Here is a 288358-nt window from a genome sequence, read left to right on the forward strand (position 1 = left end):
GACTCTTATTTACACTACTCATAAAAAATAACTGGAAATGGATTAAAGATTTAAATGTAAGACCTAAAACTGTAAATACCTAAAAGAAAACAGAGAAAATGATCCTGATATTGACCTTGGCAATCAATCACTGTTTGGCTATGACATCAAAAATGCGAACAGCAAGGGTGAAAATAAATAAGTAGGCCCACATCAATCTGAAAACTAAAAAACAGCAACAGAATGAAGAGGCAGCCTACAGAAGGGAAGGAAAAATTTGCTAACTGTACATCAGATAAGGGGGTAATATCCAAAATATAGAAGGAGTTCATACAACTTGATAGTAATATAACTCAAATAATCTTATTTTGAAAATGGGTGAAAGACCTGAATAGATATTTTTTCCCAAAGGAAACATGCAAATAGCCAAAACATACTTGAAAAGGTGCTCATTTCTAATCACGGCAAATTCACATATAAACCACAATGAGGTATCACTTCACACCTGTCAGATGGCTTTTATCAAAAGGGCCAGATAGTTCAGCGTTGGTGAGAATGTGGAGAAAAGGGAACCCTCGTGCACTGTTTGTAAGAATGTGAATTGCTGCAGCCGCTGTGGAAAACCATATGGAAGTTCCTCAAAAAATTTAAAATAAGGCTACCATATCCTCCATATCATATAGCAATTCCACGTCTTCCTGTATATCCGAAGAAAATGAAATCACTATTTAGAAAGAAACATCTGCACTGCCATCTTCACTGCATTATTATTCACATAGCTAAGACATGGAAACAACCCAACTGTCTGTTGATAAGTTAATGGGCAAAAAAATGTGGTAAATATGTACACTAGAAATTATGCAGCTATAAAAAGATGAAATCCTCCCATTCAGGCCACTCTGGATGGACCTTGAGGGCATTGTGCTAAGTGAAATAAGTCAGACAAGAAAGACAAATACTGTGTGATCTTACTTATATGTAGTATCTAAAAAAAGAAAAGAAAAGAAAAGAAAAAGCCAAACTCATAGAGACAGAGAGTGGAATAGTGGTTTCCAGAGGTTGGGTTGGGGGGGAGAATGGGAAAATGTTCATTAAAAGTATAAACTTCCAGGCATAAAATGAGGAAGTCCTGAGGGTCCGATATTCACCATGATGACTCTAGTTAACAATACTTGATTTTATACTTGAAAGTAGACAAGAGAGTAGATCTTGAATGTTCTCACCCCACCGAAATATGTTCTTCATGGGAGGTGATGGATGTAGTAACTAAATTTTCAAGATAATCATTTCACAGTGTGTATATCAAATCATCATGTTGTATACCCTAAAATTACACAGTGTTGTAGGTCAGTTATGTCTCAACAAAGCTGGAAAAAGCGAAATGAAGATTATATTGTCTCTATTGTATCCTCTTTCCTTCACATGGAACTTATACAACTAAATGCCACATTGCAGAGATATAATGAATACTTTGATGATTATGGTCGCAAGCACCAACATGGCAGATTGAATCGATCCCACATGGGAGAAGAATTAGATCCTATATCATAGACTGAAATACTTAAATCCATGTCATTGTTGAAAGTAAACTGAAGGAATAATGGGAGTAGAAAGTTTTTAAGAAGGAGAAGCTGATTACTACTACTTGATTGGTTTACTTGGAAAATAATGTTCTTATTTTTTCTCATCAAATATTAACAAACAGTCAATTGGTTATATATGAGACGTTCTTTAGAAACTTGGACACGTGATATTTTTCTTTGAGACTTCGACATTGCCAATGGCTCTTGCTCACACAGGGTTCATTTATCATCTGTCTTGTTCTGGGGTTGAAGTGTAAGTCACTATGGAATGGGTTTCAGCATGTGTCCAACTTACAGCTTTTTATAGGGCAGAGAGAGTTAATCCCAATGATGATTACTGGTTTATTTCATTGCTTGGATTACTTGAAGAGTCTGGTGTGTTGTCCTTTTAAAAGATCAAATACTCTTACCTAAATCCGAACCACATTAATGGCCTATTTTCTAAATGTTACGTGCCATGCTGTGCATAAATACAACTTCATGTCAAAAGTGATTAACCTGAATTTTAAAATTCCTACTTTAGGCCGGAAATAAAATACCAGTATAAAGTAGAATGTGATTTCAGATAGCTCATTTCTCTACAGGCATCTCATTTTGCTGGCTATAATCTTCTATACTCATTGAAAGTCACTGTTGTTGTGCTTTTCCCATACTTTTAAGGTGAGACCACAACTCAGTGCTAGATATTTACCATCAGATAACTGCAATAGCAGGTGCACATAAACACGATTCATGCAAAATAGCTAATCTCTGAATATTTTGTCTGTTTGCTTCTCACTCACGGTTATAGAACTCTGGCCTCTAAATCCACTATTGGACAGAGATTGTCCTTGTTTTTTTTTTTTTTTTTTTTAAAGATTTTATTTATTTGTCATAGAGAGAGAGAGAGAGAACACAAGCAGGGGGAGGGGCAGAGGACGAGCAAGGAGCCCAATGTGGGGCTCAATCCCAGGACCCTGAGATCATGACCTGAGCCTAAGGCAGACGCTTAACCAACTGAGCCACCCAGGCATCCCAAGATTTTCCTTGTTTAAGTAGAATGTGTTTATATATTGCCTATATTTGCTACATATATTTGCCACATAGTGAAACACCAGTATTGGCTATTAAATTATATAATCTGTGAAGAGACATTGGAAAGCATAATTACACTTGACCTTCGAACCGCGCAAAGGTTGATACACCAATTCCCTGCGTAGTTGAAAAATCTGTGTATAACTTTCGACTCCCCCAAAATTTACTAATAGCCTAATATTGACCAAAAATCTTACCAATAACATGAACAGTCAATTAATACATATTTCGTGTATCATATACTGTAGTCTTCTAAGAGAGTAAGCTAGAGAAAAATGTTATTAAGAGATCATAAGGAAGAGAAAATATATTTAGAGTACTCTACTATATTTATTAGAAAATAATCCATGTGTAATTGGACCCACTCATGTCAAACTCATGTTGTTCAAAGGTCAACTATAATAATACATGGGACTATGGATTTACAAAAATATGCAAAACCATTCTTCAAATAGACATTTCCTAAAATGCCAAGGGCATGAGTATAAATCATGCTTTGGGGAATTTTTTTTTCACGGGGATCAAAGAAAAAATTATTGAGGTGTTTTATTTTCTTTGTACTTAAATGCAGAGTTTTTAGAGTTTAAAGTCGTGCCTCCATAAACGAGTTGTCTCCGAACTGGTAACCTCTTCTAAGTCTTTCTGGGGCTTCAGATATATAGATTTTTGTCCTTCTCCTGAAGATTTTGATTTTATATGTCTGGTGTGGGATAGAGGAGTTCATATTTTTAATAAACTTTCATTATTTCTGATTCACAGTCACATGTGGAAACCCTCCTTTAGATTCCCTCTTTATCTCTCTGTAATACAAATGTTTCAAGTGAGCTTTCAGAAGGTGTCAGGTTACAGTCAGTTTGTGGTCCGATTATTTCATAGCTGCTGTCTGTGACAGTATTGTGTATTGTTTATTTAAGATAGATCCTTATGCCAGATGTAACAGAGGGAAACTTTTCAATTTGTTATGACCTTTGGGAACTTGGATTCATGCCCATACGGGATCATTGAACGTCCATATGGAGGCGGAACACAGGAGTGGCTATTTCTGATGAAATCCGTCATTTTTTTTTTCCTTCAGAGAAAGTCTTTATATACTCATGGTTTTTGGACATGTATTTATTGAAACTTCAGAGTAAAGCAGTAAAAAGATGGACAATCTTCCGTTGATCAGCAAAGTTGTAAAAGTTGGTAGCGGCAGTCTGTTGCCTGAGTTATAAATGAATCTCAATACACCCATTATAGAAAATGGGTATTAGAGGATGATTACCTTCCAGCTCCCACCCCACCCCTGGTATCAGAGAGATTTGTCTAATTTAGTAATAATACAGAGTATAAGAGAATAGAAAATAACTGAAATCAAACAATTATATAATAATAATATTAATGATATTAACTAATAATAATAGTTATTACTATTCTACAGTTGACACTAAGTTGCCCTGAGAATTGACAGCATGAACAAGAAAGAGATATTTTGTTGATTACATACTGGTTTATGATATTTAAACATGAGAAGTGGATGGACTGCTGTAAAATGTTTATTACATGCTGTTTTCTCAGTGATAGAATATATATCCATCAGAAATAGAATCACTGGACCCAACACATGCTTGCTTCTTCTGTAAGATATTTGGAGAAATATTCTTTCTGAGGAACATTTTAGAGTAATATATTCCGACAGTTGTTGCAGGCAACGTTGTCCTAAAGTTTTAAGGTATCTAGCAAATTCAGAGATCTGTAATATAGAAATCATCAGTACACATATTTTTTTAATAAGAACTGACCACACTTTGAGGTCATCTTGTTTCATATTAGATGTTAATCAAGGTGAAAGAATTGGCAAATTTGAGGCCAGGATATTACCTAGTTTTTTTTCTGGATTACTGTTTGAGATCTTTATTAAGATTTTTCCAAGTAGATAGAGCTAAAGAATCCCAGTAACTATCTCAGTAGGTATACTGAAAGGATCCACGGAAGATCTACAATATGTAAAATGTTTGTAATGGTAAATGTTTAAATGGAAAAACAGCTCTGCTTTGTAGTGTTTGCCAGTTTGAGTGGTCTAAATACACCAGCAGTGGCTGATGTTAATATACCAGTGTTATGCTGCTGAACGTGAAGTTAGAAAGAGATACCGGATTGGCTCTCCAGCAGGTGTGAGCTGGCTTTCTGTACATCGTGTCATGTAAGCTGCCTAGATACAATAGAAAGTAATTCTTTTATATACATCATCCTCTAGGGAACAGTTTTTGTTTTGTTTTGTTTAACAAACGTGTAAACAGCAGACTCGAAAATGGTCCTCAGTTATCCTAGCCTCCTGGTGTTTACACCCTTGTCTAATCCTCTCCCCACTGAGTGTGGCCTAAAACCTGTAATTTGCTTTTAACCATAGGATATTCCAAAAGAGATCAGATGCCACTTCCATGATTGTGTTATGTAAGATTATGATGTCCATTTTACAGATTTCTCCCTTACTGGATTAAGTAAAGCCAACAGCCATGTTAAGAAGTCCACCAGGCAGAGAACTGAGACAAAGCTCAGTCCTTAGCCCCAGGGGCCACAGAGAACTGGATTCTGCCAAGTACCATGTGAGATTTCAAGCAGCTTCTTCCCCAGTCAAACCTTGACGGGAGAATGCAAACCAAAAGGACACCTTGATTGTTGCCTTGCTGAGAACCTAACTGAGCTGTGCCTTGAATCCTGATCCATAAAAACTATAAGATAATAAATGTATATTTTTATTATTTCAATTTTAATCCACTATGTAGTAATAACATTAAACAAAAATAACTAATACAGCTTACATGGCGCTTACTGTGTGCCAGGCACTATTCCAAGAGTCCTAAGAAATGTTGGCTCATTTAATGTCCATGACAGCCTTAATTAACCTCATTTTATAAATAAGAAAATGGAGCACGCAGTCCTTAACCAACTTGTCCAGTTTCACTGTGCAAATAAGTAGACAGGTAGGATTCAGATGTAAGCAGTTGGGCTTTTGGGTTCGTGTCATTAGCCTCCGAAACGTGTCCTGCCGTGTCCCTGTGCCAATCTAAATGAACCCGTTAGCCCAATGTACAGTCTCCAACGAGGATCTATCATAATACGCTTCTTTGAAAGCATAATACTTTGCTTGGTAATGGAATGGAACTCCGGGAGGGTTATGTCATCTCATCTGAATTCCACTGAGGTATTTTCTCACAAACACTGCCAGGACTTCGTATGCCTTCTGGCAAGCGCAGTCAAGCCAAGAAAGGGGGGCCTTCGTAACTTAGACAAGGAAGAGGCTGGTTGTAGCCTGTCTACAATCTGTGTGCACTTAGAGAAGAACCTTCTGCCAGAAGACAGAGCAGGCCCTGCATATATTTCAGCCAATGTTATGTAATCATTTCTCCATCTTAGCCATCATATCCCATCATTTCAGTCTCCCGGTTAGACTAAACAACCCTGATATTTACCTAATGCTAAAATAGATGAAAGGAAACTCATAACTTGGTCTAAAATATTCTTTTTGTAAATAGAATTAAGCAAGTGACAGTTATAAAATAATGCCAGTGTTGCTCTATCATTTTCTTATGCTGTAATATTGGATATCAGTTGCAAGCGACTATATCGCGATACTTAATAGTGTCTTAATAGTGTCAAATTCTGGATGAGACATGGGAGACTACACGTAATCCAAAAATTCTAGTTGATTTATTTTTATTTTTACTTTTTCTAAAGATTTTATTTATTTATTTGACAGAGAACGAGACAGCACAAGCAGGGGGAGCAGGAGCGGGAAAGGGAGAAGCAGGCTCCTCGCTGAGCAGGGAGCCCGATGCGGGGCTTGATCCTAGGACCCTGGGATCATGACTGAAGCTGAAGGTGGGCGCTTAACCGACTGAGCCACGCAGGTGCCCCTCTAGCTGATTCATTAAATCAAATCAAATGTTCATCTCTACAAAGTAAGTGGCAATCCTGTCATTATTCTAGCATTCAAACTGTCCACATTTTAAAAGCATGAGAGACTATGGACTCTGAGAAACAAACTGAGGGCCTCAGAGGGGAGGGGGGTGGGGGAATGGGATAGACCGGTGATAGGTAGTAAGGAGGGCACGTATTGCATGGTGCACTGGGTGTTATACGCAAGTAATGAATCATCGAACTTTACATCAGAAACCAGGGATGTACTGTATGGTGACTAACATAATATAATAAAAAATCATTAAAAAAAATAAAATCCTGTAACAAATGCTTAACATATTTAAAACACAGAAGGGTGATGGATTTGTTTACAGCAACCCCATAACATGCCCTAAATGTCCGTTCTTCCCTTACTAGTCGGAGTACTGTAGCCATCAAACAAATTTCCACACCCTGAGCGTATTTTACTATTCCAAAGGTTTCCACACCTCTCCTGAGTGTGGCCTTGCTCCTACCAACGCTGTACTATCTTACCTATCATCCTCCACCCCTTTACTTCTCAAATCCATGTCTGTTATGACAGTCTTAGATTTTATAATATGTTTCTATGTTTGTGTCATCCACCAGATTTTGAGTTCCAGTGTCATAATCATCTTTTTATTCTCAGGACATAACTTGGCAGGTAGTCAACGAAGTATTTGTTTGTTGTATGAGTGAATGAATACAGTAGTGGTCTGTATCCTCATAGAAAATATACACTCGTGTGTAAGATGTTCAGACTATTGATCCGTTTATTAAATGTCCAAAGTATCAAATAAGACACTTGTGAAATGCAGTTGTCCTTGCTCTTGTCACAATAGAATCGTATCATTTACCTGGGATGTTAATTGAGGCAGAGAAATGGAGTCGTCAAGGTCCTTCAACTTTAGGATTCATAAAAAATATTTTAGATACTTCTAGCTCTTCTAACTCAATGATTGAGAAAAACATGAAAAATGGGGAAAATGGAACAGTCCCTATGATGTATCAGGAATAGTTTTATTTTGTATGAGTATATGTCTACCTGGAGGGATTTTCCTCTTCCTGTTACTTTTTGGAAATCTTTTAGGAGGCACGAGGTAGATGAGAGAAAGAAAGAACAGAGAGATGGCACTATGTAATCTATTTATGCAGATACATCTAGTTTCCATAACACTGGATTTTCTATCCATCTAAGGATATATGTTACTAATTAACTCAAGGGTTATAAGCAAATTGTATTTAGTTTAAAACTTTTCTATACACAACCTGTTCTGTCAGCCAATATTGACCAAGATTACCATCTCATTTACAGAAAAAATATCAAGGTTCCGATTGCATTTAATCTGTTGGTTTTGATGAACTTATTTTCACGACCATGAAAAGAGACAAATTCCAGGATATTTTCACAGTCAAACAATACACATGCCTTCATATTCAAAAGCCTGGAGAGGACCCCACCTGGTGAATACCTATTTCCCCCCGATTAAATGCAAATTCTACTGAGAGGGGTAACATTGCAAACTGTTGGATCTTACTGTTGATTCAAAATACTGTCCTTCTTTTCTCTAACCCAAGCGCCAATCTAGAGATGGAGCTGTGGTGTTGCAGGGGTGATGGGTATTACGGTCTTTCTTTTTGCATCCATCCCTTGGTGATGGAATGGAGATTGTACAAATAAGGAGCAGGTATGCTCTCCTCTTACTTGACTGACTGTACCAAGTTTGCTGAGCACTGTCAGTTTGTTGTCACTTCTTCTCTTTCATATTAACTGGAGTTGGCTTCTTGTTGTAGCAGTCGTTGAAGTGTTTGTTCTCTTGAGATTGTTCTGGAACCTTCCTTGCTGCTAGAGATCTGGCTAACTTTTCTTTAAAGCTCTTCCAATCACCTTACTGTCTTCTGTCCTTTGCTCTTGTGATCCTTTGTGTGAACTGACTTTGGCTTTATAACAAACCTCTCTAAAACTTAGCGACCTTATTGTTTTTGTTGTTTACAGTCATTGCTATGTGGTTCTTCTCTTATGGACCAATTTATCCTATCTCTGCTTGGCTAGCTCTTGCATCTGTAGTCACCTGGCCAGTTGGATAACCTAGGGGCAACATCGCTTATGAGTTTATGGTTGATTAGTGAAGAACTAGAGATCATATCCATGCCGGGTTTTCTGTTTGTTTATTTTGTTTTGTTTTGTTTTGTTTTCATTTTCCAGAAAATCAGGTCAGGCCTGTTCACATGGTCATCTAAATTTTTCAAGTGTTGTAAGAGACAGCAAGTCCCAACATACAAGAACTTGTCCAGACAAACGCTTCTTTGGGAAGATTCTCCTTCAGTCTCTCATGCTTCTTTTCACATCACGAAGCTCAGGAGAGGCATATTGGGCTGCTCAGAGGAACAGATAATATTCTGTTTCTTAAAATTTGGTAGGTATTTGTGTGTTCACTCTTCCTCTTTAAATTCTTTAAATTTAAATTTGTTGTATATATATTATCTTATGTGTTATATTTTAATATACACATTTTAAAGAATTTGGTAACAGGAAAAATTAGGAGACTTACAAATTAAATAGGCCTACTAGTTTGGCACCTAGTACTTATTAACTTTAGCAATGTAAGAATTAATCAGTTACTCATTGGAAAATAATTAAAGACGAAATAAGAGTGAAAACAATAGATATAAGAAAGTTGGACTCCCTTTACAGAGACAGTGCCTGACTAAAAATAAAGTCAGTAAAATTTAATTTCCTAAATTCCTATTTTGTGTCTGACTACAATGAAATTAAACTGGAAATATACAAAATAAAGATATCTGGGAAATTCTTCCAAATTTAAAATTAAATGGTATACTCACGCACATGGGTCCATAAGTAAACCACAAGAGACATTAGCAAATATTTTGAATAGAATCCATAGCATATCCTTATTATAAATACTAATGCTTTGCATGCTTGCAAATAACGTTCCATTCAGGGCTTATATTTTCACTCTGTATTATTTTTATTTTTAATATAGTTATCTTTCTCAGTCCTCTCACTTATGAGCTGTGACTTTGTGTCTTGATTAAACCATTTCCTTTATCCCGAAGTTTAGTAGACATTTCAAACCCAAAGTATTTCTGATATTAGTCCTAAACCTCCTGATAGGATTCTCCATCTCAAATGACAGGAATGTTATCCTTTTAGTTGGTCAACCCCCAAATCATGGATTTATCCTTGGCAACTCTCTTCCTCTCACAGTTCACACTCAGTCTATCAGGAAATCCAGTCAACCTTATCTTCAAAACATTTCCACAGTCTGACAGCTATTATCTCCGCTGTCATAACCTTGGTCTTGATATCACACCCAGATTAATGCTCTACCCTCTCAACTTTTCTCCTGCTTCTCATCCCATTTATATCAGTGTCTTCTCAACATAGCAGACAGGGTGATAATTTAGATGTAAGTCCTGTCACGTCACTCGTTTCTTAAAACTGTCTCCTGTTTTTACTGTTGAAAGATTTTAACTACTGATTAAATTCTTTAAAATGTTATAGGTAAATTCATTTTTAAAACATTTATTCTTGGCATAAAAACAGGCACATGGATCAAGTGGAACAGAATAGGGAGCCCAGAAATAAACCCAAACATATATGGTCAATTAATTTATGACAGAGAAGCCAAGAATACACAGTGGGAAAAGGAGAGTCTGTTCAATAAATGTGTTAAGAAAATTGGATAGCCAGATGCAAAAAATGAAACTGGATCACTACTTACACCATACACAAAATAACCTCGGGGCGCTTGGGAGGCACAGCGGTTAAGCGTCTGCCTTCGGCTCAGGGCGTGATCCCGGCGTTGTGGGATCGAGCCCCTCATCAGGCTTCTCCGCTATGAGCCTGCTTCTTCCTCTCCCACTCCCCCTGCTTGTGTTCCCTCTCTCGCTGGCTATCTCTATCTCTGTCAAATAAATAAATAAAATCTTTAAAAAAAAATAACCTCAAAATGACTTTGAAAAAACTGTAAAGCTATTAGGAGAAAATTTAGGCAGTAAGCACTTTGACATAGGCCTTGGCAATGACTTCTTTGGATTTGATACCAAAAGAAAAGGTAACAAAAGCAAAAATAAACTGGGAGTGTATTAAACTTTTGCACAGGAAAAAAAATACAATTTTAAAAAATGAGAAAGTAACCTATGGGATGGGAAGAGATATTTGCAAACCATGCATTTGAGAAGGGGTTAATATCCAAAATATATAAGGAACTCATACCACTCAATTGTAAAAAATCAAATAGTCCAATTAAAAATGGACCAAGGACATGAAAAGCCATTTTTCCAAAGGCATACAGTTGGTCAGCGTAAATATGAGAAGGTGCCCAAGATCACTCATCATTAGGAAAATACAAATCAAAATCACTATGAAATATTGCCTCATACCTATTAGCATGTCTATTACCAAAAAGATAGGAGATAACAAATGTTGACGAAGATGTGTACTATCGATAGGAATGTAAATTGGTGCAGCCTCTATGGGAAACAGTATGAAGGTTCCTAAATAAGTTAAAAATAGAAGGGCACCTGGGTGGCTCAGTGGGTTAAGCGTCTGCCTTTGGCTCAGGCCATGATCTCAAGGTCTTGGGATCAAGTCCTGCATTGGGAAGCCCTGCTCAACAGGGAGTCTGCTTCTTCCTCTGCCCCTCCCCCCTGCTCATGCTCTCTCTTGCTATCTCTCCCTCTCTCTCTCTCAAATAAATAAATAAAATCTTAAAAAAAAAGAAATTAAAAATAGAACTATCATATGATCCAGAAATCCTACTTCCTGGTATATATCCAAAGGAAACAAAATTATCTTGAAGAGATATCTGTATTCCATGTTTATTACAGCTTTATTCACAATAGCCAAAGTAGAGAAACAGATTAAATGTGTGTCAATTGACAGATGAATGGATAAAGAAAATGTAGTATATGTATTTGTATTTATATATTTAAAATGTATATTCAATGGACTATTATTCATTCTTAAAAAAGAAGGAAATCCTATCATTTGCCACAACTACATGGAGGAACTTAGAAGGCATTATGCTGAGTGAAATAAACCAGACAGAGAAAGACAAATACTGCACGGTATGATTTATATGTGGAATCTTAAAAAAATAAAAACATTAAAAAAAATAAGTCAAACTCATAAATAGAGAGCAGAGAAATAAAGAAATAGTTTGCCAGGAGGTAGAAGAACTAGAGAAGTTGGTAACAAGAAAAAAATACATATTCTTCAGTTAGTAATGATGATTTTTCAAGGTATTTCTCCATTTATGTAGATTACAAGTTTATTGGCATAAAAATTTCCATAATATTCATTATCATTTCATTGCCTGCAACACTTTTGAAATTGACTGTTACCTTCTTTCCCCTTTGCATGATCAATTATAAGGCAAGGTTTTAAAAAAATAATCATTTTTCTCGAAACAATTTAAGCTTTGTTAATACTCTGTTTATATGTTGCATTAATTCCTCTCTTACTTGATTTTCTTCTTATCTATCTGTGTTTATTTTGTGTTCCCTTTTTACTTTTTATTTTAGCTCATTCATTTTGTCTCCTGTCATTCCAATAGCAGCATTTAAATCTTTGATTTTGCCCTCGAAACACTATTTTAGTGGTACTTCACAACTTTTATTGTGTCATATTGTTATAATTAAGTGCCAGATATTTTCTTAATATGTTAGTAATTTTCTTTTGATCCTATGGTGTTTATAAATGGACTTCTTAATTTACAGAGACACAGGAACATTGTAGTTATCTCTTAGTTGTTAATTTTTTAAGTTAGTTGCCATATAGGTAGAGAAAATTTTCTGTAACTTCAGTGTTTGAAATTTGTTGAGGCTTACTGGTATGAGTCATTTTATGGCCAGTATTTATAAATGTTTCATGAAGACTTTAAAAAAGGTGTGCGTGCCACAATCGTAGGGTATAGTGTTTTATACATGTCTATTAGGATGTTTGTTAAGTATAGTCCTTCAGTACTTTCATGTACTTTGTGCCTTTTGTCTTTTTATTTTTTAAGTTACTAAGTAATTCTAGTTATTGATGTGTCTGTTTCTCATATATTTATGTAATTTATTTTCTTTTGTCTTTTCTTTCTGTGATATATAGTATTTTTTTTATTTTTAGTGAATTGAACTTCTATTTATGAGACACTCATCTGTATCTCAAATAAGCTTTTACCTACAACCCATTGTATCTAGTGATATAACTACAGCTGTTCTTTTTAGTTTGCATATCATATCGTTACTATCCTTTCACTTTTTATATTTGTATATTATTTTTCTTTAGTTGTTTGTTTGTTTTAAGTAAGCTCTATGGCCAGCGTGGGGCTTGAATTCATGCCCCCAGAGAGCAAGGGTCGCATGTTCTATGACTGACCCAACCAGGCACTCACATATTTCTCTTTGACCTTTTCTTTATGAATCATTGACGTTAACTTGTGCATTCATTTCTTAACTCCACATTCTGTCCTATTGTTCTATTTGCCTCTCCTTGTGCCAAGCTGTCACTCTTATATTGGTAAGTCTATATCTGGCAGCCATCATGTCCTCCAATTATGTTGTTTTTCTTCCAAATTGCCTTTACAGAGCTTCTCCTCTGCTTGGGGAGTAGAACATTGGAAAAGAAGCTTACTACTCTTTTAACAAATGAGTAAAAGTTGGATAGTCTACAAAACCATAACTTTTATTGAATCCATCAAAAGTTGAAGGCAATCAAGGGAAATGAATTCCAAAAAATGACATACTCCTGTGAAGAGAGAAAAGACACCATTTCACCTTTGACAACTCATGGAAGGAAGAATTGGCTGCCATTGTAACAGGTAAGAATAAATTAGCTCAGAGTCCATGGTCTCTCGTGGTTGGGAAACAAACTGAGGGTTTCAGAGGGGAAGGGGGTGGGGGATTGGGATAGGCCGGTGCTGGGTATTAGGGAGGGCACGTATTGCATGGAGCACTGGTTGTTATACTCAAACAATGAATCGTGGAACACTACATCAAAAACTAAGGATGTACTGTATGGTGACTAACATAACATAATAAAGAATTTTTTAAAAAGAATAAATTAGCTCAAATTTTAATAAATTTCTAAAATTGGGTTTGGGCTACTGCATCAGTTCGGAACAATTGGGAATTCTAGACACAAGGATAGTTTTTAGACACACATGCTTTTCTGCAAAGACCTCTAGTGATTGTTCACAAGAAGGATTGACTCAAGGCAGGAGGCCAAAGACAGGCCATTTCTGTGGTTGAAGAAAGATGAGGTAATTTGTGCTCTTGGCTGGAAGGGTATAAAACATTGCACATATCTCTGACTTTTTTAACCTACATGAAGCAAAAGCCTTTAATCACTGGCAGAGGAGAACAAACCTCTCAGCTCCTGGGCAACCCAACCCAGGGAGAAGCTAGGAAATCTTCCTTCCAGTTACCAGAATCCAGGCAAAACTTGAATGCTTCTGGTGGAATGGTGGCAATTGAGGTGGACCTCAATGTCTCAGAGGTCTTCTGTCTGTTGGGGGAGGAGGAAGAAAATCTTTTGCTTCTGGGATCTTGTACCAATATAAAGAAGAGATATATTACAGATGTGAGCAGAGAAAGGAAACTTATTTCTGCCAAATCCACTACACAGGAAAAACAGACAATGGTCATCATGTACTGAGGGTCAGTAATGACGAGACATCCCCCCCCCCCCACCATTTCCAACTGCATAGAACTTGCCTAAGACTGTGGTTTGACAAGGGAACAGACTAGCCTCTTTACCCTCAAAGTTAACGGAGTACTGTGCCACTGTAGTCTGCTGCTGGGGGATGGGCAACAGTGTGAAGGCAGGAGTTCTCTGTGATGTAGGCAAGCATGCAAAATAGTGCTGAAAAATTAAAGTAAACGTAAGTAAACAGAAAGATAAATCCTGTGGATAGATTAGAAAGGTCAGTGTTGTTAAGATGGCTATCCTTCTCAACATCTATAAGCCCAGCAAGTGATATCAAATTATATAAAGCAGTGACTGAACTGGAAAGAGAAGTAGACCCACAATTAAAATGAAGACTCCAATATCTCTCTCTCTGTAATTGACTGAGCACATAGACAAAAAACGAATCAGGTATATAACATGAACAACAAAATCAGACAACTTTTTTCTTTTTTTTAAGATTTTATTTATTTGACAGAGATAGAGACAGCCAGCGAGAGAGGGAACACAAGCAGGGGGAGTGGGAGAGGAAGAAGCAGGCTCATAGCAGAAGAGCCTGATGTGGGGCTCGATCCCATAACACCGGGATTATGCCCTGAGCCGAAGGCAGATGCTTAACTGCTGTGCCACCCAGGCGCCCCCAAAATCAAACAACTTAACCTTCTTTTAGAAGACTCCCCAGCAATAGGATCCCCACTATTTTTTCAGGTGAATCTGGACGCTAAGATTATCTTATTTAAATTGAAAGTAATTGAAGTATACAGTATATATTTTCTGACTACAGTACAATTAAACTAGAAATCAACTAAAGACAGATATGGACAGCACGTGGATCCAAAAAAATTTGTAAGCAATAGTAGCAAATATTTATATTGAATAAAAAGGTAAATGCAAAAAAACTTGCAGGACGCAGCAAAAGCAATGCTTAGAGAGAAGTGTATAGCATTAAATTCTTGTATTTGAAAATTAGAGATATTCTCGATGTCTACCTTACCTAGAAGGAAAAAGCAGATGACGTAAAGGAAGAAGGCAGGTAATGATGAAGATAAGAGCAGAAAACACTGACATACAAACATTCACGCACATACAAAGATTTATCTACTCACACACACATAAAGACACACATACACAGAAAATCAAGAAAGCCAAAAGCTGATGCTTTCAAAAAAAATGATAAAAGTGATAAAACTCTAGCAAGATTAATAGAGAAAATAAATTTTTAAAAAACATTGTCATTGATGAAAGGGGAAGCATACATCTTACAGACAATAAAATGATAATAAGTAAATAGTTTGGACAACTTTATGCCAAAATTTTGAATACACAAATAACATAGGAAAATTCCTTTAGGCTAAAAGTAACAAACTTATTCAAGAGGAAGGAGATACTCTGTATGATCCTAGCTATTATATAAATTGAGTTCACTGTTATATACCATCCTACAAAGAAAACTTCAGATCCAAATAAATTTGTTACTAAATTCTACCAAACACTTAGGAAAAACAGTACACGATTTATATACAAGCTTTTCCTATAAATGAAAGAAGAGGGAACACTTCTGAATTCATTTTATAAGAAGTGTTACCCCGATACAAAACCAGACAAAGGCATTACAAAAAAATGTAACTATAGACCATTATCCCTCATGAATAAAGACACAAGCAATCTTTTACAAAATTATATCAAATGGAATCCAGCAATATATAGAAATGATAATATATCATGACCAAATTTTTCAGAAATATAAAAGTTTGATTCAGCATTTAAAAATCAATCAATATATTGTACCATAACAAAATGGTATAAAGGAGAAGTAAAATGAATATCTCAATACATGTAGAAAGAGTATTAGTCAAAATTTAACATTCATGATTTAAAAGAAATTTTCACTTAGAATAGATAGAAGGAGTGTATGCTTCTCCATCTAACAGAACATCTACTAGGAAACTAATGCTGAAATACTGAGTGCTTTCCCAGCACTGTCTTTCCCATGAAGACAATAAACAAAGCAAGGACATCTACTCTTACTAGATTTTTTCAACATTTGATTGGCAGACATAATCAGGACAAGAAAATAAAAAGATATAAAAAACATAGAGATTGTAAAGAAAGAAATGGTCTTTATTCATATAGGACTTATTCTTCTATGTAGAAAATCCCAAAGAACCTATAATAAAGTTATTACAACAAATAAATGAGTTGAGTACTATTAGAATATACAAGGGCAAAATACAGAAATAAATTATACTTCTCTACAATGACAATGAAGGGTTGTAAATTGAGATTATAATAATGATATACATTTTAGCAATGTGAAAGTATGAAATACTTAGGGATTAATAAAACAAAATATATACAAGATTTGTATGCTCAAATACAGAAAACACTGGTGAAAGGAACTAACGAAGACCTCAACATATGAAGAAATACACTGTTCATAGATAGACATACTCAGTATTATTAAATGTCAGTTCTCCCCAAATCTATATTTCAGGGACTCTGAGGCGAAATCTTAGAAAGATTTTTTTTTGTAGAAATTGACAATCTGACTTGAAAATTTATGAGGAAACAAAGAAAGCCAAAATAATTTTGAAAGGTTTAAGTTGTGGGACCCCACTGTCTGATTCCAAGACTTACACCAAAACTAAGGGGATCAGGATGGCATACTATTGGAATGAGGATAAATGTACGGATCGTTGGAACAAATCGAGGGTCCAGAAATAGATCCTCATATACACGGTGCCAAAGTAATATAGTAAAAATAGTAATTTCAACAAATAATGCTGGAACACTTCAAAAACAATGAAAACAAATAAACTTTGGCCCTTCCTACAGCCATATGCAAAAATCAGATTAAATCTGGTCAGAGACCTAAATGCAAAAGAGAAAACTTACATTAGAAATAATAGAAAAAAAATTCGTGACCTTGGAATGGACAAAAATATCTTAGGAAATCAAAATCATGAATGATGAACAACTACAAATTAAGCTTCCTTAGAATTAAAAGATTTTTGCTTTTTGAAAATTACTATACCAAAATAAAAACCAAGCCAATACCTTGAGAAAATATTTGTATACGCATATAGGACTTGAATCCAAGCTATATGCAAAACTCAGTTTCACAAATAAGGCAATCGAATAAAAACAGGCAAAAATTTGAACATTTAGCTAAAGAATATATTTGAATGATAAATATGCACATGACAAGATGCTCAATATCATTAGTCATTATGGGAATGCAAATTAAAGCTGAAACCAGTACCACTAGTACACACCCGCTGGAATGGCTGAAAGAAAAACATAAAGGGAGTCGTTAGTGTGGACTCAACTATGGAAGAAATAGAATTCTCATCTATTGCTGGTGGGATGCAAAATACCTTTTCAGGTGTTAGCTCTTGGAAGAGATTTTTCCACCTTGTTGGCCATAATTTTTCCAGAAATATAAGACTCCTAGAATGATAACTTATTGTAGTATGAATACTTTCAAGTCTGATGTCATGTATCTTGCAAAGCACAGTTTACATATTCGTTGTACAAATTATTAAAAATAATGAGATTGGTACCATTATGTTATTACTTCTAAGTCAGTTATAAAAATTAGGAAGCAAATTATCTATTTATTTTATTTTAATTATTACAATAGCAATTCTTTTTATAATTTATGAAATTATTCCTAATAATGAACCAATAGAGTTTTTGACACCTATATCTGTGGCTTGGACAATATTAAAAGATGAGTTTCTATAATAGGGACTTTTTCTTTAATAAAAAAAAAGTCTAAGATATTTTAGAGAAAGATTATTATTTGCTCATAAGAATTTATCATGGAGCCAGACTGCATTGAGTACTGTATAGGCAAGTATATTTGTATCCCTTCAAATTTACATTTTTAAAGTATTTGTTCTATATTTTTGTTGGATAAGTTGAACCACATACAGAAATGGTGAAGAAAGGGGGTACTTACTCTATTGTGTGAACCCAAATTTGTGAATATCATACCAACAGATTCAACAGAGAATCCTTTTCAATCATACTCAGTTCTTGGAGAATATTGAGATATATGTTTTTTTCATTTCATTATACTTTCTGTAGCTGTCCAGTATTCCAGTACTTTGTAAGGGTCTAACAGAGATTGATGGTTGACAATCCATCTACCCCTTCAACTAGTTTTACGTGCAAACTGTTGGGTTATTTCTCCTATATATTGAAAGAAAGATATACAAAGAATAGGGGAATGTCTGTTACACATTTACTGAATTCACATGCTCTTGTACAAAGGTGAGGTTGTACTCTTTAATATTGCAATTTCCTGGCTGTTTCATGTCATGCTTCCTAAAAATCTTTTCTTCTTGTTGTTCCTTTAAGTCTCAAAGTATTTTAAGATTGGCAAACACTGTAGTAATTTCTGGGCATTTTGATAAAATTGACAGCAATGCTATGTTAGACATGACAAAACAGTTCATTTCACTCAATGACAAAAGAAAAATCTGTATAGCATAGGATCCCTTTACAAACATTTTGTAAATGAGTACATCAGGAAACTTGCTGTTTGCCTCTATAAAGCAGTTTATCAGGCTATGCGCTTGACATAGTTATGAAATATTCCTCCATAATGTTTGTAAAAACGAGCCATTCTCCTTCAGCTCTTACAACTGTAGAGGCAAGATAATTGTCTCCATAATTGATACCAGTTTTGTCTGAGTAATCATCAGACTTTGTAGACTGCCCAGAAGCAACCCTTGCTGCTTCGGATAATTACATCTTGATTTTCATCAGTGTCTTCATAAGGCATCAAGTGGGTGGGTGGAAACGCTGTCAAAGTGATTCCATTCAAATTATCAACACTTTATTTTAAGGTCACTGCAGATGCATTCCTAAGATATGACATAGATGATGGTTAGTGTATAGTGAATACTAAAGGAGTTAAAATTTACATACAGATGACTTTTTAGACTAGAGCATAAAAAAAGTCTGTTAGAAAGCAAAACAGTTCACTCCCTTTAAGATGTTTCTAATTTAAAGAGCTGTGGGAAATAATTTCTAGAAGCATGAAGTATTTCAAGTATCTCCAGAGATTTGATATATACCCAGAACAGGGCATCACTACAAGAGGATACAGGACATTGTCAAGCTACAGAACATGTTTCACTGCCCAAGACTCACAGTTACTACCATGAAGCCATATGATTCATAGATACAGGATCGAAACATTCTAGAAATCTCTGTAGCCCTAACTCAAGGCTGTGAATCTTCAAACTCCCATGATATTGTGTGCCGTTCCATTGTGATCTAGACCCTCTGTTATGGAGCCCAGCTGTCCTGAGGACCCTAGACATGCATGCTCTTTGCTTGATAGAAATATATAAACCAATAGGGGTTGCAATCCTAGGCACATTCGTAACTTTCTACTGTCTCTCATTCCAATCTGTTTCCTTTTCTGTGGTCTGATGGCTAAGTAAAGTGTAAAAGCAGTGTTTCAGACAGTGAGGAGCCCTGTGGCATGGACTCCTGACTGATGGAAACTGTGAGATAATAGATACGTATTGTTTTAAGTCACTACGTTTATGGTAACTTGTTACACAATAATATAACATTAATACAGTAAACGCTCAACAAATATTTGTTAAACTTTTTATTTCACAATGTTTCCTGAGTCCTGGACACTGGTGTTTGCTTTGTCGATCCGCCATTTATTCATCAAGCATAATTTAACTTTGAGCATAATTGATAACTAGCAACAGTACAATTCTGGGGAATGCCGAACGCCGTTTTACTCATAAAGATTTTCCGATTTCTCGATTGATGTGCATTTAGTGAAATCGTTTTGAAAGTCTCATGTTTATGATTATGGATATTGATATTATGGTCAGTAAGTACTTTTGCTCACTTACTTTCTTGTCAGTCTGAACAGTTCTTTGTTGATTATTTAAAGTAGTTTTGCAATGATGTGCTTCCAAGTTAGTGGCTGGTATTCAGCTGTGAGCTTTTGTTTGGCAGGGAATGTCTGTAATTAAGCTTTGTATTTTCAACATCTAGCACTTTCCGATGCATACCAGGCACACACTCATTGTTTCTTAGAAATTAGTGTATACAGTATGTAGTAAAAGGGCATATATTCTATAAAAGTATATAAAACAATCAATTTGAACAATTTCATTCCAACCATGTGATTTTAAATTATAAAGCAAGCATCCTTGGTACATGACATCACTAATATATAACGTATAGATTTATTAATGGGAAGATTCTAATCCAAGTTATAAACATGGTGTAGAGGACCGGTGCCTTGCTCGTATTCCCTTTTCCTGGAAGTTCTACCCATTTCCCAGTTGCTGGGCGCGTTGGCTGCTGTGTGCTGATTCTCTCTCCAGATAATGCCTCGAGATGAGACAGGTCTTTGGTGTGATTTACCTTCCAGAGGCTGCCGATGAAGTTCACCTAAGACTACCCCTTTGGTTCACCCTGTATTATTTCCCTTTCTGTCTTACAGGTTTATTTCTATACTTCTTCCTTAACTCATGTGCACCTGTCAAAATCCATGATTTCATGATCTGTATGGTGTCCAGATGTGACAAAAGCTTCTGGGCTACAGCTTCTCCCATGTGTTTCTTCTTTATTCCAGGCCCCTAAAACTCAAAAGATAAGTTATCCACCACCAGGCCCTCTGTCCCCAGCACATGCGTGGTGAGACATTGACAGGATAGCTGCATTCAGAGTAGAAATGGAAGACACTGTAAGAGTTACTGGATCGTAGCAGTATTGAAGTCCACCTGAACACGTGTGTCCAGGTCCCACTTTTTCAAAGACAGGGAATGCTCTCTGTGGCCCAGTTCTGCCACCTGGAGTTGTTCCCTTAATCCTTTATTCTTCACATCTCTTGGCTAAACCCTCAGAGACTTTCCTTCTTTTCCGTAAGAAATGTCCCACGTGTGGACGGAGCAACTTTCTTATCCTGCTTCCTGCCTGTAGAAAGTTGGCAGCTCAGAACCTACTTTTTCATTTTTAACTCTCCCATGCCTTTATCATCCGGGCTGGTACTTAGGCCAGGACACCTGTCTTAGGAACGTTGTTATTTTTCTGTGAATCTCTCCATCTCAAAAGTGACATCCAAAATTATTTCTGAGACTCGTCTATTTGCGATAAGGAAGGGTGCTGTGCGATAACATTCTTAAGATTCTTTTTTTTTTAAATATTTATTTATTTGAGAGAGAGTGAGTCAGAGAGCAAGCATGAGTAGGGGGGAGGGGCAGAGGGAGAAGCAGACTCTCCGCTGAGCAGGGAGCCCACTGGGGGACTCCATCCCAGGACCCTGAGACCAGGACCTGAGCTTAATTGACTGAGCCACCCAGGTGCCTGATTCTTTTAAGTCCTGTATATTTCCTAGAAATTAGTTTTTGCTCTACTTACTTCTCTTTTGCAGTATCTCAGATTACTCAGTGGGAAAAACTCAGTTGGCACTTTCAGCATTTTAACTGGATACCTCCTTGTCCAAATCAAAAAGTCCCTTAAAGAGGTTTTCTCACTGCCAACTTCCCTCGGGTTGTACTTTTTCCCACCTTTTTTTTCTACCAGCCCAGAGCATGACTTGCCTTTTCTGAGACTCCAATAACATCTTCCTTTCTGTCTTTTCGTGCTCCGTTGGAGTTTGCCATTTATTTATCCAGCGCAGCCCTCTGACCAGTTTTTCACCTTTTCCTGCTGTCTGATCCAAAATCCAGTACCACATACTTCCGGTTTTTGTTACGCTGCTAACTACCAATTCCCATGTTATGTATCTATTTCTACGTAACAGACCATCCCTGGGTACTGTACTATCGTAAAACAACAATCATATTGTTTGTTCCTGATCTAATGGGTCAGCACTTTGGCCTGTATTTGGCCATGAAGTTGCAGTCATCTGGCCTCTCAATGTGTCTATATTTTCCAAAGTGTCTTTAGCATCTGCTCTGCTTGTCAGCCTGGTTTTTCTTTCCATGTGCCCTTTTAACAGCAAAGGTCCAGTTTTTTCACATAGAAGCACCACGTCCCAAGAGCGTAGAAGGTGCGAGGCTGAGGCCGGAAAGTCACAAAACTTCATTTTTGTTAAATTCTTTAGGTCGTAGCATGTCACAGGCCAGCCCGAGTTAAGAATGTTAAAAACAGACTCTATACTTCATAGTAGGAACTGAAAAGGAGTAGGTTACAGAAATGAGAGGGATTATTGTGGCCATATTTGGAAATAATCTACCACAAGAATGTAATTGATGGATTAGCTTGTGTTACGTATTTTATTCTTGGATTCATAATAATGAAAAACAGTTGCCTTATAATGCTAGAACTTAACATTTACAGAGATTTCAAGCAGTTCATCAAATATAATTATCTGGACCAAATTCTATTATCAAAGGTAGCTTCCTGGCCTATTACAAAATTATTAAGGAATAATAATAACTCAGCAATGTGCATGTAAATTAAATTCTGGAAAGATAGTTTGATTTATAAATATTTGTTCCTGTTTGTATTCATTATGAGTATTTTCCCCAGAGTTAGAATTTTTTCATTATTTTCCCAAATTGTCTACTTGTCGTAGTTATCCTCTTTAACATTATTGTATTTGCGCATCTTCAGTACCCTATTTTAGTTCAGCTCTTTATTTAAATGTACTAACTTTAAGCAATAATGAAAAGGATGTTATTCTATAACACTTAAAGTGTTCTTAACTACTTGAAATAATCTCTGAACATTATTTTTTCCTAATATATTTAAGTCCATTAAAATGTTTTAATAGCATGCTAAAAATCTTAGCAGATTGTCAATAGTTACGGTTCACAACCCGAATATTTTGAGAGGTGGTTTCTAAGCTTACACCTAATTTAACAAATTAATCTCATGATACTGACTCATGTTTGCTGTGTAAAAGTCTAACCTGACTTTTGAGATGTTCTCTGTGCCATTAAAAATTATGTTGAAAACTATTTGTTTTGATTGTGAAGTTCCACCAGAAACTATAAGCATTATTATCCCAGTTGTCTGTTGTACATTTTACCTGGTCCAATTATAGAGTGGATTATTGTGTATATGAATGTTTGTAGGGACCAAAACATCTTAAAGTCATTTACAGCTTCTAAAATGATTTTCTATTTTACTGGATTCCCTTTAACTTCGTATTAATATTTGTAAGAAAGTGGCCTAGAAAAGTTATGTTAATCTCTCTATTCTTCTTTTATTGAAGTATTTTTACCTATACTCTGATGAACTGTAAAATGTTACTCTTTACCCTTCTTCTAGTTTGACTTCTAACTTTTCTCTCATGTTCAGACTTAGGACTTCATTGTCTCTGCTAAAAATATCAATAAAATAAATTTCAAATTTCTCTGAAAAAATGCTAAATTAACGTTAAAAAATTTAAACTCATCACTAAATTCCAGTTACTCTGGCACATATCTGAAGTAATTTACTTGTAAAAATACAAGAGTTGCAACCATAAGTAATATTGTATTTTTATAGTACTTCTCATGGTGCTCGCCACGGACTGAACTGTGTTCCTCCCAAATTCATTTGTTGACCTCAACCCCCAAGATGCCTGTATTTGAGATAGGGCTTTTAGGAATTAGTTAAGGTAAACTGAGGTCATAAGGGTAGTATCTTAATCCTGTATGGTTTCTGGCCTTATAAGAAGAGGAAGAGAGGGGCGCCTGGGTAGCACAGCGGTTAAGCGTCTGCCTTCGGCTCAGGGCGTGATCCCGGCATTATGGGATTGAGCCCCACATCAGGCTCTTCCGCTATGAGCCTGCTTCTTCCTCTCCCACTCCCACTGCTTGTGTTCCCTCTCTCGCTGGCTGTCTCTATCTCTGTCAAATAAATAAATACAATCTTTAAAAAAAAAATAAGAAGAGGAAGAGAGAGTGATGACTCTCTCTCCATACTCATGTACCAAGCAAAGACTTTGTGAGCGCACAGTGAGAATGCTACCATCTGCAAGCTGGGAAAAGAGTTCTCACCAAAATGTGGCCATATTAGTGCTATGATCTCAGACTTTGAGACTCCAGAACTCTACAAAATTAAGTTTCTGTCATATAAGCCACCTGGTCTACAATATTTTGGTACGGCAGCCCAAGTCAACAAATAGAGTGCTTTAAAGTTTAGTTCTGTCTAGATTTTAATTAATTGGGTCAAAATTGTGAAGCCTTATTCCCCAGTCTGGTTCTTCAAGAAATGATCTCACACAATTTTCCTGGAGGAAAGCTCCTGTGATTATAAATTGGGACAGGCTGCATAATAGAGTCCCCTCTTGGAAACTCACATTATATAGTCATGTATTATAGCTGTTGTAATCCTACTATATAATGTTGCATAACCCACATAAAGCCAGAATTTCTTGAGATTAAGTTTTTAATTCACATTTTATCTCAGCATGAAGAAAGAAGAAAAAAACTCATTCAAAATATTGAAAAGCAGCGTGTGCTTTCATTGAAAATTTATTGGAGACATGAAAGAGGGGATTGTAGAAGTAATTACACAGTAACACTGGCTAAAATCCTCTTTAACAATATAATACTCAAAGTTCTTTTTTTAAAAAAAATACGGTATTTATTTATTTGAGAGAGAGCACAGAGGGAGAGGGAGAGGGAGAAGCAGACTCCCTGCTGAGCACAGAGCCTGGTGCGGGTTTCGATCCCCAAACCCTGAGATCATGAGTCTAGCCGAAGTCAGGTGCTTAACTGACTGAGCCACCCAGGTGCTCCAACACTCAAAGTTCTACACCACATATAGTCACCACCTCTTTTCTTTCCCTCTAAAAAATCTTTGAAATGTCATATTTCCATATCTGTTTTGATTGTGTTCTCTTCTTCCATATTCAGATCACCCAATAGTAAGACTACTTCCTTAATATAGAGAGAATTTTAGAACTTTTTCTCAATTCTCTCTTGTATTCCCATAGACTGATAACTAACAAAGATATCTACTTATATGATTATTTTTTGAAATTCTGTTGTTTCATACAGTTGCTTACTCCATAGTTCACGCACTTTATAACATACCTATCAATATCATAAGAAATGAGGGTTTTACAGGTTGCAAACTTGGGACATGTGTTAGAAGCACAGTTTTGTGTTCACATAGTTTGAAACTTCAGTTATTCCTATCAATGTACTTTCCAAACAGCAGGTGCATAATAAATGCACATTTAAAAAGTAATTGAATGTTGACCTGCCAGCATTAAAGAAGCAAACCAAACTTAAATGTCCTATACTGGGGTAAAATGTAATCACACGAAGATTTTGGTAAGATACAAATACTTAACTAGTATAGGAATAATGAAACAGAGTCAAAACCAATTCCCTTTTTCTAGATTAGTTAATAATCTAGAATATTAAAATATTCTTTTTAATAGCGTGTGTGTGTGGGGGGGAGTAATCTTAGGTATGCACTTGTTTGCAACATAATGAATTACCTCTGTTAATATTCTAATTATAATCCATTTTGAAGCAATTATAATACGTTTCCCAAAGAGCTTCCTGCCCCCTTCTGCAAGAGCTCACAGTTCATAGCCAGAAATTTTAGTTTACAATGAACTACACAGTTCTACTGATGAAGGACTGGCTGCCAAAGAAACAGTCGTCTCTCAGTAAACAACTGGAAAACTGGAACAAGGTAAAGCAAGGTGTTAGACATTGGATAACAGGCCCCTCAGTCAGACCCTGGTACCAGCCTCCTACCAGGAGGTAGTATCTAGGCAGTTTCTGGGATATATCCCAGGAAGGAGACAGCCGGCGTTCTCAGTGAGCTGAGAGGAAGCATTTGAAGGGCAGGGAGGTCAAGAAATTGAGAATTGTGAAGAAGAACATCAGAGAGTGAGACAGAGAACAAGCTGTGGAGATGTGCTCAGCCTGTGGCTGACCTCTGATCTGTGCATCAGTGAGAGAAAACTCCCCGAGGCTGCCAAGGAGAACCACCGGAAGTCCGCAGGCTGAAAAAGCCCCATGCCTCACGCAAGCTTAGGAGTAGTTGATTCTCATCTGCCATGGATAAGAGATGTCACATTACTTGGGGTGTTGAAGAGATTCCCCAGAAAAGTGTAACCTCTTGTGGTGGTGTTAAATTGGTTCCAAGAACAAGGCTCTTTGGGGCTTGCCATGTCAGAGCTTAGAAGTAAGCTTGTAATAGGGCCAAATGGGTTTACAATTTATTTGACTACACATCACTGACTAAAACCAAAGACGAAGAGAGAATTTTAAAAGCAGCAAGAGAAAATAAATGCTCACACACAAGGGAACCCACATAAGGCTATCAGAATGTTCAGGAAAAATCTTGCTGGCCAGGAAGAAGTGGGAGGATATATTCATAGTGCTAAAAGGAAAAAAAAAAAATAACCAAGAACACTTAACCAGGAAAAGCTACCTTTCAGGTTAAAGGACAAATAAAGACATTTCCAGACCAAAAAGAAAACAAAACAAAACAAAAAACAAAAAACCTGAAGGAGTTCATTACCCTCAGACCTGTCTTATAAGAAACGCTAACAGGAGTCTTTCAAGTCAAAAGAACTCTAACTAATAATATGATACTCCATGTAAGTGTAAAACTCACTGGTAAAGGTAGGCATGCGATCGAATTCAGAATACTCTAACACTGGAGTGTGGTGGTATGCTATTAAGTCTAGTAGAAAGGGTAAAGCACCAAAGTATTAAAAATGACTATAGCTACAGTAATTTGTCAATAAATGCACAATATAAAAAGAGATAAATTATAACATTAAAACAAAATGTAAAGGGGGTGGTAAAAGAGTATTTTTTTTGTATGTAATGTTACCAGTTTAAAGACTTTATATACTGTTACAACTATACGATGTTTTATGTATGCCCCATGATAACCACAAAGCAAAAAACTACAGTAAATACACGAAAGACAAAGAAGGGGAATCAAAGAATATCACTATACAACATCATAAATTCTCAAAGGAAAACAGTAAGAAAGAAAGGAACTACAAAACAGCAAGAAAACAGCAAGATGACATTGATAAATCCTTACAGATCAATAATTGCTTTAAATGTAAATACTTTAAAATCTCTAATCAAAATACATGGATGGATTAAAACAGAATGAATGGATTAAAAAAGAAAGAAAAAAAGAAAAAGACCCAACTGTATGATGCCTATAAGAGACTCACTTCAGCTTAAGGACATACATACACTTAAAGGAGAGATATGAAAAATTTTTCCATGCAAAGGAAAGCCAAAAAAAGTAAGGATAATTATACTTATAAGAGATAAAATGGACTTTAAGTAAAAATAATTGTAACAAAATAAAAAAGTCATTATATAATAATAAAAGGGTCAATTAATCAAAAGGACCTAATAAGTGTGTATGTATATTCACCCAGTATCAGAGCACCTCAGTATATTAAACAAACATTAATAGAACTTTCCCTGATCTAACCAAAGAAGTGAAACATATTTGTACACTGAAAACTGTAAGACACTGATGAAAGAAATTGAGGAAGACACAATAAATGGAAAGATAACTTGTATTCATGGATTGAAAGAACTAGTATTGTTAATATGCCCACAACACCCAAAGCTATCTGCAAATTTAATGTGATTCCTCTCAAAATTCCATAGGCATTTCTTATAGAAATAGAAAAAAAAAATCCTAAAATTGTATGGAACCAGAAAAGACCCCCCAAAATCAAAGCAATCTTGAGAAGTAAGAATGAAACTGGAGGCAACACACTTCCTTGATTTCAAACTATATTGTGAAGCTACAGTAGTTGAAACTGGGCGGCGGGGGTGTTGGCATAGAAACAGATTCATGGGTCACTGCAGCAGAACAGAGCCCAGAAATAAGCCCATGCAATATACACGGTCACTCATCTTTGACCAGGGTGCCGAAGACACAGTGAAGGAAAGAAAGTCTCTTCAATAAATGGTGCTGGAAAAACTGGATAGCCACATGCCAAAGAATGAAACTGGACTCTTAAAGTATTCACAAAAATTAACTCAAGGAGGGCACGTATTGCATGGAGCACTGGGTGTTATACGCAACTAATGAATCATCGAACTTTACATCAGAAACCAGAGATGTACTGTATGGTGACATAATATAATAAAAAAACATTAAAATAGAAAAAAAATAAAATAAAAATAAATAAATAAAAATAAAAAAATGGCATGCAAAAAAAATGGATTAAAGCCTTAAATGTAAAGCCTGAAATCATAAAACACTTAGAAGAAAACATAAGTAAAAAGCTTTTTTTTTTTTTTTTAAAGATTTTATTTATTCATTTGACAGAGGGAGAGAGAGAGAACAAGCAGGGGGAGTGGCAGGCAGAGGGAGAGGAAGAAGCAGGCTCCCCGCTGAGCAGAGAGCCCAACATGGGCTGGATCCCAAGATGTTGGGATCATGACCTGAGCTGAAGGCAGACAGGTGCTCCGGAAAAAGCTTTTTGACATTGGCCTCGAATGCACCCAGATAACTATACACATGAAACCTTATCCACCTCAAACCTATTTTTATTGGTTATATCATGCATTTGAAGCCTGAAGCCTGAAACAAGTATTGCAATAGATTTAGGAAATTTTTGAAGATGATATATATGTTGTTTGTTTGTTTGTTTGTTTGTTTGTTTTGAAGATTTTATTTACTTATTAGAGAGAGAGACAGCCAGTGAGAGAGGGAACAGAAACAGGGGGAGTCGGAGAGGAAGAAGCAGGCTCCCAGCAGAGCCGGGAGCCCAATGTGGAGCTTGATCCCAGGACTCTGGGATCATGCCCTGGGCCGAAGGCAGACGCTTAACGACTGAGCCATCCAGGTGCCCCGATGATACATATGTTTTTAATATGAAGGGGTATGCCTCATTCAGGGTCAGAGGGAAAATTGTGGTAGCTAGTTTTCAAGGGTTGCTACCAAGAGAACCTTACTTCTTGGCATTTAAATCCTATTACATATAGCCCTTTCCACCTTGCATTTGGGCTACCTTTGCATTATAGTAGGGTGTGGCCAAAGTGATACTGTGACACTTCTGAGGCTAGGTCATAAGAAAAAGTTTCCACTTTGGTCTTTTGGTCACTTGTTTTGAATGAAGTGATTTTGCATAGAGGGAGTTTACTGAGACACTACTACCATGACATGAAAAAGGTAAAGCTAGCCACATGGAGAGGTCATGTGTAGAGAGCTCTCCTGAGATGGTCAGCCTGTCCCAGATGTTCCGGGCATCCATACAGAAATAACAGATGGGGAAGTAGGTAAGCTGCCTTAGCCTGAGTCATAAGGTAACGTGAATCCAGTCCATCATTTGTTACAACTTTATGAGACATACCCAAGTGCGAACTGCCTGAATACGCCCAGTCAACCCACTGAGCTTGGGAGATAAAAGATTATTGTTTAAGGGGTGCCCAACTGGCTCAGGCAGTGCAGTATGGACCCTTAATCTCAGGGTTGTTAGTTCAAGCCCCACGTTGGGTGTGGAGCCTACTTAAAAAAAAATATTGTTTAAGGCACATAATTTTGGCATGGTGTGGTGTATTAGGCAGAAATAGGTAAAGAAAAAGTTCTTCATTTTTTTAAAACATTATATTGGGTATTATGGATCATTTTTAATTATGTAAGGATTTTAGAAGCAACATGTCAATTACTTCAAAATGCCTATTGGATTTCTTATAAGAATTCCATTGAAACTTTATATCAATTTGAATGTTTTGAGTGTTTCTACTCATAAACAATGCATCTGTCAATTCACTGAGGTCTTATTTCATTCATCTCAGAAATACTTTAGAATTTTAATGGTAAGAACTCTTGCCTGTGTTTTGCTTAATTTATTCCAAAGGATGTTGTACTCATGATGTTGTAAATTATACTTTTTGAAAAAGTTTCATTTTCCAATTGTGGCTTATATACAGAAATAAAATTGATTTTTTTGAAAATTGATCTTCCTAAACTTCCAGCTCTGCTAAATTCACTTTTTAGCCCTGTAAGTTACTTTCTTTTTAATCCTAGTAGATTTTTATAGACTTCTCAATAATTTTCTATATAAATCATGTCATTGGAGAAAAAAAAATATTTCCTTCCTTCCAATTTTTATGCATTTCATTTCTTTTCCTATTTATACTAGCAAAGACTTCCATTGAAATGCTGAATAAAAATGATGAGAACGATTGTTCTTGCCTTCTTGATCTTATGAGGAAAATATGTAACCTTTCCATATTATGCATATTATTAGTCGTGATTCTTTTGTAGATTTTATTAGAAGACTGAGGTTATTTCCTTCTTTTCCTGGTTTACTATGAATATTTATCATGAATGGCTTTTTCATATGCAATAGACAATTTTTCATGTTTTAAAATATTTAAGTTTTAATCACTGCATATGCTCTGTTGTACGTACCTAACTTTTAGCTAAAACTCAGTTATTTATGAGTTAGCACTCGTATGTTTTGTTAAATACCTGTGGAGCTAAATTTTGTAAACATTTCATTAAATAATTCATAGAAGAGAGTTGCTAGACAAAATAGTGTGCAGTGTTTAGAATTTTGATATATTTTGCATGTAGTTAGTTTTGATTAAAAAAAACCTTGAAAATTTGAAAGCTCACTAAAAATTGGGAACAAAAGAACATTTTTTGAAAATGAGAATATCTAGAAAATTTTTCCTGTACTTTACTAGATAAGATGAAACATAGTGTATGAGAGAAAAATTCTATTTTTCATTATTTACACAGACATATGTATCTTAAAAATCACTTTTCTCTGAAATGTGTCCTAAAATGCCAGCCATATTTTGCACACAGTGCATAAAAACCTCTTTGTAGCTATGCATACCTTTTCAGATCTTTGTTTTTAATAAGCTATAACTTGATTTTTTAAAAATCTTTTTAAAATTTAATTTAATTTTTTTATTATGTTAGTCACCATACGGTGGTTCATTAGTTTTTGATGTAGTGTTCCATGATTCATTGTTTGCATATAACACCCAGTGATTCATGCAGTACGTGCCCTCCTTAATACCAGTCATGGAGCTAACCCATCCCCCTCGCCCCCTCCCTCTGAGACCTTCCGATTGTTTCTGGGAGTCCATAGCCTCTCATGGTTCCTCTCCTCCTCTGATTCCCCCCCTTCATTTTTCCCTTCCTTCTCCTAATGTTCTCCATGCTATTCCTTATGTTCCACCTATAAGTGAAACCATATGATAATTGTCTTTCTCTGCTTGACTTATTCACTTAGCATAATCCCCTCCAGTTTCATCCGTGTTGGTGTTTGAACATGAAATTCCATAGTCTGAAATTCATTTGTTTTTGTTATAATGGAATTAATGCCTACATTAATGGTTGAACCAAATTTCCTTGACTATAGTTTAAAAAAATTGTGCTCAACTCGAATGTATATTGTAATTGGTAGATTTAACAATTTATCGATTATTGTCCTGGTGTTTTTTCTTTTTTAACTAATTAGAGACAGGCTGTAAACTAAAAATTAGAAAGCTAAACATTAATTGGATTCTTTTCTGATAATTAAAAAGTATTTCTTAATGTGATACTTTTATTTTTATATCTTAATTATATATAAAGTGTAATATTTTGTGAACCACTATGAGCATTTCTGTCGATAAATTAAGTCCAGTATTCTAGGTCTTTTTAAATGATGTTTATGTGTTTTCTTTTGCTGCTCGAGCGTAAGCTCACGAAGGATGGAACCAAGGGTCCTTTGGTTCAGTGATTGGTCTCAGTCATGCTGCCTGGCACATATTAGGTGCTCAATATGTATTTCTTAACAAAATAAACACTATGTACACATTTTATTGTAATTGAAATATTTAAATAATGTCACATCTTAAATATCACTTTAATGATGTAAGAAATTAGAGGCTTAAGAAATGCAAGTTACCTTCCATGTGTATTTATAATATGGTATTTACATTGCACTATTTCCATGGAGAAATTTAAAATAGTTTACCAACAGTGCTAATTTCACTGTTCAACTTTACTTTTCTGTTTCAGTAAATATATTTGGTTGATTCAGAAGGTAAAGTCTATGTTAGAAAGGAAAATCATGAAAGAGATACATTTTATTTTCAGGTCTCAGAAATTCTGATAGTAAAACCAACTCCTCTCTTGCCCAGAGGGAGAAAACTTAATTTAATAATATTTTGTTAGTAATGTTAGGTGACAAAATGGTATTCGTTCCATGGTTAGTAATTCCCAATTCGTTCAAGCATTGGAGAGATTGAGCTTAAGAAATTAATTATCTGACATACTCGTTTAAATTGGATTTCTAAAAAGAAAATCCCAGAAGAATGAATGAATAGCTAAATTTTTCTCAAACCAGGATACTTTCAATTTGGAAGACTTTCAATATATAAAAAGTGATGTAGTAAGAGTACTTGAACACATTTTCATATTTCCAAAGGCATACAAGTGTCAGCCTTTTGAGTATGTTTTGATACTTGTGAGGCTCTTAGGCAAGCTTCATGACAAAGTGAGCTGCGTTACATAGGTGTAATGGGACTTAAGTTTTAATTTGCCTTTTAATCTTCTCTTCTGATAAATGGCTTTTAGCAAATGTAAAATTAATAAACAGTGATTTCTGAGCTTTTTACTAATTCCTGTGTTAGCAGATTATTTATAAATTTATAGTAGCTTAAATTACTTCTATATGAATTATTAAGAGAGCTTAAAGTCTTACAAATCTCTTACCTACTTAGCTATCTTTTTAATAGGAAAATTTGGTCTAATAATTATTAGATTTAACAAGATCGTATTCAGTTATCCTTATCTGTAGTTGCATTGTTCTCACAGATTCTCTTGGGATTCTCTTGTGGGTTTTTGGTTTGTTTTTGGTTTTGTTTTAGTTTTAGGAGAGAATAATTACAGTTAGAAAGTAGTGAAGGAAAAAGGAAACATTTCACGGTGGAATGAAGGTGATGTGCCTCTTGTTCACTGTTAATGTTTTCTTTATCATTTAACATAATGTATAGTCAAAGTAGATCTTAAATCAGTTGTTAAATTATTTTAACTGTGAGCGTATCTAGTAAAATAGCAGCTCAGTATGTCTACACTGGCAAATGTCCAGCAATGTTCATGGAAAGTTTCAAATCCCTACTTAACACACAGTGTTCTAATGACAGTCCTGACCACAAGTGAGTCCCTAGAATGAGGGAAAATGATTAAATCTTCAGTGCTACACTTGATAAAATAATCTATTTCACATATGACTTGATGATTTACTCCACATGGCAATGTACCTATATATAAAGTATGACTCTAAAATATCACCCTCAATTTATTGAATGTAACATGAATGCTATATTTTTTATTTTAATGTAAATTTATCTTTTTTTTAATGAAAATTTTTAGTTCGAGATCCTTGTAGATACACCTGCAGCTCTAAGAAATAATACAGAGATACCACATTATCCTTTACCAGTTTCCATCAATGGTAATATCTTGCTGAAGTGTAATATGATGTCATAGCCAAGATACTGACATTGATACAGTCAAGATAGGAAACATTTCCATTACCGTAAGGATCCCTCATATGGCTCTTTTATCGACAGCACATGTTTGGATTATGTCTTATAGTCCATCCTGCCAATCCCTGTGCTTAATTTGTGTTTTCAGATCATTTACTTATAATTTAATTATAGAAATATTAAGGATTAAGTCTACCACTTTTTTTTTGTTTCTATTTGTTCTGTTTCTCATGGTTTTGTGATCTTTTTCCTGCCTTCCCTTGGGTTACCTGAACATTTTGTTTTAGAATTCCATTTTGATTTATCTACAGGATTTTTGAGGTTATTTCATTGTGAGGTTTACTCATGGCTGCTCTAGGTATTATATATACAAAACTTGCCACTGTCTATTGGTGGTGTAATCTTACCAGTTCAGATGAAGGAGGAAAATCTTACTTCCTTTTATGTCCTTTGGCATCCCCTCATTCATAATATATATCTTGAATATATACATTTAGAACCACGTTAAATAGTATTACAGTTTTTGCTTGATTAAGCTGATTTTGGAAAACTCAAGACATGAAGGAACGCCTATTACGTGTATACATATTTTGCTGACCGTGTTCTCTCTTCCTTCCTGACGTTGTAAGTTTCCTTCTTTTATTGTTCTCTTTCTGCTTACAAAACTTTAATTATTCCTTTAGGGTAGATCTGTTGGCAATAAAGTCTCCATTTCCCTTCATCTGAGAATGTCTTGATTCTCCCTTCATACCCTGAAAATATTTTCATTGGGTACAGTATTTTGGATTGATCACTTTGTTCTTTCAGCACCTCAACAATATTGTGCCACATCTTTCTGGGGTCCATGGTTTCTTATGAGAAAACTTGTTTCATTCTAATTGTTTTTCCTGGTAGGCTAGATGCTGTTTCGCATAGCTGTTTTCAGGATGTCCGTCTTTAGTTTTCAGAATTTTAATTATGTTATCTTGCCATGTATAAGTATCTCTTTGGGATTGTCGAGTCTGGGCTTTGCTTCATGTATTAAATCTGTAGGGTTGTATCTTTTGACCAATTTGGGAAGTTTCAGTGATAATTTCTTTATACATTTTTCTAACCTTGCCCTCTTCCCTTCCCTTTCCAGAACTCTGATGAGATGAATGTTGGATCTTTTGGTACCACTCCATAAACTCCCTAAGGCTCTATGCATTTTTTTTTCTCCAGATAATTCTGTTTTATTCAGATTTAGTAATTTCTATTGTTCTGTCTTCAAGTTCACTGATACTTTTCTTTGTCCTTACCTTTCCACTATTTTTTGCTTCCATTGAGCTTTTCATTTTGGTGACCATATTTTTTAGTTGTAACATTTTCACTTGACTCTTAGTTATATCTTGTATTTATTTGCTAACACTTTATTTATCTGGAGAGACTTTTTATGTTTACACCTGTTTCAAGGGTATTCATCATTGCTTGTTGAAGCAGGGTTTTTTGATGGTTGCTTTAACTAATTCTTTGTCTAATAATTCTAAGATCTCTGTCCCTTCGGTATTGTCATCTGTTCATTTTTTTTTTCATGCAGTTCGAGATCTTTCTGTTTCTTGGCATAACAAGTGACTTTCTGTTGCATTTGGATATTTTCAGTATTATGTTACACAACTCTGGATCTTATTTAAACTTTCTCTTTCAGTTGGCTTCCTATGATGTCAGTCTGACAGGGGAAGCAGAGGCACTGCCTCATTACTGCCAAGTAAGGGTAGAAATCCAGTGTCCACATTCAACCCCCTTTGATCCTTGGTGGGGAGAGCTCCCAGTAATGTTGGGTGAGTCTAAGAGTGTCAGTTACACATTAGGGCTCCACTCATGACTCTCTAATTGAGAGGCATTGAACTGTGGCATTATTGCTCCCCACTTGGCTTCCGCTGACATCATGGGGAAAGTGCGGTAGGCTTGTTCACACTGGGTGAAGATGAAAGTCCTGATTCTCCTCCTATACCACCTTATGGCAACAGGTAGGGTGTGCCTCGTTACTACTGGGGAAGGGTATAAGTACAGTCATTCTTTGTAGTCTCCAGTGACTTCTGAGGTAAAAGGAGGCATCATTACTCCATCACCAGGGAGAAAAGTGCACCTCCCTATTCCACCTTCTCTGATGTCACTCCAATGGGAGTTTGGATGCCTTGTCATAGCCATGAAAGTGTGGAAGTCAAGACCGTCTCCTTAGTATTTGGTAGGGATGCATGTGGTTCTTCTGTGCTGTTCTTTGGACTAGAGTAATTATTATTTAAAAGTTTTCTGTATTGTCACCTTTCTCCTTTCCTGGTTCTCTGCTAGAGAGAAGCAGTCTTTTATTCTGGTTTTTTATTTGTCTGTAGTAGTTGATGTTTTGAGATGGATGGCTTCTTCAGCTCTAAGCCTGGAGGAGTATGAGGCAAAAAGAAAAGCCAGTGAACTCACCACAGTGTTATTCCTTGGAATTTGAAGTTTCTAGAGAATCTGCCACTTTGTCTACCTTTCAGAGCCTGCTTGTATTTGAGAAATAGAGCGAAGTACATCTACTCCATTTCCTAGAAGCAGAAGAAGCCTGTGACCATTATAAAGGTGGAAAGAAGTCAAAGTGGAAAAAGGCAAGCAAGTGACTAGAGTACGGATCCATTCATAAGCTTTTGGTTGATTTACCGTGTCAGTTGTAAGGACAAGAAGAAAGAACAATCTTGAAAATTTTTTGCACGGATAAAAGATGTTTATTTCCTTTTCTGAATTGTAACAGCTCTCTTTCTATATCAGGATATGTTTTTTGGAGACTTGGGTCTTGACACTTAATGATAAACCAATAGTGAAAAGAACTAAGGCAATTTTGTATTAGAAGTAAAGATCTTAATATCAAGGAGAAAGAGGAGGCCTTTTGGAGGAATGAGACAGAAGTGAAGTAAGAGGTCTTTTGGATATATTCTTGTTTCATCCCCTTTACCAGATCCAGTTGAAGGACAAACCCAAAACAGAAGGATAGTGCCTTCATTCTTTTTCAGGGCCATAATGGAGACCACCTTCTAGAAAGTCTCACACCCACAGCAGTAGCCACTGCAAAGTACATGTAGAAGGAGCTAGAAGTGGCTCCGCTGTGCTTCGCTAAAAGTTCAGAAAAGTTCTTTTCCTCCCAGTTGGAAGGGTAAATGAAAGTTAATGGCCATTGAACTTGGAATGGGGCAGCAGTAGCAAGGGGTACGTGATGAAGTGATGTTATGACACGGGTCCGGGACTGATAGCTAATCCACAGGCAGAGGGGGAATGTGAATGAGCCCCAGAGGCTCTGCATGGTGAGCTACAGTTGAGGTGGAGCCACGTCAGCGACGCAAAGAGGTGTGCTTGACTCCTGCTGTGCTGAGGGATCGCACCCTGGATTCTGTTAACGTTGGACTTAGGGAGTGAAATGCAGGAGCACATTCAATCTCTGTGACAAAATTTCATCTCCGTGAAGGCCAGTGGGAAATCAGAGGAACAGCAAAGGAGACGCTCAGCTTGGGTTACCCGGGGGGTTCCTTATACCCCAACTTTGGTTTGGAGAAGGAAAATTATGGACACAAATATGTGGGACAAGAAAATTTGTCCTTAAGTAGAATTTACACCTTAAAATTTAATAAATGTTTATCTAACAAGGATGGCATAAACCACCCTAAATGAGAAGACTGATATAACTTCAAAATAGATGGTGAGGTTGTGTGTGTGTGTGTGTGTGTGTGTGTGTGTGTCTCCAGTGGGTCAGGATTAGTTACAAAAATAATGTAATAGTTGTACATCCTCTTATATATTTTTGCAGATTCTTCTGTCTTTGCTCATATCCAAATAATATGTCTGCCAAAGGCATTCAGTTAACATAAATGCTTTACCTGGTTGGATGGGAGAAAATAATTCCAAGCTACTTATATTGGATCTTAGTATACAAGTGCCTACTTAGATTGCCTGTAAAATACCGTTCAGATATTCCGAGCAGCCTCCTAAAATATCTGTTGGGACCCTACTAGATTTTTTGATAAAGATCTCTCTTCCCCTTATGGCAGAATGAGCCATCTTTAACCAGTGATAACGTTTAGAGAGTTACTCTCTGATACACAGCCTAAAATTCTCTCCTCTAAACCTCTATAAAATGGTCTACAGTTACCTTTCAGGGTCTATTCTTTCAATCATAATTCCTTTAAAAACTTGAGAATGGCTGTCTTACACTCCCAGTAATTTACTATAGAGCCTGTTTTGGCTTTCCTGACTGCCGTCATTATGGTACCCTGAATGAGCTCCATTTTGAATGTTTCATTGGCACTGTGGCAATTAGGATTAAAGGCAGTGTTCCTGGTGGAACCTGGCCCGCTCCAAGTGCAGCAGAGGTGTCTGTTGCTAGAAAACAGTGAATCACTTGACTTGCCGTCTCAATCTGATAGACTTTATTTCATTTACTTATTATCCTTTTCCATTATAGTCATCATGTATTTTATAGAACACTCTGTGGTTTTTCTACACATCGTGATAGACTTTTCTTAAAAATAAAAATTCGCTGTAAGGGTTCATTGGCATCATGACAAGAAGTTAGAGCTCCCAATTCGTCACACCCGCCATAGTGAAATTCTAATTTGGGGCCGACTCGGAAACAGGTGGAAGCAATCAAACAGATGACTCAGGACCCTGAGTGGGTTTAACAGCCTGACCTCGATGCCTGACAATCATTGGTGTCAGGCACGGAGGACAGTCCCCTTCAGAAAGGCATTAAAGGAACAGGAAATACACCATGACTGTGTAAGCAATGGGAGACTTCACCATTGGGCATCGGCTTGAGTTTCGGTCTCCCAGGGGTTTGGAGATAACTAAGCAATCCCTAAAATCCAGGTTCTCCTGAAAAAAGGTCCTAGATATTAGAAGGGCTTTGTAAATCAGTGTTATCAATGTTACTCTTCCCATTGAAATACAGAGACTGTCTCAGAGTTTAATCATCTGCCTGAATGAATACCATCAGAAACTGCGAATCTGGGGTGATCCTTTTTTCAACCATATTCTGGCTTACTCTTGCAGCTGGCTAATCTTATACAAATGTTAAGTGACAACTCCCCCCTCCCCCGGAATTTAGTAGATTCAATCATAACAGTTTACTCTCCTCCTCTGTGGGTCCTGATTCGGAGGCTTTGCTCAGCTGGACAAGGGTGTGGGCAGGTGCGGCCGCTGGCGTGGCCCTGTTTTTCATTGCAGATCTGTGATTGAACGCCCAGGTTCCAGGTGCTTCTCATCCTCCGGAACGAGCGGGCAAGCCGGAGCACGTTGTTCTTGGGGCCTGAAAGAGATAAAAGCGTGTCTCCTGGGTCTCCGAACGCTCTGGTTCGGTACTGACCCGTCCTTAGTTCCGCGTCGTCTGCAGAGCAAAGGAGATCCTTTAATGTCAGCCCCAAAGCAAGTAATGCCGAGGATAGATCCACCCCTAATGAAGCTTCAGCTAAGGTAAGAATTTTATTTGCCCTACTATGCGTTTGGTTTGGCAATTGTTTATAAAAACTGAACAGTAGTGGCTGCGGGGCTGGTGAGCGTTGGGGGCAGAGTGCCGGGTGCTGGAGCCCACCCGACACCCCGTCGTTAAAAACAAGCAAACGAAAACCGGAACAGTAGTTTATTTAACCAGTTGCCAGCCGACTAGTCTGAAGATCTTAATTTTTCCAGCTGATATAAAATAAACTCAGATCCAAAAACCTGAGCGACTCTGAATATTCAGAATAAAAAAATAGAAATGAGGGGAAAAACGAGAATTTTGTACCCTTGGATCTGTTAAACTTTTTTCTGTTTAATTCTGAATTCAATTTTCATTCATTTTTTAATTGAATTTGTTCAGTTTTCTGTTTCTGAATTCATTATATTTGTCTCAAATGTTTAAGTAGAACTTTGTACCATTTGGTATCTTTAACAAAATGATAATTTTTAATATGCTGTTCAGAAGCCTATTAATAACTAAAGCTAATTTGAATTACAGTGTAGTAATACTGTCTCAAGTATCTAAGTTAAGTTTTTCTCTTAAGATGTCATTGAATTTTTGAGAAATATTTTTCTCCTCCAACATGTTGGAGGACCTTGTGAGTGAAAGAATATAAAAATCACATTTGCCCAAGTTTTGGTGAAGAGCCTTGGAATAGAGTTGTACAGCATCCATGTTGAATATCTGTTGTTCTGACTTTTTTTCTTACGAAGAAATTCAAATGATTTTCTGAGCCCAGTAAATTGTTTTAATCTGTCGCTATTTTGTTGACTCCTCTGTGTGCTTTTCGTAATAGTCCTATGTCATAAGCACCCTCCATGGTTATTCTGCCATTCCTTTGCGTTAGAACATATGAGCAGCCAATTTGCTTAAAAACTTCAAATGATACTTATTTTTGTCTTGCTTTGGCCCCGAGTATTATGTTTTTTTTTCTTAGGGATTGAATCTGTTAGAGAAATATGGGTTTTATTACACTTCCTATTTCTACGTCCTAGTAGAAAGTGGTGTGTTTATACTTCATCTTTTCTGCATTAATTATGGAAAATAGATGGTTTAATATTTTTTTTAGAACTACATTTGAAAGATTCACGTTGCTTCTGTAAATGCAAACCTTGCACTGCAAAATTGGTTGCTTTGGCGTAACTTCACCATTAGATACTTAGCACATGGGACCCTGAGTGCCTATTCTCCTCTTTTTAAATTTTTTTTTCGCTTCCACCTTGTTAAATGTCCAGTAAGGTGCTATGCTCCAAATGGTAGGTTTTTAATAAATACAGGGAAATTTTTATTTAAGCTCTCTTCTTAATTCTCATGCTCCTAGAAAGTAAAGTCTTTTAAGAGGTTCTTGACTCATTGCTTTCATCCTGATAATTGAATATGTCTCACCTGAAATGGCAAGACACGGTTTCAAATTTCTTCTTACCTGAGTAGTTGAAACAAACATGGGGAGGGTTATGCAAAAATACCCAGGTAATGTCTGACACTAAGGTCCGATGATTTAAAAAGGGGTTTCAAAAACACTTGAAAGCACTTCCCAAACTATTACATGCACTTTCAACCTGAACACATCTTGTAATTTTTAAACAGTTCCATTCATAGTGCAAACGGTGTACTTTTTTTCCCCCCTCCTGCACACGATTGTTAAATATACTTTGCCAAATATATCCCTGGTCTTCACATTTATAATTATTTTCTGGTATCTGTTTAATGTTCCAAGAAACTGATACTCCAAGTGAAGATAAATGTTACTTAATTTCCAGTTACTATATTTTAATTTACTTATGCCATGAAGTTTCTGTAAATATCCGCTTATTTATCTTTCCCCAAAACATATCCTATAAATAAATTACCAGAAACTAGCTAGCAAGTGAATTCTTACTTAGATACATGTGGTTTAATTTTATTTTTTTAACCCATTAGGTCAATTAAATGAAGCACCAGTAATTAAAATGAGGCTTACGTTCACCTTGATCTTTTTAAGTCTATAAGCAAATTTAGTGGATGTTTATATGGACATAGAATACGTTGTCAAGGTGGTTTATCGAGTTTTTTAAAGATTTGAGAGAGAAAGAGCAGGAATAGGAGCACATGGGGTGGTGGGGCATGAGTAGAGGGAGAGGGAGAATCTCCAGCAGAGTCCCTGCTGAGTGAGGAGCCCGCTGCACTATGGGGCTCAATCCCACCACCCTGAGATCATGAGCTCAAGTCAAGAGTCGGCAGCTTAACCACCAACTGAGCCTCTCAGGTTTTTTTTGTTTTTGTTTGTGTGTGTGTGTGTGTGTGTGTGTGTTAAGTAAACTTGTTTCCAGGTGTGATCTTTACCTCTGGGGTTTCCCATCAATCATCTGATGAACCCACAGACTGAGATAACAAAAGGAAAATGTTAATGCCAGAGAAATCTTAAATTGATTGTCCCCATTTTACATGTTGGTATCTGCCAGTGATTCTTTTGAGTACAGGGCTGGAGAATGTGTACTTTACAAGTCTTAAAACAGAGCCATCCTCAAATTCAGCAAATGCTTCTATCATAAACTGCCAGCCTTGGTGTCGTGTCACTGTCGTACACCAGCCTGACACCACCCTTCGTGTCTATTGACCAAGACAGCCTTAGGCTATCTGGCAGCTTGGGTGAACTTGAGACCGGCTTCTCCCCGACTCTTGGCCCTGACTTGTCTTTTCCTAAAGCATTTATTTGAGAACACTTGGAATCGTAAGTTCTTTTTCTGCCTCTTTGAGAGATAAATCTCCTAGAGTCTTGCCAGTTTTACAACCCAGAAACGGCTTTCTCAAGGACTGGGAGCCATCCCTTTGAAACGTAATCATCAAGAAAGATAGCGTCTGTGTCTCTTAGTCTGTGTGGGAGGGTAGAAGCCTCAGTTCAATTAGCAAATTAGTGTCACTTGGCGAACACGAATGTTCTAATCACCTGGACTGATTCCCTTTGGCTGTGCGCCGTACTTCTCTCCTAGCTCACCCCAGTGCCGAAAAATTCTGCCGTGTTAGTTTCATTGGCGTTGAAATTCATCTGTGCCCAAATGGAATAGCTGTGAATAAAGTCCTGCCTGTTGGACACCATCCATTCAGCGTCGTTTTTCTTTGGCACACACGTAAAGAGAAGTATCTCTAACCCATATCTCCATCTATGTATATCTATTTGGGTGGAGAACTTCGGGGAAATGTATACACAAAGGGAATGTAGCCGCTTGTGAGAGCAACAGGGGTTTGATTTTTCTACCCGTCTCAAAGAATCGTTCCACTCTAATTCATACAGAATCTTTAAAATCTTTTGTGTTTTATTTTTTAAAGATTTTATTTATTTAGAGAGTGAGCAGGGGGAGGGGCACAGGGAGAGGAAGGGAGAGACTCTCTAGAGGACTCCGTGCTGAGCATGGAGCCTGAGGCACGGCTCGATTTCATGACCCTGCATTCATGACCTGGGCTGAATCAAGAGTCGTTCACTTCACCGACGGAGCCAGCCAGGCGCCCCTTCTTTTTGTATTTTAAGGGCCATAATTGCTATTGAAATTGTGAGGTTAACTTTTTGAATGTTCAGTGATACTGCAGGGCAAAAATAGGGGGACTATCCCCTGGGAGGGGAGGTACTCTGATGCTGAAGCCTTTGTCAGTAGGGCCTTGAAGATTGTTCAGTCATTTTTCTGCCTCATGGGGGGTCCTCTTGATTCTTTGGGTTCTACTTTTAAACAGAAGGATTGCGGAAGAGCCATAGGAAGGCAGGGGAATAAGCTACGACGTACGATCGTTCTCTCGAGGACTAAAGGGGTAGCGGCTACAGATAAGACCGGAATGAGGAAGATGACATTGTGACAAATCCTACCTGAGTGCTCAGGATCAGATTAAAGATTCTTCATCTTTTGATGTAGTAATAGGACAAAACTTATTTTTCTGTGGGTAAGAGAACTACCTATTTTGGTGAGTAAAGCTATAGGAAATTCTGATAAATACGGTCCCTCGCTTAAAGATGCTTTATTTCATCATTTTCATAAAGGCTTATGTTCACCTGAAAATCCTAAGTGCAAAGGACAATCTTTTTCTATTAAAAGACTCTAGAAGAGGGGCGCCTGGGTAGCGCAGTCGTTAAGCGTCTGCCTTCGGCTCAGGGCGTGATCCCGGCGATCTGGGATTGAGCCCCACATCAGGCTCCTCCGCTGGGAGCCTGCTTCTTCCGTTCCCACTCCCCCTGCTTGTGTTCCCTCTCTCACTGGCTGTCTCTCTGTCAAATAAATAAAATCTTAAAAAAAAAAAAAAGATTCTAGAAGAGATTTCTAATTCTATACCATCACATGTTGAGTAAACACAATAAAGGAATAAGTTAGATCTTTCATGTATGCAATCTAGAAATACAAATATCACAGAAGGCTAAACCAATACGTTTATATATTAAGATTGACTTTTTCTCGAACATTGGCTAGTTCAGATACTTTAATTTTTCACAAAACAGAAAGTCTAATGCTATCCATCTTTAAGGCTGCGAGAAAGAGAAAACTCTGAAAGATACAAAAATTAAATTTCTTAGAAAAAGTAAAAAAAAAAAAATTAGGCAACATTGTTGAATGATAAAGATGAAAATAATCCATGAAACACCAGTTCAAGCTATATACCTTCCAAGTGTAATTGTGTATTTGTTCACAAACGTGTTATCACCTGTATATTCTTAATAGGCAAATTTTGGAAATAAAATATCCAACTATGGAGAAATGTATGAACAAAACCCAGCATTGTGGTCACATTTTATTTCCGTATTATAGTCAAAATGGATAAACCAGGTCTGCATGTGTCAGACCAGTCTTGGGAGCAGTATGTGTCTGTATGCTGAGGGGAGGAAAAGGAAAGGAACTTAGAAGAATTTGAATAGAACACAATAAGGATTGTGAAAAATTAGACACTGCAGTATCTACGGGTTCGTGTAAGGCTGTACATTTCCTTAAAGCATGTGCTGGAAGAAGGTGCTCTGGGTTAAGGAAGGGGAGAGTGGACAGGAAATGAGCAGTGAAACTTCAGATAACCTGCGATACGTTATTTCTTCAAGTCTGAAATATGCAAATATACTCGAGTTGATTTCACTTCATTTAAAAATATTTCATAACAGACAAGAAACAAGATAAATTAACAGATGATCATAGGAGAAGGGAGGGAAAAATAAGGCCAAACCAGAGAGGGAGGCAAACCATAAGAGACTCTTAACCCTAGGAAACTGAGGTTTGCTGGAGAGGAGAGAGGCGAGGGAAGGGGGTAATTCGGTGACGGGTGTTAAGGAGGGCACGAGGTGTAATGAGCGCTGGGTGTTACATACAACTCCTGAATCCCTGAACTCTGCCTCTGAATCTAATAATAGACTATATGTTAACTAACTGAATTTAAATAAAACACATTAAAAAATTCTGCATTTTAAGATCAATTGATAAGTAGCATTACCATTGTTTTAATATTTTCTATTAGGTAGTCAAATAAACCTGGTTTTTATATTTTACTATAAAAATATTTAAGTTTGGTGGATTAGAAATCTAAAAATCCATACTGTATATTGACTGATAGGAATATGAAGGAAAAATGTATTTAATGCTTGAATCTGAGGAAAACCATATATAATGCTTAGAAGGAAAAAAATGGCATTGTATTTTTTTTTCTCCTCTTTTTTAAATGAATGCAACTGATGAATTATTGAACTCTACATCTGAAATAATGATGTACTCTATGTTGGCTAATTGAATCTAAATGAAAAAGTTGTTAAAAATGTTTAAAAAAAAATGTAAGATTAGACAGCTTCTAAAAATTTCTTCCAGTCTCATCACAGACATACTTCTTAAATTACAGAATTACTAGTATTTCTTTTAAATTGAGCCAGAAACAAGTTATGTGTGTTCTGTGTGTGTGTGTGTGTGTGTGTGTGTGTGTGTGTGTGTGTTTTGTTTTTAACTTGTATGATCTTCAAAAATCAAACAGGGTAAAAACAAACCAGTTGATAGATGGAAGTGATTGGATATCTTTTGTCATTTTTCATGTTTCTGACAGATGAATAAACTCATTGTTAGGATGATATATATTGTAAGGACTTGCCTTTTATCTTGACATGCCACACCCTTGTTGATCTAGCCCAAATTATTCTCCATTCATTTTCCATCAACCTTCCTCTGCAGACACAGACTTATCTTACTGTCATTCAGACGTGTCCTGTATCCATCTAACTCTGTGTGTTTGTTGCTTCTTCACATCTGTCACAAAATCCCACTTTTTTCTGTAAAAAAAATTTTATAACTCCTAATTGAAGTAGATTTGGATCTAAAGCTATAAACATTTCATATGATTTATAGTTGATGTATCTTTTAAACATCATTTTATCATATGAAAGTTTTTGCATAGCTGTATACATGACATTTATCTTAATCATTACATGCCTGACACAAGAATATTTCTTACTAAGAGACTAATTAGATATCCTTTTCTACCAAAGTTTGGTCTTTAACATATATACCATCTGTTCATGTTACTCAAAGAATAACTTAATTTGTCTCCCTAATTGAAATAGTAATGAGTTCTGAGCTGTAGTTTATTTATGCAAAAGGATACCAGTTGAACGCACTAGCATGGTATGTAAATTAAAAGATCAGACCAGCTTTGACCAATGTGTCCTGTTTTGCCTATTAAGTTATTTTCTTAACGAGTCTTGTTGAAAATGAAGAATATTCTTTGGATTCATTTTACTGACAAAACATTGTATTTATATTTTTTATCATGTTCAATTAGCCAAAAGCATACAGCATATCATTAGTGTTTGATGTAGGGTTCAGTGATTCATTAGTTATGTGTAACATCCAGTGCTCATCACCACACCTGCCCTCCTTAGTGCCCCTCACATTTTAAAATTACTACACGTACGCTGAAAATTAAAATAGGTTATTTTCCCACCTTAACTAAATGCATTGTGGGGGTATGGTTCACCTATTAGGTGTCCTTGGGTATTTAAATATGTGGGAACATGATGTATGGGTATATGTTTCATGTATATGTTTCATGAATAAAAGCCATATTTGAGTAGTGTCCTATGTCTTGTTATGGTTAAAATCCAGATCCAGAATTGTGCCTGATATAAGCTCCAACAAATTACTAATGTTTAATGCATTTTCACCGGTTCATTGTGACGCAAGAAAAACATATTTTTCCTTTAACTACATGTTAATACTAAGGTTTTCAAGGTTTTCACATTTTCTATTAACTGTTTATTCTATTTCCTGTTAACGCACAGCTTTAATCATTTTTACGATGATGGAATTAGTCTTAATGTTTTGTTACTCTGTAATGGACTGATTGAACTCCTTTGTAATCCTCCAAATTTATGCTGAGACATAAATTTGGGATAACCATTTAGTAACTTAATTGTCTGAAGATCTTAGCCATAACTGGTTGATAAAGAATTATGAGAATTCTTTCACAATAATAAAATATTTAGTAAAATATAAACTAAATAATATGTGCAGTCCTCACATTAAAGTTACTTATAATAAATTAAGAAACAAAAAATGTGCCCTTATCCTTGGTAATTTTCTTTGCTCCAGAGTTTACTTGATCTTACATTAATATAGCCACTTAGGCTTATTTGTTTAAGATTGATTTATTTTAGAGAGTAGGTGGGGAGGGGAAGAGGAGGAGGAGAGAGAATCCAGAAGCAGATTCCCTGCTGAGCGCAGAGCCCCAGGTGGGGCTCAATCCCAGGACCCTGAGATCTTGACCTGAGCCAAAATCAAGAGTCAGACGCTTAACAACTGAGCCACCCAGGCGCCCCCCTGCTTATTTTAAATAATGCTATTATTATAGATGCCCCCTGCATCCTTTTAGTTTTAGCCTACCTACCTTATTAGTTGTAACAAGTTTTTTCTTGATTGCATTTAATTATTTTAAGCCATTATGGTAAATTCTTTTAATTGATATTTTTAGATTATTATAGTTGTGTGGCTCAGAATTTGCCATTTTACGTTTCATTTTCTGTTCACTTTCTTCTACCTAATACTTCGTGCTTTCTTAGAGATTTATGAAAGATTTTTAGTATTTCTTCTAGATTGTGATGTTTAATCTCATATTTTTTGTTACTCGAGGGTTTACAAATCCACAAAGTACTTTTTTTTTTTCCTAAGTTGGACTGTAGAAGTGTTAGCATTACAGGAATTCCTTCACCCTCCTGTTTCAATGCTGTAGTGGTCTTAGTGCTACATCTCCATCTATTTATAATCCCTTTAAATTTTGTGGAGTATTACTTTGGCTGTGCAGAAGATTTTTACCTTGATGAAGTCCCAATAGTTTATTTTTTATTTTTATATATATTTTTTAAAGATTTTATTTATTCATTCGACAGAGATAGAGACAGCCAGCGAGAGAGGGAACACAAGCAGGGGGAGTGGGAGAGGAAGAAGCAGGCTCATAGCGGAGGAGCCTGATGTGGGGCTTGATCCCATAACACCGGGATCACGCCCTGAGCCGAAGGCAGACGCTTAACCACTGTGCCACCCAGGCGCTCCTCAATAGTTTCATTTTTGCTTTTGCTTCCCGTGCCTTAGACATACCTAGTAAGAAGTTTCCTCAGCCGAGGTCCAAGAGGTTGCTGCCTGTGTTCTCCTCGAAGATTCTGATGCTTTCCTCTCTCACATTTAGGTCTTTCGTCCATTTTGAGTTTGTGTATGGTGTACAAAAGTGGGTCTGGTTTCACTAGTCTGCATGTGGCTGTCCAGTTTTCTGTACCCCATTTGTTGAAGGGAGTGTCTTTTTCCTGATGGATATTCTGTCCTGCTTTGCAGAAGATTAATGACCATATAGCTGTGGGTTCATTTCTGGGGTTTCCATTCTGTTCTATTGATCTGTGTCCGTTTTTGTGTCCGTACCATGCGCTCTTGAGGACTACAGCTTTGTAATATAGCTTGATGTCCAGAATTGTGATGCCTCCAGCTTTGCTCTTCTTTTTAAAGATTGCTCTGGCTATTCAAGGTCTTTTGTGGTTCCATACAAATTTTAGGATTGTTTGTTCTAGCTCTGTGAAAAAAGGCTGGTGGTATCTTGATAGGGATTGCATAAGATGCGTAGATCGCTTTGGGTAGGGTAGACATTTTAACAATATTTGTTCTTTAAGTCCATGAGCATGAAATATTTTTCAAAAACAATCTCAGTGTTCTAAGTGTTTAAATGTGAAAATATTTTGAAGAATTCAGAGAAGAATTGTTAATTTATAATTTCTTTAGCTTTTCCTTCATTCTTCCAGGTTTCCTTCTGAAGCCATTTCCCTCTATAGTAAGAATTTTCTGGGGCACCTGGTTGCCTCAGTCAGTTAAGCGTCCGGCTCTTGATCTCTGTTCAGGTCTTGATCTCAAGGTTGTGAGTTCAAGCCCCACAATGGGCTCTGCACTGGGCATGGAGCCAATTAAAAAAAGGGGGGGTTCTTTAGCAGTTGTTTAATTTTTTTTTAGGATTTTATTTATATTTAATTGAGAGAGCATGAGAGCATGAGCAAGAGAGTGCACAAAGGGAGAGTGAGAAACACTCCCCACTGAGCAGAGATTCCTATCCCAGGAGCCTGAGATCAGGACCTGAGCTGAAGGCAGGTGCTTATCCCACTGAGCGCCGCCCCCCCCATGGTCCTTAGCAGTTCTTTTAGTGAGGTCTGTTGGCTATGATTTTCTTTGTTTTCTTTAAGCAGAAAAATGTCATTTTACCTTAATTATGAATATTGTCACTGGATTCAGAATTCTAAGATGACAAATTTTTTTTAATTTAGGACTCGGAAAATATGCCACTTAAGACAGTGCAGAGAAGATAAAGAAAATATGAAGTATGTGTGTATAAATATATTTATATCTAATTTTACAGAATATTACTGAACAATGAGATGAAAGGAAGTCTGACCATTTGTTTGCGACATGGGTGACAGTGATGCTGAGTGAAATAAGCCAGACAGAAAGACGAATACTACATGATCACGCTTATGTGTAGAATCTAATGGAAAGAAAAACAAGTAAAACCCAAAGAAACCGAGTAGAATGGTGGTTTCCAGGGGCTGGTGGGTGGAGGGGGTAGAAATGGCAAGATGTTGATAAAGGGGGACAAATTAGGGGTTCCGTAGGATGTCTAGTGAATTGATTCACGATATTCCTGATATACCTGTGTACCTATACCTACATTAAATAAGTTCCTATATATAATAATAAAGTACTGAGCACTGGATATATGCCAAGAGAGTAGATTTCAGGTCCAAGTGTCTCTTAGACAAAATAAACATGTTGGCTTAATGGTAGTGATCATTTATATATATATATATAAAACACATATATAATACATAGTATGTACATATATATAATATTATATAAAGTTACTATGTTATACAGCAGAAATATATATAGTTTTTGTTTAAAAATAATTCAGTGAAAACAAAAAGTCAAAAAGTGCTACTTTCTTCTGACCCTCATGGTTTTGCTGAGACATCTACAGTCATTTGAGTGGTTTGCTCTTGTTAATAGGGTATTTTTTTTTTTTATGGCTGCTTCCAGTATTTTTGTGTGTGTGTTTTATTTTCAGTAGTTTGATTATGATGGCTTTGAAGAAAGATCTGTTGGGTTTTCTCCATTTGGGATTCATTGAATTCCTTGAATTTATAAATTTATGTCTTTATATTGGAGAAGTTTTCATATAGTATTTCTTAAAATCCTTGCCAGCACCACGTTTTTCCTGCCTTTTGGGATACCTCTTGACATGAACTTGGGAATGTCTAACAATATCTGAAGTTCTATTTAGTTTTTTCCATCTTGTTTTCCTATGGTTATTTAGATAGATGAATTATTCTGCTGTTGAGAAACCATCCAGTGAGATTTTTACTTCAGTTACTGAATTTTTCATTCCTAAAATTTCCATTTGTTTGTTTTTTCATCTTATTCTCTGGTGACTCTTTATATTTTTCTATTTTTAAAAGAAAAATCACTTATTGGGACATTTTCAAAATAGTCACTTTAAAGTCCTTATCACATTGAAGGTTATCTGTGTGATATTGGCGTGAGTTCAGTTTTTTTGTGATTCTTTGTATGCCGAATAATGATAAATTGTAACCTGGTTATTTTTTAATATTATGTTAAACTTTGGTTCTTGTCCAATTCCTACTGATGACGTGGGTATCTTTGTGTTGGTAAGCAGTCATATGGTTCATGTAAGTTCGGGCCACAAGTTCTAACATAGTTTTGTGGGCTCTGGCGTCCTTGTTAGTTTATTTTTCCAGATCTTTGCGTTGCTCTTTGAACCGATGACATATGTATGCCATCTAAGTGACCATTGTGGAACCTGGGTGATTGTCCGTCCATCGGTTCAGTTTTCTAGGTTTTTGATAGACTTATTAAGAACAAATCCATGGGGGTAAAACCAGGAGTTGGCTAAAAAAACAAAAACAAAACCTGTATAGTGTTTATTTTCTAATTTCATTCAGTTGCTGTCTTTCCTGCAATTTCCTGTTCGATGGGATTACCCTTGTCCTTCAGCCAAAAACTTAGAGCGCTAATGAACTTGCTCTGGCGTACACGTCTGTGATTACATCCATGTCTGGCATGGAGTAAAGGGAGAAGGGAAAGTGAGGGAAAATAGAACAGTGCTGCGGGATGGCCTCGCCCTCTTGGAGCTGCAGGTCCCCTGAATGAAGAGGAAAGTAAGTTTCCATTCCCTGGTGTTTAGCCTCATGTAATTTCCATTAACTTCTGAGGCCACCATGGAGATCGGCTGGTGGATTGGGCAATAAGATAACCGAGAAAAGCAAAGCGAAGAAAAGAAAAGAAATGGTCTATTTCCATACTCAACTGAGCATTAAGTATTTTTCTGTCTTCAAGATAGTATCTCAGCTCTCTGTATGCACTGCAAAACTGATTGTGGTGTCTGTCATTGAGTTCAGACTAGGGAATATTAGGGGTCAGTGGTAACTGTTACAGTTCAGTGATAGTTCACATTTGGTGTTCTTAATCTGCCTGCTACTATTTCTTTTCATAGTCTTCAAACAGCTGTTCTCTGCGGTCTTTTCAGGTTTTATAATTGTATTCAGTGGCAGAGACCAGATGGAGTGTGCTTACTCCGTATTACCCAGAACAAGAAAGGATACAAATATATTTATGCTCATAGAAATTTTTAGAATGATGATTAAGAAGCTTCAGGGTTAGATTGTGATATCAAGGAAAGTTGTGTTGGTTTTTTTGGTGTTTGTTTTTTTTTTTTTTTTAACCTGTACTATGCGAAAAAAATTTCTTGGCATGTGTTCTTTCATTTTGTAAAACCTATTAGTGGCATAGTGTTTGCCAGAATGACCTTGATTATTCTTCTCCTTGTAGGACTTTTCATGAAATTAATATATGAAAAACTAAGGTTTTTCTATCCCTTCAATCTGTGCTGTCTTTGAGATTTCTTTTTTTGGATACGGAGAATGTGGCGTGCTAGTGTGCCCACGTGAGCCTAAGCATTAAAACACCTGTCATGCTTTTGCCTTTTCTGACTAAACGTGTATGAGTGAGTCCCAGCTTGAAACCAGTCCTAATTGCTGACTTAAAAAAAATGGATGCAAATAAATTGTGGTGCTTCTGAGTTGAAATAAGGTAAATTGCAAAGCAATACCACAGCGAACTATAACAGATACATACACATGTAATTCTAAAAAATTTTTTACTATCAGACTTGACAACCTCCCTTTCTCCGGTTAGGTGACCTTGCTTTGACTAAATATTTAAGTGTTTCAGGTAATGGTATTAATGAGGATAGGTAGATTTCCGTCAGGTCACAGAAAAAAAAATACTTTGTGACATCTTCACATTTGCACATCTTTTTGTCCTACGCTGGATTGTCTATTCTGCAAAGTATAAATTCCCTTTTCTCCTAGGCTCAAATAGCCCCCTCCCCCCCAAAAAAAAATCTGAAAGTGACCAACTTTCCTTTCTTTAACTGATCAATTTTATTATGCTCTCTTGGTTTCCTACTCAGTTCAGTGGAGTCACCAATTAAAATAACAGGCACAAGCAGATGGACTTTGAGTTGATGAGAAGCCAATTTACTGTGTCAAGGAATGAGGAAAATGAACAAAATTAAAGGAATTTAGTAAGAGGTAACTTCAAAGAACCCATACTTCAAATTAAAGCGTGCTCTCAAACGTTTCTCATTTATAACTTGTTAGTACATTGCATTAGTTATCAATTAAGTTCAACATTCTACCTCTTGTGGAATTCTGTTTCTCCTGGGCATATGGAGCTCCGAAAGAGTAGACTTTGTTCCTTGAAACACATGTTTTTGCGGTTAGTGAAGTTTTTCCTCATTTTCAAGATTTTTGGGCACATTCGTTAGACGGTTGGTAACTGGCATAACATCTGACCTAATTCTAATTTGCAGAACATAATTGGAGCTTCGGGGTATCATTATTCATAATATTTTTCTAATTATATCAAAGGAGAGGTAACCTTTGAATAAAGAATGACATTCAAAGAAAATTGGACTGTTCCTTCTCAAATGTGGATAAAAACACTTTTTGCTAATATTTTTGTGGCTAATATTTTACCTATAAAATATGCAGATGATCTCAGTATTAGTATTAGTTGTGGCAAAGTATTGACCTACACACATTGGAAGTTTGATAAAATAGACCCCTCATTAATTGAGGGTCCTCCCCCCCCAAATTTTGTCATATTTGAATTACATTTGACGAAAAGAGGAAGTTTTTGGTATAGGTTCTTGCTAAGGTGAATTGGTTTCCTAAAATTTGGTAAGCTCTTAGACTCCTGTGTATTTCTGAAGTGAGTCACTTGAAAACTAATCAAAATGTGTTTTCATGACCTGAATTTATTATCAGATGTATATACTAAAACTGCAAATTTTATTTGTGGTCTTAAAGATTCACGAGGGGTTGATTGCACAACTTAAAAATGTGAACCGTAAAGGATGACCTCGAATGAAGCAGGATGCTTAGTTTTGCAGTCAGCTTATTTAAATTCTTTGGCTTCTAGACTGTTATAAATAAAATGAGGATAATTCTGTTTTTCCCAACTCTGAGATCTTAAAACTGATGAACTATTCTAAGAAAATTACTGAGCGTGAGAACGCTCTCATTTAAGGCTCTTGTTTATACAAGCATTTAAATAACGAAAAGCTAGCTATTGATTAGAGGTTTATTAAAAATAACAGCTGCCTCTTAAGCATTTCTTTTTGTAATAAATTAGAAAAATGTATATGCGATAGTATTTATCAAAAAATCAATTTGTGGTTCAGAGAGTTCACATAACTTGTTCTTGGTAATTAGCTAATATTTGGAATAAGAGAAATTATAATCTGTGGTTATCTCATGCCATCGCCATTATACTATTTTTCTGTAAGATGCAACCGATTCACAACAGTTAAGTGTCAGGTGTACAACATTGTGATGCGACGTTTGTGTTGTAAAATGACCACAATAAGTCACATCAGTGTCTGTCACTAAGAAGTTCTCATCACAAGAAATACTTTTTTTTTCTATTCCCTTAACTCTCAAGTGGGCAGTGCAGTATTAACTGTAGTCACTGTGTGAAACCTTACCTCCACATAACTTATCGCTGAAAGTTTCTACTTTTCAACACTTTTGTCCATTTCTTACCACCTGTCTCCGGCAACCACCACTCTCTTCTCTATGGCTTCAAGTGCTGTTTGTTGCTGTTAGGTTGTTGTTGGGTTTTTAAGATGACCTTTATATGTAAGTGGGTTCATAAGGTATTTGCTTCTTCCTTATTTCACTTGACATAATGTACTCAAGGTCCATCCATATGTTGCAAACTCTTGCTCATTGCTGAATAATACCCCATTGTGTATGTGTGTGTATATTGTATATCAGAAGACACCATTGTCTTTATTCATCCCTTGATAAAGTTTGCATATTTTGGTGGCTGTAACTGATGGTAAAATGAACATGGGGATACACGTATCTTTCTGAGTTGGTATTTTCATTTTCTTTGGATAAATACACAGAACTGGAATTGCTGGGTCCTATGATAATTTTTTTCATTTCTGAGCGACCTGTGTAGCATTTTCTGTCCTGGCTGCACTAGTTGACATTCCCAGCAACAGTGCACAAACGTTTCATTTTGAACACATCCTCATGAACACTACTGAGTTTTTTTGTCTTTTCAATAAGGGCGGTTTTTAAAAAAGTTTAAGTCCTCTCTCCACCCAACACAGGGCTTGAACTCACAACCCCAAGATCAAGAGTTGCGTCTTCTTCAGACTGAGCCAGCCCAGTGCCCCAATAATGGCATTTCTAACAAGTATGCGGCGACGTCTCATTCTAGTTCTGATTTGTATTTCCCTGATTATGAGTGGTGTTGAGAACTTACCGTGTATCTGTTGACCATCTTTATGTTGTCTTTGGAAATCAGATCCTTGGGCCATGTCTTAATCTGATTTTTTTCCCAATTCTTTATGTATTTTGGATATTGGTTTCTTGTTATATATGATGTGCAAATATTTCCTCCATTCCATAGGTTGTCTTTGAATTGCGTTAATGGTTTCCTTTATTTGGCAAGAAGCTTTTTAGCTTGATAGAATTTGACTTCTTTGTTAGGCTTTTGTTTCCTTTGCTTTCGGGGCCAAATAAAAAAAACCCTACCCAAGACAAATGTCCAAGAACTTTCCACATGTGTTTTCTTCTAGGAGGATGATTTCAGGTATTCAAGTCATTAACCCACTTTGAGCTCATTGTTGTGTGTGAGGTAGGGGTTCAGTTTCCTTATTTGGACGGTGGTTGTCTAGTTTGATCAACACCGTGTATTGAAGATCCTGGTCTTTACCCCTTACATATTTGGGACTTCTTAGTTGTAAATGGATTGACCGTATAGGTTTGGGTTTATTTCTAGGCTCTTTATTCTGTTCCATTAATCTAAGTGTCTGTTTTTATGAAAATACTATACTTTTTGAATACTATATCTTTGTAATATAGTTTAAAATCCGGGAGCATAATGTCTCAAGCTTTGTTCTTTTTCAGAAATGTTACTCTCATGTAAATTTGAGAATTGTTTTATTTCTGTGAAATTTGGATAAGGATTGTACAGTGTCAATTGTTTAAGGTAGAATGGACCTTTTAACAATACTCTTCCAATACCATGAGCACATAATCTCTTGCCATTTATTTGTGCCTTTTTCAGCTTCCTTGACCCATGTGCTAGATTTTTCAGGGTAGAGGTGTTTCCCGGATAAATTTATTCCTGGGAATTATTTTCTTTTTATGCAATTACAGATCAAAGTGCTTTGAATTGCCGTTTCTGATAGTTCATTTTTTGTGTATGGAAATGGAACAGATTATATTAATTTTATTTTCAATTTCACTGAATTGTTTTATTATAACAGTTGTAGGTTTTTTTTAATTTTTGTTGTTTGTTTTTTTTGGTTTTTGGTGGAGTCTTGTTAGGATTTTCTATATATAATACATTACCTGCAGATACTTTTAGTCTTCCAATTTGGTTACCTTTCTGTTTTGTTCCCCTTCCCCCGGCTGCTCTGACTAGTACTGCCAACATTATAATGAATAAAAGGGACAAAAAAAGACATCCTTGTGTAATTCTTGAGTTTAATAAGAAGAGCTTTCCTTTAAAAGAATGCATTGAATCTACAGAAGGCTTTGGGTCATGTGGGCATTTACAGAATTAATAAGTACGAACCATGAGAACGGGTTGTCTATGCATTTGTGGTGTCTCCTTCAATTCATCAAATTCTTATAGTTTTCATTGCATAGAACTTGAACCTCTATGGTTTAATTTATCCTGAATATTTTCCTGTTTTTGATGCTATTGTGAATGTGAATGTTTTATTTCCTAGATTTTTCGTTGTTCTAGTACAGAAATGGAACCGATGGGTTGATTGATTTTGTATCTTGCACTTTTACTGAAGTAGTTAATTGGTTCTACCAGCCTTTTAGTAGACTTTTGGGAATTTCTATATATAAGATCAGTTCATGAAATTTGGATGCTTTTTTTTTCCTTGTCTGATTGCTCTGGCTAGGACTTTGGGTAATGTGTTGAGTAAGGATAGTCAGAATATGCACCCTTAGTTTGTTGAGCTTAGAGGAAAACCTTTTAGCTCTTTATAGTCAAGGGCAATGTTAGCTGTGGGCTTGTCCTAAATACTCTTAACTATGGATTGACATGTCTCTTCTATCCCCAATTTTAAAGTATTTTTTATAATAAAAACATGTTGAATTTTGTTAAACATGGAGGAAGATGAGAATAAGGATAAAGGGACATGTGAATTGAATTAAAATAGTTCAAAATTAGCATTTTTTTTCCTTTAAAATGTGTTTGAAGTACAGAGAGGTTTAGTGCTTAGGGAAAAACATGCCAGGAAGGCTTGAATAAGTATGTTCCACACATAGCTAAAAGCGAAAGTACCAGAAATATCATATTAAGTTTGGCTTCAACTAGATTTTTTTTTTAAATTCCTTTTCGCAAAGTGATTTTGGGAAACCTCAATTATTGGTTTAGGAAACATTATTTTTTAGAATAGCACATTCTACTGAGTTGCAAGGGTTACAGTCACAGTCCTCTCAAGAGCACGGTAAAACACAAAGTGTTTCTTAGAAATAGGTTCCATTTGTGTGTAAAATGGGAGATTGCAGACAAAATGTTGAGGTGTCAGTGTCGGTGTTAATATATCTAATGGTTCATCTATTAACTGACACATGGATTTTTTTCTTATGTTTGGACATGTCCGATGTTCTCAGTATTTTATCAGACTCTTCTTGGCTGGAAGTTCTAGTAATCTGCTATTGTTTCTGCTCCATCGTCAACTGTAACTGATGAGGTATTAGGAAATAGGGCAGAGCTGCTGAAAGACCCAACTGTGAGTGTCTGTTTAAGTGCTGTGCTTTTGACATGTCACAAAAATACCAAGACCTTAAACTTCAGATACCTGCCAGCACTTGGGGCCAACTTCTTCTCTCCAAGGCGTAATAAGCAGTGTGAGAGCCATCTGTACCGATGCTCATTTACCTCTTCCCCTACTCGATACAAGTGCTAGGTATGCCCTTTGAAGAATAACGCTATAATTAATTCTTTACTGCATAATAGAGGTGAGGCATTCAGGTTCCCAAAAAATCACTTTTAAAGCCTGGGGCCCCATAGATGATGGAGTTGTGGTCTTTCATAGACTAGTCAGTGACTATCCTGCAGGAATATGTGAAAAAGTCTCTATTCCGTAAAGATTAAAAATAAGGATTCCCAAAAATGGTCAAGGGCAATGTTAGCTGTGCCTCAAGTGTGAGGCAACAGTATTGAGGAGGTGGCCTTGTAATGGGATGCAATGAACAATGTGCATCGATAGAATATAGGGTAACTATAGACACAGAATAGCCCAACATAGTGTCTCTACTTGGGGAAAAAAACTTAATGACCAAGTGAACTGATTCAGAGCAATGTGTTCATTAGTGAGGTAGGGCATAACATGGCAGCTCCATGAATCCCACAGCCCAAGAACGAGGTTAATTGAAACAGCCAAACCAAATAGGGATTAGTGTTGGGGGATGAGGCAAACTGTTAACCACACTGAGTCATGTAAGGACATAACTCTATTTTCCCTCTTTATCCTCAAAAACTTCCTTCTTACCATGCCAAATGGAAGACGTCCTTCTGCGGTAGGGAGTAAATTGAAAGAAAGCTTTACATAAAATTTGAGATTGGAGTTTTAAAGTAAACTGGACTAAGTCCTAAAGTGCAGTGGAAGGATTTTAGTAATTTAAAACTAATAGCAACGTTACAGAATTGTACTGAGATTTCAGTGAATAAGTTATGTATCAAAAGGCAATCCATGTGTGAGATGGATGACATATTTTAAATAGAAATCAATAACACTTTGTTTATTCTGAAATGATTTGGAATTCCTCCATAACTCCATTAATATAAATGCAGAGTTAAGTGAGAAAATTTGGCCATGATATTATATGAACTGAGAACAGAGTACTCTACCCTTGGTATTAGTAAAACTAAAATTATAAAGGATAAGGAGATGCTTCATGTAGCATGTTGGTTAAAGAATCAAAGAAAATCAGAAAAAAATTTCCAGTTGAGTAAGAAGGAAAATAAATTATATCAACGTGAATTAGTTACAGCTAAAGTGTTCAGATGGCTCTTGATAGCATTATATGCTTGTAATAGAAAAGAAAAAGGGTTTAAAATCACTCCTTGAAGAAGCTAGAAGTTTTGCATTGACACAAAGCTTAAGCATGTCCACAAAACAAATATTATAGATGAGTGGCAAAAATAGACAAGGCAAGAAACAACAATTGTTGGAGAGGATGTGGAGAAAGGGGATCCCTCCTACATTGTTGGTGGGAATGTAAGTTGGTACAGCCACTCTGGAAAACCGTGTGGAGGTCCCTTAAAAAGTTAAAAATTGAGCTACCCTATGACCCAGCCATTGCACTACTGGGTGTTTACCCCAAAGATACAGACATAGTGAAGAGAAGGGCCATATGCACCCCAGTGTTCATAGCAGCAATGTCCACAATAGCTAAATCGTGGAAGGAGCCGAGATGCCCTTCAACAGATGACTGGATTAAGAAGCTGTGGTCCATATATACAATGGAATATTACTCAGCAATCAGAAAGAACGAGTTCTCAACATTTGCTGCAACATGGACGGCACTGGAGGAGATTATGCTAAGTGAAATAAGTCAAGAAGAGAAAGACAACTATCATATAATTTCTCTCATCTATGGAACATAAGAACTAGGATGATCGGTAGGGGAAGAAAGGGATAAAGAAAGGGGGGTAATCAGAAGGGGGAATGAAGCATGAGAGACTATGGACTCTGAGAAACAAACTGAGGGCCTCAGAGGGGAGGGGGGTGGGGGAATGGGATAGGCCGGTGATGGGTAGTAAGGAGGGCACATATTGCATGGTGCCCTAGGTGTTATACGCAACTAATGAATCATCAGACTTTACATCGGAAACCGGGGATGTACTGTATGGTGACTAACATAATATAATAAAAAATCATTAAAAAAATAAGATGAGTGGAGGACCATAAGAGAAAAACAGGCAAACAGTAGAGAAAATTGACAAAGCCCAAAGATGGTTTAGTCATGAGATCAATAAGTTTATTAAATTCTTAGCTAAAGTGATCAAGGAAAAAATCAGATGAGAAATCAATAGCAGGAATGAAAGACGAGCTACCAATGCACATCTTACCAACTTAAAAACAATAATAAAATAATACAAAGTTGTTTGTACCCAAACAAATTAGATGTAATGGCAACATTATTGAAAGATATAAATTGAGGAAGAAGCAAATGAATTGAATAGTTTTGTATCTGTTAAAGACATTGAATTTTTAGTGTCAAAACCGTATGGGCTGATTATGTCCCCCTTAACATTCACGGGTTGAAATCCTAACCTCAAGTACCTTAGCAGATTTCCTTCCCAAACTCTATTCCTTTCTCACTTGTGTTCCCTGGTTAAAATATTTGGTCTGAAACAGAACCTGTAGATTCATCGGCCACCCACATACCATGAGAAACGGTCAAGGTGGCTGCAAATAAGGCTTCCCCAGGTCTCTTACTGGACATAAAATTTGTTGTTTTTAAGTTTCTGATAAGGTCAGCTTAAAATACACATAGACCCTGGAAGATTCACTAATCTGGGAGGAATGTACATTCTAAGTCCATTCTGAGGAACTCAGAAGTAAATATTACCCTTAATTAACATGTTACTTTCAGAGAAGGTGACTGCATTCAGTTATTGTGCACGCTGGGCAAGGTTCCTTACCTGAAACACCCCGACACATTCTGTTATTACAGAGGAAGTACTTTCTATCCTTGGTCTCTTTATTACGTCAGAAGATCAGCAATGGCTTTTGTCTTCCCTATAATGTTCAGGGCTGGTGGCCACACTTTGTTACACAATAACACAAGAAAGCCAGAGGCCAGGGTGCTCAAAAATGCACCCCAAATCCCTAAGTATAGACCACAGCATGCAAATTAATATTCACGGTATCTGCTGCAAATCCTAGTAAGTAATAATTCTTCAGGTTTTTAGCATGTGCTAGAGACTGCATTAAGGAAGTTCCACATCAAATCTCATTCCAACATAAGTCTGTGAGGTGGGTAAAATTCTTAAGTATCTTTTACAGAAGAAAGGGCGGTACAGGAAGGTTAAGAAATGTGACTGAAGGCTTCACAGAATGTGAAGGATCCATAACTGGAAATTAAGCCTCTGACTATTCTGTCCTCCATTTCAGACATAAAATAAATGTGAGAGGTATCTGTTTTCTTTATATAATTTTTTTTAGCATACTCTGTTCTAATTTTCCATTAGCAATAAATTCACCAGGACCTAAGTAAGTCAGAGAACCCCAGTGTCTAAGGAAATGATGCCATGAGGGGTCAGCTACACGGTAAATGTTGTTTATCTGTCTTTTCTATCAAATAGGGTGACTAATGGGACTTAGAGCCCAACCCGAGCCTAGTAAAATGGGTTCCAATCAATTACCCATAAGCCCTCACATGTCTGGATTCTTAAACCTCTGGAAATAGCTGGCTGAGTTTCCTATGTGCAGTCCTCCCCGCTAGGTGTGATGAGCATAGAGTGGGGTTGGGGTGAAGGAGTTCTCAGGAATGCCTGAAATGGGTTTTGTGGATTTGAGGAAATAGCAGAATGTAGCCTCTCTATTCAACTATCTCCCCAATAAGCTTGAAACATTTTCCACAATTGCAAAAATGAAAGAAAAGTGTGGCATCTTCTGTTACCATGAAGATACTTTACAGAGGAAGTGGTGGAGTGGATACAGTTGGCCAGCTGTGCCTCACTGGGTCTACTTTTCCTAAACTTCCCCATGGGAATTTCCTTCAGTAAGTCCCAGTTGCTTCAATTCTCCTTGGAGAGAAGTCCACAGAGCTGTTGTACTAGGTACATTTTCCCAGGGGCCATCAGCTGTCTGTCCATGTGCTGTAAACAGAGTTGACAGTGTCTCAGGTCACAGAATTTCTCTTTCAGTCTGGGGAAGGAATTCAGGTCTGTCAGTATTGAAGCCACTTTGACATACTCTTTCCAGAACTTTAATTTGTGTGCATGTAAATCATGTGATATTTAAAGATGTTATTAAAAGTGAGTGATTTCATATTATGATGGCTATTCCTGTCAGGAAAGCTTTCTAAAAGATACCAGATGTGAATTAAACTCTCCAAGGGAAATCAGTCTTGTTTCTTGGTCTGTCACATGATAAAATGTCAAAGGGAAGATAAGGAAACAAATTGGTTAAGATGGCATATTTGGCATGATGGAACTTTGAGGTTTTAGCTACACGAACAGATTAGATCAAAATGGAGCTTAAAACTCTGATTTAATTTCACCTGCCTTGCCGGTCTAGAGGCAGGCTGAGCTGGGTCCTAACATTCAGTGCCATAAAAAAAGATAACACAAAACTTTTCTACTTGGTCTCCAAGGTGCGATCAATAATTTTCCTTGAGGTGCTCTCTGCCTTTCAAAACAAGGCTTTGTGCCATGTTTATGCCTAAGTTAAAGGGGAAAAAAAATTAGATAAAATGCTACAACCACTTGTTTCCCTTGATATACTTTGTTTCTCAGGAGTAAGAAGTATTTTTCTCCATAATATACTATCAGCCCATCTGGGCACATCTGGGCAAGTATTTTCATTGTTTAAAGTTACAGCAGTTTGAATATAATATTCAAAGTAGGAAGATGGGGGCGCCTGGGTGGCACAGCTGTTAAGGGTCTGCCTTCGGCTCAGGGTGTGATCCTGGCATTATGGGATCGAGCCCCACATCAGGCTCCTCCGCTATGAGCCTGCTTCTTCCTCTTCCACTCCCCCTGCTTGTGTTCCCTCTCTCGCTGGCTGTCTCTATCTCTGTCAAATAAATAAATAAAATCTTTAAAAAAACAAAAAAAACCAAAAACAAAGTAGGAAGATGATCTCTTCTCTCACTAAATTTTTGTTGACATCTTAAAAAAATAATGAAAAATATAATGGAGTTTGATCTTTATGAATTGAAATCTGTAGGGTTATCAAATATGGATGATAGGTAATTGTATCGATGTTTACATGGGCCTTACATCAGGAAAACGTGATCTTAAGTAGGGAAGATTGCTTCTGGGAGCCCATTAGAATACAAAGGTGGCAACAAGGACATATATGTGTATTGACACAGGTGAAGATTTTTGAGAGAAGAATCTTTGAGATAAAAAAGATGTTGCTTGCACTCAATTTTCCCAAAATTATAAAATCTTGTAGCAGAGAAAAATTAAACACTCTAAACAGTATAAATAAGTTGGTCACGAGTAGGACTGTATTGAACATAAATTATTTTCGTTATAATCCTGAAATATGTTTTTAAAGAAGCATTCATTGCTCCAGGTGCCATTTGAAATTGGTTGTTCACAGATTCAATATATTTCTGGGATTTTGAATATTAAGTCAAGAGAGGAAAAACAATTCCCTATTTAGAGTTAGAGGTCTTTTTTTTTTTTTTTCTTCCACCCAAAGGTACTTGTTTTCCGCTCATCTGTATCTTCATCAGGGAAAAGACAATGTTGTGGACTTTTTTGCTAGGAGGATTTAAAATAATCATCTGAATGGATTCATTGTAACAGCAAAAGAAAAAAAATTACATTCATATCCCTGTGAAATAAGTTTTTATTGAGTGGTATAAAGTTTTTTGAAACAAAACACCAAGCAAGATCTATTGTCTGCATTTTTTTTTTAATACTCTAATGTGATTTAAAGCTTTTCTCTTTATCACGTGGTGCCTTGGCCTTGGTTAAATAAAAACTATTCTTGAAAACACACAGTATATGTGCTCTCTAGTCACATAACTCCTATCGATACGTGTTGTTTTTCATGAGAATGAATAGAAAGGACGTTGAATATGACAGCTGATGGTTTCCGTGAGTCGAGTAAAAGGGTAGATGTGCAGAGACATTGCCAGACAAACTCTTTAGGTCCAGACGTTCACTAAACTTATTTGGAGTTAGGATGATTAATAAAACACTGTGCAAAATTACTAGGTACCAAGTTGTTCTAAACATGAGTATATTTATGAACAAAATTAACAAAATACACAACGTGTACGTAAGTGAATAATAGAGAAAGGCAGCTGTATTGTGGGATAAGTCAGTCCAAAGTTATGATTCCTTAGGGTGAGTTATTGTTTCTATGTTTATAGATTACTTGACTACTCTCTTAACAGGTGTCTGTTGGGGTAACTATTGATAGTTCTTACCATGAAAGGTGTGTTGGTTCTAGTGGGAGCATATTTCCTGCTTCGAAAGTTGGCATTAGTTTGCTGGAGCAGACTGGGTGGCTTATACAACAGAGGGTGATTTCCTCACAGTTTCGAAGCTAGAAGCCCAAAATCAGGCTTTTGGGATATGGGTTGCCTCTGAGACCTCTTTCGTGGCAATCTTTTCCGTGTCTTCATATGCCCTTCTCTTTGCACAGAGAGATGTCTGTGTCCTAATTTACTCTTCTTATGAAGATACCGGCCATACTGGGGTAGAGCCCACTTGAAAGACTTCATTTGAACTTAATTGCTGCTTTAAAGATCTATCTCCGAATCTAGTTCTATTTTGAGGGACTGGGTGTTAGGACTTCACCATACATAATTAGGGGAAGCTCCTGCTTAGCCTATAACAATGACCCTGTGTCTTTTCTTCTGGGCTTGGCTTCTGTCCCCAGAGCTGTGTGATTCAGACCAGGAACAAAAACCTTCCTAAGTGGGGTTGACCATGATTCATAGTCTGTCAGTTGGGGTGCCTCGGCACCCGGGCCACTCCCTCATTCTGCTGTTCACTGCTGACTCTAGGGGGAGCGTGGATTTCTTTTTCCCCAGTGATCCAAGGCTCTAAAAATGCGCATGCACAGCTCCCAGTACAGCTGTTCTCTGCCACAAGGCGAGAAGACCTCTTCAGCAAAAGAAAATAAGGGTAGGCAGATGGGAGCTGGGATGAGAGGCAGAGAAAGGGAGTCCTGACAGCTTTGCACTTCCCGCAGGAGTTCCACAGTTGCTTTGTTGTGTGTGTTGGTGGTAGGAGCTGGTGAATTCTCCTTTGTTTTGGCTGAGTTAATACACAGTACGTAATAACCATTAGTAAGCATTCAAACTACATAAGCCTGTGGGTCTAAATCTTTTTTTTTTTCTTTTTTGGCATATTGGAGAGATATATGTGTATTGCGCTTACTAATCCTTTTTCACAGGGGCAAATGAAAAATAGAGAAGGGCCCGTGGTAGCACCTGATACCACTACAGTTCAGTTTCCAAATGATCCTGAATCTTTTAGTTTTACCTCCGTAAGGACTCGGTGTGAAATTTATTTGAGGTGGGTAGATTGGGGGTCTACCCAAATATTATGTATCCACCACAGTCTTCATCTACACATTTTTGGTTAATCTGGGAACAAATGGGTGAAGTAATAGAATAATTTAGAGTATCAGAAAAGAAAACCCTCTGTAACATGAAACGCGCCTCGCAAGTATTCCGTTACTATATAGCTAATGTCAATTTAGAGGTGGTGGTTTTAGATGGTAATCTGTGTACCTCGTGGAGTGAGGAAGAGGATGATTGGATTTATTAAATATGCTTAAAGCCTGGAGGTGCCACAGATACCACATTATGCCACAAATTGAGTATATCGTTCCGAGAAATGCTACCCACACATGGTTCTCAAGTACTTCTTCATGAGCACCAATACAAGGAAGTATTGAATGATGATACCGTACGCCTGGTACCAAAATAACACTGGATATTAAAATAACACTAAAATAACACTGTATGTTAACTACACTGAATTTAAAAGGGGGGAAAAAGGAGTTCAAGTAGGAACAAAGAGGAAGGAGGCACCTCTTGGGCTTTTCCTCTTCCTCTTCTTCCTCCTCCTGCTCTAGGCAAGCAAGAGCTTCGACACGAACACCTGTTGCCCAGAAAGTTCCCCTTGTGTTTCTCTTTCTCTCTGTAGCTGCATAGGAAGCAAGAAATGAACCCCCCCCCCCAAAAAAAAAAACCAACAACCCACAAAAGAACAAAACCCTATATCTTAAGATCAGCATGTATATGTAAGATTGGAGGGAAGTAGCCTAGGATAGTAAGGTGCTCCTTGGTGCCTCAAAATCCAGATCCTTTTGGGAGCACCTGGGTGGCTCAGTCAGTTAGCATCTGCCTTAAACTCAGGTCAGGATCCCTGGGTGCTGGGTTTGAGTCCCACATCGGGCTCCGTGCTCAGCGGGGAGTCTGCTTCTCCCTCTGCCCCTCCCCTGCTTATGTTCTCTCTCTGTCAAATAAAATACTTTTTAAAAACAAAAAACGAAACAAAACAAACCTGGATCCTTTTTTCTTGGTGCTGGGCTGGATATTGATGATCCATGGTGTTGGGGCCAAACCCAGATTGCCAGCTGCTTTTGTAAATACCTTTATTGGTACACAGCCACCTCCATTGCCTTATATATTGTCTGTGATGATTTTCCCACGGCAACCAGAGGGTATATTCAACAGAGACTCTGTGGACTACAAAGTTTAAAAAATGTATTCTGTAGCCCTCTAGAGAAAAGGTTTTCCAATGCCTCTGTTAAGCCATCTTTAGCACAAGGCTGTCTTTCATGGTTCAAAGATTGTTTGAGTTCCAGACTCGATGTTCATCTTCAAAGTAGCTAAAAAAGGAATGGAGCAAAGATCATAATTCCTTTGCTCTTTCAGAACACTCCTTGTGTGTCCCTCGTGACTTTGTGGCTGCCTTTGACTTTGTGAGAAATTAGTCTTAAAGCCATGGCCATCTGGAAAACATGATGGGAAATGTGAACTTTAGTCCACATGTCAAACTTCCCCCAAAATGGCAGCCTCCAGTATCTTCTGCTTTAAGATGTTGACAGAGTCCTTGCTGTGCAGTCTTGAGGTCCTCACCACGAACTAAATTACGAAGTTAACCACCAGCAAAACTCCCATTATAAAACAGCACTTAACAGGGGAAGGGAAGGGAATGGATGAAAGTGGTCAAAGGGTGAGAACCTCTAGTTTTAAGATGGATGACTAGTGGGGATGGAATATATGTCATGGTGACTACAGTTAACAGTACTGTATTGTATATTTGAAAGATGCTACAAGTAGATCTTAAGAATTACCAACACAAGGAAAAAAAATGCAACCATGTGAGGTGAGGGGTGTTAACTTATCGTCATAATGATTTTGCAGTCTATACATTTTTTAAATTGTACAGTTTGAACTAACAGTGTTATATGCCAATTACAGCTTAGTAAACTGAAACATGAGTCAAAAGGGAACATATATTAATAAAAAATGGAGAAGACATAGGGAAGTAGAACATATACATAGCTGTTATCGTCCTTTTTTTTTTTTTTTTTTTTTTCTGCCACTGGTCTCAAGGCAATAATGTATTCTCCTTTCCACGATACACTATGAACAACTGCTTTGCTTTCAGCCATCATTTTGACCAATCCAATAGGCTTTCTGGCTTAGTTTACCTAAACCTTTTTCCTGAGGGATCGGATCCTTCTTTTATTGGGTTTCTGTAGACTTCCATTAACCTTAACCACTGAATAGGACAGTGTGAGGAGATGCCCCAGAGGGTCCTGCAGATGTCAAATAGAGAGGCACAGATGTAGATACTTACAAAAAATATGTAGATAGATATCAGGGGTTCTCAGTAGAGGCATCATTAATATCATGAGCTGCATAATACCCATTTTTTGGAAAGGTATGTTAAAGTCTCCCACTCAGTCTCTCCATCTGTTTTGGTCTGTTTTGGCTTTCATTTTTAAAATTTTAATTGCAATATAGTTAGCATACAGTATTATATTAGTTTCAGGTGTACAATATAGTGGTTCAACAGTTCTGTATATTTATTACTCAGTGCTTATCACAGAAAGTATACTCTTAATCCCCTTCACCTATTTCACCCACTCACCTCCCTTCCCTCTGGTAACCATCTGTTAGTTCTCTATAGTTAAGACTCGGCTTCTTGGTCTGACTTTTTTTCCCCCTTTGTTCATGTATTTTGTTTCTTACCTTCCACATATGAGTGAAATCATAAGGTGTTTGACTTATTTGGCTCAGCATTATACTCTGGAGATCCATCCATGATGTCCTGGGTGAATATTACTCCTGTTATATTTAAAGATGCTTAATTTTTCATATATATATAGTAAAATATGCATTTAAAGTTTTTGATTTCTATACCAACTCCTTGTAGTTATGTAGCATATATAGATATTTATGACAAAGATTATAAATCTGTAGAGAGATAGAGGCAGAGACTGAGAGGTAGCAGATAAAAATCTACAATTTTTTAATATAAAGTCCTCTGTTTCCTTCTTTTGACTTCCTTAGGTCTGTATGCGTCCCCTTTCCCTCATTCAACAGAAAAGAAGACCAGTCTTGTGGCCCACCTTCAAAAACGAAGGAAATTCCTTATTTCAGGATGAACCTTAAGGAAGGGAGCAAATGAGTTGTGAGTACTTCATACTTTTCAATATGATATTTTCTACATATTAATTTGAAAAGACAATTGAAAGGATGAGCTCCTACTTCAGTAATATTAACTCAGCAGAGAGCTGGAAACAGGATGTACCAGCAACACAGAAAAACTTACAAGGTGGTCAACTAGATCCTCGCTTTCGTGCAACCCCAGAGCCAGGTGGTGGTATATGGTGGCAGCGTTGCCGAATGGATTATGAATTGGTGCTAAGGGACATAACTTGATAGGAGCCCCTGATTTATTTGTCAAGAACATAAAGTGTATAGAGATGAATTGGTGTTTTGCTGTCTGTTGTAGAGAACAAACGAGCCCAGGATTTAATGGTTTTAAGCCGCCATGTATTTTCACTTAGGTGTTGGTGAGTCAGGAATCTGGAGAGAATTTCTCTGGCAGATTCCTTTCTGATTCACAAGGTATTCGTTGCCTGAGCTGGGGTTAGACGGTCTGCTTCCAAGTTGCCTTCATCCCTCTTTACCAGGATCAGACAAACCCGGTAGAAAGATAAAAAGGTTAAACTTTGTGAACGTGAACAAAAATCCTTTCATTCTATGCTCCTTTGAAATAGAGTAATTGGTCATTTATTATTATCTTGGGAGTGTATTAGGAATTATCTGAATCTTTAGGTATCTGTTAATACAGTTTACAATAGATGGGTAAGGATGAGAAAATTCGTATGATCGTCTTCATAGACACTTTAGAATTCAAGAACATTTCTAAATAAAAATTTTAGCAATTTAAAGAGCTATTTCCTCACTTGGTATAGACTGTCTAACCGAATGCCACATCAAATGATATAAAAAATCAAAATTTTGTACATATAAACTTTAAAATTATTACAAAGGGTGCCCAACATCACCACCGTGATTTTACTGTGATTTTTTTAGAGGCTTTAACAAGTTTCTGCAACTTTTTCCATCCCTTCAGTCATATAAACGAACAAGCTCTTGACTGTTGTAGCCTTGCTCTCTCAAACCTCCTTTCATTTATTTGCATAGATCTCTTCTGCTTTTTCTGACGGGGGACTTCAAAATCCCCTTCCACTTCTCAGCACAAGTTTTATCCCTTTTGTAAATTTTCCTTGACTCCTTCAGAGTTGTTAAACTCAGTCTCTCTGACCCTTTTCTCTGTCGCTCTTGAAACCGAATTGTAATTATGTTTTAATGTCAGCTTTTTCCCCACCAGAATAAGTGCTCTTTGAGGGCAGGGACAAAACATTAATCACTGCCTACCTGAAACTTTACACAGTGACCGGTGAATTGTGGAGCTTAAATGGAGGCTTTTAAAACTAAAAATAAATCCACAAAGCTTACATTGTGCTTTTAAAGGAACTTGATATTTTTCTCCTCAAAATCTTGATAGGTTTCTCCGTAAAATTACATGGTGTATTTGTTTGTCATATATATATATATATATATATATCAATATACGGTTCTTACATTTTAGATGTGATGTAAGCTCCTATACTCCCTACTGTGTGGTGATGGGAAAATGATTGTCATTCTCTTGTAAGTAAATAATTATTTCTGTTAGAGCCTCTGTTATCTCATATATCAGTTAATGCATATATTTGCAAAGTAAGGTGGTTTTGAATAACCATCTTTGGAAAGGCAATAGAAGTTACCTCTAAGAGGTAACTTAATACAAAAAAATACCATGTTAGAAAAAATAACCATGTCTTTAGAAAGATATGGAGCCTAGAGTGGTTGGCAAAATTGGTTTGACAGTTTCTTCAATACGTAGATAGATAGAACTGTATAATGTATGTACAGTATAAAAATTTTATATAGTATGCATCATATATATAGTAAATGTTTATACTGTATATTTTATTATACAAGGCACGTACAATGTATATTATGTATACAATATATATGCTATGCATTTATTGTATAAATGTGTATATCTGTGCATCAATGATCTATACATACATTATTTTTCTTTCAAGTTGAATAGTAAGTGCATTTCACGTCCTAGTATGATGTTAAATGATGCTCTTATTTGGTTTCTTCAAATGATGATACAAAACAGTTAATATCATTGAGATAGGTGGGGATGGATCAAGGTCAATAATCCCATATACTGATAGTGAAGAAAGAAATAAAATAAAAAATGGGGCCAGGTAGGCTTCGGAGGTGGCACTGTGAAGTGTAAGGGTGAACACGTGAGAAGAAGGGTGAACACAGGAGGATGACTTGGGCTGATGATTAGTTATTGCCCACGCGAGCTTATTTGACCACAGTGCTGTCCCCTGGGGTAGAGCCTCAGCCTCACGTTGGGGCACCCTGGCAGCGGAGCACCTGTGCCCCTTTTCTCTTTTTGGCACATCTGCAATTATGGCCGACTCCAAGCAAGCTTAAAATGGCGGATGAGTCTTTTGAACATGATGCAAGACTTGAGATTCTCATGTGTCATTCGTGCCTGGGACATTCACGCCTAAATAATCTTGAAAGACCAAAAGCATAGACAATCTTCAGAAACTGAAAACTGTCCTCAGATTTTCACCATTGTGTGCATTCAGTTAACTGTCTCATTACATAAGCACAACTCTTTCATTGAAAACTGTACTTTTTACATTATTTTTCAACAGAATTATCTTCTCTGCGTCATTCATGCAGAATGTGTTCATAGAGATAGTTGCTTTTACAAAAAAAAAAAAGAACAGGAAAAGACATGACAATGTTTGTGCCCTCTAACTCCTACTGGAAAATATGACAGATTCCACCTTTGGTTTCCCCTTACTGTGAACATTGTATAAAGACAAAAAGCTGAGCCAATACAAGGCATGGAGTACAAAGCCATTGTATCAGTTTATGGCTGTGTAGAAAGCAAGAGCGTAAAATTCAATATCAAAACACAGGATAGCTCTCCCTTGTAACCAGTTCCTGCTTGATTCTTGAAGGGAACAAACTAAGAGGTTGAACAGAATTCCAAGAGTGCAGGGATATAGTTTCCAGGGGAATCAGCTCTTACAACTGTGCTACACCGTACTTTGTGTTTCAAAAGTGGAAAAAAATCTTCTACACACGTAGCCGTGTCCCACTGAGATAGGCCAGATCCACCTGTTTATTTTTTAAAGGGATTTACAGATCTTTGGATGATAAAGATTCCTTTAAATGTATTGGTAGGTTCTAATCTTCTGTATATTGACCAATTTTTAGATGTGATCTTCTGTAATTCATTTGTAAGAGTTAAATAAGATCTGTTTGGGGGGGGGGCTCACGTACCTTGGCTTGGGGATCTTTGATGTATGGGGTTATCTAAATCTTTCTAGATTACATGACCTCAGGCAACAGAGACAAAGCTAGAATGGATGCAGGCATGCTTTCCTTCTATAATGAGGAGCTAGAAGTCCTCCTCCTCCTCCCCCACACATTGCCCTTCAGTGTATATTCATTGATTTGCCTCCAGAAATATATGTGAATTTCGTATATATCCAACCGGCCAGAGAGTAAGTCTTACTGATTGGAGTTGAATCCTATAATGCAAATGTGCAGAAATTGCATTTTCAAGCTCCGCATAGTAAACACAAATAAATATATATTGATAACCTTCTGTAGCTGTCACTAAATCACTGGGGGTGATAGTTATGTGAGGCTGAGTATAATACCGTGCAAGTGATTCTTACACTTTTGAGACTGTAAGTACTATTCGAGCTGCACAAAATGATCTGTGTAAGAAAAATCCATATACTGGAAAGAAAACCTGACGTATCCAGACACTATTTTCAATCTGTATCTTGATCTGAAAGAGGGATTTTTTTAAAAGTATTTTCTTTCTCCTTTTCTATATTTTTAAGAACTTACAATGAATGAGGACTATTCTGTATCATGTAAGATGCAGGGTATGTGCGATGGTTTACTGCAGAATAACATGACTGTTGAAGACAAACAATTTTGAGGCCACAGAGCAGCTTCTGCTGTTTCCCACTGAGGAAAGCCGGGAACCTCAGCTTTAGTTACTCTCAGGGATAAATTGAAGGTCAGCCTCTGTGGTAGCTCGAAGAGAGCTCAGGGCTGCTTGGGGAATAAAGCTGGGGCATAAAAATGCTTTTGTGCTGGAAAAAGAGGAAAACCAATAGCATAGAATAAAAAATAGGAAATGGTTGACCTAAAATAGATAAGCGCACAATTGACATTACTGAAAACCCAGGAAATTAGAAAAAAAGAAAAACTGGAAAAATCTATGCAGAAGCTCATGATCTCATACCCCCCAAAAAAGTGACTTTGATTAATACGGAAAAGGTGATTCATTAAGCTGAATATGTGTTATCTTTTTCATAAATTTGCATAAAAATGAAGAACGTTAAACCCACTTAGTAGTACAGGAATATAGTATTTTGTCCTACAGAGAGGTTTCAGGAATTGTACCATGGGGCGTAACAAATTGTTAGGATCTCATTTGGCCTTTTATTTTTTCTATCAGTCCAGCTTATAGAGGGCTGGGAAGAGCATCGGTCTCACCCTGACCAAAAGAACACAAAAGAAAAAAAGGCCAGATAAGCTGCAAAGTCAAAATTTTCCTTGAACCCTTCAGTGAGGGCATGTGGCAGGGACAAACAACTAACCTGAGACTGAAAGACAGGCAACTTCAGAGAGACAGTACCTACAGTAGAGCAGAGAGGAATATATGAGGGGGGAAAATCAGCTAAAATTTCTAGCAAATTGCTAAAGACTAAATGTTAGACCTAACAGGAAATTGAAGAACTCATTGCTACGGCAGGTAAAAGAGGAGTTCGCATCTACTTACAAGGTTATGACCCATAGTAGGTATTGAGTAATAATACTGTGGGCAGAGCTGGACCCTGGAGAAAGCTTCCCGGGGGGCGCAAGCCTGGAAGAGGGGACCAGCTCCCGGGAGAGGAGATGCTGAAGCTGAAGCCTTGCATGGATCCTTGTCCTCTACCGACAATATCCTTAAAGCACCTTGTCTTCCTGAGGGCAGCAGGTGAAGACATAAAGCAGCAAGGGAAAGGAAAAAGAGGGTTCTGCCCCTGAGAGGGTTCCTCTGGTGTTTTCTTGTGATCATGACGGTTGTTGCTTTGACAGAGAACTTTGTTCTGTGTTTCTGCTCCACCCCTGGCTTGAGACCATGGAGATGTGTCTGCACATCAGAGGGAGCCTCTCGCCATATTTGTTCCCTCAATAGTGGTCCTGAATTTTACTTAGTGCTCGCCAGCCTAGTGGGAGGAGTCTATGAGGGTAGGGAGCGTGGGTCCCATAGGTTAAGGCTTTCTCTGCCACTTAACCTTCCCCTAAGCAGTGGTACTTCTCATGGTCAGGGCCCAAAATGAAGGAGGTGAAGGAATTAGCTCCCTGGGAGGAGTATTCAAGACCACCAGGGGCTGTCAGTATAAGGGCTTAAATAGGGACTTGTCTGTCATACTCAAGGTACATCAAGGAGGCCAGGGTGGCTAGAATGGAATAAGTGACATGAATGAGATGAATCACAGAATTGTACATTTTTATCATGTGAGACCTTAGATGTCACTAGAAGGTCTTTGACATTGACTGATGGGAAAAGAGAAGTAGTGGAGAATTTTAAACAAGGAGGTGACTTGATCTGACTTTAGATCTGAAAGAATTATTCTGGCAGCTGAGAGAAAGTAAAATCAGGATGAGTGGGTAGGAAATGAGTATTATAATTCAGGACAGGTTGTGGGCTGCTGGGGAAAGAATGGTGGCCATGCAGACAGTGGATGGATTTTGAATGTGGAACCATCATGATATTTTAGTGGACATCCCGTGCAGTGTGACTATGTTATAAATACATGTAAGGTTTTTGCTTTGTGTTTTCCCTTAAGACTTACATAGAACTACTTAAATGTGTAATTGTCTATTTTATCCTGATGACATGGATGCATTCAAAACTCGACATTTTTACTTTTTTTTTCTATCATGTTTTAGGTTTTTCTATCATGTCTTAGGTTTCCTATCATGTTTTTAGGTTTTAGGTATATTTTACATCCTTTATCTTGTATATCAGTTAAGTAATGATTGTAGTTGTTATAGTTATTTTTTCTAATTTTTACTCATCTCATAACTTGTATCTTTTCTAATCTTTTAACCTCCATGCTAATTTCATAAGTTATTATCTACTACCATTAGTATATATTTAATACGTACGTTTTCTCTCATTGCTGATGTGTGTGTTAGTGTAGGCTTTTCCTGAGTACAATACGCATGTTTATGAACATTATTTTGAATGTTTTATCAGGTAAATCACTTCTATCTGTTTTGTTACAGATTTTTTTCTGTTTCACCTTTTTCTTTCATTTGGACCCTAGTCCACCGTTTCTTCATTTTCGTTGACTCTCTGTGTCGTTTCTGTCTTACCTCTCCCACAGGTGAAGGAGGGGCCTCATGCGGAAGACAAACTTTATCATTCAAGCACACCCCATAACTGTTGACTTTCACAACTTTGCGTCTGTCTGACCAACTTTACTTTCTTGTTAATGGCTCCCAGTAGTATAAGGTGTGCCAAGACCTGTCTCTGTCACAAACGAGGGATCTCATTCAGCACCTTTTTTTTAAAGAAATTTTTTTATGATAGGTTAGTCACCATACAGTACATTCAGCACTGTGATTCGGGCTTAATGAATGCCAGAACCTCCCACATCAGCTTTAATAATATGCAAATATATATACTACGGGGCTACGGGACCACAAGCATCAGCCCCTGGCCACCAGACCCAGGTGATGAAGAGGTTTCTAGAGCACACTAGACTAATACAGAGGAAGGAGCCAGACGCATATAAATGCTCCCTTCCAGGAGGCCCTGGAGTTCTGGAGCATGGCGCAAGGAGAGTGTAAAGATAGCCCCTGCCCATCTGAGATCTCTGGAAAGGATTATAGGCAGCCTTTAGTTGTGTGTTTAATCAGAAGCCTGCCCCTTTGGCCGCAGCTATGAAGATAAGTTTAACAGACCTCTTTCATAGAAAAACTGGGCTCCTGGGTCTGTTGCCTCTTGCTGTGCCCTGGAGAGCGTGCCAGGAGGCCCCTAGATGTGTGTTACGTTAGATGCCTGCCTCTCTGTTGCTTTAAGATAAGCAAACAAGCCTCTTGAACGTAAAGTTACACATTTGGTTGCCTCTTACTCAGCTGCTGCTTATCTTGGTTCTAGGGCGTGTGAAAGTGAGTGTGAGGCCCTTGAAGAGCCATGTCTCCGTTCCCTACAGCCGGGGGAGCTCATGATGTGAGCCCCATTGGTTTTCAAAGCTAGATGATTTGGGCACTTGTTTCTCAGTGTAGGTCTTAAAAGTTGGGGTGCCTGACCCTGAAATCAAACCTTTCATTCCTCTGGTGAAGCTCCAAGTTGAGTTCCTTCATCATTGTAGGTCACTGTGCTAAGAGTGGAGTTGATGGCAAGGTTGTGTTTTAGCCTCTCCTACCTGCTTTGATGTATGTTTTTTTTTTTTTTTTCTTATTAACCTGATGGGCAGGAATAACTGCTAGTTTTGACTTTTTTTTTTGGTGGTGGTCTATATGCAGCAGCAATTTGAGTGTGTCTATGGGAGGAGGGGGTTGTAGGATCTTTATGGGTCCCCATCTTATACTAGAATCCGTATCATATTATATTTATCCATTCATCTGTCAGTAGACATTTAGATGTTTCCGCATCTTGGCTACTGTGAATAGTGCTGCAACAAACATGGGAGCCCCCAAATCTTTTTGAGATCCTGATTCCGTTCTTTTGTATATACACCCAGAAATGGGTTTGCTATGTCATAGAGGAGTTCTAATTTTAGTTTTTTGAGGAACTTGCATACTGTTTCCATAAAGGCTGTATGCTTTGTGTTCCCACTAACGGGGCACGACAATTCCATTTTCTCTACATCCTTGCCAACATTTTTTTTTTTTTTAAATAACAGCCTGCCTGCTGGGCAAACGATATTTCATTGTGGTTTTGATTTGCATTTCTCTGATTATTAGCAGTGTTGAGCATTTTTTCATATATGTGTCTGCTATTTGTATGTCTTCTTTGAAAAAATGACTATTAAGTCTTTGGCCAATTTTTTAATTGGGTTACAAGTGCGACTTGTTACTGATTGTATGATTGTAGGATTTCCTTCTGTGTTTTGGAGATTAATCCCATATCGAATATATGGTTTGCAGATATTTTCTTTCATTCTAGATGTTGTCTTTTTACTCTCGTTCCCTTTGCTGTGTGGAAGAGAATAAAAATTAGTATAATAAGAGTGAAAACAGGGATTTTAAAAAGCAGACAGGAGAATTGAATATCTGGTTTTATATTCGTATTTTTAAATGTCCAATGGGTAATTTGAGGGACCTAAACTATATAATACAATAAATCTGTCAATATATTTTAATACTTTTATTTTAATAATACCTTGAATTTTTTAAAGGCATATTTTTCTGAAATCACTGCTGAAACATCAACTAGTCCCTTCCAACTTTAAGGCGATAGGAAATTCTCGTTTTAGGTAGATTGTTTCCATCTCGACAATAACTTTAAAAGTTACAGAATTCATTTTAAGAAGTTGGCAACAAATAACCGAACTAATAACTTAAGTTCACTTCTTGGAACAAACAAATCATAAAACACAGGCATGTGTGGGGACAGGGAATTTATGGACATCTTTGTACTTTGCTCTCATTTTGCTGAATGCCTGGGCCACCCAGGCGACCAAACACAACATTCTGGGGTTTTTTTTGTTTTTTTTTGTTTTTTTGAGTTTACTTTGATAGGATTGATTTATCTTATTTATTTTTACCCATTAAAGAGTATTTTTTATTTTAGAAGTTTTAGATTTATTTTTTAAAAAGTATTAGTACAGTTTCTATGTATCCCTGCACCCAGGTTTCCTTATAACTAGTATCTTATGTTAACCTGGTACATTTTTTTTTCATTATTAACATATAATGTATTATTTGTTTCAGGGGTACAGTTCTCTGGATCTATCTAGAGCTAATATCAGCTAAGTACCCCCTCTCCTGATTTTTCTTTACTCACACGGTGGCCCTTGAAGCCCCTCCAGTATTCTCTATGGCAGGTCAGACCAAGTTTGAAATATCCTGTGATAGAGAAGAAGTCACTTTGTTTTATTTAATAAATTATTCCACACCTATAGTTCTATTAAAATTCTGTCAAATCTCAAAAGATGCTGAAAATGACATTCCAGTCACTGTCCCATAAAACATTTTAGAAAACATGAAATCAAAGGAAATTGCTCAATTTAGTAAAAGACCTCTATTTTATTTTTTTTTAAAGATTTTATTTATTTATTCGACAGAGATAGAGACAGCCAATGAGAGAGGGAACACAAGCAGGGGGAGTGGGAGAGGAAGAAGCAGGCTCACAGCAGAGGAGCCTGATGTGGGGCTCGATCCCACAACGCCGGGATCACGCCCTGAGCCGAAGGCAGACGCTTAATCGCTGTGCCACCCGGGCGCCCCAGTAAAAGACCTCTATTTTAAACAAAGAACAGTTACCACGCATATTGGCAAAATAATGTAATCTCAACCAAAATCTCAATTCCACTTTAATTTGATTTTAATGAAATAATTCTGAAGTTTTTCTGAAAGGATAAAATAGCAAAGAGCTAATACTATGAAAAAAAGAGGAAAGGGGGACTTGTCAGAATTCTAAAGCATATAATAAAGGGAGCATAAGACTAATGTTGAAATTTAAGAAATTATTAAAATTAATAGGTACAAATTACATATACATAAATATATATAATTACACATATGCATATACACAAAATACATGTATACATATATATATAAAATCAATGGAGAAAAAGTTCAAAATTATCTCCGGGAAGAAAAAAATCAGATTTTAAAAATTCAAAGATTAAAAACTTCTCCCACTCTCCACAAACAGTCCAGAAGCATTAAAAAAAATGAGAACACCCAAACCTAATATTTATATAGCTATCATTCATTTATCAAATATATTTATGAACAATTACTTTCAAGTTGAATAGTGACCTTGTTGAGACAAAGGTATAAAACCATGAAAAATGATTGAAATATTTACTACACATTACAGTCGAATAACTGTTTATTAAAGAAAGCATGAAAATGAAAAACAAACAAACAATATGACCAAAGAGGAATGTCCTAAATATATCTGGAGTCCCTAGTAACTCAACACACTAGAGTAAAGTCTAGACTTAGGGTGGCTGTGATGTGCTCACGTAGGTTAATTGATAGTAATGGATATACTTCCCACTGTGGTGAGGATGTTGATAAGGGGGGAGGGTATGCACGTGTGGGGACAGGGAGTTTATGGAGATCTCTGTACTTTGCTTTTTTTGCCGAACAGCTCTAGAAGTAAGATACATTTTAGAATAAAAAAATATACTTTAGAAGATAAAATAAGTATCAACCAAATAACATATCAAATATTTGTTCAGGGCTAAGAATGATCAAAGAAAAGAAATTTAGTGTTAACCCCTCTTGTGCATTTCTATGCAATAAATGATATTAATATAATTATGTCCATATACATTTATGATACATATACATTTATGTATATATTTTTCAGCTTATTGGTGGGGTTGTACATTGTAAACTTCCGTACACTATTACAAGACACATAAATTGGTACAGCTCTTTCGGATGGCAGTTTGAGACAATGTGTTAATCCCCTTGATGTGTTCCTGCCAATAGACACAGCATTTCTACTCTTTCAAATCTCTTACAAAACTAATACAGCCTAGAAAAGAACTTACACTTGAGAATATTCTTTGGGGCATTGTTTATAAAAGCAAAATTTAAAACAACCTGTATGTGCAACAGTAATAACATGATAGGGTAATGTGTGACATTTCTTTTTTAAAATTTTATGTAATTTCAAAGAATAGAGTGTATCATTAGTTTCATAGGTAGAGTTCAGTGATTCATCAGTTGCATATAAAACCCAGGAGTCATTATATCACGTGCCCTCCTTAATGACTGTCGCCCACTTACCCCATCCTCCCACCCACATCCCCTCCAGCAACCCTTAGTTTGTTTCCTAGAGTTAAGAGTCTCTCATGGTTTGTCTCCTAATTTCGTCTTGTTTGTGTAACATTTCTGTATGTTTGAATATTTTATTACAAATTAGAAGCTTATTTAAAAACATAATGACACAGGGAAGAACTTGAAGTATTGTTTATGGAACACTGCAGAAAGCTTATATATATTGCATTAGTTTTTTATTGCTGGTTATAAATTACCATGCATTTAGCAATTTAACAAATGTTTACTATCACATTTTGGACCCAGCTAATCTGGGTCCTCTTCCCTGCATCTCCTAAGACTGCTTTCTAGCATTGGCTGGGCTACATTCCTCCCTGAGGCTCAGGGTCCCTTTCAAGCTCTAGGGTTAGTTTTAGAATTCAGTTTCTTGGAGTTGGAGGACTGAGTTCTTCCTGACTTGCGGTTGATCGGCCAGGGTCTAGTCTGCACAACCAGCTGCCCCTGCAGCTGCTGGCTGTGGGGTGTACGGCCGGCTCGCAGTGCCTCTGACAGCACAGCAGCTCCTGCTGCACTCGGCAGACGGAGTCCTATTTAATATGATGTAATTATGATACTGACCGTCCATGACCTTTGCCATATGACATAACTAGGAAAGTGACTATTTCATCACCTTTGCCATAGTCTATTGGCTAGGAGCAAGTGATGAGAAAGGAGGTTATACAAGAGCCTATCTTCTTGGGGTTCATCTTAGAATTCCGCTTAGCATGTATAGTGTGTTCTTGGTTTTTGTAGATATGATTGTTTGTCATTGTATATGTATGCCAGTAGGATTATAGAGAAAAAATACTGAGCATGTGTGTGGATCGAGTACGTCAAATATTTTGTTTTTATGATGGTTCCTTAAACTCTGATTTATGACCAATAGTCCCCTGACTGATAGTAATGAATCCATTCAAATCTTCATCATGTTAAGTACACTAATACTTCCTATTATCCTCTTTACGAAGGTCATTTTGTTTTCTAATACCAATTATCTTGATTTGCTTTGTGTGTGCATGTGCATATGATTATTAAAATTATTAAATATATAATACAAACATAGGAACACATATAAGAAAAAGTTATATGTACATACATATACAAATATGTATTTATGCGTGTACTAGAAACAGCTTCATCTCACTTTTAAAGGGAGGACAGAAACAAATACTTCATAGTTACAGAAATGTAAGTTAGAGCTATTGATGTATTTTAAGTATTATTTTAAAATTTTAATATGTTTTATTTGAGTCTACGAATATCGTAATGGAAATGAAATTTTGCGTTCCATTATATCCCAGTGTTTGTAAATCCTGATGTCCATCATTGGCACCAAAGGAAATTGGTGAAATTGTGGTTTCATTCTTCTTTTTTTTTTTTTTTTTTGTTAACCTAGTTTTAGGGGCACAGTACAGTGAAAGTCTTCTGTTTTTTCCATAAGGATTCTTTTTAACATTTTAAGCTGGAGCTACTTATTTAATACTGAATGGACTTCCCAGGTAAGCCGTTGGGCGTTCGAGTCTGGAGTTAGCACGCAGGGGGTACGTAAATCCATTCCACTGAATGAGAGCGTGCCAAGTAGAGCGATTTCAGCGGAATGATGGAGATTTCAGTTGCATGGGATTACAGCGTCAGTAGGACATGAGGAATTTGCTGGAAAGAGATGTGAGGGAAAGAGGGGCCGTATAGAAGAAATTAATAATAGGGTAGAGGAATAAATAACTGAAAAAAATATTTGAAAAGGGAAAAAAATGACACTTGTGTCCAGAATGGAAGGAAAATATTGATAGAGAAATAAATATATTTGGTTTTGGAACAATAAGGGAATTCCTTTCTGATAGCTTTATTACCTCAGTAAATCATAAAGTAAGTCATTCCATTTCTCTGTACTTTTTAAAATAGTAATGTTGCTAAGAATTCCCAATAATACCTCTTAGGATCTCATGAGGGTTGACAACTCAGTAATGTTTTCTTATACTAACCACATATTAGGCAACTTTTGGGCATAGTGCATTTTGAGAAAGATTTTTTTTCCCTGGACTCTCATCCTGTGTCCTGAGCAATTGAAATACTTTAGGTACTTTACTATTTTACTTTTTTACTTATGTTAATATATTTGCCTTGGAGAAGAAATAAAACTAAAAGACATTTGTTCCTAATCCCTAGGCCTAAAATATTTGATTCCTATTTCCAGAAAAAGTGTTACTTAGGCAATATATTCTGCTTAAGATGCGCTTTGCTTAAATGTCACTGGTCATACACCTCTGGGGATAGTAGTTGGCCACATACATAATTTGATAAGGTCAAACTGTGCTCACACTCTCACCTTTATGTCTCTAGACAGTTTGTTGAAATTCTCAAATTTCTCCTTTTTTTTTTATGTTGGCACTTTCAGAAGCATCACTAAGTCGAAATACTCAGTGGATAGAGTAATGCATAGATAGGGTTGTTATCAGTTGTTTTCATTTTAGCACATGACACTTCATCGAGTGAACTCTTCCCAAGAATGCAAAGGAGGTGACGTGGGACAGGTATAATCTGAGCCAGACTGAATGAAGAAACCGGGAGAGGCTTTGGCGAATCAGTGAAATCGGCTACTGGTTGGGGAATACAGGGTTTTAGGAAATATGCCCAGGAATCTTGAACTTTCAAGGACAGTTTGAAACCGATACTGAGTGTTTCAATGAAACAAGGAAGAGAAAGAGTAGTCCATGAGTTTCTACATATTAAACTCACTCTGCAAGCGAAGTTGCAGTAAATCCATCAGTACATGGCGTCCGAAGCCTTCCCTGACCCCAGCCTACTTCGCCGGAACCTCCTGGCCTGTTGGGAAGAGAGGACTCCCTTTCCCTCCAGACTCTCTACAGCCTGTCGCTTCATCCACACTGGTATCTCCGACTCTTTTCTTGTGTGTCACTCTTCCTCATTCTTGACCTCTCCATCAGAGTGTCTTCCAAAGAGAAACCATCTTGACCCACATCTGAATACATTCTCCCATGCTTCTCTCTGATTGCATGTTTTTGCCTTTCTTTTGAAGTATTTTCACAATTTTTAATTATCTATCTCTTCCACTAAGATTTGTCTTCCTGATTAAACTATAAGCTGTATTTGCTGAATTCCTCATTGTATACTCCGTGTTTAGCTGATTAAGTTAGCATTTAAACTTTACTGAATGAACTAAGGAATATATTTAGAAGAACATCTTAGGTAAAACATTTTAATAAGAACTAGGTACATATAACTCCAGTATTTCCACCCCACTCCTTTAGTGAAGTTCAGGGTGGGGAGGCAGGGTTGGTGGAAGGTGAAGAAGGTGGCCTGAGACTGGCAAGACCAGATTTTTGTCTCGTAAGCCATCTCTGATTATAAAAGTGACTGATCAGATCTGACTTGAAATTTGCAATAGATAATTTTGCCTTTGTGTTTCCCACAATAATTATTAGACTGGTATATTAAGTTCATCTTAAAAAATAGTGACATGCAATGTTAGGCATACAGAAAAATGCCCCTAAACATACAGTTAGAACTTCTGAAGCAATATGTGGACATTCTGACTCCTTGTATATAGCCCAAGGCGTATACCTCCGTATCAAATGTGAAGGAAAGGATTTCATTACAGATGACTTGGTCTTGACTTTGTCCAAAAGTCCAATTTCTTTGAATTTGCCTCTTGGTTGAAAAACACAATCCAGACCAGACTAAGACATCGATTATGCAAAATATCTTTAAGGAAGGCAAGTTTGAAAAATTTTGAAGGAATTCCTGTGCTAACCTTAAGTAGTCTTTTCTCTCTGAAATTCTAAGATAGTTATTATCTATTTGATTTATAGAATGACAGCTATATATTGTCAGGCTTTTTATTAGTTGTACCCTAGGCCATTAAACATAGAATTTTTTTAAGTGTCTACTTTTTTTTTTTTAATGAAGGTGGTTCATCTTTGTCATGTAAAAGGGTATAGATAGAAAATGTAGACATAAGGCAAAGTTTACTGTGGAATGCTTAAAATTTAGTGCCCATATAAACTCCCACCGTCCAGGTCTCTGTGTAGCATAATGAGGTGTGCAGCTGTCGGCATCACAAGACGAGAAAGTGTTTGAGTAAAGGGGTTATTATTGTGTATATTTACCGGAGAATCAGGAGGGAACCATGTAACAATGAGTGTTTTCTTTGCTGGGAACATGGCTTCATTTAAAAGGGGGAGCAACAGATCTGAGGAAGAGGAATTTGTATACAACATGTTATTTAAAAAAAAAAAATTTAGAGAGGGAGAGTGCGTGGGAGGGGGAGGGACTGAGGAGGCACTGAAGAGGAGAAGGGAGAGAGAAACTTAAACAGACTCTATGCTAAATACAGAGCCCCACCCAGAGTTCAATCTCAGGACCCCAAGATCACAATTGTAGCTGAAACCAAGAGTTGGATGCTTAACCAACGGTGCCACCCAGGCACCCCTAAAACACATCTTTTATCAGCTAGAGACTCTCGTTCTTTGTTGAGCTGCCTCAGTTATGCTAAAGGAGAAGCAGTAAGGAAAAGGTTAGTACTGGGGCGCCTGGGTAGTGCAGTCGTTAAGCATCTGCCTTCAGCTCAGGGCGTGATCCCAGAGTCCTGCGCTGGGAGCCTGCTTCTTCCTCTCCCACTCCCCCTGCTTGTGTTCCCTCTCTCTCTGGCTGTCTCTCTCTGTCGAATAAATAAATAAAATCTTTAAAAAAAAAAAGTACTGCAGGAAAGAAAAGCATAGTGTCTCCTTGATGTTCATGCAGAAAATAAAACATGAGTTACACTGAGACACAAATAAGGACAAGAAAATGAGGTACTATCACTAAATCCATTTCTCATCACCTAACCAAAATGATTAACAATAGTAAAAGTGAACAAACAGTTCACAAGTAGCAACACAAAACCATTTGTAAAAAGTACAGAACCTTAGAAAATGAACATCCGAGGCAGTTGGTAGCAGATGATTCTGCCATGCATTGGCAAAGTACAGGAGTCAGGGTGGCGGAGAGAAGAAGGTGAGGGGAAGCAAAGCCTGCTGAATTCATCAGTTGATGGAGAAGCAACCTGCATATTGGACCAGCCTGTAACTTACACTTGTACGATTAGCCATATGCTGCGTGCTCTTGAAGAGCAGTGTTATACCCAGTTCCTAAAATATGGTCTGAATGGGGATGCCATAAAAGCCTTACATGCAACTGATGAATCGTTACACACTCCATCAAAAACTAATGATGTATTTATTATATGTCAGCTAATCGAATCTAAGAAACTAAAAACAATGGGGAAAAAGGCCTTAGCTGGGAAAACATCAAGGAGGATTTCCTAAAAATTATATCAGAGCACACAGAAATGAATGGAGTTGGGGCACTCGGGTGGCTCAGCCAGTTAAGCATCCAACTCTTGATTTCAATTCAGGTCATGATCTCAAGGTTTTGAGGTCAAGCCTGGCGTCAGGCACTGCACTGGTCATGGATCCTGCTTAAGATTCTCTGTCTCCCTCTTCCTCTGTGTCCGCTTTCTCTCTCTCTCCCCACTCTAAAAAATAGAAAGTCATGAATAGATTTGTGCATATTAAGGGTGTAAATAATGAGATGTGCAAGGTAAATTTAGAAACACATTAAAGGAAACGTGTACGTGTGTGTGTGTGCATGTGCACACGCATGTTACTGGGAAATATAATTTACAAAGAAAATCTTATTCAACTCAAAAGATCCTCCGAAAAGATAGTAGAGACAGAAAACATTCGTATTTTGGGGGCACCTGGGTGGCTCAGTCAGTTAAGCGTCTGACTTTGGGTTGAGTCATGATTTCAGGGTCCTGGGATCGAGCCCTCCATCAGGCTCTGCGTTTAGCGGAGAGTCTGCTTGTCCCTCTGCCCCTTCCCACAGTCACGTGCGCTCTTTCTCTCTCAAATAGATTTTCCAAAATACGTGTTTTCTTTTTTTTTTTTTTTAATAAACATTAAGCCACAATGTAAGGCATATGATAGGCATCCAGCTAACTGACTGCAAAGATAAAAATGAATCCCACATCCTCATAGAACCAAGCAGAGACAACCCATTAAATAAATACTTTCGAGATGACTTCTCATCCTCAAGAGCATTTGGCAGCCCTGTCTGTCACACACAGATTATTCTGAGTTGACCTGATATTTGGGATGACCACCTGTGTTGACTTATTGGCTTTCTCCAGAGAGAAACAGATGTTTCCTGTCTTCCTCACAGAAGGTAGTTCTGGAATTAGGAGCAAGGATTAGCCTCCTGTTCCCTCACAGACTGGGCAAGAGGTTTGCTGTCCCTTGAGGTTTGCTCTTCAAAGACATGGCTTCCAGGTCCTGGAGAAAAACGTTTCTGCATTTTAGAACTGACAGAAGGCCTATCTAATTTTCTACAGTCAAGAAAACAAAATACTTGAAAGTAAAAGTTTTCCAAAACATTCTAAGTAAAAGGAATTGGGAGAAAATATCCTCCCTTATTTTGACCAGAGAGAATTAAGTTTTCTGTTTTTAACTGTATTTGTCCAACAGAATGTATGTGTATGAACATGAGATGAAGATATCAGCCTGGAAGAGAACACACTCTCAAACTTCCTAAAATACCTCAAAAATAGTGTAAGTCAGGATATAGATATGGGTTGGCCTTTCATTGGATTAAGTTCCCATGTTCCAGTAACTAATTCATTCAAACTAAATTTAATCAATAAAGCTATGCATAAACTTTAGTTATGGGAAAAATTAAGTATTTACGTCTAAGTGCATTTACCACTGGGAAATGGGGAGAATGGATAAACATTTGATTTTATATCTTTATTATTATTTATAGTTTAAAAAAGAAACCAGATGTGGGATGTCTGGCTGACTCTGTAGAAGTCTCCAGCAACTTGATATCAGGGTTGTGAGTTCAAGCTCCATATTAGGTGTAGAAATGACTTAAAATCTTTAAGGGGCACCTGGATGGTGCAGTTGGTTAAGTGTCCACCTCTTGGTTTCGCCTCCGGTTGTGATCTCAGGGTCGTGGGTTCGAGCCCCTTCTCGGGGTCTGTGCTCAGCATGGAGTCCGCTTAAAGATTCTCTCTCCCTCGCCCTCTGCCCAGCCCCCGCTTTGCCGTGCCTTCTCTGTCTCTTTCTCTCTAAAATAAATAAATCTTTTAAAAAATGTTTGAAAAGGAAGGAGGTGTATTACTGTCATTAGTAATTAAAAAGTAGTGTTAGGGAAAAAAGTTGCTTTAGAAATCCGACCAGGATAAACATCATTTATACTTTACCAGTGATGACCCTCCCTCTCAGAGTTTGTAGCCCTATAGAAAGTGTCTGTGCTGCACCCTCACCGCCTTTTATGTGAGGTTTATAGTGTATGTACGACCTCACTTACACCCTTCTATGTATCTTAAATCATGTTCTAAATGTTGATCTTTTAATTCTCTGGGGTTATAAAATAATCTAATCTGTGCAATAAAGGCAGTTGTTTTATAAGAAATTTTCTATTAATGTATATGGTGATTGGGAGTATCACAAAAATCCAAAGCGATACATGGAAAATTAGAAAGTATTGCCAAGTAAGAAGACGGTAGTACAAATAAAATGGATACTTTCAGTACCTTAGTTTGCTCTTTTTCCAGATTTTTCTATTGATATATAAAAAAAATGTTGATTTATATATTGTCCATATATTCTTTTAGAATATCCCTTTTCTTTTTCTTTTTTGTTAAGATTTATTTACTCTAGACAGAGAGTGGGTGCGAGCGAGCACAAGTGGGGGAAGGGGCAGAGGACGGAATCTTCAAGTAGGCACTGCACTGAGGGCAAAGCGGGGTTCAGTCTTCCTACCCATGCGATCGTGACCTGACCCCAAATCAAGAGTCAAACGCTCAACAGACTGAGCTGCCCAGGCTCCTCTAGATTCAGCCTTTTCATTTAACAATGAATTATGAATATTTTCTCAATTAAATCTCATCGAGTTTGTTAATAGCTAACACGTCATTTTTTTAGAGGCACTGTCATTTTAAAAAACACTCTTGGGCTTTGTTTTGTTTTGTTTGAAGTATAATTGACATACAATATCCTGTTAGTTTTAGGTATACTTTATAGTGATTCAGTATTTTTCTATATTAGGAAATTAATAGTTACCGTCTCTCTCCATGCAATTATTACAATATTATTCACTGTATTCCCTGTCCTGTATATTGTATCCCCGTGACTTATAACTGTAAGTTTGTAACTCTTAATCCCCCTCACCAGTATCCGTCTTCCCCTTACCCCCCATCTTCTGACAAACAGTAGTTTGTTTTCTGGAGTTATGAGTCTGTTCCTGTCTGTTCATTTGTTGTGATTGTAGATTACACATGTAAGTGAAAGCATGTGGTATTTGTCTTTGACTTACTTCATTTAGCACGATACTGTCTAGGTCCATCCATTTTGTCGCACATGAAGTTGCAGGATTTTGTGTCCCCTTAATGCCCGTGGTTCTTGGTCATGCTGCTTCGAAGAATGAAGAGGTAGACCCGACAAAGAGTGGTGGGCAGCAAAGCAGAGTCTAGTGAGCAAGAGTACAAAGCTCCCAGAGAGGGAGGGGGACCTGAGTGGGGTGCCCTCAGGGTTTCTAGGTTTAGGGGTTTTAATGAGCTCTTTTGCGGAACTTTCTTAAGCAATCAGGCTGGGCTGAGTTGTGCCAGTCAGGCCTTTAGTCATGTATCTGTCTACCTACTAGGTTAATGTCCACAGGCTGATGGTCCTGTTTTGTTTTTTTTTTTTTTTTTTTTTTTTTGCTGACATGGGGTGGGGGTGGATGGGGGGGCTTAAGTCTTAACTGCCCCTTGGCCGTGATAGTGGCAAATGCTTTTGTGGTTAATTTTCTTACTTTAGGACATTTTGCAGAAGGCATTTCTGGAAAGGCTGCAAAGCAGAGTGTCAGTGCCATCCTGTTTAAGCTGAAAACAGGATGTCAGTGTTTGGTTTTTTGTTTGTTTTTGTTTTTGTTTCAGCTGTCCTGAGTCCATATTTCCTTGTTGGGGACCCTAGCCCTGTCTACCCAACTATCCAGCTAACTCCTAACAACGGCAAGATTTCATTCCTTTTTTTTTTTTTTTTTAATAGTCCATTTGTGTGTGTGTGTGTGTATCATGTCCTTTATCCATTCATCTCTCAGTGGACACTTAGCTTGCTCACATATCTTACTATTATGAACAATGTTGTGATAAATGTGGGGGTGAATATGTTTCTTTGAATTGGTGTTTTCATTTTTTTCATATAATTGCCCGGAAGTGGAATTGCCGAATCGCATGGCATTCTTGTTTTTCGTTTTTTGCGGAAGCTCTCTTTCGCACAGTGGCTCTACCGGTTTCCATTCCCGTCAAGAGTATCCACGGGCTCCCTTTACTGCACACCCTTTTCGTCACAGCCGATCTGACTGCTGTGAGGTGATAGCTCATTGTCCTTTGGATCTGCGTTTCCCTTGGAGCCGCTTTTCATGCACCTGTTGGCTCTCTTGTGTCTTCTTTACGGAAGTGTCTGTTCAAGTCTTCAGCCCATTTTTAGTTCTTTTTCAAAAATACTAAGTTGTGTGATTTCTTGGTATATTTTGGTTATGAACCCCTTATCAAATACATATTATTCCCAAACATCCTTGCATTTAGTAGGTTGCTTTTTTGTTTGGTTGATAATATTTGTATCCTTCATTTGGTTAACGTGTATCTTGTTGATGGATTTGCCAGTGTTGACTCATTTTTTGGTCTCAGGAATAATTCCCACTTGATTATCTTGTATGATTCTTTCAATGTATTTTTAAAGTTTTTTCTTAATTTTATTTTGTTATATTAGTCACCATACAGTACATCCCCAGTTTTTGATGCAATATTCCATGATTCATTATTTGCATATAACACCCAGTGCACCATGCAATACGTGCCCTCCTTACTACCCATCACCGGGCTATCCCACTCCCCCCCGAAGCCCTCAGTAAAGTTTTTAAATTTAAATTCTACTTAGTTAACATGCAGTGTAATGTTAGTTCGGGTGTGCAGTTGAGTGATTCATCATTGCCATACATCAGCCGGTGCTGCTCGCAAGTACACTCCTTTGCCTAATATTTTGTTGAGGGTTTTTACATCTATGTTTATCAAGGATATTGGCCTGCGATTTTCTTTCTTTTTGGTCTCTGGTTTGGGGATTAGGGTAATGCTGCCCTTGTACAAGAATTTTGGAAGCATTCTTTCCTCTTCAATTTTTAAAAAAATAATTGGAGAAGTATAAGTAGTAATTCTTCTTTAGATACTCGGTAGAATTTGTGACGAAGCCTCCTTGCCCTGGACTTTTGTTTTCTGAGAGTTTTAAAATTGTAGATTCAATTTTCATTATCTGTAATCAGTCGATTCAGATTTTGTATTTCTTCTTGATTCAGTCTTGGAAGGTTGTGTGTTTCTAGGAATTCATCCATTTCTTCTAGGTTTTCCAACTTGTTACCGTGTAATTGTTGATAGTAGTCTCTTACAATCCTTTGTATTTCTTTGGTGTCAGTTGTTACTTCTTTCATTTTTTCATTTTTTAAATTTGAGCTTCTTTTTTTTTCTTAGTGCGTCTCCTTAGACATTTATCTGTGTATCTTTTCAAAGAACCACCTTTTAGTTTTATTGATCTGTCTTTTGTTTTTAGTCTCTATTTTGTATTTCTGCTCTCATCTTTATTATTTGCTTTCTTCTAATTAGTGATTTTGTTTGTTGGTCCTTCTCTAGTTCCTTTTATATAGCTATAACGCTCGATTGTTTGAAGTTTTTCTGGTTTCCTGACGTAGGCTTGTATCACTATAGCTTTGCTCTTGGAACTGCTTTTGCTACCTCCCTTAAGTTTTGGAAACTTGTGTTTTCATATTGGCGTCAAAGTATTTTTGGATTTCCTCTTCAAATAAGTTTCTGCTCCTTTCTCTCCCTCTTCTTCTAGAACTCTGATCATGTAAAAGTTAGTATACTTGATGTTGTTTGAGAGATCTCTTAAACTATTCTCATTTTTTTATTCTTTATTTTTTTTTCCTGATTTACTCTGTCTTCCAGATTGCTAATCCCTTCTCCCATGTCATAATCTGCTCTTGATCCCCTTAGTGTAATTTTTTATTTCACTTGTTGTATTCTTCAGCTCTGTTGCTTCTCTATTATATATCCTGTCTCTTATTTGAAGTTCTCACTGAGTTCATCTGTCTTTCTCTCAAGACTGGTGAGCATCTTTATGACCATTACTTTGAACTCTTTATCAGATAAATTATTTGTCTCTATTTCATTAGATATTTTTTGCCTGTGGTTTTATCTCTTTCATTTGGAACATATTCCTGTTTTAGCTTTTTGTTGACTTTTGGTATTTGTTTCCATAAATTAGGAGGAACAGCTCCCTATCACAGTCTTGAAGGAATGACCTTATGTAAGAGTGTCCCCTGTGTAGACCATGTGTGCCCAGTGGCTTTGGTTAACTGGCTAGAACTGGAGTAGGCACACGCTATGGAGATGGTGGGCTGTGCCATGTGTCTAGCTTGGCAAGATGCATAGAGCTAGAGTAGGCACTTGGGGGAGGTACCCTGGGGCACACCATGCTGAGGCTGCCTTGGCAAGAGGGCTAGAGCTAAGGGTGGATACAGACCAGGTCTTTCCCTGCATATGCCATGCCCAGGCCACCTTGGCAGTACAGCGGGGATGTATAAATGCTTCAAATTTATTACATTACAAAAAAATTCCGGGTGACCATTTGTACAACTATAGATCTCCCTTGTATTCCTACTTTTCTCATGGTACGTTGAACTTAAAGAAGTTGAATAATTTCTTGGAATTTTATCAACCTTTTGAGGTTTTGTAGACATAATGGCAAAATACCCTTCAGAAGGTTTGAATAACTTTATAAAGATTTAAATAAATTAATAAGCATGAAAATGGATTTTTATATATCCGCGTCTTGTGTTTGTATAGTGGTCTGAGAGGCATAGATTACTTGCTTCTATGTGACCATTTTCATTTTCGAGATCAGCCCCCTCTTACAATTCAGACAATGCTACTCCATCTCATTCACCTTCATCACACTTTTAGGCAGAAATAAAGTTGTTAAAATATCATTGGAGCAAAGAGGGTCATTGGTGGTGAAAAACTTTTACTCATTTAAGTTATTTTCATGTCAGCAAGTTGTCCTTCAAGAGCTCTATGACAGTGACTCTCAGGAACTGAAGTGCTGGAGAACCTGTCTTTAAAGAGGTCTTACTCATTGACGTGGTGGCCATTTAATGCTAGGATCAGGTAGCGAACAGTTCTCTTCTTCGTTTTTAACTGTAAAGTACTTTTCATCTTAAAATTTACTTCGCATTGGTGTGGAAGGCATAGGAAGATGCCTTGGTCCTTATCGTTTATAATTTTTATCATCTTGGGCAAGCCCCTTAAAAAAAACAAAACCTTTCTCTCAGTTTTCTTTTTCTTCTATAATGCTTGATCACATACTGTGAAAATCACCTGATGTTGTTGGGATAATAGAAAAGAAGTGAGGGAAGAAAGGACAGAAAGAGACAGGAGAGGGAATAAGAAATGAGCAAAGAAGGGCAGAGACTGAAAGAGATTAACGAGAATGTTAAGAATATTGAGATAAAATCTCTTTATTTTCTTCATGGTTGTGGTTTCCATATGCAGTGGAGATCCCCCTGGTCGGTGATGTCTCACTGGGGAGGCATCAAAAGAGAACACCCAACAGAACATAAAGGGTAGCCTCTGTTTATTCTTGCAAAGCCTAAAGAAAACCAAAGATACAATATCATCTATTCTTATAATTTTTTTATGTTTCTATTTTTATTTAGAAATGTATATAATTAAATTCACTGTTAAAAAAGTAACCTGTAGGGGCACCTGAGTGGCTTAGTCTGTTAAGGTCTGTCTTCTGTTCAGGTCATGATCCTGCGGTCCCAGGTTCGAGCCCCACATTGGGCTACCCGCTCAGCAGGGAGCCTGCTTCTCCCTCTGCCTCTGCTGTGCCCCCTGCTTGTGCCCCCCCATCAAATAAATAAATAAAATCTTTAAAAAAATGTAAACTGCATCTCATACAGATTTGTAAAAGTTAGGAAAATTTTAAGTGATGTACATACTGGTTTAGTCATCAGTTGCTCATTTTTGAACAATTGCTTCTTTTATTACACTTTATTAGGGCCGCTCATGAAGGTTTCAGTTGTTTTTGATAATATACAATGGGTTAACATGAGTTATTAAATTGTTTTCTATCTTCCGTAAAGTTCAATGAGTCTATACCTCCTAGCTTTAAGTTGTATTCTTTCTTTTTTTACTCTGGTCTTCAGACATGGACTTAAGCCAGTTTGGTTGATACTTGTAATAAAGAAGCTCTTCTGGAAGGTCACATTTGCCTTTTTTTTTTTTTTTTTTTTTTTTTTTAAACCACAGTAGCTTTCCAAGTTGGAAAGCTGTAGAAGCAGCTTATAAAGCCATTCCCCTTGGTCAACAGAGTTATTTTTTTAACATCTAAAATGGCCCGTGGGACCCTAAAATTATTTAATCAATGGACGAAATTAGCTAGGTGATGTAGACAAATAACCAATTTGTCTTTTAATTGCATGGAATTTTTCGAATGAGTTCATTGGTCAGTCAGTCGTTAAGTTTGATTTCGTGAGACCAATCTGGCAATACTTTATAATCAGGGAATAACAAAGGAGTTCAAATATATGGTTCACCAAATCTCTGTCATTTTATCACTTCTTGAGAAATCCTTCATGTGTACTCAGCCACAGGATCCTTTCTATCCAACTGTGACATTTTGAGGCAATTAGGCAGTGAGATTACTACTGTGTACTCTGATTTCTTGAGCTGAGACGCTTTGCTGAAATCGCCGGGTCAGTGAACAGGCTTTTGGGTCCCTATGCCTGAAAACTAACTTAAGCTACTTAGTAAAAGCAAAGTCAGGGCTGTAATGACTCGGATGACCCGGGAAGTAGAGAATTTAACCTGGCTAAAAGCGAGACAGATTTAAGGTGTACTCATAACCCAATTTCAAAAACTCGCTCTCAGCATTCATCTGTGTAGAGTTTTTTACATACGGCTGGAGAAAATGGTCATCAGCCAGTTTAAATATAAATGGTCCTTAGAGTTCATGGGTTAAGAGAGTGAGCTTGTTTGATTTTTTCTTTCTTGATCTCATGACCCTCTCAACCATACCTTTAGTAGAGGTAGGGAGCTGGGTGGGATATCATGTTCAACATGCCATCTCGAAGATACAGTGCTAGGGAGGGGTGGTTTCCAGAACAAATGTGTTAATGTTATTAGATTATAAGGGAAGATTTGCTGGAAAACACGAATAAGAGATACCGTAGCTCTGATATTTGGCACTACATCTGAAAGCTTGAATTTCTGTGACAGTTTTACTTAATAGCCCTTTTTCTTGAAACCAAAAAAAAAAAAAAAAAAAAAAAAAAAACAATTTATGGGGATGTTTTCTCCTTAGAATTGGAGTGACTGAATAGTTGCCATTCTGCTAATGAAGCTGAAAGGAAAGCAATTAAAAATCCAAATGTCTGAGAAATGACATCCATTAAACCTTCATTATACTGCTATGAACTAAGGGAGTTTATTAAGTCGCACAGTAGATGTTTGAGATGATCACTTTGGAAAAGCTAAAATTGCCTTATTTACGTGTATTTATTTTCTTATATTTACCATAGCTACGTTTCTTTAATTTTTATAAAATGTGGTTGTCACAAGTTGTATTTAATTTTGTTACAGATTTCCAACCCTATCTCGTCTAAAGAAATTATAGCTGTAAACACTCAGAGATTACTAGCTTTACAACGATTACAATACATATAGGTGAATCTGTAAGTTGTACTCTTTTTTCACACTTAAATGTAATGTGGCCACTGCTCTAACTTTTCCTTAGCCTAGTTGAATTAGAATTAAAGAATGTGGGCCCTGTTATATAGGACCATATTAACCATCAAAACATACCTTCCAAAAAAAAAAATGGGATTACTTAATAGCAACACATTAGGGAAATAAGTGCACTGCAGTGAGAACACAACCCATGAAGCCACATGGTGTCAGATTCAGTTGGGAGTGAAAAGGGTGTACTTGATTTTTTAGCATATTGAAACAAATGTTGAAACACAGACTGTTTGTAAAACTAGAAGTTGTAGGGGCACCTGGGTGGCTCAGTCGTTAAGCGTCTGCCTTCGGCTCAGGGCGTGATCCCGGCGTTATGGGATCGAGCCCCGCATCGGGCTCCTCCACTGGGAGCCTGTTTCTTCCTCTCCCACTCCCCCTGCCTGTGTTCCCTCTCTCGCTGTCTGTCTGTCTGTCAAATAAAAATCTTTAAAAAAAACAAAAACAAAACCCCTAGAAGTTGTAAGGACAATTGGAAAACATTTCTACTGCATTTACCTCTACTTTAAAGAAGGAGCACTTTCGTAGGGTCACCTATCCAATTTAGATGGGTGATTTCTACTTTCTCAGTCATCTTTTCTTTCCCAAACTCTTTTGCTGGGCTAGCTTCTTTCCCCCCAGGCTTCATCTCTTCTCTGGAGTTGGCATTATGGTCCCCAACCATGTAAGAAAAAGAAACAAAAAACAAAACAAAACAAAAAAACCCAAAACCTTTGCTGAAAAGAATATGCCTCGTCACTCTTAGAGAATTTGTCTTACCTTGATAATTTCATACTGTTGGCTTTTAGAACTACAATACAATTGCTACTGCCTGCCGGGGGCACTGACATGCAGAAACTAAGGATAATAGCTTTGGAGTCACACACATTCGAATATATACCGGGCGTTTGATAATGAGTAAATTAAGTTTCTGATACTTATTTTCTTCATGTGTGAATAACTGCAATATTAACATAATTACAACCTCATAGATACGTAAACACTCAATAATTAATTGCTTTACATGAATAGCTTTAATAGTATTTTCTTCTGCAGGAATGCCTAAATTTAAGGGGCACAAATAGATGCATAATACGATAATCTTTAGCCCTATTGCTTAAGGTTCTCAGATTAAGATGGTTTATTAAGCAAAAGCATTATTTAGGGCACCAAAGAATAATTTAATAGCATGCCCTATCCCAACTACTTTTGGTATAGTACCAACATGTATAAGACATTAAATAACCTTTCCATTTCAATTTTCTATTGTGATTTATTTAATAGAACTTAACTTCTCCATTAATCATCAGGGTCTGTACTAGCGAGGAACTTGCACAGTATATTACTTGCTATTTAGTTTTTCTGTTTTCTGGAATAAATAGAAAATAAGTTTCTATTTATTTTAATTACAAGTATAATTACTTTCTATAACTTCCAGCTTGTATCTGAGACCATATTCCTGTTGAGTACGAACTATAAAGAGACCTATGGCCCACGGTTATAACGGAGCTATACCATATTCTGTATTACCACATTTCCTTGGGAGAATCTGTTGGTCCTCCCTGGCCAGCGTTCACCTTTACCTCACCCATCCAGGCAAACTCAAGCAGGGCCGATATCTATACCCTATGTTGAGTCTTTTAATATCTGGCTATTTTTACCAAAGCCTCGTTTTTGTGACCATGTTGGATTCTCTGGGGTGGGCCTTCTGACTTAGGATAAAGACATTTGTCTATATCAGATTATCCCCACACCTTTTCCGAAACTGATACTATGCAACAAGGATAGAAAATAGATAACCTACCTTGACAAGGCAACTAGATGATAAAGTATAAACCTCAGCTTGTAAGTTTAAGGGGAAAAATCAAAACCTGGGATCAGCAGAATCAGGGTCACTCCCTCCAGAAGGCTGTGAGTCTGATGGTAGACGCACTGAAGAACAGAGAACAGTAAGGCCTTAGTAGAAGAAGCCAGACAAGTTCTGTAAAGGTTTACTTCCTGAAGAAGGTAGTTCTGTTCAGCATCAGAACGCCTCTGCCCATCTCTGAGAAGGCCCAGTTCACAGCCATCACAGTGGACAAATTAAAAGGAAAATCTGTGGCACAGTAAGTTTCCTTGGGAGAAGCAGCAGATGGCAAAGGAACAGAATAAACCAGCTAAGGCTAAGAACTCTTTTAAGATACAGTAGAGAAAACCAACAACAGCATTTACCTGTTGGAACTGTCAGCTGCTATAGGAACCCATAGGAGAAAATCACTCGACAAGGAGCAGGCGTAACCATCACGGAGATGCTGGCATTTGTAGATAAGAATTCTTAACACAGTTATTGTACATATGTTTTATATGCTCAGATTTCAAAAGGAAGCATAAACATAATGAGGAGACAAGTAGATGATACAAGAAAAAGAATCCAGTGGAAACTCTAGACCTGAAATAGACAATATTGAAAAGGAAATTTTTACTAGATCATAATAACAACAAGTAAGGGTGGTAGAAGAGATCACTCAAACATTAGTAGAAGGCTAGTGTGGGTGTATCAACGTCAATTAGGTCACAGAAGAGGGTGTTTTATAATAATTCTGTATGTTTAATATAGTTTTCTATGTATATGTAAGATTTAAAATGTAAAAAATTAAACATGCACTGAAGATACTAGTCAATGCAATTAAACAGGAGAAAGCAATTCGATATATAACAAATGTGAAGAAAAAGGTGAAAGCAACTCTTTAAAGAGATAGCTTTTTTGTTTACCTGGAAAACTGAAAAAGAAATAAATGGAAAAGCTGCTATGAGAAAATTCATTAAGGGAGCAGGAAATAAATTATACCTCTCTTTTTATATAAAAATACTCACTAGATGACACAGTGAAAAGAGAAGACCCCATGTTCAGTAATAAAAATGTGAACTACGGTAGTAAGAAAGAAGTTAAACTTAGAGGAAGAAAGTGGTAAGTAGATTGTAAGAAACAGTACGGGGCTTGAACAGGGCTTGGATAGCTGAGTAACACCTACGGAGACACCTAAGATATTAAAATGTAAGATGCAGCCTCAATAATAAAATCACTGCATATGACACAGATATAGGGACAAATTAGTATCGAAGAATCTAAAATCTAGAAAGAGAGTCCATGCATAGGAAATGTAGTATGCAATATGGATGCTGTTTCAGATCAATGAGAAGGCAGACTTTTCAATAAATGGTGTTGGAGCGTTGGGTCACCGAGATAGCCCACGTAAAATGTTACCTCACATTGCAGAGTAGGGTCATTTCCGCATGGTCTGAAATTTAAAATGTAAATGCAAACCGTGTCATTATAAAACAACACTGGTTGAATTCTTCTTTGACCTTGGAGTGAAAAAAAAAAACTACTCAAATTCCAGGAACAGTGCAAGAAAGTAGTAATTATTTTGAATATATAATTCAAAGATTTTTATGAAATAAGGAAATACAAAGTTACAGGAAGCAAATTGATATTTATATGACAGGCAAAGGTCAATCTCACAACTCATTCAAACCTCCTTGTTATCAAGTAAAAAGAAGTCTAAGCTCCTGATAACACAATGGCCAAACACATCAAAAGCTTACTTAAAGAAATGCCAGTAACCTATAAGCCTGTGAAAACAGTGCTCAGATTTACCCTTGATAAGAGAAAAACAAAACAACACTTACAATGTTTTCTCATTTCTCAAGATGGTGAAAATCAGACAGTTTGACACCAAACTCAGGAGAAAAGAGATCATTTTATTTATGACTATATGCATGGTATTCGATAATATCTTACCACTTCAAAGCAAGCATTTTGGTTTTTTTACAACTCTAAAATCAGATTGTATTTTGTGTATGATACATCTTTCTGTGGGGTAGCAGGCTGGTCGTGTTTTAATTGTCATTAGTGTAATTAATTACCATGCATCATAACATACATGGACTTTTAAGTTTTTAAATTCCAGTTAAATAGAGTATAATATTAGTTTCAGGTGTACAATACGGTGATTCAACATTTCTGTACAACACCCAGGGCTCATCACAAGTGCCCTCCTTACTCCCCATCACCTACTTCACCCATCCCCCCACCCACCTTCTCTTTTGTAACCATCAGTTTATTCTCTATAGTTGAGAGTCTCTTTCTTGGTTTGCCTCTCTTTCTCTCCCTTTTTTGCCCCACTTTGCTCATTTGTTTTGTGTCTTAAATTCCACATATGAATGAAATCCTATGGTGTTAGTTTTTCTCTGATCGAATTATCTCGCTTAGCATAATACTCTAGCTCTATTTATGCTGTTGCAAACGGCAGGATTTTGTTCTTTTTTTATGGCTGAGTATTACTCCGGTGTATATGTATACCACTTCTTTATCCACTCCTCAGTCGATGGGCACTTAGGCTGTTTCCGTATCTGACTGTTGTAGGTAACGCTGCTGTAAACGTGGAGTGCATGTAGCCCTTTGAATTAGTATTTTTGTCTTTGGGTAAAAGCCTGGTAGTTCAATTGCTGGGTCTAGGGTAGTTCTATTTTTACTTTTTGAGGAAACTCCATCTGTTTTCCACAGTGGTTGCATGAATTTCATTCCCACCAGCAGTGTATAAGGCAGGGCTTCCTTTTTCTCCACCTTCCTGCCAGCACTGGTTTTAGTGTGTTCGATTTTACAGTACAGTCTGACAGGTGTGAGATGACAGCTCATTGTGGTTTTGATTTGCATTTCCCAGATGATCGCTGATGTTGAGCATCTTTTCATGTGTCTGGCCATCTGCCTGTCTTGTGGGAAAAATGTGTATTCATTTTTCTGCCCATTTTTAATTGGATTATTTGGGGTTTTTGGATGTTGAGTTTTAGAAGTTTTTTATATATTTTGGATACTACCCCTTTACCAAATATGTCATTTGCAAATATCTCTCCTGTTCCATAGGCTGCCTTTTAACTTCGATGATTGTTTCCTTCACTCTGCAGAAGCTTTTTATTTTGATAGAGTCCCAGTAGTTAATTTTTGCTTTTGTATCCCTTGGCTCAGGAGACCTATCGCAAAAGAAGTTGCTATGATAGCATATTGACCTTTTAATAGTTTTTTTTTTTTCATCATCTAAATTGAGTTATGTGCAGAGTTGATAGCACACAGGTTGGGCTTGTACCAAAGCAAAGCAAGTGAGGGCAAAAGAAATGGCGAAATTTATCAGTATCATTGAAGACTCTTAAAGCAAATAGGCTAGTGTGACTGATTCACACATTACTCAGAATCATCTCTGAGATCGTGTGCACGAACTTCTAAAAACTCTCCGGTGAACTTGAGTAGGAATTGTAAGTTTTCTTAAGCAGTAATATACCCGAGTGGGTTCCAGTCCCTTGGATTTAAAATCCAGAGATGATAATGTCCCACTTTGTAAGGAAATGTCGCTTTCGACAGTAAAGGTTGCAAAACGACAGTGTAATATAAAACACCACAACGTTGGAGTTAAAAGAAGTGATTCCGAGTGAGGCTATAAAAATGACACATTTTAGAAATAGCTTAAATTATTTAACTTTTAATTTCTGTTTTATACAAGAACAGTTTTGAATATATATGCTATAATAACATGTCCTCATCTCCAACTTGTATTTCTCTGTTCAGATCATTTTCTCTTTAATTTTCTGAGTACAGTTGATACAGTGTTGCATGAGTTTCAAGCGCACAACACAGTGATTCAACTTCTCCATGTTATACTGTGCTCAACAGACAATAATGTAAGTACACATGATTCTTAAAGACACAGAAATGCTAACATACCATGTTGATCTCAATCTTGCTGTTAATGTTTGTATGGTCACTTTGTAATTATTTCACGCATGTTGCATGAAAAACGTGTCCCTTTGGAATCAAATTTCTATGTGAAAGACAATAGATACACATCTACAACAGAAATAATAATTAAAACCCTGAAATGTTAAATTTGAACTGGAAGTACGTTAGAAAATACATTTCCTAGCCTGACTCCCAGAAAAGTTAGAAGCAGTGATACTGACTGACAATTAACTCTTATTACCACTAAATTCCACTCTTGACTAAGAAGAACCGGTGCTTTTTGGAGAACTGACAGCCTTCAGTTCTTGATAGGGAATAGTAAGAATGGCCTGTAACATTCTGGGAGAAAAGCAAAAGACAAGCAAATAAGGATGTACTTCTAAAAAAAAAAAAAAAAAAACCCGTAAGAGCCTGATTAAACTCCTCCTTATTGGTCAATTTTAGAACTACTTAAACATCAAATGGAGAAGTACTTTAGCTGCTTGAAACACACTAAATAGGTGAAAAATCCATGTTTATAATTATGTTCAAAAAGAGAAAATGACCAGCAAACAGACAATGACAACAAATACTTACTTGCTACCATTAGAAATGACCCACCCCCTTGCTCTCTGAAAATTGGTTAGTGGAAAGAATTATACATTAATCCTGGCTTTCCTGTGGGAAACATTTTCATGGTTAAAAATCACGTAATAGCTGAGAAAAATCCATATATGTATGCATATATAATTTCCCAATATTTTGTATTTCTAAAATAATCATTTGGGAAGGATCTTCAATGTACGCTAAATCCATGAGATAAATGTTAATGGCAAACCTGGGTTGTCCAAATTCTCATTCCTCAGGTTCCTTGTATATAAAGAGTGAACCTAAGTTTGCATGGAGGGCAATAACTGTCACTATTTGAAGTCAGAGAGGAATCTGATCATTACTGATCATGGGAGAACAGAACATGGCAGGCCTCCTGATGTGATGGAATCTCAAATATACAGCACTATCTCTTAACGTAATCTTGTCAAAATCATTGGAACTTGACTCTGAGTCTTTGGATAAAACATGTATTTTGCCAGTAATAAAAGATGGTGGGGTTGTCAGATCGCACCATGAGGAGGAACAATTTGACCAGTGAGGAAGGTAGGAAACGTCTACACAACAAAGCATTGCTACGTCAAAGGAAGACTCCTCCAGACTAAAAAGGCAACCTGAAGGATTAGGCTGAGGGATAATCATCTATTCAAAGAGCTGTACATGATATTGGGGAAAACAGAGGAAAATATGAATATGGATTGGATATTAGATATAATTAAAGAATAATTGCCTCTTTTGTTAGGTCTGATGACCATGTCTCAGTCATGTAAATGAGTTCTTATTTTTAGAAGATTCACAGAAAAGTATTCATTGTTGAAATGTAATGATGCTGGCAATTTATTTTAAAATAATTTTTTTTCTTTTAATGTTTTTTTATTATATTATGTTAGTCACCATACAGTACATCCCTGGTTTCCGATGTAAAGTTCGATGATTCATTAGTTGCGTATAACACCCAGGGCACCATGCAATACGTGCCCTCCTTACTACCCATCACCGGTCTATCCCATTCCCCCACCCCCCTCCCCTCTGAGGCCCTCAGTTTGAAAAAAAGAGTTGAAGCAAAGAGTTTTTAATTCTTCAAGGGAATCTGCATATAACTTTTAATTTTATTCTGCATTATCTATTTATTTTAAACTTTCTGTAATTAAGACGAAAAACAAACAAAAAGATTTGTTGGAGTTCTTACTGCTTCTCGTACCTTTCTTCACACTTCCGCAAACTCTGGATGGAAGGAACTTGAACTCCTTCCATAAAGACAAGTACTAGAACTCAGACATGGAGATTCCTCCTGTAAGGAAAAAAAAATTAAATTTAAACTTATCTTTATGATTAAAGACAAGGACATGTCTTTAATAACTGAAAAATAAAAAATAGATATTTTCATAGATATCAGGATATTTAACTTTTTGTCAGTTTTTCACAAAGACGGAATCGGTAGCTACTTAGAAAATGAATACTTAGATAGCTAAGAATTGCTAAAGTTTGAAATTTTTATTGAATCTATAAAACCATTACTCATATGTTTTCTGAAATATACTCAAATATTTTTTAAAATACTTATTTTTCTAAAGATGTATGGATTTACTTTAGAGAGTGCATGAGTAGGGGGAGGGGCAGAGTGAGAGAGAGAATCTCAGGCAAACTCCCTGCTGAGTGTGCAGCCCCATGTGGGGTTTGATCCCACAAGTCTGACGTCATGACCTAAGTGGAAATCAAGAGTCAGTCGCTTAGCTGACTGAGTCACCCCGCTGCCCCTCAAATGCTTTTTTTAAACTCATTTTGTATTTATTTGACAACCCTACCATTTTTGCAGTGAATATGAACTTCTTTCTTTTCCCTAATGCCTTGCTCCTTCCTCTTTGATCTTATTTTAATAGGGGATAGAGAGGAATTTAATGAAAAATATCAGTATAAGAAATTAGATTATAGCCAGTATAATTAATGTGTTTTGATCATTAAAAAAAGCAGCTGTGTTATAGTGGGCATATATATGGAGCTTTTCATTAAATTGAATTAAATATAAAATCATTAAATAAATCGAGTCCGCTCAGATTGCCATTTAGTTCACCCATACTGTGTCAAGCAAGACAGTTTGAAATTCGTGGGATAAGATGAAGATCTCTGACTATCACTCCCACTCTGGCTATTTGATCTCATAAGGTCTTATGTTTGTGCACAATAAATGAAACATAATTGACAAGAGCCTTAGGAAAAAGTGAATTGTATCAAAGAAGGAGGAAAAAAGGTACAACATAACCCAGAGGTGAAATCAAATAAGACACAGATTTGAAACTGGCTAAAAGAGAAAAATTAATACAACAACTGCACACTGGAGAGGATGATTTAATGGCTTGCGTTATTACAATTATTCTATTATTAGAAGTGATATTTTTGGGTGCAATATTAAAAATCCTAGCAAGCAATATTGGAACTTATTCTTTAAAGATAAATATTCAGAAAATATCATATCTTATTAAATTCAACTGTAGAAACCACAAAAGCACAATATGTCATCAAAATAAAAAGACATTATTCACTAACGCAAAATAAGAATTTAATAAATTCAGAAATTTAAGTTTTTATTCAAGTGAAAGAATAATGTAATCCTGGATATATACGAGCCGTTACATATTTTCATCAAGGTGATTATGAAGTTTAATTGCAAAATGGTATGCAACCAATACTAGGATAACAGAGTAACATGCAGGTATGATACATTTAGATCCTTACCTCTTACATAAAAACACCTTCCAGATGGAGCACATGTTTTCAGTGCCAAAAAAGAAATCAGAAAAATAATTTATTACCTTGGAGGAGAGAAACCTTTCTAATTATATCACAGCCTATGAGAAATGTAAGGGTATGGGAAGGAGAGGGTCAGCAGCTGACTTGAAATCTAGTCCCTCCTCTTACCAACGGGTTGCCCCCAGGAATGGAAGAAGGCAGGTGATCCCGACAAATCTTAGAAGTACACGAATGACAGACCTGCTAGCAAATACACTAATGGTATTTCTGTGGTACAGACGGGCCTTCTCTCTAGTGCGCCATAGCGGTGTGTGATTGGTCTGTCTCCATTATTTATGGCAAATAAATATGGAGCCTACATAATCATGGGTCATGAAAAACACTATGTTATTTATACTGTCAGACTGTAAAACATTGATATGCAGTGACGAAGACAGCTTCCTTCTCTGTAAATGATGTGATCACACATGTAACTTGAAGAATATTAATTAATATTAATCTGACCTAGACAAAGAACACGTAATGAGGAAGGAAGGGACCTAGGGTGTTCTCTTGGTGATCTCGGCTACATCAGGCCGTGCTCCAGTCTTCCTGTCTTCATTAAATTGTTAGTGGAACTTGATACTGGGAAAAATCTCTAATTTGTGCAGATCAGGGCAGGCCAGGGACTTGCACTGGTGTCTCCCTGAGTGATATTGAGCCTCAAACAGTCTCTTCTGAAGCCACTGATTCCCACTGTGATATGAAATGCTTTATTCAGTCACCATTCCAGATTGTTGTCTTGCCAAAGACAGGATGCTTTTAGGAAGATTTATATGTAAGACAGAATTTTTAAGTTTCGATAGCCCAAGTTTTGTATGAATTTCTCTGAGTACCTTTTCCCGAAGCAGAATTTTAGCAGAATTGCCTAATGCCAAAGTCCATGTTAATTCTTCTCTACATGTGATGAAAATTACCCAGTGCAATTTGGCATTTCTTCCCCACCACGGCCAATGTGTATGGCTGACGTCATGATGAACGCCCAGCATGTTTCGCTACCAATCATTCCCACTCTAGCTTACAACACAGATAGATGGTGCTTTAACATTTCAGAGAGCCCTGTTGATCTGTACAGTTCAGTACTCCGAATGAGCTGTGTTTGTTATCCGTAGTTATACGGTGCCGTCTACCAGAAACAGCATGATCGTGTGGGTAGACTGAGCATTAGAAATAGAAATAAAATACTGGGAAAGAAAGGTTCAGGATATGTCTAGCGATGGGGGAGAAGTACTGAGTCAGGGGCACGATCATAAAGAAAATGATAATTGAGTCAAAAGAAATCGAAACACTTGAGTTAAGGATGTCCTGGCACTGTTTTCCCTTATGTATCGGTTGGTGTATCTAATACATCATATTAACTTTCAATCAAGAATGCATTTAGGAAAATAGCACACAGTGTAAAAGTGATCCAAAAATGCCTGGCTTAGCTCTCTGGGGGTATAGAACTGACTCAGAGTGTGTCCTGCAGCTCTAATAGGAAGCTCTGTCTGTATACTGGGCTATATTAAAGGACATTTGTCATCCGTGTACTGTTGTGTGTCTTGCAGGATGGGTGTGTGTTTCATGCACTGCCTCTGGCTCGAACAACACCGATTAATTTTATCTATACCTTATATAAGGATTCTGGGTTTTGTTGTTGTCTTCTGTATTCTTAGGACCTTTTTAAAAGAATACATATGCCACATTAGTCTAGTTCACTACCTACATACGAGACTATGGGAACTGTTCTTCAAGGAACGTAGCTCCAGCCGGGCGGCAAAGGCAGTAAGCTTGCATGAGAACCAGCAGACCTACACTAGGTTAAACAGCATCACCGTTGTTGAAGGAGCAGAAGTAAGAAGACGAACAACGTTGGTTATTGCATCAAATACTGAACTTTAATAAAAAAACAAAACCCCGTCACAGTGTGCCTTTTTATTGCCAAATGCTTAAACCAAAAACAAGCACAAAACTGTCTTATTTCGAATGTCCGCTTCATGCTGAGCCAAATCTTGAAGTGCACACAGAATCTTTATAATAAAACCACTAGAACGTGAATAAACCGTGATTAAAAATGAACTTGGCCTTAGGCATAAAACATAATTAAATAGAAATCTACGATCTCTGCTCCAGCTACACCAGACTTCCTTCACGTCCCCAGGTGTCCGTTCTTTTTCCTACCTTAGGTCCTTGCTACTCCTCTGCCTCTTTGTAAGAAACACAGAATTGTTGACTGCTTGACCTTAGTGACTGATGGTGTTTTCTAGAAACAAGCTACCTAGGAAAGAAAGCACTTCTTTCTGGAGTGACTTCATCTCAACTCAGTTTTCCACAGAATTGGGGCTCCAAGGTGATGGGCAGACAGCATTTTCAGCCCTTCCACACTTGTACATAAGCCCAGCTACTTGGAGTTCAAGTAGTCTATTTCTCTTCCAATCACAAACCGCTCTCATGCTAACTGTGTAACATGGAAGCACAGAGGAGCAAGGTCGTCCCAGTGGAACACAGTACATATGGTACTCTGCCCCCCATTGTGCCATTCTGCACGGTCCAGAGCCATTGGGTGACCATGCTTCGCTTCATTCTTTGGACTTTGTCCTTCATTACCAGGCGTTGGTTGCCATGTTGGTTGCCCCAAGACTTTCCTCCAACACGGTGCATGGGAAGATTTACCCCCACATCCTGGGAATTCATTTCACTTTTCAGATCTCGGCTGGCATACTTCTTTTTCAGAAGTGTTCCTCAATCTTCCTAAGTCATATCATATACACGCTCTTAGAGCTTCCTGTAATTTTTATTGGTGTGTTCGTGTAGTACTCATAATACTCTGGATGGGAATACTTACTTAAATAATGAATGTTGGTTTTCCATATGGGCTGTAATATTCTTGAGACGGAGGATAAAGTATATTTTACTCACTATTGAATACCAGAGTTTGGAAAACAGTAAGTTCAAATAAGCAGTTCTAAATAAATGGATGAAGGGAACACAGATTGATTAAAAGAAAGGACAGGTATTATATGAAGGTTATTATCCCCTTTTTGCAGGATAAGAACTAGAGCTGTAGTCCATTTTCGAAATTTCAGTGACTATGGATTTGATAAACCAGACATTAAGGAGTTAACTGATAGTCATGGATTCATTCTATAGCTGCTTAGAAATTGCCTCCTGTATGCTTGCCCCTGTCCTAGGCCCTGGGTATATGGCGGTGAGCAACACATGCAGTTTCTGATGGAGCTTACAGCTTTTTTGGACAAGACAGACAACAAACGATTATGCCAAAAAATGCCTCATCTACTTCATATTCACCTGACATCTAGGATATGCCGGCTCTAAATTGCCATATAATAGAGTGATGACATAGTTTAAAACTGAGACTGGTGAATTCAAGTCAATGAGTTCTGAGTAACAAGGTCGAGTCGCTCTTATAAAAATGATAGTGTCAGGGGAAGGTGGTAAACGGTGTTTTGGGAATATGAATCAAGAACTTGTCAAAATCAGTGTTCCAGCGGGCAAAATTCATCGTGTGATGGTCTTTGAAAACACATTTCATTTTCTAATAAGCGTATTCTAGATAGCCACAGCCAACCATGGAATCTATGAGAAACATTAGAATTGACTGTGGTTAATTAATCACATAGCTCTAAAATCCTCATACACAATCCATAAAATGAGACAGTAGTTGATGTGTTTGTTCTTCAGATTTATGGTTTGAAAACTTCTCACCATGGAAACTTCATTTTTTAGAGGACCAGCGAATATATCATATATAAAGTAAAGAGTTGTTTGATTCCATTCTAGATATTACACTTACTCAGACCATCCACGGCGAAGGTTTGGGAAAAGAAAGCTCACCTGCCCCGTTTATCGTTGGCTAAGGAGTACACAGTGCATGTTTATGCCTAAGATCACATAACAACGTAAGCTCTCCCTGTTCTGCCATAAAGAGTAGCTCCTTTAATACTTACAGGTCATCTAATATATTGTGGCAGAACCATGGCCTTCCTTTCTGCATGTACATGAAAATAAACGGTTAAGAAGTACAAGGGATGCAGTGACTCGATATGGTAATGTTTGGAACACACAAAAAAAGCACAATGCAGAAACCACAAAAAAATAGAAAACATGTACCAGATATGTACCCCCTTATTTTTTTTTTTATTAAAGTAGAGTTAACATACAGTGTTAAATTAGTTTCACGCATACAACATAGAGATTCAACAACTCTCTGCTTTATGCTGTGCCTATCACAACTGTAGCTACCATCTGTCACCATACAACAGTATTAAAATACCATGGATTTTGTTCCCAATGGCACATCTTTTATTCCTGTGACTCGTTCATTCCATAACTGGACTGTACCTCCCACTCCCCTTCACCCATTTCTCCCATCCCCTCTTCCTCCCGCTTTCCCCCTCTGGCAGCTAGTTTGTGGTCTGTATTTATGAGTCTCTTTCTGCTTTGTTCATTCATTTGTTCCCTTTTTTTTTTTTTAAGATTCTACATATAAGTGAAATAATACAGTATTTGTCTTTTTCTGTGTGACGTTTTTCACTTACATCCTCTAGGTCCATCCATGTTCTTGGAAATGACAAGCTCTCGTTCTTTTTTTAAATAGCTGAGTAATATTCCATTGCATATAAATACTACATCCTCTTTATCCGTCAAGTATCCGTGGATACTTAGGTTACTTCCATTTCTTGGCTATTATAAATAATGCTGCAGTAGTGTAGGCATGCATGTATTGCTTTAAATTAGTGTGTTCATTTTCTTTGTGTAGACACCCAGTAGTGGAACTACCCCATCACATGTAATTTCTCTTTTTAATTTTTTGAGGTTCCGCCATATTGTTTTCCACAGTGGCTGCACCAATTGACATTCCTGCTAATGGTGTGGAAGGCTTCCTTTTTCTCCTTGCCAACGCTTGTTATCTTTTTTCATTTTGATACTAGCCATTCTGACTGCTGTGAGCTGATATATCATTGTGACTTTGGTTTGCATTTCCCTGATGATGAGGGATGGTGAGCAGCCTTTCATGTGTCTCTTGGCCATCTCTATGTCTTCTTTGGAAAAATGTCTATTCTGGTCCTCTCCCCATTTCTTAATTGGATTATTTGTGGTTTTGGTGTTGAGTTGTAGAAGTTCTTCATATATTTTGCATGTTAACTCTTTATTAGATGTATTAATTGTGAATGTCTTGTCCCATTCAGTAGGTTGCCTTTTCATTTTGTTGATGCTGTCCCTCTCTGTGGAAAACCTTTTTTTTTTTTTTTTTTAAGATTTTTATTTATTTATTTGACAGAGATAGAGACAGCCAGTGAGAGAGGGAACACAAGCAGGGGGAGTGGGAGAGGAAGAAGCAGGCTCATAGCGGAGGAGCCTGATGTGGGGTTCGATCCCATAACACCGGGGTCACGCCCTGAGCCGAAGGCAGACGCTTTAACCACTGTGCCACCCAGGCGCCCCCTGTGGAAAACCTTTTTATTTTGGTGCAGGCCCAATGGTTGATTTTTGCTTTTGTTTCCCTTGCCTAAAGGAACATCTAGAAAAACGCTGGTAAGTCCAATTTCAAAAAGACACTGCCTGTGTTTTCTTCTATGAGTTTTATGGTTTCACATCTCGTTTGGTCTTCAGTCCATTCTGAGTTTATTTTTGTGTAGGTTGTAAAGAAGTGGTCCAGTTTCATTGATTTTCATGAGCCATCATTTTTCCAGGGCCACTTTCTGAAAATGTCATCTTTTCCCCATTGTATATTCTTGCCCTCTTTGTCATAGATTATTTGGCCATATATTTGTGTTTTATTTCTGAGCTCTCCATTTTAGTCCACTGATATATGTATCTGTTTATAATGTCAGTACCAGACTGTTTGGATTACTACAGTTTTGTAGTATGGTTTGAAATCAGTGAGTGTGATACCTCTCAAGATAGATTTTGATATTCATGGTCTTTTGTGGTTCCATACAAATTTTAGAATTCTTCGTTCTCATTCTGTGAAAAATGCCATTGGTATTTTGATGGGGATTGCATTGAATCTGTAGATTGTTTTCGGTAGTATGGGTGTTTTAAAGTGGAAAAATTTCATCTTCCCTGTATGTATATTTAAATGCTTCACTTAGTTATTTAGCTCTCAAGATGACATTGAATAAACACATTAAGGCTGTCAGAAGATGGATTCACTAAAGAGGAAAGAATTTAAGAAGAGTAGTCAGTCCTGTTTAACTACAGATTGTATTGAAAAGTACATAAAAGAAAGTGAACATTTCTATCAAAGGGCCATGATGGGTAATGTGGCAAAATTTGCAGAAAGTAGTACATCTTCGTTGTGGATAGTTTTGTAGGCTACCCAGATCCACTGTTAGAACTGACAAATTTACGTCTCCTAGGATGGAAAGGTTTTTGACTAACAGTAGTTTTCAATCCCTTCAGAAAGCTAACTCAGCTAAAGTGAGCATACCCTATGGTCAATCTTTTTCAGAGACCACCTGTATGCAATGACTTTCTGACATGGCAGCCTAAAGACCCAGGTCCCAAACACAAATCCTGATAACTGAGATGGGTCATCACTGCGGGGCTGGCTGAGGCCTTGCTGGGACTCCATTGCTTTCCAGCTTCATTCTCTGCAGAGTCCTGTATCTTTTTTCTCTTCCATCGATGTTGATTCCAGAACACCCCCTAATAAACTTCTCCAAAGGCAATCTGTTGAGTCACCTTTCCGAGAAACCCATCCTTGACGTTCTCCAACCCTGTCCTCCTACCTGCCATTGTTAACGTATCAGATAATTACAGAACTAGTCTGTTCTTGGCCTTTCCATTCTTCCTTTGGCAACATATCCGTGCCCATAGGTGAGGGTAAAGAATGCAAATGTAGTGTAAGAATACTTGTTCAGAAGTGTTGGAGTTGTTTATGATAGGCTAACTTTCTCCTGACTGTTCTCACCTAAAAACTCTAGGTAAAATTGCAAGTAAGCAAATTTGGTTGCTATGACTTAGGTTTTCTTCTGCCACCCATTTTGTTGATCCTTGTGTCTCTTACCTTACAAGTGTCATCACAAAAATTCTATGAGGGTTTTATGAGTTACCTGCCCTGACTAAAATTTGCAATAAAAACCGTTAGGAAGACATTACAAGAAAGGAAAGGACTACCAACACTGGAATTTTATGCATCAGAGCAGTCTAGTACAGGGGCAGTGGGTCTTCTTGCTGTCCTTCGTATTGCTTTAATTTGGGTATTATTTTATCCTACCTCAGTGTAAAAGCTTAATCTTGTTAAAAGGTATGCTTTTAACCTTTTGTGATGATACAATTTTCAAATATTCCTTATTATCACTTTTTCTTCTACCTATAATTGTATAAATATTACTACCTTACCAAATACTTTTCTCATTCCCATCTGCAACACTAGAAGGTAAATAAAGGAATTATATAGGAGATATTTAGTCAGGACTTATTTTGCTGGAAAATTATCCCAATGAAGATATATTTTAAAAGATTATTTATTTATTTATTTATTTATTTATTTATTTGAGAGAGAGCAAGCACAAGAGAGAGTGTGCACCCAAGCAGGGGGAGGGGGAGAAGCAGACTCCCTTCTGAGCAGGGAGCCTGACATAGGGCTTGATCCCAGGACCCTGAGATCATGACTTGAGCCTAAGGAGACGCTTAACTGACTGAGCCACTCAGGTGCCTCCTTTGAAAACATTTTTTTCATTTTTGATGAATTATATGCCTTTAATGTCCTTCCGTCACCTATTTGAACTCTAATCATATAATGCTATTCTTTTAGCCTTGGTACACTACAGAAAGAATAGACATTTACCTGATCCTTTTCACATATACTAAAGAAGGTACACGCTGTGGATATAATAAAATTGATAATCGCCACGGTCATTGCTTATATCCAGGCAACGCTTATCCCATGAGTAGGACCATAACCTTATGATCTTCTCCAGCATGCAGGTAACATTCCTGATGTTGATATGCAGATTGTATAATTTCGAAATTACTTGGAGCCTCAGTTGAGTCCTTGGGGATCTTATCTAAAGTCTTATGCCTTCTCACTTCTTGCATATGATTTCTTAATGTAGTGCAGAAGCCAAGTGAAAGCATTTTTTAGATGTTATCCACATTGAAATGTGAGAAAACGGAATACAAAACTATGATTTCTGGTGCATCTTTTTTCTATTTGGAAGGTATGTATGGATCTGCCGCATCTCCATGAGACAGATTGCTGGATGTAAGACTGTTTCTCCACGCATGTGTAGGCCTTCACATGCACCAAGCTGAGAGTTTGCAAAACGCTATAGGGTAATACTTTAAAAAACCAGTGCTACATAAACAAATTACTCAGTTGCACATCTACCTTTTACTCTTTTTTTTTTTTAAGGATTTGCAACCTTAAATCAGTTATGTTTCAGTCAATGGCGCCGGGCATCGTTAGGTACTAGAAATTCTAAGATAAAAAAATGCACTGTCCTCAAGAACTGACTTTAACTGAAAATCTGAACTCACGAATTCAAGCAGCTGTGAGAGCTCTAGGTCCTAGAAGAGAGTCGGTTTCATTGCCACTCTGGCTCTCACATTCTCCACGTTGGACCGGAGATGGGATGATGGGAGCTGTACGACAAAGACAGGGGAAAAGTGAGCATAATTCTTCTTTGAACAAATTGTATATTTTCCATTTCCTCTTGCCTTTGAAGTACAAGGACCATTCGAGAGGCATTGGTGTTAATCTCCGTGCCCCCCAATCCGTGGTGCTCCTTTAGAGAAGCTGTTCTCCTTGTTAGTTCTTTTTGGCTATATATTGGGGAGAGGATGCTTTGGAGAGGACAACCAAGATTTTTGGTTATTGGTTAGATATTAGAGCATATTAGCTAGAGAATGAAATTGTGATGACAGCTGATAGGTGTGGCGAATTTAGAAACTAAGAAATGTATAGATTGGAGAACTCTCCACAACTTGAAACACTATCTTTCCTGGAGATAAGCTATGGTTTTTTTGGGGGTTTTGTTTTCCTTTTAAAAAGAATATCTAATCTGAACAGGTGGTAGAAACTGTCTCTCTTTAAAAGATTTTTTCTATTAAAAAAATGAGGTCAAACAAGCAAGCTAACTTCCGCATCCCTCAAAATTCTGTTGTTTACCCTCCCCAATTTTATTTCTTAGGTAGTGAAAATAAAATGCTGTAAGGTTGATAGATCTTTCTTGAAATCCTAGATTTCTTCTAACATTTATTTATTGAGGTTAAATGTATTAATCTGGGGCACCGGGGTCGCTCAGTGGGTTAAGACTCTGACTCTTGATTTCCACTCAGGTCTTGATCTCAGGATCATGGGATTGAGCCCCATGTCAGGCTTTGTACAGAGTCTGCTTGTCCCTCTCCCCCATCCCCAACCCTACCCCTTCCTCTCAAATTAATTAATTAATTAATTAGATCTTAAAAATGTAATCATCTAACATTGTAAACTTGATATTATGTGAAATAAAATTATAAAATAGAATTACTATAACATTGCTTCAGTAGTGGTTTCTGTGGACCTTGCAATTTATGCCCGGTTCCAAATTTTCCTTTGCAGTTAACCAATAATACATAATTTTCACTTTTAAACACACTGTTCAGGAGCCCACAAGTTTGCATATTTCCAATTTTTTATTCATTATCGATGCCACAAAACTAACAGAGTGGATCTGCAATTACTAACACAGATCTCATCTTGGGATTCTCCCATCCTTAGGAATTTAGGGACTGAAATTCTGAGAAACACTTTAATTGCACTCTCTTAATGTCTCCCTTATTCAAAGGAAAATTTACACTGTCTTTTATCAGTATTGATGCTGTATTGATTGTATAAAATACAGTAGTTGTCATGCATTAGGTTGAAGGAGTAGTAGCCATGTGTAGTGAATAATGTAGACAGATGGAGAGACAGACATATAGATAGGAAGACAGAAAGATATACGCATCCATTATGGTTCTCAAACCCAAGGAGTCCTATTTTGCATGGGTAATATGGAAATGATCTCCAGTGAGATTTATATATGCCATTCTCTCACATGTATAATAAACAAAAATAAAATCCCTTACGTAACGTAAAATAGTATGCTGGGAAGTTCTTTAACTTTCTTCACGTGAACCAGAAAAGCAAATAATTTTTAAAAGCACTCTTCATGAGCATCAATTAATAATTTTGCCCCCAAAGTTATTATCTTCCTCTGAATGTGACTTTGTCTCATAGAATCTATATTGTATTGGTTCTCTCTCTCCCTTGCTCGCTCTCTCCCTCTTTTAATCTATCTCTGTTTACAGAATGTGTGTGTGTGTGTGTGTGTGTGTGTGTAAGTCTATGTATAACATTAAAAAAATTAGAATCCAGGTGTGTGCTTACTGTGTCTGCCGGCCGTGTATCTGGTGCTAATTCACTCATTTGTAGATGTGAGGCTAACTTGATAGCTGAGCACACAACGCTTGCCCTGATGGTCTACGTAGTTGCCAAAATATAAAATCATCTTTGATTATTCCAAATTTTTACCCCAGATAAGAGCCCTATTGGTGAGGAGGTCGTTACAAGAATTCCTCCTTAACTGTGGGGGAATATGTTCCAAGACCGGTAGTCCCCAGTGGATCCCTGAAACCTGGAGAGTACCAGACCCTATGTGTACTGTGTTTTTTCCTAAACATACACACTGAGGATGAAGTTTACTTTATAAATCAGGCACAATAAGAGGTTAAAAACAATAATTAATAACAGTATAATAATAACAATATACCATAATAAACATTGTGTGAATGTGGTCTCTCCCCAGCTCACTCTGAAAGTGTGTGTGTGTGTGTGTGTGTGTGTGTGTGTGTGTGTGTGTGTGTGTTTAAGATTTATTTTAGGAAGAGAGTGAGAGCACAGGGGGGAGAGGCAGAGACAAACCCTCAAGCAGACTCCCAGCTGAGCCTGGAGCTGGATGCGGGACTTGAGTCCACAACCTTGCAGTCAGACCTGGGTGGAAACCAAGAGGCGGACACTCCACTGACTGCACCCGCTGGGTGCCCCTCAACTACTAAAACCATTTCAGTAGTTGAAGTTAACTGAGTGCTGTGGTTGAATAGACGTGTGTGTGTGTGTGTCCCACCCCCTGCTAACTTCATATATTGAAAACCTAATGGCCCCAAGGTATTGGGACCTTTGGGATGGGATTAGGTCACGAGAGCCCTTACCTCTGGAATTAGTGCCTCTGTAAATGAGGCCCCAGAAAGGTAGCTCCTGCCTTCTGCCGTGTGGAGAGATAATAAGTCTGCAGCTTAGGATGACGGGCCTTGTATAACCATGCCAGCATCTCGATAACCGGACTTCCAGACTCCAAGACCGTGAGAAATTAATTTCTGTTATGTATAAGTGACGTCGTTGCTCACGGGATTGGGTACAGCAGCCTGTGGAGTGTGACCCTGAGGGACGGTGGTCTCTTAGGCCCCCCTCCTCCACTCCTTCACTCCTGGTTTGCTGATAAGCTCCTATCACCGAAATGTCCTCCTGGAAGCATTCTTTGTTCTAGCTTCATCTACAGCCCTGTTTTTGGGGTGGCTTACCTGCCAGGACACAGGGTTTACCTCTGGCTCCATTTCATTTCATTATTTTCTGGCATTTGTGTTGTCTGAATGGAGGAAGAAACTCCCTTCACAAGAGTTAGTGTGTTTCCGTGAGGAATACTTCCTTCTACCATTATTTCTTCTGTATTTTCTACATTTTTATATTTTATGTGTTTCTCTTAGAAATGGTGTATTTTTAATAGTTGTATTATTTAAAGTACTAATATGATTATTGTCGTCTTCTGTAGAAATTATTATTCTACGTAAATGCTACATATTCCATAATTCTTGTTTTCTTTATGTCACATCTGATGGATGTTTTCCTCCAACTCATTTCTTACATTTTTTTGGATGTAAAGAGTTTCTTTTATTTTGACCATGCTTTTTTCTTCTATACTGTTTTCTTGTAAGTTTTTATTTAAATTCCAGTTAATTAACGCGCAGTTCTTCTGTACTGTTTTCAAGGTAATACAACGTGTTTCTAATTTTTACTTCTTACCCAAGAAATTGCAATATGAAAATTTAATTTTATCATCTTCAGCCCCTTGTGACTTATACTTATTGTTGGGATATTTGTTAATTCTTTTTTTAGATTAGATTCCTATAATGTATTATTATGTTTTCCAGTAGTCAGTATTTAATTGCATTTCCTATCATTTTCCTGCTTACTTTGCCGCTGTCCTTCCTGTCCCTTAAATCTTGCAGCTGGGGTGGAAATGCAGCCTTCAGAAATCCTCCAGCTATGTTTACATTTTGTTTTCTACAAACAGTTTTATTTTGGCCGTACTCTCGAAATACATCTTTGCCAGGAATTAATTTATTGATCGGCCGTTAACTTATTTCAGCACAGAAGGAAAGACCATTTCTCTGTCTTCCAGTTCCAGCTGTTGCTGCTGGAAAATCCCTTCTCAGTCTAAATGTTACTTTTGAAGATAGTTTGTCTAGTTCTGAGATGATCACTTTGTCTTTTGTGGTTTGAAATTGTACCATGAAGTGTCTGGGTGTGAATTTCCTTACATCTATTATGCCTGAGAGTTCCTGTTTGTCTTAGTCCATTTGGGCATGTCTAGCAAAAATATCATAAACCAGGTCGTTTCTAAGCACCCCATATTTCTCAGAGTAATTTTCTGTGTAACCTCACGTGGTGGGAGGGGCAAGGGAATTTTCTCATGCCTCTTTTACGAGGCGCTAATCCCATTTGCAAGGGCACCACTTTCATGACTTAATCACCTCCCAGTGACCCCACCTCCTAATATTATCACCGTGGGGGTGAAGTTTCAACATAGGAATTTAGAAACACCGACATTGGGACAGTAGCATTTTTTTTAATTCTGTCTAGGTGGGTGGATATCTTTGATCAGTTCTGAAAAACTCTCAGCTAAGATCTTTTCTGCTATGGATTTTCCCAGGCACTCTGTGACTCCTTCTATAATGTTGATAAGATATGTATTTGATGAATTTTATATTCATATCTTTACATTTCCTTCATATTTTTCATCTTTTATCTTAACTATATTTTTATTTTTTCTGCTAATTGCTCAAATCTAGCATAATATAAAAATTACCATTGGCATACTCAAAATGGGCAATTGAAGAGGTTTTTAAAAAAAAATTTTAATTCCAGTATAGTTAACATATAGTATGATATTAGTTTCAGGTGTGCAATATAGTGATTCAGCATTTCTATACATTACTCACTGCTCATCACGATAAGTGTACTGTTAATCCCCTGCATCTCTTTCACCCCCACCGCCACCCATCTCCCCTCTGGTAACCATCAGTTGTCTATATTTAAGAGTCTTTTTTTGGGTGGGGTTGTCTCATTTTTTCTTTCTTTTTTTTTTTTTAATGTTTTTTTATTATATTATGTTAGTCACCATACAGTACATCCCCGGTTTCCAATGTAAAGTTCGATGATTCGTTAGTTGCATATTAACACCCAGTGCACCATGCAATACGTGCCCTCCTTACTACCCATCACCAGCCTATCCCATTCCCCCACCCCCCTCCCCTCTGAAGCCCTCAGTTTGTTTTTCAGAGTCCATAGTCTCTCATGCTTCATTCCCCCTTCTCTGTTTTGTTTCTTAAATTCACATATGAGTGAAATCATAGGGCATTTGTCTTGCTCTGACTGACCTGTTTCACTTAGCATCATACTATCTAGATCCATCGATGCTGTTATAAATGGCAAGATTTCATTCTTTATGTCCGAGTAACATTCCAGTGTGTGTGTGTGTGTATGTGTGTGCGCACGCACATACCACCTCCTCTTTATCCATTCATCCATCAGTGGACACTTGGGTTCTTTCCAAATTTTGGCTATTGTAAATAATGCTACAATAGAGGGGTGCATATATCTTTTCAAATTAGTGTTTTCATAATCTTGAAGTAAATACCCAGTGGTGGAATTAGTGGATCATTTGGTAATTTTTTTTTAATTTTTTATTCAAATTCCAGTTAGTTAACCTACAGTGTAATGTTAGTTTCAGGTGTACAATATAATGATTCAACACTTGCATACAACACCTAGCGCTCATCACGACAAGTGCCCTCCTTAATCCCCATCACCTATTTAACACATCGTCCAAACCCCTCCCTTCTGGCCACCATCAGTTTGTTGTTGGTAGTTAAAAGTCTGTTTCTTGATTTTCCTCTCTTTTTTATCTCCCCTTTGTTCATTTGTTTTGTTGCTTAAATTCTACATGAGTGATGGATTGTGCTTAGCACAATACTCTGTAGCTCCACCCATGTCACTGCAAATGGCAGGATTTCATTCTTTTTATGGCTGAGTAATAGTCCACACCATATACATACACCACATCTTCTTTATCCATTCATCAGTGGATGGACATGTGGGCTGTTTCCATAATTTGGCTATTACAGATAAAACTGCTATAAACATAAGGGTGTGTGTATCCTTTGGATTAGTATTTTTTTTTATTCTTTGGATAAATATTTAGTAGTGCAATTGCTGGGTCATAGGGTAGCTCTATTTGCAACTTTTTGAGGAACCACCATACTGTGTTCCACAGTGGCTGCATGAGTTTGCATTCCCGCCAGCAGTGCACAAGGCAAGGGTTCCTTTTTCTCTACATCTTGACCAACACTTCTTGTTTCTAATGTTTTTCATTTTAGCCATTTTGGCAGGTGTGAGGTGATAGCTCATGTTGGTTTTCATTTGCATTTCCCTGGTGATCGAGGATGTTGAATATTTTTTCATGTGTCTGTTGGACGGCGGTAGGTCTTCTTCAGAGAAATGTCTTTTCATGTCTTCTGCTCATTTTCTCATTGGATTATTTGGGGGTTTTTTTGGTGTTGAGTTGTATAAGTTCATTATATATTTTGAATACTAACCCTTTATTGGGTATGTGATTTGCAAATATCTCTTCCCCTTCAGTAGGTTGTCTTGTATTTTTGTCTTTGTTTCTCTGTGCAAAACCTTTTTATTTTGATGTAGTACCAATAGTTGTGGGGGGGGGGTTGAGTTTTTTTTGTTTTTTTGTGGGGTTTTTTGCTTTTGTTTCCCTTGCCTTAGGAGAAATATCTAGAAAAAAATGTTACTATGGCCCATGTTGGAGAAACTATTGCCTGTGTTCTCTTCTAGGATTTTTTTTTTTTAAGATTTTATTTATTTGAGAGGAGGGAGTGAGTGAGAGAGAGCACAATCAAGGGGAGTGGCAGAGGGAGAGGAAGAAGCAGACTCCCCGCTGAGCAGGGAGCCCGATGCAGGACTCCATCCCAGGACCCTCAGATCATGACCTGAGCCAAAGGCAGACGCTTAACTGACTGAGCCACCCAGGTGCCCCCTCTTCTAGGATTTTTATGGATTTCGATCTTAAATCTATTTTGAATTAATTTTTGCGTATGGTGCAAGAAGTGGTCCAGGTTTCCCAACACCATTTGTTGAAGAGATTTTCCCATTGAATATTCTTGCCTCCTTTGTTATAGATTAATTGACCATATAATTATGGGTCTATTTCTGGACACTCTGTTCCATTGATCTGTGTGTCTGGTTTTGTGCCAGTGCCATATTGCTTTGATTACTATAGCTTTTTAGTATATCTTGAAATCTAGGATTGTGATACTTCCAGTTTTGTTTTTTTTCAAAACTGCTTTGGCTACGTGGGATCTTTTGTGGTTCCATACAAATTTTAGGATTATTCTAGTTCTGTGAAAAATGCTGGTATTTTTATAGCAATTACATTAAATCTGTACATGGCTTTCATTAGTATTTATATTTTAACAGTATTGATTCTCCCAGTCCATGAGTATGGAATATCTTCCCATTTGTTTGCATCATCTTCAATTTCTTTAAATATTTTATAGCTTTTGGAGTACAGAGTATAATTTTCTTTGGATAAGTTTATTCCTGGGTATTTTATTATTTTTGGTGCAATTGTAAATGGGATTATTGTCTTAATTTCTCTTTCTGCTGCTTCATTATGAGTGTATAGAAATGCAGATTTCTGCATATTAATTATAGTATACATATGTAGTAAATATATATGATACTATATATGATACAGTGTGTATATATATATATGATATGGTATATATGATACTATAGTATCATCTTTGGTGGCATCTTTAGGAATACTACATATAGTATCATGTCATCTACAAAGAGTGAAATTTTTACTTCTCCCTTACCAATACAGATGACTTTTATCTATTTTTCTTGTCTGATAGTTATGGCTAGGATTTCCAATACTATGTTGAATAAAAATAGAGTAGACATTGTTGTCTTGTTCCTAATATAATGGGAAAAGCTCTCAGTTTTTCACCATTGAGTATGAGGTTAGCTGAGGGTTTTTTTTTTTTTTAATATATATAGCTTTATTATATTGAGATACGGTCTGTCTACACCTAACGTTAGCTGAGCATTTTTATCACGAGTGTATATTGTACTCTGTCAAATTTTTTTTTTTTCTGCATCTATGAAATGATTGTATGATTTTTATCCTTTCTTTTGTTGATGGAATGTATCACATTGATTTGCAAATATTGAACCACCCTTGCATCTGAGGAATAAATCCGACTGGATCATGGTGAATGACTTTTTAAATATATTGTTGGATTTGTTTTGATAATAATTTGTTGGTGATTGTTGCATCTATGTTCATGAGAAATATTGGTCTGTAGTTGTGGCTTGTTTTTTGTTTTTGTTTTTTTGGTTTTTTTGGTAGTCTCTTTATCTGGTTTTGGTATCAACATAATGCTGGCCTCACCAAGTGAATTTGGAAATTTTTCTTCCTCTTCTATTTTTTGAAATAGTTTGGGAAGAATAGGTATTAACTCTTCTTTAAATGTTTTGTAAAATTCACCTGTGGTGCCATCTCATTCTGGACTTTTATTTGAAGAGCTTTTCTTTTTCTTTCTTTCTTTCCGTTCCAGCCCCCCCCCCTTTTTTTTAAAGAGGTTTTAATGGAGGGGCTCTTGACATAAGTGCAGATAGAGTTAAGGAATATCAATAAAGGATGATGACATGCCCCTGGCATCATGGCAGCAAGAAGCACCTATTACCTCTGAACCTGAAGGAGCAAGTCGAGGGAGTTATGAAATCCAGCAAGACCCACTGCTATTGGGAGGGGGCTGCCCTGGTCCAATAGGAAAAGAGCCAGGGGACTAAGCCCAAACTTCCCTCTTCTCCCACTTCTAATCTCCTAATGGTCTTTAGTGAGTTCCTGATAGCAAAACGCAACTGGGAGACCTGGGTGCAACAAAGCCTGGAATGTAGGGTAGGAAGGAGAGGGATGATACATTTAAAGGGGCAAAAGGAGAATATCCCGCTCACGGGTATGCTTTAATGAAATGGTACCACTGAAACTAAATCAAATCTATTGTTCTATAAACATGTTTACAATAAATATCATACGCAAACCCATTACATTAATAAAGAAGAAATAACATTAGAAGGTAAATAATCCCTAATTTTCTGAAAGTTACTTTTATTTTTTTCTAGTGTTTGTATAAAACACCACCAACAAAGTTTCTCATAAGCCTAGACTCCAAAGTGACTTAATGTATTGTTTTCTTCTGTTGGTCTGTAAGTTTGAGTTCTCATAAAACTTAAGGCTGTATTATGAGCAAGGACAAAATCTAGGCAGAATGTTTAGCAGTAAATATAAATAAAAGGCTTTATTAATTTATATATGTATGTACATATATATATAATTTTTATTTTTAATTACCAATAGTGTTATTTTACAGCATGAATAAGAGAGTATCCAAGAATATTAAATTATATAGTTCTGTTTCTGAAGTATGACAAAAGATGATAAGATTAGACTTATGGACACATCTTGTTAAAAAACAAATGTAAAACAATGGGCACAACTGTTACCTATGGGGCTGAAATTGATGGAGTGAGGAAGTCAGGTGAGAGTTAACACAAAGATGAAAGAATTTGGATTTCTCTTGACTATAATAGAGTTCTGCCTTCTTTCTTCAACAATGAAATAGTGCCGTATTCTGGAACTTATTATATTTTTAATTTCAGTGATTCGGTGTTCTTCCCTTAAATTAAAGAAGAAAATGAAAATTATCCATCACTGCCATGTAAATCTTGCTTGTATTTAATTCAACTTAATACGGCTTAGAATTTTTCCACCTCTATAATGTAAACAACATAAACACTCTGCGATTCAATACATACAGCTCTGAATCCCATCCCTCAAATTCTCAATTCCCTTTGAAATCTGTGGAAATGATATTATTTTAATTGCGTATCATGGCTTAGTATCACAATTGTTTTACATAACATTCCCGTGTGACTTGGTCAAACTTGTTTTGGGAACTCAGTTTGTTTTTCATTTTTGTCTTAAGATCCACAGTCCTCTGGATTGTGATTTAAAGGTACCCTAAGGTCTCAGTTCCTCCAGAGTTTCTCAATCAGGTTTTGTAACCGTACTTGGAATTTCTGCCGCTAATACTATAGTGACCTTGGAGGATAGCTCTTAAAACTTAAAATGGTAATATTAATATTATAACATTAAAAAGCTAGAGCATTGTAATGTACAGATAAAACTTTGCAAAGACCCCAAAATAATGGACTGTAGGATGCAGAAATGTATATGAGATAACTTACAGAGGCTGCTGTTGATGATCAGGGATTATTGTTCTTAAGCTGGACTCCAAAATGAGGATCCTCAGGAAGTTATATTTGAATTGAAGCAGAAGAGAACATTTAAAATGTTAGATATCTGGTTATTTGTATAATGTATTTTCTTATTTCATATAATTTTTTCCAGAATTGTTCAAGTTGGAGGAGAAACATCAACTTAGTTCTTAGTTACCTTAACCATTTACAGAAAGCAGTTCATCTCTCTCTAGTTGTTTTGCTATTAAAGACACAGGATTTTTAGTGCACACTAGTCTTGCACACCATTTAAAACAGCAGTTAGCAATATCACTTGTTAGCCAATAAAGTACTTACAAAGCTACTCTCTTTAGAAGATAATTTTAGAGAGATGTTGTGACAGGTGCGTTCATGCACATCCTCAGTGATGGTGAGGGAGTGATATTTTGTAACCATTTTTTAAAATATACATAAAAAGGAGAACACCTGTCCTATTTCTACATATAAATGAGTATAAATTAAAACTATATAAGCTAAAGTGTTTGTGTAGTTACCCATTATAATATGGCAGTGTTTTCAAATGAGGGGTGTCCAAAACGAAAGGCCATCTTTCATTAAATCAGAGATGCACCTCTTTTTATTTCTGGCGTGGTTGCTTCTTTTTGTTTCTGTAACTGGAGTCAGCTTACAATCCACATGAACTTGTGATAATCTTGTCTTTCCACCCTTTCTTCCTTATATGACTAAATATATAGTGTTCCTTGAAAGGAAAGGTAAAATTAAGGATATACAATATGTGATGTGTAATCATAAAGTCTTTATACAAAGAAAAAAAAATTTGAAACTGGAAGTCTTGGATAGACAATATTTCAAGGCCCCCGGATCTACTAGGTAAACTGATATAACTACATCGCACAGGGAATTGAAGATATATTTTATGTTTTATGTTCATTAAACTAAGGTAACATGAAATGATTGGCACATGTAATGTATCAGTATCTTTTATTTTTAGTAATTTTGTTCCTCAATTTAAGCATTTTTTTCTACAGTGGTAATAACAGCTACTACACTACCAAATTGATAATAAATTCTCTATAAATATGATATAATTTCATTTGTTAAAATATAATACACAATTGTGTATATAACCTGAAAGCCACATAATTGAAGGAATACAAAGTGTTGAAACTTACTTAAAAATTAAGATTATAAACATAAAATGTAACAATTGTGATGAGTGTTAAAGAAATTGTAGAAATAATCTAGAGTATGTCAAAAGTGTTCTTAAAATGGCCCATGCACTATAATGGCATTTCTTTAAGATACATACCTACTTATACAAAGACCCAGTACAATACCAAAACAAGACAAGTATGTGTATATATATATATATATATAAATTTTTAACTGAGATATAATGGAAATAAAACACTATATTTCAGGTATACAACATAATTTGATATATAGATTACAAAATAATAAGTCTAGTTAACATCCATTACCATACATAATTCCAAAATCTATTTTCTTACATTGAGAACTTTAAAGATATCTCTTAGCAGTATTTGACTTGTGCAGTACCGAACTGTTAAATATCATCACATTATAGCCCCATTAGTTAATTACTTCATAGTTGGAAGTTTGTACCTTCTATTTTTTTTTATTTTTAAAGATTTTATTTACTTATTCAACAGAGATAGAGACAGCCAGCGAGAGAGGGAACACAAGCAGGGGGAGTGGGAGAGGAAGAAGCAGGCTCATAGCAGAGGAGCCTGATGTGGGGCTCGATCCTATAACGCCGGGATCACGCCCTGAGCCGAAGGCAGACGCTTAACCGCTGTGCCACCCAGGCGCCCCGGAAGTTTGTACCTTTTAAACCCCTTCGCTCAGATTACACAGCACTCAGCCCTTGTCTTTGGCACCACCAGTCTGTTTTCTGTGTCTGAGTTCAGGTTTTTGTTTGCTTCCTTGTTTGTTTGTTTGGTTTTAGATTCCACAAACAAGTGAGATCATACACTTTTATCTTTGCCTGACTTATTTCACTTAGCATAATGCCTTCAGGGTCCATCCAGGTTGTTGCAAATGGCAAGATTTTACTATTTTCTTTTATGACTGAATAGTAAGTATTCTTTTGTACATAAATACCACAATTTCTTTGTACATTGATCCATCGATGCACATATAGATTGTTTCTATATATAAATTATTGTAAAAAACGCTTAGTGAACATGGGAAACATAACTTTTCAAATTTGTGTTTTTGTTATCTTCAGATAAATACCTAGAAGTGGTGTTACTGAATTATATGATAGTTCTATTTTTAATTTTTTGGGGAATCTTTGTACTCTTTTTCATAGTGGCTGCATCAATTTATATTCTAACCAAGAATGCACATCTTTTTCCCACATCTTTGCCCACACTTCCTCTCTCTTGTCTTCTTTTTACTAGCCATTCTAACAGTCGTGAAGTGGTATATCAATGTGGTTTTGAATTGCACTTTCTCGAAGATCAGTTATGTTAATCAGTTTTTTGTGTACCTCTTGGCCATGTGTATGGCTATCTTTGGAGAAATGTTTGCATCTATTCCGATCTTCTGCCAATTTTTTAAATAAAATTTTTTCACTACTGAGTTTTAGGAGTTATTTAAATATTCTGGATAATCCCTATTGAATATATCTGATTTGCAAATATTAGCTCCCATTAAGTAGACTTTTCATTTTGTTGATGGTTTACCTTGGTAGACAGAAGCTTTTTAGTTTGATAGAGTGTCACTTGTTTATTTTGCTTTTGTTACCTTTGCTTTGGGTGTCAAATCCAAGAAATCATCTGCAAGACATGTCAAGAGAGCTTCATACCTATGTTTTCTTCTAGAAGTTTTATGATTTCAGGTCTTAAGTTCAAGTCTGTCCTCCATTTTGAGTTAGTTTTTATGCAGGATGTAAGATAGTGGTCCAGTTTGATTTTTTTGCTTGGATATGTTCAGTTTTTCAGCACCATATTGAAGAGACTGTCCTTTCTCACTTTTTTTGTGTTTTCTCCATTTTTTGTTCATCAGTGTCTTTTAATTTTCAGTATATCAGTCTTTCACCTCTTTCGTGAAATTTATTACTAAGTATTTTATTATTTTTGGTGCAGTTGTAAATAGGATTGTTAATTTCTCTTTCTGAATGTCATAATTCATGTGTAAAACCTAGATTTTGTATATTGATTTTTGTATCCTGCTACTGACAGAATTCATGTATGAGATCTAACAAGTTTTTTAGTGCAGTCTTTAGAGTTTTCTATATAATATCATTTCAGGTTCAAATAGTGACAATTTGAGGCCATCCTAACTCCCTGCCACACCAAGTCCAAAAGACTGCTAACACATGTTCTCTCTTCCTTGGAGTTGAAATCTGTCAAACTTAAAGGGGATTCACCCCCCCATATTTTCTCTTCTTGTCTAAAGGCTTATGAAACTTTCATATTTGAGTTTGACTTTTCCTTTCCAATTTGAATGCCTTTCATTCCTTTTTCTTGCCTAATTGCTTTGTCTAGATTTCCAATACCAAGTTGAAAAAAAAAAAAAAAGTGCTAACAGCATTCTTTCTTGTTCGCGATCATAGAGGGAAAGTTTTTGGCTCTTCGACTTTGAGTATAGTGTTACCTGTGGGCTTGGCATATTTAACATATTGAGCTATGTATGATTTCTTTATACACACTTAGTTGAGAGTGTTTAATCATGGATGTTGACTTTGCTCAAATGCTTTTTTCTGAATCTCTTGAAATGATCACATAATATTTATCCTTCATTTTGTTAGGGTGGTATATCACATTGATTTATTAACAAATGTTGAATCATCCTTGCATCCCTGGAATAAATCTCATTTGATCATGGTGTATGATCATTTTAATGATTGTTGAATTCTGTTTGCTAATTTTTTGTTGAGGATTTTTGCATCTATATTCATCAGGGATATTTGCCTATAATTTCCTTTTCTTGTGGTTACCTGTCTGTTTTGGAATCAGGGTAATGCTTGCCTCATAAAATGAGTTTGGTAATGTTCCCTCCATTTATTTGTTTGTTTTAAGAGATTGAAAAGGATTGATGTTAATTCTTCTTAAAGTTTGGCAGACCTCACTATTGAAGCCATCTGGTCCTACAAGTTTGTTTCTGTGAGATTTTTAATTACTGATTCTGTCTCCTTACTAAGAATTGATCTGTTCAGATTTTCCATTTCTTGATGGTTCAGTCTTAGTAACTGTATATTTCAAGGAGTTTATTTATTGTTTCCTTGTAGGTTGTCCAATTTGTTGGGGTTCATTGTTCATAGTGGCCTCTTATGATCCTTTTTGTTTTTGTGCTATAAGTTGTAATCCCTCTTCTTTTATTTCTAATTTTATTTATTTGAGCTCACTCCTTTTTTCTTGGTCAGTCTAGCTAAACTTTTTCTATTTTATATATCTGGGCAAGTACCAGCTTTTAATTTTATAGAGATCTTTTCTATTGTCTTTTTAGTTTTCCATTCATTTATTTCCACATTCATCTTGTTATTTACTTCTTTCTCCTAACTTTGGACTTTGTTGTTCTTTTTCTAGTTCCTTGAAGTGTAAGGCTGGATTGATATTTTTCTTGCTTTTTGAGGTAGGCATTTATTAATATGAACTTTCCTCTTAGAATTGCTTTTTTTTTTTTTTTTTGGACCCATGAATTCTGGTATGTTGTTTTTCCCTTTTAATTAATTAACTAACTTTAATTAAGCAGGGTATTATTTAAATTTTCTCCTTCAGTTTCTTATTTGATCCATTGGTTATTCAGTAGTGTGTTGTTTCATCTCCACATTTTTGTGAAATTTCCTGTTTTCTTCTTGTGTTTGATTACTAGTTTCGTACCATTCTGTTTAGAAAAGATGCTTTGTATGATTTCAGTCTTCTTAAACTGATTTAGACTTGTTTTGTGGCCTAACATATAATTTATCCTGGAGGATGTTCCATGTGCCTTTGAGAAGAATGTGCATTCTGTTGCTTTTGGATACAGCCTTCTGTATTTATCTGAGAAGTCCATCTTGTCTAACATGTCACTTAAAGAACAATATTCTCTTACCGATTTTCTCTCTGGATAATCGATCCATTGACAAAAGTAGAGTATTAAAGTCTCCTACTATTATTTTATTGCTGTCTAATTCTCCCTTCAGGTTTATTAATATTTAGATGCTTCTATTTTAGGTACATAAATATTTATATCTGTTAAATCCTCTTGTTAGATTGACCCTATATCATTATACAGTGCCCATTTTTATCTTCTACTAATTTTTAAAGCCTATTTTGTCTGTTATATGGAATATCTTTTTTTCATCCCTTCACTTTAAGTCTGTGTCTCATTACATCTGAATTGAATCTTTTGTAGATGGTATATAGATGTCTCTTTTGTGTCAGTCTTGTCTTTTGATTGGAGAATATAGTTCATTTACATTGACAGTAATTATTGATAGGTATGTACTTACTGCCATTTTCTTAATTGTTCTCTGACTGTTTTGTAGTTCCTTTGTTCCTTTTTCCCCTCTTGAGCTCTTCATTTGTGGTTTGATGATGTTCTTTAGTGGTACGATTAGATTACTTTCTCTTTTGTTTATTTACCTAGGTTTTTTTGCTTTGTGGTTGCCATGTGGCATACATAATATAACTTATAATAGTCTATTTTAGCCTGAGTAATTCTAAAGCTTTACATTTTTACTCTTTAGACACCCACATTTTATGTTTTTAAAGTTATATTTGACATCATTTTATCTTATAAATTCCTAAAAACTAATTATAGTTATTTTTACAACTTATGTCTTTTTAACCTTCATACTACCTTTATAAAAGATTAGTTCACCACCTTTATTTTTATCTTTACCTGTGAGATTTACACTCGTGTCCTTTTTTTTTTGTAACTAAGTAGTGTATTTTCTAAGTATTTATTTGATAGAGAATGAGCAGTGGGGAGGGGCAGAGGGAGAGAGAGAGGGAGAGAGAAAGAGAAGCAGACTCCCTGCTGAGCAGGAAGCCCAGCGTGGGGCTCGATCCCAGAACTCGGAGATGGTGACCTGAGCTGGAGGCAGACACTTAACTGACTGAGCCACGCAGGTGCCCCTAATTAGTTTATTTTCATTTCAACTTAAAACCCTCTAACATTTCTCCTAAGACCCTTTCATTGGTGATGAAATCCATTAACTTTTTGAGTGTCTGGAAAACTCTTTACCACTCCTTCAACTCTGAAAGACAGATACGCCATGTATAGCATTCTTGTTTGGAATTTTTTTTCTTCCTGCACTGTGCATATATGAGGTCGGTATCTTCTGGCTGGCAAAGTTTCTGCTGAAAAATCTCCTAGTTCTCTTATTGGGGTCTCTTGTACATAACAGGTTGTTTTTCTTTTGCCACTTTTAAGATCCTCTTCTTTAACTTGGACTTTTTAAGTTATAATGTGTCTTGGTGGGTATGTCTATTGGTTCCTCTTATTTGGACCTCTTTGGACTTACGGGATATCTCTTTATTTTTCCAGGTTAGGGAATTTTTCAGGCATTATTTCTTGAAATAAGTTTTCTACCCTCTTCACTCTCTGTTTTCCTTATGGGTCCCCTATCATGTAAATGTTGGTCTGCTTGGTGTTGTTTCATTAGTCTCTTAATCTTTACTCGGTTTTTCCCTTTCTTTACATTTTTGCCGCTCTGATTGAGTCCTAGTGTCTTTTTATCAGGTTCCCTGATTCTTTGTTCTACTCTGTCTGGTCTGTTCTTGAACCCCTGTAGTGTATTTTTCAGTTCAGTTACTGTGTTCTTCAGCTCCGTGATTTCAGTTTGTACTTTGTTGTAATTACTGTTTGTGTCTAATTGTATTCATTCTTCTCCTGAGTTCAGTGAGCATCTTTATTAAAATTACTTTGAACTCTTTATCAGGTAAATCACTTATCTGAAATTTTTACCTTTTTTCCCCTGAAATTGGGCCTTTTTCAAAAAGTTTGGATCAAATTCATCTCTTTCTTCTTTTTCCATTACTCTGTCTATTGGTTTCTTTGTGTTAGTTAACACACTCAGCTCCCCGGATCTTGAAGGAGTGGCCTCCTATGGGAAACGAACCATATTGTTCAACCCTGCTCTACTTCTTGGTTGTCTCTCCCACCTTTGCAATCGTTCAAGCACCCTCTTTTATTTGCACTGGCTCCCAGGAGTTGAGCCATTTCCACACCTATCAGTGTACCCACGAGGAGGGTCTTAACACTTAGATTCAGGCTGATTTGAAGCCAGACTTTTAGGTAGCAGCTTTGAAAGTATACAGATACGGTCTTGTGGGACCACAGAAGGAAGCCCCACTGGCCACCAGAGTCATGCAGTCTAGAAGTGTGCTCTGACTGTACCCACAAAAATCGGAGCACCAGGCAGATGGAGTATAGCAGAGGTTGAGTGCAAACATTACATCTGCCAGCCTCCATTCCCTGAGAGCAGTTCTGTAGACTCCTAGGTGTATGCCAAACCAGAAGCCTAGCCATCAGGCCAAAGCTCATAAGCAAGCAATAGCCCTCTTTTACATAAAGACTAGGTGTGTTTTCTGTATTCTGTCTGTGTAGTGCCCTGTGGTGTCAGTCAGCCAAGGACGGTCTCTCTGATTGCTACAGTCCTGTGGGATCCAGAGACACAAGTTTCTCTGGCCTCCAGAGACAGGTGATCAAAGAGGTCTCCTGAGTGGCAGACACATCCCCCCACACACAAATAGGTAGCAGATACACATAAAAGCTCCCTTTCACTGGCACTTGAGAGTGTACCAGGGGAAGTTTGAAGATAACATCTGTTCCCTGAGGTCTCTGGAAAGAATTACAGTCAGCTCTTACGTGTGTGGCCTGCCCTTGAGGCCCAAACTGGGAAGATAACGTAATAAGCCTCTTTTGCATAAAGCCTATGCTCTTGAGACTGTTACCTGATGCTGTGTTAGGCAGTGGTAGTCAAAGAGTTCTTTCTCCACTGGGCATGGTTCTATGGGACCCTGGAGAATAAGCCCTGCTATCCTCTGGATCCAGGCAATCTGGTGGTGTCCCTTGGGTGACAGCCACAAAAATCAGGTTGCCAGACGTGGTTACAAGGTCCTTTTCCAGCAATAACATCAAGCTGGAGTGCAAAGATGGCATATACTGTGGAGCAGAGAGTGTGCAAAAATGGTGTCCACCAGCCTTCTTTCCTGGAGAGAATCCTAGTAGCCCCAGACATGTGTATTAAGTTACATGCCCAACCCTCAGGCTGCCTCTTGAAGATAAGCAAATAAGCTTCTTTTATATGAAGTCTAGGCACCTTTCCATTATCTGCTTTTTTTTTTTTTAAGATTTTTATTTATTTATTTGACAGAGATAGAGAGTGAGAGAGGGAACACAAGCAGGGGGAGTGGGAGAGGAAGAAGCAGGCTCATAGAGGAGGAGCCTGATGTGGGGCTCCATCCCAGAACGCTGGGATCACGCCCTGAGCCGAAGGCAGACGCTTAACAACTGCGCCACCCAGGCATCCCCATTATCTACTTTTGCACTGGTCTTTGGAGCAGGTGAGTTTGAAAGTCTGAGTCCTGTAAAACTCATGTCTTAGTTTGCTATAGCCTTGTGGGTATTGGGGAGGTGAGTTCCATTGGTTTTCAAGGCTAGATATTTGAGGGCCCGTCTGTCAGGAGCAGGCCCTAAAAGTTGAGGGTCCTGATGTGTAGTTCACACTCTGTTTCTGAGGGAGAAGCTTCAAATTTTGAGGTACCCCCTGGTTGTCACCATACTGGAGGTAGCGCTTACATTGAGATTTTGTCTCAGTCTCTCTTACCTGCTTGGACTTTTTTTTTTTTCTTGTTTGCCTGATAGGTATAGGTGTCACTCAGCTGTTTTTATATTTGTTTCTGAGGAAATTGTTTCACCCGTAGCTGTAGATTGAGTGTGTCCATATCAGGAGGTGAGTCCAGGATCTTCCTATGTCATCATCTTGGAACAGAACCTTATACGTTAATTAAATTTGAGTCTTAAAGAAAATTCTCTCACTGAGCTTGGATTAACTTTTCAGGAACAGCAGTATTAAGAGTTTGTCAGTTTTCGGTTCTTTTTTGCTTCGATGCAGTCTGCTTGGCAGTGTTTATAGTTAAGCTGCTCAAAGTACTCACCATCTAAAGGCTCATCTGCCATATTTTTAGGTGATGAGAAAGAGATGGGCTGGTGAAATATTGATAAGACCTTTTGACTCACAAAGAGAACTCTACCCCCAATGTATACTATTCCACACTTTAGTGGAAGGTTTTCCAGCATTTTCAGGATTCCTCAAATAACTTTGAGAAGGAAAGCATTTGGAGAATGCTTTTAACCCACACGTATTTTTCACTATTGAAATTGATCCTCGACCCTTTTTGAAGTTTTTATTTTTTTAAAGATTTTAATTATTTACTTGAGTGAGAGCACAAGTGGGAGGGACAGAGGGAAAGAGAGACGGAGAGGGAGAACGTCAAGCAGACTCCAAACTGAGTGTGGAGACTGACCTGGGGCTCAATCCCAGGACCCTGAGATCATGACCTGAGCTGAAATCAAGCATCAGATGCTTAACTGACTGCGCCACCCAGGCACCCCCCGCTTTGTAAGTTTTTAAATCACGACAGTTCTGTAGTTCTGTGGATTAGAAGTATCTCTGTTTTCCACTCAAAAAAATCAGCTTTATCTCAATGAGAAATGAATAAAAAAAAGAAAATCTCCACACCATATATTGTTGTGTTTTCTCTAGTCTGTCCCATTGAAATTACAAAATGTATTCCATTTTTAAAAATTAACCTGGTTATACTTGACCATCTTCAAGTCTAAAAAACAGACAAAAATTAACTTCAAAAGTAACAGCAGAGCACCAGGAAAGAAATCTCAAGGATGCTTCCCACTTCTTGGAGTTGTTATTTATGGGGTAACTTGGCTTCCATCTGATCATATTCTCCAGATGTGTGCTGAATTCTCAAAAACTCTGAGGGAACTTGGAGAGAACAAAGGGTGTCAAACTTGGCCCCAAAATTCCTTGTTCTAACTGAGGTTTTGGTCTCCCATGTTTTATATCTAGCTTCTCAACTTTTAGCTGCTTTACACGCTCCCAAATAACATTCCATACCAAAATGTTTGAAAACCATAAGTATAGGATGAATATTGTCATTTGAGTCACCTGCCTTTTAGGCTACAAAGGTCAGGAGCTGTTACCGCATTCTTACATAATGAATTTGGGAGTAATTAGCCTAGATTTTCCCAATACACAGTAATTAATGCAGTGAACTCCGCTGTATACTTAATTCCGGATTAGGTATGCAAATTTAGTTTTACATTATTTTATTCAAAATATATCCATGAAGCAAGAACTGAGAACCAAGTATGTAATGGGCTGTGAAAGGTTCTGTATTGAATGTGGGTAAGAAAATTCCTAATGTATTGCTTTGTCAAAAGATAATCTTTGTTAATTACCTGCCTGGCTCTAATCCATGCTAATAGCTAATGTAGGCTGTTCAGAATTCATATAAAATCTTAGGGCTAACTCTTAACTATGCAGGGTTGTTGTTGTTGTTGTTGTTTTTAAATATATATTAAATACTTTGAATTAGTGTTAATTCACTTTTTCTCTCTCTCTTCCTACTTCCTTCCTTCTCTCTCTCTCCTTTTTCTTCCTGTTATTCAATAGATTTATCCAGTGCCTTCTATTTATTGATGTAAAAAAGATTAATTAAAAAAAGAGATAATGTCTAGATACTTTGTTTGAATTTAAGACAGATTACTTACAATATATATGTAGAATAGTTAATAATAGATGAAGGAGGCAAAAATTAAATCTTGTTTTGGAGTTTCTTACCTAATACATTACTTCTAAAAAGTAAGAGGAGTAGAAATTCCAGAAATTTAATCTTTAATGCAAAAGAAATAAACGCCCCAAAATAAAAAAAAAATCATCATCATCCTATCTAGTTTTTTATTGGAATTGACTCTTGATCAGGAACTGAATTAAATGTTTCACATATGTATTCTTCAGTAACGTTTTTGACAGCTCTGTCAAGTCCATACCGTAATACTTATTTTATCAGTGGAGAAATGGATGCGAAGGTAGTTGAGTATCTTGCCTTTTTTCCCCCCACACTGTATAAGTGATGTAGTGACTGTTTGACACCAGTGTCTGTGTTCTTAAGGCTGCATTCTACTGTTTCATGTTTGGGGTAATGTAGAAACTTCTACTTTCTCAGTCATGTACTCACATAATTTTCCATCTGTCTGCATTACTTCTTTGACGCTCTGTTGCATATATGTTTAATGGGACAAGTTTCATATACCTTTAGGAGACACGCATGTTAAGCATAAGCTGCTGCTTGGTCTTTTTATCGTAAATCTCCTTCTGAAGCCTCTACTATTGCCCCTGTCAGATTTGTAATTAAAATGAAACATTGATCTCCCACAAAAATTGGTTATTACAGTACGATTTTTAAAGGTGACATGTTTCAAATTATTCTGGTACTCCGAGTTTTCTTTGTGTTTGGAACATCTCATCTTGGCTGGAGTCCAGGTTTTTCTTTTCAACCAAGGAAGACAATTTTTTGTAAAAACAAACAAAAACCAAAACAAACCATAAAACCTCTCCCGTTGTGTTTTCCTGTTCTACAGAAGGTATGGTTCAGGCTTTCTGTTCTCTTCCTTGATTGTATATTGTTTTTTGCTTTCAGATTGATTTTCCTATGAAAAATCCTCTTGCCTGTATTCTTCCTCTCTTGCCTCTTCTTGTGTTTTCATATGTACACTCTATTTTTTATTACTTCCAGAAAATAGTTGTTGAATGAGGGTTGGCTGAGCGTTTGTCAATATTAGCTGCTGGTTAACCCTGTGCGCCCGTGAGTGCTGGACTGGCACTTTGAACTCTTCTGGAAAAATTTCTCTGATTTCTTTGTACCAAATATTACACAAACTGTGTTTGTTTGTTTTGTTTTTTGTAGCTCTGGGATATTCATGGTGATGAATTTTATTTACTCTTTGGTCCTAAATTATGGTCTGGGTTCTGATTTTTTTTCTTTTTTTAGATTTATTTATTTATTTGTCAGAGAGAGAGAGAGCACAAGCAGGGGGATCGGCGGGCAGAGGGAGAAGCAGGCTCCCTACTGAGCAAGGACCCTGATGCGGGGACTCCATCCCAGGACCCTAGACCATGACTTGAGGCGAAGGCAGATGCTTCACCAACTGAGCCACCCAGGTGTCCCTAGGTTCTGATTTTAAAGAAGGAATCCTGTATTTGGTTTCTCTGTAATTAGTCTGAACTTTTTTATGAGAAGCAAACACACTGAGGTGAATGCACGAACGAGAATCTGGGGCTCCAGCTTAGTGTCCTCCAGTAATTGGGGCTGATTCTTTAGACACCTTGGGTTCTGTTGTGTGACCCAGATTAATTAAGCTTTCTAATAACCCCATCTCCGTTTCTGTTCTGGAGTGCATGTAAGTGAGGTGTCTATTAGGACCTCAGGAGTGGAGAGGAGATGGGGTCCTCACATTCATGGGGAGATGTCTGGTTCTTTGGTCCATTCTTGTGTAAAGGGACAAACTTGACCAGCGTATTGGACTTCTGACCCCGGAGCTGGGCTGGTACCTCCCCTGGGTAAAGTTTGGAGGACCTGAGAAAGGAGTAACTGCCTTTTTCTCTTTTCAGTGAAGCCCTCATGATTTGTCCTGCTTGTTTGGCCTATGTTAGCCCCTCCATCTTTACCTTAGAGATGCCCTCAGGCAAGGATGCCTGCCTGCCTTCTCCTAAGGCACAGGTTGGATCTTGCAGGGCAGCTTACGACACGGAATACCAGGGAGTGGTGGGAGTTGAGGGCTTGTTTTTTTCCAAGAAGTGAAATGTGAAGCAGGAAAATACTTAACCTTAATAATTTTTTCAAATGTATGTACAGTCTCTGAACATCAATACTTTTTAATGACACATATATATTTTAATAACCTTAAGATGCTTAAATGTTTCTGAAGAACCACTACTTAAAACAACTCAAGGTTTGGGGATGCCTGGGTGGTGCAGTTGTTTAAGCATCCGACTCTTGGATCGTGATCGCAGGGTCATGAGATCAATCCCCACTTAGGGCTCCACGCTCAGTGGGGAGTCTGCTTGTGATTCTCTCTCTCCCTCTGCCCCTCCTGTTTGTGCTGTCTCTCTCCCTCTCTTTCCCATTCTCTGAAATAAATCTTTAAAAAAAAAATAACTCCACATTTTATGTTTTATCATTAAATGTAACTGCAAATGTTAAATAAAGTAGGAAGTAAGAAAATTGTTTGGACAATTAGGTTAAAAACTCACTGAGGAAATTGAGATTTTTCTTTTTATTAGGATTACCCCCCCCCCCCCATTGGAAAGCACTAGAATGTAATGGTTTAGAGAATGGTCTCTTTCCAAGTTCAAATTGTGACTCTCAGTTAGTAGCTGTGTGATCATTAGAATGTTACTTAAGCTCTTTAATCTCCGCTGCTTTGCCAAAAAAGGAGCATGATAACAACAGGAACCTAGTAGAGTGATTTAGAATAAAGAAAGACAATCTCTTACCATAGTAGTTAGTACTTAATAATACTTAACAAATGTGACTTCAGGTATTAAAAATTATCTGATGCACTCCCATAATCATGACACACAGTATTGAATCCTCTGTTTCCAATTTTCAAACACAAATTGTGACTACAATGCACAGACTAATCTGTGATAGGCTGTTCCTAATGTGAGTACTTATATTAACATTTTATATGCCATTTCTCTCATCAGGAAAATATTGTAAATAAATGAGCACAAAAATAATATAAATCTCTGAGAGCTTTCTCATGATATACCCAAAAGATACAATATGATCCTGATTGAGTTTAAGCACTGCTAAAAGCCAAAAAGGGGAAAAGTAGAAAATAAATGATTTTGAAATGCTTTTTCTTTTACCTCTTACAGTCTGTTACCAACAAAACAGTCAAGAAATAGTTTTGAAACGTTCAGCCCTAACATATCACTCTTTAATAACTTTTCACAACTAGAATAAAATCCCATGTTATTACTGTGACCTTTAAATCTGTACATGTCTGCACCCTAAACCTTTATTAGCACCCTTAATAGTTTCTTTCCACCACGCTCGCCTTTTTGCTACTGTCTGGGAAAACACAGTCTCCTACTCTTACATGTTTGCACTTTCTCTTCTCTCTGTATAATATTATCTTCCCCTAAAGAGTTCGGTGCCTCACTTCGTCTAAGGTGTTCCCGTTAACTTCCACAAAGAGCAATCCTTTAACTATCCGATCTAAAACTACACTACTTCTTCTTTTTTAAAAAATAAAACATACTTTGTTTATTTAAATTCAACTAGTCTTTGCATTTGAGTTTCAAATATTTTTTTCTTTCATTATATTTCTGAAACTAATACACTATATGTGAACTAATTGATTTTGAATAAAATTAAAAATAAAAGTACACCTCTAATCACTATTTTCTTACCTTTTCTCTTTTCCATTATAGAATATTCACCATATATGTATATTTATACTTTTTAAGTTCATGCCCCCCACTAGAATATACGTTTTATAAGAATGGTGTTATTTCTGCAAGAATCAGACTCATAACTGCAGAAGACAAACCGATGGTTACTGAAAGGGACATGGGTGGGGGGATGGGAGAAATAGGTGATGGGGATTAAGGAGGGCTCTTGTCCTGATGAGCACCAGGCAGTGTATGGAAGTTAAGTGTTGGATCACTATATTGTACACCCGAAACTAATATAACATTGGGCGTTAACTACCTGGAATTAAAATAAAAACTTCTGAAAGAGAATTATTGTTAATTTTTAGGTGCAATTAAAAATCTAAAGCTCACCCCCTCCCCCCCCCCAAAAAATACCTTTTACATATTTGGGGATTGTAGTTGAGAAATTCACTGTAAACGAATTTTTGAAAACGTGTATTGTTTTTACAGAATAAATTTTTTGGAATGTATATTGGGGACCAGATTTGAGGTTGGAAACAATGCACTGTAATTAACTTCATAAATGCAATATGAGATATTAACGGAATTCATACATCAAATCATTGATTGTTAACAGCAAGATGACAAGTAATACAAAAAAGAACTATCTTAAGAAAATAGAATAGTTATTTTTTATCTCATTGTCATATGCCCAGTTCCTTGAAAAGTAAAAGGCACTTAGTATGTGCTTGGTAAATATATACTAAATAAATAGTAAGTGTTCAAGAAATATTTGGTGAAGAAATATATTAAATATTTTATGAATTCTTCTTCCAGCTATGTAGGAATAGTTTGTATCCCACAAAGCAGTACATAATGCATAACTGGAAAATCTGAATGATAGTAAGTAACACTCGACAGCATAGGAGACTAGCCAAAGCTCTGAGAACATAGGGGAGCCAAGATCAGAGAGAGATCACAGTATAGAACTGAGTACAGTACTCTGTACTTTTTATTTGGGGTGAAGCAGGTTTTTAGCTGAAACATCCAGATCTCAAGCCAAATAGCGGTGATTTTCTGCTGCGGAGCATCAAGTGATGAAAAAACTCAGAGTAAAAGATGAGAGAGGCAGAGAACCAAGTGGAAAATGATGGGTGAGACACTGACGGACTGAGTGCAGTTGTAGACATTTTTACAGAGGTAGGAGCAAAGGGCATCCAAGAGCCCAAGCAAAACATGGATAAATGACATGGATACAGGGGTGCCTGGGTGGCGCAGTCGTTAAGCGTCTGCCTTCGGCTCAGGGCGTGATCCCAGCGTTCTGGGATCGAGCCCCACATCAGGCTCCCTGCTCTGCTAGGAGCCTGCTTCTTTCTCTCCCACTCCCCCTGCTTGTGTTCCCTCTCTCGCTGGCTGTCTCTCTGTCAAATTAATAAATAAAATCTTAAAAAAAAAAAAGACACGGATACAAATGTTATCTCGCCAAAATAAGCACTAAATAGATTACTTAAGAAATATATATCAAGAGAAATCTACAAGGGAAACATGTATCCCTGAAAAATACTCAATGAATCTGAAAGAAGCCACCCCCCCAAAAAATAATAGAAATTTGTTAAGTGGAAGTAAACCAGTCACAGGTGGACAATACTGTGTGCTCTGACTTAGATGAGGTAGATAAAATATTCAAACTCATAAAAGCAGAGTAGAATGGTGGCTACTAGGGCCTGGGAGAGGGGTAAGTGAGAAGTTATTCAAGGGGTGTAATGTTTCCTTTACACAAAATGAATAAATCGAATAGATGTGCTGTATCACCTGGTGCCCGCAGTTATCGCTGCCGTATTGTACTCGAACCATTTGTTAAGAGGGAAGATTTTATGCTCAATGTTCTTACCGTAATAAGAATAATTTCTCAAAGATTTGCCTTTATTTTAAAAACAAAATTCTGTGATTTTTTTAAGTAGTTAACAAAAGTTCTTCACGATTTCAGGTTGTGTAGTTTTTGACTATGACTTATGTTCATGATTTTCACTCTAACACTGTATTAAGAGCAGAACTTTTTGTGACCTTTTTAATGTGAGGTTGCCATGAGGTTGAGAGAAGGAACACAATAACGTTTTATAGTATGTTTCATATGTATTTGCCTTAGCAGGATTTAAGTATTTTAGACTTTAGAGAAAAATAATCGGAGCATATTCATTGTAGATGGTAGAGTTTTGGTAAACAATTTTGATTTGTAAATGTCCCGCTTTCAGTAATAACAACAATTAGGATGTTTATTTACAAAGAAAATGCTATTGAAATAGTTTGTTATACGCAACAGTCTCCTTGGCCGAAGGAGAGGCCACAGATCCTGTAATTAAATTTTATAATAGCCAACATGAGTATTTAGTTGGAACTTTAATGATGCTTTCTCTTGGATTGAAAAGTGAATTTCCTATGGTGAGATACCCATACCTATCCATGTGCTAAATAGGTTGAAATACAGATTGTTGTTAATTACACTCTTGACCACAAAAATCAGAGAAGGAAAAGAGGGGAAGCATCTCTCAGATTTAATTTCCACTTACTGTGCAAGCATTGCATCTTGAATTCTGTATTTTATCTTGTTTTCATGTTCCTTTAGAGGTCTTTGACCTGTCTTCGCCTTTGAAATTGTGGGTTTTTTTTTTTTTAAGCTAGAATCTATTAAAAATTTCAGAGATGAATTAAAGTGCTAACATTTCTCATGTAAGAGCATCTCTTATTATTGCTAAGATATTATCCTTCACCTTTATCCCACTTGATCTGATGATACCCAAGCAGTCTTCTTTACTAATTAATAAATCTCTCAACCTATACTCATTTTACGTTATTTCAGAAAATAAGTAGTCAGTTATTTTACACTTAGCTTTTGTGTAACTACTGGGAAGTAAACTGTAGCCAGAGGCTTTAATCAACATATTATATGTATATATGATACATCCTACATTTTTTAAAAGTTTTAATTCAAATTCCAGTTAGTTAACATACAGTGTCATATTAGTTGCAGGTATACAAGATATCTGCATTTTTTGTTGGTTTGCTTAAAGATGTATTTATTTATTTTAGAGTGAGGGGGCATGAGCTGGTGGGGCAGAGGGAGAAGGAGAGAGAATCCCAAGCAGATTCCCTGCTGAGTACGGAGCCCAACCTGGGGCTTGATTCCATGACCCTGAGATCACAAGCTGAAACCAAGAGTCAGACACCCAACCAACTACACCACCCAGGCTCCCCAGTATCTCCTGCATTTTTATGGCAGCAGCAGACTTTTATAAAAAAGGAACCAGGACAGTTAGGACTTACTTTCTTAACTGAAGCTAAGTGTCAGAGTCTTTTATTTTTTTCTGGAAATACAGCTGTAAAATCATCTGTACCTCTTGGAGGGTTCTGTTTTTGAAAAGTTTGTAACTATAAATTCAAATTATTTAGTAGTTACAGTTCCTTGTTATATAATTCTTTCTTCTTGCATCTTCCAATAACATTGGTACAAATCTCATAGTTGTTGTACTTATGGTTATTATGTTCTTTAGAGTATTTATTGAAGTTTCTGTAGTGATGACGTGTCACTCATTTCTGGGTCTTCTTTTTTTTTTTTTTAAAGATTTTATTTATTTATTCGACAGAGATAGAGACAGCCAGCGAGAGAGGGAACACAAGCAGGGGGAGTGGGAGAGGAAGAAGCAGGCTCATAGCGGAGGAGCCTGATGTGGGGCTCGATCCCACAACGCCGGGATCACGCCCTGAGCCGAAGGCAGAAGCTTAACCGCTGTGCCACCCAGGCGCCCCCATTTCTGGGTCTTCTATGTGTCTTTTATACAATCTGTATGACTGGAAGTACATAGATTTTGTTGATCTCAACCAGTTTTTGTTGCTTTGATATTTTATGAGCACTTTTTTGTTGTATATTACTTGAGTTTTTAGTCTGATGTTTTCTTCCCCATTTTCTGCTGCATGGTTAGGTTTCTGAAGGTAGAACCTGTGGTCATTGACTTGAGATTTTTTTCTTCTTTTCTACTCTAAGTATTGAGTCTCTAAATTTGTCTTTTCTGAGCATGGCTTTGGTTGCATTCTACACATTTTGATATGCTGTGTTTTCATTTTCACTTGACTCTGCATAGCTTCTGCTTTACCCTGATACTTGTTTCTTTCTCTCTTTTTTTTTTTTATGATGTTACGTTAGTCACTGTACGTACTTCATTAGTTTGTGATGTAGTGTTCCATTCTTTATTGCTTGCATATAACACCCAGTGTTCATTGCAATACATGCCTTCCTTAATACCCATCACCGGGCTAATCCATCCCCCTACCCGCCTCACCTCTGAAACCTTCAGTTTGTTTCCCGGAGTCCACAGTCTTTCATGGTTTGTCTCCTCCTCTGATTTCCCCCTCTTCATTTTTCCCTTCTTTCTCCTAAAGTCCTCCATGCTATTCCTTATATTCCACATGAGTGAAACCACATGATAATTCTTTCTCTGCTTGACATATTTCACTTAGCATAATCCCCTCCAGTTCCACCCATGTCAATACAAATGGTGGATATTCATCCTTTCTGATGGCTGAGTAATATTCCATTGTATATATGAACCACATCTTCTTTATCCAGTCATCTGTTGAAGGGCATCTCGGCTCCTTCCACAGTTTGGCTATTGTGGACATTGCTACTATGAACATTGGGGTGCATGTGCCCCTTCTTTTCACTACATTTGTATCTTTGAGGTAAATACCCAGTAGTGCAATTGCTGGGTCATAGGGTAGCCCTGTTTTTAACTTTTTGAGGAACCCCATTGATACCTGTTTCAACTCTGGTCTTTACCTAGTTTCCTTAAAGAGTAGTTTAAAAGGAAAAAAATGATTTCACCTTTTTATGTATATTTATTCCATTTCCATTGATCCCCCCGCCTTTTTAAATCAGATATAAAAAGCTTCTGCTGGTATTCAATTCTTTCTAAATGAATAACTTGTATTTTTGTAGTTTAAGTCGAATGACCCTGGATTTTTTCATTGGGTGGTGATGGTGGTATTAATATCTGAGATAGTCTTAAATCTCTATTTGATCTTTGGGATAGATAATTACAGATTGAAAATCGCTTTTAACACTATAAGTCATCACTTAATTGCCTTTTGGGTTGTCTGGTAAATAAGAAGCCATGTATGAAAATCGACTAAAAATGACTAAAACTTAAACATAACACCCCAAACTATGAAACTGTTTAGAGAAGACAGGGTTGAAGTTGAAAATGGTTCTTGAGCAAGTATTCCATGGGTAAGAAGCTGAAAGCACAGGCAACAAAAGCAGAAATAGAGAAGTGGGACTTCATCGGAGTAATAGGCTTCTGTATTGGGAGCAGACAACGGAGAGAAAGAGTAACTTATAGAATGAGAGGAAGTATTTGTAAACTATGTATTTAATAAAGAGTTCATTTCTAAAATATTTAAGGAACTCCTACAAATTAGTAGATAGATAAAAAAAATAGGCAAGGGAACTGAAGACATTTCTCCAAAGACCTATGACTGGCCAACAGGTATACAAAAAGATGCTTAATATCACTAATCATCAAGAAAATGTAAATAGGAATCATAATGATTGATCACCTTACACCTGTTAGGATGGCTTTTATCAAGAAAACAAGTGAAGGTGGAGAAATTACAACCACTTTACACAGTTGGTGGGAATGTAAAACAGTGCAGTCACTATGGAAAAAAGCACGGAGGTTCTCAAAAAAATAGAAGTGCCATAGATATTGTCCTGCAATCGCACTTGTGGGTTTATATCCAAAATAATTCATCTTCTTGAGGAGATAGCTCTACATCTATGTTCATTGAAGCACTAGTCACAATAGCTCTGATAGGGAAAGAACCCGAATGACCAACAACGGATGAATGAATAAAGAAAACATGGTATATACGTACAATGGAAAATTATTCAGCCACAAAAAAAGAGAAAGTCTTGCCATTTGTGACTACAGGGATGGATCTGAAAGACATTATGCTAAGCAAGTGTAAGTCACAGAAGGACAAATACTGAATAATATCGCTTAATGAAGTATCTATCATTATACCCATAAAAGCTCAAAATAGAATGGTGGTTTCCAGGAGATGGGAGGAAGGGGAAATGGGAGTTACTCAGTGGGTATGAAAATACAAAGATGAGTAAGTCACAGGTATCTTGCCGTGCAGCATACTTCCTACAGATAACAATACGGTATTGTATATTTAAGAATTTCGAGGGTAGATCTCATGTCAGGTGTTACTACTACAAGAAAAAACAGCATAGAGACACAAGGAAGTGATGAATATGTTTATTACCTTGATTGTGGTGACAGATCACAGATACGCCTAGCTAGTCCAAATGCAGCAAATTGTATACATTAAATGTATACAGTCTTTCTGTACATCAGACATCAAAGAATATGTGTAAAAAGAAATTATCAGTTTCTAATAGTCCTTCAACTGTTTTCCATAGTGGTGTGTGTGTTTCATTTATTTTATAAGACAATGGATAACCTTAAATACACACAAAATCCTCATCAAGGATCTAAATTAGTAAAAAGAGTGTTACAGAACATTATAAAAGAATCTATTTCTTGCTATAAATACACATAATATATACTATAATATATATGATATATGTTCTCTTTCTTGTACATAGTTAACAGACAAAATTTAGTGCAATCAGCATGTTCATCAGCTCTAATCATTTTTAAAATAAGAGTAAGATTTTCTGTGGTCCAGACCCTGACATGGTAAGTAGGGAAACTCTGTGGTCCCACCTCAGTTCTTTTTCAGTATTCTGAGAAACTCTTGCAGTGGCTCAAAATTCCTCTGTTGGAAGATTTTTACGTTATTCCAGTTTCCTGGGCAACAGGCTTAGTAATTCAATTAGCTGTATTTTCTTCATATGCAGAATTAGTGGGTATATTTCAGGTGTAGGACATAACGATTCACTACTTGTACGTATAATGGAATAGTTGCCAGAATAGGTTAACATCCGCTGCCACCGGTACAGCTTTTTAAAGAATTTTAAAACTCTCTAAACCTACTAATTGTCAGTTTAAGACTCTGTTACACACACTTGTAATTTCCAAATTCTTTTTACAAATAGATTGTTTTCTACTTGAATTGCAAATAAATATATACATTCAAATTAATGAAGTCTTGTGCCATCAGTGTTTCATCTATTGACCATCTCCTATCTTGACAGTTGTTTTTTTTTTTTTTTAAGATTTTATTTGTCAGAGTGAGAGAGAGCACAAGGGGGAGGGGTGGGGACAGGGAGAGGGAGAAGCAGACTCCCTGCTGAGGAAGAGCCTGATGTGGGACTCGATCTCAGGACCCTGGGATCATGACCTGAGCTGAAGGCAGACGCTTAACTGACTGAGCCACCCAGGCGCCCTGACAAACAGTTTGAAACTGGTTTGAGTAGCTTGACTTTTTCCAGCTAAGGTAAAAAAATTTACAGAGTAATACATTTGTGAAATTTAAAAAAATTAGATAGTAATGAAGTTTCATGAGATTTCCACACACGTGCATACAAAACGCATCTTTCTGGTAGTATTCAGTCCCCTTCCCTCAGTAGCATATTCCAGAAGGGCAGTTTTATACCTTTTCTGAGAATTTTCCCACATCTTGATCTAATAACTTAAAATATGCTTCCTAAAATCTGCATCTCTCCCGCACTAGGTGCCCTTTTACCTTTGTGGGGCCGTTCCCCTCAGTTCTGCTGATCAGAATTCTTCCTATTTATGCCTTTTCCTTCTCTAACCATTTTCATGCGGATCGTAGACCTTCTCTTCCTTCTCAACCGAATTCGTAGGTTTGAGGAGATAAAATAAACAAAATGGGAAAGTGTCAGTGTGGTCCCTTTAAAAGATACAGCAACAAAACCCTGGCGAACGGAAGGCTGATTTGAGGAGGTGGAACTACTTAACTAAAGGAGTAAAATTGCCAATGAGTAGAGAAAACCGTGATTTTTAGTTTTGATTCTCTGTATGTAGTATCTTCTGTTCCTGAGTGCCTTCAGGAATTTTTGTTTTCTTTTGTGTTCAACAGATTCAGTAAGATATGTCTGTATGTTGATTTCTGTTTGGCATTCATCCTTGCGTTATTCACAGAATCTCTTGGAAATGTCATCGGGGATCTGTCATCAATTTGTAAAATCTTTCAAGCCTTTATGTCTTTACATACTCCTGTGGCATATTCTCACTTCTCCTTCTGGCGTTCCAATTTTATTTACGTGAAACCATTTGTTATTGTCCTACAGGTTTTTAGAAGCTCTGAATTTCCTCCATTATTGCGGTTTTTTTTTTTCCCCTCTGTGTTTATGAAAATTGTCAAAGTCTGTAAGTAAAGCATATAAGACTGAAATTACTATGAAAATCAGGTTAGGAGAAATTTAGGAGAAAACAGTGGAAGTGATAAAGCATAAGGAGGAAAAAATTGGAAGTGATAAAGCATATTCAGGGGAATTAATGCCTATGAAAGTAAGATTGGCCGTGCGTATGCCCCTACTACTATGCATAATTTTTTCTCTTCTTGGAAACGTAAACGAAATCATGGCTATATTGTCGCTTGGATAAAGCTTGAGCTTCTCACACTGTGTAATGGTTTGTGAAAGCCTACGGAAGCATCTTGTATAGAAGGCTGACAGCCATCTCACTGGGGGGGGGGGGTCGTATATTACCAAGTTAATACAGCAAAATCATTGACTACCGTTGAATATCTGAAAATGATGAAGGGATGGGAAAATGTTCTGTTCACAGGCTTAAATTTCAAAGCAAATAGAAGATGGTTTGAAAGAGTTAGGAACTCAAAGTCTACGTAATTTGTAAAAGCACCTTCCACATGCTAGACACCAAATCTTTGTACAAAATCACATCACACACCTAAGCTGAGGTGAGCATGACCTGAACAGAACGTCACATGCAAAAATTTAACTGCAATTGCAGGCTGAAGTTAGTAGGGAATAATGACAAGTAAAGTAAATACACAGTCACATTATGTATTTGTCTTTCTTTCTGATAACTTGTCTTCCTGTAGTTTTGAGAATGTGCTTGTTTTGTCTCATGTTGAGTTTTAAGTGCAAGGATAATGTTTTCTACCAGATTCTCTTTATTTTGGAGGTAAATGAATGCTGAGAAATTACTGTTTTACTCCGTACTTTTGCTGTATTCTTCTGCTCACCTTCAGTAACACGAAAGAGCAACAAAGAGATTGTACTTAGGCACCGTTTTAATAATAGAAAATACTTGTTAATCATATAATTTTGTAACTCTTTTCCTGAAAAGTAATTATTATTTTCATGTCTCTTTAATACTCTCCTAGTATTTCTTTCCAGCAACTTGCTCAGTATTATTACACTTGCACAAAAATAAACACCCTGATGAGTTTGTCAGATGCCAGATTAGATAAAACTGATGTTAAGAATATTTTGTATCTTGCCTAAGTCAAAAGGACATTGTTACAGAGGTGTTTAAATTATCTTAATGATATTTAGAAAAATTGGATGGATTTAAGTGGTGGGAAGCGAATTATTATATTTTAACATTTAAATAGATGGAATGTAATTCTCTGACATTTCAGAATTCATTATCTGAAATGTTAGGAATCCATCACACTTGGGTCATAAGGGGTGCCTTATTAAAACGATGCTTGAATGTTTCCCAGGAAACATATAAAACACTTGAAAATTTAGTTTCAGGAAATAGGAAAAGTCCCAAACGAGATAAACAGGAAGAAATCTAAACCTAGACATGTGGTTGTAAAACTGAGAAACAAAAACAGAGAAATTTTCAAAAACATGAACAGAATAGACAGATGCTATACCTGAAAAATTAGGATAAATACCCTGATTTATTAAGAGTGATAAGACCGAAAAGAGTGAAATACCCTCAAAATGCTCATGGAAAATAACAGAAAAATTAGGAATGAAAGCGCTGGATACTGTTTCTAAAATGGACCCAAGTTCACAGAACAAAAAGCCCTCTAGCAATTTATTAATAGCAGGTGTGACTAATGATTCTGATACAAATAAAAATAATTACTTAAAAAAACTTGGGAAATATATAGGTAAATCTCAATAAACTAAAATAATGGAAAAATAATGAAAAAATCTAACAAATAAGAATGGAAGGGGTTAGTGTAATAGAAGTGTTTATAGTTTCTTCTTTTGTTGAAAGATGAATGATAGTGATTTTTTTTTAATGATTTTTTATTATGTTAGTCACCATACAGTACATCCCCGGTTTCCGATGTAAGGCTCGATGATTCATTAGTTGCGTATAACACCCAGTGCACCATGCAATACGTGCCCTCCTTACTACCCATCACCGGCCTATCCCATTCCCCCACCCCCCTCCCCTCTGAGGTCCTCAGTTTCTTTCTCATAGTCCATAGTCTCTCATGTTTCATTCCCCCTTCTGATTACCCCCCCTTTCTTTATCCCTTTCTTCCCCTACCGATCATCCTAGTTCTTATGTTCCATAGGTGAGAGAAATCATATGATAGTTGTCTTTCTCTGCTTGACTTATTTCATTTAGCATTATCTCCTCCAGTGCCGTCCATGTAGTAGCAAATGTTGAGAACTCGTTCTTTCTGATGGCTGAGTAATATTCCATTGTATATATGAACCACAACTTCTTAATCCAGTCATCTGTTGAAGGGCATCTTGGCTCCTTCCACGATTTAGCTATTGTGGACAATGCTGCTATGAACATTGGGGTGCATATGGCCCTTCTCTTCACTACGTCTGTATCTTTGGGGTAAACACCCAGTAGTGCAATGGCTGGATCAAAGGGTAGGTCAATTTTTAACTTTTTAAGGGACCTCCACAGTGTTTTCCAGAGTGGCTGTACCAACTTGCGATAGCGATTTTTTAAATTCATTTTTAAATACATATTACAGTTTTAAGAGTGTCAATTGGATTATAAAGTTTTAAGCTGTCAGTTCTTTTCACAGTGACCTATAGGTTGAATGTAATCCCAGTACTGATTCTATCACAGCAATTTGAAGAGCCTCAAAAAATATCTTGGGAAACTCATAACACCTGACTTCATGACTGACTATATGTTCCTATTATTAAGACAGTGAGGTATTGGTATAACATAGACAAGTAGGTGAGGAATGGACTCAGACTTACATGGAAAATTTACTTTCAACAAAGGCACCAGAGAAATTCCAGAGTGTGGAATGGAAAGTGTTTTCAACAGTGGTGCTGGAAGAATTGGATACTTGTATGAAAAACTGTGCCCCTCGATTCCTACTTAGATCATGGGTGAAAACCTGGAGGTAGGCAGCAATTTCTTAGGACAGAGAAATTACTAATAATTAAATGAAAATGGATAAATGAATTGCATTAACCTGAAAAATGAATCGTGAAACACTTTTACAAAAAATCAGTCAGGAACTAGAAAAAGAAAGGCATGAGAAGCTTTCTGTGGGGAGGAAACTGTTTTATGGGGTATGGGTTACATAGCTGTGAACATTCTCTGAAACTCATGTCACTTTGCAAATTTACTTCTATACATTACATTTTACATAAACCATAACCCAATAAATGAGTAACGTATATAAAGTGCTGTTCATTTTGTGATAATTTTTTAAATATGTGTTCATCAAAGAACACAGTTAAGTGAATAAAAAGAGAAGAAACACACTAGAATAAAGAAAGGATTGTAGTCAGATTAAATTAACAGTATGAAAAAGAAAAATAAGAGTAAACATAATAGTTTTGAGAAGAGGCTAAGCAAATAGCAAAGAAGCCCATAAAGAGATATTCAACTTTTATTGTTATTACTATTATTATTATTGAGGTGTAATTGACAATGTTAAATTAGTTTCAGATATGCAACATACCGATTCAGCAATTGTGTAGTATTCAGTGCTCACCCTGACAAATGCCGTCACCATCTGTGTCCTTACAATGTCATTCCCTGTGTTTTCTATACTGTATTTTGCATCTCCATGACTTACTTATTTCATAACTAGGAGTTTTTACCTCTTACTCCCTTTATGTCTTTTGCTCATCCCACACTCATCTTTGCTCTGGCAACCACGGTTCATTCTCTGTATTTAAAAGCCTGTTTGCTCATTTTGTTTTTTTGAATTCTACATATAAGTGACATTATATGATATTTGTATTTCTTTGACTTACTTGGCATAATATTCTCCAGGGCCATCCGTGCTGTCGCAATGGCAAGATCTCTTTCTGTTTGTACACCTGAATAATATTCCATTGTATATATATTTACCGCATCTTCTTTATCCCTTCGTCAAGGGACATTTAGGTTGCTTCCATGTCTTGGCTATTGTAAATAATACTGCACTAAACATAGGGATGCGTGTATCTTTAGAATTGGTGTTTTTGTTTTCATTGGGTAAATACTGGATCAAATGATATTTCTATTTTTATTCCATTAGGTATCCATTTTGTTTTGTTGATGATTTGCTTCTCTGTGCAAAATCTTTTTTTATTTTGGTACAGTCTCAGTAGTTTATATTTGCATTTGTTTCCCTTGCTGGAGGAGACATGTCCATAAATATTATATCCAAGATATATAAATATCCAACATACTACTGCCTGTGTTTTCTTTTAGGAGTTTCATGGCTCAGATCCCACATTTAAATCTGTGAACTATTCTGAGTTTATTTTGGTATAGAATAAAAAAGGTAGACCAGTTTCATTCTTTTGCATGTAGCTGTCCAGTTTTCCCAACACTGCTTATTGAAGAGACCATCTTTTGCACGTTGTATATTCTTGCCTCCTTCATAGATTACTTGACCATAACTATGGGTTTATTTTTGAGCTTTCTATTCTGTCCCATTGATCGATGTGTCTATTTTTTTGCCAGTACCATCCTGTTTCGATTACTATAACTTTGTAGTCTGTCTTGAAGTCTGGCCTTGTGATAATTCCAGCCGTGTTCCTTCTAAAGATTGCTTTGCCTACTTGGGGTCTTTTGTGGTTCCATACAAATGTTAAGATAATTTGTTACAGTTCTTTGAGAAATGGTGTTTGTGATGAGGCTGCATTTGCATGGAATCTGTAGGTTGCTTTGGGCTGTAGGGACATTTTAACAAGGTTAATTCTCCCATCCTGTTAGCACGGTGTACCTTTTCACTCGTCTGTGTTATCCTCGATCTCCTTCTTCACTGTCTTAGAGCTTTCAGAGTATAGGTTTTCAAAGTTCTTGGTTAAGTTTATTCCTAGATATTTTATTCTTTTTTATGTAGTTGTAAATTGGATTGTTTTCTTAATTTCTCTTTGTGCTATCTCATTAGTAAGTGTCCAGAAACACAGCAGAGGCCCATATATTGATTTTTGTATTCTGCGACTTCACTAAATTCATTTATCTGTTTTAATAGTTCTTCAGTGCAGTTTTTAGGGTTTTTTACATATAGAATCATGTCCCCTGCAAATAGAGTTTCCTTCTTCCGAGTTAATTTGGGTGCCTTTTATTTATTAATTTTTGTGGAACTGCTGTGGCTAAAACTTCCAGTACTACGTTGAATATCAGTGGTGAGAGTGGCCATTTTTATCTTGTTCCTGACCTTAGGGGACAAGCTCTCAGTTTTTCATCATCGAGCGTGAGGTTAGCTGTGGGTTTTTCATACATGGCCTTGATTGTGTTGAGGTATGTTCCCTCTAAATCCACATTGTTGAGTTTTTATTATGAAGGGATATTGTATTTTGTCAGTACTTTTTCCTGCATCTGTTGAGATAATGCTGTGCTTTTATCCTTTTGTGAATTTAATGTACCACATTGATTGATGTATTGAACCACCCTTGAATCTCTGGAATCAACTGTACGTGGTCATGGTGAATGATTTTGTTTAAATGTATTGTTGCATTTGGTCAGCTAATATCGTGTTGAAAATGTTTGCTTCTGTGTTCATGAGACATATTCGCCTATACTTTTCTTTTTTTGTACTGTCTTTTCTGGTTTTAGTATTGGGGTAATGTTTGCCTCATAGAATGAATTTGGAAGTTTAAAAGGATATTCAGTCTAATTAACAGCTAGGGAAATGGATAGTAAACCTAAATGAGATGCCATTACATGCCTAGCAGATGCACGATGGTTTTTTTATTTGTGTAAATCTGACAAAGCCATGTGTTGGTGAGAATTACCAGGAGTAGGGCTTTTCAGAGTCTGCTTGTATGAGCATAATTTTGTTAAGCCCCTCTGAAAAAGAGTTGTACATCATTTAGCGTAAACATCTACATATCCTGATATCTAGCACTTCCGCATCTTAGAATATACTCTGCTGAAACTCCTGCACATGTGCACCAGGGACTTGGGCAAGGAAATTTATAGTAGCATTATTCTTAGCAGTGAAACATTCAGTGCAACCCAAATAGCTAGCAGTGGACTTGATAAATAATTGATGGTATTTTCAAATGCTGGAATATCATGTCTGTGGTATCTAGCTTCTAGAGTTGAATATTTTCTTTAACTAAAATGTCACAGTTTGATTGATGTTTTGAGCATAGCTTCTGGTTTTCCTCTTATCCCAGAGTAACTGACTCTCTTTTGCAAGTTTTCTTGCCTGTTGCCAAAACGTTGTTGTCCATCAATTTTTTATTTTTTATTTTTTATCATCTCCCTGTTCTCCATGTTACTAATGGTTAATCTCATCCATGCACGGAGCTCTAGCATTTATGTTCTCCTAGGTGCGGAACTGATAATTCTGCACAGAGATTTCGACACCTTCGCATCACTACATCGTTTAATTTGTGGTCTACATGGACACTCGAGACAATGAATGAAAAGCAAAAACAAACCACGGCTGTTTAGGGCAAACAGAGATGCATATCATTTTAATACTCACCTACCTTTTGACAGTTCTATTTTAAAGTCTCACAGTCACCCAAAATTTACGTCTTTTGCTGAACTTATCTTCTCTTGACTCAAGCCAGCTTTTTTTTTTCCCATTCACAGTGCTTTGTCTCCAAAGTCAGAAACCTGATACCACCCTCACTTCTCCATCTCTCTTCACCTTATCTCAGTTACTAAGCATTTATAGTATACTTTAAAAATAGCTCTTAAATCTCCGTATTCCTCTGCACCCCTATTGTAACCAGTTCCAATTTTTCTTTCTCTCTTATATTAGAGCAAACCTATCAAACCCTTTTCCGCTCCTCATCTTGTATTCCGAGCCAATCTCCCTACTGCAGTGAGCGGTAACTTCTAAACACAAAAATCTGCCTGAGGTTCCCTTTACTCACTGCACCTTGACTTTTTGTTTTATTTGATCCCATAATACTTTTAATTAATTTATGTTATTTATTTTTAGTTTCAGGAGTAGAATTGAGTGATTCATCATGCCCTTTGACTGTGAAGATGAAGTTGTAGAAGTCTTTTTATTGTCATTGCCAGTCTGTCTAGGGGTCTCTCTCTCTCTCTCTGTTTCCTTCTCTAACCCCACATTCAGCAATAAAGGGGAATACAAATAACTTAATTCACCATGCCTCCATCATGTTTTTTGACTTTTTAGTCTCTGAAATGTTTCACAGTGTATTTGATTGCAGTTAAGTTGAAAGATTCATGGGTCAAGCACCTTTAATATTTTCCTTAGTTCCTCTCCTATTTGAGGCAAAGCCAAGGTGCATCCCAAACCAGAGGCTAAATACCTTTTGCTACGTTTTGTTTTATTTTATAATATTTATGTCCTCCAAATTCTTACATTATACTGTCATTTCTAGATATTTTTCTTGTTATTAAGATAAAAAAATCTTAATTTTATTCTCTGTTTTTTACTGCAAAATGAACAAGAAGGTGCCATTTTGATCCAGGTCAACATGTAAAATTCTTAACGTTACTAAATGTTATCATTACAGCATATAACTGGTAAAGGTTATTGTTTAAGACTCGTATATATTTCAACTTAAAATATACGACTCTTGAGGTAGATGGTATATTCCATATAAGAAAAAAAGAACTATGTGGTGCCTGGGTGGCTCAGTCAGTTGAGCATCTGACTCTTGATCTCAGCTCAGGTCTTGACGTCAGGGTCATGAGTTCATGCCCTGTGTTGGGCTCCATGCTGGGTGTGGAGCCTAGGGGGAAAAAAAGGAAAAGAAAAAAATAGCAAACATACAGCCAATGTTAACTTCCTTTATATTTCAGGCAGAAAGTCACAAAAATGTGACATTCTAGGATATGTAAGAGAGGATATCAACATGATACATGAACAGACAATTAATATAGGTTGTGGGATAAATGTAGATAAGGAATTAATTGTCTGTAATTAAAGTATAGTCAATAAAACTAGGATTAAATGATGGTACAAATAAATGTGATTGATGTGAAGGACTGGTAGAAATGAATGTAATAAAAATTTGAATACAAAGTAGAAAAAAATAATTTTGTAAGGATTCCTCCTAAAACTGAATTTAAATGCAGTTTTCTTATTTTTAATGGTGATAAATTCAATGAAGAATGGGTATGGGGAAAATACTCCTAGCATTAATTAATTAATCAAGTCAGATTTACTCCTGTGTTGCAAGGGTGATTGAATATTTGCAAATCAATGTGATACATAAATAAGAGAAAGGATTAGAACCATATGATCATTTCAGTAGATGGCAGGAAAAGTACTTGACAAAGTACAACACCCATTCATGATGGATACCATCATGAATAAGCATAATATTATCCTCAGTGGGGAAAAAGTGACAAATTTCCCCTAAGGTCAGGAACCTAAGGATGTCACTCTGATCACTTTGATTCGACACAGTACTGAAGTCCTAGCCACAGCAATCAGACAACAAAAAGAAATAAAACCCACCTAAATCGGCAAGTGCAGATGGCGTGATACTATATGTGGAAAACACTAATGGGTCCACCAAAAAACTACCAGAACTGATAAATGAATTCAGTAAAGTTGCAGGATACAAAATCAATGTACAGAAACCTGTTGAATTTCTATACACTAATAAGCAGCAGAAAGAAATCAAGAAAACAATCCCATTTACAACGGCAACAAAAATAAGACCTGTATTCTGAAAACTGTAAAACACTGGTGAAGGAAATCTGAAGATGACAAAAAGAAATGGAAAGACATTCTGTGCTCGTAGATTGGAAGAACAGACACTGTTAAAATGTCTATACCATGCAGAACAATGTACACATGTAATGCAATCACTATCAAAATATCACAGCAGTTTTTACAGAACTAGAACAAACAATTCTTAAAGTTGTATGGAACAGGAATGCCTGGGTGGCTCAGTCAGTTAAGTGTCTGCCTTCGGCTCAAGTCATGATCCCAGAGTCCTGGGATTGAGTCCCTTGTTGGGCTCCTTGCTTGGTGGGGAGCCTGCTTCTCCCTCTGCCTGCCGCTCCCCTTGCTTATGCTCTCTCTCTCTCTCTCTCTCTCACAAATAAATAAATAAAACCTTTAAAAAAATAAAATTAGTATGAAACCAGAAAAGACCCTGAATAGTTAAAGCAATCTGGAAAAGGAAAAACAAAGCTAGAGGCATCCAGTTCCGGACTTCATGTCATATTACACAGCTATAGTAAACAAAACACTATGGTACTGGCACAAAGATAGACACATAGAGCAATAGAACAAAACAGAAAACCCAGAAATAAACTCACAACTGTATGGTCAGTTAATCGTTGACAAAGCAGGAAAGACTATCCAATGGGAAAAAGTCTCTTCAACAAATGGTGTTGGGAAAACACAACAGTAACATGCAAAAGAAAGAGACTGGACAACTTTCTTACGCCACACACAAAATGGCTTTAAGACCTAAACCTGAAACCTGAAACCATAAAAATGCTGGAGGAGAACACAGAGAGTAACCCGTTAGACATCAGCCATAGCATGTTTGTTCTAGATTTGTCTCCTGAGGCAAAGGAAACCATAGTAAAAATAAACTATTGAAACTACATCAAAATAAAAGTTTGTTTTTTGGGTGTTGAGTTTGATAAGTTCTTTATAGATTTTGGATACGAGCTCTTTACCTGATAAAACATTTGCAAATATCTTCTCCCATTTTGTAGGTTGTCTTTTGGTTTTTGTTGACTATTTGACAAAATACAGCATCTTTCTTGATTAGAACTCTCCACAGTGTAGGGATAGAGGGAGCATACCTCAGTATCATAAAAGCCGTATACGAAAAGCTCACAGCGAATATCATTCTTAATGGGGAAAAAGTGAGAGCTTTCCCCCTAAGGTCACGGAACATGACAGGGATGTCCACTGTCACCACTGCTGTTCAGCATAGTACTAGAAGTCCTAGCCTCAGCAATCAGACAACAAAAAGAAATAAAAGACATCACAATCAGCAAAGAAGTCAGATTCTATTTGAAGATGACATGAAACTCTATGTGGAAAACTGAAAAGATTTCACCCCAAAATTACTAGAACTCATACAGGAAATCGGCAAAGTGGCACAATACAAAATCAATGCACAGAAATCAGTAGGATTTCTATTCACTAACAGTGAGACAAAAGAAAGAGAAATTAAGGAATAAATCCCATTTACAATTGCACCAAAAGCCATAAAATACCTAGGAATAAACCTAACCAAAGAGGCAAAAGACCTGTACTCAAAAAACTATAGAATACTCATGAAAGAAACTGAGGAAGACACAAAGAAATGGAAAAATGGCTCATGGTTGGGAAGAACAAATATTGTTAAAATATCTGTGCTACCTAGAGCCATCTATACATTCAGTGTGATCCCTACCAAAATACCATCAGCTTTTTTCACAGAGCTGGAACAATTAATCCTAAAATCAGTATGGAAACAGAAAAGACCCCAAATAGCCAAATGAATGTTGAAAAAGAAAACCAAAGCTGGTGGCATCACATTGCCAGACTTCAAGCTCTATTACAAAGCTGTGATCATCAAGACCGTATGGTACTGGCACAGAAACAGACACACAGATGAGTGGAACAGAAGAGAGAACCCTCAACTCTCTGGTCAACTAATCTTCGATTAGCAGGAAAGAATATCCAGTGGAAAAAAGACAGTCTCTTCAACAAACGGTGCTGGGAAAATTGGGCAGCCAAATGCAGAAGAATGAAAATGGACCATTTCCTTACACGATACACAAAAATAAAATCAAAATGGATGAAAGAGCTCAATGTGAGACAGGAATCCATCAAAATCCTAGAGGAAAACACAGGCAGCAACCTCCGTGACCTTGGCCACAGCAACTTCTTGCTTCACGCGTCACTAAAGGCAAGGGAAACAAAGGCAAAAATGAACTCTTGGGACTTCATCAAGATAAAAAGCTTTTGCACAGCAAAGTAAACGGTTGACAAAACCAAAAGACAACCTATATGACTTTTTAAAACTAATTAGTTGCTCTAAGTTTTATAATTTACTCAGCCTACCTTCAAATAATTTCATACTTCATAGATTTCTTAGGAAGATTAGAACAAGACACATTCATTTCCCCACCTATCCTTTGTGATACTGTTTTCACCCATTTCATACATTTGTTATGAACCCGCATCACATTGCTCTTATTTGCATTAAATAGTCACTTGTTCTTTAAGGAAAATTAAAAGAAGGAAAAAATGTTTTTATAATTACGCACATATTTGCTCTTGCCCATGGTGCTCATTCTTTTACATAGGTCCAATTTTTGATTCTGGCCTGGAGAACTTTCTCTAATCTTCCTTGAATGTTTTCTGATGATAAATAAGAAGCTATCAGCTTCTTATTTTTTGCCTAAAATTCCTTTATTCACCTTTATTTTTGAGATACATTTTTTTTAATTGGGTTTAGAAGTCTTTGTTGACAAAACCCACCCTCTCCATCCTTACCTTCACGATTAAAAAAACACTGCTTTCTTGTCCTCTGGCTTGCATTGTTTCTCACGAGAAATTTGTTTTTATTTATGTTCCTCTAACTAATGTCTTTGGTCTTGGTTGAGATTCTTAGAACAATATGATGATAATTTTCGTTAAAAGTTAAAAAGCTTTTGACTACTAGGTACTCCCAAGTCTGCCTTTTCTGGTACTACAGATCTCTAGATTTTTTTTTTTTTTTTGGTCTTTCTACTGTCTTTGTTTAATCTTCATAGATTCTATTGCTATGTCTTAAAGTTCACTAATCTTTTTTTTTTTTTTTTGTAGTGTCAGGTATACTTTTAATTTTCATTCCAGGCAGTATTTTTTCATCACTCGGTGTTTAATTTGCGCTCCTTTAATGTCTTCTATTTCTCTCACATTTCTTCCTCTACCTTTTCAACATTTTGACCGTACTTATAATAAGCTTTTAGACCTTCTATCCTCCCAGTTTCTTCATTTATGTCATTCTTGGGTCTGCTTTTATTGATTTTCATCTCTTGATGATGAGTCATATTTTCCTATTTATTTTTATGAGTGGTAAAATCGGTGGTGGTCCAGGTGAATCCTGGATGTTACTGGATGCTGCGTTTTGCTGTTTCTCTAAATGAGTACTGGATTGTCTTTTTTTCTTTAAGTTGCCATCAGTTTAAACCTTTTCAAGTTTGTTTTTATTGCAAATGCAGAGAAACACTTAATTCAGAGTTATCTTTGACCCCCTACTATACAAATACCTTTTAGAATATTTTATTCGAAACTCATGCATTACGAGGTATTTTTATTCTGGCGTATGGAAACAAACATTTCCCTGGCCTTTGTAAGCTCCAACAAATCTTCCGCCTACTTCTTTCTGATAGTCCTTCCCTCAGAGTGAGGTTTCTTCTCAAAACTGCCAAGCTCAGTTTAGGTAATCGTATTCTAGAGTTCTCTTTTCTCTTCCCTTTATTCAAGAATGATAGTCCCAGGGGGTCCCTGGGTGGCTTAGTGGGCTAAGCGTCTGCCTTTGGCTCAGGTCATGACCCTGGGGTCCTGGGATCAAGCCTGGCATTGGGCTCCCTGCTCAGCTCAGCAGGGAGTGTGCTTCTCCCTCTGCCTCTCCCCCTGCTCATGCTTGCGCTTTCTCGATCTCTCTCTAAAATAAATAAATAAATCTTAAACAAAAATAGTCCCGGGGGGCACCTGGGTGGCTCAGTCGTTAAGCATCTGCCTTCGTTCGACCCAGGGCGAGATCCCGCCAGTCTGGAATCGAGCCCTGCATCAGGCTCCTCCACCCGGAGCCTGCTTCTTCCTCTCCCACTCCCCCTGCCTGTGTTCCCTCTCTCGCTGGCTGTCTCTATCTCTGTCAAATAAATAAATAAAATCTTTAAAAGGAAAAAAAAAGAAAAAAAATAGTCCTGGGTTGCTAGTACTTGAAAACTTGTTTTATAAAATTTGTCTGTCTTTGAAATCCATTTGGGACAGAAGGCTAAATCTGGTCTCTTTTAGGCCACTGCCCTAAGGGATAGTTGACAGTTGTTTTTATACTTGATATCAACATAATTTTTGTTCTGAATTCCAGTTATTTTACCACCTTATGAAAGTAAAACTCAGTTATTTTTGCTTTTTTTTTTTTTTTTGTAATTCCACCAGCTCCAACCAGATCATGCAGCAATTCACTATCAGGGGGTCGGGGGTCCATTAGCCTTGAGTCCACAGTTACCAGGAAAAGTTATCCTTTGTCCGATCCATTCGGCCCCATGTTTTTTTTAAGATTCTGGATGATGCTTAATATCTGGAAATTTGACACACCCTTTCTACGTGGCTTACAGCCTAGTCTTTTTAGGGACTCAGCAAAATACAATTTAAAGTTGAGAATAAACATCCTGTCATGTAATTATTTTATCAAGAACTTTTTTTAAACTCCTACTAGGTGTCAGGTTTTGCTCTAAATATTAACCCATGTAATCTTCATAACTATTTAGTAAAGTAACTGTTATCATTCACATTTTATCAGTGACAAAATAAAGCCGCAGCAAGGCATAAATGACTTGCTTCCTAATCTTACAACTAGTCAGTAAAATAAATAGGATTTGTACCCAGGCATTCCAGCTCCAGGGATGGGGTTCTTTTTTTTTTTTTTTTTAAAAAGATATTTATTTATTTGACAGAGAGAGAGACAGCCAGCGAGAGAGGGAACACAAGCAGGGGGAGTGGGAGAGGAAGAAGCAGGCTCATAGCGGAGGAGCCTGATGTGGGGCTCGATCCCATAACGCCGGGATCACGCCCTGAGCCGAAGGCAGACGCTTAACCGCTGTGCCACCCAGGCGCCCCCAGGGATGGGGCTCTTAATCATTTTACAGGATAGCCCTACATACAGTTAAAGCAGCGTTTAGATACACATTTATTTTCTGAAATGCATATGTTAGTAAACAAAATAAAATGAAAATAAGTGAATTGAACAACCAACTGAAGTTAGGAGAACAAAATCAATCCAAAGGAAGCATAACAAAGCATAATAAAGGTAGAAACAAATAAAAAACTAGAAAACAAACAAAATGGTAGCACTGATAGAGTAACGCAGGAACTTAATCTTTGGTCAGAGCAGTGGAATGCTAAACGCTCAGGTAAGAGTACAGAAAGAAACAGCATACATCACAAAAGGAGAAATGCTAATAAGGAAATAACCACACACATACGCACAAAGAATCCTATCGATCAACGATACAAATACATTTTAGAATATGTATGGAATTTATAACTTTGTAGGTAAACAAAGTTCTCAAAACTGACCTCAGAAGACACAACGCAAAGTCACCAATCACAATAAATAGAGAAACTTGTTGAAAAGCTACTCTGTGAGAGAGCAACAATCCCAGTCATTTCGACGGGGGCAATTCTAGTAAACGTGTAAGAAATAAAAATTTCAGTGGCATTTAAATTATTTGCTAGAAGGAAAGGTTTATAAATTATTTTAGGATGCTCTCATGACATTGATAACAAAAACCCAACCAGAATATCACAGAGGGGACAACTACAAATGGTCATATCATTTCTTAGAACACTTTTATAAGTGGGGCTTATTCTAGGAATTCAAGAATTATTCAAGTAATTCCCTGCATTAATGAAAAACGATTTTTAACTCCATAGATGTTAGAAAGGCACTTTGTAAATTTAACATCTGCTAGTGGTTGAAAACTTGTAAAAAATGAAACCGTATATATTCTGAGAATTTCCCCCCTCGGGAGAGTACCACGTGGTGCTTGTTCGGCATACAGACTCATCTGCTCGCAGGAGAGTTCTCTTTCCTTGTTGGCTGTCCCGCAAGTTACGCTCCTCTCCTCTGTTCGTCTGGAACACTCACTAGTATCCTTCCCAGTGGGTTTAAATTTTGATAAAACACGGGAATAGACATTGATCAAGAAGCTACGACTCTTTGCTACTGAGAAATATTATTGAATCAAGGCGTGATGAGCAGAACTCTAAAGAAATAGAGAATGAAGCAATCAATGTCGAGTCTTCTCAGTAAATTACCCTGCTTCAGCTCCTTGGAACGTGAAGCCCCCACCTCTCTGCCTGGTTTATGAGCTTTCTATGGTGCGTCCCATCATTATTGCCAAGCTTGCCATATTCCTTATTGCTGCGGTGGGTTTGTTTCTGTTCTTTCACTTCTCTCAATTTTACTTACATTCCCCTTTTAACCGCACAACTTCTAAGCATTGTGCAAAACACAGCATTCACAGCACCCCCTAACTGAAACATTTCGCTGCCGGGACCAACTCACATCGATCGTCTTCTTCCTTGTTTGCTCTGTGCATCTATGTCGTAAACCACCACTTGGGAAGTACATTTTAAAACCACTGAATGAAGTCTTATATTTCCTACATTAAAGACTTGAAGAAAACATCCCATGTCATAGATTTTGTTTTCCCTCAGCATATAGTAGGGTTCATTTACTATAATTTATCTTTGTATTTTTATGATTTTGAAGGTTTACCATTAAACTTTGTTTATACTTTCTAATGTTTATATCCATAATCTTAGGATTAAGGAAATTTAGGCACATCATAAGTACATTTAATGAAGAAATCTGTCCATAATGCTCTTTCACTACACAGCTCAGCTCATCTCGTTGGCACTCTGACCTGAGGGCGTTTTTCATTTCATCCCATGCCACCCCTTCATTTGGACACGTGGGTGATCCCTCTGTGGTTTGTTGGTAAAACCCTTTATAAGATTGGCTTAAGTGTACGATTTAGTATTTGAGTATTTGTTCATTTAGGTGAAATTTACCACCTGATTTGTTAAATCAATCCAGTGCTTTTCCTTAGACACATTGCAACTTCCCTTCTGCAGGTAGAATAGGCTGCAAAATGGTTCTCCTGGGCCAAGGATGCTAGACCTCACTGTCCAAGTAAGGGGCCTTTGAATAAGGTGCTCTGTATTCTCCGCTTCCGTGCCCTGTGCGCTCCTGGTGATGTCTGTCTGCTGTAGTGATTTTCCCTTTATTTGGACCAATTTTCCTTGTATTAATCAGTTACTCTATCTTGTAGTTTGGCATGTGGCTTTCCTAATTTTTTCTTTCTATTCTTTTTATTATTTAGATTGATATTTTAAAAGACAATGTCCTATATAAGGCTTCATTTTAGTGTTTTTTCACCATCTCATCGCTTTATTCTGTTTCAGTTTGATTTGATGTCTCAGATTTCTTTTATGCCTTGAGTTTGAGCTCTTATCCTCAACTGTGATAACTTGATGGAAGTGTTACTCCCAGATGAGTCGAGAACGTTAATCTATGACTAGAACATATTAATTTGTGTATTCAGGTTTTCACATATGACAGGTACATTATGGATCATTCTCATTTTGATGTTTAACGTGTTATCCTTTTTCATTGAATGATAAATGATGCATAATTACACACGTTATTAATTACCAGCAGTTGTTTATTTCTTAGCAGGTGGGAACAAGTACAAAATGGAACCTCATTATTCAGAATAATAAGTGCCTATCTACGAAACTCATTATCAATTTCCAATCTGTCCATCTCTTTCTCTCCTAATTAATAGCATTTTAGGAGAACAGCCTAAAAATCTGTTACCACCTTGAAGCTTTATAGATATCACTTCTCACACGTTGTTTTATCACATTTGTATGGATGTTTAAAATAATACATTTCTCAAGAGGCAAAAACAGTATATTCTTTGTTTTTTATGAACAGAATTAAATATGCTCTTTAGGTTGTAAAATATTTGATATATTTTCATTGTTGTCTCCATAAACGTGAGCATTTCTCATACTACTTCAGCCAAGTACCCCATCAACAGTAAGTTTTGATAATTTCTAGTTTTAGCCACAGCCATGAGCTTTCTGAAGCAGTATTTTTAACTGTAAGCGCAACATACAGAGGATAGCTAGAATTTACTCATCATGGCAACAGAAATTTTATACCCATTCAAAAGCTACTCTTTACTTCTTTCTACCCCCCAGCTCCTGGTGACCACCATTCTGTTTTCTGCTTCTGTGTTTCTATTACAGATACCTCATACAAGCGGAATCCTGATTATTTGTCCTTATGTGTCTGCCTTACTTCACTTAGCATAATGTTTCCAAGATTCATCCCTGTTGCATATCCAAGAATTTCTTGCTTTTTATGGCTGAAGAATAATCCACTGTGTTTATATACCACATTTCTTCCTTCCTTCCTTTCCTTCCTTTTCTCCCTCCCCCCTTCCTCTTTTCCTTCCTTCCTTCCTTCCTTCCTCCTTTCCTTTCCTTTCCTTTCTTTCCCTTCCCTTCCTCCCTTTTCTTTTTCTTTCTTCCTCCCTCCCTTGTCACCATTTTCTTTCTTTCCTTCTTTCTCCCTTCTCTTCTCTCCATTCCTTCCTTTCTTCCATTCCTCCTTTAGTCCGTCCATCTTTCCTTCTTTTTGACAACACCGAAGATCTACCATCTGAGCAGATTTTAAGTATGTAATACATGTTTAACTATCGTCACATTGCTATAGATGAGATCCCCAGACCTTGTAAGATGCAACCTTGGATCCTTTAGCCAATGTCATTCCATGTCCTCCTCTTGGCCCCTGGCAACTGCTGTTATACTCTCTGGTTCCATGAATTTGATCTTCTTGATTTCACATATATGTGAGGTGATGTGGTATTCAACCTTCTGTGTCTGGCTTATTTCACTAAGCACAGTGTCCTCCAGGTTCATCCATTTTGCTGTGCATGGAAGGATTTCCTTTAAGGCTGAGTAATATCCCTGTGTGTGTGTGTGTGTGTGAGAGAGAGAGAGAGAGAAATCACATTTTTTTTTTTTAATCCATTGATCCACTGATGAACATTTAGGTTGTTTTCATACTTTGGCTACTGTGAATAATGCTACAGTGAACATGGACGTCCAGATTTCTCCTAGAAACTGATTTCGTTTGCTTTATATATGTACCTAGAAGTGGGATTACTGAATCACAAGGTAGTTCTATTTTTAATTTTTTGAAGAACTTCCATACCAATATACCTCATGGTTGTATCGATTTACATCCCCACCAAAAGTGTACAAGAGGTCCTTTTACAACCTCACCAATATCTGTTACCTTTGTCTTTTTTTTTCTTATAGCAGCCATCTTTGCTGGTGTAAGGTGATACCTCACAATGGTTTCGATTTACATTTCCCAGATAATTTTTGATGTTGAACAGCTTTTTAAATATCTGTTGGCCATTTCTATGGCTTCTTTGCAGAAAAGTCTATTCAAATCTTTTCCCCATTTCTAAATAGTTTTATTTGGTTTCTGCTTTTGAGTTGTAGGAATTCCTTAAATATTTTTGGAAATTCACCTTTTACCAGATAGGTGGTTTGCAGATAGTTTCTCTCATTCTGTTGGATGGCTTTTCCCTCTTTTGAGTATTTTGATTTGGATAAATATGCTTTGATATAATCCCACTCGGCTATTTTTATTTTCATTGCCTGTGCTTTCGATGTCATACCCAAAAAAACACATGTTGCCCAGATCAGTATCAAGGAGTTCTTTCCTTACGGTTTCTTTTAGGAGTTCATAATTTTATATCTTACATTTAAGTCTTCAGATTGAGTTGATACTTGTGTATGGTGTAAGATAAAGTCGATTTCATTCTTTCATATGTAGATCCATTACGCCCAGCCTACAGAATAAAAAGATTTATCGAGGTAGGAAGACTAAGATGAGCACACACCCTGGGACATGCACAACATTTGCTGTTAAATTACATATTTAACTTTATAGTCCTGATACACAGTAACGTTAGTGTATTTGTACTTCTGGTCTCACAAAACTAAGTATGATATATTCATTCAGGTTTGCTCATCTTTGTTGTTGGTACCTGTGTTTCTCTGATAAACTCTTTTCAAGTCCTATTTTATTAGCTCTTAGTCATTCCCCCAGTTCCTGCTGAAATACTACATTCTTCAGAAATTCCTTCCATAACTTAGTCATTAGTCTTGCTCTTGAAACATCCTGTAATATATTGATTTTTTTTTTTTTTTCGCCTCTGTGTTTGGTCTTAGCAGCTAGATTGCAAGACCTTGTATTGGCAGGTCCATAAATTCTATGTCTTTATATTCTACCAGGTCCTCCATAGAGTAAACACCATAATAATAATAATCACAATAACTAGCTTTTATTACTTTCTTATTATATGCTGGAGAATATTGAAAAATTTTTGGTTAATTATTACAAAGGAGTAATGTGAAAGGGCACTTACTTTCTGAATTGGACAATAAAAATTAAACACTTGGAGAGGTTCCAGGAGCTGCCAGGTAGAATTCTATGAATACCGCATGGATGTTTATATGGACTAACGGACAGATTACACTTCATCGAAAACAGTATCATTCTCATCCCCGTGCTGCCTTTCGGGGTGAGTTAGCTGGCTTCCACAGACCTGCAGCCTCTACCTAGTCATAGTCACCAGCTGTGTGTTCTCGCCCCAGACCCTGGATAAGGAAAGTTAAACTCCATGCATAACCGAGAATCTCTTATTTTTTTTTAAAAAAAGATTTTATTTATTTACTTGAGAGAGAGGGAGAGAGCATAAGCAGCAGGAGCAGCAGGCAGAGGAAGAGAGAGAAGCAGGCTCCCCAGTGAGCAGGGAGCCTGATGCAGGAGGGAATCCCAGGACCCTGGGATCATGACCATTAGCTGACTGAGCCACCCAGGTGCCCCTTTCTAACCCAGGCACCCTAAGAATCTCTTATGTGATTCAAATTGGCTGGTCATTGTCCTTTTGTTTGACCTTCACCACATACTTTTTTCTTTCATGCTTAGACCCCTCAGCTTAATGCTACTAAATGAAGAGACTCTTCTATCTTCTGGTACAGCTATGCCAACAACATTGACTAGCAAGAAATCTGTACACACCTTCTGCTCAGAAGATACCGCGATCCTCAGATCTGCACATATGTGTAAGGATTTTATCTTTTCTTAGCTGACAGCAATGCTCGTGTACCCAGAGGCAAATGTGAACCACGCCTAGACACCACAGGAAGGTGATCAGAGGCTGAACTTAGGCTAACACTACATTAGTCTGAGGTCAGGCCCACTGGAGCCAAGGCAGTGGGGCTACCAGGCAGAAGTGAAGAACATTTAGAAGGTGCTGGACTCTGTTTGGTGGGTCTCATCTCATTGAAGCCATCTTATATCAGTTCAAGTAAGAGGAAGCAATTGGAAATTTTCTCCATTAATTCAAACTGTGTTTCATTGCTCACAAAAGATGTGTTTCCCTAATATGCACTGCTGTGTTTTGAAAATGTGAAGCAAAATTACCTTCTTCCCATATTGAAATGGTGTGGAAATCCAACTAATTCTCAGTGGTCAGACCAGTGCCAGAAGCAGGCTGTCAAAAACAAAGGAAATTACAGAAAATATTCTGTAGGAAACATTATCTTTGTTTTGACATCTGTTAATATAGATAGATAAAAATATAATACGGATTTCTAGGGGTTTTGTTTTGTGGGCAGGAGAAAGTCATTTATTTTTTAAAATGTATTATTGAAATATTTTGGGAAAAGTCACTTAATCTTTCTTCATAACAGCTCTTTTTATAGCACCTGTTGACATCTTAAAGCAATGTGAAATGTGTTTGGTATTAAATATCACATTAAGGTTACTGGCAGAGAAGGCAGTTTGCTCCAGCCATGAATTACTGAGTGACAGACTAACCCAAAAGAGAGCGGCTTAAAATAACCACCATTCTATCATGTCTGACACTTTGGAGGGTCAGGCGTTGGGGCAGGGCTCAGCCAGGTGGTAGTTCTGTTCCATGTGATCAGAGGTTCCAGAATTCCGCATGACTCGTTTCTTTGCTTTCTAAAAGTCATAAGATTTGCATAAAATGGATTAAGTTACAAATGAATGAATAACCTGGCACCTATTTTATATCAGACACGGTTACAGGTACTAGAGAAAATAGATGAATCCAACAAAATTTGTGCACTCAAAAATCTGACAGTACACTTGACCCTTGAGATTTTGTGGATGTTGGGGATGCTCAACCTCCAGGCTGTCGGAAGTTCCTGTATAATTTGTGACACCCCCCTCCCCAGAAACTTAATAAAAACCTACTGTTCAGCAGGAGCCTTACTGATAACATAAATAGTTGACAAAAACATTTTATATATTACTTGAGTTATATACTGTATTCTTACAATAAAGTCAAAGAAAATGTTAAGAATATCATATGGCAGGGGCACCTGGGTGGCTCAGTCATTAAGCATCTGCCTTCGGCTCAGGTCATGATACCAGGGTCCTGAGATCGAGCCCCGCATTGGGCCGCCTGCTCCACTGGGAGCCTGCTTCTTCCTCTCCCACTCCCCCTGTTTGTGTTCCCTCTCTTGCTGGCTATCTCTCTCTCTCTGTCAAATAAATAAATAAAATCTTAAAAAAAAAAAGGAATATCATATGGCAGAGAAAATAAATTCACAGCACTCTGCTGTATTTACCAAAAAGAAAGCTGTGTCCACATGGACCTGTGTAGTTCAAATCCATGGCATTCAGGGTCACCTGTATAATGAATAAGACAGATATATAAGCTGTTAATACAACAGAGTGACAAATATTTTCTTACTCTTAGACCTTACTTGTGTATTGAATTAAACCACAGGAAAAAATAAGATGTTAATTGGAATATCAAACATGAAAGATTTCAATTTTCATTAATAGATCATCTTTTATGTGTATTATAACTAGAAAAAATAATGTGGCTGATGTTAGTTGGTATGAATTTAAAGATCTGTAGAATTGAGCAATTAACCTGCTTAAATTTTTCTGTGTTAGCAAAGTCTAAGTTGACGTTTCTTAATATTTTTCTATAAAAAGTAATGAGAGAAATTTAGTGCAGTTAACTCTTTGATAATTATTTACAAAGTTATACTTACCGATTTTTTATTTTAAAACTATTTAATACTCTGTCATATTTTTAAATGTCAATAAATAAATTTAACATATTAGAAATATTAACATTATTAATATTAAATCATAATATTAAATAAATGTAACAAATACAGAGACTACTTTCAAATTGTTGCCAGATCCTAAGACATGTTATTGGGCTATAATCACTATTAATCCAACTTTTGAATCCTATGTAGTGTTAAATGTTTCGATATTGCTGCTTCTTTCATTAGGGACACTGGGAAATTATATTAAAAAATAATTGGGTACTGTCCTAAAATACTTTAGAAATAACATCATGCTTAAAGTAATCACCATGGAAACTTTGCTAATTAATGCTTAGTACCAAATTTCCCAGCAACTACCTGTTTTCAGATGCTTATCATTTTCAAGCACCTAATCTTTTCACGATTGGAACTTTCCCTATAATATTACAGTGGCCTAACTTGCCTAGTCTGCAAGATAAAAACAGCAACTTTGGGAGGTAGAGCCATTTTGACTGAATTGAAATTACTGCCTGACTATTATGGACACTGTATAAAATCGTGGCCTAAGTTACCTTTAAGCTACAGGGGAAGGTCATTCCCAGGCGTCTCCATAGTGGTGAGTACAAATTAGGGATGTGAATGTAATCCTCAAACATCAACACTCTGAGCTCCTGCTTCCTTAAGTGTTCATCTCGTTACATTCTTTGCTTCATCCTCCTCACGTAAAATTTCCCTTCATCCTCTGGGGTATGAATCACTGCCCAGTTCTCTTGCCATGGCCACTAGTCCGTATAGAAATACAAGCACATTCTCTCTCTCTGCATCTTCTCGCTCTCTAGCCACAGCCTGTTGGATTCTTGGACTGGAAGCCTGTTCTTCAAGTTGAGCAGTTCTTACGTGCTTTTATCATGATCCTTGTAGACTGGGGGTGGGGAGGACGTCTTAAAGACCACATCTTTTTATATGATAAAGGTTAAAAGAAAAACTTCGAATGTAGTTGTTTGTTTATTTTAGTCAATGCCAAATTGAATACATTTTAATAGTTAAGGGTTAAAATCCTAGCTCCAACACTTTGTATAACCTTGAGCAACTCACTTAACTTCTGAGTCTGTTTCTCATTTGAGAAATCTGGGCTAATGAAAGCCCTGACTTAATGGAGTTTATGTGAGGGTTAACTTGATCAGCGTACAAACAAGTGGTCCCCGATACAGAGAAATACAGTGTGTGTTCACTATTAGTAGTAGCAATGTACTCAGGATAGTAAATTGCTGGTAAATATTCCTTTACTCCTGTGTATGAAATTGAGCCTTTAAGGACTCATGATATTTGGGCGCCTGGGTGGCTCAGTCGGTTAAGCGTCTGCCTTTGGCTCAGGTCTCCCTCTCTCTGCCGCTCCCCTCTGCTCGTGCTCTCTCTCTAAAAATAAATAAAATCTTTAAAAAAAGAATGATACATGACATTTATCTGTAAGAATGAAAGAAAATATTTCAGTTTTCGTAAGTTGATACCTAGCCAACAATCCTGACATCCCACCATTAGGCTGTGTGCCCATTTTTGAGAGTAGCTACTCTAGGTCTGACACTCGTGGCTTATACTCCTGAGATGAGCTGATGAACTGGGGAAGCTGGAATCCCACTGACGCTGTGTGTGCCACAGCCAGCCCATCAGAGACTGACTAGTGCAGACCCTGCATGTCTGTAGGAACTTAGTCACTACTCAGATTCCTGCGTGTACTTCGGGCTGGGGACAATCTTCTCTGGTTCCCCCAGGAAGTCAAGTCTGCAAAACGAGAGGAAGCGTAACTTCCTCCTCTGCGACAGGTTCCGTACAAGTGGCTAGAGGCATAAAAATGTTTCTACTTTTCCAGGTTTCCCCGGCATTGCCACCACAATACCGGAGTGGTCAAATTGTTATAGGTTTAGAAAATTATACTCACATTTTGGGCCAGCATCTATGCCTTTTGTCTAACACTTAGACTTTGGCACTAAATTCAGCCGTAGTGACCCACATTCTAAATCTCGGGTAGGGAATTTTGTCCTCAGAGAGCTGAGGTCCTTTCCTCTCTGGGACTTCAGATGTATCCTGGTTATATCCTTTAAACACCGGTAGTGTTCCCTAAAGCAGTTTTTTATTTGGGAACAATTAAGTCCCAGTTCTACATTTTAATCATAACAGTAGTAAAGTGCACGCCATCATTTAACTTGGTCTAGTTCAAACATTTGCTGTTCTTTTAGATCTCTGATGTATCAGTCTGGTACCCTTTAAAAGAAAGAACTAAACAATATTCAACAATGGAGATGATGAGAAAACCTTTTGGTGTTCATAAAATGGAATACTATACAGTAATAAAAATAATCAAATTTACATTGATTAATGTGAAGGTGTTACCATGACAGATCAGTTGAAAAGAGTGTGGCACCAAAAGACAGAAACAGATAACCCCATTTACTGCAACTTCACAGAATTTTCTATGTCTGTGTTTAAATATGAACAGGGACACCACTAACGATAATAAGATCTATTAAGCTCCCATATGCCAGGTCATGCAGGAAGCATTTTACATTGTTTACCTTAATCAGTCTTGACTCTAATCTTATGAAGTTACATGTGGGAAAAACGAAACCTAAAATTTAACCAGAAAGGCTCACTTACATGCACAAGTACGCCAAGCTCTTGGGTGGTAGAACTAGGCCTTGAACAAGCAGTCAGATCTCAGGGCATATGCTTTGAAACTCGAGGGGAGACTGAACTTTCAGGGGTTATATCACTGAAGGATAGGGTTACCTATGAACTGATAGTAACGATTATTTTCCTTAATTGTGTTTCTCATGTTTCATAAGCATGTGTCATAACATGGCATGCTGTCTTCAGGAATCTGGAAGTCCTAAGAATCACTATTGTGGTGTTGTGTTCACAAATGATCCAATTATTTATGCGTGCTCAGGAAAGAGCCAGGATCAAGATGGAGCTGATCAGGCTACAATTTCACAACATCCTGTTTCATTTCTTCTACTTAACATTGCAAAACAGTGGCCGATGGTGTGTGCGAGCATTCATGCATACGTTCTGTGACTCGAGTGTATGGTGCACCCATTAATGTTGGGTGGTGTTCGAGGCAGTGAGGATAAAGAAATTGATAAAGAGCTTAGATGGTTTTTTTCTTGTGGAAGCTTATATTCTAGTGGAAGATAACAGACAATAACAGCCATGAAAATGAAGTCTGTATTTCTTGATCATTAAGGTAAACAAAGCAGAAAGGTGTGACAAAGATTAAGGAGGGGGTAGTGGTTGGATGGTGAAGGAAGGCTTCTCCGGGGATGTGATGTTGCAGGATGAAGTGAAGGTTTAGAAAGAGCCAGCCCGTCGCTCCTGGGTGGCTCAGCTGCTTAGCTTCTGCCTTATGCTCAGGTCAAGGTCCCAGGGTGCTGGGATTGAGCCCTGGGTCGGGCTCCCTGCTCAGCGGGGAGCCTGCTTCTCCCTCTGCCTCTGTCTAAGCTCCCCCTGCTTGTGTTTGCTCTCTATCAAATAAATAGATAAAATCTTAAAAAAAAAAAAATAGAGCCAGCCCTGTAAAGGCCTGGTGGATGAGCATTTTAGAGAGAAAATACAGCAGGATACAAAATTCCCAAGGTACAAATGGACCTGGCAATTTTGAGGGGCTGACTCAATCTCTAGCCTTCAGTTTTTTGGTGCAGGGGCTGTAAGGAGATGCTAAAGATGTAAAGAAAGGCCTTAAACACGATCATGAAACCTCTTCATTAGAAGTCTAAGGTTAAAACAAACACAGTGCTTCCAACCCTCCGCTTCCCGAACAACATTAGGTAGTTCTTTCCATAATCAAAGAAGAAAGAAATTCAGCATGCAGAGCACTCCACATTAACATAAAAAACAAAATTCTGGCAATGCGTCAAGAATGCGATAAAAATTAAACAAAAGGGAAGCATGTAGAAGCTGTCCTCATTATTGTTGTGCATTAATTCTTTTGTTCAATTATATTGGCAAAAGAGACTTTAAAAACCAAGCAGATTAATGATTCTAAAAGTTTAAGCTCCTTTATCTTCAAACTACAGAATGATGTGTCTTTGCCTCCATCTGGTCTTACTGCTTTTTATCTTATTTATTTGTCATCGCGTATTCAGTATTCCGTTATTTCAGCGAGGAGCAATTTTTTAGCTAAAGAAATTCACTGTTTCCAGCGTAATGAATTTAACACACCACAGCTCACTACAGGCTTTGATGTTTGCTTTTGGCACAGGTGGAATTGCATGGAGCGTCTCACCTGCTTCTCGTATGGCTTGGTTTTGACCCTCCTCCCAGTATCAACCCCAGTTGATCAACCCCAGTTGATCTTGCAGGTCTAACTTGTAACTTAAGACTTTCTCATTGACGAAGTTGATGCAGATCAGTTCTGCCCACCAGGTGACACAGAGGATATGAATTCCTTCTTGGTTATTTTAGCCTCTAGCCCTGAATTTTGTTTTTCTTATTCTATGGAGTATATGTTGCTTATGCTTATTTTTTTAAATGCCAGTCGACCATATGTCTCTCTTTTTGTGTTATTTTTTTCCTAGTTCTGAGAAGTAATGGACATACCTCACTGTATACGTTTAAGGTACACAGCATGATGGTTTGATTGACATATATGGTGAAATGATTCCCGCCGTGGGTTTAGTTCACATCCATCATCTCATATAGATGAAATGAAAGGGGAAGAAAAAATTTGTCTGCACGATGAAAACTCTTAGGATCTATTGTTTGAAAAACATTCCTTTAGGGGTACCTGCCTTTAACTCAGGTCATGATCCCAGGGTCCTGGGACTGAGCGCCGCATGTTCTCCGTGCACGGCGGGGAGCCTGCTTCTCCCTCTCCCTCTGCCCCTCCCCCTGCTTGGGCGCACTCTCTCTGTCATATAAATAAATAAAATCTTAGAAAGTAGACAAAATAAAGCATTCCTGTATATCATAGAGCAGTGCTGCTTACAGTCGTCATGTACATTACATCCCCAGGACTTTTTTTTTTTTTATCTTATAACTGGAAGTTCAGACTTTCCGACTACCTTTTTCCAGTTCCTCCTCCCCACATCCCCCATCACTGGTAACAACAAATCTAATACCTTCTGTGAGTTTGGTGTTTTGGTTTTTTCAGTTTAGGTTTTGATTCCCCATATAAGTGAGATCAGACAGGTAACGTTTTTCTCTGGCTTACTTCACTTAGCGTAAGGCTTTCAAGGTCCGTCATGTTGCTGTAAATGGAGATGTCCTAATTTTTCTATAATTGAATAATACTCCATTGTATAAACACATGACAACTTCCTTACCTATTCTTCTATTAATGGACACTGCGGTTGTGTCCGTGTTTTGGCTCTTGTAAAACAATGCTGCTGTGAACACGGAGGTGCAGGTAGCTTTCTGAGTCAGTGTTTTGTTTCAGTTCAAGAATTAGAATTGCTGGGGGCGCCTGGGGGGCGCAGTCGTTAAGCGTCTGCCTTCGGCTCAGGGTGTGATCCCGGCATTGTGGGATCGAGCCCCACATCAGGCTCCTCCACTGGGAGCCTGCTTCTTCCTCTCCCACTCCCCCTGCCTGTGTTCCCTCTCTCACTGGCTGTCTCTGTCAAATAAATAAATAAATAAAATCTTTAAAAAAAAAAAATGAATTAGAATTGCTGGATCACATGGGGCTTCTGTACTTAATTTTGAGCAACATTGTTACTGTTTCCACAGGGTTAGACCCGTCTTCATTCCCAACAGGGCACATGGGTTTCCTTTCTCCGCATCCACAGGAGCATTTTTATTGCTTGGTTTGTTTGTGTTTGTTTTTTGTTTTTTTTTATGATGTCCCTTCTAACAGATGTGAGGTGGTATCTCATGGCGGTTTTAATGTGAATTTCCCTGATGACTAGTGATATTGACCATCTTTTCTTGTACCTCTTGGCTATTCATATATCTTTTTTTTGGAAAAATGGCGATTCATGTCCTTTTCCCAGTTTTTAATTGGAGGTCGAGTTCTTTCGGTTTTGTTTTGTTTTTGCTTTTGAGTTTTTTAAAATCATTGTATATTTTGAATATAAAACCTTAATAGGTAGATGATTGTAAATAATTTTCCCAGTTCCATAGGTTTTTGTCATTTGCGGATGGCTTCTTTTGCTGCACAGAAGCTTTTTAGTTTGATGGAGTCCCACCTCATTTATTACTGCTTTTGCTGATTGTGCTTGTCATATGATTTCCCAAACACGACTAGCAAGACCCAAGTCAAGGATCTTTATTTCTGTGTTTTCTTCTATGAGTTTTATGTTTTCAGGTTTTAAATTTAAGTCTCAACCATTTCAATTTAATTTCGTTGTGTGGTGATATAGGAGTCAAGTTTCTTTGGCATGTGAGTATCCAGTTTTCTTAGTACCATTTATTGAAGAGAATATTTTCTCCATTGAGTATTTTTGGCTCCCTGTTCAGATATTAGTTAATTATATACATGAGTTTATTTCTGGGCTTTCAATTCAGTTCCATTGGTCTACTTTGTTTTTATGCCAGTATTATACTCTTTTCACTACTGTAACTTTATATGTGGCTTGAATATATGTGTGTGTGTGTGTGTAGTACTTCCTGCTTTGTTTTTCTTTCTTAAAATATACATGGCTATCTAGGGTCTTTTGTGGTCCTATACAAATAGGAGGACAGGTGTTTTCTACTGATGTAAAAAACATCCTCGTAATCATGCTAGGGATTGCACTGAATCTGTAGATAGCTTTTGGTTGTACTGACATTTACCAATATTCTTCCAATCAATGAACATGGATATCTTTCCATTTTATTTACATTGTCTTCGATTTCTTTTATCAGTGTCTTCTAGTTTTCAGAGTAGAAATCTTCCACATCCTTGATTAAATTTATTTCTAAGTATTTTTAGGTGTGCTATTATAAATGAGATTTTTAAAACATTCTTATGGAAATAATTCATTGTTAGTGTGTGAAAATGCTACAGATTTGGGTATGTTAATATGTCTCTGTAGTATAACTGAATTTGCTGATTAGTTCTAATAGTTTTTTGGTGGATTTTCTTTCTTTTTTTAAGGATTTTCTATACGTAAAATCATGTCATCCGAAAATAAAAATAATTTTACTTTTTTTCTTTCCAGTTCGCATGCCTCTCATTTCTTTCTCTTGACTGACTCTCTATCTAGAACTTACGTACTATGTTGAATAGGAGTGGAGAGAGGGAGCCACCTTTTCTTGTTCCTGATCTTAAAGGAAAAACTTTCAATCTTTCACCATTGAGGATGATATTACTTGTGGGCTTTACCGTATGACTTTTATTATTTTTATATATACATTCTATGCCTAATTTGTTGATATTATTTTATTATGAACAAGTATTGAATATTTTCAGATGGTTTCTCTGTGTCTGCTGAGATGATCATAGGATCCTTTGTCTTTCTATTAATATGAAATAATACATTGGTTGATTTACTTATGTTGAGTCATTCTTGTATTCCAGGATAAATCCCACTTGATCACCGTGAATGATCTTTTCACTGTACACTGAATTCACTTGGCTAGTACTTTGCTGAGAGTTTTTGCATTCATATTCATCTAGGGGTATTAGCCTGAAGTATTCTTTTCTAGCAGTGTCCTGAACTGGACCTGGAATCAGGGTAATCTTGGTCTTGTGAAATGAGTTTGTGAATGTTCCCTCCACTTTAAATGTTGGAAGAGTTTAAGAAGAATTGGTGCTAATTCTTCGTTAAATGTTTGGTAAAATACCACAGTGCAGACATCTGGTCATGGGCTTTTCTTTATTGGGAGGGCTTTGGTTACTGATGCACTCTTCTTCCTAGTAATTGGTCTATTCTGATTTTCTCTTTCTTCCAAAAATTCAGTCTTTGTAGGTTGTATATTTGTAAGAACTTTCCCATTTATTTTTTGTTGTCCAGTTTGTCGGCATATCGTTGTTCATAGTAGCCTCTTACGATCCTTTGTATTTCCGTGCTATCAATTGTAATGTCTCCTTTTTCATTTATAATTTTATGATTTGGGTTCTTCCTGTATCCTTTGATTAGTTTACCTAAGGTTTTGTCGATTTTGTTAATTTTTTCCAAGAACCAACTGTTAGTTTGGTTCACCTTTTATATTGTTTTTGTTTGTTCTCTGTTTCATTTATTTCTGCTCTGGTCTTTATTACTTGTTTAGTTAAGTTTGGCTTAGTTTTTTCTCCATTTCATTATGGTGCAGACTTAGGTTGCTTATTTGGAATATTCCTTGGTTCTTAAATGCTTCCTAAGCATTCACCGCGTATGCACTTCCCTTTTAGAAATACTTTTGCAACTTTCCATACATTTGCAACACTCCATGTGTTCATTTTATTTCTCTTAAGAGACTTTATTTCCCTTTCATTTCTTCTTTGATCCGTTGGCTGTTCATGAGAGTATTATTTAATTTCCATACAGTTATGAATTTTCCAGCCTCCATGAAGAGGTTGCTATTGATTTCTACTTTGATGCCATTGTGGTCAGAGAAGATCCTTAGTATGATTTCATTCTTGAATTTGCAGAGTTGTTTTGTCGACTAACATATGGTCTAACCTGGAAAATGTTCCCTGTGTTCTTGAGAATACCGTGTATTCTGATGTTGGGTAGAATGTTCTGTACATATCTACCAGGTCTGTTTACATTATTATTCAACCCCTCTGTTTCATTATTGATTCTCTGTCTGAATGGTCTAGGTGCTGTTGAAAGTGGGGTATTAAAGTCTCTCCCTATCTTTGTATTGCTGTTTATTTGACTTTCTAGATCTGTTCGTTTTCACTTTATATATTTAGTTTCTCCAATGTTGGAAGTACAGATACTCACAGTTGATATACCCTGAAAAGATTGACCACTTTATCACAGTATAATGACGTTTTTTGGTCTATTTTTCCATTTTCAGTTTAAAGTCTATTTTGTCTGATACAAGTGTAGCTGTCCCTGCGCTTTTTTTTTTTTCGATTACCATTTGCTTGACATGTCTTCATCCATCCCTTCATTCTCACTCTATGTGTGCTTAAATTTCAGCTGAGTCTCTTGTAGGCAACAAAACATTGGATCTTATTTTATCCTTTCTGCCATTCTTTTTATTGGAGAATTTAATCTGTTTACCTTTAAACTAATTATTTATAAGTAAGGACTTAAATAGCTATTAATTGTTTTCTGGTTGCTTTAGAAATACATTGTTCCTTGTTTCTTTTTTTTTTTTTTTTTAAGATTTTATTTATTTATTTATTTGACAGGGAGAGAGACAGCCAGTGAGAGAGGAAACACAAGCAGGGGGAGTGGGAGAGGAAGAAGCAGGCTCATAGCGGAAGAGCCTGATGTGGGGCCCGATCCCAGACCGCTGGGATCACGCCCTGAGCCAAAGGCAGACGCTTAACCGCTGTGCCACCCAGGCGCCCCTGTTCCTTGTTTCTTATCCTGCTTTCTTTAACCCTACTTCAATGTCTTTTGGGATCCCTGTGCTCTGACTTCTTTATCACGTTCCTGTGATCGCTACAGGATTTTCCCCTGTTGTTACCATGAAAGTTACATAAAATATATTAAAAGTGTAACACTCCATTTTCAGCTGATAGCAACTTAATTCCAATAGAATTCCTAAACTTTACACTTTTACTACTTCTCCCCTTCATATTTTAGGTTATTGCTGTTACAGCTGACATATTTTTGATACTGTGTGACATTAACAGGGTATTGTGGTAATGATTGCTTTTCCTCATTCATTTTTTAATTTTCAAACTAGAGTTTAAGTGTATTGTGCACCATCATTATCATATTACAGAATCTTTGATTGTATATTTACTATTACCCGTGTGATTTTTATGCTTTTTTTTTCCCCCTAATTATGTGTTCTTCCACTCAAAGAGCCATCTTGTAAGGCAGGTCTAGTGTAGTGAACTTCTTCAGCCTTTTTTGTTTGGAAAAGTCTTTACCCCTCCCCTTCATTTTCTGAAGGGAAGCCTCAGTAGGTAGAGAATTTTGGGTTGCCATTTTTTTCTCTCAATATTTTGACTACATAGTCCCATTCTCTCCTGGCCTAAAAAATTTCTGTTGAGAAATCTGCCAATTGGCTCATAGGGGCCCTTGTATGTAAGTTCTCTCTTGTTGCTTTTAAAAGTCATTATTTAATTTTTGACTTTTGTCAATTTAATTGTAATGTGTCTTGGTGTATCTATGTTCAGTTTTTACATACTTGGAATTTGTTGGGCCTCAAAGATCTGGATGTCCATTTCTTTTCCTAGGTTTGGGAAATTTTCAGCCATTGTTGCTTTAAATGTGCGTTCTGACCTTTCTCCTCTGCCGGAATTCCCATGAAACCAATATCGGCATACCTCATTTTGTTGTGCTTTACTTCCTTGTGATTCACAGATAATGCACTTCTTTAAAATTGAAGGAATGAGGCAACCCTGTATCAAGCAAGTCTCCTGGTACCTTTTTTTTTCCAAGAGCATTTTTTCCCTTGGTGTCTCTATGTCACTTTTTGGTATTTCAAAATAGTTCACACGTTTTCATTATTACAGTTGTTATGGTTTTCTGTGATGAGTGTATTGGACAGTCCGAGTTAAGTTTGACAATGAGTTACTGCTAAAAGCTTTTTGAAAAACAGAAAATGTTATACTGACACAGCATCCTTAATGAGGAATTATGCGTATTATCCGGCAAAAAGAATAACCACTGGTACCTTTTATTCACATAATAGTGGATGCTTTCTAAAAGTGTTTCTTGGTTATTCTATAAACGTCCACCCAACAGTGCTTCTCCCAGGTGTGGTGCCTTACGGTGCAGAAACCGCTTCCACTCCTGCTTTTAGTTGTAACTTGGAGTATCTTCGTGGAGACACAGGGACTGTGTTCACCAGCTTATTCTAAAGTTGGTGGGCTGGAAGCTAAATGAAGCGAGCAGCCTGCCCACATTCAGCTCCTAGGGAATAATGGGGAGCAGGCTGACCAGGCTGGATTTGACGCTTGGACCATTCCATCTCCCAGGCAGGTGAACCTCTGGACTGTGCTGACCTGATAGAGGCAGGCCCTGCATTCCAAGGGAGTTTGGCTCCAGATGTTTACTTGTGATCCAGTCATTAGGGACACAGAGAATTTTCCTAAATGAACAACATTATACAAACTATATTGCAGGGAATTCTAATGTCACATTTCAAATTCTGGCTGTGGAACAGGGTTCTTCCCCCACAAAGGAGCATTTAATGACTTAGAATTTTTGAAATATCAAATCTGGATGAAAATTGAAACTCATCCAGCCCATTATTATTCTTCTGGCTTGCAACACCAAGGCATAGAGAGGATAAAGAACTTGACTTGTTTACTCCGAGTTTACAGGGCACAAAGAATCTTGGCCGCAGGGGCAGAAGAGAGCTGCAATTCAGCTGATTCCATTGGGCCAACTCTGTGGCCTGGCCCAGGGCCAGCCGACCGAAAAGCGGTGTTTTTGTTTTTGTTTGTTTTAAGGTGCCAAGTTACGTGCTTGTGGGGATGAGTCTGCTCAGAGTTGAGATGTTTTCCTAATGTGCGTGAAGGATGTGTGTTCGCGCTGGATTTGCTCACTGTTCGGTCTATGAGGGGCCTGCACAGCTGAATGTAGCTATATGCGTTCACTGTGACAGTGCTGTAGCATTCCAGGGAACGAACGCGGTGAAATGTGTTCATTGTTAGCTTACAGATATTTGGGGTCTTTCCAGTTTCAAGTTTTGACAAATCATGCTGTGAACACGCTCACATTCAGTCACGGGATCAGTATCTGCTGATGATGAAAATGACCACGAGTTCTAGGTTTGCCAACGTCTGAAATTTGAAAATGAGTGCACGTGGCCCCATTTCTAGAGTTTTTGATTCAGTAGATGTGGGATGGGGCCCCGCAGTGTACATGGGTGACAGTTGTTAGGTCCTGCAGCCGCTCTACTGGCATCATGTCCTTGGTGTTCTGAGTAAATGTGATAGGTTTCCTGCCGGCAGCCAGAGTGGGCATCTTTAAGTTGTAAACGAACCGTGAAGACCAGTCTTAGCTAGTTTGATTTCGGAATTAAAGAAACATTGGTACTTACATACATGCATTTTAATATTTATTTAATTTCTAAGAGGTCAAAGGGTATGTCATAGTCTGTTGTCTTGGGATAGTCTTGGCACATCTTGGTTTTTAAATCTGCAGCCCAAGGCTGGACTGTTCTTAACAGGGATGGAAAGGGGGAGAAGCAGGAAGGAGGAAGAGGTGGTTGGCAGTTTTAGGCCCCCTTCAGCTCAACTCTCACTATTAAGCATGGGACACAGGAAAATCACCAACCCCTCTTGTCCAAAAACCTCTCCTCCACTCTCTTCATGCCCCCCAACTGCAATCTGAGAGCCTGCTCAGAGTGAATCTGGCACAAAATGAGGTTAGCCATCGATGCATTTTGGTAATTAATGCAATTTTCATACTATCAATGGAAAAAAAGTTTGTATTTAGGTCTTTCATTTTATGTACTCAAAACAGTATTAGCCTTCTTTTTTAAAAAGGGTAGATGAAGTTTTCGATGCCAACAACTCAAAGAACTTTTCTGTGTTTTCCAGTTAGTAGTTCTGAAAATAAAGCCAAACTGCAAAGATCTTAGCTTGTGAATGGGAAAGGCTACGGTGAACATGGCAAGGAATCCTCCATTATTCAGTTACTGCTGGGTGTCGACAGAATGCGCCTAAGTCAGACTGCTTCATATAAACTTTGTTCTCTTAGAGTAGAGCAGTAAAACTTCAAAACCACAAAGAAAATGAAAATGGTTTACAAAATAATGCACATGAAGCTGTAATTTGTGGTTGGGTGGTGGAGAGGCTGCTGCTTGCTAAACCCTGCCCTTTATCCCCCGCGTGCCCCGTTGAAAGCCAGAAATGGGCCTTTAGCCTGCAGGTGTATCAAGGCCTGCAGAGTGTCTGTAGGGAAGTAATACCCACAGTCCTCAGTACTTTATTTACTACTAACCAGGCAATGGACCTATAAGTAGAAAAGTGGGCCACATGTGAAAGTTTAAACAGAGGGTTGAAGAACGGACATTAGAAAAATGTCTTTCGTACACTCTACCATGAAAACAACCCACAAATGAGAGCAAGTAACAGCATATAGAAGCATGTAAATGTCTTAGGCTCTGATGTTACGACGCTTCGGTGATTTACTTGACTACTTTTAAGAAAAATTCACTGGCTATGTCCTGCTGTTTTCAAATTTCAAAATATTAATATGTGAAAGATACAGCTTAAGACATGAAGTGTCAGGTAGCTATAATACTCTTCTAAACATACCTTTTCATGTTTAGAGTGATGGTTCAGTTTTTATTAACCATAGATACTGTCACACACGGAAAAGAAGTCCAAATGAGCATTAAAACCTTAGATGGTTCTTTTGTCATGTCTTTTCTGTATGAAGTTCGTATGTTAATATATGCTCATACCATTCAGAAGATAAATGAACTCTAATAAACTGAAGGAGATTATATTCATGTCTTATTTTCTACTCCAGTCTTTTATCAATGAGTGGCTAATATTTGAGATAGTGCTGTAACAAAGCACCTTTAAAACAGGAGAGAGTTGAGAAGGCATCATTCTCTGATTTCAGAGCTTTACGACTTAGGCCTGAGGCAACCATATCCCTGTCGGTTACCGTGGAAACCCTCTTCTCCATCTGGAACAGTTAACCACCCCCCAGTACAGAATGGGGAGAACAGGAGGGAGATGGAAAGGGGGGAAAGCCATTTGGATATTGTGTCTGTAATGATTCTGTGTTGGGAGTGCTGTTGATATCATAGCTTCCTTTAGTTTAAAAAAAAAAAAAAAATCCTTGGCCAACTTATGCCATTCAACATAAATTTCCTTTAAAGTTCTGGAAAAAAAAAAAAAACCCTAAGGTTTGTCAATTATCGTGATAGAACAGTACAATAATTTATTGACTATATTGCAAATTAAAATGATGGTTTATATCTAGGATCAGAGAACACATTATATTCCATCCAGCCACATTTTGTTGTTAACGTCAATGATGGTAACTAAAAACCCATCTTTTGAGCTAGTGAACATCATGTGGAAACTATCTTACCCAGAAGATCAGTTCTACTAGACAGAAATGAGTACCAAAAATATTTTGTCATCTCTAGTGAGTTTCAACTTAAAAATATTCCCTGTCTGAATTATCTAAAAGCTACTATGATATTTCTGTCAAATACAGAAACTGAGTCATTGCTGCTACCATGTACCCTTCTAACAAATGAGGTTGAGCTAAAAATTGGTCTTTGTTCCTTAGCAAGGAGACTTCTGGTGAAAGATTTTTTTTTCCCCCCTGAGAGAGAGAATGTGTGCATGAGTGGGAGGAGAGGGGCAGAGGAAGAGGGAGAGAGAATCCCAACCAGGCTCCACACTCAGTGTGGAGTCCAGGCTTGGTCTCACGACTCAGAAACCACAACCCGAGCCGAAGTCAAGGGTCAGACACCCAACCAACTGAGCCACCCAGGTGCCCCAAGAAAATACTGAGGGGGAAAAAGTCACGATGGATACTTTGAAAATACTGTTTGTTAAGAAAAATAAAGATGTAACTAATCTATTTCATATTACAGTGAAATTTCTGTTGCTCACAAGCCAGTTACATTTTTGTTCCACCAGAGAGTAAATACTTGTTCAAACAAGGGAGCTTAGGAAGGGAGGGGCACTACATTCTCCATGTCCCCCATATCAACCAAAACTGCCCCCCAGCAACAGCCACTGTTAATACTGTGGTGTGTGTCTTTCTAGTCTCTTTTCTGTACAAATGCATCTATGTTAACACGAAGAATCATACTATATAGTTTTTTTTTCTTTTGGCAATATATTGTTAATGTTTTTCCTTAACAAATAGTCTTCTATAAAATTTTTCATTATTTTAAAGGTTTCCATCATATAAATGTACATTGTCCTTATGTTATATGTAACTGATGAATCACTAAATTACCTCTGAAACTAATAATACAATATACGTTAATTAAATTTAATTTAAATAAAAATAAGTAGTAAGGGATGCCTTGTATATTTCTACTTAGGCTTTTCAACAAGCACCTAATTCTAAGGATATCAATAAAAAGTTATGACCTATTTCTACCTCAGTTAAAACCCTTTGGAAGACAAGTAGTGATGGATGTTAGGTTGAAGCAGAAAAAGGAGAGACTTCATATGGAGATTGTAGTGAGTCATCTCAGTCGAGAAGACAGCAGGGTAGACTCGTCCATGTAAAATGATACAAGCAGGTGTGGTGGTATCTGTAATGCTGGCTCCTGGAAGGAGGGAGCTGTGTTCTGACACAGGTCACTACCTCACATGTCACTTGCAGAAAGCATGTCTAGAGTCATTTGTTACTTGCCTTAAAAGATAATCAGGTACTTGGCCTGGTGGACTGTATTCTTGCATTTATAATAAAAAGCCTCAAGGCAGACTTACCATTATGAATGGATTTTGCCTTACCAGAGGTTGTTCCAGAAGAAACATAGTTGCATTCCTGAGTCTTAAAGAATGATAAACAAGATGGCGTTTTTCTAACAAGGGAAGACAAATTATTTGGGGAATGGGTATATTGAATTAGGTGGGTGATAAGATAGCCTCGCTTATCTTTTATTTAGAGTGTTATGCAAAGTATCCTTGAAACTCCTACAGCAGTCCAATATAAGGGAACACATGTTGAACATCAGGAGGTGAATTTACCAGACCATTTACTAGGTGACCTAAATTAGGAATGAGACTGATACTGGGGGCAGGGGGGGGGAAGAGAGTAAATGAACTGTAAAAAAAGATGAGCATACATTTCATTGATTTACCATTCACTTTGTTAAAACTGTATAATTCCAGTTTTACCTTAAATCTCATGAATACCCTAATGGAACTCAAAGCTCTTGTGACCTCTGTCTTCTCAAGTACACACACACACACAGACACACACACACAGACACACATATATTTAAAGCATGGAAGTCTATTACCAGTTCATTTGATTTCGCTATGATATCAACTTCTACATTCAATTCAGTGAACATTTACATCTGACCCACTACATGCCAAGTACCGTGCTTGGTTCCAGATGGGGAAACTGCTCCATCCGATTGCACTCGAAGACCACTTTATAGTTAGTATTTTTTTTTAGCAATAAAGCATTTTTTCATTCAGTTATATGCATTGTATTTCTTTTTTTTTTTATTACCTTATGTTAGTCACCATACAGTACATCCCAGGTTTCCGATGTAAAGTTCGATGATTCATTAGTTGCGTATAACACCCAGTGCACCATGCAATACGTGCCCTCCTTACTACCCATCACCAGTCTATCCCATTCCCCCACCCCCCTCCCCTCTGAAGCCCCAGTTTGTTTCTCATAGTCCATAGTCTCTCATGTTTCATTCCCCCTTCTGATTACCCCCCTTTCTTTATCCCTTTCTTCCCCTACCGATCTTCCTAGTTCTTATGTTCCATAGATGAGAGAAATCATATGATAATTGTCTTTCTCTGCTTGACTTATTTCACTCAGCATTATCTCCTCCAGCACATTGTATTTCTAGACCTAATGCTATTACAGTTAGCGGTCAACGGTATAGGTAAACAATTTTTTTATGCGCTGAGAAGCTGCGGTCACTTCAGCACATTCACGGAAATAGTATGCCCAGAGAAGCCAAAAGCTTTGACTTACTTTAGTGTGATATTTTTTTAATTGTGGTGGTCTGGAACCAAATCCATGATACCTCCGAGGTATGCATGTACTCTTATTTTCTCTGCATTGCGTGCATAGGACCCTTAGGCTTTTTCACTTTTTTTTTTTTTTTCCTACTCTTACTGAATAATTAGAAACGCTTTATTCTCCAGGGCACTGAAGCTTTCTTTTGGATGGTCAAATATGCTTCTAAAACTCTAGGGAATTATTCAATTCACTTATAAAATTTTTCAACTCTTGGATTTCTAGTTTTCTTTTTAGTGGTTGCTGTATTTTGGTCAAACTTGTTTCGGTCATGTCTTGTTTTTCTAACTTCGTGTAGTGGTCCATGTGTTTTTCTAGTTGGCTAAACTTTCTTCAGAGGATTATCTTGAATACTTTGTCTGACAGTTCATACCTCTTCATGTCTTTAGAGACAGTTATTGGAGATTTCGTTTGGTGGTGCCATATTTACCTGACTTTCTGTTTTCCTTGCTTCCTCATATTGATATCTGTGCTTTCGATGAATGGGCCTCCTCTTCCAGACTTGACAAGCTTGCTTTGGCTGAGATAGATCTTCACAAGTCCGTTCATTTGGGTGGCTGGGCACGTACGCTGATAATGTCCTGGACAGGTGGGTCTGCTCATGTGGTCTCTTTTTGGATGAGGCACCTGAGCTCTGATGTTGGGGGTGGGAGGGTATGCCACTGGCTGAGAACAGTAGGAAGGTACTACTGGTTTGTTCCCCTACGCAAGTGAGGCTGTAGGATGGGGTCTGTGGTTGTCTGAATTCTCTGGTCACCCCTACTAGATGGTCAGGACTGGGTACTACATTGAATTTGCTTCCCCGTCCTGACAAGGCAGCAGGACTGGACCCAGGGCTTGTACAGCTCCTTCTTTGAAGGTTCAGATAGGTTGAGTGGGTACTGACTTACCCAGTCTGGAGGCCCCTGGTTTTGCACTGCAGCTAGGGAAAGCCAGGGGCCGTGCTCTCTCGTCAAGTGCCACAGTAAGTAGGGGTGGTGGCTGACTACGCAGCTTCTGTGCACCCTGCCTGGGTTCCCTGGTTGTGTGGGTGGAAGGCTGTGTTCGTCGGTGGGAGGGGCCACAAATTAGTTTCCCTGTCTGGAAGCAGCAGGAGCACCTGTAGAGTCAATAAAGCTATTTGTTGCTTTAATCCATCCTGCACCCCAAACTCTCTAGATAAATAGGGCTTTGCTCTATAGACTATAGGATCTGCCTGCCAGGTTTATGCAGACTCCTGATGTGCTTGCCAACGCAACCCTCATAAGGAGATGGGAGACTTTCTCCAGAGAGGGTAAAGCTTTGTCTCCATTCTCGTGCCTGGAGGGGATGGGGAGGGGCGCTCCAGGTATCTTGCAGTTTTTGCTGAACAGGCTGTTCCATCAGGAGGGGCCAGAACTCCCTCAGCCTTGGCTATGGATTAAGGGCATACCAGGGGAGCCCTCCCAGCCCTGTACTAGCTTTGCTCTAGGGGCAGTCATCTCATGCATTGCTGGCTACACAGCTTCCAGGTGTTCTTATGGGCCCTTCAGGCCAGATGGGGCCCAGAAGCCATGGCAGGTTGGGTTGGGTTGGGTTTCAGTTCATTTGTCTGGATGGAATGGAGGGGCCACTGTAAGCAACCCCCATTTTTTTCCAAGTAGACTTTCCCATTTAAAGGGGTTTGGGAGCTGCCCTCAGTCTTGAGTATGAATTAATCCCCTTGTCAAGTTAGCAGGGGAACCCCAGTTTTGTTTTGGGTGCAGTTAGCTTTACTGACCTGCCTCTCTGCTTGAGCAGTGTTTCCAGGTGCTGCTCTCAGCCCCTCTGGCCAGACGTGCTTAGGAGACACTCCTCCCAGAGGGTGGGACTGTGATAGCACCTTCCCTGGGCCTGAGCAGACCAGGATCTAAGACCAGCAAAACTTCTCAGTCGAGAATCTGAGTAAGGCAGATCCCCCTCTTCCGCCCCTGCCCAAGTTCCCTGCTCAGAGTGCACCTGTGACTCAGTTCTGCAAATGAGCAAAACCAGCAGTTAGGGTTCTTTCTTGGGCACTGCAGGTATGAATTTCGTTTGTCCAGATCTGAGCGTTGGGTGTTCAGAGCCCTTGCTTCTTCTCCATAGCAGTGGGACTGGAGAAGTGGTTGAACCCCAGAGATGCCCCTAGAATCCCCATGAGACCAGAGCAGGGTCACCCACAAAGTGACATACAATGCTGGAGCAAAGTAGTTGTCCTTGTGGGCTGGTTTTTTTTTTTTTCCTCCACAGGAGGTAAGAGTGTCTCCGAAGTGACTTCTCCAGGTGGTGCTGCACGGCCTGGGGGAGGCGCAGGGCTATCAGCATGTAGCCACTTCTCTTAACCTAATGCAGTTGGCCTTGGTCTCTCTGGTACAAGGGCCCGCTTCAGCTTCATCTCCGGTGTTCTAGAATTCTCTCAGTGATGTCTTGTTCTTAAAGAGATGACACTTGTTCTTGTGACTGGGGGTAAAGTCAGGAATGACCTCAGTTGTCATCTTGGTGATGTCATTTAACCTGGATCATATTAACCCAGTCTTTCTTTGATAAGCTCAAAATTGGTGAGAATAATCCAAACACTAGAAGATATCGAGTGATTAAAATGGGGAAAAGGGATAGAGATTAGATTTCATTTAAAGTGACACACATTTCTATGATATGAGTATTAATCTCTACAGTGCTTTTGCTAATTTTATATAATTGTACTGTATTGATCCTTGTACGGTGTACTTCAGCTTACAAACCAAGAGGACCATAGAGAACCTAGCCAATGTATGGGAATAGCAGCTTAGCATTCTCCATTTCACTGGGAATTAAATAGCATTTAATAAATGTGGTGTGCTGGTTATAGCTTAATTCTTAAAATGGCTAGATGTCTCATTTATCAGTCAATATTTTTTAAGAATCTACATATCCGACATGGGGTAAGGTTTTGGGGATATTGTGGTGACCAAGATAAAATTCCTCCTTGAATACCTTCATTTTCAAAAGGAGCATAGATAAGTAAACAAACAGGCTATGATTGAAGGTAAAATTTGAGTAGGTACTTGGTACAGAAAAGGATGTTTAATCTTTGTTGCAATCAAGTATTACTTAAAATAAGTTTGAGGGGTGCCTGAGTGGCTCAGTTGGGTAAGCGTCTGACTCTTGATTTCAAAATTAGGTCCTGATCTCAGGCTCCTGAGATCGAGTCCTTTGTCGGGCTCCACGCTCAGCACGGAGTCTGTTCGTCCCCCTCCCTTGTTCTCTCTCTCTCTCTCACATACAAATAAAATCTTTTTTAAAAAATGAGGTTGAGGGGTGCCTGGGTGGCACAGCGGTTAAGCGTCTGCCTTCGGCTCAGGGCGTGATCCCGGCGTTATGGGATCGAGCCCCACATCAGGCTCTTCCACTATGAGCCTGCTTCTTCCTCTCCCACTCCCCCTGCTTGTGTTCCCTCTCTTGCTGGCTGTCTCTCTCTGTCGAATAAATAAATAAAATCTTAAAAAAAAAAAAAAAGAGGTTGAAAGAAAAGTCAAAGGTAGGAAAGAAAGATCAGATGCCTGTAGCTTTTTGTGTAGCTGGAGTGTAACAGCAGAAGATGGGAAGCTGTGTGGGATAGTAAAGAGGCAAAGCTGGGCTGTGTTGAAAGGGTACACGTACGTTACGAGTTACTCAGAAGGTATTGGTGGACAAGCTGTCAAGTTACTAAGCAGTGTCCCTCCTCTTTGAGGCCCTATCCAGCTTTTGACCCTATTTTCATCAAAGCCCAAGGCGTAACGCTTCCTGGCTACTGATCATCAAGGTTATCTTTTTCTCACTAAAACTGTTACTCCTTTTCACCTACATAGTTGTGCAAGCTTCCTAACTCTTAGGCCCTCCTACCGTAACTTAGAATATTTTACAATTAAGAAACTTGAAGATTTATGTATTTTAGCAGGAGAGAGAGCATATGCGTGAATGGGGGGAGGGGCAGAGGAAGAGGGCGAGAGAGAATCTCAAGCAGACTCCCCACAGAGCAGAGCCCCAGCTCCCCTTGATCTCTGGATCCTGAGATCAGGACCTGAGCCCAAATCAGGAGCTGGCCACTTAACAGACCGAGCCACCCAGGTGCCCCTTACAATAAAGAAACTTCTGTCATGTCACTGATTAACTGCATCCTGAGTCTTGAGGATTCCTTTTCCTTGTAGCTCTTCAAAGCCATGTCTTTCTTTTTCATTACATACCGTGTCTTTCATTACCAAGAAAAGAAAATCTCATTCTTTTTTTCTTTCCATTGTAACTTCCTACCAGTTAACCTCTTCATTGTGAAAAAAAACCAAAAGAGCCACAAATATCAGGATGCTCTGAGATTCATCCCTTTAGCTGTTGCTCTGTCACATTGATCTTAGCCACGATTGCCTGTCTCTTCCATTACAACCCTATACCGAATTTGTTCTCTTGGTCCTGGTATGAGCAGAACCTACAGGAAAAAGTTGCTAGCTAATGGACAGTCCTGTCTTATTTTTTACTGTAATGCAAGAAATTTTTTAATTTGCTTTAATTATTGATACTTTTGTCCTGGATGTGGGAGTTACCCTCTATTCATGAAGAGTTTGCTCATAAATAAGACTGAATTATACCAAATATTTTCTCCAAATCAATTAAAAAGAACATTCTGATTTTTCTAATCCTAGTATTTTTATTTGCATATTTCCTTTTTCTCAATCTCGTCTTTGTAAAATATAATATGAATCCCTCAGTGTATCCTTCAGTAGTCAACTGCTGAATTCATTCTGAATATGTATTTATAAAATGTCATAGTTGTGTGGATATGGTTTTCACTCTCCTTATTTTACCTAGAATCCATGCTTCATCACTCCAGAAAGATTTTGCCCATACTCTTAAGCTGTACTGCTCTTACCTCTTTTCAATTCATTCAGCTTACCAAATTCTAACCTAAATAGGGTCTTCCATTCACTTTCTCTCACTTAAAAACAGTAGGACAAAGTCCTGCGCAAAAAGTTTAACAGATAGATTGTTATTACCATGAGTAATCTTCAAACTCAACAGAACTCGAAGGGACCATGCCTATCATCATACAAAATAGTACTAGGCAACTCATACTCCCACACATGGCCATGTTTGCTTGAAACTTTCTCTTTTTTGTGTGAGAATAAAACTGTACCAGACACTTGTTAAAATGGCAAGAGAATTTATTCAAGACTATTGCAGTAGGAGTAAGAGACTGAACTCAACTCTGCTGAAACACAAAAGGCATCTATGTTTCCTTTAAATATATATAAGATATATGAGAATATATAATTATATATAAATTATATGAGTATAATTATAAAATATAAATATACAATTATAAATATATTTTATATATGGATATAGTTTTATAATTTATAATTTATATTTTTATGTTTTATAATATATATTAGTTATATAAATAATATATGATGTAATATATATTTTTCCACATACATACACACACATACCCCTCCTGTTGGTTTTGTTCCTCTAGAGAATGCACTGATTAATCAATGTTGGTTATGTGAACATATGTATACATGCAAATATAGAAACACAGACACACTTACATTTATCTAGTATACTCATTGCGGCCATTGACATGAATGAGCTTTACGGCCCACAGTTAGAATTAAAACCAGCCTGCTGACCAAGTGAACAGAACAGTCTTTCAGGAAGATGCCAACAACAGCCCAGTTGTCTCTAGGTTTGAAGTTCAGGATGGGAAGAGCGAAGGCAATCACGTCAGTTAAACTTTGAGATTTTCTTCTTCTCTGTGCTGGACACGAATGGGGAGGGACTCAGTTTGCCTTTGCATGTTCTCTAGGAGACCGTTTACATTTGCCCAAAATACGTGGAGCGTGATGATTTCAGATGTGTTCTTCTTTCTTGAGATTGCTTTGGACTTTAGTTCATCGAAATTTTGATAGGGATTGTTTTGCATCGGTAGACTTCTTTGTGTGGTATGGACATTTCAACTATATTAATTCTTCTAATCTCTTTCCATTTATTTGTGCTGTATTCAATGTCATCAGTGTCTTACAGCTTTCACTGCACAGGTCTTTCACATCCTTGGTTAAACTTATTCCTATGTATTTTACTGTCTTGGTGATTCTAGCTCAAGTTTTGTCAATTTTGTTATCTTTTTGAAGAACCAGCTTCGTCTCAGTGACCTTTTTGTCTTTTTAGTCATCAGGCGCCAAGTGTCTATTTTATTTATCTCCACTCCGGCCTTTGTTATTTCCTTGTATCTACTAAACTTGGGCTTTGTTTGTTCTTTCTATAGTTCCTTGATGTATAAAGTTAGGTTGTTGGAGGTTTTTCTTGTTCATGGATGTGGGCATTCATTACTGTGCACTTTGCCATTAGAACTGCATTTGCCCAGATCTGTAATTTCTCTTTTGATTTCTTCATTGAGCCACTGGTTGTAGCAGCATGCTGTTGAATGTTCACATGCTTGTCAGTCTTCCAGTTACCTCTTCAAATTAATTTCTAATTTAATACCACTGAGAGCAGAAAAGATGCTTGAGATGATTTCATTCCATTTAAAATTTTTAAGACTTGTTTTGTTGCCTAACATACGATCTATCCTGGAGAGTATTTTGTGTACCGTTAGGAATGTGCACCTGTTGCTTTTGGACGGACTGTTCTCTGTATAACTGTAAAGTCCATCTGGTCTCACATGTCCTTTTAAGGCCAATGATTTCTTACTGATTTTCTGTCTGGATGATCTATCCATTGATGTAAGAGGGGTATTAAAGTCCCCTCCTATTAATTATTATACTGCTGTCCATTTCTCCTCTTCAGTCTGTAAATATTTGCTTTATATATTTCAGTGCTCCTATGTGAGGCACAAAAATACTTAAAACTGTGTGTGGTATATTTAGGAGGAAGCTGGGGAGAGCCTGTCACTCATTACCATCAGGTGCCAAGTATTTCTTGGCATGGAAATTTTATCTTTGGGGGTTGTCCATTCATCTTGGAAAAGGGATATCAACTTCATCAAACTGCCCAAGCCCCGAGCTCAGGCTAGAGCATATTACACATCCGCAAAAAGACTAGATTCTCTGTCTCCAAAACAGAAGTCAAGGAACTCCATCTGATGACCTCAGAGGCTCAGATCAAAATTTATAGGCAAGAAAGTTCATTTTTGGCCTCAAAGGAGGACTCCTAAATTGGGCAGGAAGAGAGTGAGCTGTGGCTTTAGACTCTAGAAAGTAGACTGTGAGTCTAGTTTTCTTGCGGCTCAATATGTGAATGAATCTTCCAAGGTGTTTGGACTTGGACACCCTGATACAGACCCTGGCTTAATACAGAATGCCTGAGCATGTGAGTATAAGCTAAGGAAGTGGGGTGGATCATATTACCTATTCAAGAGCCAAACCAGGAGAGCATCCCTACAACAATTGCCCATCAGGCCTCAGAAAATGTTACAGCTACAGGAGGTGGCAGTGGAGCCTGCACCACGGTAATGAACAACATACCACACTGTGAATCAACAGCTTGAAGTTTACAGCTGTCTTTTTTGATGTTTGATGTGTTTGAAGTAGGATTCCAAAAGTGACTAAAAGCCCCTTGTGTTTTAGATCATTCTTGAAGCTTCTCCTCAAAGCAGAGTCACTAGATCACATGTCAGTTAGGGACAACTGCAATTAATTACGAGTTTAGTATAAATGAAAAAACTGTATTTTTATTCCCAAGCTTATGAAATTCATCTTCGTGAATATCTATTCTGAATATAGTGGGTCTTTTCTACAGGTCTTGCCCTGTATTAATTTTCATTCCTCTGTATATCAACATAGTTTTGGTTCTGACTTTTGATTATTTGTCCTTCTACAGAATCTGATACCATGTTTTAACTTCTATACATTTTAAAATTAGTCAATTATTTTTTATTTTAGAGAGCACGAGTGGGAGGGGCAGAGGGAGAAAGAATCTCAAGGAGATTCCATGCTGAACATGGAGCTCCACATCGGTCTTGAGCTCAACCCTGAGATCCCAACCGGAGTCAAAAATCAGCAGTCGGATGCTTAACTGTGCCCCGCCCTGTCAAATCTGTTTTTTTTTTAATAATCTTTGTTCTCTTAACATGACCTTGCAGTGGAATCACACAGTGTTTAGCTTCTTTGATCTCACTGGAAATACCGATGAGAATGTTATTAAATGTTCATCCTGATTCTTACTACCACTATGTCAAAGAAGGAAAAATTGTTATTCCTCCAATTCTATTCACTCTATTGTGGATGTTCTGTTTGTGCCCCACCCTTGTATAATTAATCAGGGGTTTCTCTGTAATTGTGGTTTTAGATGGGTTCTCAAAGACGGTGGTGTCCCTACATAAGTCTTTGAGATACAAACAAATGGAGAACTGTTTAATTTTACTTTTTTTTTTTGTCTCAGGTGTCAGTAAAGGGGGGGGGAATTAAAGGGTGAAGGTAGACAGAGCAAGAACCTTTTCTCTGCTGTCAAGAGGCTTCTTTCCTGTAGCAGCTTGAGCGGGTTTCAGTCGGTACCCACTCTGTACCCCGCTTATCTGCCCAGATTTAAAATGAGCTTGGCCGGGACCCACATCCACCGTGAACCGGGGTTTGATAGCTGCGTCCGGGCCTCACCTTCGGACTGTCCACCGTCGGAAATATATCCCAGATGGATGAAGGAGACGGTAACTCCCACATACTCACGAACCCTGGCCTGTGGTCATCCTCCTGCCACAACCGCTCAGTGGAGAACATGTCTGCTGACAGTTTGTATCTTCCACTTTCTAGAAAGGCAGGCTTTTCCTTCATGTGAGGGGAGGCCCATTTCCCATGCCCTCATTTATGCTCCTCACGTACGCCCTCTTACTTAATCTTCTGACAGCATCTTTGAAGTGTCTTAAAAGTAACCTTTCTCCTTCTCAGAAGTGATTCACATTTTCCACTATGTTGATAATTCTTAGGTTATTTCTATAGACAAACTGTGAGATAGCCACCGTGAAATACATATGCTTAAGAAAGTAACTCGATCAATCAACAGAATACCAATAAAAATGAAAAAAACCTGGTTCCTTAATCGGTCTAAGGGTAATATAAACATTTTGGACTTGGGGGAGGGGGATGTTAAAGGATAGTCGCAGCAAAGATACGAAAAGATGTTAAAAAACAAAATATGTACAAACCCCAGATCCATGAATGATGAAAAATTAAAATGTTATGGTCTGTTCTTTAGTAGAATGGGCATACCTTTTCCACTGAGGGCATCTAAACACCGTCTTGTGTGGTACGTAAATATTTACAGCAGGGTTATTATTACTTTGTGGCATTTTTATTAAGAATTTTGTGTTTATGTTTTACATCAGCTATAAATATAAGAAAAAAATCAGTTCAGACAAAGGCCTTTTCCGCCCTCATTTATGTCTCTCCTGGTAGTTGAGCAGCATGGACATAATTGATCAGTTGCCGGGCATATTGAATTAGCCCTCTAACTCACTTATCCTTCCCATTCTCTAGTTATTACTTTTTTTTTTTCTTAAAATTTCCAACTCTCTGCTTACATTATGCATCTGTTACTGCATACTGATTTTTCCCTTAGAGTCCATAGCATATTAATAACAGTGGTTTTAAACTCACACACTGGGGCGCCTGGCTGGCTCAGTTAAGCATCCGACTCAGTTTTGGCTCAGGTCATGCTCTCAGGGTCCTGGGATCGAGCCCTGCTTTGGGCTCTGCTCTCAGTGGGGACTGTTGTTTATCTCATGGGCTCATCACCCAGTAAGCCTCGAGAAATCTGTCAGAGTTCAGGTTTTCCTACCCTCTCTACCGGTTGCCACATACATTTATGCTAATGGGTTTATACTTACGTAGGTTGTGATGGTCTGTATTCCTCTTCCTGTCCCACTAATTTTGGCAGAAATGTGCTTGCTTACTCCTTTGACAGAATTAAGAGGAGCTGTTGCTTTTTGAGTTCAAATTTTTACTTGTAAGGACAGTGGAAACCCACTGTCCCTTCTTTGTTTATTACCATAACTACATCCAATTTGTCAAAGTCTCCCCTGATACATCAGTGCTACAGTGAATTGATATGTGAATGTTAGGAAAAGCCTGCCTGGAAATGCTAACTTGAGAGTAAGTAAAAATTTGTAATGTGAATGAAGATATAGACCATGAATTTGGAACACTACATCAAAAACTAATGAAGTACTGAATGGTGAGTAACATAAAAAAAGAACAGGAATTTGGTTAATTATACATGCGAATGACAGTTAAAAAATAGGAACTCCAGCCTGAATAAGGTGTTTATAGAACAGTGTATTTATTCTTTTCATTTCATCCTAAATTTATCTAAATAACTGGAACCAGGGAAACAACGAATGATTTTTTTAGAGTGATTTTCAGAAAAAAATCGATTTGTATATAATTTTCTCACATGTCCTTATTTTTATAATGCAGAGATTAATGCTTTTCTAGATGCTTATGTCAATGTGAGAACTGTTTTAAATCTGACACCTTACCGTAGATAGCTTTCAAAACTGTCTTTAACTTCCATAGAAACCTAAAGCTCATATGATTGAATATTTGTACATACAGAGGAATGACCATCATAATTCTAGTTGACCTGATTCACCATATAGTTAAAATGCTTTTTCTTCTGATGAAAACTTTTAACATAACTCTCTTAGGAACTTTCAACTATCCAATGTGGTGTTAACTATAATCCCCCTGAGGTACATTACATCTCCATCATTATTTGATAACTCCAAGTCTGTGTATTTTACCCCTTTTATTCCATTTCCCGCACCCCCACCTCTGGCAACTACCCGTCTGTTTTCTGTATGCTTTAGCTTGGGTGTTTTGTTTGAGTCTACAAATACGTGACATTATTCAGTATTTGTCTTTGTCTGACTTACCCTCATTTAGCAAGATGCCCTCAAAGGTGTATATATGTATATACACACACGAAGATACAAAGAAAATGTGAAATATATTTATACCTATTTGTCCAGTGATGGAAATTCAGGCTGTTTCTATATCATGGTTATTATATAGAGTGCTGTGGTGAACATGGGGGTGCATATATGTTTTCTACAGTAATGGGGTGTGTCTACCACCCACTTACCCTTTATTGACCAATTCCTATCTATCAGGCCTATAACTGTAAGACACTGATCCTGCTCACAAAAGCTCTGGGACACGTAAACCACCGAATGGGGTGGGCTGTTTTCTGTAGCTGCCAGGCAGAAGAACCAAGGGGTACGGGGGGCAAACCGGGCAATGCCTAAACCAACTGCAGACATCAAAGGGTAGCAAGAAGACAGGGCGGGCAGACATCTTTGGCAGGGAGGCCCCTGCGGCAGAGGCCCTAATCTGGGGCCAGCACGTGCCCAGGGCACAGAGGGCATGACTGCAAAGCAGGGTGGCCCTGACGCCCGCACTCTGGGCCTCCCCCCACCCAGGCACGCCTCCTGTTTTGCAAGCCTGGCCTCTGGCCCCGGATGCCTGTGCTCCCACCTAAGGCCACAAGGAGCTGCTACGAGAGAATCCTCAGCTGTTTCCATTTTCTTAAGGCAAGTACCTGGAAGTGGAATTCCTGGATCATAGCATAGGTTGCGTTTCTAATTGTTTGAGGAACCTCCATGCTCTTTTCCACACTGGCTGCCCCAGTTTGCGTTCCCACCAACAGTGCGCTAGACTTTCCTTTTCTGCCTCGCCTCGGTATTTCTTGTCTTTCTGATAATACATTTCTCAGCCGGGTGGGGTGATAGCACTGGGATTATGATTTGCAGTCGTTCCCTCGTGAGCAGTGGTGTGGCTCACCCTTTACGTACTGCTGAGCAGCTCTGTCTGCTTGGAAAAAAGGCCAATTCATATCCTTTGCTCATTTTTCAGTCAATGGCTTCTTGTTGGCTACGGCGTCGTATTGGTTCTTTACAGAGTGAGTTTGGATAGTAACCTCTTACCAGGTACCTATTTCACAGGTATTTTCCCCAGGTAGTAGGCTGCTTTTGTGGTGGTGACTATTCGCTGTGGCGTACAGAGCTTCTTAGTGTGATGTAGTCCTACTTACTTATCTCTGCCGTCGTTGCCTTTGCTTTTGGTGACCCAGCCAGACCCTCTGTGCTGACAGCTCTGGGAAGCACTGACCATCAGTGTGTGGGGTTATTTGTAAGCTCTCCGTTCTAGTTCTTTGCTCTGTGTGTCTCTCTTTATGCCAATACCGTACTGTTTCGATGAGCGCAGCTTTGCAGTGTAGTTTGGAATCAAGGCATGTGATGCCTCCAGCTTTGTTCTTTTTCAATACTGCCACTTTGATACCTTCGGCAATTCCTTACAATGCGTAGGATTGTTTATTTCTGTGAGAGATGCCACTGGACTTTTGGTAGGGACTTCATTGAGTCTCTGCATTGCCTTGGGTAATACAGACACTTTAAGCATATTAATTCTTCTCATCAATGAGCACAAAACATCTTTCCATTCATTTGTGTCACCTTCAGTTTCTTTTACCAGTGTCTCCAAGCTTTCATTGTATAGGTCTTTTACCTCCTTGATTAAATGTGTTCCTAGATATGTTATTCTTTTGGAGAGAGTAGTAACTGGGATTGTTGATTTCTTTTTCCGATAGTACTTTGTGCACAAATGCGACAGATTTCGTCTGTTATTTCTAACAGTTTTGGGGGAGTAGTTAGGGTTTCATATATATGTGGTACTACATTATATGCAAGTAGTAATACTTGTATTACATCTTTGTAATACTTGCATTACGTCTTTCTTTCCAAGTTGGATACCTAATTGCTGTTGCTAAGATTTACAAAACAGGCCTATCTCAGAGATGTTGAGTTTAGTTTCAGACCATCACAGTAAAGCAAGTCAAATGAACTTTAGTTTCCTAGTGCATGTAAAAGTTAGGGTTAGGGGCCCCTGAGTGGCTCAGTCTGTTAAGCGGCTGATTCTGATCTCAGGGTCCTGGCATCAAGCCTGGCCTTAGGCTCCATGCTCAGTGGGGTGCCTGCCTGAGGATTCTCTCTCTGCCCCCCCCCCCCCGCTCACACGCTCTCTCAAATGCATAAATATTTTTTTAAAAAGTTAGACTCACAAGCACCTGGGTGACTCAGGCACTTATGTGTCTGCCTTCAGCTCAGGTCATGATCCCGGGGTCCTGGGATTGAGTCCTGCACCGGGCTTCTGCTCAGCAGGAAGCCTGCTTCTCTCTCTGCCTGCCGCTCCCCCTGCTTGTGCTCTCTCGCTCTCTTTCCTTCTCTCTCTGTCAAATCAAATTTTTTTTAAAAAAAGTTAGGTTTACAATATACTCATGTCTATTAAATGTGCAGTAGCATTATGACTAAAAAGTACATATCTTGATTTAAAAAAAAAAAAACACTTCATGCTAAATAAGGCTAATAAGCTTAATCTGAGCTTCCGGCAAGTTATAGTCACTTATCAAAGATCGCCATGACAAAAACTAATAATGAAAAAGTTTGACATACAGCAAAGATGACCAAAATGTGGCAAAGAGACACGAGGAGAGCAAATGTTGTTGGAAAAATACTTGTCCGATGCAGGGGCGCGAGAAACCTTCAATGTGTAAAATTTGCATCATCCACAAAGCACAATAAAGGGCACTCTCAGGTGTGCCTATGTTGTAAGAAAGTGGCAAGAGTGGGCATCCTTTTTACCTTTCCCCTCCTGAGTGCCACGTTCACTGTGCGTGTGTTGTACGTGGCTTTTATCCTGTTGAGATAAAAGCTTAAAAATTATACACAGATAGAATGGATCATGAACAAATGTTCCATATTGTCAAATACTTTGTGTCTGTTGAGAGATCGGACACTTCTTTCATTCTTTTAATGTGATGTAACATAGTGATTTGCAAATGCAGCGCCATCTTGCATTCCAGAGATAAACCTCCCTTGATCATGGTGAATATTCCTTTTAATGTGCTGCTGAAATCTGTTGGCTAACATTTTTTTAAATTTTTAAAAAATTGTTTGCATTTATACTCCTCAGGGGTTTGGGCCTATAGTTTTCGAGTAGTGTGCTTTCCTGGATTTGATACCAGAGCAGTGATTTCAGAGTATTAGCTTCTCTTCAGGTTGAGTTTCAGAAATGCTGGTGTTAATTCTCTTTAGACGTTTGGTTAAAGTTCACCCGAGAAGCCATTTGGTTTTGGGCTCTTCTGACTTTGGGAGGATTTTGATTAGTGATTCATTTTCTTTAGCAATAATTGGCATATTCAGATTCTCTTTTTCTTTCTAGTCGTTCTTGGCATTTTGTTCTTGGTTGTCCAGTTTGTTGGCCTATAGTTGTTCATAGGAGTCTATTATAATTTATGTTTTTATGGTATCAATGGTCTTAGTTATAATTTAGTTGATTTGGATATTCTAACCTTTCCTTTGGAGTCTAGCTAAAGGTTTGTCAATTTTGTTTATTTTTTTCAACTCGTCGTCTTTTCTACTGCTTCCCTGTGTTCTATTTCATTTCTACCTGCTTTAGTTCCCCCCCGCCCCCTTCCTTGTGCTTTCTGTGGGTTTGGTTTGTGCCTCTTTTTCCAGATCTTTCAGGCGTAGAGTCAGGTCTTCCTTCCTAATGCAGGCATTTGTTGTTCTAAACTTCCACCTTAGGAATGCTTTTTCTAAGTTGTACGTCGTGTGGCCTCAGATACGTCCTATCCTAGAGAATGTTCCATGTGCGTTCTGGTGTCAGACTGCTATGTATACCCATTTCACCCACGATCCGGGAGTTTGCTTCATGCCACTGCGCTTTTATGAGAGACCCGCTGTAGTACCTGTTTGCACTAACCACAAGGAATCCAAACGGAATGTTCCTTTTATCAGATGGTCATAACATCTTCCCTTTATGCTATTTCTACTTATTAAAGGTTTCTGACTTTAGGAGAGTGGGGGCTTCGAGGGGGATTGTATTTCTTAGGTCCGTTTGGTCTACAGTGTTCACATCTCTCTTATTACTCCTACTGTATCTGGACAGTCTCTGCACTGTTGAGGCTGGAGTGTTAAACATCAATATGATAACAGTAGGGGGCTCCACTTCTCCTTTTAGCTCTGTTAGTTTTTGCTGTATAGATTTAGGGTGAGTGCACAGATATTTACAATTGTTACATCTTATAGAGTATCCTTATATAACAAAGGGTTCAGTCCTTAATCATTTTTAGTTTAAAATCTATTTTGTGTGAGTGTAGCTACCTCTGCTTTGTTGTTACCATTTGCTTGAAATACGTTTTTCCACCTGTTTCCTCTCTGTCCTTGTATATCTTTAAAGCGAAACTGAGTTTCTTTAGGCAGAATATCACTGCATGTTGTTTTCAATCAAAAGACAGAATGATTGGATAAGAAAATTTCATCTACATAGTAATTACTGTTTTCTACATCCATTAAGGCAGATCAAAAAAGAACATTTTGTGGTTTTATGTCTTTTCACATCAGTATAGTTTCATTACCTTATCATGTTCTGTTGTGAAATTGCTATCAGATTTTCCCTTGTGTTTATCATGAGGTTTACATAAAATAACTTAAAATTATACTGCTCTATTTTAAAGTGATAACTTCAATAAACTTTGACTCCTTCTGCCCCACACATTTTCGGTTACTGCTATTACAATTTCCCCATTTTTTTGTTGTCGCACAACTAGCAACTGATTATTGCAGTGATTTTTTTTAGGTTTACTTATTTTAGAGAGAGAGCGAGCATGAGAGAAGCAAGTGAGGGGCAGAGAGAGAGCAGCTTCAAGCAGACTCCCCACCGAGAGCACAGCCAACATGAGGCTGGATCCCATGACCTGTGCAGAAACCAAGAGTCAGATGCTTAACCCGCTGAGTGGATTATATACCCACTGAGTTTTATGCAAACTTCTTTTATTTAAGTTTGTGTGGAAATGTCTTTATTCCTCCGTTATTTGAGAAAGACAACTTCACTGGGTAGAGATTTCTTGCTTCACATAGGTTTTCTTTCAATACTTGAATTTGCTGTTCCATTTTCTCCTGGCCTGAAAACTGGAAAGATCCACCGATTCTTATGGGTTGTTACCTTGTTTGTTACTTCTCTCTTTTGGTGCTTTATAAGTCATTTCTTGTTCTTTGATTTTTTTGGCAATGTAATGAAATGGATCTCAGTATGGCCCTGTTGATGGATTGCGACCTTTCAACTACTTCAGACCTCACCGATCTGTGTGTTTATTTCTCCCCCTAAGTATGGAAAGTTTCAGCCATTATTCTTTGTAATGTACCGTCGATCCTTTCCCCTTCTGGATTTTCTTTTCATTGTGCTTCATAGTTCCCTCAGGCTGGCTTCATCTTATTGTTCCTCTGGGTTGGATACTTTCAAATGTCCTGCCTTCTAGTCACTGCTTCTTCTGCATGATTAGGTCTACCTTACAAGGTCTATATTGAACTCTAAGATTTTCTAGTGGTTGTTTACGGTTTCTGTTATCTTCATGGGATCTTCCTAATTTCTAGTTGTCTCTGTGCTCTTGTAGCTAGTCAAGCCCTTTGTATGTCACCCTGACTCAAGCCGACCCACAGCCCAAGTTCTGTGGCAGAACAGGGCCCCTGACTTTGCACTGCAGACTGTCAGCGCTGCCTGCTCAGGCCTGGGCTTGAGTGTCGCTGGGTTCTACAGCTTCCAGCGACACTCAGATGGGGCCATGTTTTAATTCCCTATTTGGACAAGACAGGGAGGGGGAACTCCCACGTTTTCTAAGCAGGCTTACATCAGGAGGACCAGTTGCTACTCTCAGCCTCCAATTAGGCTATGGATTAATCCCCTTTCCTCGACCTAGCATGGGAACACTCCTCTACAGGTAGTGGGAATGATCAGCTCTGCTTGCCCAGCTCTCAACTGCCAGTGCTACAGTGTGCACCCTCCTTGTGTTCTTGCCAATCCTTCTGGACACATGAGGCCGGGAGCTACTTTCCCTAGGAGTAGGGGCTATGATTCACCTCTTGCCTGGGCAAAGTTTGAAAGCCCAAATCAGGTCAACCTACACCTCATCCAGTTCCCTGGTCAGAGTACGCCACCAATTGGTTCTGCAGGTGAACGAAACTGCTGGGGAGGACTGCTACTTTGGTTCTGCAGATAGATGGAAACGCAGTAGGCCGGTGGTGGTGGTTGCGAGCCCTTCTCCTACCGCTGTCACAGTCATATTCCAAGCAGTTGAGCTCTATGAATTCCCTTCTTGCACCTATGAAGTGACCCACAACACTAGGGGAGGGTGCTGGTTGGTTGCCCCCCTCCCCCATGCTTGCTTTCCCCCTGAAAGAAATAGAAGCTCAGGGGAGACCACTAGGTGGGGCTCTACACCAGCCTTGTGGAGGGTCAGTGGTGTCAGTGTCTAGTTGCTTCTCAGACCCTTCTAGTGCACGCTGGCCTTACGACAATGTTGACGAGACAACTTTAAGCTCAAAGGAAAAGGTACTAATGAGGAACAGGAAAGCTTTTGACAGCCTAAGTGTCACTGGAAAAGGTAAGTATATAGTAAAAATCAGAATAATTTAATATAGAGGAGGTGGATCAATCACTGGCGAAAGTTAAAAACCAAAGTTCTCAAAGTGATTGTAACTACAATACTTAGGATAGAAAGATGCAAAATGCGACATAAATCATGCTGGGGGAAGAAGGGTAGGAATGCATTCAGACTTCAGCTGTTACCAATTTATATGTAAGCCTCATGTTAGAGCAAAACATCCATAGCAGGTGAACAGCAGATAAGGGAAGCATAACACCATAGAAAATCACGAAGTACTGAAAGCAGGAGAAGGAAATAGAGAAAAACTACAAACATAACCAGAATAAACAAATGGCGTCAAGAACATCCTTATCAATAGACTACATTGTTCAATCAGATCCATAGGTCAGCTGAAGAGCCATCTGAATGGTGTTCATAAGACATTGACCTCAGATCTAGACAGACACAGACTCAGAGTAAAGGGATGGAAACAACTGTGCCATCCACATGAAAGCCCAAACAAACGTGGGGTAGTTGTGCCCGACCAAATAAACTTTGAAGCAGAGACAAAGAAGGGCCTTACATAAGGATAGAATCTAAGAAGTTGCACCCAAAATAAGAGCAAATGACTACATATTAACAGATCTCAAGGGAAAACCAGAATGAAATACTCCATTTTCATCATTGGAGTGATCATTCAGAAAGAAAATCGGTAATGAAACATCAGTCTTATGGGACACGTTAGACCAGAAGGACTTAACAGATGCATACAGCGTTCCACCCAAAAGCAACAGAATACACATCCTTCTCAAGTACCTAGGGACCATTGTCCAGATAGATCATGTTAAGTACTGATTAAAATCATCAAACATATTTTTCAAGAACAGAAGTCAGAAAACTTTCAAATATATAAAGATGAAAAGACATGCTACTATGCCACAAATAAGTCCAAAAGAGAAATTTAAAAAAATACCTTGAAACAAATAGGATCTCAAAAACTACTTCGAAGAGGGAAATGTATAGTGATAAACACCTACCTCAAGACATAATGAAGATCTCACACGACCTAATTTTATGCCTCAGGGAACTACAAAAAGAACAAATGAACCTTAAAGTTAGTTGAAGGAAAGAAAGAACAAAGAGACAAAAGCTCAGACGAGAGCTAAGATCCTAAATTGGCAAACATTGAGCTAGACTCCTCAAGACCAAAAGAGGGAAGAGTCAAAATGAAAGAGAAAAATCTTAGAACCCTTTTATTTCTCATTTTTAATAGCCTACTAGAAACAATTCTATGACAACAAATGGACAGCAAGAAGAAATGAGTAGAAACAAGCGATCTACATAAAGTAAATCATGAAGAGAGAAAATCTGGACAGATTTTGAGTAAGGAGATTCAATCAGTAATCAGAAACCTAGCAACAAAGCGAAGTCCGATGGCTTCACTGGTGAATTTTACAAAATGCTGAAGAAGAATCACGATCCCTCTCAAAGTTTCCCTAAATGCCAAATTCTTTTTATAACGCCAGCATTAGCCCGATACATAACCCAGAGAGAGATGCCACCAGAAAAGAAAATTTCGGTCCAAATTCCTGACTAATATAGATGCAAAAATCACGAATAACAGCAAACCAAACTCAGGAATACATTAAAAGGCTTATAAACGTGGTCAAAGGGGATTTATTATAGGGACACAAGGATTATTCAACATGTGCTGCTCAATCATCGTGATATACCACATTAACAAAATGAAGGATAAAATCATGTGGTTATTCCAAGAGAGGAAGGAAAACGCATTTCACAAAATTCAACAGAAATTTATAATGAAAGCCCTAAACAAAATGGGTATAGAGGAACTATACATCAACATAATAAAGGCAATGTAGGATGAGCCAATAGCTTAACATGATCCTCGGTGGTGAAAAGCTAAAAACAAGTATGTATAATCTTTTTATTCAACATAGTATTAGAAGTCCTACCCAGAGCCATTAGGCAAGATAAATAAAAGGTATGCAAATTGCAAAAAAAAGTTGGTCACTATTTGCAGATGACCTATATTACGTACAGACCCTAAAGAGCTATTAGAATAAACAAATTCAGTGAGGTTGTAGTTATAAAATCAATTCACAAAAACCTGTTACCTTTCTATACATTTATGATATCAGAACATTAATAAAACCACCTCAGTTATAAATGCATCATAAAGGACACAAGGCCTAGGAATAAATCAATGAAAGCTTCAAGATGGAAGAAACTGAGGAAACAAATAATTAGATATTCCATGTTCACGGATAAGAAGATTTAATGTTGTTTAAATGTCCCTACTCCTTGCAGCTTCAACGATCTGCAATCCCCCTCAAAAGATTAATGGCTCCCTCACAAAGAAAAACCCTAAAATTTGTACAGAACCACAAAAGACCCTGATTAGCCAAAGAAATCTTGAGACGGAAGAACCAAGTTGGAGGTAACACACACTCAACTATACTGGAAAACTACAATAATCAAAACAGACACACACAACAATGGAACAGAGTCCAGAAACAAAACCCATGAACTTATAGTCCATTTATGACAAAGGAGGTAAGAATATACAGTGGGAAAAAGACCGTCTCAAACTTGACAGGCACATGCAAAAGAATGACACTGGAACGCTGTCTTGGACCCTACAGAAAAATCAACTCAACATGGACCCAAGACTTGAAGCAATCATACTCCTAAAGGACCGTATCTGCAGTCTGCTCTTCGACAAAGGTCTTGGCAATGCTTTGTTGGTCCAACACGAAGTAAATGACTACGATCACATCCAACGACAACAGTTCTGCCACAGGAGTAAACATAGATTAATCTCAAAAAAAGCAGCAGAGGGAGACAGCCAATATATCTATAGAAAAGGTTTTCAAAAAATACATGTAACGCCACCACGTGCTCTTTAGGGGTAAATGCATATACGTGAAATGTGCTAGGTACAAAAAGCACAGTCTTTGGAATATTAGAGTTGTAGGCAAGCCTAGAGGTCAGATTAAGTAGGAGAGAGACTCAGATTTCTAATACTATTGAGGAAGTGACAATTCTCTGATGTTTTCATTTTTAGATCCTACACATATGTTAAAGATCGTCAAGTCTTGTTTTCACTAAATATTTATGTGCCTACTTTAACGTATTCAGAACCTAAGAAACCCATTCAAACTTCCAGGATTCACTGTTTACTTCCTGCTTTCCTAACCCATGTCCATTCTGTGTCCCACTCCATTCCCACCCCACACACATTATTTCACACCTAGGCTGACTTTCTACTTGTCTCAGGAGCACACCGTAATTTCTTTTTCATTTGGATTGTTGGAAATGAAATTTCCATCCTGAAAACTCTTTCCAATTCCCGGGTTACCCTCCAGTCTTCTGTTGCTCCCCTTCCTCACGTACCTTCACGAAATGCTGGTAGGTATGTATTCTTCCCAAGTACTCTGACAGCCTGCTGGACTCATATCATCGCACAATTCACTACTCCCTCACTGCGAGACACGCTTGAGTAGCTAAACGAGACAAAAACACTAAGGAAAGAAAACTGCAGGGCACTATCCCTCATGAACACAGCTGCAAATATCCATAACAAACTCTGAGCCAACGACCTTCCACAATACATTAGGCTCATTCACGAAGATCAAGGAGGGTTTTTTTTCCCTAGGGGTGCAAAATATCTCATTGTTTGCGAATCAGTAAATGTGAGGCATCACAGTAACAAAAGACAAATTTGAGGACCAAGGCTGTACTGTGCTGTTACTACTTGTGGACAGTGTGCAAGGTTTTTGTATGTATGTGGTTCGCGCAGGTTGTGTAATTAATGTATAGATTATTTTTTCTCAGCTCTTGAAATTTCAATTTTTTCTCCTTTTTTAATACACAGTTTGATAGTTTAATTCATCCTTTTGGGGTGTTTTACTAATTCCATTATCTTTCAAGTAGGCGTTTCTCCAGAAATACATGCAGCTTTGTAAGCTGTATTTTTCGTTTTTAGGTATTACAATTACCAAATGACAAAATTACTCTGAAGCGCCAGCAAATGAACGTAAAAATCTCAACTACTATAAGCCTAACAGAGTTTTCATTGATGATTTCTCTGGATTTCTGCTTTTCTAACGAGTCAGGTACTGTGGGACTAACACTTCTGCTTGATGGAATCCATAGCCATCTATCATTTTTCACTCCATCGTTTAGCATTTTAAGCCCCTTTGTGTTCTTTATGCCTCAGATTCGTGTGGGAAAGCAGTTATCTTGTTCCTCCTTTCGTCCTTAGACAGACTGTACATAATGAACGCTTTCATTTAGCCACATAAATCAATTTCAAGGTTCTTTAATCATTTCTGTCTACAGTCTTCTTTCAACTCTCTCCACTTAGCTCATGAATTTTTGATTACACAGTGTTCAAGTGCAGAATTGAAAACATCACTTTATAAGAGTACTAGCTTCTTGGCATGGGTGCACGTGGAGCATTTTCAAAGTTTTCCCTAACATATGAGGACCTAGGGAAGACAAATTAACGAAGAAAATGTCCTCTCTAATTTCTCTTTTTATTGGTATAAAATTCATTTTCATTTTTTCCCCAAACGAAATTTCAAGGCATGCTGTGTCACAGAAGTTTTATCTTCAAAAAATGAAACACACGGACAAAGGAATAAAGGAAGACTATCAACCTATCATCACCTCACCACTAAATTATAGTGAATGAGGTACGGTATCTAGAAAGCCCTGCTTAAAAATTCGAGGAAGTATTAAAAAGTAATGCCATAGAGAGCTCCAGGGTCACACACTGCAAGGAATACAGAGTTATTCCAGGAAGTATGGTAAACAAAGAGCTAGGCAGCAATTGAAAAAGCAAAACCCGCCATAACCGACTTGGGAGTGGACAGATGTAAGACCAACTTGTTACAATATCTGAGATTTCCGGTTTTACCCCTCACCAAAAAATACCTGCAAAACAAAACAATGCTAAGTATGCCATACCACACACAGCAAAAGGAATCCTGTATAGATGTTGACGGGAAGTAGATTTTGTATTTAGTGAAGTATTATTAAGTCAGCTATTTTCAGCTATTTTCAACATTTTCAAAGAACTACAGAACAAAGTTTACAGTGATGTCTCAAATAGAGACTATTAATAAATAGTGAAATTGCAATTCTTAAAAAAAATTCCGCATATGATACATTAAGCCATTGGAATTCCAAAGTCACTAGAGAGATTCAAATAGATTTGGGCTTGCAAAAGAAACAATCTGTGAATGTGAAAACAAGTCCGTAAAATTAGCCTGTCTGAAAAAACAAAGCAAAAAACATAAACAGGGCTTCAAGGACTAATGGAATACCATGAGATTTACCAACTAATGTGCAATGGAAGTCCCAGAAGAAGGCAGGAAGGGCAAAAAAAAAAAAAAAAAACCCAAAAGCAAACATTTTAGTAGATAATGGCATAAATGTCCCTAGTTTCATGAAAAATATTAATCTATATGCAAGAGATTCCATAGAGTAAGTTGAAGAGCAAGTAAAAAAGATTATATACAAGTGGTCCTTAATCAGATTAACAGCTGACTTCATCAAAAACCAGAAGCCAGAAGACAGCCCTAATGAGTAGATAAAGAAGGCTGTCAACGAAGAACTTTCTATCAACTAAACTGTCCCTTAAGATAATTCTAATAAAAAATATCACTAGCAGAGTTGCCTTATAAAAATACCAAAGGAAATTCTTAAAACTGAAAGAAAAGGATACTGGATTGCAGCGTGAATCCATGTGAAGAAAAAAGGGCACCAATAAACCTAAGTACATAAATATGAAGATAGAGTATATTACAAAACTCCGTTGTGTGGCTGTAACAGAGAGGTGTAATTCCCGGAGCAGTACTACTACAGAGGACGGGTCAGACAGCGGTGGCATCCTCTCAAGCAATGTTTTTATATAATATTGGCATAAATTAGAGTTAATTTGAATTTAGATTGTTTTAAGATGCTAATTGTCATTTCCAGGAACACCAATAAGAAAACAAGCCAAGCGTGCAGTAGCATTGACATCAGCATGGCGGCAGTGTCAGTCATTCTTTTTTCTCCCTGTTTATTTACGACTAAGTAGCCATTTGTAACCAAACCAAGGTGCCTCTGCACCGTCCCCTGGAGGAGATTTCCTACCTACCTGCGCTATAGATAGTAGGGGGATAGGACCTTGCTGGCACCGCAGATTCAAGGGAGTCACTAAGCCTGCCCCACTCCCCATTACCGCAGTTGAGGAAAAAAAGCCAAACCGTCAAGTGCGAAACAGGGTGAGCATGCAAGTCAAAGGAAGTGGTGGCTGTCCATCTGGCCCGATGGGAGAACCGCGTGTCGCTGGAATGCAATAAAAAGAAAGATCTCAAGGAGTCTGTCCTCCTCCCAAGGCGGCACCGCAACGTGCTGGGGATGAGCAAGGTAACCTCTCTCCCGCAGGAGGTAGAAAGCCTCCTGGAGAAGGACTGATTTGAGGGTGGCACAAGCAGCAGCAGGATTTCTAGGGAGGGACCTCGTGGCTGAGAGGGGGAGGAGAGAGAAAGGAAAGGAAAAGACACAGGAGTAACAAAGGGCTGAGAAGGAACATGTTCCCTGCTGCCTGCAGGAGTCTGCCTGTGGAAATCTGCGAGTACTCCCACTTCAGGGTTCTCATTCCATGCACGGGGCATCCACAAAACTTTACGTATTAGATCCATACCTTCCCTGCCGATAACCTTTTTTTTTTTTATTATTATGTTCACTTAGCCAACATATAGTACATCGTTAGTGTTTGATGTAGTGTTCGACAATCCATTAGTGGTGTATAACACCCACACATGCCCTCCTTAATGCCCATCCCCTCCCATCTGCAACCCTCAGTTTGTTTCCCAGAGTCCAGAATCTCTGATGGTTTGCCTTCCTCTCTGACTCTTCCCATTCTGTTTTCCCTCCCTTCCCCTGTGGTCCTCCGTGCTACTCCTCATGTTCCACCTATGAGTGAAACCATATGATGATAACTGTCTTTCTCTGCTTGTTTCACTAAGCATAATCCCCTCCAGTTCCATCCATGTCAATACAAATGGTGGGTATTCATCCTTTCTGATGGCTGAGTAATACTCCATTGTATATATGGACCACATCTTCTTTATCCATGTAGCTGTTGAAGGGCAGCTGGGCTCCTTCCACAGTTGGGTTACTGTGGACATTGCTGCTATGAACATCGGGGTGCATGTGCCCCTTCATTTCACTACATCTGTCTTTGGGGTAAATACCCATTAGTGCAATTCCTGGGTCATAGGGTAGCTCTATTTTTAACGTTTTGAGGAACATAGGCAATTCAGTGGATCCAGTACTTTAATGAACAGAAGTTCTCTACCAAACAGTTTAAAAATGGAACCAGACAAAAGCTGGAGCTTATGGATTTAATGAATTAGATGAAGAATGCATTACAGAGCTTAAGAAATTGGGCGGATCAGATCAAAGAAAGAATCAGCAATCTGGAAGGTAAGAATTCAGAAATGAGAGCACGAACTAACATTTTAAAGAAGTCAAGAATCTCTACAAGAGTTATCAGCATTGATGAGAAAAATATGTATTTAAGAATAAATGTTTTACCAGAAGGAGAAGAGAACAAGAAGGGAGGACAGAGTATATTTAGAGAAATAAAAGCCGGGAACTTCCCAAACCTGGGGATAATAGTAGACATACACGTGTGTGAAACTAACAGAACACCCTATTCTATCACTGCGAAAAGACCTTCTCCAGGCCGTACTATAATCAAACTGTCATCAATGATAAAGACTTTTAATAACAGCCAAGCAAAGAAGAGACTAACTAACTTACATTAGAACCCCCGTTAGACTATGAGCAGATTTCTCAGCAGAAATGCAGTAAGAGAGGAGAATGACAAAGTGCTACAAGAGAAAAATGGCCAGCCAAGATACTTTATCTGGCAAAGTTATCCATCAGATATGAAAGAGAGGCTTTCCCAGACTAACCAAAAAAAAAAAAAAAAAAAAGACTCGCCGTCACTAGACCTGCCTTACAAGAAAAGCTGAGACGACATTACTTGCTTACATAATAGTAAATGAAAGTGCACGTGGTCCCTGAATAACAAAGGTGTGAAAGCAATACATATGCAGCAGAAACTACACTGAATTCTGATTTTGAGTCTTTTCCCAGTCTAGTATTTGGCGGTATGATCCTCTCTCATCACGTTGGGAAGCAGCAGTGAGCTGTAAGTCCCAGTCAGCCATGCAGTCATGAGCGTCAACAGCCAACACACTTACAACCATTTTGTACCCATACAGTCATTCAGTTTTCTACTTTCAGAATAGTATTCAATAAACTGCCTGAGATAGTCAACACTGTATTATAAAACAGGCTTTGTGTTAGATCAGCCTGCAGCTGGGCAAAATCATCTAACTATCCTGAGCATGTGGAAGCTAAGCGATATTAAGCTATGATGTCTGGTCTGTTAGCTGTATTAAATATATTTTCTATTTAGTATCTTTTCAACTTAAAAGGGGGCTGTGTCCCAATAAGCCTGTTTTGGAGGACGATGTGTACTCCAGCAAAGGTAAAGAATAAGGTAAACTATAATTCTGTAGTGGAATGGAGTGTTAAGCACATTACTAGAATGTCTTCACAGATTCACAATATAAAAAGAGGCAAATTGTGACATCAAAAACATAGAAGTTGAACAGTACAGGAGTGGAAACTGTATAAATGAATGAGGATAAGATCTAGAGTCATACACACTAAGGGAAAGTGAGCAAGACACCATGGAAAACCGCCATTCTACAAGGGCAGACAGAAAGAGTGGGAATAAGAAACCAAGCAGAAAGCAAACAAAAAGAGGGCAATAGTTAAGTCCTTACCTATTAATAATCCCTCTCAATATAAATGAAATGATTTGAATTCACTAAGCAAAAGGCACTGTGTGGCTGAAAGGATAAAAGAGAAAAAAGACCCAACTATATATTGCCTTTTAGGAACTCATAAAGCACACATCGACTCAGGGATGGAAGATGTTCTTCCCAAAGAAAGGAGGCATAGCTCTACTTACGTCAGACAAACTAGACTTCAAGCCAAATACCTATCAAGACATTATAAAAAAAAAAAGACATAATAAATAGATCAGTGCATCCAAGAGATACCGTAATTGTAAATATATATATATATATACACATATTCCCAACACCGGAGCACCTAAAATACACAACAAAATAACAGTAGAGGATTTCAGTACCCCACTGCCCACAATGGATATTGTCCAGTCAGAAAACAAGGGAACACTGGAATTGAACTATGCTGTAGCCCAAATGGACTGAACAGCCGTATGTAGAACATAACAGAATCCACATTCCTGTAAAGGGAACACAACATTCTTTCAAGACAGCTCATACAATAGGGCACCAATCACCTGTCAGGAAATTTAAAATTGAAATCCTCCCACCTATCTTTGCAACAGCAAGAACAGCGCTGGATGATATACAAATATGGAGAAACAAAGAATGAATACAGTTCTGAACAACCAATGGGTCAAAGAAAAAGTCAAAAGAGAAAGTTACTTCAAAATAGAAACACAACCTATCAAATCTTATGGGATGCAGCAAAAGCAGTTGCGAAAGGAAAGTTTATTGTGATAAATGCATGCACTGACATATTAGAGATCTCAAGTACATGACCTCACTTTATATCCCAACTATAAAAAGAGAACAAATTAGGCCCTAAGGTAGCATAAAAAGGGAAATAATAAAGATCAGAGCATAAATACAACTAGGAACTAGATTTTTCAAGAAAATTGGCAAACCTTCTGCAGGACTAAGACGACTCAAACCCGAAATTAAAAAGCAGACATTACAATCGATACTATAATTTTTTGCAGGCACCTCTTATGGTCCTAACAAATTAGATAACCTAAAAGAATAAATTTCTAGAAACACAAAAGCTACTAAGACTGCTACCAAGAAATAGAAAATCTGAATATACCATTAATGGGCAACATTGAATCAGTGGTTAAAAATCTCCCCATACAGAACATCCCAGGATCAGAACATCCCAGGATCAGATGTTTTCATTGGTGAATTCTACCAAATGTTAAAAGAAAAACACACACCAATCCTTCTCAAACTCTTAAGGACAAGGACATACTCTACGAACTCCTTTCATTAAGTCAACATTACCCTGACACACACCAATGTTCCTAGTGAAAATTCTGAACAAAATATTAGCAAATCAAATTCAAAAACATATAAAAAGGATTATATACCAAACCAAGTAAAATTTATCCCTGTGATTCAAGGATATTTCAACATACCCAAATTAATATATTAATAAAATGAAAGAAAAATCCTATGATCATTTCAATAGCTACAGAAATCAATGGCTGTATACAGTAATTTTTTAATTTATTTATTTTAGAGAAAGAGAGCAAGCAGAGGGAGAGAGAGTATCTACCAAGCACGGAGCCCAATATGGGGCTCAATCCCAGGACCCTAAAATCATGACCTGAGCAGAAATCCAGAGTCAGTGGCTTAGCTGGCTCAGGCACCCCTACATCATCTTTGAAAGATAAAAACTGAATATAGAAGGAATATACATTAATATAATAAAGACCATATTTAAGAAACCCACAGCTAATGGAAAAATAGTGAAAACTTTTCCTCTAAATCAGGAAATAAGACAAGGATGCTCTGTGTCACTACTGTTAGTCAATAGAGTACTGGAAGCTCTAGCTAGAGCCACTGAGCAAGACAAAGAAATAAAATGCAAACAAATCAGGAAGGAGGAATTAAAACTATTTGCAGATGATGTGATTCGGTATATAGAAAATCCAGAAGACTCAACCAAATCAACTACTGGACCTAAGCAGTGATTTCAATTAAGCTCCAAGATAAAAAATTACCATACATAAATCAGTTGTATTTCTATATACTAGGGATGAGACATCTGGAGAAGAAATAAAAACGATTGCATTCACAATAGAATCAAAACAACAAATACTTAGGGGGCGCCTGGGTGGCACAGCGGTTAAGCGTCTGCCTTCGGCTCAGGGCGTGATCCCGGCGTTATGGGATCGGGCCCCACATCAGGCTCCTCCGCTGGGAGCCTGCTTCTTCCTCTCCCACTCCCCCTGCTTGTGTTCCCTCTCTCACTGGCTGTCTCTACCTCTGTCGAATAAATAAATAAAATCTAAGAAAAAACAACAAATACTTAGATCTGTGCAATTTATACTGCTGAGACTTCACTGAAAGAAACTGAGGAAATTTTCAATTTCTTTTTTAAATAATAAATTTACGGCTATATAAAGTTATAGCTATATGCCCACAACCATCTATATAGATTGAACACAGTCTGTATCCAAATACCAAGGACATTCTATTTCTGTAAAAAGCAATCCTAAAATTTGTACAGAAGCCCAGAAGACCCCAAAAAGAATCTTGAGGAAAAAGAACAAAGCTGGACACCCCACACTTTCTGATTTCAAAGTAGACTTACAAAGCTACATTTTAAAACTGTATGGTACTGGCACGAAAGTAGACATACAGACCAAAGGAACAGAACAAAGAGGCCATAATTAACCACCTGCTTCTGTGGTCAACTAGTATTTGACAAGGCAACCAAGAGCACGCAATAGAGAGTCAACAAATGGTGTTAGGAAAACTGGATAAGCCCATGCAGAGCAACGTATTTGGACTCCATCTTCTACCACTCACAAAAATTAAGTGGATATTTGTGTAAGATTGAAACATGAGAGCAGGTACGACAAAGCTTCTACAAGAAAATACAGGGAAGGTGTTCCTTGACCTTGGTCTTGGCAATAATTTTTTGGATAGTACGTCAAGAAGCACCAATAATAAAAGCAAAACCTGACAAATGAGACATCAAATGAAAGCTTTTGCACGACATAAATAACCAATAAAATGAAAATGCAACCTACAGGATAGAAAATTTTTGCAAGCTACATATCAGAAACGGGGTTAATACATGAAATATGTACAGATCTTATATAATTCCATAACAAAAAATGTGAGTTAAAAAACTGGCATGACAAGTAAATGGACATTTTCCAAAGACCTCCAAACGGACAACAGACACCTGAAAACAGCCTTAACATCACTGATGGCCAGGGAAATGAAAATTAAAATCACACTGAGCTGTCACCTCACACCTCTTAGTATGGTTATCAAGGAGACAAGAGACAACAAGTGCTGGTGAGGATGTGAAGAGAGGGGCACTGTTGTACACCACTGGTGGCAATGTCAGTTGGCATAGCCACTAGGAGACCAGTATGGAGTTTCTGCAAAAACGTAAAAACTACCATATGATCCAGCAATTTCAGTTCTGGGTACTTCTCTTAAAAAAGAAAATAGTACCTTGAAAAGATAAAAGGACCTCTATGTTTATGGCAGCATTGTTTACAGTAACCAAGATAGGGACAGAACCGAAATGTCCATCAACAGATGAAGGAATAAAGAAAATGTGTGTGTGTGTGTGTGTGTGTGTATACACACACACAATTGGATTTTTTTCAGCCATGAGAAAGGACAACATCCTGTCATATGCAAGAATACAGGTGGACATTGAGCACATTTTGCTAAGTGAAATAAGCACTGTATGATGTCACATGTGGAATTTTTAAAAGTGAAACTTATAAAAGCAGAATAACTGATGGAGGTGAGGGGTAGGGAGACAGGATAGACATTTAAAGGCACAAACTCGGAGTAAATAAGCCCAAGAGAGCTAATGCACGCTATAATGCATGTAGGCAACAATATTATACTCTAATAAACTTTGGAAGAAATTAGAACTTATTTATTCCTAGTACTAAAAGAAATAATTATATGATAGAGCTACTAATTATCTTTACAGTGGCAATCATTCCAATACATAAATGTATCAAATTAACATATACCTTAAATACACACAATGTTATATGTCAAATATGTTTCAATTAGAAACACAATGTAGTAAAAGAAACAAAGGTATTTAAAAGATGCACTGGAAAATGTTTACTGATTCAAACTTGGAGTTAAAGGAAAAGACATATCAAATAAATAGTAAAATAGCAGATGTAAATCCTTTATTATCAATAACACACACCAAAGTCTGAGACTGGCAGCACTGATTAAACAAAAGCTATCTACAAGGTAAACAAATTCTAAGAATCAAACTCACAAAAAGGTTTCAAGTAAAGGGGGAACAAAAGGTGCTACGGTATGATGGCAGTAACCAAAATAGGGTTAGAGTGTATTTAATAATATTAAACAATTATATCTCAACTCAGACATTGTTACTAGAAACAAAGAAGGACATTTTATAATAGGAGGGTCAAATCAGCAGTAAAAGCAATGCAGTATTTTATATTTGGAAGTTGATAAGAGAGGCATCTTACAAAGTTATCACACACACAAAGCATTTACATGTATAGTGATGAAGGTTAACTAGACTTACTGAGGTGATCATTATGTTCCACACCTGAAACTAAAGTCATGCTAATTATATCTCAGGATAGACATTTCTAAAATAATAATTTGGGACTTAAATACCTCACATTCAATAATTTATAGAACAGATAGAACAGCAGGGAAGTTAAACTCTTGAAAACACTATAAACCAAGGTGACGTAACATCAATTGAATACTACACACAACAGCGGAATAGTCTTTTCAAGTGCACATGAAACATTGCTTAGATCATACATTTTGTTATAACAAAATCCTCAATAAATTCCAAAGGAATGACAGCATAAGGGATATTCTCTAGCCACAATGGAACAAAATTAGAAATAACAGTAAAAAAATGGAAAACCTATAAATGTATGAAAACGAAATAACATTTATAAGTAATCAATGAATCAAAGGGAAATTAGGGAAAAAATGAGATGAAAAGAAAAACACAATGTACTGAAACTCACCAGATGCAGTGAAATCATTTTTTAGAGGAAAATTTATAGCTATAAATTTATTTGAAAAAAGAAACTGAAAATCAATAATTTTCACTTCTACCTTCGGAAACCATAAGGTAAATTAATAAAATAGGGAAGCAGTAATAGAAAAATCAGTATAATGGTTATTTGATCAACAAACTTGACAAAACCTAGATATTCCAAGGAAAACAAGACTCAGATTACTAAAATCAGGAATCAAAGAGGGACCAATTTGGGACCTTACAGAAATAAAAGGGGTAATAAGAAAGCGTAAACAACTTTATGCCAACAAATTGGATAACTCAGGTAAAATGGATAATTCCAAATGACAAAAATTACCCACTGTACTCAAAAAGAACTAAATAGACATAAAGGAAGCTAAGAGATTGATTTACTAATAAATAACACAAGATCAGAATTAGATGGCTGCGATGGTGAATCCTACCAAGTATTTAGTGAACAATCTATACCAGTTTTTAAAAAGGATTTCCAAAAATTCAAAAAGAAGAGGATACCTCCCAACCTATTTTATCAGGTCACTCTCACTCTGGTGCCAAAACCAGACAAAGATATCCCAAGTACAGAAAAACATAAATACCCCTTATGAATTTAGATGCAGAAATGTTCATAAAAACTAGCCAATTAAAATCAGCCACTGATGAAGAGTTATACATCGTGACCAGGTGGGATTTAGCCCCATAACATGGGTTTGCTTTAACATCGGTAAAACACTTGAAGGATTATAGTGCCAATACCATGATCACAGCTTTGTAATATAGCTTGAAGGGGCACATACACCCTAATGTTCATAGCAGTAGTGTCCACAGTAGCCAAACTGTGCAAGTTGCTGAGATGCCCTTCAACAGATGAATGGATAAAGAAGATGTGGACGTGGACGGAACTGGAGGGGATTATGCTAAGTCAGGCAGAAAAAGACAATTATCATATGGTTTCACTCATAGGTGGAATGTAAGGAGTAGCGCGAGGACCATAGGGGAAGGGAAAGAAAACTGAATGGGAAGAAATCAGAGAGAAGACAGACCATCAGAGATTCTGGACTCTGGGAAACAAACGGAGGGTTGCAGAAGGGAGGAGGATGGGGAAACCGGATGATGGGTACTAAGGAGGGCATGTGTGGTGATGAGCCGTGGGTGTTATACACCACTAATGAATCGTTGAACACTACGTCAAACACTAATCATGTACTATATGTTGGCTAATTGAACATAATAAAAAAAGGATTATAATGTAGCAATAAAGAATAATCATCACATCATCAGATGCATGATAAAAACCTCAACCAACAGAACTTTCTCAACTCAATAAAAACCATCAGTAAATAACCCTCAGCTAACATCATACTTAGGATGAAAGAGGTTTTCCTTCTATAAGGAAGAAGATAAGGAACAAGCCCATTCTTACCAATTCTATTCAACATTTTACTAGTCAGGACAGAGAAGCAATGTAAATAAATAAATGACATTCAGATTAGATAGGAAGAAGTAAAATTGTCTCTGTTTCTACATCACGTGATCCTATATATAAAACATCCCAAGAAATCAACCAAAATACTGATTAGAATAAACTAGTATAACAATGTGGCAGGATAAGAGATTGATATATAAACATCAAGCGTTCTTCTATACACTAGCTCTGGACAATCCAAAAAATGAAATTAAAAGACAATCTCATTTGCAATAGCAACAAAAAAAATAGTTTGAAATGATTTTTAGCAAAAGAAGTGCCCAATTTGTACGCTGCACACTATAAAATGTTGAATAATATGAAATGAGATCTAAACAAATTAGGAGACATCTCATGTTCATGGACTGGAACATTTGAAAATGATACTACTTCCCAAAAGGGTCTATCGATTCAATGTTTTGATTCTAAAATTGATGTGGAAATAACCAAAGAGCCTTGGAAAAGAAAGTTGAAAAACACGCTTTCTGATTGCACATCTTATTACAAAGCTACAGCAATCAAGACAGGGTGGTAGTGACAGAAAGACAGTGTTACATATCAGTGCGATGAAAGTAAGAATTCAGAAATAATTTCACATTTCCCAAAGATTTTCAACCCATCTGCCTAGAAAGTTCAATGGAGAGGGAATGATCTTTTCAACAAACAGTGCTGAGGCAACCGGAGAGCCACATGCATAGAATGCATTTGGGCCTCTACCTCACACCATACACAAAGGGCCACTCAAAATAGATCATGTGCTTTAATGTAAGAACTGAAACTATCAAGCTCCTTGAAGGAAAAATATTACTAAATCTTAATGACCTTGTATTAAGCCATAACGTACCAAAAGTACACCAGTGGAAGGAAAAAAAAAGATGTTCACCAAAATTTAAAACTTTTGTGTTTCAAAGGATACCGTCAGGAAAATGAAAACAACCCTTATAATGGGAGAAAATATTTTCAAATTGCTTATTTGATAAGGGACTGGGGTCCAGAATATATACAATCTTTTAAAGTCAGCCATAAAAAGACAAATACTCCAATTAACAATGGATTTCAGCAGCCACTCCTCCAACGCATGTGTACAAATGGGCAGTAAACACATGAAATGATGCTCATCACTACTGGTCATCAAGAAAACGCGAACCAAATCTACACTGAGATTCCACTTCGCACCCACTAGGATATGTAAAATCAAAAGATGTAGTAAGTGGTGACGAGGGTGTTCAGAATTCGGACACCTCATATACTGCATTGCTAGTGAGAATGTAAATGGTATACGTTGTAAAGCCCTTTGGCAGTTTCTCAAAGTGTGACACATACACTTATGACCCAGCAATTCCATTCTAAAAAGGTATATATGCAAGAAAAATGAAAAATGCCCACTTGTACATGAATCTTCACAGAAACATTATTCGTACTACCCCGAACGTAGAAATAGCCTAAATGTTCATCAGCTGATGAACGCATAGATGGAAAGTGATTAGTGCCTGCCGGGGGCTGGTGCAGGTTCAGAAGGGGGTGGGACGAGAGGTCAGCGGTGTAGGACTGTGGAATGACCGCTAATGGGTACGGTGATTTTTTCCGTGGGATGATGAACATGTTCTACAGTTACATTGTACTGAGGGTTGTGTAAATCTTTCAATGTAAACCTGAATAGAAGAATGAATGAAAGGGGCTTTCCTTCTCAGTTCAGTAATGAGATTCATCCTTCCAATCTTCAGGCTAGGGATGCGCTCTATGCTTTGTAGTTACCTTATTACTGCACCTCCGTAACTAATCATCTTGTAAATACATATTCCTTAAATTATCCGGTTTTTATAGTACCCTTGATTGTTCTGTTGAATCCCAAATGATACATAATACGGTGATCTATGAGGGGGCGGGGGGAGGAACAGCACAAGATTGTATTCACAGAGTTAGGACCAAGCAGGCAAGGCCTTTCTGAGAACTGAAACACAAAAGGGTATTTTCCTGAGTTTGTTTAAACTACATAAAGCAAAACGCATTTATCAGTTTGTAGACTTAATTGTACCAGTTCATTATGATTTATATTGTCTCACATCTATTACCTGGAAGAAGTTCTAATTTGCCTTTTTTCCCCCCAAGGAGGTATATTTTGGTACCACGGAAGAATTAGAAAATGCCTTTGTTATGTAATCAGAACTTGATCCTGAACATTATTGCTAGTGTAGCCAATATAAAGAATATAAAGGAATGTTACCTTACCAGTATGATACACGGTATGGACAATAAATAAATATAGGCAAACCCACACTCCCCAAAAGAGACATAGTGATTTATTGGGATTTAACAACTACCATTTGTCAACAACACCCAGAGACATTGGCTACGTATCGTATAAAACTGAACATCTCTCTTGCGTGGCTATTAGATTTTCCCTCTATGGGAATCAAGCTTTTAAACGCCAGATCAGGGCCAAGATTAATTGTTCATGGAGCTATTGACCATTCAAAATATATGACCCTCCCAGTACCCGTAAAAACTTGTGTCTCTTTACAAATCATCAGAAGAGATAAAAACTTTCCTGGTGCATTAAATGATAATTCATAAGACATATTCCTGAGCATAATAATCCCATCCATTCTAGCTGGAAAACTCAAAGGGATAATAAAAAATTTGCTCCCCATTTGGGCCAGCAATGTTAATACTAAATTCCATTCCCTCAAAGCATAACAAAAACGTTTATTAGCCAAAGCCATTATATTATAGAATAGCACTGGTTTCCTTTGGCCCACCAGTGGGGACATGTATGCTACTGCTCAGACCCTCCATGATGTGTCTGGACTAACATCGCAGGTGTGGTGGAATAACCGATATCTAAGTTAAAAGAAAATTCAACCTGGCTAGGTCCAGCAACATATGTGTTGCCTGCATTGGGAAAATGTCAGACCATGGTTCTGGAAAGCCTTCAATATCCTTCTTATCATCATTTTAGTTATACTTTTTGTTTTACAGTTGTCCAGATATTTTGTCCAGAGTACTAAGTCCTTCTTTCCATCCATTGTCCTGACAGGTGATTCAGACTGCAGGTCAATCAACATTGAAACTGAAACTGAGACCTACCCAAGTGAAACTTTACCTTCGAGCAATTTGGCAAGCTCAGTGGACACGTGACAGCCCTTGAAGGGCTCTCCAGGAGACTTGGCACTGCAAATAAAAAAAGTCCCCACACTTTCCGGAAGTGGTTGATTGATTGTTTTATAACCATGGTAAAAAGCAGCCATCAGACCCAGTTTTAACCTCATTAAACAATAAATGAGAACAAGCATTATGAGAACTGGATTTTACCAGCTACCCTTATTCCAGTGCATAAACCATTGGAAGTTTCTTGCAGCGATAGCTCCTTCTAATTTTAGCCAATCAAAAAAGAATTCACTCCAGTGCACAGCCACCTTCATGAGCACGTGACCATGATGGACTCTGCTCTCAGAAAAAGTCCCGTGCTTGGGGTTTAATGATCTATGGTTATTACCTTAAGATCATTATTCCTAACTTTTAATGTGTGTTGTATAAATGAAGTCCAATGGATCAATAAGCCTAAATTAGCTTGGTTCCTTGGTTCATGTGCAATCCCTCTAATCAACACCATTCTGCATTCTTAGGGGAAAGGGTTGCTGAGAATGTTCCTAATCCCACTCAGCCACCATTGCCAACCTCTGCTTCCCTAATGGAGGCCTGGGAACTGTTATGAGGTGGGTCCAAATAATAGGCCTAATCCTGCTAGGGTCTGTACTTACTCTCTCCAAGAAAATGTGGCATTATATGGCAAAACAAAAATGCCATGACGGGTCACTAGACAGACCATGGAAGAAAGGAAAATGGGGTTCTCCCCCTGCTTTTTGAAAAAAAGGATCTTGCATTTTTATTTTGTATTGGGACTTACAAGTTATGGAGCTGGCTCTGTTCTGGTGAATGCATTTCTCAATGCCAACCAATCAACAGCCCTATGTTTCTACAAGTGACATCAACTCACTCATGTCCGTGAAAGCCAGCCAATCCCAACCACTATACATCCTAAAATCCCTGTATAAAATCCGCAGTCTGCTCATCTGGGAGTGACTGTACCTGATGAACCTTACTTCTTATTTACGTTTCCAAAAAAATTCAATTTGGTGTGCTTGCTGTTGTCTGTTATTTATTTCCAATACTGTGGGATGGTCTCCTAATTTCACAGAACTAACGTGTGGTTATGTAAGGAAATCAGAGATCTGGTATGTTTCCAGTTCTCTGGATACTGAAAAGAATGTTTTGAAAGAGAGCGCTGTATTTAGAATTGATAAGATATGCTAAGAAATAGCATCGATCCTCTTCTCAAAAAAAAGTTTTCCCTATATTCCAGGAAAGAACTTCATTGCTGACTAAGATTCTGGCTTTCATAACTTACCCCAGGCTCAAAAGGGAAACTAAGAAAAACTTTTCAACCTGATTATACCTATGTAATGGCCAAAGAGCAACAGTTTAAGAAATATTCAATTGAATAAATTTATTCATCAAGGATACATTAATGAATAATTGAACGTTCCTCTCAACTTTTAGGGGAAATCACATTCAAAAGGGAAGCAAATGAAATGCAAAGTCTAGAAAACTGAACGTTTTAAATCCTAGCACTGTGGTACAAGCAAAATGAAAATGTACTGGAAGTTCCTAAATACATATGTCATGAAGCCTCTAGACCAAATAGGAAATATCATAGAAACGCGTACATACAAGAAAGCTCAGCAAGAGGGCTTACTAGAAATTTAAGACAAAGTCAAAAGGCAAACATGACTGTGGCCCAAATCTATGCCTACCTTGTTTTATCTGCTTGAGATTACTGATTCAGGTGACCAAAAAGTGTCTGGAAATGTATTTTCACATGTATGCTATGCAGTGAAAATGCTTTATATATTATGGTTTTGGGGAAAATAATAAAGCAAACTTCTACATGATTTTGTATAGAAAGTCAACTCCTACTTACCTATTGACTCTTCCCATACTATGAAGTCACGTGAATTGGTAATGCGTGTGCAAATTTATTTTGCCCTACCTTTAATATATAAAACATTGTAATATTTATTACACCCAAATTATGACAAGAATTCAATAGTCTTATTTTATTATTTCCTAAATTCTCAGTTTGATATAAAATTCAAGAGTCTATCTCCAATCAAACTAGTCAGAATGGTATTAACAACTCTGGGTTGGTGGTATTTTATTGCTATTTCTCATCTAATATTTCCCATAATGAACTTGATTGACTATAAGACATTATGGCTGTTGTAAATGCACAGTCTGTTAGTTTAACAGGTTTATAGTCATCGGCATTTATTTTTCCTAGCAGGGGGAGTGTTTTAGCACATCATAAAGTACAAACAAATGAAATGATAGAAATGATAGATTCTTCTGTTGTGTTGCAACACTTTTGTTTGTCTGTGCTTTGATTTCTTTTATAGTTTGGTGAAATAAACAGAAAAGAAGAAAGCTGAGGAAGGGGATTATCAGATAACAAAAGGTGGAAGAACATGTCTTCATCTAGTGCTACATGTAGTCAAGTTGTGCATTATGTGGTTGTTCTAGAACTTTATCACCCTCCTCATTGAATCCAGGCTTCTAATCACTGATCATGTATTATTATGATTTTATCCTACGTACGCATATAAGTAAATGTTCTAGCATTAGAGGTACATTTTAATCTAGTCTCCCAAAAATTAACATTAAAAAATAGAAGAAAATAAACGAACAGGAAAATAACTGACAAGTGATAATGGAAAGGGAACTTTGTACTAAAAAAATAAACAATAATATGAATGCAGGGCAAACAATCTTTTAATCACATAAAATAGAAGTACTGGGATGCCAGGGTGGCTCAGCTGCCTTTGGCTCAAGTCATGATCCCAGGATCCTAGGATTGAGTCCTGCATCAGGCTCCTTGCCCAGCAGAGAGCCTGCTTTTCCCTCTGCCTGCCACCAACCCTGCTTTGATTCTCTGACAAATAAATACAATCTTTAAAAATAATTTTAAAAAATGGAAGTATTTCTAAAGTAAGAAATGCGTTGTTTACAACGTAATCTTTTATATTCTCTATGTTTCTTTCATTCCAAGGTATAATGATGATTTGTGCAAAATAAACACCGAACACTTTTATTCTTCCTCCATGAAATCAAATGAAATATGCACCTGAGCAATTATGTTTGGTGAAGGAGAATACTTGCCAAGATACTTATGTACATCAAGAATGGTGAAAATATACATATCATAGACTTTAGGACAATTTCTCGACATGAGTTTTTAAAAATTTATACTTTACATGCAAAGACAGAAAATACAGGGAACCTTCCCATGAATTTCCATTTGCTTGAAAATAAGAAATACGGTTATTAATAAACCTTGGGCGAAATAAAGTATCACAAGGGAAAGTATAAAATAATTAGTATAAAATAATTTAAGTTCAATGAAAAATACATTAAAAAATGTGTAGGATTAAGTACTTAAGAAAAATGAACATATTAGAAGAAAAAAAGGCTAAAAATAAAGAATAGAAAGTATCAGAAAGGCCTGAAATTGATTCTTTGTTAAAACTATTTGTGCTCTTTGTTTCTTTCGATTAATCAAAAACAACAGTTAGAAAGGGGAGATGACTACAGATCCTACAGGCATTGAAAGATCATAAGAAGATATTGTAGTATTTATGGCAATGCTTCTAAAAATATAGATGATATGACAAAATATAAATTACCCATACCCACAGAAGAAATAGAAACCCTGCATAGCTTTGCAGTGATCAAAGAAATTAAATTGATAATTGCTTTACTTCACACGAAGAAAACACCGTGTCACCAGTGAACTTTACCAAACTTATAACAAGTACATCACAAAATTATAGGACAAATCTCACAGTCAATGAATGCCTAAAACACCACACATTATTATCTTTACCCTGGTAAATTCCAGTTCTATTGAGTTCTCTTATCAGTATCCCATACATATCTGAGAAAAGATGGACCAGTTTCAGGATACCGTATTACCTACGCTGTACATGATGTTCTGTGAGACAGCATTTTTCACCTCCACAGAACTAGTTTGCGGGAAAAGTGTAAGGAGAATAACCAGCATGGGAGCAGGGCAGCAGGAAATGATGTTGATGAGTATGGAATTCTTTCAGGTTAGTAATCTATTTCCATGTTTTCCAGTCAATAGGGACTGCCAGAGGCCATGACCAGAGAGCAGAGCCTGGAGGCTAACCTACTTAAAATCCCAGAAACTTAAATAATCCAGAGAAAGAAATCCAAGTATAACACTAATGAAAGTCATTATTGCAATGAAAGAGAAAAAAAGAAGAAAAATCAATAAAAGAACTGGTTCTTTGAAAATACAAAATTGATAAACCTATAGCAAGACTCACCAAAAAAACAGATAGAACTTAAATAAATTCAGAAACTGAAGTTACAGAATCATTGAACTTTACATCAAAAACCAGGGATGGAAGATGGCGGAGGAGTAGGAGACCCCGAGTCGAGCTGGATAGGTACCAGACCAGCCTAAACAACCACGGAACCAGCCTGAGACGCAGGAAGATGCATCTAGATCTCTACAAATGAACATCTCCAGCGCTGAGTATTGAGGTATGAGGCGGGGAGCCATGAAACCGCGCACAGATATCGGAAGATAAACGGAAGGGGGAGGGAGCCGCTGCGTTCAGGCTCTGGGAAGCGGTAGCCACCTGCACGGGGGAGCGGGCGGACTCGCTGTCGGCACCCGCAAAACAGCAGACTGAGACCGTGAGCCGGGAGCGCGCGCCACCAGGCATCTCGCGGATCACCGGAATCCCGGTGCGCTCATTGGATCCAAACTGAGACTGGGAGATCCGGGAGCGCACGGGGGCGGCTGGTGGCGTTAGAAACACAAAGGACAGACACGCGCTGGCCCTGGAAGTGAGGTCTGGGACGCCGGGTGTGGGGTGCACATCCCAGGACGCTGCAGGGTTGAGCAGCACCAACAGTAACAGAGTTAAAGTGGCCAGAACATCAGTGGAGAACGGGCCGCAATCCCTCTGTTCTGTGACAGAGGCTGAAATTCGGCCGCTGCTGCTCTCTCAGAAGAGGCACAGCAAACCGCCAGGGAAAGCCGCCAGAGAACAAAAGCCTGGAAATACCGGCTCAGAGAGTGCCCATCCCCATCCCCCCTCGCAGGGGACACGGAGACTCTACCCAAACATGGCTGCCTGAGTATCGGCGCGGCAGGCCCCTCCCCCAGAAGGCAGCCTGAAAAATCAAGAAGCCCACAACCCGGGCGCCTGGGTGGCGCAGTCATTGAGCGCCTGTCTCCGGCTTAGGGCGTGATCCCGGCGTTCCGGAAAGGAGTCCCTCATCCGATCCGGCTCCTCCGCTGGGAGCCTGCTTCTTCCTCTCCCACTCCCCTGCTTCTGTTCCCTCTCTCGCTGCCACACAAATAAATAAATAAAATCTTTAAAGAAGAAGCCCACATCCCTAAGATCCCTAAAAAACAAGGGGCACAGCCTGGGACCCAGTCAATAATTTGGGCTCTGGACAACCCCGCAACCTCTCCTCATCAGAATGACAAGAAGGAGAAGCCCCCCCAGCAAAGAAAAGACAGTGAGTCTGTGGCCTCTGCCACAGAAATAATGGATATGGATGTTACCAAAGTATCAGAAATGGAATTCAGAGTAACGATGGTCAAAATGATGAGCAGATTTGAAAAAACTATTAACGAAAAGGTTACTGAGAATATAGAATCCCTAAGGGCGGAAATGAGAGCGAATTTGACAGAAATTAAAAATTCTATGAGCCAAATGCAGGCAAAACTAGAGGCTCTGACGGCCAGGGTCACAGAAGCAGAGGAACGAGTTAGTGAATTGGAGGATGGGTTAATAGAGGAAAAAACCAAAATAGAACCTGCTCTTAAAAAAATCCAAGCCCACGAATGTAGGTTACGGGAGATTACTGACCCAATGAAATGATCCAATGTTAGAATCATCGGCATCCCCGAGGGGGTGGAGAAAAACGGAGGTCTAGAAGAGATATTTGAACAAATTGTAGCTGAAAACGTCCCTAATCTAGCGAGGGAAACAAACATTCATGTCCAAGAGGCAGAGAGGACCCCTCCCAAGCTCAACCACGACAAACCTACGCCACGTCACGTCATAGTGCATTTCGCAAATATTAGATGCAAGGATACAGTATTGAAAGCGGCCAGGGCAAAGAAATTTCTCACGTACCAAGGCAAAGGCATCAGAATTACGTCAGACCTGTCTACACAGACCTGGAATGAGAGAAAGGGTTGGGGGAGCATATTTAAAGCTCTTTCAGAGAAAAACATGCAGCCAAGGATCCTTTATCCAGCAAGGCTGTCATTCAGAATGGATGGAGAAATAAAGACATTTCAGAATCGCCAGTCACTAACCAATTTCGTAACCACGAAACCAGCCCTACAGGAGATATTACGGGGGGTTCTATAAAAGTAAAAAGCCCCCAAGAGTGATACAGAACAGAAAGTCACAGCCAATACAAACAAAGACTTTACTGGCAACATGGCATCATTAAAATCATATCTCTCAGTACTCAGTCTTAATGTGAATGGCTTAAATGCTCCCATAACGCCACAGGGTTGCAGATTGGATAAAAAGAAATGACCCATCCATTTGCTGTCTACAAGAGACTCATTTTGAACCCAAAGATGCATTCAGACTGAGAGTAAGGGGATGGAGTACCATCTTTCACACAAATGGACCTCAAAAGAAAGCTGGGGTAGCAATTCTCATATCAGATAATTTGGATTTTAAACTACAGACTATAGTTAGAGACACAGAAGGGCACTATATTATTCTTAAAGGAAGTATTCAACAAGTGGATATGACAATTATAAATATATATGCCCCCACCAGGGGAGCAGCAAGATACACAAGCCAACTCTTAACCAGAATAAAGAGACATATAAATAAAAATACATTAATAGTAGGGGACCTCAACACTCCACTATCAGAAATAGAACACCCTGGCAAAAACTAAGCAAAGAATCAAAGGCTTTGAATGCCATACTCGACGAGTTGGACCTCATAGATATATATAGAACACTACACCCCAGAACCAAAGAATACTCATTCTATTCTAATGCCCATGGAACATTCTCAAGAATAGACCATGTTCTGGGACACAAAACAGGTCTCAAGCGATACCAAAGATTGAAATTATCCCCTGCATATTCTCAGACCACAACGCTCTGAAATTGGAACTCAACCACAAGGAAAAATTTGGAAGAAACTCAAACACTTGGAGACCAAGAACCATCCTGCTCAGGAATGACTCGATAAACCAGGAAATCAAAAATCAAATTAAACAATTTATGGAGACCAATGAGAATGAAAATACAACAGTCCAAAACCTATGGGATACTGCAAAGGCAGTCCTAAGGGGGAAATACATAGCCATCCAAGCCTCACTCAAAACAATAGAAAAATCTAAAATGCAGTTTTTATATTCTCACCTCAAGAAGCTGGAACAGCAACAGAGAGAGAGGCCTAATCCACACACAAGGAAGCAGTTGACCAAAATTAGAGCTGAAATCAATCAAGCAGAAACCAGAAGTACAGTAAAGCAGATCAACAGGACTAGAAGCTGGTTCTTTGAGAGAATCAATAAAATTGACAGACCACTGGCAACACTTACCCAAAAGAATAGAGAAAGGACCCAGATTATTAAAATTATGAATGAAAAAGGAGAGGTCACGACCAACACCATTGAAATTGGAAGGATTATTAGAAATTTTTATCAACAGCTATATGCCAATAAACTAAGCAATCTGGAAGAGATGGAATCCTTCCTGGAAACCTATAAACTACCAAGACTGAAACAGGAAGAAATTGATTATGAAGAGATTGAGTCAGTGATAAACAACCTTCCAAATAACAAAACTCCAGGCCCGGACGGTTTTCCTGGGGAATTCTACCAAACATTCAAAGAAGAAATAATACCTATTCTCCTAAAGCTATTTCAAAAAATAGAAACAGAAGGAAAGCTACCAAACTCATTCTATGAGGCCAATATTACCTTGATCCCCAAACCAGGCAAAGACCCCTCAAAAAGGAGAATTACAGACCAATTTCCCTAATGAATATGGATGCCAAAATCCTCAACAAGATCCTGGCTAATAGAATCCAACAGTACATTAAAAGGATTATCCATCACGATCAAGTGGGATTCATACCTGGGATGCAAGCGTGGTTCAATATTCGCAAATCAATCAGCGTGATACATCATATCAACAAGAAAAGACTCAGGAACCATATGATCCTCTCAATCGATGCCAAAAAAGCATTTGACAAAATACAGCATCCTTTCCTGATTAAAACCCTCCAGAGTGTAGGAATAGAAGGTACATTTCTCAATCTCATAAAAGCCATCTATGAAAAGCCTACTGCAAATATTATTCTCAATGGGGAAAAGCTGGAAGCCTTTCCCTTAAGATCAGGAACTCGACAAGGATGCCCACTCTCGCCACTATTATTCAACATAGTACTAGAAGTCCTTGCAACAGCAATCAGACAACAAAAAGGGATCAAAGGTATCCAAATTGGCAAAGAAGAAGTCAAAATGTCTCTCTTCGCAGATGACATGATACTCTATATGGAAAACCCAAAAGAAGCCACTCCCAAACTATTAGAAGTTATAGAGTAATTCAGTAACGTGGCAGGATACAAAATCAATGCTCAGGAATCAGCTGTATTTCTATACACGAATAATGAGACCGAAGAAAGAGAAATTAGGGAATCCATCCCATTTACAATAGCACCAAAAACCATATTTTACCTTGGAATTAACCAGAGACGTAAAGGACCTATATTCTAGAAACTATAAATCACTCTTGAAAGACATTGAGGAAGACATAAAAAGATGGAAAGATATTCCATGCTCATGGATCGGAAGAATTAACATAGTTAAAATGTCCATGCTACCCAGAGCAATCTACACTTTCAATGCTATCCCGATCAAAATAATGATGATATTTTTCAAAGAACTGGACCAAATAGTCCTTAAATTTGTATGGAAACAGAAAAGGCCCCGAATCTCCAAGGAACTGTTGAAAAGGAAAAACAAAGCTGGGGGCATCACAATGCCGGATTTCGAGCTGTACTACAAAGCTGTGATCACAAAGACAGCATGGTACTGGCACAAAAACAGACACATAGACCAATGGAACAGAATAGAGAACCCAGAAATGGACCCTCGGCTCTTTGGGCAACTCATCTTTGATAAAGCAGGAAAAAACATCCGATGGGAAAAAGACAGTCTCTTCAATAAATGGTGCTGGGAAAATTGGACAGGTACATGCAAAAGAATGAAACTTGACCACTATCTCACACCATACACAAAAATAAACTCCAAATGGATGAAAGACCTCGATGTGAGACAGGAATCCATCAAAATTCTAGAGGAGAACATAGGCAGCAACCTCTACGACATGGGCCAAAGCAACCTTTTTCATGACACATCCCCAAAGGCAAGAAAAACAAAAGATAAAATGAATTTATGGAACTTCATCAAGATTAAAAGTTTCTGCACAGCCAAGGAAACAGTGAAAAAAACTAAGAGGCAGCCCACGGAATGGGAGAATATATTTGCAAATGACACCACAGATAAAGGACTGGTATCCAAGATCTACAAAGAACTTCTCAAACTCAATACACGAGAAACAAATAAACAAATCATAAAATGGGCAGAAGATATGAACAGACACTTTTCCAATGAAGACATACAAATGGCTAACAGACACATGAAAAAATGTTCAAAATCATTGGCCATCAAGGAAATTCAAATCAAAACCACACTGAGATACCACCTTACGCCAGTTAGAATGGCAAACATAGACAAGGCAAGAAACAACAATTGTTGGAGAGGATGTGGAGAAAGGGGATCCCTCCTACATTGTTGGTGGGAATGCAAGTTGGTACAGCCACTCTGGAAAACAGTGTGGACGTCCCTTAAAAAGTTAAAAATTGAGCTACCCTATGACCCAGCCATTGCACTACTGGGTGTTTACCCCAAAGATACAGACGTAGTGAAGAGAAGGGCCATATGCACCCCAATGTTCATAGCAGCAATGTCCACAATAGCTAAATCGTGGAAGGAGCCGAGATGCCCTTCAACAGATGACTGGATTAAGAAGTTGTGGTCCATATATACAATGGAATATTACTCAGCTATCAGAAAGAACGAGTTCTCAACATTTGCTGCAACATGGACGGCACTGGAGGAGATAATGCTAAGTGAAATAAGTCAAGAAGAGAAAGACAACTATCATATGATTTCTCTCATCTATGGAACATAAGGACTAGGATGATCGGTAGGGGAAGAAAGGGATAAAGAAAGGGGGGGTAATCAGAAGGGGGAATGAAACATGAGAGACTATGGACTCTGAGAAACAAACTGAGGGCCTCAGAGGGGAGGGGCGCGGGGGAATGGGATAGACCGGTGATGGGTAGTAAGGAGGGCACATATTGCATGGTGCACTGGGTGTTATACACAACTAATGAATCATCAAGCCTTACATCAGAAACCGGGGATGTACTGTATGGTGACTAACATAATATAATAAAAAATCATTAAAAAAAAAAAAAAAACAGGGATGTACTGTATGGTGACTAACATAATAAAAAAATATAATAAAAAAAAGAAATTGAAGTTACAACCAACACTACAGAAATCAAAGAATTATAAGAGAGTACTATGAAAAATTAAATGCCAACAGATTGGACAACCTAGAAGAGAGAAATAAATACCTAGCAGGATACCTTCTGAGGAAGGCTCAGAAAATCCAAATAGACTACTTATAAGCAATAAAGAGAATCAGTAATAAAAAACCTCCCAGCAAACAAACTTCCTGGATGATATGGTTTCTCAGGTAAATTCTATTGGACACTTACGGAAGAGTTAATACCAGTTTTGCTCAACGATTCCAAAAAACTATAAAAGAAGAAATGCTTATAAATTTAATCTATGAGGCCAGCATTACCCTGACACCAAAACCATACAAACACATTACAAGAAAAAAAAAAAAGAAAGCAAAAAAGAAAATAAAATGACCGTTCAATATCCTTGATGAACCTAAATGAAAATGTACACAAAATACTAGGAAATCAAATTCAACCAAATAAATAAGGATCATATCACCAATATCAAGTGGGATTTATTCTAGAGATTTAAGTATGTTTCAGTTTTTACAAATCAACATGAGAGACCACATTAATAAGATACAGATAAAAATCAATAAATCACCTCGATAAAGAATAGCATCTGACATAATTCAACATCTGTTTATGATAAAAACTCTCAGCAAAGTGGGTGTAGATGGAACATACCTCAACATAATAAAGACCATATAAGGCGAACCCACAGCAAATATCATACTACATGGCAAAAAGGTCAAAGCTTTTTCTTTATGATAAGGAGTAAGACAAGGATGTCCAGTCTCACAACTTTTATTCACCACAGTGCTGGAAGTGCTAGCCATAGCAATCAGAGAAGACAAAAAAGTAAAAGACATTCATACTGGTAAGGAAAAAATAAAACTGTCACTCTTTTCAAATGACATAATACTATATACAGAAAACCCTGAAGATGTCACCAAAAAAAATAAATAAATAATTTCAGTAAAGTTGCAGGATACAAATATATAAAAATCTGTTGAATTTCTATACTAATAACAAACCAGCACAAAGAGTAATTACGAAAATCCCATTTACATTAATATCAAAAATAATACTTAGGAATAAATTTAACAAGGAGGTGAAAGACTATACTCTGAAAACTATAGCCATTGATGAGAGAAACTTAAGATGACACTAGTAAGTAGGTGATCCCTATCAAAAGGCCAATGGTATTTTTTACAGAGCTAGAACAAATAATCCTAACATTTGTAGGCAACCACCAATGACCTCTAATGTCAAAGCAATCTAGACAAAGAACAAAACTGTGGTATCACAATCCCAAAATTAAAACTATACTACAAACCTAGGGTAATCAAAACAGTTGTGTTACTGGCACAAAAAACAGGCCAAAAAAAAAAAAAATCAGTGAAAAAGAAGAGAGAGCCCCAAAATAAGCCCATGCTTATATGGTCTATCTACAACACCATGAAACAAGAATATATAATGGGAAAAAAGGTCTCTTCCATAAAAGCTGTCGGGAACACTAAACACCCACATGCAAGAGAATGCAACTGGACTGCTTTCTCATACCATACATAGAAATAATCAAAATGGATTAAAGACCTAAATGTGAGAACTGTAACCACAGAAATCCTAGAAGGTAACATAGGCAGTAAAAGCTTGGACATCAATCTTATGAATATTTTTTTTGGATTTGTCCCCTCAGGCGAAAGCAACAAGAGCAAAAATAAACTTGGGACTACATCAAACTAAAAAGCTTTTGCACAGCTAAAGAAGATCGTCAACAAAGATGCAACCTTCTGAATGGGAGAAAATAATGTAACTGATAAGGGATTAATATCCAAAATATATGAAATAATTCACGCAACCTGACACCCAAGAAAGCAATCTGATTAAAAATGACAGAGAACCTGAATAGACTTTTCCCCAAAACACACATACATGAAAAGATGCTAAGCACCACTAATCATCACGGAAACGCAAACCAAAACTACAATGAGATACCACCTCACACCAGACTGACTAGTATCATAAAGACGAGAAATAACAACTATAAGTGAAGATGAAGAATAAAGGTAACTGTCATGGACTGTTGATGGGAATGTAGACTGGTGCAGCCACTATAGAGAAAGTAGGATGTTTCTCAAAAATTATAAAATAGCACTACTATACAATCCATGGGTTCCAGTTCTGAATATTTCAACAAAGAAAATGAAAACGCTACCTCAAAAAGGTATGTTGATTGCAGCATTATTTACAATAGCCTAGATATAGAAACAACCTAAGTGCCCATCAGGAGAGGAACGGATACAGAAGATGTCACGTATTTATGCATGCCCATGAAATACTACTTGGCCATAAAGAAGAAGATCTTGCCATTTGTGACAACATGAATGGAGCTAAAGGGAATAATGCTAAGTGAAAGAAGTCAAAAAAGACAAACACCACATAATTTCATTTATATGCAGTATCTAAAAAAAAAAACGAAATGAACAACAACAACAAAAAGAAAGACACTCACAGAGAACTGGTGGTTGCTGGGGGGAGGGGAGGGGAGGGTTAGGGGATCGGTGAACTAGATTAATGGGAATGAGAATACTTCTACTTCTAAGTTACAGTAAGAGGGGCACCTGGGTGGCTCAGTCATGTAAACGTCTGCCTTTGGCTCAGGTCATGATCCCAGGGTCCTGGGATCGAGCCGCACATGGGGCTCCCTGCTCAGTGGGAATCTGCTTCTCCCTCTGCCCCTCTGCCCTCCTCGTGCTCGCTCTCTCTCTCTAGCACGTGCATGCTCTCGTGCTCTCTCTCTCATGACTTAAAAAAAAAAAAATCTAAAAAAAATAGTAAGTTACAATAAGATTGTAATAACTTTTAATGGTGACTGGCGGTAACTACACATCATAGTGAGCATTTCCTGAGGTATAAAAATATGTAGGATCACTGTTCTATACTTGAAACTAATACTATCTGTCAGCTATAACTGAATTAAAAATAAATCCATAAAAACCTAAAAAGAATTCAATAAAAGTAACAAGACGACTTTCTGGATCTAAAGGGCTTATTATTTTTCAGTCAGCAATATATTATATAGAATGGAGTAAAGCCTGGTGACTGTTACAAGCTGGTTTAATGGTCTGAAAAAACAAACATAAAAACTGTTTCAAAGTCAGATTAAAAATATAAAGAAGTGGAACTCACAAGGAAAAACAATAAAAGGAGGAATACTGATCATGATAACGTGATCATATTATAATGCACTGAAGCACTAAGCACATACTTGGCCTGAACACTGGGTAATTTATCACTTGGATATGAACTGGGCGTCTCATCCCTCGGTTTGTATAAGTCATTCATTTTCCTAAGTTAATCTGAATGTTCCACTCTTCATTTGTCCTCTATTAGACATTAGGTATCCTCCTCGGGACAATATTACATTGATGAAGTCATTCATTCATAGATGATGACATCAATCCACAATACAGTAACACACAGATGGAGTAGTCCTGACTTTGGATCATGAATGAAATCACAGTGCTTCGGCCACAGGTGAAGACTTTTATTTAAAAGTAGTTAGTGATGTTTCAGCATGGAGAATTCTGCAGGCACTGTCGATCTGTGCCTCATTCACCAACATGAGCACACACGGCGCAAAGATTCAGGCTTCAATTTACCACTTCAGTGTGGCTTCCCTTAGTCACAAAGGCAGCCACTGTTACACGGGCAGAATCCTCAGGCCTGGGTGACAGAAAATCACATTCTTGAGCTTTTAACAACGATAGCTTTTGTCCCATTGATTTTCCTCCTCCCTTCTGCCACCAAGAAGGACTGAGCACTCCTAAAGACATTAGGATTTGCAAAGGCCTGATGAGGATGAGGATGAAAGTCGTCATAATTGCAAGAACCACAAGAACTTTTTAGTAATGGCACTGAATACTTCACATGAATTGTTTCATGGAGCCTTCGAAACAAGTATGATATCCATACATTTTCCCCTCTGGAAAATATTACAAAACCATAGCCTAAATCACACAGCTAGCCACTAGTGGAGGTTTAAAAGTAACCGTAATCAAAATTTATGAATTTCACATATTTAAGTAGTAATAACAAAAGGAGTCTTTATTTCATCATGGGAGACAGAGGGACACTTTCCTTGTAACGCTCAATACACAACCATGCAAGTCGCTCTATTTTCTGTCTAAATACCTTCTTGGTTTTAGCTAAACCTGCACTGAAGCTACTACAGCAGACAAAGGTAACTGAGGGGGGAAAATGTCTCTATACAAACTAGAAGATAACGCCTGGGTTTCTTGTAAATAATCCACGAAGTCTGGATCGACGTTTGCAATCGTCTCCTATTTGCACATCCCAAGCTGTGCGCTCACAGCACAGACATGGCCTCAGGCTTCCAAGAGCTTCCCAGGGCTGAAAAGTCCTCGGTGTCTCCTAGAGTGTATTTGTACATGTTTTGGTTCGTGTACACAAATACTCACTTGCCCATCTGTTTGGTTTATCGTTTATTATTCCCTGCACAAGAACTGTTGGAAGTTGGACCAATATAAGCTAAGAATCATGTAGCGTCACCGTGGACCTTTTTGAGCTCTACCCTCAATACAAAATCAGTAAGGGAGAAAATGAGAATTTGGCTTACAAGCAACAATATATTTGGCGACTTTGATCAGTGTGCTAGAGAAATGAATTATCGCCACAGGAAAACGCAGCATTTTAAAAAGCATGCTTCTTAGAATTTGCTCGAATTTAATGAGACTCACGTTTACTCTACTGGATAATTCCACAGTTAGAGCTTATCATTTTAGGAATACTTCTGGCAGTATTCTGGGACATCTACCAAAGGAGTTCAATTATACAGGGATTAAACGAAACCACAAAGCAAGACATTTTGCTTGTTCTTAAAATTTGTGTTTTTTTCTTCTCAGTTTCCAGCTATATAGTGCCTAGAAAATATCCTTGACTTGGTTCAGTTTAAAAATCACAGTATCTGAGAAAAGAGCTCAGAATGTATTTAAATATTGGCTTTTTCTTTACTATTACTGGTATCTTCTTTCTTAAAGAAATACATTTCAATAAAATTGTTTTTTTTTTATTTTTATTTTTTTAATGTTTTTTTTATTATATTATGTTAGTCACCATACAGTACATCCCTGGTTTCTGATGCACAGTTCGATGATTCATTAGTTGTGTATAACACCCAGTGCACCATGCAATACGTGCCCTCCTTACTACCCATCACCGGTCTATCCCATTCCCCCACCCCCCTCCCCTCTGAGGCCCTCAGTTTGTTTCCCATAGTCCATAGTCTCTCATGCTTCATTCCCCCTTCTGATTACCTCCCCTTTCTTTATCCCTTTCTTCCTGTTTTAAAGGAGTCACTTTTCTGAAGGACAAAAATCAGTAAGAAAAAAAGCGTGTATTTAAACATATTAAGAGTATACTTCCCTTGATGAGCACCAAGAAATGTAGATAAATTGTTGAATCATTATATTGTATGCTTGAAACTACTGTAATACTGTATGTTAACTAAACTTCAATAATAAAGACAGAAATCAAGAAATAAGAATCCTTAGATGGCCCCAAACTCCGGGAGACAGGGAAAGTTGTCTTTTCGTTTTAAGATAAATATGAAAGCACTGTTGCATCAATGACAAGAAAGGACAGTATTTGCCTACATTATCTTGTTTCTTTTAATGATTCTGGGAGAATTAGAGTAGAAATAACCATTTCAAATGAAGCCATGTGTCCAACTAGGTCATCAACCCCATGTCTGTAAAAGCACAATGGGGTCCTAGAGTCATTGTGGACAGAGTACTTGACCAAAGAGGAGCTTTGAGGAAGAGATGAAAAAGGGCTCAAGAGGAAGCAGAATTTAATAAAAATCGAAGTGAGTAGCATCAGAAAATGGAGCCAAATATACACTACGAAAATAAAGATTTCTCCCACAGACAGGAGTCTATTTCAGTCACTTAACTCAATGGTATATAACTGGGCTCACGTGTCAAAAAAAACAGGTAAGAGAAAGGGAGAAAAGGTGAACGAGAAAGGAAGCAGACTAGCAACATTTGGAACAGAAAACCTTAAGTAGTAGAATTTTCCATCTTTGTATATGAAGAGAGATTTAAAAAGCCCTGCTGCCCCACAGCCGTGGTCTCCAACAGAACCAGACAAGGCCGCCGGAAAGCCAGATCTGCATGAGGAGGAAAAGTGAAGAAACGAGCCACATGTGGATGTGTCGGATGCACTGCAGTTTCAGATTTGCGCACTCATTTTTCACCTAATCAAGACATGCATGGTCAACCATTACTACATCCTTTGTTTCATGATTACGAATTAAAGCATTTCACACCAGTGTTGCTTAAGTAAAAAACACCAATACCAACTATCTCATCGTGGTCATGCTTTCTGGGTAGCAAACATGAGTATCTTTAGTGGGCCATGAATTAAAAACATTCTGAAGAACTGTTCCTGGTTTGGACCCACTTACAGTCTACATGCATCAGAGACATAATTTCCACTGGACAGTTACACTGTCAACAATACTTTCGGTAGTAAGTAGAAAGAGGGTTGGAAGCAGAGCCTAACAATGAATTCTAGGTTCTTTAGTAAATCTTCATGAGTTTCTAAGAAATTAAATCAATGTTTTATTATTTAGTTTCATGTAATTACAATACTCCTCTAAAATGTACTTGAGAAATCTTCCCAAAAGAAATAAAATAAAAATAGAAATGTTAAAAATAGGAGCTATTTAAGATCTTTTTTTCCCCCACTAGCTAGATTCATCTTATCTACCCTCTCAGACCTGCCACTGAAAGACATACAGAAGCTGCAAAGTTAACAACGGCACTGGAAACTATATTTATTATACTACGTCCAACCATACGCTAAATTCTGAGAATTTTAACATAAGTGCTCATAGGCTATTTTGAAAAAATAATTAGCAACTCTCTCAGGACCTGACCTTTTTAAAAGAGAAGCATGGTCCAAAGGCAAGGAAGTACTACAAACTTTATATATGCCCAGATATTTTACACTTATCTCAGTTTGCCAAAACAAATGGACAATAAAAAACAACAACCTATTCCTACTTGTTTTCATGACATATGCCTTTTGAAGGAATATCAACAAGTCTCTCCCTTCGCACTCCTCTAGCATAACCTGTCTTCCTGTGCACATTTGCAGCAAGTTTTAGGAATCTCACCTCGCCAGGAGAAAAGAAGATGAGTAATAATAATTTTTATCCTGAGGTGATGAATGTAAATTAGGATGGACTAAGAAGGAATAACAACGAGAAGAAGTATATTCTGGGCATTACACATTTGAGCAAAGTATGACAGGTTCTTTCAAATTATGAAAAAAAAAAAAAACCACTAATCTTACAGACACTGTAGTTGATAATGAAAGAGGGAGAACACTATTCAGACCAGCAGATTCACTGAAAATATCTGCTAGATTTGTACATTAAGCTAGATGCTGTACAAGTGAAATTATCTTAGGTGTAAGATCTAAAAGGCAATCGAAGATTGATTTCTTCACCCATCCCCTTCCCCAGCTAAAAGAGCCATAACACTACAACCAATTTTTTTAAACTTCAAAACAAATATAAAGATCAAAGCCTCCCCACTCATTTAATAAATCTTGAATCATCCCAACACCAGCATGGCAAAGATAGCACTAATATAAAAATGACACCTAAGATATCTCTTTTTTAAAAGGTACTGAGTGAGAAAGTATATGGTATTCATGAAAAGACACATAATTAAAGGCCCAAATAACTATATAAATAAAAAACAAAGTTAATATACCCTTAATTATAAATTGATGGTTTCACATCTTTACATGGTTTTGGCACTGCTCTAAAGATATTCTTAAATTACTTATTATCAAGTAGAAACATTTGCTTGGATTCTATTTTCACTGAAAAATAGAACCTCAGAGATCATGTTGGCAAACTTCTAGAAAAATTACACACCTGAATATGTGAATGTGAGTATGTATTTCTGTATATGAATATTTAAATACATATGAAAAATTATGCATTGTTTTCTAAGAATACAAACGGGCTTTGCAGTTATTACATAATAGTCTATGCCCTGAGCTCACCTCTTTTTCTTGTGTTCTTTCTAACGATGGCATCTTTGTATGGACTTCCATGTATCTCTCAATGCCTACAGGTAACATAGGTGGCATTATTGTCGAATAATTTTCATCTTACTTTTCAAAGTATCCAGATTTCCTTAAAATTCTTGCCAAAAGACTTTCCCACTCTGATCCCCTATTTATTCCATGTTTAATTAATCTCTTGAATCTCATTCTGCCTCATGCTTTTATCACTCAGACAATTGTACTTCTACACCCACTTCTGTCAACAAAAACCTGCAGAACTTCAAGGACAAATAAACAAATACACAAATATAATCAAAGCTTTCAACCGCTCCTCTGTTGACAGATGAACAATTAAACATAAAATCAGTTAAAATATAGTACACTTGAACAACAATATCAACCAAGTAGATCCAACTAGCATTTATTTTTTTTAATGTTTTTTTATTTTATTATGTTAGTCACCATACAGTACATCCCTGGTTTCCGATGTAAAGTTCGATGATTCATTAGTTGCGTATAACACCCAGTGCACCATGCAATACGTGCCCTCCTTACTACCCATCACTGGTCTATCCCATTCCCCCACCCCCCTCCCCTCTGAGGCCCTCAGTTTGTTTCCCAGAGTCCATAGTCTCTCATGCTTCTTTCCCTCTTCTGATTAACCCCCTTTTCTTTATCCCTTTCTTCCCCTACTGATCATCCTAGTTCTTATGTTCCATAGATGAGAGAAATCATATGATAATTGTCTTTCTCTGCTTATTTCTCTTAGCATTATCTCCTCCAGTGCCGTCCATGTTGCAGCAAATGTTGAGAACTCATTCTTTCTGATAGCTGAGTAATATTCCATTGTATATATGGACCACAACTTCTTAATCCAGTCATCTGTTGAAGGGCATCTCGGCTCCTTCCACGATTTAGCTATTGTGGACAATGCTGCTATGAACATTGGGGTGCATATGGCCCTTCTCTTCACTACGTCTGTATCTTTGGGGTAAACACCCAGTAGTGCAATGGCTGGATCATAGGGTAGTTCGATTTTTAACTTTTTAAGGGACCTCCACACTGTTTTCCAGAGTGGCTGTACCAACTTGCATCCCCACGAACAATGTAGGAGGGATCCCCTTTCTCCACATCCTCTCCAACAATTGTTGTTTCTTGCCTTGTCTATTTTTGCCATTCTAACTGGCGTAAGGTGGTAGCTCAGTGTGGTTTTGATTTGAATATCCTTGATGGCTAATGATTTTGAACATTTTTTCATGTGTCTGTTAGCCATTTGTATGTCTTTATTGGAAAAGTGTCTGTTCATATCTTCTGCCCATTTTATGATTTGTTTGTTTCTCACGTATTGAGTTTGAGAAGTTCTTTGTAGATCTTGGATACCGGTCTTTTATCTGTAGCGTCATTTGCAAATATATTCTCCCATTCCGTGGGCTGCCTCTTAGTTTTTTTCACTGTTTCCTTGGCTGTGCAGAAACTTTTAATCTTGATGAAGTCCCACAAGTTCATTTTCTCTTTTGTTTCTCTTGCCTTTGGAGATGTGTCATGAAAAAGATTGCTTTGGCCAATGTCATAGAGGTTGCTGCCTATGTTCTCCTCTAGGATTTTGATGGATTCCTGTCTCACATCGAGGTCTTTCACCCATTTGGAGTTTATCTTTGTGTATGGTGTGAGAGAGTGGTCAAGTTTCATTCTTTTGCATGTAGCTGTCCAATTTTCCCAGCACCATTTATTGAAGAGACTGTCTTTTTTCCACCAGATGTTTTTTCCTGCTTTATCAAAGATGAGTTGCCCAAAGAGCCGAGGGTCCATTTCTGGGTTCTCTATTCTGTTCCATTGGTCTATGTGTCTGTTTTTGTGCCAGTACCATGCTGTCTTTGTGATCACAGCTTTGTAGTATAGCTCGAAATCCGGCATTGTGATGCCCCCAGGTTTGTTTTTCCTTTTCAAAAGTTCCTTGGCGATTTGGGGCCTTTTCTGGTTCCATACAAATTTAAGGACTATTTGTTCCAGTTCTTTGAAAAATGTCATCATTATTTTGATCGGGTTAGCATTGAAAGTGTAGATTGCTCTGGGTAGCATGGACATTTTAACTATGTTAATTCTTCCGATCCATGAGCATGGAATATCTTTCCATCTTTTAGTGTCTTCTTCAATGTCTTTCAAGAGTGATTTGTAGTTTCTAGAATATAGGTCCTTTACGTCTCTGGTTAAGTTAATTCCAAGGTAACGTATGGTTTTTGGTGCTATTGTAAATGGGATGGATTCCCTAATTTCTCTTTCTTCGGTCTCATTATTCGTGTATAGAAATGCAACTGATTCCTGAGCATTGATTTTGTATCCCGCCACATTACTGAACTGCTCTATAACTTCTAATAGTTTGGGAGTGGATTCTTTTGGGTTTTCCATATAGAGTATCATGTCATCTGAGAACAGAGACAGTTTGACTTCTTCTTTGCCGATTTGGATACTTTGATCCCTTTTTGTTGTCTGATTGCTGTTGCAAGGACTTCTAGTACTATGTTGAATAAAAATGGCTAGAGTAGGCATCCTTGTCCTGTTCCTGATCTTAAGGGGAAGGCTTCCAGCTTTTCCCCATTGAGAATGATATTTGCTATAGGCTTTTCATAAATGGTTTTTATGAGATTGAGGAATGTACCCTCTATCCCTACACTCTGAAGGGTTTTAATCAGGAAAGGATGCTGTATTTTGTCAAATGCTTTTTCTGCATCTATTGAGAGAATCATATGATTTTTGTATTTTTCTTTCTGGATAAAATCTAAGACACTGATCGATTTGCAAATGTTGAACCACCCTTGCATACCAGAGATGAATCCCACTTGGTCATGATGGATAATCCTTTTAATGTACTGTTGGATTCTATTAGCCAGGATCTTGTTGAGGATTTTGGCATCCATATTCATTAGGGAAATCGGTCTGTAATTCTCCTTTTTGATGGGTTCTTTGCCTGGTTTGGGGATCAAGGTAATATTGGCCTCATAGAACGAGTTTGGTAGCTTTCCTTCTGTTTCTATTTTTTGAAATAGCTTTAGGAGAATAGGTATTATTTCTTCTTTGAATGTTTGGTAGAATTCCCCAGGAAAACTATCCGGGCCTGGAGTTTTGTTATTTGGAAGGTTGTTTATCACTGACTCTATCTCTTCATAATTAATTGGCCTGTTTAAGAAATCAATTTCTTCCTGTTTCAGTCTTGGTAGTTTATAGGTTTCCAGGAAGGCCTCCATCTCTTCCAGATTGCTTAATTTTTTGGCATAAGCTGTTGATAAAACTTTCTAATAATCCTTCCAATTTCATTGGTGTTAGTTGTGACCTCTCTTTTTTCATTTATAATTTTATTAATTTGGGTCCTTTCTCTATTCTTTTGGGTAAGTCTTGCCAGTGGTCTGTCAATTTTATTGATTCTCTCAAAGAACCAGCTTCTAGTCCTGTTGATCTGCTCTACTGTACTCCTGGTTTCTAATTCATTGATCTGATCTAATCTTGGTCAACTGCTTCCTCGTGAGTGGATTATGTCTGTCCCTCTGTTGCTGTTCCAGCTTCTGGAGGTGAGAATATAAAAACTGCATTTTAGATTTTTCTATTGTTTTGAGTGAGGCTTGGATGGCTATGTATTTCCCCCTTAGGACTGCCTTTGCAGTATCCCATAGGTTTTGGACCATTGTGTTTTCATTCTTGTTGGTCTCCATAAATTTTTTAAATTGATTTTTGATTTCCTGGTTTATCAAATCATTCCTGAGCAGGATGGTTCTTGGTCTCCAAGTGTTTGAGTTTCTTCCAAATTTTTCCTTGTGGTTGAGTTCCAATTTCAGAGCGCTGTGGTCTGAGAATATGCAGGGAATAATTTCAGTGTTTTGGTATTGGTTAAGTCCTGTTTTGTGTCCCAGAACATGGTCTATTCTTGAGAATGTTCCATGGGCATTAGAATAGAATGAGTATTCTTTGGTTCTGGGGTGTAGTGTTCTATATATATCTATGAGATCCAACTCGTCGAGTATGGCATTCAAAGCCCTTGTTTCTTTGTCAATTTTTTGCATGGGTGTTCTGTCTCTTTCTGATAGTGGAGTGTTGAGGTCCCCTACTATTAACGTATTTTTATCTATAGGTCTCTTTATTCTGGTTAAGAGTTGGCCTGTGTATCTTGCTGCTCCCCTGTTGGGGACATATATATTTATAATTGTCATATCCACTTGTTGGAAACATCCTTTAAGAATAATATAGTGCCCTTCTGTGTCTCTAACTATAGTCTTTAGTTTAAAATCCAATCTGTCTGATATGAGAATTGCTACCCCAGCTTTCTTTTGAGGTCCATTGGTGTCAAAGATGGTATTCCATCCCTTTACTTTCAGTCTGAATGCATCTTTAGGTTAAAAATGAGTCTCTTGTAGACAGCAAATGTATGGGTCATGTCTTTTTATCCAATCTGCAGCCCTGTGGCATTTATGGGAAGGTTCAAACCATTCACATTAAGACTGAGTACTGAGAGATATGATTTTAATGATGCCATGTTGCCAGTAAAGTCTTTGTTTCTATTGATTGTGACTTTCTGTTCTGTATCACTCTTGGGGCCTTTTTACTTTTATAGAACCCCCCTTAATATCTCCTGTAGGGCTGGTTTCGTGGTTACGAAATTGGTCAATGACTGGCGATTCTGGAAGGTCTTTATTTCTCCATCCATTCTGAATGACAGCCTTGCTGGATAAAGGATTCTTGGCTGCATGTTTTTCTCTGAAAGAGCTTTAAAAATGCCCCCCCCCCCAGCCCTTTCTCTCATTCCAGGTCTGTGTAGACAGGTCTGACGTAATTCTGATACCTTTGCCTTGGTACGTGAGAAATTTCTTTGCCCTGGCCACCTTCAATACTGTATCCTTGGATCTAATATTTGCGAAATGCACTATGACGTGACATGGCGTAGGTTTGTCATGGTTGAGCTTGGGAGGGGTCATCTCTGCCTCTTGGACACGAATGTTTGTTTCCCTTGTTAGATTAGGGAAGTTTTCAGCTACAATTTGTTCAAATATCTCTTCTAGACCTCTGTTTTTCTCCAACCCCTCGGGGATGCCGATAATTCTGACATTGGATCGTTTCATTGAGTCAGTGATCTCCCGTAACCTACATTCGTGGGCGTGGATTCTTTTAAGTCCAGATTCTATTTTCGCTTTTTCTTCTACTAACCCATCCTCCAATTTGCTAATACGTTCTTCTGCCTCAGTGACCCTGGCCGTCAGAGCCTCTAGTTTTGCCTGCATTTGGCTCATAGAATTTTTAATTTCTGCCAGATTCGCTCTCATTTCCATCCTGAGAGATTCTATATTCTCATTAACATTTTCGTTAATACTCTTTTCAAGTCTGCACATCATCTTGACCATTGTTACTCTGAATTCCATTTCTGATAATTTGGTTATATCCATATATAATTTGATATATATCCATATATCCATATCCATATCCATATCCATATCCACTCATTGTCTTTTCTTTGCTGGGGGGGACTTCTCCTTCTCGTCATCCTGATGAGGAGAGGTTGTGGGGTTGTCCAGAGCCCAAATTATTGACCAGGACCCAGGCCGTGCACCCTTGTTTTATAGGGATCTTAGGGATGTGGGCTTCTTGATTTTTTAGCCTGCCTTCTGGGGGAGGGGCCTGCCACGCCGATACACAGGCAACCCTGTTTGGGTAGAGTCTCCGTGTCCCCTGTGAGGGGGGATGGGGATGCGCACACTCTGAGCAGGTATTTCCAGGCTTTTGTTCTCTGGCGGCTTTCCCTGGCGGTTTGCTGTGCCTCCTCTGAGAGTCAGAGCAGCAGCGGCCGAATCTCAGCCTCTGTCTCAGAGCAGAGGGATCACGGCCCGTTCTCCACTGATGTTCTGGCCACTTTAACTCTGTTTCTGTTGGTGCTGCTCAACCCTGCAGCGTCCCGGGATGTGCGCCCCACACCCGGCGTCCCAGCCCTCACCTCCAGGGCCGGCGCGTCTCTGTCCTTTGTGTTTCTAATGCCGCCAGCCGCCAGCCGCCCTGCGCCCGCTCCCGGATCTCCCGGTCTCAGTCTGGATCCGGTGAGCGCACCGGGATTCCGGTGTTCCGTGAGATGCCTGGTGGCGCGCGCACCCGGCTCACGGTCTCAGTCTGCTGTTTTGTGGGTGCCGACCGCGAGCCCCGCCCGCTCTCCCGTGCAAGTGGCTACCGCTTCCCGGCGCTGGACGCGGCAGCTCCCTCCCCCTTCCGTTTATCTTCCGATATCTGTGCGCGGTTTCACGGCTCCCCGCCTCGTACCTCAATACTCAGCGCTGGAGATGTTCATTTGTAGAGATCCAGATGCGTCTTCCTGCGTCTCCGGCTGGTTCCGTGGTTGTTCAGTCTGGTCTGGTACCTATCCAGCTCGACTCGGGGACCGGCTGAAAAAGGGGTCCCCTACTCCTCCGCCATCTTAACTCCTCTCTCCCAACTAGCATTTGTAGAACACTTAGCTGAATACATTTGTTTCATGTGCAAAAAGATGGAATAATAGCACACACGTCAATATATATGAAGAACTGATGTCATTTGAAATACATTTCTGACAAAAATGGAGTAAGAAAGAAATTACAGAAAGATATCCGGAGAACTCTAAGAGATATAATATCAAAAAAATCATACCCATAAACCACTCATCTCAAATTTTTTTTTTAAGATTATTTATTTATTTATTTATTTGACAGAGAGAGATAGCCAGCGAGAGAGGGAACACAAGCGTGTGGGGGGAGAAGAGGAAGAAGCAGGCTTCCAGCAGAGGAGCCTGATGTGGGGCTCGATCCCAGATCGCCGGGATCACGCCCTGAGCCAAAGGCAGACGCTTAATGACTGAGCCACCCAGGCGCCCCCTATCTCAAATATTTTGATCAGAATAAAAATAGTACCACAGTATATTAAATTTGGGGTACTGTAACTGATTTAGTATTTGTAAAGTAATTCACGGCCCTAAATATATATAACAGAAAAGAAGAAAGGTCTAAAATCCATTGTCTTAGCTTGTATAATACTAAAAAAAAAATCAAACCTAAAGTAAATAAAATGAAAATTTTAATGGAATGGAAAAATAATACGATAGGAGAGGAAAATTAACACACTCAAAAGCTGGTTCTTTTAGAAGATCCACAAAACTGACAAACTTCTAACCAGACTCAGAGAAAAAGGATAATATTACTAACATCAGGAATGAGAGAGGTGATATCAGTGAAGATATTACAGATATTAGGAAGAGTAACATTGGACATATTATGAGCAAATTTATGCTAATAAATTTGACAATTTAGATAAAATGGATTAATTTCTTAAGTGGTCTAAATTAGTAAAGCTTACTTGAGTCAGTAGACGACCTGTATAATCCTCTATCTATTAACATAGTTAAATTTTTAATTAAAACGTTCTGCTCTCTAGCACCCCAAATAAATCCTGGTCCAGATGACTTTAGTGTTGAGTCCTGCCAAATATTTAAGGGAGAAATAATATGACTGCTAAACAAACTCTTAGAGTTAATTGAAGAGAAGGCACTACTTCTGAGTTCATTTTGTGAGGACCACTTTTCCATGCCATTAAAACCAGACAATAATATAAAGCTTGAACACAGAACTTGAAAACACAAATGGAAAAATTGTTAATAAAAATTCATCAAATCAAGTATTCAGTGTATTAAAAAGGTCTTACTTCATGACTACAAGAGGTATATTCCAGGAATAAAAATCTTATTTAACATTAAAAACTAATGTAAGTGATCTATCATATTAACAAACTAAAAAAGAAAACCATACGATCTCTCAATAGATGCAGAACAACACTTGACAAAATCCAACATTCATTTCTGATAAAAATCACAGCAAAGGGAACAAGAAGTCAATTTCCTCAAATCGTTGAAGAGTACCTATGAAAAATCTACAGTTAGCATCCTTTTTAATAGTCAAGTCCAAATGTTTAATGCTCAAAAGCAAGAGACAACAATGTCTGCCTTTATCACATTGATTAAATATCGTACTAGAGGAACCAGCCAGAGTTCAGACAAGTTAAGAAATAAAATGTGTCTAGACTGGAAAAGAAGAAACAACACTGCTATCATCCCGAGGTGACATAATCATCATATACAAAATCCTACAGAACTACAAAAATGCTACTATAATTTAGGAAGTGTTTTCAGCAACATTACAGGTAGCAAGGTTAATACACAGAAAAAGAACTGTATTTCTAGATAAAGACACCATATTGTCAACATGTCAGCTCTTCCCAGCTGATTTATAGATTGAACATAAGCCCAATTAAAATCTTAGCAGGCATTTTTACAGAAATTAATGAAATGGTTCTAAAATTCATATGGAAATTTTAAGGATCTAAAATAGCCAAAGTAATTTTGAGAAACAATTCTGAAAAGACAAATGCTTTGTCTTTGAAGGCAAAAGCTACCTGACTTCAAGACTCATTTTAAAGCTGTAATAATCATGACAATGTAATATTACAGTCAAAATGGCCACATATTTTGATGAAAGACAATAGAGAGTTCAGAAAAGATCCACACAGGAGCAGACAACTAATATTTGACAAAGATCCAAAGGCAATTCAGTAATGAACAGATACTTTTTGCAACAAATTGTGCTCGAACAACTGGATATCCATTAGCAGAAAGCCTGACTTTAAAGCACACTCCACAACATATTCAAAAGTTAATTCAAAACAAATCTTGGGACTAGAGGTAAAACTGAAAACTAACTTTTAGAAGACAACTTTATGTTATACAAGGATTTCTTGGCTAGGACACCAATATTACAGGCCATGAAAGTAAGACTGTGTGAGGTGTTTAAGCAATTTGACATGCCACGTGACCCACCCTACACTCCCACACTATTGTCCTTATACTTCACGCTCAGTAGCCAAAACTGGCCACAACCTATTTGTCCTTCAACAAGTGAATGGATAAACAATTGTAGAATATTCGTATGATGGATGAGTGGTAAGCAATAAAAGCACAGGAAATGTTGATAGGACAGACAAATCTCACATTACATCAAGAGGTCAGAAAAAAGTGCAATTTCATTTATATTAAATTCTAGAAAATAAAACTAATATATACAATAGATCGCAGGTAAGTGGCTGGCTGGAGACACAAGGATTCAGATAGAGATGAACAGGAGGGAAGGGCCACAAAGGGGAACAGAACTCTTGGGGGCGATGGACAGGTTAAATGTTCAATCACAGGGATGGCTTCATGGTTGGAGAACTATGCCACAACTTTTCAAATAGTGCATCACATTTTAAATATGAAAAGTTTGTTCATTATATGTTGATTTACCTCAATTAAGTTGTCGAAAATATATACAAAATATATTATGTAAATGTCTTGACGCTAGATCCCATGGCCACATCTGTGCCTTCATTTTAATTGACAAATCAGGAGCATTTGTCAGACCTGACCCTTCCTTCCTTCTAGAAAGGCTGACTTCCATTTAAACTCTCCTACATTTTCTCCTTCCTCTCTGACCTCTTTTTACCATTCTCTTTTTTCAAGTTGTACCATTTCTGCTCCGAGTATCTCTACTCAACCTTTCTATATTGGAACACTCTTTGTACTTAATCTTATATACCCCAATGACTTAAAATGCCCTCACAGCGCCTACTACCCCCAAATGCACACCTTCATGCTCAATTCCTTCGAAATACTGTAGATGCATTTCTAAATAGATATTTGAACTAGACTTCTTAAACATATCACGTTCAAAATGAAACTATTGACTTTAACCCGATTTTTCCCTGTTTTTCACCATTTCGGTAATGGTACCACTGCTCATCCCTTCTCCTTTAAGCTAAAATCTTATTCTCCTTTCTGTGGTCTTCCCTCCCAGCTTATCCAATCCAACAGGAAGTCTTAATGGTTCTCTCCTAAACATATGAATGAATCCGATCATTTCTGCCGATTATTACCATAAACTTTTGGATAAACTATTATCTCCTACTTGGGCTATTGCAACAGTTGTCTTACTCTCATATAATCCTTTTGCCACACATCAGAATGATACTTAAAAATCATTAAGATTTCTCTTACTAAATCACTTAAAACCCACCTGTAGTTTCTTTTTTTGTTTATTTATTTATTTATTTGAGAGAGAGAGAGAGAGCCAAGCATGTGAGAGAGAACACGAGTGGGGGGCAGGGGCAGAGGGAGAAGGAGGCTCCCCACTGAGCCAGGAGCCCAATGTGGGGCTTGATCCCAGGACCCCGGGAACATGAGCCAAAGGCAGATGCTCAACCAACTGAACCACCCAGGCGCCCCAAAACCCACCTGTAGTTTTTTTATTGCTCTTTTAATATAATCTCAACTTTGTATGGCCTAAGTGGCTCTTCATGGTTCCCACTTCATCTCCCATCCTCCTCTCTCTTATCTCCTGGGACCCACGCACACTGGCCTACTTTCAATGCCTTAATCACACTGTATTTGGTAAGGGCTAGAATTAGGATTAGCTGGTCAAGGTAAGGAAACAGAAACCAGAATACTTGGCTTCATTTCTTAGTTTTGCCACTTATTTCTTGTGGGATCATGGTCAGAACTGAGACAGCTGTAAGTAACTGAAAGACAAATTTAGAAATATGGTCTCTATGACCAAAAAAAAAAACAGAGAAGAAAGATACTGATAAGAATTAGCAATGTTTGTCCCATCTTTTCGCCTTGCCCAGATTTTTCCTAAGTGACTAAATTTTTAAGTGGCATAACCCCTTTAGTGTTAATTTTACTAAAATTACACAAGGCATAATATCTTTAACTAAATTTTCAAAAGAACTATAGTCTTCATATTAACTTGTCCTTGAGTGTCCGTCCTGATTTATTCAGGTTCACAGAAGAACTGCTTTGACAAACTCAGTGCCTGAGTGTGATATATGTCACATTTTAGGTCTGAATGATTGTGAGTACAGCACTGCCAACTTAACAACAGCCCAGAAACATAAGATAAGCTTGAGGAAATGCTTGTAAGCAAAACCCTTCATGCTATGCTGACTAGAATTGCCTTGCTGAGGCAGCAGTATGTTCAGCATTCGAGAGTTTCCAAGAAGTCATTAGCTCTGAACCATCCAAACAGAATTAGCCCATGTTTCATCTAGGTTTCCATAGAAATTTGTAATTCACGTCTTGAGACCAATCACCCATTAGAAAAATAAAATGTCTTTTTTGGCTACCTAGACTGTGAGTTACTCAAGAATAGGAACCCTGATTCTGTAGAATGAAGGACATCCTCTCTTCAAGTCACTTCACTTGTGTTATTGACTGTAAGTAGCATGCCTCCTGCTTTCTTTGACCAACTTATTTTTTTTTTTAGAGAGAGCATGCATATGCATGAGCAGGGAGAGGAGCAGAGAGAGAGAAAGTCTGAAGCAGGCTCCACACTCAGTGTAGAGTCAGTCGAGGAGCTCGATTTCATAACCCTGAGATCATGACCTGAGCTGAAATGAAGAGTCAGATGCTCAACGAACTGAGCCACCCAGGTGCCCCTCAACCGAGTTATTCTTAATCACTGTTTAATAATCTTCTAAGAATGATGCTTGATATATACAAAGCATTTGCTATATTTGCTTATTATTTACATTAAAATATTGGTGGTAATTTCTTTCAGTGTCAGAGTTAGGGTTTAAAAGCCCAGGAGATGGAAATTCTCTCTCTCTCTCTCTCTCACACACACACACACACACACACACACACACAGAGTCTCTGCTAGCTCCAGGTGCCTTTAGCAGCAAGAGCCCAAAGAAAAGTATGATTTTCAAGAATGGGTAACCGATAAAATTATCTTCAGAATATGTTCTCTAATCAGAGGAGTTTATCTTATTTTCCAACTCATGTGCACTTAATGCTGAGGCACACTGCTCAGTGTTCCTACGACGGAGGAGGATATGACAAAACACAAATCCTCTCTGAAGAAAAAGAAGTAGAAATCCCATTCTTTTGGCTTGAAGCCATGTAGGAAGAAGAGGGGACAGACTGGAGAAGAGCAGGTCAGGAAGGGAATTACAAGGGTAAAGGAAGAACATCAGGGCAAGTGACGCAATTCCTAAGGTGTATCGTGGGTGAAACTTTAAGATCTTGAGAGGAGTTTGATTTTGATTTATTCTGTAATCCAATGTGAGCTATGAGTACTAGGATGACCCACACAGAAGAAGGTGTCAAGATGGTTGAGAACGAGACAAATTCCATGGCTTCCGATAGGCTGCATTTAGTGCTAGGTCATCCAGAAGGTTCTACATGCCCCAGTGAATTGACAGAGAAGTGTTAAGAGATCCAGTATGACGGCGAAGTTTTGAGACTGAGAAGAAACGTATCACGAGGAAGGTATTTTGAACAGGACACAAGCGGTGTGGACTACAAACTTCAACCTGCAAGATGCCCAGGAAGAGTAGGGTGGCTTTTGGGGCAGCAGTATAGTGTAGAGGCCAGACCAACCAGCTTGTGTCAGAGGACATTAAAAACCAGAAAAGAGCTTGCCCACCCAAAGGCCCAACTCCATCCCGTGGCAGTCAAGTAAACTCTTTCCAGCAGAAGAAAGAAACAGAGTGAGGAAATCTGCAACAGACAGCATTTGCCCCCGAAAAACTGCATCTAACAACAGGTACTAATAAAATGGAGAATAAGTGCCCTTTTACTTTCATGCATATTTTCTAGCAACCATATTGGGTATTAAATCAGTTCTAGAAAATGAAATACATGTAAAGAGCTTCTCTGGCATTCTTTAAAATCCCTGTGTAGAATTTACTCCTACCTTGGATTAAAGTAACAGAGCAAAGCATCCTAAGGCTCCGGATGTGACCCTATTACACCAAATGTTCAGAGGCAAAGAGAAAATAAGCAAGAGGAAAGTAAGAGACAGAGAGACAGAGACAGAGGGAGTAAGGGAGAGAAAGAGAGACAGAGAGGAAGAAAGAAAGAGAGATAAATAGGAACCTTTATTGTCAAGGCCCCTTTAGAGACTCTGAATTTGAAAGTCCTCAATTCAATTCCAGTTGCAAAAGCTCAGTCCATTGAAGGGGTTCTTTATGCTGCATTAAAGTGTACTTGCGCTTTGTAGGAGAAGACAAAATTCCACAAGCAGGCCAGAAAGAGAACCCAGAGCCAAAAACGCAAACACTAAGATGGACTGAGAACTTTCTGTCAAACCAGAAAACAGACCATGTGAGTTGTGCAAAATTAACCCAGCTCATACTCATTGCCTCTGAAACCAGAAATTAAGACCAGAGACTGGACAAGAACTTTTATATGTTCATATACAAGAGAATCACCGGTGAGTGGAAAAAAAAAAAAAAAGTCAACCCCCAGACATTATGATTCAACAGGTCTGGTACCTGAAAAACTTCTAGGTGATTTTAATGTGTAGCCCATGTTGAGAGGCCCAGATCTTAATTCTAGGGGAAACAGGTTATGGTAAAATTTGGGTTTGGGGTGCCAGCCCACACTTCTATCTTTGAGCAATGACAGCTGTTCACTATAACATAATGCTAGAACCTGAGACTTCTTTTCATGCAGTAAATGTTTTATCTACTTCTCTGGCTGTGCAAAGTGTTTTTGACCCAGTCCGGAAAAGTCAATTTTCCCAGAGATTGATTTAGTGCCCCCTGGTGGTAAGAGGTGATAATTGCACCTATTATTTCCAGGCTTAAGCAAGATACCTCTTTAAAGCTAGAGATTTGGAACAGAGACAAAGAAACCTGTAGAAGTTACAGTTTCTTTCTTAGAAGTAAGACAATACCTAGATGACAATAAATAATCTCCAAAATCACAAGAGATTTCTCTAGGTAAATATATCTATATCTATATATCTATATCTATCTATCTCAATCATACTAGAGATAGAAATATCATTTTAAAAAGTACTTCTTTGCTCAGTGCCCTCTTATTAGCTGACAAATATTTTCTTCCTGTTCTGGTAAGGCATTAAGGTAAAGCTAAGAAACTGTGTCATTGGAAAGAAAGAGGGTATGACATAGAGGAAGTTCTTGCAGAGAAAAAGAATCCTAATTCATGACCTTACGCGTATGGAAAAGTAATGAGATGTGAAAGAAAAATTCAAGTATTTCATTGCCACAGTTTTTTCTATGCTTCTGTGCTATCTGCCTGAAGGCTAAACCTTGAAGTGTGGGCTCTAGAAGCAAGAAGGTAAGAAGTTACTTTGGTCTCAAGCCTACTTCCCTAAGGATAATAAGGGTAAAGGTGAGGCTTCTCAAAGAAGCATCACATTTATCTTGAAACCACTTCCCATGATGTACAAGATATAGGACTTGGCATTATCAGAGGGAAGTGACTATATAAATTTGAGAAACGGTTTTTACCCCATGTCCTGGATATAGTGTAAAGATTATCTAAAATTTCCCCCTTTCTTTTTGTTGGGGAAAATACATGCAGTTATTGAAAGCATGTAAGCCCGAGTGAGACTGAGATCAGGGCAAAGAAGGTCCAAGGTCCAAGGACTTCCTGAGTGGAAGTACATGGGTGGCTATAGACTTCAGCACGCAGTCCTGGTAAAATGTCCCCAAAGGTTAGATAAGACCAGACACCACATAATGGAAATCAATTGACATCAGCCACACAAGTCAGAGGCAGCAATGACCAAAGGTTAGTGTGTCAATCTAATAGCCTTCTCCCTTTACCTTAAAAAGATGTCCATATCCTCTCATTCCAGACGCCCTCTTAGGCATGAATAAATAGAGGAATAGAAGGACATCTGAAAGATAAGCTTTTTCCTTAAATAGATGGAGTTATCTAAAAAAGGCCATATGATGGGAGAGACTGAAGTACCATTAATCGGTCATTATAAAGCTGTTTCTGTTATTATGTCCTTTATCCCAGACACTGAAAGCTTATGAGGAAGATTACACAAATAAAAAACTAAAAGCTATAATTTCTGTATCTAAGACATAGTTTTAGTCAATTTTGACTTACCTACATAATTAAAAGTCTAATCTCAAATAAAGCTTACCAACTTAAAAGCATCTCCTCATGTGACAGGCTTCTCTCTGCTTTTAAACATAGCTGCTGCCCACTCAGATTCTGTAGGTCTGGGACAATGCTGTATCTTTGTCAGCATAAATGCCACATAACAAAAATAAGCAAGGGATGGAATCAATTTACATGTAACTATGTAAATACACCATGAAGGAAAGTTTCACAGTCTTATATACACAGATATGTAATCATCAAATGTGGTCTAGTCAGCATCCTTTTAAGTCTTCTTTATACTAAATTGTTCATTTATTTAAATAAAATCATGTAAAACTTCTGCAATGTAGATGGAATTGTTTCCAGAAGAAAAAAGAAAAAAGAAAAAACATCTCTCATTCTCTTCAACAAAAGGTAAATGGATCCTCCAGACAGTTACAAAAACCCTACAGGGCAAGAACTTTCAACACAAGACATCAGAAAGCCAGGACCAATGTCATTGATCCTGTCACTTCAGGAACGGGTAACTTGATGTGCTGGTGCTCCAATAATTCTAAAAATACACACTTGTCTGGTATCACATCTGTCAATTCAGTTCCCCATGTCTTGAGAGTAGCACTGACTAGATTGGGGAAAAGCTCCTATTATTTTTTCCAACATCCCATCTCCCATTATAGAAACTCTGAAGAAAATCTTCCTCTCATACCAGAGACTTCCTGAAAGCCCACATACTTATATTTCTCTTATACCTTTATAGGAAAAGCAGATACCTTTATTAATTTTGTATAACTCTGAACAGAAATAAGAAAAGTAATATCTAATAAATTAAATTCCTCATCAGGTCTTTTGGTTTTTTGTTTTGTTTTGTTTTTAACAATCTTGATTCTTGCTGAGGACAAAACCCATATGGACACAATTCTACCCCAATTACTATCTGATAAGCCATATCAACTCAGGGACTAACAGCTATATACCTAAAGAGTCTTTTCTCTGGAAAATAGCAGAAAGTACTGTGGAAAGAACTGCAAAGGAAATAAAGGTAGAGAAAATCTAATCATTTACTCTTTGTAAATAAATAAAAATTACAATATGCAATCAAAAACTCAAAGAATCATCTGTCCTAGAGAGAAGACACATCCCCACTTTGGTAAATGCATTAAATTTATGTATCTTAAAATGTTTTCAAAAATTATCTATTAAAGCTACAAGAAGCATGCCTAAGTTTGAGAGACTCTGTGAGTCAAACAGGACCAGTTAGATGCAAACATATAGTTACTTGCACATAGGAATTGTAGTAGCATCCTCCAAAGAAATAAAACCAATAGGATGTGTTTGTATAATATATACGCCTACATATAGATAAATACATATACATACACATATACACAGAGATTTACTATAGAAATTGGCCCACAATTATGGAAGTTGGCAATTCCCAAGATCTAAGATCTGCAGGGTAAGTTGGCAAGATCTAAACCTAGCAGAACCCAAAGGCCAGCTTCTTTGAGATCTAGGAAGAGCCAACGTTCCAGTGTGAGTCTGAAGGCAGAAAAGAAACAACAACAACAACAACAAAAACCTCCTAGTTCAAAAGCAGTCAGGCATGAAGAATTCACTCTTACTTAGAGGTGGGTCAGCCTTCTTATTCTTTCTAGCCCTTCAACTGATTGGCTGAGACCCACCCACATTCGGGAGAACAGCTGATTTTAATGTTAATCTCATCTAAAAACCAGATTAATGTTAGACCAAATACCTGTGCATCCAATGGCCCAGTCAAGATGACACATAAAATGAGCTAATTAATTAAATAACAATTCAGTAAGCTCAGTAAATGTTTACGGAATAGATGAAAAATTAACCAATTACAGTAGTTAAAGAGATTTCCTTCAAGAAATATATATAAATGGGGGCGCCTGGGTGGCACAGCGGTTAAGCGTCTGCCTTCGGCTCAGGGCGTGATCCCGGCGTTATGGGATCGAGCCCCACATCAGGCTCCTCCGCTATGAGCCTGCTTCTTCCTCTCCCACTCCCCCTGCTTGTGTTCCCTCTCTCCCTAGCTGTCTCTATCTCTGTCAAATAAATAAATAAAATCTTTAAAAAAAAATACATATAAATGGGTTGTAACCTGAAAATCCCTAAGTGAATAGATAATTCTAAATTATGAGGATGGTGTTTTAAGAGTATATATTAAGATATTCTAGGGGCTCAGGTTCAAGAGAGCAATGTAGAAAAATCCTGAACTTACATATTCCCACGAGCATACTGAATGACTCTGAAGCTACCTAGAGAAAAATGTCCTCTGAACAGAATCTAAAGGCTGGCTGAGCACTGACCACACAGAGGGCAAACGAGAAGAAAACCACATTAAAGTGGGTAGGAGAGGCTGGAAAACACAATCCACTATAAACCTCTCCCTTGGCACAGTGACCCACAATCAGGAGGGCTCTAAACTGAAAGTTTCTTCCTGAGGAGGGAAGGATTTGAACTCCACAGCGGTCACCCCAGATTTTCACATCTGTACCTGAGAGATAGGCTCTGAAAACATCTAGCTTTGAAAACCAGTGGGGCTGGTGTCCAGAAGACCCACAACACTGCAGTGATCTGAGAAGTGTTTTTTAAAGGGCTTGTGCACTCAGACCCACCCCCTGCTGGGTGTTGCTCAAAGGAACCTGACTAGTTAGACTTTAAGTGAGAGGCTCATTTGAATACATAACAACATCGGCTTGAGGGATAAGCATCTAACCTAACAGACACGTCTCAGAGCCAGTTGGAATACTTCCTGGGGAGAGACATTAGTGGGTGCCATCTTACAGACTCTCCCTCTGCTTTACTCTGACAGGTGCCTTTTTTTTTTTTTTTGCCTTTTCCTGGTGGGCACCATCTTTATATGCCCCCTCTGCCTCAACACAGCAAGTAGGCACTATCTTTCTGCCCCCCCCACCCAAGCAAAAGATGAAATGATGTAAAATGTGACATCGAAAACATAAAATGAAGGTACGGGGAGTAAAAATGTAGAACTTTAGAATGCAATCAAACTTAAGCTGTCATCAACTTAGAACACACTTTGATTTTACATGTAAGCCTGATAATAAAAACAAAGCACAAACCTACAGTAGACACACAAAGGGGAGAATGAGGAATCTAAGTATACCACTCAAGAGTCATCGAACCACATGGAAGAGATGATGAAGAAATGAACAGCAAAGTACAAAACAGCCAGAACACTATTAACCAATTAGAGTAAGTACATACCTGTTAATAATCACTTTAAATGCAAATGGCCTAAAATCTCTAGTCAAAACACAAAGAGTGGCTGAAGAGATTAAAAAACAAACCCATATTTATGTTTCTTATAAGAGACTCTTCATATGTGAGGACACAGAGTAAAAGTGAAGGATGGAAAAATTGTCCAATAATATGGAAAACAAAACAAAGTGTGGGTAGCTATACCTGGATCAGACAAAAATAGACTTTACAACAAAGACAATAATCACAGGTAAAGAAGGGCATTGCATAATGATAAATGGTGTCAATCCAACAAGAAAATATAATAACATTTGCAAATATTTGTGCACTTGACATAGGAGCACCTTAATATGTAAAGTGAATATTAACAGAACTAAAGGAAGAAATACACTAATAGTAGAGGACTTTAATACCCCACTTACATCAGTGAGTGGATCATCCAGACAGAAAATCAAGAAGGAAATATGAATGCTAAATGACATGTTAGACCAGATACACTTAATGTGCATAGTACATTTCATCCAAAAATCAACAGAACATACATTCCTCTTAGAGGTACAAGGAAATGGTCCAGAATACATATTTTAGGCCATTTATGAAGTCTTAATAAACTTTACAAGATAGTAGTGGTATCAAGCATCTTTTCCCACATAATGCTATGAAAGTAGAACTCAGTAACAAGTTGAAAACTGGTAAATTCAGAAATATATGGAGATTAAACATGCTACCAAACAGCTAAAGGGTCAGGGAAGCAATCAAAGCAGCAATCAAAAAAAAAAAATACCTTGAGACAAATGAAAAGGGAAATACAACATACCAAAATATATGAGATGTGGCGAAAATAGTTCGAAAAGTAAAGTTTATAGTGATAAATGCCAATCTCAGAAATCAGCAACAACCCAAATAAACACAACTTTACACCTCAAAAAAGAGCAAAGTCCAAAGTTAGTTGGAAAAAGGAAATAATAATTGGAGCAGAAATAAGTGAAATAGAGAGTAAAAACACAACAGAAAAGACTAAAGCAACTAAGAGCTTCTTCTCTGAAAAGATAAATTGACAAACCTTTAGCTGGGATCACAAAGAAAAAAAAGAGGACTCAAATAAATATTATCAGAAATTAAAGAGTAAACAATATAAGTGATATGACAAAAACACCAAGGATCCCAAGAGACTATGAACAATTACATCTAAAAAAATTGGCAACCTTGAAGAAATGGATAAATTCCTAGAAACATATAACCTACCAACACCTCATCATGTTAGAAACAGAAATTCTGCACAAACTTGTAGTAAGGAGATTCAATCAGTAATCAGAACTCTCCCAACCAATGAAAGTCCAGGACCAGACAGCATCACTGCTGAATTCTATGAAATATCCTTCAAACACTTTCCCAAAAATAAGACAAAGAGGGACACTTTCAAGCTCATTTTACAAAGCTTGCATTACCCTGATAGCAAAACCAGACGAGGTCGCCATTAAAAAAAAAAAAATTACAGGTCAATATCCCTGATGAACATAGATACAAAACTCTTCAACAAAATATTAGCAAACCCTATCAGTAATACGTTCAAGAGATCATACATCAAATCCCCCAAAGTGGGATTTATTCCAGGTTAAAAAATGTGGTTCAACATTCACAAAATCAACGTGAAATACTACATTTGCAAAATGAAGGATTAAAGTCTTATGATCAACTCAATAGATGGAAAACCATTTCACAAAACTAAAACTCTCAACAAACTGGCTATAAAGGTCACGTGCCTCAACATAATAAAGACCACGTATAACCCAAACCCGTGGCTAGTATACTCAATGGTGAAAAACTGAAAGCTTTTCCTCTAAGGTAAGAAACAAGACAAGGATGCCCACTGTCGCCACTTTTATTCAGCAGAGTAACTGAGGTCCTAGCCAGAGGTTCTATGAAAGAAAAATAAATTAAGGGCATCCAAACTGGTAAGGAAAAAGTGAAACACTATTTGCAGATGACATCTATATACAGAAAACACTAAATAATCCACCAAAAAGTATAAGATCTAATCAACAAATTCAGTAAAGTAGCAGGACCCAAATCAATATACACAAATCTGCAGAGATTCTATACACTAATAACTATCTGAAAGAGAAATTAAGAAAACCCATATACAACTGCATTAAAAAAATACTTAGGAATACATTCCACTATGAATGTAAAGCACCTGTACCCTGAAAACTACCAAGACACTGAAGAGAGAAACTGAAGAAGATACAAATAATGGAAAGGCACTCTGTGTTTATGGATTAGAAGAACTGATATGGTTAAAATGTCCATACGAACAAAAACAATCTACAGATTCAATATAATCCCTATCAAAAACTACGATGACATCTTCCAGAGAACTGAAGTAATCCTAAAGTTTGTCTGGAACCCCAAAATATTTTAACAGTAATCTTGAAGGAACAAAGCTGGAGGTATTATCCTCCTTGACTTCAAACTATATAGTTATAGTAATCAAAACATATGGTATTGTCCTAAAACCAGAGGTACATAGCAGTAAAACAGAGAACCCAGACATAAATTGATACTTATTGGGTCAATTTACTTATGACAAAAGAACTAGAAATATACAAAGGGGAAAGTACCGTGCCTTCAATGAATGATGTTGGGAAACCTGGATGGCCACGTGCAAAAAAATAAGCTGTACTTTTATCTTATACTACACAGAAAAAATTAACTAAAAATCAATTAAAGACTTGAATGTAAGACCTAAAACCTTAAAACTCCTAGAAGAAAATATAGGCAGCAAACTCTTTGACATTGGTCTTAGTGATGATTTTTTTTTTAATCTAACAACAAAAGCAAAAGCAACAAAAGAAAAAATAAAGAAGTGGCACTACATCAAACTAGAAAGCTTCCATAGAACAGAAACTACCAACAAAATGAAAAGGCAGGCTACAGAATGGGAGAAAATATTGGCATGTATCTGCTAAGGGATTAATAACCAAAATAGGTAAGTAACTCATACAACTCAGTAGCAAAAAGACAACCAATCCAATTAGCAAATAGGTAGAAGATCTGAATAGACAGTTTTCCAAGAAAGACATATAGATGGCCAACAGGTACACAAAAAGATGTTCAACATCACTAAGTCTCCATAAAATGCATATCAAAACCACAATATATCAACTCACACCTGTTAGAATGTCTATTATCAGAAAAAACAAGAAGCGTGGGTGAGATGCGGAGACAAGGGAACACTTGTGCACTGTTGACAGGAATGTATACTGGTACAGTCACTATGGAAAATGGCATCAAGTTTCCTCAAAAAATTAAAAGTAAAATCATCATATGAGCCAGCAATCTACTTCTGGGTATTCATCTGAACAAAACGAGAACATTAAATCAGAAAGTTATATGCACTCCCATGTTCAGTGCAGCATGATTCAATAGTCACAACATGCAGGCAATCTCAGTGCCTATCAAGGGATGAATGGACAAAGAATATGTGATACACACACGTATATGTGTATACATATGTATGTCTATATACATAACACACACACACACACAATGGAATATTCAACCATAAAAAAGAGTGAAATCTTGCCCTTCGATACAATATGGATGGACCTTGAGGGTGTTAAGTGAAATAAGACGACAAATACCATATGATCTCACTCATATGTAGAATCTAAAAAAAAAAAAAAAAAAGCAACAACAACAAACACACACAAAAAGCAACGTCACAAATATTAAGAACAGGGTGAACAGGGTCAAAAGGTACAAACTTCCAGTTATAAAATAAGTTATGGAGATATAATGTACCTCATGGTCACTATAATTAATACTGTACTGCATATTTCAGAGTTGCTAAGAACACAAATCCTCTAAGTTCTCATCACGAGAAAAATATTTTCTGTAACTATGTAAGGTGACAAACATTAACGGGACTTATTGTGGTGTTCATTTCACAACGTATACAAATACCTAATCATCTTGTACACCTACAACTAATATAGTGTTTTATTTCAATCGTACTTCAATAAAACAGATGTCCCTTTGCAATTTAATTTATATGAAGTGTTCTTAAAGTTTGTACACACACTGCTAGTGGTATGTGGTATGATTTTACATGGTACACTTAAATTTGTAATTGTAACAATTTTCTGATTATAATGTATACCAGAAAAAGAATAATTAGCCCATCAACCCCATGATTTCTGACTTAATGTTGTTTAGGTTAAAACAAACTAGCTTTTGGGGTGAAACTCAAAAAAGCCACTTAGACAATCATTTACTTACAGAAAAATACTTATTAGAAAAATATTAATATCCATTATTGCCCAAATTTTTATATATAGTTCTATGCACATCCAGTGTGTTTATGTATATATTTTTACAACTTCAGCTTCCTTTTCTACCATCTTACAACTATATACAGAACAATTTTTTGGAGAAGAATAAAAGGAGGGGGATAAACATTTCAACTTGGCCTCTAAGGACTGATTTTCCCCACACTTTAAAGATAGAAAGAGTAATAAATATTGGCAACTACTATTTATTTTCCACATCAAAGGTGAATCAGGATCTTATACAAATAACCTAATCTAGATTCATGTAATAAAGAATTTGCTTGGGGGCGTCTGGGTGGCTCAGTCTTTAAGCGTCTGCCTTCGGTTCAGGTCATGATCCCAGTGTCCTGGGATCGAGTGGGGCTCCCTGCTCAGTGGAGAGCCTGCTTCTCGCTCTCCCTCTGCTGCTTCCTCTGTTTGTGCTCGCTCTCTCTCTGTCAAATATATAAATAAATAAATAAAATCTTTAAAAAAATTTGCTTGACTTTTGTTCCTGGGTTTCTTGGGAGATAACTTCAAAACACTTGGCATTTTCCTAGGGTTAGGAGTGTTTGTGTTATCCAAAGTGACCCCGTTGGACCACACCTGATAGTTTATGCTACTGGCAGTTCACTGCAAAGTTTATATTAAGATGACTCAAAATGGGAGCTGGTCCTATCAGAGAGAGCAACCATGTGATTACAGAGCTGTGACTCTGAGCCATGTGACATCAGCCCAACCTCCATGGTGGGGAATGGAGCTAGAGATGGGGTTCAACCACATGGCCAATGATTTACCTTTTCCCTTCTTCATAATGAAATCCCAATAAAAACTGGACATAAAGCTCAGGTGACTTTTTTGTCGGCCACACTCTCTGATATTTGTCACACTTTGATGCTGGGAGAATAACACATCTCTGAGGATGACAGACGATTCACATTTGGAAATCTTTGTCTATGCCTCTCCCCATTTAGTCAATTTTAATTTGTATCATTTTGTTATTATAAATCTATAATTTTAAGCATAATACTTTCTTTAGTCCTATGAGCCATTCTAGTGAACTATCAAACCTGCGGGTAGTTGTGAAAATCCCCAAATTTGTGATGAGCTAGTCTTAAATAAGGGTGAATCCAGAAACCCCTGAGCTTGGGGCTACTGTCTGCATGGAAGCTAGTCTTGTGGAGGAATAGGTCCTTAACCTTGACTTTTGCAACTCAGAGGCTCACATCTCAATTCTCTAGTTAGAGGATGCTCCTCTGGTTTTAGACACAAAACTAAGTTTGGAAGAATACCTTTCCCAGGCATTCAGAGGCAAATATCCCACTCTTTGATAAAAGAACCCAAGTATATGTCTCAAAGAATAATGGAAGTCACATAATTGGCTGTGCATCAGACTGACCATTTACTCCATAACGCACACTTAATGTACATTTTGTCACTGATGATAAATACTTAATGATGATTGCTTTTTTCACTCTGATAAATTAAGTACATGTAACCTGTCTAAAAATATAGTCATTTTGCTGGTAGGAAAAAAATAAATGGCTCTAATAAAGCAGAATTCAGAGGACTCACCAAGGGTCACATATAACATATTTGGCATAGACAGTGATAGAATAAAAATAGTAAATAAGTCACTTCACTAACATAAATGCAGCCATACATGAAAATCTATAAGCCAGTATTCTAATTCCTTCTACCTCAAGATTATATACATGTGTCTCAAGTCGAATACTAGTGTGATCTGTCACACTGTGATGAAGATACTAGTGGTGTTCACTGTGCGGAATCATATCTATCCATCATCAGGACATAATATCTGAGGAATTTTTTTGGCTGCTTGCTTATGCAGTTTTTATACTTTAACCTATAACCATGTGTCTCAGCTGTTAGAGCTTGCAATGTACTTTTCAGCAACTGTCAGATGATATATAATGGTCTTCTTGGCAAGAAAGTTTCATATCTCTGTGAATGTTTTGGATACCACTTAATAGCGTCTATTCATAGCATTGCAAAAGAAATGGTGACATGTGTTAATACTCAGATTGATTCAGGCTATTTTCTCCAAATAATAAAACAAGAAAAGTTTAGGCAAACAAAAAAGCATTTTCTACTTCCAAAAAATGCACTAGCAATATTTTTAATTTCCCTTTTTTATTTAATTCCAGGAGGAAAAACAAACCTAACTAGATTCTCTTCAAAAGTTATCACCTTTTCTTCTCTACAACATTTACTTTTAAAAACAGATTTTTGCACATTAATGCCTAATAATCTTAAATTACCAAAATTTTCCCAAATCTATTCTCACAGTTTTTTTTTCTTTGAAAAAGTTAACATAATAAAAATTATTAAAAAAAAAAGAAAAAGAAAAAAAGAAAAAGTTATTGTGAATTTGAAGGGCCAGAGCCAACTTCTGCAGTAGCAGAGTAAGGAACTTGATGGAATTCTCTAATGAAAATAATGTCACTAGGCAAGACAAGATTTAAGGGGTGGGGAAATAGACTCTACCCTTGATGGGGGGAATTACAAAGTGACATTACAAAGCAGTATGGGTCTTTTCAACAAATAGTGCTACAAAACTAGACATCTACATGCAAAATAATGCACTTAGACTCTTTCCTTACACCATACACAGAAATTAACAAAGTGGATCATAGGCTTAAATGTTAAGCCCTAAAAGTGCAAAATTCCTAGGAGAAAAAAAAATAGAGGGAAATTCTTATGACATTAGACAATAGTTTCATAGATACAATATCAAAAGCACAGCATCAAAAGAAAAAGATAAACAGGAGTTCATCGGTATTAAAATGATTTTTGCTTCAAAAGAAATTAAGAAAGTGAAATGGCAACCCACAAACTACCCACCCAAATTAAAACTGGACAAAGGATTTTAACAGATTTCTTTAAAAAAATTGACTCTCTCTTTCTCTCTATATATATATATAGTCAATCAGAAAAAAGAAAAGACACTCAATATCACTAGTGGCAATGACATATCATTTAACACTCACTAGCATGTCTAAAAATTAAAAAAAAAAAAAACAGTAACGAGTGCTGGTGAGGATATGGATAACTGAAAGTTTTATACATTGCTGGTGAGGATGTAAAATAGTGCAGCTACTTTTTTTTTTTTTTTAAGTCTGTTAGTCACCATACAGTACATCTTTAGTTTTTGATGCAGTGTTCAATGATTCATTATTTGCGTATAACACCCAGCGCTCATTACAACACGTGCCTTCCTTAATACCCATCACCCAGTTATCCCATCCCCCTATCTCCCTCCCCTCTGAAACCCTCAGATTGTTTCCTGGAGTCCACAGTCTCTTGTGGTTTGTCTCCCCTCTCCGATCTCCCCCCTTTCTGTTTTCCCTTCCTTCCCCTAACGTCCTCCATGCTATTCCTTATATTCCACATATGAGTGAAACCATATGTTGACTTACTGCTTGACTTACTTCACTTAGCAGATACAATGGAATATTACTCAGCCATCACAAAGGATGAATACCCACCATTTGCATCGACATGGGTGCAGCTACTTTGGCAAACAGTGTGGCAGCTCCTCAAGTCCTGAGTACAGAGTTACCATAGGACTCAGAAATTTTACTCCAAAGCATATACTTGGTGGAATTAAAAATATATATCCACACAAAAACTTGTACATGATTGTTCACGGCAACATTATTCATAGTAACCAAACAGTGGGAACACCCAAAACGTACATCAATTGATAAAAGAAGATATAAATTGCAGCATATTCGTACAATGAAATAAAAAGACAAGCACCCATAAAAACTACATGGGAGGACAGGTTGGGAAGATGGCAGAGTAGAAAGACCCTAAACTTGCCTCATCCCATGGATACAACTAGGTAACACACACAAAATGACCCAAAGACTGGCAGAACAAACTGTGTGACTAGAGGTAAAGAACACTGAATAAGGACGGAGAAAGACTCAGTTTGGGAGTGAAACATACCACGGCCACCTGTGGTCTGGAGGAAGCCAGAGGTGTGGAGAAGGGCAAGAAACAAACTACCACACTGGGTAGCCCACATGGGGAACAGAAATCCTTCTAACATTTGTCTTCAAGGCAAAGGAGGCCAAATTTCATGAGTTCTTCAAACCAACAGTTCTTAAAGCCTGGAATTTTAAAAATCAGTGGGCTCAGCTGTGCGAAAGCCTGGAGAGTATGAAGAAGCTGAGTCCCTGCCCTTTAAGAGACAACACAACAAACAGCTTATGCATATACAGCATAGAAACAGCAGTTTGAAAAACGCCAGGGGCAGATGGGAGTGAGAGGCTCATCTCAGAGCCTGTCCCAAAGAGGCAGGGATCACAAAAAGAACCCTCCAGGAACAAAGGAGCTGGCAGGCACCGTTACCCTCCCTCCTCCCCAGCATAAACACATGGCCACCAGTGAACCAGCACTGTGCCAACACTTGCTACTTAATTTGCTTACACCAAGCCCTGCTCCCTTGTGCTTCAGTGGGTCCACACTTTCCAGTCACTTTTGCTTCAGTCCCTGTGATAGGGATCCCCCTCCCCCAGAAGAACTGCATAAACTCTGCTAATACCAGGTCTCCCAACCTGTGCATTTAGTAGGGCCTCAGTTCCTGCAGTGGTGACAAGTACCATTTTTCAAGCAGATCAGAAATTGAAGAAGACACAAGGAAATGGAAAGACATTCCATGCTTGTGGACTGGAAGAACAAATACTGTTGAAAAATGCCTACACTACACAAAGCAATCTATAGACTTAATATAATTCTTATCAAAATACTAAGAGCATTTTTCACAAAACTAGAACAAACAATCTTAAAATTTGTATGGAACTACAAAAGACTCCAAATAGCCAAAGCGATCTTGAACAAGAAAACTGGAGGTATAACTCTGGATGTGAAGTTATATTATAAAGCTGTAGTCATGAACAAAGTGTGGTACTGGCACAAAACAGACACATACATCAATAGAACAGAATAGAAAAATCAGAAGTAAACCCTAAACTATATGGTCAATTAAGCTTTGACAAAGCTGGAAAGAATATCCAATGTGAAAAGGACCATCTCTCCAACATATGGTGTGGGGAAAACATGACAGCAACATGCCAAAGAATGAAACTGGACCACTTTCTTACCCCATACATAAAAATAAACTCAAAATAAACTAAAGACCTAAATGTGAGACCTGAAACCATAAAAACCCTAGAAGAGAGCACAGGCATTCATGTCTCTGACATCATCTGTAGCAACATCTTTCTACATATGTCTCCTGAAGCAAGGGAAACAAAAAATAAACTTTTGAAACTGTATCAACATAAAAAGTCTCTGCACAGTGACAAAACAACCAACAAAACTAAAGACAACCTACTGAATGGGAGAAGATATTTGCAAATGACATATCTGCTAAAGGATTAGTATCCAAAAAATATAAAAGGTTTATACAACTCAACACCAAAAAAAAAAAAAAAAAAAGATGTAATCTAATTAAAAAATCAGTGAAGGACATGAGCAGACATTTTTCCATAGAAGACATACAGATAGCCAACAGAAAAACGAAAAGATACTCAACAGCACTCATCATTAGGGAAATACAAATCAGAATTATAATGAAGTATCTCAGACCTGTCAGAATGGTTAAAATCAACAACACAAGAAACAACAGGTGTTCACAAGGATAAGGAGAAAGAGGAACCCTCTTGCACTGTTGGTGGGAAAGCAAAATGGTACGACCACTGTGGAAAACAGCGTAGAGATTCCTCAAAGTGTTAAAAATAGAACTAAGTTATGATCCAATAATTACAGTACTATTTACCCAAAAAAGACAAATCCATTCATTCAAAAGGATACATGCACCCTGATGTTTATTATAGCATTTTTTACAAAAGCCAAATTACGGAAGCAGCCTGGGTGTCCAATAACAGATGAATAAATAAATAAGAGGTGTGTGTGTGTGTATATATATTATTCAGCCATAACAAAGTGAAATCTCCCCATTTGCAATGACATAGATGGAACTAGAAAGTATAATAGCAAAATACGTCAGTCAGAGAAAGACAAATACCATATGATTTCACTTATATGTGGAATTTAAGAAAGAAAACAGTATGCAAAGAAAAAAAAAGAGACAGACAAACCAAGAAATAGAGTCTTCAAATTCTAGAGAACAAACTGACAGTACCAAAGGGATGGTGGGAGGGAGGATGGGTAAAATAGGTGATCGGGATTAAGGAGTGCACGTACTATGATGAGCACTGAGTAATACATAGAAGAGTTCAATCACTATATTGTATACCTAAAACTAATTTAACTACATACTAACATAACAGAACTAACATAACTGTACGCTAAGCATACTAGAATTAAAATAAAAAACAATTTTAAAAAATGGGAGAATTTTGAAAACATGTATGCTAACTGAAAAGTCAGGCACAAAGCCACATATTTTATGATTTCCTTTATGTGGAATTCCAGAAGAGGCAAATCCATAGAGACGGAAAGTACATTAGTAGTTGCCTGGGGCTGAGGCGGGAGGGTGGGTGGCAGCAGAACAGGACTAAGGAATGACTACTAACAGGTATAGGATTTTTAGGTAGCAAGATAATGGAAATGGTCTAAAATTGGACAGTGATGGTTGCACAGACTGTGAATACATTAAGCAAAACCGAAGTGTACAGATTCAAGGAGTACTTATACGTTGAGTGTATGTCTCATTTTTTTTTTAAATGAAGGGCCAAAAGATAATAAATATCTTAGTATATTTCCTGGCATGAGAATTTCACCTAAGGCTCCTCAAAAATACAACTTTTGCTTTCTTAAAAACAAACAAACTTTAGATATCTTGGAAATTACTTTGACAGCATGTCACAGAGACTCAGTCTGTATTACCACATCTTTTTAAATATCTAAATGCTTCTACTTCCATCTATTCCACAAATTTCTAATTGGATCATCATTCTAAAACATTGATTTCATCAAGTGTTTTCATTGTTTAGGATACTACTGTTGGTGTTCATTGTTAAACCTCTCTTACGTAAACTCTCTTAAGAATTTCAAACATATGGCTTTCCTTAATGTCAGTTTTCTTTACAAAAATGTACTGGCTTTTTCTTCCCTGGAATATCTTACTACCTAGGGAATCATGATTTTTAAGATGATACTGTTTTTAAAGTCTGCGGCTACAAATAACAGGCTAAATCCAAAGGTTTAACCAATAAGGGAATTCATGATCCTCCTTAATCAGAAATATGAAGAAGGCCAGTAATAGACAGTAATACAGTGCCTCACTACTTTTATTAAAGACCCAAGTATTTTCCATTTTCCCAGTATCATCCACAACATGTTCTCTTCAGCTTTGCTTCCCTCATGGCCCTAGACTGTTGCTAAAATTTCATGTCTGCTGCTGCTATCAAATACACATTGAAAAATAGAAACTGTTTAAAAGTCTTTTTATAAAACTCTGATAAACCTCTCCTAGAGCCTTCTGGTAGATATCCTGCTTTCACAACAATTGTCTAAAACTACATTAAATGCCCACCCCAAGCCAAGCCCATTTCACTCCCTAGGGCTGGAGAGGAGCCTGCCCAAGCAGAACATAGAGTTCACTCCAGCAAAGTGAAGAACTCAGCTCAACAAAGGTAGAGAATGACTACTGATGAAAATGGTCATCAGCTGTATACAATCACTCCATTTTTATTTATACTCTATTATTTATACTCTATGCTCTGTCTTGATCACCAATTTCTCCAAGCCCGTATATTCACCTCATGTAGAAAACAAATCTTTGGGGTTCCTGGGTGGCTCAAAGGCTAAGCATCTAACTCTTGATTTCAGCTCAGGTCATGATCTCAGAGTGATGGGATGGAAACCCGTGATGGGCTCCATGCTCTGTGCAGAGCCTGCTTGTCCCTCTCCCTCTACTCCTCCCCCCACTCATGCTCTCGCTCTCAAATAAATAAATAACATCTTTTAAAAAACAAAACAGAGAGGAGAACAAGAATGGAAAGGTAAATGCAGACACATAAGACTAACACATGAAATATGGCATCTGCTCACAATTTGCTTAAAGAGCCCGTGGAATATATAACCATGCGGTAACCAAGTCAGGCAGCAACACCACACAAATGTTAGCAGGTAAGTTATCTATGTGGGAGAAATCACACTGTCACTTATGATTCTGACATCATGACCAGTCCTAAATACAGAGAACTATAGATGATGAATGGATTCTTGTGAAACAGACTCAGCCACCACGAAAACTAGAGTCACATACTGAATGCCGAGAAGGGCACTGCTCTGATCTTAACGTATATTTTACTGTGTGTGCTTCAAAGATTCAGAAAGCTATCATTTAACCTTTCAGGACTTTTTGAAGGATCAGTTTCTTAGCTACCATTTACTGGGCACTCATTTATTATTATTTACTGGAAGTTTATCAAAGTTATTTTAAGGGATCTCTTAATTCTACCAATTGCTGACGGTTTTTACTGCAGAAATAGTCCATGTTTAGTGTTATGGGTATAAACCAAAGAGTAAAAGTTTCACCATCATCAAACTATTCAGGTAGCACTTCCCCTTACATAATCCTAATATTATACTGCACATACGGCTGCAGGATTGTGGGGACAAATTACAGAAAGAACATGGTAACATGGCAGATATGGCCCTAAGATACAAGACTTCTCAGCAAAGCCATATTTCATCATTACTCCTACAGGAAAAAATAAGAATCACAGCAAGCAAGCATCTGTTTTCTTAAATTCTACATTAAAATTAAAATTAGTCAACATACCAAATAAGTACATGTGGAGGCATTTGGCTTTGAATTACAAAATTAAGATATGTTTCTTGCAACAACAATTATAAATTTATCTAAAATACAATTAAAATCTCCCTGTTACAATCCAATTACACCAAGTTTTTTTCTTTGCTTGCACAGGTGTTCATACACAGTTATTTGTTGCATTTCAAAAGTGTGTACATACTCTGTAATTTGCCTTTTTCAATCTAATCAACATGAGGAAATTCATGTAAATCACTATCTATCGCCCTTGTTCTTTCCATATTTATATTTTATTCCACAGGGCAGATGTACCCTTATTTAACATTTGCTTAGTAAATAAGAAAAACTCTGACACATCAAGTCTTGGCTCTTGACATGTGTGTGAATACATATTTTTCAGTAGTTTAAGACTATACTCACTTTCATTACACCATTTATAGTAATACTACTTTAATACTTCTTGTCCAAAGTAAGCAAATAATCTATCAACTGTCAAAAGTCCCAGTTTCAGTAACTGCCAAACCACTGACATCTCACTAATCTAAATGTTAAGAAATACAATTGTTGACAAACAACCTGAAGAGTTCTACTTTCTTGCAGGTTGTAGAAATCCAGAACAGAGATCCAGCCATCCCATTTCTGGGAATATATCCAAAGGTAATGAAAACACTATGTCAAAGAGATATATGCACCATAATGCTCATAACGGCATTATTTATAGAACTCAGGACATGGAAACAATCTAAGTATCCACTGATGGATGGTTAAGAAACATTGTGACATGTATACACAATGGAATATTATTCAGCCACAAAAAATGAGGCAATCCTGCCATTTGTGACAACCTGGAAAGTCCCTGCTGGCATTATGCTAAGTGAAGTAAGTCAGAGAAAGACAGGTAATGTATGATCTCACTTATATGTGGAATGTAAAAAAGAGAAATAAAAACACAAAACCAGAGATGGGGGTGAGGGGTAGGGAACTGGTTAAAAGTGGTCAAAAGGTACAAATGTCCAGTCATAAGAAAAATTAGTACTAGAAGTATAATGTGCAACATGGTAACTATAGTGAACTCTGCTGTGGGATTAACATTGATCATCTCATATAGTTACAAAATAAAAAATAGATTTCTCATTACAAGGAACAAAATCTATTTTTTTCTTTTATTTTGTATCTATATGAGATGATCAATGTTAATTCATCTTACTGTGGTAATCATTTCATGATATAGATGTCAAATTATTATGCTGCGTACCTTAAACTTATACAGTGTTGCATATCAATTATATCATAACGCAACTGGAAGAAACAGAAATAAAGGCAAAGAGAAATTCACGTAAGAGCTTTACTCTCACATTAACAATGAGGAAAAGTCAATAATCTAAAACTTAAAACTGTTTTGGTTTCTATCAGAAAATTGAGGTCCTCCGACCACCCATTCCAAGTAGTAAGGACCTCCTCTGGGGAAGGACCAGATACATGAACTATTTCACCCATGGACAAACAGAGGAAGAAGATACCAAAAATAAAAACATGTACAAAGTAAACTGGGGTTTTAATGAACTTTTAGGGGTTATGTGCCAATCAGTTTAAGACAGTTTAGATTCTCTGAGATACCAAGTAAAAAGAGATGTTAGATTTTCACTACTCCCTAGCTATTTTGCAAAGGTCTCAACTAGTCCTACCAGAAAAGAAAATGGACATGGCAGGAAATTGAAGGCGGCACAGATATGCAGGAGGTGATGACATGCTCCTGAAAGAAAATTCCTCCTCTAGCCTGATGCCAAGCAAGGTTGCCCCTGTGGTTGAGTAGAAGTAAAAGCTGTCTTCCATTGAGGGAGTGGCAGGAAATCCACTTGTTCTCATGTCCGTGAGCGGATACAGGCCAAAGACTGCTGTCAAAGGAGCAGGTAATGAGAACATGCTCTACTCAGTACCTCCAACTGGTATAAGGACCCTATCAATAGGAGAGAGACAAAAATGCCGAAAACATGACCACTAAGTTTCAACAACACAGGTCATGACTAAGACTGACATTTTATGAGAGAACTGACAACCTCTGACCCAACCATGAACTTTGTACTCAGTACCCATCAAAAGTCGTGTGTGCCTAGAGTTGGGGTAAGAGATAGAGGGAGAAACTGGTGCCGTATGATAGTCATACTGGCTCTTTAGAAACGTAAGATCAAATTTGAAAAAAAAAAAAAAAACACTGACGAAAGACAAGGCACAGAATGAGACAAAATATTTGCACAACATATTTCTGATAAAGGACTTTAACCCAAAGTATACAAAGAATTCTTATAACTGAGCAGTGAGGAAAAAAACCACCCAATTAAAAAATGGGCAAAACTTCTGAATAGATACATCACCCAAGACAATGTACAGATGGTAAATAAGCATATGAAAAGATGCTCAGCATCATTTGGCATTTGGGAATTGGAAATTAAAACAATGAGATACCTCATTTGTTAGACTGGCTCAGATCCAATAAATGGGCAACACTAGATTCTGGTGAGTATGCAGAGCAAGAGGCATTTGTGTTCATTTTTAGTGGCTATGCAAAATGGTACAAGAATTCTGAAAGAGAGGGGCGCCTGGGTGGCACAGCGGTTAAGCGTCTGCCTTCGGCTCAGGGTGTGATCCCGGTATTATGGGATGGAGCCCCACATCAGGCTCCTCCGCTAGGAGCCTGCTTCTTCCTCTCCCACTCCCCCTGCTTGTGTTCCCTCTCTCGCTGGCTGTCTCTATCTCTGTCGAATAAATAAATAAAATCTTAAAAAAAAAAAAAAGGAATTCTGAAAGAGAGTTTGGTGGCCTCTTAAAAAGTTTAATATAGTTTTATCCTATGACCTAACAATAATGCTTTAGGTATTTACCTAGCTGATTTGAAAAATTTTATCTATACCAAACCCTGCATGTAAATATTTACAGCATCTTTGTTAATAATTGCCAAACACTGGAAGCAGAAAAGATGTCCTTCAACAGGTTGATAGATAACCGCAGTGCATCCATAAGATAGAATATTATTCAGTGATAAAAGAAATGAGCTGTGAAATCATAAAAAAAAGATAGTGATATACATTTAAAGTTCACCTAAATGAAAGAAACCAGTTTGAAAAGGCTACGTACTGTAGCATTCAAATTACATGGCAATGTGGAAAAAGATCAGTGGCCGCTGGGAGTCCGGAAGTGAGGCAGGGTTGAATACATGAAGCACAGGCAAACTTTCAGGGTCAAACTGTTCTGTATGAGACGTTAGCAGCAGATACACGACACAAATCTCTCAAGATAGCACAGAGTAAGCCTCAACGTAAACAAATTCCAAAAAAAAGCATTCAGAATTCATTGGACCCCAGAAGGGAATGCAGACTGTGGAAACATAAGAAACAAGTTCACAGAAGAAGGTGACGGGAGATGTGCTAATAACTTTGGAATAAGTGAAGTCCTTAAATGTCACCGAAAGAAACCAGATAAGCAATGTACTCGAGTTGATAAATTCCTGTCACACGGGGCTAGAACTTAATAATTCTGGAACTGCTATATATGGATACTGGAAATGAACAATTAAGGAAATGAACAGCAGATGGTGGAAGCCAGGTGTCTCATTGTTGGAGTGTGAATTTACAAATAAGCCAAAGAAGGAAACTAGAGTGATCTAGGTGGTGATGGATTACAGTCCGAGACATTGGTATAAACTCACATTTACTTTAATATAGGTACAAAGGATTACATCAAGAAATATTTATAGAAATGTATTTATACATGTATTTATATATAGCACCGGTTATAATCTGAAGTATAAAATAAATACCCATGAGTCTATACTGATAAAAATTTAACTCCTCATTACTTAACCGTATTTACTTCAAAAGGATACAGTTTGGGAAGGGGGGTAATTTACAGTGGAAAATGGCAAAGACCACATCAATACAGTGCTTAGGGTCAGTGTCAACTTTTATACACCATGTTGACAGTATGTAGCACTGATATGATGAAAGTGGCATTTTAGGTCTGTGGTCTTTCTCCCCAAAATTCACAATGCCCGTCTAATCATGAGAAAAGCAGACAAATTCCAATGAAGAGAAATCCTACAAAATACCTGACCACTACTCTTTAAAACTGCCAATAACATGAAAAACAAATAGGGTCTGAGAAACTCTCACAGCCAAAAGGAGTCTAAAGAGACCTAACAGCGCTATGTAATGTGGTCCTGGATGAGATCTTAAAATAGAAAAAGGACATTAGATAATAACTGGAAAAAAGGGAATTAAATATGGACTTTTATTACTATTAATAATACTGGTTCCTTACTTGTAGCTAATGAACAATTAATGTAAGGTGTAAATCACAGCAGGAAATGGGATGGATGGTGTATGAAAGTGCTCTGTAGGCCTTCCTTCTTCTATAAAACTGTTATTAAAAATAAAGCTTATTTTGGACCAGATATTAAAGTATAAAAGCAAATAAAAACAAAGATAAAAATAAAAATTTTTAGCATGCACAAAAAAAATGCTTCAATGATTCCTTTCAGCAAACCTGTGATGTAACAAATATGAAAAAGTTTTCCATGAAACAAATGACAGGACACCAAGTGGAAATTTGTCTTCATACACGGAAGGAGTAAAATGGCAATGGTGAAATGTGAGTACACAAATGTAGATTTTTTTCTTATTTACTTTCTGAAAGCTAACTGAATTTCCAAAACATAAATAGTACCACTGCACTGTGGAACTTACAACATGTAATATAGTAAATTGTATGACAAAAAAAAAAAAAAAAACACAAAAAACTAAAGAATGGCAAGAGAAAACATAAGTGTTTTAACATTCTTATACTATATACCAACCAGTATAATACTATTGGAACATAAACTCTGATAACTAAAGATGCATACTGTAAACTTTAAAGCAATTTTAAGAACTTAATACCAAGTTTAGTTAATCAATCAATAGCAGAGTCATACTTGCATCATAGAAATACTCAGTTTATCCCAAAAAAGGCATGAAAACAGTTTGAAAAAACAAAGACAGATGAGACATAATAGAAAATAAAAACCAAGATCTTAAGTTGGAAGTCAACCACACAAAAAATTATGTTCGGAATAAATAGCCTAAATTTTTCTATTAAAGGAAGAGATGGTCAGATCCTATTAAAAGGCAAAACATAAAAAACAAAGGAAAAAATAAGTAAAGCTACTATCACCTTAGAGTCTTCAAAACTGGTCTCTTGATCTAGTTGACATTTAAAGAACACTGCACCCAACAAGACCAAAATACACTTTCAAGTACACAAGGAATATTCATCATGACAAACCATTAATTTTTAATAAATTCATAAAGATAGAAGAATGTATCCTCTGACAACAACAAAAAAAATTCTAAATAAATACCAGAATATTTCAGAATTTTTCAGTTATCACATATCAATTAAACAATGCATCATAAATAACTCATGGGTCAAAGAAGGAATCACAAAAGATATTAGAAAATATTTTAAACAGAATGAAATAAAAACAATACTCAAAATTTATAAGATACAGCTAAAACCGTAGAGGAACGTTTACATCATTGCTTATATTAAAAAGAATTAAGTTCTCAAATCAATGTTCCAAACTTCTACCAGAAGGAGATAGAAATAGAAATAAATAAAGCTCAAATAAGCAGAAAGGAGTAATAATGATAAGCAGATTCAATGAAATTGGGAACAGAAATAATAATAATACAGCAAAAAACAACTTTAAAAAAGTCAATAAGTCATTAAACTTTAACTGATGAACACACACACACACACACACACACACACACACACACACACAGTATCACTACCAGGAATGAGTAGGGGAGTGATGTCAGTTTTATTGTGAGACATGAGGCATTCCTTTTTCTCTCCCTTTGATTTACAACTAATTGGATATTCATAAGCAGAACTAATTGCCTCTGTACATTACACGAAGACATCCAAGGGTTCCAAAAGTGGGCAAACAGGACGTTGGTGAAAGCTTGGAGCCAAGGGAGTTAGTGAGCTTGCCTACCCTCAGCTCACTGCAATTTGGAAAAAGGATGCTGAGAGCATACAAGACTGGGCAGATACCAAAGGGGTATATAGAATTTGTATATGGAAGTCCAGCAGACCATCAGAGCACAATAGAGAGATGTTTTCAGACAGGGGAGATGAAGGAACTTACCAAGTCATTCCCACTCCTCAGAGTGACACTGAAAGGTATTGAGCTTTCAGTGGCAGCTGAGGTGATCACTCTGGCAAAGGAGGCAAAAAGCAAAAGGGGTGAGTGACCACCCAGCTGTGCCAGTTGTTCAAGTTGTAGTTGCAGGGACCCATTTTTCTCCAGTAGTACCTGGATTTCTGAGGAGGGACAACTGTAACTTGGGAGAAAGAGAAGAAAGGAAAAAGGCAGACAAGAACATCAAAGGGCACTAAGGGAACAAGTTTTTCTCTCATTGGTAAGTGATTTTAGCAGGAGATCCATCGTGGACCTCTGAGAGTGCCCAGTGGGAGATCCCCCTACAGGGCTGTGGTCACCCCCCAAAACCCCAGGCACTAAGCCCACACCTCCCCTATCTGCTGCCAGGAGAACTAGCTCAAGCAGGAGGAAACACAAATTTGAGCTATAGCACCATCTTCTGGAATACAAAAGCAAGATTTCTAATAACCAACCCGTTGAATTTTAAGAAACAAAGTAAATATAAATTCTTAACAAAGGAAGGTGACTGCTGTTTCAAAAGTGGAAAAAAAAAAAACAAAGCATATGTCATCAAGCATTATAAAATAATCAAGTAAACATGGTGTCACAAAAGAAAATGTTAATTTTCCAGCAACTAAAGTCAAAGGCGCTGAATACTTCAATCTAACTGATAAAGAGTTCAAAATAGCTCTTAGGAAGAAATTAAACAAACTCTAAGAAAACTCAGAAAAACAATTCCATGAAGTTAGGAATAAAATTAATGAACACAAGGAGTTCTTTGTCAAAGAAATTGAAATTATAAATAGAACCAAAAGAAATTCTAGAGCTTAAGAATTCAATGAATGAAATGAAGAACGTAACAGAGAACATAAATAACAGGGCAGACCAAATGGGAAAAGAATAAGGGACTTGGAGGCTAGAAAAATAGGAAAATTCAGTTAAAAGAGAACAGAGAACTGCACTTTTTAAAAAGTGAAAAAACCCTACAAGAGCTATCAGATTTTATCAGAAGCAAATAGAAGAATAACTGGTGTAACAGAAGGAGAGGAAAGGGAGAAGGGAGCAGTGGGTTTACTTAAATAATAGCAGAACTTCTCAAATCTGGGGAGGCAGTTGGACATACAAGTCCACAGGCTAATAGAATACCCTATCACCTCAAAGCAAAACTAAAACAGAAAAAAAACTTTCTCTAAGACACATTATAATGAAACCTATAACAAATTCTTAATACGGAGAGGAGGGCAAAAAATACCATACAAAGGAACCCCCAGTAGCCCATATGTAGATTTCCCAGCAGAAATTCTACAGGCCAGGAAAGAGTGGAAGGGCATATCCAAAATATCTGAAGATAAAAATTGCCAACCACGAATAATCTATCTCGGAAAGGTGACCTTCAGGTAGGAAAGAGAAATAAAGGCTCTTCCAAACAAAAATTGAGGGAGTTCACCATCACTAGACTTGCCTTGCAAGAAATGCATGAAAGAGTTCTTCAAGCAGAAATTAAAAAAAAAAAAAAAAAAAAGGTAATCAATGACATGAAAAAACACATGGAAGTATACAACACCATGGTAAAGGTGAAAAACAGAATTAGAAAACCATAACTGTATTATAATGGTGTGTTAACCAATTAACTACAGTATAAAGGTTAAAGAAAAGAGCATTAAAAACAACTATAACAAAAAACCCCACTATCACTACTATAATTTGTTAATGGAATTCACAGCATAAAAACTGGTCAGTTGGGACAACACAACTCTAAAAGGGGTGGAGTAAAATTGTGGAGCATTTATAGGCAAACAAAGATAAGTTGCATCAACATAAAATGGACTATTTTATCTATAAGAGGTTTTATGTAAGCCTCATAGTAAGCATAGGCAAAAATTATAAACATCTAGAGTAGATTCAGGAAACAACAACAACAAAATAATAGATTTGAAGGGAGAACCAGACAACAATAATAGATGACTTAAATACCCCACTGTCAACAATGATAGACCAGTGAGACAGAAGTCAATTTTAATATTGGCATTAAACCATACTCTAAACCAAATGGACTTAATCTAGAACATTTCACCCAGTAACAGTAGAGTCCACATTCTTCTCAAATCCTCATTGAATATTCTCCAAGAAAGATCATATGATGTGACACAAAATAATTTAGCAAATTAAAAAAACCCGAAATCATACAACTATCTTTCCTGACCAAATGGTATAAAGCTAGAAACCAACAAGAAAAAAGCTAGGATATCTACAAATATGTGGAAACTAAACAAGACACTCCTGAACAACCAATTGGTCAAAAAAAAAAAAAATCAAAACGGAAAACTTAAAAATATCATAAAACAAATGAAAACAAAAACATACATACGAAAACTTAGGGGCTGGAGCAATAGCAGCTCTGAGAAGAAAGTTTACAGCAATAAGCACATGTACTAGGAAATCTAAAAGGTCTCAAGTAAAAACTTAAGGAACATCTCAAGGACCTAGAAAAATAAGGATAAATTAACCCAAACTTAGCAAAAAGAAGAAAATAATAAAGATCAGAGCAAAAATAAATAAGTCTAGAAAAGCAACAGACTAAATAAAACCATAAGCTGTGTTTTCAAAGAGGTGAAGAAAATTAGCTACATTAGATAGGAAAAAAATGACCAAAATAAGTTATTAAAAAGTAAGCTTTCTAACTGATACCACAGAAATACACAGGATAAGAAAGTACTATAAACAATTAAATGGTAATCAGATAACCCAGAATAGATGAATTTCTAGAGACATACAACCTACCAAGATTGAATCAGAAAGAAATTAAAAATCTGAGTAGACAAATAGTAAATAAAGAGATTGAATCAATAATAAAAAAAAAATCTCACAACATAGGAAAACCCAGAACTAGACAGCTTTACTGGTGAAATCTAACAAATATTCAAAGAAGAATTCATTCCAATTCTTCTTAAACTGTTTCAAAATGGAGCACCTGGGTGGCTCAGTCAGTGAAGCATCTGACTCTTGGTTTCAGTTCAGGTCATGATCTCAGGGTCTTGACATTGAGCCCCTTGTCAGATTCCGTGCTCAGAGGGAATCTGCCTGAGGACGCTCTTCTTGTCCCTACCTCTCTGCCCCTCCCCCTGCTCGTGCGCTCTTGCTCTAAAACAAAAAAATGAAATCTTAAAAAAGGTAGGGGGAAGGGCACAGAGGTGGTCCATTTGGTTAAACATCCAACTCTTGACTTTAGCTCAGCTCATGATCTCAGAGTTGTGAGATCAAGCCCTGAGTCGGGCTCCAAGCAGAATCTGCTTGGGATTCTCTCCTTCCCTCTCCTTCTGCCCTCACCCCCACCACTCACATACACTGTGTCTCTCACTAAAATAAGTAAATCTTAAAACAAGCAAAACAAAACAAAAACAACAAAAATTTCTTTAAAAAAATTAAATAGAGGTATTTCCCAGATCCTTCTTTTGAGGCAAGCATTACCCTGATACCAAGGCCAAATAAGAACACTAAAAAGAAAACTGTACCCATATCCCTGATAAATACAGATGTAAAAATTCTCAACAAAATACTTGCAAACCAAATTCAAGAACATAACTAAAGGATTACTCATCATGACCAAATGGGATTTATCCCTGGGTTGCAAGGCTAGTTCGACATACATCAATCAATAAGTGTAATACATCACATTAATAGAACACAAGGTAAAACTCACATGATCATCTCAGTAGCTGCAGAAAAAGCTTTTAATAAGATTCAGTATCATTTTATGATAAAAACCATCAACAAAGGGCACCTGGGTGGCTCAGGAGGTTAAGCGTCTGCCTTCAGCTCAGGTCATGATCCCAGGATCCTGGAATCACTCCCACAATGGCTGCCTGCTCAGCAGGGAGTCTGCTCCTCCCTCCTCCTCCCTCTTCCTTTCTCTCGGCCCCTTCCCTGGCTTGTGCTTTCTCTTGCTCACTCACTCTCTCTCAAATAAATTAATAAAATCTTTAAAAAAAATACTCTCAACAAATTAGGCATAAAAAGAACACATTTCAATATAATAAAGACCTGCTAAGACAAACGAACAGCTAACATTATACTTAACAGAGAAAAAGGGAAAGCTTTTTCTCTAAGTTCAAGAACAAGACAAAAATGCCCACTCCATATTCTTATTCACTATAGTACTGGAAGTCCTAGCTAAAGCAATTAGGCAAAACAAAGAAATAAAAATCATACAAATGAGAGGAAAAAGTAGAATTGTCTATATTTGCAGATGGTATGATTTGGCATATAGTAAATCCCAAATACTTAACCAGAAAACTGTTGACACTAACAATTTTAGTTAAGTTTCAGGATATAAAATCAACATACAGAAACCAGTTGCACTTCTCTACACTAATAATCAAATATCCGAAAAAGAAACAAAGAAAACTATCCCATTCACAATAGTATCAATAAAATACTTGGGTGTAACTTTAACGAACGAGGTGACAACTAAAAGACTTTGCTGAAAAAATTTGAAAAAGACACAAATGGAAAGACACTCCATATTCGTGGATGGGAAAAATTAATGACGTTAAAATGTCCACTACTCAAAGCCACATGTAGATTATAGGCAATCCCCATCAAAACAACAATGACATTCTTTAAAAAAGTAGAAAAAAGAATCTTCAAATTAGTATGGAATCAAAAAAGACCCCAAATAGCCAGAGCAAGCCTGAAGAAAAAGAACACATCTGGTGGTAGGACACTTATCGATTTCTAACCATACTACAAATCTTTAGTAATAAAAATCACATGGCACCGGCATAAAAATAATCACAGAGACCAAACGAACAGAACAGAGAGCCCAGAATTAAGCCCCTGCATATACGGTCAACTAGTATTTGACAAAGGAACACAGAACACTGTATAGGCAAAGACAGTCTCTTCAACAAGTAGTGCTGGGGAAAACTGGATCAATACCTCACAAAAATTAACTTAAAATGGATCAAGAACTTAAACATGAAACCCAATACCACAAAACTGCTGGAAGAAAGCTTAGAGAAGTTCCTTAACATTAGTCTTGGCAATGAGTTTCTGGATATGAAACCAAAAACACAATAAAAGCAGGTATGAACAAACGGGATTACGTCAAACTTAAAAATGTCTGCACAGCTAAAGAGACAAAACAAATAGGCAACCTATAAAATGGGAGAAAGTTTTCAAACACCATATACCAGACAGATTAATATCCGCAATACAGAGAATTCATAAAATTCAGTAACAAAAAATGAATCATCTGATTAAAAAATGGCCAGATGAACTAAATACACGTTTTGCCAAAAAAAAAAAAAAAAAAAAAAGACACCCAAATAGCTAACAGAAATCTGAAAGAATGCTCAGCAAAATAATGGCCTTTTTGTCGTTGTTGCTCATCAAACTGAGGATATTCAACTAACATCTGGATCAAGGAGACAATTTGAATTACACTACCATATACTTCATTCGGAAACAAACCATATTATGATCCTTTGCCAGATGTGGTCAGAAAATTCTTATGCTTTCTATCACTTTTCTGTTTGGGCAAATGTCTTCTCTATTTGTTATACTTTATGGACATTAATGACGTTAACAATTATTTCGTGGTTTTCTAAAAATATTTGTGGGGGCAAGGGGTCTTTTGGGGAGAAAACGATAGTTTTTCTGTTTTTCTTCAGACACTTTTGGATCCTACTGGCAATGGAAACCAATCTCTTTGCACTTAGAATGGTATTTATGTGATTTTTTCCCTTATCTTCCTATTTCTGTCAATCTTTCACATTATTAACAAAGAGATCATTACAGAATTTTTAAATTCTTCTTTTTAATAAATTTCATTATTTTTAATAACAAGGCCTCAATACTTTACTACTACGGATGAAGAATAGATTTGTTGTGTAGAATCCCCAGATCTTACTAAGCTGACTGAGGGCTTTAAGTGGGTCTACAAATATTCTCTACTTATTCTATCCAGTTATCTCTGTTCCTCATTCTTCACATTTTAGATTTGCTTGCCAATTTTTAAATAGACAATCAGTGATTCATAAATGTGTTTCTTTTTCATTTTGTTGAACATATTTGACATATAACATGTAAGTTTAAGGTGTAGCACATGTTGTTTTGATTATTTACTGTAACGATTGTGGTTATAGCAATATTTAGCACTTCTACCACCCTGTATAATTATAATACAATAATTATAATACAATATTGTCATCTATATTCATTATAACATGCAGATCACGATGGCTTATTTACTACTTGTTACAAGTTTGTACCATTAAACATCAATTTTATTACCCCGCCTGGTAGTCGCTACTTTGCTGGGGTTTTTGTTGTGTTTTTACAAGTTTATCCTTTTTAGATTCCCAATGTAAGTGAGGTCATCCAGTACTTGCCTTTCTGGGTCTGACTTATCTCACTTAGCATAAATCCCTCAAGGCTCATGTATGTTCTCGTAAATGGCAGGATATCCTCCCTTCTTATGGCTGAACAATATTCTAATGTATACATAGACCACATCTTTTAATTCATTTATCCACGGATGGGCATTTTGACAGTTCTCCTACTTTGACTATTGTAAATAATGCTGCAAGAAGCACGGAAGTCCATCTATCGTTCTGAAAGCCTATTTCCTTATACTTGTAAGTGGAAACTGAGGGATCACGTAATTTTTTTACATTTATTGAGGAACTTCCTATCCTTTTCCATAGTGGTTGCACCAAATTACACCTCATTGTCCTTTTCATTTGCATTTCCCTCATGATTAGTGATGCTGAACATCTTTTCACTTTTTAAATGATAACACAAGTAAATGGAAAAGGCACTACCATTTCTTACGATGGTGCCATCTTTACTTGAGTCTTTCCTAAATACATCTAAAGCCATCATGGCTTCTTCACTCCCTGTCTACCTTTCCTGGAAAACCTTCAAAACGTCTATATTCTCTACCTCAATATTTAACCATTACATATTCTTATATGATTAATACATATTTTACATGGTCAATATTGCATATCATTAGAGAGAGAAGGGAATCAATTTTCCTTCTGTATTTATCATAGCATTCAGAATTCTGCTTAAGGGGGGAGGGGGCGCCTGGGTGCCTCAGTCGGTTGAGTGTCCAACTCTTGATTTCGGCTCAGGTCACCATCTCGGGGTCATAAGATCAAACCCTGCCTCAGACTTGGTGCTCGGGGTGGAGTCCGCTTCAGATTCTCTCTCTGCCCCTCCCCCAGCTTACCCATAGGCACTTGCAGTCTCGCCCCCCCCTAAAATCTTTAGAAAAATTTTTGAATGAACTAGAGGAGCGTGTATGTGGTAAATCTTGACCTACCAGGAGTTCTAACTACTGCTTATTTTCCCAGTTAACTTTTACATCAATCCCATGAGGTAGGTACTACTGCCTCCAAATGATGGATGTGTAATCTGATCCTTGTAGTGGCTGCATGACTTTTCAAAGACGACTGAGCGAGTGGGAGGAATGGAAAGGAAATTCACTTTACTTTGCGCTAAAGTCGGTGACTTTTCCATTACACAAAGCTGCATGTAGGCCTTTATTAAATAAGTAGCATACACAAACAAGTACTAGTTATTTGTTACATGGGTTTATTTTTCTAACTTTCCTTTGTTTTTACTTTCATTAAAGCAAAGTAAACTTTTGCAAAGTTCAATTATACGAAATCAAGCAAACACTAGTAAAAAAGCCAAGTGAGTTTCAAAGGATAGGCAGCAAACTATCAAAAAACGATAAAACACGGCATGTTCATTGTAAGTGGTAAATATGATTATATAAAATGTTTTAGCCTCCGAAACATGTAAAGTCATAAGACTCCTTAAAGTAATCAAGTATTAGCACTTACAAAGTTATTTGCTAAAGATATTGAGGAAAAAACCCTTAAAATTATGAGGTTTTAATGAAAGCTAGCATCTTCTCACAAAAAATCACACTATTTTTGTTCCACATTATGGAGAAAGAACTCAAAAAAGGCTATGGAACTAGGAAAGGTTTATTTTTAAAAAATTTAATAGTTTGGAAATGGGCAACTAAATACGGTTTCTTTAAAAAAAAAAAATTCAAAGTCCATGAAAGATGCTAGAAAGGATTTTAAAGTGTTTGTCTTCCCCAACTTCATCAGGGCCAAAACAAGGCTTTACACATATTAAGAGCTAAGATTCGGTCAGATTTAGGGGAACATCCTGAAGGTTTTATTGGTCACTTGTATGCATGTACATACGTGGCAAGACTTTAAATTCTTCTAATACGAAGTGTTATTCGATAAGCTCCCCTCTTAAGCTTAAGATAAAGTTAGCAAAAGATGGGGAAGACCTGTTCTTTGTCAGCTACAGAATATTGTTGAGCTTGGGCAAGAACACAAGAAATTCAGAGTTATACCTTGTTCTTAGGTCAGAGGATTCAACAGTATTAACATGTCAATTTTCCCTCAAGCTATTTTAGAGTCAATGCAAGGCCAGTCAAAATCCAAGCAGACTTTTTCGTAGAAACTGATAAGCTGATTCTAAGTTTTATGTAAAAATGTGAATGATCCACACAGTTTAAAAATATCGATCAAGTGTGGGAATTCACAGTGCCTGGATAGACAAAATCTGATTCCGATGTGCCTCTCTGGATGAGACTAATTGAAAAGCAAAGGAGAGGGCCTAGAACACTGGGCCTCCTTTAAAGTTTCTTGGCTGAAAATGGCCAGATTCTTACTGCGGCTCAAGGCTCTCATCCAGGGAGTAAATGTTTAAATTCTGAAGAAAAACAGGCACCTGTGGTAGTCACGTACTTCACGGACTCCTTGCCCCCTTGTCCTGATCACACGCTGCTCCGTATATCATCCGACCATTAAGGTTATACCCTCCACCTTGCTTCGCGCTTGCACCTGATGTGTCCCTAAGACCCTAATAAAAGTGGAGACAAAGCTTGGCTCAGGGCCTTTCGCCACTAGAGTGTCTGGTCCCCAGGCCTCTCCTTTCTCCTACTAAGGTGTCTGGAGTAATCTTTTCATTCGCTATCTAGGGGTTTGCTTGCCAAACCCGACAATCAAGAACAAAGTCGATGGATTTACACTACCTGACTATAATAATTATTTTAAAGCAATTACACAGTGTGGTATTGGCATCAAGAGGGATAAACAGAAAATGGAGTCCAGAAATGAAAGGACACATCTAGAATCAACTGGTTTCCAAAAAGTTACAAAAGTAATTTAATGAACAAGTATTTTCAAAAAATGTTCTGGAATTTATATTTATAGGAACAAAAGTTCTCTGACACTATCTCCGACCATATAAAATAAACTCAAAATTAATCATAGTCTTCATATAGAAGCTGGGAACATTATACTATTTCTTGAACAATACATAGGTGTAATTTTTTCAGGCTATGGATTGGTAAATATTTCCTGGATAAAACAGAAAAAGCATTATTTGTTAAAAAAAAAAAAAATAAAAGTATTACAGCAACATTAACAGTATCTGCTCTTTGGAAACCACTTAACAAAAACGAAGCCCAGAATGAGAAAGCTCATGTGAAGAAGTATTTGTACTGCAGAATACCTGTATTGAAAAACTTTCCAAGTGCAGTAAAAACACAAACCAATAAAAAATATACAAAATATTTGAAAACTTACTTTACAAAAGTAGATATGCTAATAAAAAGTGACCCCAAGAAAAGTTATTTATTAGTGAAATGCAAATTGAATCACAGTAAGTTACCAGCACATACCTTTCAGAATGTATGTCATTAGGAAGACAATGTACAATGAAAAGAATGTGTAACAAATTAAAACACTCAAACATTACTACTGGGGAGTGGAAAATGGTACAACCACTTTTAGAAACAGTTTGGATATTTTCATTGTTAAACATTCAAATAACCCAGCCATTCCAGTCCTAACAATATGATTAAAAGATAAATCAAAATGTGTGTTCCTACAAAGACTTGTACACAAATGTTAATCACATTCTTAGTTGTAATAGCCCCAAGCTGGAATCAACCCAAATGTCCATCAACAAGTGAACCCTAAATGAATTACAGATGTCCAGAAAAGGGTCTATAACACAGTAATAAATGGAATGAACTAATGATACATGCAGCATCATGGATAACTTGAAATAATAATGCTGAATGAAAAGGCAGACAGAAGAGGGTACGGGCTGTAGGATCACATTTATATAGAATTATGGGAAACACAAACTAATCTAAAACAACAGAAACACTGATCCCTGAGTGTCTTGATCAAGTTCAGTGGTTGGGGGGTTACAAAGAAGCACAAATCAACTTTGTGGTAATAGATACGGGCATTATCTTGGTGACAGTGATGGTTTCCTGAGTACATATAAGTGTGTGTGTGTGTGTGTGTGTGTGTGTGTCTCAAAACGCCAAATTATATATTTCAAATCTATGTAGTTCATCATCTGCCATCTATACCTCAATAAAGTTGAATCATCAGTCATGAAAGCAAAAGGCATACTGCTGGGTTTGCTTCTATTCGGTCACTGCAAACAAAAAGGCCAGAAGACGTCCAGTTGCCTACTCAGCGGACTTCTCCCTCTACTAAACAAGAATATCCCTTCCCTATACGTTTCCATTTCTGTTGCTCATCTGGTATCAAAGCTTATGTGAAGATAGTTACAGTGAGTTCCAGATGATGGAATAAATCCTTATGTAGTTATGATAAGAAGGTATAGATATAAATTACAACTATGGCAAAATTTATGTTCCCATTTTTTCTCTTAAGATAACCTAGTGAACTACTTAAATATTTGTACATACTATCTTATCTGTTCTACAATAATTAAATTCTTTTCAGGCAATTTTAAAAAGGGAGTTTTGTTTTTTTTTTGTTTTGTTTTTTTTACTTCAACTATAGAAGTCTGTTAATCAAGAGACCCATGAGGAAGTTTCCTTGTAACAATAAAATCTCCCTAAAGTGTTAGAGTTTAGAAGGACAGTAACAGAAAGCTCATTCTTCTACTTTCCACTGGGTCAATTCCTTGTCTAATCAAGTCAGTCATCCCTTGAAGAAAAGCAAGATATCCATCAACTGTGCACAGCATTATAGAAGATAAAACAGATAGGAAAACATTGAACTGCTGCAGTATTGTGTCCTGCCCTTTCCACAACACGGCACACGCAGGGAAAGATAACATTTATAAGGCACAATGTGGTAAATTGAGGTCAATTATGGCTAGACGGAGTTCTATCAATTTCAGCCTCTTCAGACTCTAAGACCATGTCAAGGGCGACAGGAAATCAGAATCTCCACCATCTCTGTCAGCACCTGTAGCACATCCATTCGACGTGCTGACACTGGGCAGCTCTGGGCTAGATCATGTTTATGCTCGTACGCCACATGGAAAATTGGTACAAAAACAAATACTGAATTTTCCATTCCTCTGTGTTTGGCTAAGTAGGATTTGATTCCTCTAGGTTTCCCCAACAGCTGCAATCCCTCTAACGGCATTTCTTTGAACAAAATGCAGATTTATGAAGAATTATATTCCTGAAAAGGCATGATGTATAATCAAGTTCTAATTCATTACTTTTTCATAATTTATATATATATAACTATATATAACTATATATATATATATATAGTATATATATAAATAAAATAGAGACTTGGAGATTTTGTGAATAAGGTCAAAACCCCTAATACTTAAGTGAAATTACTACAACAGCCACTTTTTTTTTAATATAGAAGACCTATCATCATTGTATATTTTTGTCAAAGTTGTAAGTCAGTTAAATAATATAGCACATAACTAAACTCTGAAATCATATGTAATATTTATGTGCCTTGAATTCCTCTTATTTTTAGCATTAGAAAGTCAATAGGTCATTCGCTTTGGGAATGAAAGAGTAAAGGTTATCAAAGCCATCCTTTGCTTGGGAAAAAAAATTAAAAAGGAAATACTAAGTAACAATTCAATATTAAGGTATTAGCAACCCCACAATGAAGGGTAAACAAAAGAAATAATCCCTTTTCCTGTCCCAGTTTACTGCCCAGAGAGCAGATCATAGTCCTAGTATAGGAAGAAGAAACATAGTACAGAGAAAAGGCGGAACTCGTTCATCTTCCCCAGTTGAGCAAATGGATCTGGAAGTCTGGAGAAGCCAAGGCAGCTAGAATTTATTGGGTAGCCTACCAAAAAGGGGAGATTTGCAAGGAGTATTCTAGAAATATATAGAGAATCATCAGACATACATGTAAGGAAGTTACCTGACATCCAGAAAGAACTACCTAAAAGTATTAAAGAAAACTCCTTCTCTTAATTCAAGAGGCATAAATATGGGATTCAGTAGTTTTGCCTCAGAACAGGGTAAAATTTTACCTAAATAAACCACTGTCCTATGCGCACCTAACAAAATTTAGAAGACAGACCCCAAAGATTTAAAAGTCTTCCCATTAACTTAAGTGCATCTCCTAACAGAGCACCAAAATATTGATAGGAAAACTGAAGTATCCAGCACCAAGAAAGTAAAATCCAGAAAGGCATCCTATCACAAAATCCCTAGGGATACAAAGATACAGCAAACTACGATCCATAAATAGGGGAAAAAAAAAAAAAAACATCAGAAAAGCAAAATTAGCTAAGTTTATAAATCGAACTTCATCAAAATTAACAACTCCCACTCTAAAACACACTTCAGTAAGAATGAAAAACAACATACAGACTGTAGAAAACATTTCCAAGTTCTGTATCAGATAAAGAATTTCTATATAGACTAAGAATTCAGAATACTGGGCCAAATACTTAAACACTTCATACACCAAAGTAGATAGAGAATCACAAATATGTAAGTAAAAAAATACTCAAAATCATTAGTAATTAAGAAAATGTGAATTCAAACTATGGGAAAAGGACATGCACGTGTTAAAGAGATGAAGACTTGAAAGGCTTCATCATACCAAGTTTATCGAGATTTTGAAGAAAATGCAACTCTCAAACTGTGGAATGAATAATGAGAAAAACAGTAAAATATTTTTGCAGCTTCTTAAAAGTTGAAAGATAGAAATGATACACAATCCACCATCCACTTCAAGGTATTTACTCCTGGGAAATGAAAGCATCTGCTCACACAAAAAACTTGTTCATGACTGCTGATACCACTTCTACTTAGAACTGCCAAAACCTAGAAATAATCCAAATACCCAACCAAAATAAATGGACGAATGTTGATATATTCTTACAACGAACTGCTTCTCCAAAAAAAGGAGTTGGTTACCGATTACAAAACAATGTGAGTGAATCTCAAAACTCTACTTTGAGGAAGTAGAAAAACAAACAAACAAAAACAAAAAACTGCACATACTCTAGAATTCCCTTTACGTACAATTCTAGAAATTCTGACTAATCTTAGGACAGACACAGATCAGCAGCTGTCTGGGCACAGAGGGGACAATTTGGGGGCTGTGATAGTTCATTATCTTGATTGTGCTGATGATTTCCCAGATATGTACATAGAATAAAACAAATTGCACACTTTATAGGCACGATGTTACATATATCAAATTCTAATAGTTCTTACAAGCATTTTTTAACTAGTTAAGAAATATCTACTTCAGAATTTTGAATACTGTTATCTTAAGAATTAGAG

The 288358-nt window shown here is 37.5% G+C and overlaps 1 long non-coding RNA gene across 1 annotated transcript; it reads left to right on the forward strand.

Moving 5' to 3' along the window:
* The first annotated feature begins 8766 nt into the window (after window positions 1–8766).
* On the forward strand, window positions 8767–218709 carry LOC130542779 (uncharacterized). The gene is made up of 4 exons (XR_008957578.1): window positions 8767–8971; window positions 13155–13387; window positions 67535–67655; window positions 218509–218709. It is a non-coding gene; the product is annotated as an uncharacterized LOC130542779 (long non-coding RNA).
* Window positions 218710–288358: the final 69649 nt, after the last annotated feature.

The sequence above is a fragment of the Ursus arctos genome, unplaced genomic scaffold (assembly GCF_023065955.2).
Source record: "Ursus arctos isolate Adak ecotype North America unplaced genomic scaffold, UrsArc2.0 scaffold_5, whole genome shotgun sequence".
Classification (NCBI taxonomy): domain Eukaryota; kingdom Metazoa; phylum Chordata; class Mammalia; order Carnivora; family Ursidae; genus Ursus; species Ursus arctos.